This window comes from Pristis pectinata, chromosome 15, assembly GCF_009764475.1.
Source record: "Pristis pectinata isolate sPriPec2 chromosome 15, sPriPec2.1.pri, whole genome shotgun sequence".
Classification (NCBI taxonomy): Eukaryota; Metazoa; Chordata; class Chondrichthyes; order Rhinopristiformes; family Pristidae; genus Pristis; species Pristis pectinata.
Genome location: NC_067419.1, coordinates 5,100,122 through 5,388,479, shown reverse-complemented (window position 1 = coordinate 5,388,479; position 288,358 = coordinate 5,100,122). Strand labels below are relative to the sequence as shown.

The following is a 288,358-nucleotide window of genomic DNA, read 5'->3' as shown; positions in this document are numbered from 1 at the left end:
TTGTGTTCTGATCTGGGTTTTACTATTAGTAATGTGATCATTATCTTTTGATAAGAGAGCTATATGTTTACTTTTGCAGCTGACATTCAGTAAAATGAAGTATAACGTAGCAAAAAACTTGTGAGGATCATTGTAAATTAAGGTGAATCTCTCGGTGAAATTCAACGTGAAAAAGTAAGAGATCATCCACTGGACCTATAAACAAACTGAGAACTGTCAGCAGAGGATCTAAAATCACTGAATCATAGAATTTTAGAAAATTTGCCATTAAGCCTGCGTGCTGGTCAAAAAAGGAGGTGGTCGGACTAACACCCCCTCCTGCACTAGGTCCATAACCCGCCAGGTTACAGCTCTTCAAGTACTTTTTAAACGTGATGAGAGTTTCAGCTTTACCAATTTTACAGCCAGTGATTTCCAGATGCCACCATCCGCTGGTTGAAAAAAATCATCTTCTCCCCTCTGATTCTCTTACTAATTACTTTACTGTGCCCCCCTGTTTATCAGATCAGATATCAGATATCTTTATTAGTCACATGTACATCGAAACACACAGTGAAATGCAACTCTTGCGTAGAGTGTTCTGGGTGCAGCCCGCAAGTGTCGCCCTGCTTCCGACGCCAACACGGCATGCCCACAACTTCCTTGGAATGTGGGAGGGAACCAGAGCACCCGGAGGAAACCCACGCAGACACACGGGGAGAACGTACAAACTCCTCACAGACAGCAGCGGGAATTGAACCTGGGTCGCTGGCACTGTGATTGCGTTGCGCTAACCACCCTGCTACCATGCCTGCCTTCTTGACCTCTCTGCTAAGGGAATAGTTCTTTCTGATTACAATATCTTAGCCCTTCACAATTTTATACACCTCAATTAATTCTCTCCTCATCTTCCGCTGTTTCAAAGTAAAAAAACCCAATCTGTCCAATCTTAGAGCTAAAACTTTCCAACCATAATAACATCCTTGGAAGTCCCTCTGCACCCTGTTCAGTATAACCAGAGCTCTAGCATAACCCCCCTGCTCTTATAGCTAATAAAGGAAAGCAACTAGTATGCCTTTTTTAAACAACATTATTTACCATTTCGCTACCTCTATAGATGTGTTGACGTGCACTCCAAGGTCCCTCTGTTCCTCCACACCTCTCAGTATTATCTTATTTAGTGTGTATTCCCTTGCCTCGTTGCACCTCCTTAATGCATTACCTCACAGTTTTCCAGACTGAATTCTATTTGGCACTTTTTGCCCGACTAGACAGACCTCCTATATCTTCCTGCAGTCTAAAATTGTCTTTCTGTCATCACATGGACAATTTTTGTATTATCTTCAGATTTCTTTATGATGTTTGCTCACCACCATCTTACAAAAAGAAAGGGACCTGGTACTGAACCCCACTGGTAACAGCTTTCCAGTTCCCAAAACACTCACTGAGCCAATTCGTCACTGTCCCTTGGACACCGTGTGCATTTACTTTTTGACCATTTTCCTTCCACCATTCAACTGCCCACTGTTCTACTCTCTCTACACTCATGACTGTGTGGCTAGGCACAGCTCAAACACCATCCATAAATTCACCAATGACACCATTGCTGGCAGAATCTCAGATAGCAACATGTTGACCTGTAGAAAACTGACTTAGGTTAGGTAAATTACCACACAAACTTAATTAATTCAAAACTCACACTTTATTGTATCTACACAAATATCCACATAAATAATTTTGACTCCTGGTCAATAACTTAAGTTTCTGAATGCTATTGTTCCTCTTGTACCAATATTCACTCAGACCACCACTTCAACTTATAACACTGAAATAGGGGCTCTCCCATTGGCCAAACGATTGATCCTTCTTCTCCCTGCCCCTGGCATGGGGTCTTCCTTGCAAAAGTTAGTCTCCAGATTTCTCGCTGCTTTGCATCTGAAGGCCTCATTCTTATTCTCTCTCCTTATCAGTTCAAACTGTTGTATTTCAATTGTGTTGGCTCTGGCCTATTTGGCTTATATATTTTCAATGGCTCTGGCCCAAGGCTACAAGCAGTATTACTTGATTGCTCTTCCCCAGACTTGTGCCTCGTGTCGCTTTCTTTGTTTTCCCTGATTCAAACCAGTTCAAACCAGTTTAGCCAGGTTCAGCCAGTTGCTGGGCTCAGGTTGCTTCAGGTCACAGACACAAACTGCCTATTCATCAGCCTCCATCTTCTATCTTACCAAAGAACATCTCGCAAACAAATTCTTGTTTGGAAGTGATCTCTAGTTTAGCAGATTATCAGCAGGGGCTTCATTGTGACCACTTTTAATCCAGCTATACTTGAGCAAAACTAGATCACAACACTGTTCACAAAATGGAGGTTGCAGAACAATCTCACAAAATGGCAGCCTCCATTCCTTCCACCATATGGTAAGAACAAAGACATTTGGTTTGTCCACTTCCATTGTCCTTGACACATTCCAGTTAGATGTCTTTTCATATTTTAATTCCTTCATGGCCAACAATGAGGACGCATACAGGAGTGAGATAGATTGGCTGGTTGAGTGGTGTCACAACAACAACCTTGTCAGCAAGACCAAGGAGTTGATTGTGGACTTCAGGAAGGGGAAGTTGGGAGAACACACACCAGTCCTCATTGAGGGGTCAGTGGTGGAAAGGGTGAGCAGCTTCAAGTTCCTGGGGGTCAACACCTCAGAAGATCTATCTTGGGCCCAACACATTGAAGAAGGCACGCCAGCAGCTTTACTTCATTAGGAGTTTGAGGAGATTTGGTATGTCACCAAAGACTCTTGCAAATTTCTACAGATGTGTCGTGGAGAGCATTCTGACTGGTTGCATCACCGCCTGATATGGAGGCTCCAATGTGCAGGATCAAAAGAGGCTGCAGAGGGTTGTGGACTCAGCCAGCTCCATCATGGGCACAACCCCCCCACCATCGAGCACATCTTCAAGAGGCGATGCCTCAAGAAGGTAGCATCCATCATTAAGGACCCTCACCATCCGGGATATGCCCTCTTCACGTTACTACCATCGGGGAGGAGGTACCGGAGCCTGAAGACCCACACTTAATGTTTCAGGAACAGCTTCTTCTCCATCAGCTTTCTGAATGGTCCATGAACACTACCTAATTATTCCTCTTTTGCACTATTTATTTTTGTAGATTATAATAATTTTTATGTCTTGCACTGTACTGGTGCTGCAAAACAACAAGTTTCATGACATATGTCAGTGATAATAAACCTAATTCTGATTCTGTCAATTGACTCTATACCCACTCTCAGAGCAAACCCATCAGTGTCATTCCCTGCAATCTAATCTGCCTCACATGTCCAGCAATTCCACTTAAATTCTCCTACCACCTACCTACACTCGGGGCAACTTGCACAGGACAATTAGCCTACCAAGTAGCACAAATGGGAGAGCTGAAGGAAACACACACTGTCATAGAGAGCTGCACACAGACAGCACACAAAGATAAGTGGGAAAGGAAGTTTTTAAGAGGATGTGAGGTTACAAAGGGATTTGGTTGGCTGAGTGTGTGGGCAAAGATCTGCCAAATGAATTATATTGTGGAAAAATATGAAACAGTTCCTCTTGGTAAGAAAAATAATAAAGCCTATTATCCAAACAGTGAAGATGAAGATGGATTTGGTCATCCTAAGTGCGTGATTTATAAAAAAAACTAGTAGGCATGTATTGCAATTAATTAGGAAAGCTACCAGAATGTTATGTTGTAATGCTGGGAGAAAACAAAAGTAGGGTTATGCTAATCATAAGTTAAACATAAATTAACATAACATGTTAAACACAAGTTATGCATCAGTTGTATTAGACATTGATGAGACCACATCTAGAATACGGTATACTGTATTTATTTCCTCATTTAAGGAAATATATAACTGGAAGACTGAGCCTGTACTCAGACTATAGAAGAATGAGAACCAACCTATTGATAAGGGGGATTGACAGGGTGGATGCTGAGAGGATGGTTCTGCTAGTGGGGGGGCTCTATTGTGTCAGAATAAGAGGATGTACGTTTCAGATGAAGAGGAATTTCTTCTTTCAAATGATTGTGAATCCTTGGAAGTCCCTTCTCTAGAGGCAGACAGACTGGTGAACTGCCTGTGATGCTGCTGCAAGCAAGTTTTTCATTGTATCTGTGCCTCACCGTACTTGTGCACATGACAATAAATTCGACTTGACGACACGAACTATTAAGGAATGAAGGGATATGTGAGAGAGTGGAAATGTGATGTTGAGGCCAATAGTGGATTAGCCATGATCTTATAGAAAGGCAAAGTAGGCTGAAAGAGTGACTGGCCCCCTCCTGCTCTTGTTTCTTATGTTCTTAAATGCATCGGAAGCAGTTCAGAGAATGGTTACTACTCTGATCACTGGAATAGGTGGGTTGTCTGAAGAGGGAAGGTTGAACAGACAAAAGCTCGTATTCACTGGAGCTTAGAAGAGTGAGAGTGGACGACTGAGGTTTAAGGTAAGAGAGGAAAGACAAAGGGGGCCTGAGGGGCAGGTTTTCACATAGAGGGAGGTGGGTATATGCGCTGCCAGAGCAAGTGGTAGAGATGGATACAATTACAATGTTTAAGAGACATTTGAACAGATACATCGATAGGAAATGTTTCGAGGGATATGGGCCAAATACAAACGACTGGGGCTAGCTCAGGAAGGTACTTTGGTTGGCACGGATGGGTTGAGCTGAAGGGCCTGTTTCATTGCTGTATAACTCTATGACACTATGAAACATGTAAGATCCTGAGGGGTCTTGTCAGTGTTGATGCAAGAGGATGCTTTCTCTTGTGAAATTAAATAGAACTGCAGCCACCCATTTAAGACAGAGATGAGAATAAATCTTTTCTCTGAAGGTCGTGGGTCTTTGGCATTCTCTTTCTCAATGTGAAGCAGAGTCTTTTGTCTCTTTTTAAGGGAGAGGCAGATGGGGCCTTGATAAACAAAGGGATGAAAGGTTACCGGGGTAGGTAGGAATGCAGATTTGAAATTACAATCTAATCAGCTGTGATGTTATTGAATGGGCAGGCAGGAGCAAGGGGCCGACGTCCGTTTGTAATTTATGTGTTCATGTGTTTCATGTTAATACAGAATATAGTTTTCTTTATTTCAAGTAACCCTCACCCCCTGTGGGTTCTCTCTCTCTCTCTTTCTCTCTCTCTCTCTCCCCCCCCCCCCCAAAACTTCCAATCCACCACTGGTCCTCCCATTTTTGTCCCCTTTCCCAAACCCCACCCCAGTCCCCCTGTCCCCCATCACCCATTTTTGGCCTTCTTCACCTCCTGGTTCCATCCAGCAATTCCACATCCACACACTTCACTCACCGGATCCCTCCCCCATCTGTATCTATCTGCCTTTCCCCTCTCCCTTAAATGGTTCCCATTATCACCTTCCTTACATATCAGATTCCAGCACGTAGCTTTTGTGTGCCTGCTGATCACCCTTCAGTCTCTGTCTCCAACTTCACCCTTCACTTCCCCCTCCCGTCTCCACCTTCACCTCCCCTTGCCCCTCCCGTCTCCACCTTCACCTCCCCTTGCCCCTCCCGTCTCCACCTTCACCTCCCCTTGCCCCTCCCGTCTCCACCTTCACCTCCCCTTGCCCCTCCCGTCTCCACCTTCACCTCCCCTTGCCCCTCCTGTCTCCAACTTCACCCTTCACTTCCCCCTCCCGTCTCCACCTTCACCTCCCCTTGCCCCTCCCGTCTCCACCTTCACCTCCCCTTGCCCCTCCCGTCTCCACCTTCACCTCCCCTTGCCCCTCCCGTCTCCACCTTCCCCTCCCCTTGCCCCTCCCGTCTCCACCTTCACCTCCCCTTGCCCCTCCCGTCTCCACCTTCACCTCCCCTTGCCCCTCCCGTCTCCACCTTCACCTCCCCTTGCCCCTCCTGTCTTCACTTTTTCCTCCATTTTTCTTCTTTGGCCCCTTGTCTGTTTCCACCTTTTACCCACCCGCATCTGTCTCCCAACTCCACTCCACCCCTCCCCACCTGGTTCCTTCTGCCTGTCATCCCTGATCCCTCCCTGGTCCACCTATCACCTACCAGCCCCCGTCTCACTGATCCCCCTCCCCTCTTTATACCAGCTACTTTCCATTCTACTCTCAGTCTTGATGCAGGGTCTTGACCTGAAACATCGATACTTACTTTCACCTCCACAGTTGCTGAGTTCCTCCAGCATTTTGGATCTCTAGATTCCAAGATCTGCAGGTTCTTGTGTTTCTACACAGTTTTTTTTCTTTTGTTTTGCTGCCTGACTGGAGAATTTCTATCATGTTCTCCGTCCCAGATCCACATACATTGCCTCAGTTCTCTCCATTTCTTCCCCTTCTCTACAACGTAAAACAAGCTAGTTTTCTAACATCTCCTAGTTCTTATGAATGTCATGGAACTGAAACGTTAATGCTGTTTGTCTCTGTACAACTGATGCCTGGCCTAGTGAGCATTTCCAGCATTTTCTGTCTTTATTTAAACAAATCCAGGCTGAATTCCATTCCATGTTTTCAATTCCACATTTTACTGCTTGTCTGAGCTAGCCAGACCAAGAATTAAATCAGTGGTTTTCAACCTTTTTCATGCTGCGACCCCCCCCCCCCCCCCGGAACATGTCCTTGTTAGATGGCGGACCCCCAAAGCCCACAAAATCAAACAATCGATAATTCATGCATACAACACTTAAATTACTGCACATAGGCACTGTTGAAATAGTGACTACTTCAGTCACTGATAATTACCAGTGGTGTCTTTCAGTGTTCAGTTCAATGTGAAGGTTGTGCCTGTTTTGCACTGCAGAGTTTGTCCAAATATGGTGGTAGGTGCAACAAACATACGCGTATGTCATCCTCAATATTCAGTCTTGATCTGTATTTGGCTTTCATGGCAGTGACTGCAGAAAATGCTATTTCGCACAAGTAAGTGGTTGCAAATGGTAACAGAACATTGACGGCTTTGCCGGACAGCAGTGGATACTCCTGGGAACATGCAATCCAGAATGACAACAGTGACATTCGGCCAAGCTGCAAGCGCAAAGTCCTGTCAGATGACAGTTCAGCCAGTTCTTCTTGTTCACGTCCAGTTAAATCAGTAAACATGCATTCAAACGGATTTCGAATCCAATCAAACATGCTTGTGTCATCGTCGCCAAAATACTCATGGAAATAATGTGACAGCTGTTGAATATGGTTCAAAACATTGCTCGCAATGGCCTCTGTCTTAGTCTTGTTCACTGTCAGAAAGTCTGCCAGCAACGGAAACATATCATAGATGTCTTTCTCACATCTTCCCTTCCAGATACGGAGTTTTTTCTGGAAGGCATTGATTTGGTCATGCGTTTTCAGAACATTTGAGCCAGGTCCTTTGCAATGATAGATTTAAGCTGTTCAAAATGTTGAAAATATCTGCAAGATAAGCTAATCTGGCAACCCACGTCTCATCTGTCAAGAACTGTGCCAATGATCCGTTATGCTCATTTAGAAAAATGAGCAGTTCATCTCTCAATTCATATACACGCTGCACAACGCGGCCTGATGACAGCCATCTGACTTCTGTATGTAGCAACAAATGCTTATGCTCGGCTTCCACTTCACGGCATATGTTTTCAAACAAACGATGATTGAGCGGCCTGGCTTTGATAAAGTTAACGATTTTAATGCACATGGAAAACACATCCGCAAGATTTTCATCCATATCTTTTGCAGCCAAAGCCTCACGGTGAATCATGCAGTAGGTTGCTGCTACATGTGGAGCTACTTCTTTCACTCAAGTGACTAGACCCGACTTCTGTCCCGTCATTGCGGCAGCACCACCTGTGCATACTCCAATACACTGTGTCCATGCCAATGCCGATTCTACGAAAAAAAGTGTCAAGCACACGGAAAAGTTCTTCACCGGTTGTATGCCCTAGGAGCACCTTGCAAAATAAAATGTCTTCCAAAGCCTCTCCTTCCCAGCAATATTGAACATAAACCAACAACTGCGTAGCACTGGCAGCGTCAGTACTTTCATCCAGCTGAATTGCAAATCTGACTTACTGAAGACATGCTATCAGCTGGCTCTGTATAATCTTCCGCCATATTGCTAATTCTTCTGCTTACTGTGTTATCAGACAGTGGAATGGCTTTCAGTTTTTGACTGGATTCTGTTCCCAGTACAACTTCGCACATATCCACTGCTGCAAGCAGTATAAGCTCTTCTCCAATTGTGTGAGGCTTCCTGGAACGTGCTATTTGTAATGCTACCAAATATGATGCATGAAGAGCCTTCTCATTTACAGTGGCGCAGGCTGTCATTTTGCCTTTCTGCTTGAAGTACAGCTCCTTTTGCCACTCAAAATATTCTTTCGGCTTACTGGCGATATCTGGATGCACTGTTGTTAAATGGTGCTTCAATTTCACTGGTTTCATTCCATCGTTGGACAGTGTTTGCAAACACACAACACAGAGAGTTTGGTCCGCATTTGTCCCCACTGCCATGAAGCCACGTGAAATGTATTCTGGATCGTACTTGCGTTGTTTTCTCTTTCAGTCACCCTTATCCCCTTCGTCATCAGAATCTTCCGGTTTCTGGTCAGCTTTTCTCTTCAGAAATCTCTCCATACTCAGCAATACACGCTGGACAGTTTAATTACTATTACTGATAAACAAAATTATCAACACTAATCTAAACTTTACACGCATGTGCACTTTTCATTTAATAGTGACGTCACTGTGGCATAAATGCACGGTAAGTAAGCAATATTATTAAGGCACACCAACAACGTCACTCAGTCTCGCTAACACTACAGTGCACAACAGAATAGTAGTGAGTAGTGAACACTACTGACTACACAAATCGAATATTAAGCGGCAGCTTACCAGTAGGGAACACCATCTAAGTTTCTAAGATTGTTGCCTATAACAGATGGAATAGATATGGCTGATTTTCTGAATAGTGGAAAACTGGAGCAAGCAAGTAAGCTACATCTTTGTAACAGGTTGCTTTTCCATTTTTTTCTTGGCTTGCTCGCGGACCCCCTGGCAACCCACCGCGGACCCCTGGACCACAGGTTGAAAACCTCTGAATTAAGTAATCTGGTCTATAAATGGAGGAGGAGTTAACAAAATATTTCTGTGCTTTTTGTGTGTTTACAAAAGGTTTAAGAATGTTGTCGGGTGACCTTTAACTCTGCATGTGCAAGTCTGTACTTGAAACTGAAGGGCAGTTTGTAAGACATTTTATTTACAAATTCAGTCATTGAATTGGGTAAGTGCTAGGTGCAAGATGGTGGGAGAGAAACATGACTAAAGTGCATGCAGTAGTGCTTTACCTACAAAAGGAGAGTGTTGAACTTGAGTTGGTTAATTGACTTCTAAATAAAACAAGTGCACTTGATGCATTCTCTGAATAAGTTCTGTTTTCAAGACCCAAAGTATGACTCCCACTCATTATTCCTGTTCAAAACAAAAATCACCAATATTCAATTTTGTAGCATTGTTTTTATATATTAATTAGTGTTTTCATTTATCACTTTCTTTATCTAACAATTACATGCCATTTAATACTAATGAACAAGGGTGCTATTGCAACTATCCTTTATTATATTTAATGTAGACTTCACTTCAGGCAGATGACTTAAGAAGCAGTCACCCCTTTTCACTGAAGAATGGTCTTTGTTTAGAATAGACCTAAATAAAATATATAGTAACTTATAAAGCCTTACTCGTTGACGATATATTACTTCTTCAGTGCTAAATGACTAATACATTCCTATGATGTGTTACATAAATAAAGTGCTACCACTCAAGGTATGTTATTTGAATATATAGTATTAATAACAACAAATGAGCTAATAATTGTTGCCAGCTAATAAGACCACACTATTCTGCTGGGTTCCAAAACTTTGCCTCATTTTGCAGTTCAGTCCCTTAAGTTTTAAGATAGCTTTGTGCAGCTGAGTGCCTGCCACTGTAGTTATGTGCTGAGTGACTGCTTCAGCTCCTATTGTTTATTTTAGCTTCAACTAAGGTTTAGATTTCTGGCCCAGTCCTTTTCCTTGGCTTCTGTGGATAGGATGATGACCTCAGTTAGGATTTTTCCACTCTGCCATCTGCATTCTGTAACATTCCATTTAGCTTCTGAGTCATTCCTCCTTACCTCTGTTAACTTTATCTCACTGGAGAATCTCTGCCAACCTTGAGATTCCTCTGTTATGTCATCTCTCCATCTCACAATTATAACCAAGCTATACCTATTCTAATATTCCTGCTTGTCCCAGCCTGTGTGATTTCCTAATCTCTAGTTGTGTGTGACATGGCTGCCACTTCAGTTCCATTTCTTTCCTAATCTATCCTCTATTCCCCTCTGTGGCAATCATAGAACATAGATCAGTACAGCACAGGAACAGGCTCTTCGGCCCACAATGTCTGTGCTGACTATGATACAATTTAAACTGCACATCTTCCTGCATGTGGTCTATATCCCTTCTTCTGCTGCTTGTTCGTGTATCTGTCCAAACCAAAGATTTATTCAGCTGGAACATGACTTCCCAAATTTCAACACCCCAACCAGTAAAGGCAACATGTTATACATCTTCTTTACCACCCTATCTACTTGTGTTGCCATTTTCAGGGAGCTATGGACTTGCATCCAAACATCCCTCTGTACATCAATGCTCCTAAGAGTCCTGCCACTCACTGTATATTTTCTTTTAAGTGTTGCTATCCAGAATTTTCCCTGGCTGTGTGTTGCACCTATCACTCTCTGTGTCAAAAAACTTGCCTTGTAAATCTCCTTTAAACTTTCCCCCTCTCACCTTAAAGCTATGCCGTCTAGTATTTGACATTTCCACCCTGGGGAAAAGTCCACCCTGTCTACGCCTCTCATAATTTTATATATTTCTATCAGGTTGCCCCTCAGCCTCCGATGCTCCAGAGAAAACAATTCAAGTTTGTCCAATCTCTCCTTATAGCTCATGGTCTCCAATCCACAGAACATCCTAGTGAAGCTCTTCTGCACCCTCTCCAAAACCTACACATCCTTCCAATAATGCAGTGACTAGAACTGCACACATTACTCCAAATGTGGCCTAACCAATGTTTTATACAGCTGCAAAATGACTTCCCAAATTTTATACTCAACACTGTGACCAATAAAGGCAACATGCCATACGCCTCCTTTACCACCCCATCCACTTGTGTTGCCACTTTCAGGGAGCTATGGAGTTGTACCTCAAGATCTCTCTGTTCTTCAATGCTCCTAAGGGTCCTGCCATTCACTCTTAGATTTGACCTCCCAAAGTGCAACACCTCAAACTTGTATAAATTAAACTCCATCTGCCATTTCTCTGCCCATATTTCCAACTGGTCTATATCCTGCTGTATCCTTGCACAACCTTCCTCACTACCTACATCTCTGCAAATCTTTGTGTTATCTGCAGACTTACTAATCAGCCCACCTACATTTTTGTCCAGAGGTCCCATCACTGATCCCTGCAGTACATCACTGGTCACAGACCTCCAGTCAGAATAACACCTTTCCACCACTACCCTCTGTCTTCTATGACCAAGCTAATTTTGAATCTTGAATTTTGAAGTTTCCAAGGATTCCACCTGCCTTAATCAGCCTATCATAAGCGACCTTGTCAAAAGCTTTACTAAAATCCATGTGTACAACATCCAACACCCTACCCTCTTCAATCATCTTCGTTACCTCCTCAAAAACCTCAGTCAAGTTTGCAAGACATGATCTGCCCTTCACAAAGTCATGCTGACTATCTCTAATAAGTCTATGCATTTGCAGATGCAAGTAGATCCTATCCCTAAGAATCTTCCCCAACAATTTCCCTCATCTTATGTAGGCTCACTGGCCTATAATTTCCTGGTTTATTCCTATTGCCCTTCTTAAAATGAAGAACAATATTGGCTATTCTTCAGTCCTCTGGGACCTCACCTGTGGCTAAAAAGGACACAAAAATCTCTGTGAAGGCCCTGGAAATCTCCTCTCTTGCCTCTCTCAATAACCTGGGATAGATCGCAATAGGCCCTGGGGGCTTATCCGCCCTTTTCTTCAAGAGACCCAACACCTCTTCCTTCTCGATATCAAACTGCCCTCGAATATCAGCATACCCCTTCCTGGCCTCACTATCCTCCACATCCTTCTCCTTTCACGACTGCTTTCACTTTTTGGGACTCTGGCCCTTGTAAATCTGTATTCAAGCTTGTGTATTCCAGGATTGTATTCCTTTTTGTTTCACTCAAAACATCCATCAAGGCGGTCATTGCAGGATCCTAAAGGGTAACAATCCCAACTGTTTCACCCAACTCCTTCCCCCTTACCACCCAGAGTGCACACTGGAAGCTCATCTTCCCAATGTCCTTAGTGTCCCACTCATCCATCCTAGTACTGACCCCAAGTGGATTAGCCATCACCTTTGCTCTTTGCATTTCTTGCTCAAGTGTCTGTTCTCTTGTGATGAGACTCCAGTCATCTATGAACCTAATACAGATCATGCATCACGGCTTTGATAAAAATCTGATAGTGGTGTCATGACACCTTCCTCTTAATGAAGCACCACTTCTCACCTACTTATATCTCATGCCACCTTCCACGTCAAATCCACTGTTGATGACATTGTGACCACCTTTAGCAAATCCTGCCTTGGTCTGTCCTGGTACTCCTCTGGCATCTTCTCTTCTTGTGATGTCTCACCTGGTCTACCTCCCTTGCCCCCTCCATTTAAATCTTCATTCCTCAGCACCCACCCAAATAAATAATTTAATTTATTACTGAGTTATCATCATTGGTCTTCTCTCTCAGCGTCTGCAGAGTGGTGACTCTTCCTTAATAGCATAAATCCTCCAAAAATAACAAATGGTGTTTTCTCTTCTAGGTTCAGTGCCTTCCTAATCTCCCTTGATCTTCCTCTCTGTGTAAAATCATCAACCCGTATTTGAGGTACCACCTTGACTTTGCCATCACTGATGATTTCACCTTAGCCACAGCACCACGATATTGTCCTATTGTAATCACAATTCCACAGTGGTGGCTCTTCATACTTAGCTCTTGGTATTGTTGATCAGAACTGAAACCTACAGTCCTGATCCATCAGAACTGGAGCTCCACTGTAACCAGTGTCTCATGTTATTCTCCATTGTGATCGGAGCCCACAGTATTGTCCTGTCACAACTTCCTCTGTAGCTGTGACACTTTACTCTGTACTGTTATTGTTTTTACCTGTACTACATCAATGCACTCTGTACTAACTCACTGTAACTGCACTGTGTAATGAATTGACCTGTACGATCGGTATGCAAGACAAGTTTTTCACTGTACCTCGGTACAAGTGACAATAATAAACCAATACCAATACAAATATTATCTCTCCGTAACTGGAACTGATGACATTGTCCCATTGTAACCATGGATCTTGATATTGTATCTGAGGGTGCTAAGGTTCATACATCTCAGTGAGGACTGTCTTGTTGAACAGTCATTGCTCCTTCAAGAAGTAGGTGGCACAGTGGCGCAGCTTGTAAAGTGCTGCCTCACAACTCCAGTGACCTGGGTTCAACCTGGAGTTTGCACATCCTCCCTGTCACTGTGTGGGTTTCCTCTGGGTGTTTCCTTTTCCTCACACACCACAAGGACGGTTAGATTGGTCAGTTAACCGGCAACTGTAAATTGCCATTTTTGTGTAGGTGAGTAGTAGAATCTGGGGGGGGGGGGGAGTGTTAATGGGAACATGGGGAGAATAAGATCAATAAGTATAGGTTTCAGGTGAGAGGGGAAAGATTTAAAGGGGACCCAAGGGGCACGTTTTTCACACAGAGGGTGGGGGGTATGTGGAACGAGTTGCCAGATGAAGTGGTAGAGGCGGGTGCAATTACAGCATTTAAAAGACATTTGGACTGGTACATGGATAGGAAAGGTTTAGAGAAATGGGCCAAATACAGGCAAATGGGATTAGTGTAGATAGGCATCTTGGTTGGCATGGGCGAGTTGGGCCAAAGGGCCTGTTTTTGTGCTGTATAATTCTACAATCTACGAATATAGTGAATCTAAGAATAAAATGGGATTATTTGTAGGATTAGTGTAAATGGGTGCTCTATGGTCAGTGTGGACTCGTTAGGCTGAAGAGCCCCTTTCCATGCTGTATGACTCTATAACCTAGGGTGGACAAAGTCTTTGTTGATGAGCCTTTCGTTATCTCTTTCATAAGTTCCCCTTAGTCTGTGGTTCTCCTGTTTATCAATGGTCCATTTCCATATCTTCCAGCAACAGGATAAGTTGGATCAAAACTAAACTGCAGGAGGAAGTCAGCAGGTCAGGCAGCATCTGTGGAGGGAAATGGACAGTTGACATTTCAGGTCAAGACCCTACATCTCGAGTGGGCCGCTGAGTTCCTCCAGCAGCTTGATTTTTGCTCCAGATTCCGGCATCTGAAGTCTCTTGTGTCTCCAATAGGATAAGCTGCATCAACAGAAACAACAATAGCAAGTACAGGTCTCCCCCAGTTAACAAAGGGGTTAGGTTCCTAAATAAACCTTCACTATCCAAAAACTCATATAGTAGGAGGTACAGTAAACCCTTAACGTTAGCTGCAAATACCAGTTGTCATGGTGGTAAAAAGAACCTAGTTCAAGATCCTCTCAGTAAGGAAACAGTAAATCAAAAACAACCCCTGCTTGTTTTGACAAGCTGAAACATACAAGCCATTCATTTAATGCCCATTATTGCTAGATGGAAGAGCATAGCTGCTCAAGAGTCTTTTTCCCCCCATATTTTAAATAGCTTGTTCGTTTCACAGATTTCTTCCTCTTAATCTAATCAAAAGGACTGTTAAATGTTGCTGGTTGACATTTGAAAGACAGTCACCAAAAGTATTCCCCACTATTCGTTGTTGCAAATGAAACCTTTGTCAATTGACAACTTAAATTAAATTAAATTAAACCCTTCACTGTAGCAAAGATTCATTTCGTCAATATTCGCTTACCGGGAGAGACCTATACTTTCTAACTGCAGAATGATTGCAGGTCCAAGGAAGGTTCAGTGTTGAGGGTCTAGAGAAAGCAGGAAGCCTTCAGAGTGCAGTGGAGCAGAGGAACAAAGAATGGTTTGAACTTGAATGTCCCTTTAAATGGAGGAAGTCCAGAGCATACAGAATTAGTAATAATTGGTTAGTCTGGACAACGATCTTTATTTTTTGGACCAGTATGCCTGAAAATCACACTGTGATTTTGGAAAACAATGTTTCACTATCATTGACATCATTGTGTGCACATTTCATGATGGGAATCTGTTACATGCTCGCAGATATCGGGATTAGTCCTGGGAAGTATTTCTAGAGTGGCATGTTGTGACCCAGAAATGGTTGTAATTATATTCCTCTCCACATTGCACTGCACTGCTGCCGCAAAACAAATTTCACAACATACGTCAGTGATAATACACCTGATTCTGATTCTGAGAGTTTTTTTTAACCAGATTTCTAGGCCAGATTTGCTTATCTGCATTATTTAAGTCAGTTGAAGGAACTCAAGGAGGATTAATGGTGTTTATTTGGAGAGACCTACAAGCAGACTAGGGCACATTGGAATATCAGATTTCCTACATGACAATTAACATTTGCTTCACAGTTACAAACATTGGGAAATACATTTAGTTACTTCTGAGAAATCCCAAGAAGGGATTTGCAAAAGTCAGCATGGAAGCAGCAAGATGCAGGCTGATATGGGAATGGAATGTTAATTGATGGCAGAGAGCCAGAGCATCTGGGGAACAGAAGGGGAGTGTGAAAGAACAGACCTCTCTGTAATAAACATTTGAAACAGATAGGGAAGTCAACTGTAATCATTCATGTGTGAGAAGTGTCTGGAAAACAATAAACATTGTTATACGTTAACCAAGCATACGTATATTTTATGTATATCCATAGATTATACTTACATTCTAACCCCATACTTACCTCATGTAAGTAACCATATAACAGACCAGCATTTTAGTCTTAGTGAGTTAAGAGAAGGACAAAAAGAGTCTGAAAAGGATTTAGACAGTTCAAATGAGTAAGCAGATGGCAGATGGAGCAGAGTGTGGGGAAAAGTGAAGACATTTATTTTCATGGGAATAAGAGGAAAACAGAATACCTTTCAATAAAGTGAGTAACCATAATGCATAAAAATAAACAGTGGTTTACTCTCACCGCATGCACTTGAAAGAAATCACCAGCCCTTGGAGAAAGGTAAATACAGGTACTTTATTTTAATTTTTAATTAATGTCTTTGAAGTTACATTTATTTTGCTTTTTAAACAATTTTTATTTCTTAACATTATTTATATTTATTTAGATAGTCTTTATATGTTTCTGACTATTGTGGATATTTAGAGTTAAAAAGTCTTTGATGGCTGGTGAGCTTTCAGGTTGTTCTAGCAGCAGGATCTCAGTCTATTCACAAGACAGAGTCCCCTGTATCTCCAGGTGTCCCTGGGGTATGTAGAGTCAGCTCGTCCAGCCCTCCATGTCCATAAAATGCGTGAGTCACAAGTAAAGACAGCAGATCTGGTCCTGGACAATCTGACCCATTGAATGCTAATCTGATTTAACATAACTGAAAAATTATCCCAACAAATTATACCAATTGGTTGCCCTGGTGAGTTTCTGTGTAACTTAAGTAGACTCTTGATATGAAATGGCTTCAAACATTGCTAATATCTGTGTACCTTTGGGCAATTTGAAGAGTCTTCCTGAACCTGTCTGGTGGTGAATTTCACAATTTTTACTATAGGGCCTGTATTATTCCGGCTAGTGATAACATCAAACAACTACCAGCCTCACCCCCATTCTTTCCCCTCATCACCACAAGAGTTGTTCAAAAGAGATGTCAGTTTTATCATATTTGAATTCTAATGAGACACATGGCCTAAGAAGTAGGCAAATACTGGTGGCTGGTCCAAGAGCTTCTGAGCACAAACTCCAGACACCCAAAATATACCTCTTTTGTTACAGTGTTGTGGGATGGCTCCCTGAGTATACAATAAACCAGAATATTTAGTGACAAAACAGATGTGTCCTGAACCGTGCATTAAGTGGCAGGGATATGCCTTTAACAATGCATTAGTACAAGAAATGGTCACTTAATAGCTTCCCTGATCTCATCACGATAAGCTCCAATTAACATGAACGTTCATCTGCTGTAAATTGGTAAATTGTTTCACTATTGTAACATGTACTGAGGTACAGTGAAAACTTTGTTTTGCATGCCATCCATACAGATCATTTCATCACATCAGTACATTGAAGTAGTACTAGGGAAAAGCAATAACAGAATGCAGGATATATATTGTTACAGTTACAGAGAAAGTGCAGTGCAGGCAGACAATAAGGTGCAAGACTGTGACGAGGTAGATTGTGAGGTCAAGAGTTGATCTTATTGTACGAGAGGTCCGTTCAATAGAACAGCAGGATAGAGGCTGTCCTTGAGCCTGGTGGTACATGCTTTCAGGCTTTTGTATCTTTTGCCTGATGGGAGGGGGGGAGAAGAAAGAATGTCCAGGGTGGGAGGGGTCTTTGATTATGTTGGCTACTTTACTGAGGCAGCATGAAGTGCAGTCAGAGTCCATGGAGGGGAGGCTGGTTTTCATGATGTGCTGAACCGTGTCAACAACTCTCTGCGGTTTCTTGCAGTCTAGGGCAATGCAGTGTCTTCCCATCAGTATTATAATGGTACAGAATCAGAATGTCCCACACTCAATGATTGGTTTCGATGGCCTTGAAGTATCAGTGGAAGTTGAATTGTGAACAGGTTTTATTTCCTGAAGACTGGTTCTCAGTTTAATTAATGCTTGATCATTCCATAACTCCAGTATAATCTTCAAGATTACCCACAGAGTTACTTTGATTCCTTCAGGGCAGCCTTATTAGTGTAAACCAAATATAACCTTTTAGAAGTACAGCACATCGACCAGTCATGAGCAACAAAGGATCAGCAACACAATAAGACCATTCCATATGTCATTGTTCATGCTCCACCCAATCTCCTATCACCCAACCAGCATAATATTAGTTTCCTTTCTTCCTCATGTACTTATCTTGTTTCCCTTTATATAGATTACACATGAGTATGTTTGCTGATGGTTGCACAATGCTGAATTCTATTTGCAGCTCCTAAGATATTCAATCCACCTGTGCTTGCTTGCAACAGGATGTGGTCAACATTCAGCACTGGCTGATGAGTGTCAAGAAGAATCATCACCAGGAAAGTGCTAATAAGAGGGAGTATACTTTGATATTCAATAACATTATCATCACTGAAAGCCCCACCATCTCCTCAGGATGAGATTCCATTGCCTGCATCATTCTGGGGAAGCCCTGCAGTACACAACAACCAAATGTGAAGGTTTCATCATCATGTATTGCATGCTGCACTATGTTATAAACTAAGACTGCAGAGAAGGACAGCAAGAAGTTCCATGTCCCAAGGCCTTGAGGCAGTCTGAAGAGGAGCTGGATGGGGATGTCCCTGATCAGCATTCACAACATCATCTTCCAGCTGAACATAGGAAGGATGCACTGTTGGCACAGGCTATAATGGAGTCCCTGGCAGAGAGACGCTAAGAAGCCTGCAAAATCATAGTCCTCAGTGCAAGCCAAGTTACCAGCTCCACATTCCAATCATTACCACCAACGTAAAGCCCAGATCATGCATAAAAATTCCTGATGTACTACTTTACAGATCCCCTGCATTGATTATGACAAAAGAATGAAGCAATCACTGTTCCAATTTCATAATATCTCTGTATATTCTGATGATTAGAACCTTATATAAACAACTCAGGCCCCAGTAAAAAATATTTTTTGAGGGGAATAGACAAAGTATATAGTAGGAAACTTCTCCCCATAACAGTGATGCCAAAAACTGGAGGACATAGGTTTAGGGTAAGGGGCAAGAGATCTAGAAGGAATATGAGGAAAAATATTTTCACCCAGAAGATGGAATCCAGAACATGTTGTCTGATTAGGTGGTGGAAGCAGACACTCTCACAACAATTAAAAAGTATCTATATAAGCACTTGAGTCACTAAGGTATAGAAGGCTACGGACCAAGTGCTGGTAAATATAATTAGTATAGATGGGTGATCTGTGTTTGGTATGGACACGGTGGGCCAAAGGGCCTGTTACTGTGTTGTATGACTCTATAACTCTATAACACTGCAGACATTTTTTTTTTGCATTGCTCCATTGTGCAGGGATTGTCACTTCTGGAGGAGGCTGTTTTAGTCAACTGCAGCTTTTCTCACAGTAGACCTGGCAGAGCTGTGACTCCTGATGCACAGGACCTTCCTCCTGGCATGTATCTCACTGATCAGGGCATTCATGGTCCTTGCAGGCTTTGTCTTCCTATTCCCTGCAACCTCTGAATCCTCTATGATGTCCAATGTGTCACAGAATATAGAACATAAATCAGAATCAGATTTATTATCACTGACTTAAATGACATGAAATTTGTTGTTTTGTGGCAGCAGTACAGTGCAAGGAAAGAATAGCACAGAATCGGAACAGGCCCTTCAGTCCACAATATCTGTGCCCACCATGATGACTAATTCCATCTGTCTGTGCATGATCGATATCCCTCCATTCCCTGTCTATTCATGTGTCTGTCTAAATACCTCTTAGAAGTTGCTATTGTATCTGCTTTCACCACTGCCCTTGTTAATGCATTCCAGGCACCTACCACTCTCTGAGTAAAAAACTTGCCTCGTAAATCTCCTTTAAACTTACCCCCTTTCACCTTAAAGCCATGCACTCTGGTATATGACATTTCCACCCTGGGAAAAGTTTCTGACTATTCACCCTATCACTGCTTCTCATAAATTTTATAAACTTCTATGAAGTCACTCCTCAGCCTCCAATGCTCCAGAGAAAACAATCCAAGTTTGTCCAACCGCTCCTTATGGCTCATGCCCCCTAATCCAGGCAAACCTCTTCTGCACCTTCTCCAAAGCCTCCACGTCCTTCCTGTAATATGGTGACCAGAAATGAACACAATATTCCAAATGTGGCCTAACCAAAGTTTTATACAGCTGCAACATAACTTCCTGACTTTTACACTCAATACTCCAATTGATAAAGGCAAGTATGCCATTCATCTTCTTTACCACCGTATCTACTTGTGTTGTCACTTTCAGAGAGCTATCGACTTACAGTTGCAGCTATGTTGCTGTCATGAGAAAGTGACTTTAAGAACTGATGTCCTCCCCTGCTGCTACACAGCAAAGTGGCAGGAGTTGCATGAAGGTCTTTTTTCTATTGCTCATTTGCAGGATCTGTGCATCACCAGCAAGGACATTTATTGCCCATCTATAACTTCTCTTGAGAAAGTGGCAGTGAGCTGCCTTCCTGCACTGCTGTAGTCCTTCCGGTTAAGGTACACATACATTACAGTTGGGTAGGAAGTTCCAGCATTTAGACTCAGCAACAATGAAGGAACAATGACATATTTCCAAGGTAGGATGGCATGTGTATTGGAGGGGAACCTGCAGTAGAGTCTTTCACATGCACTTGCCCCCCTTGTCCTTTGTGGTGATGGAAGTCACGGGTTTTGGAGATGCCGTTTGAGTAGCCTGGGTGAGTAACTGCAGTGTATTTTGTAGATGGTCCACACTGCATCCACTGTGCCTTGGTGGTGGAGAAAATACTCAGGATGATTGATGGAGTGCCAATCAAGTGGGCCACGTTGTCTTGGATGATGTTGAGCTTCCTGAGAGTTCCAATACATTCCTGACTTGTACCTTGTACATGGTGTAAAGGAGTATCAGGAGGTGAGTCTTCCAACTCAGGATACACAGCCTCTTAACAGCTCTTGCAGCGATGGTATTTATTTGGCTGCTTCAGTTGAGTTTCTGATTAATGGTGACTTCCGGGCTATTGATGGTGAAAGACTCTGAGATGTTAACACCATTGCCAAGATGGGTGATTAGATTCTCTCTTGTAGCAGATGATCATCTACCAGCACTTTTGTGACATTAACCTATCAGTCGATGCCTGCTTCTTCCAGGTGTTGTTCACTGATTCGTCAGCTGATGTAGAGCAGTAGGTGGTAATCAGGAGATTTCCTTGCCATATTTGACCCGATGCCAAACCTTCAGGGGCCTGGAGTCAATGCTGAGGACTCCCAGGGCTCCTCACCTCCACCTGTATACCACTATGTCACACCTCTAATGGTCTGTGCTACTGTTGGGGCAAGAATTCCCAGGGACTATGATGGAAGAATCTGGAACATTATCTTGTAAGATATGATTCTGTGAGTATGACCATGTAAGAGGGTCACTTTAGACACCTGTCCCCAAGTGCTGATGAGGAGGATTTTGCAAGGCTGACTGGCTTTGGAGTGATTCTGTCATTTTCAAATGCCGTGCCTTGGTTGATGCTGACTAGTGTCTCCAACTTTATTACTTCTCTGCTTCAATGTAATGGTACTGGTATAACCAAGTGGTTACCAAAGCTAGCTACAGAGGCCAGTTGAATATCAACCAGATGGGTGGATCTAGAGTCACACATGGGCCAGACCATGTAAGGGTATTTCCTCCCTTGAAAGTCATTCGTGAGCAAGATGGATTTTTACAACGATCTGAGTTTTTCATGACTATGACAAGGTGGAATGTTCTTCCAAACTCTAGATTGTAACTGAATTTAAATTCCACATTTGCCACCGTCAGATTTCCACTTCGGTCTATTAGTCCAAGTCTCTGAGTTATTAAACTATTGTTCCAAACTCCAGATTACTAACTGAATTTAATTCCCTTTCTTCAGATCTTGTAGCCTTAATAGGGTAAAATGCTCTAAGGCTTTAGTAGTCAGCAAAATTAAGAAGTATACTCCGTGCAAGATATGCCATGGCCCAGTTTCAGGGAATATTAGAAGGCTGTTGGCACAATGCCATTTTTTTTCTTAAAATAGCCATACATACAAGCCTCCTGTGTATCGCCAGAGTTGTCCAGGCAGCTGCAGGGAAGAATCCCACATTAGGTGCTTTCCAACACTGTCTGGTCATGAAACAAGGGTAACCATCTAAGAAACATTGATGCTGCATGCAATCAAGCACTTCTTATGACACTGGAGCTAAGGTTACCACTAGAAGAACTATCATTGATCATATGAAATGACAACTGAACAGCTTAAGAAAGCTACTTGTTAGGAATGTGAGAAGGGACTTCATTAAAATGTCACTGACTGCATTGATATTGTTATTCAGTTGTTCCTTAGTCAAAGTCAAAGTTGAGTTTATTGTCCTATGCACAAGTACATGTATGCACAGGCACAATGAAAAACTTACTTGCAGCAGCATCAGAGGCACATAGCATATAAGCAGCAATCACAAGAAAAACATAAATTAAACATAAATAAAACACAATTTTTACAAGGAAGAATACAATTAGGACAAAAAAAAACTAAAGCCCATTTTAGTGCAAAGTGATCAAAGTGGTCATAGCGTTGCTAAACTGTAGTGATTAGGGTTTTGCCAATTGGTTCAAGAACTGAATAGTTGAAGGGAAGTAGCTGTTCTTGAACCTGGTGGTGTAGGACTTCAGGCTTCTGTACCTCCTGCCCAATGGTAGCTGCGAGAAGATGGCATGGCCTGGATGGTGGGGACCTTTGATGATAGATGTTGCCTTCTTGAAGATACGATCAATGGTGGGGACTATAAGGTACAAGTTAGGAACCAAATGGAATACTTTCCACTTGCCTTGACAAGTGTAGTCCAACAACTCTTAAGAAGCTAAATACCATCTGGAATTAAGCAACTCACTTGATTGACATTTTATCCAACAGCCTAAGCACTCACTCCTTCCACTAATAGCACACAGTGTCTGTAACACGCACTATGTATAAATTGCACTATGGTTATTCTCCTAGGCTTCTCCAACAGAACCTGAGACCTCTGCCACCAAGAAGGATAAGAACAGCAAGGGCATGGAAATACCTCCACCTACATATCCTCCCCAAGTCATACACCATGCTGATTTGGCAATATATTACTGTTCCTTTATCATCGTTAGGTCTAAATCCTGGAATTCCCTATTCAAAACTGCAGAAGCACCTTCACCAGAAAAACTGCGGCAGTTCAAGAAGTTGGTTCATCATTACCTTCAGAAGGTCAATTGAGGATGGTCAATAAGTGCAGGAGATGCCCAGATTCAGAAAATAAAATTGGAATTTTATTTTCAGCTGACATCATCAGTGTACACTCAGATCAGTTTGCTGTTTTGTCGCTGGGATCTGTGCTGAGCTAGGTTCACCAGACAAGTTAATTACAAAACTCTATCCAGAATTCAGAAAGGAATCTGAGGGAATGGTGCACGTTACTACCATAAGTACTTAATTGTCCAGTGGGCCTAAACTCATAATGCAAGGGACTGCGAGCTTTTGCTGCAAGTATTTACATGAATGCAGGGGAGTTGACAGAGTGTGTGATTAGCTTATTAATAATAATACTCCTATAGAATACTGGTCTGCAGGATGTGCCAAGGCTTCTGTATCCTGCTTTTGCTATGCTTTTGTAATGCCAGTATTGAACAGTCTGAGTACATTTTTAATTCTAACAATATTACAAAAATATATGAGCAACAAAATTGTGCTCCATGTACTTTCATCCCAATGTGAGGATCACAGACTGAGCCCTGACAAAGAGGCCATTCAATCAATCATTCATTAGCTGGATCTTTGAAAAAGCTATCAAATTAGTCCCACTCACCCACTTTTTGCCTGTACCCCTATAATGTTTTTCTTGCTCCTTTTATGATTTTGTAACACCACTGCTGTAATGAACTGGTAAATGTTTTATGTCAATGTACAACCTTGTGTGAAAGAATTGCCAAGCCTCAGACTTTTATTGCCTTTCACGGCTCCATTTCCTATCTGGTACTAATCCTTTCTCAACTGTTGTTTGACTTGCTCTCTTTCCTCTGAGGCATTGTTCTACTTGAGGAGAACTAAGTCAACGTAAGTTGTTGCTAATTTATCAGATGAGAATATTGCTCAAAATGTTCCCCAAGTGTCAGGGTATATACTAAAATGCAGCAGTGTTCACCACAAATATTGCACATGGTATTCATTCAAGTGTCTGGCAATGAAAAGTTCTGTCATCAAAACTGGAAAGTGAGTTCTTGCCCTTCCCCCCAAACATTGCTTACTGCTGAAATATGCCAAACCAGCAAAGTGGGTTTTAAATCTATCAACTAGGCAAACTTAGTTCATTAACCTTACTGAACATATTAATTTTCATTCATGGATTTTACATATGGTGAAAGGAAAATCAGAACTGGTATTATGAAGTCTTTTGTTCATTTTGTGGAGAATGGAATTTTCCCTAGATGACTCCAACCGCCTTCCTGATTATATTTACCTGGTGATTCTGTGATGCATGTGCTGACACTTTTTTGTGTCTTTACCTGGATCAGCATGCATCAAAGGGGACAATATTGGTACTATGTAATCACCTCCTTCTCCAGCACCCTCCCAAAAGCAAGGCATCTTCACAGAATCCAAAGATTCAGTTATTACAGAAACTTCCTTTTTACGATAAAGCACAAGATGAATTGGCTCCCAAAAAACTAAAACAAAATTGATTTTACTGTGAGCAGATAAGATGAAGTTGCAAGCATAGAATAGGATGATAAAAATAATGACAAATTGGCTGAAAGAAAAAATTCAAACTAAACATATGAACATGTATATCTTGAGCATAAATGGGGAATGGTTTAGGAGATAACTATCTCAAGCTCCCATTCCAGAATGTTCCCTGCAGTCAATTGTAAAGAGGTCTTCTTCAAAACATGGCATGGATCTATCACAAAACATGAAGTCATGCTTCATGCAGAATACAAAAGGAACCTCCAGACCTGCTATAAGAGTAAATGAAAATCAAAAAAAGGCAAATGCAGGAATCCGAAAATTCCTACTTCTGACAAAGGGTCTCAGACCTGAAACATTAACTCTGTTTCTATTTCCACAGGTGCTGCCTGACCTGCTGAACATTTTCTGTTTTTATTGCTGTAAGGTTTTGGACAATGGTTTTGGCCTGTCAAGAAAATAAAACAAACACTGATTGGTTGAAAAACATAGTGTTGACAATTAATAGAGCTTGGTTACTCGGTTTCATAACCCTCACATACAGATCTTCATGACATTTACTATCCAGTTTTGTGCTTCCTGTTTTTATATCATATACTTAGTGCTGTAGATTCCATACCTTGCCTAACAAATTACTTTTGTTATATATTGTGAGAATAAATTGAGATCTAAATCATTATGTGCAGTTACACTTATTTGTGCTTGTCTTCTTCCTCTTAGGGCATCCCTCAAGATTGAGGATGTCTTGTTTCCACTCTGGTTTTGTGGGTTCTGAGGTGGTTAACGAGACTAACGAGACTAACAGACCACACTAGGGAACTGTGGACTATTCCCTAGTGGGGCAGGAGGTAACTGATAGGGTGTGTGGGTGATATGTGAGGTGATGCACTCCTTCCACCAGTTACTCGGGGCTTCTGTGTGCTCCTGATACATTGACCCAAGGTTCTCAACAACAATCTGATTGCTCCTTCTCCACTTTGAGTTTCCTGACTGTCAGTAGGGATGTTGCAATTCTTCAAAGAAACTTTGAGCACAACCTGTTTTCTTCGTCCACCTGGTAATTTTCTTCCAGGTCAGAGCTCCGCGTCAAGGATCTGGTTAGGGAGTCTGATGTTGAGCATGCAGACGACATTGTCTGTCCCATTACTGAGAGTAACCACGACATTACTCATTGTATCATATGTCAGAGTACATGGTATTAAACTGCATGAATAAACAAGCTATTGAAATATAGATTTAGCTGGGAAACAGTTCTCTTGAAAGCCAAAATAAATTTTTAAATAGATAGTAATAAAAAGGAGAATTTTGGGAGTCTAGTGTCAGACATGCAATTTAGTAGACTACCCAAGAGGGTGACTGAGCATCTTCAGAGACCCCATGCTGTGGATGTTGACCTGGGCAAATATACTGACATTGATTTACCTAAAAAGCCAATGGCTTTGGAGAACATTGTGCAAATTACATTGATGATCCTTTTGAGGTCCTTTTGCACCTGTCTCTCTGAAGCAGAAAGGAGAGCAGGGATCACTGCTGCTCAGTAGATTATGTTTGGTGCCAGATTAGAGCCCTTTTTATCAAAAACTCTCTTCTGCAGTTGGTAGAAGGTTATGCTGGAGAACTGGAGTCAGTGAAACATTTTATGATCAATGTCAGAGAAATAAACAAATGCTGGAATCTAGATGAAAAACATTATGCTGCTGGAGGAACTCAGCAGGCCAGGCAGCATCCGTGGAGAAAAGCAGGCACTCAATGTTTTGGGTCAGGACCCTTCTTCAGAACTGAAGATAGGAAAAGGGGGAAGCTCAATATATAGGAGGGGAAAGCAGAGCAGTGATAGGTGGACAGAAGAGGAGAGGCGGGGTGGGCACAAGGTGGTGATCAGTGGATCTGCTCTCCCCTCCTCCCCCACACCTGCCTATCACTATCTCTTACCTGTATCTTCGGATGTTTAGACCAGTCCCCTTATATTCTTACATTAAAGAATTACTGATAACTTGGAGTTTGACCTCCAAGTGTGCACATACTTAAGAATTATCTGTATACTGTAACTTGATGACTCAGGTTGATTCTGTAGTAGAGACTTCCCATTTATCTTGTAGATTAAATTCATTCCAACGAGCACTTGTTAGAAATGAGCTACGGGATCTGGATGAGAAAGACTGAAAAGAAGATGACAAAGTTGTGATGACAAAGCCTTGCACAGCACCACTTTGCACTAAGGTTTGGTCTCTGGTACACCCACACGTTAAAATCACAGCTTGCATGTCACCATGTTGCAGATATAGAATGGTAATAAATTCAGCGGGTGGCCAATTTTGAGAGGGATTAACCATAATACCTTTTGGTTGAAGAAGTGAAAAAACTTTTGTGAAGTTGATGAAAGCAATGTACAATACCGCTCCTACTTTACCTTGGATTTCTTGGAAGATGAACATAATGTCCACTGTGTTTCTTGGTGGATGGAATCTGCATTTACATTCCTGGGAGGAGCTCTTTGGTGACAGAACAGCCTTGCAATGGCTTTCACTGTGCCAGAGAACTCTCTAAAATTACTACAATTGGACTTGTCTCCTTTCTTGAAGATGGTCATGACTTTTACATTTCTTGAAATGCCTTCTGGCATGCTTTCCTAGATGAGGAAGGTGATATGACTCACCATCACTTGACCCACCATGTGATAAACCCACCCATTTTGGGTGGAAAACTACAGAGATCATCAAGGACACAGAACCTAGATGTCATGGCAACACTGGAATATAATCTCAGGGATTTCTTACACTCAATGGAAACTGATAATGGCTAAACTGCTCGAAACCTTCTCTCTTTTCTGGCTGAAGCCAATTTATATCTGGGGGTTAAGTCTATCACTCATGGCTGGTGGTTAGCAGTTCTCAATATGAATCAAAGAAGATTTACTCAAAAGATTATTTTTGCACTATTTATTTATTTTTGTAATTTATAGTAATTTTATGTCTTTGCACTGTACTGCTGCCGCAAAACAAATTTCACATCATATATCAGTCAGTGATAATAAATATGATTCTGATTCAAGAACTCTGTACGAGTGCTACACAGTCAGAAATACCCTTGAAGTGTTATCACATTCATATTGCATTGTGTAATCCACATGGTGCAGTACTTCTGTATGGAGACTTTGATTACCATGGCTCCAGGGACACTGCATGGAGACAATACACAAAGAACCATGTGGCAGTTGTGCTTTCATGACAGAAGGAACAAAAGATAGTATGAGTTATTTTATCCAAGGTAGCAATAGAGTTAGAAAGAGTTAGCCATGGTAGCCCTCTTACAGCTGAAGCAGTACGCTGTAGGTTCAAATAGAGCAGTCAGGGAATGCTGCACGACTGCAGGTGCCATCCTTCAGTGTTAAACAGATGCTTTGTGCAACATCTCAGAGGAATAATGAAACAAAATATTGTGTATGGTTCCTTATCACCACTTTCAGCAATTCACAATGCAAAGCAATTACTCTGTGAAGTAAGGTAACACTATTCTGTAGGACAGGAATACATTCAAACAGCCTTTGACCAGGCAGGAAACTTTCACAACTTACCTCTCTTGCAACCTACACAACGTCAGGCTATTATAAAATACTTCATAGCCAATGAACACTTTTGAAATACAGTCATTGTTGTGATTCATTTCTTGAAGTTGGTCACTTCAGGGCATCTTTGAGGTCCCAAGAGCCTATTAAGGATGTGTGATTTTGCTGTCATTGCCAGCAAAAAGAAATACCAGGTTATAAAATTGAATTCAATATGTTGACTGGCATCGTCAAATTATTTAAAATTCTTTAACCTTCAGGGAAGGAATGTTGTTAGCAACTGCCTGGTCTGATCTATGGGAGGCTGCAATCCTATAATATACAATTCAATCTTAGTATTCTCTCCACTAGCAATTGGAAATAGAATCATAGAGTTTTACCATTCCAAAGATACTTCAACACATTATCCTGTTGTGATCCATGAATTAGTCTCGTTTCACCTGTTGTTTCCCATTAACACAGCATAAATGACTTGGATGAGGATGTGGAAGAATGGGTTAGTAAGCTTGCAGATGACACGAAGGTTGGTGGTGTTGTGGATAGTGTGGAAGGTTGCTGTAGGTTACATCAGGACACTGATATGATGCAGAGCTGGGCTGAAAAGTGGCAGATGGGAGTTCAACCCGGAAAAGTGTGAAGTGATACACTTTGGAAAATCAAATTTGAAGGCAGAATACAAGGTTAATGGCAGGACTCTTAGCAGTGTGGACGAGCAGAGGGATCTTGGGGTCCACTTCCATAGATCCCTCAAGGTTGCCACGTAGGTCGATAGGGTTATTAAGAAGGCATATGGTGTGTTGGCTTTCACTAGTCGGGGTATTGAGTTCAAGAACCACCAAGTAATGTTGCAACTCTAGTTAGACCACACTTGGAGCATTGTGTTCAGTTCTGGTCACCTCATTATAGGAAGGATGTGGAAGCTTTAGAGCAGATGCAAAGGAGATTTACCAGGATGCTGCCTGAATTGGAGAGCATATCTTATGAGGATAGATTGAGTGAGCTAGGGCTTTTCTCTTTGGAGCAAAGGAGGATGAGAAGTGACTTGATAGAGGTGTACATGATGATAAGAAGCATAGAGTGGACAGTCAGAGACTTTTTCCCAGGATGAAAATGGCTAACACAAGCAGGCATAATTTTAAGGTGATTGGAGGAAGGTATGGGGGGATGTCAGAGCTAAGTTTTTTTACAGAGAGTGGTGAGTGTGTGAACACACTGCCTGCAGAGGTTGTGGGGGCAGATACATTAGGGACATTTAAGAGACTCTTAGATTGGCATATGAATGATAGAAAAATGGAGGGCTATGTGGGAGGGAAGGGTTAGATAGATCTTAGAGCAGGATAAAATGTCGGCACAACATTGTGGGCTGAAGGGCCTGTACTGTGCTATTATGTTCTATGTTCTATAATTTCAAATTTTCTTTTTAAATATATTACGTCAAATTGCAAAGAACAAGCTGCTACTTCATTGATTACAAAGGTACTGCCCAGTTCTTATACATCAGTGTTGCAGCAAGTCACAGATGCAGTCCTCTGTCTCTCTGATACTAAATGCATTGGTCCCCTGCATGTGTATTTAATATTGGTAGTGAGAGAGGGACTATGGTGTTAAGGCCTTTACCAAATTATGTAATCATAGTAATGTAAGGAAAGAGTTAAATTAGCCAAAAAGTCATTTCTGATCCCTCCTTAGTATGTGCAGTAGTGTGTAACACGAATGGTGTTTGTAAGACAAAATGGTGTCACCTTGGAATGTGGGAACGCTTTGAGAACTTACAGGAGTACTGATGCACAGCCTTGAGAGTAGATAAGGATGAGAAACATGTCATCCTTCAGACCTGCTGTCTCTGTTTCTAAGTTATGTGCTTAGGCTGAAGGTCGTGATAGATAAGAAGGTACAGGCTGGTACCACTAGCGGATGGAAAATTACTTGGAGTAAAAGTTATGTTAGGTTAGTGAAGGGTATAAAAAGGGGCAACTTGGTGCAAATCGGAATCTTCCCTTAGGCAGGGTCATGACTGGCGCTAAGAGGCAGAGAGAAGGCTGCGAGAAGGGCTGACCTAACACCTGAGGTTCCCTCTGGCATTATATAGATCGGTTCATGATTGGTTGATAAGCATTATTTTGCTTACTTCTGTATTTTATTCAGTATTCTTCCTTCTTTCTGTATTTCTGTATTTTAGTCTTTATATAACTCTAATAAAGTAGTTTTATATAACCTTTAACATGTGTATATTGTCTCCTTTGTTTGCGAATACCTCTTGCCGCTGAATCAATGAGAGAACAAGGAAATAATTTTAAAATATTTTCCTTACAAGTAATCATGTGATTGACTGCCCTCTAACTTGCAGCAATTGTCTATAGGGGAATCCCAAATCAGTCTGCAGAGCTTTTGGAATAAACAGCCATGCTATGCTGAGCTATTGGTGATGTGTCTGTTCAGTTCCTCATCACAAGGTAACACAAAGAACCCACACAATACAAGCAATGAGGATAGATTTAAGAAAAGGAGACTGAATGAGGTGATTAACTGACAGGAATGCAATAAAAGTGTGCCAACTCCAAAGGGTGGATTTTGATTCGAGGAATTGGAGAAATGTGACTGCAGAAGTCCAAGCAATGTGGCACATCAGAAGGCTGGGTAACTATGATAAAACACAGCAAGCACTTAATATTACATGGAGCAGATGAGGATGATTTTCTGCCCTTACAAAATTATAGAAGTAGCGGGAATGAGTGGCTATGAACAGAATGCAACCAATCACATTGAAAGTTGTCCTGCCACTGGAAGTGGGGTTGGATACCTACACAATGGCAGTCAATTTACTAGCACCTCAGAGGATGATTGATGTCTCATTCGATGAAGTTATTGAAATAATGCAGAATCACTTCAATCCAAATCATTTAGAAACTTCTGGAAGTTTCAGGTATGATACTTGCAGTCAGGATTTTGGAGAAGTGAATGCTGATTATATTGTTGAGCTAAAGAATTTATCATGCACTTCAATTTTAGGATGCTGTCAGATGCATTAAGGGATTCTTTTGTCCATGGATTTACAGATGAAGGCATTCAGGCTATGCTGGTTAATATGTTGCAGCTCATATTTGAAACTATATTGAAAACAGCATTGGAAAACATGACTAAATTCCATTCAGCGCATGAAGCATATATACATGTACACATTGTAAGCAAAACAATGAATGCATTAAGAGCAAGGACAACAAATAAAGCTGCAGATGCTGGAATCTGAAACTAAAACAGTCAAGTAGCTCTGTGGAAAGAGAAACCAGTCAACATTTCCGGTCAATGACCCTTGCTCAGAACAAGACACCTTCAATGAAGGGGTAGTCTTGGCACAGAAGATCATTGCAGGGCAACCATTCAGTTTATGTATGTCCATTCAGAAGAGTTCAATGTTTGCATTGCAACAAAGTAGAACACAATACACTGGTTTGCAAAGACAGGCAAAGTACAGGTAAATGTCCCATGGACAGTGACCAAAAGGCAATTGGTAGTGATTTTAAGACCAGACATAAGGAGAATAAACTAAATTTAGAAGTGAGCGTAGATCCTGCTGCAAAGTGTTTAGTCATGGAAAGAGATATGGTAGGGAGAAGCCAGAGAGTGGTAGTAGATGGTTGTCTCTCTGACTAGTGGTGTGCCGCAGGGATCAGTGCTGGGTCCGTTGTTATTTATCATCTATATTAATGATTTAGATGACAATGTGATAAACTGGATCAGCAAATTTGCAGATGACACCAAGATTGGGGGTGTAGTGGACAGTAAGGAAGGCTATCAAAGCTTGCAGTGTGGTCTTGACTGGCTAGGAAAATGGGCTGAAAAATGGCAGATGGAATTTAATGCAGACAAGTGTGAGGTGTTGCACTTTGGGAGGACAAACCAGGGTAAGACTTACACAGTGAATGGTAGGGCTTGGAGGTGTGCAGTAGAACAAAGGGACCTGGGAATACAGATCCATTGTTCCTTGAAAGTGGCATCACAGGTAAGATAATATATCTTTATTGGTCACATGTACATCGAAACACACAGTGAAATGCATCTTTTGTGTAGAGTGTTCTAGGTGCAGCCCGCAAGTGACGCCACGCTTCTGGCGCCAACACAGCATGCCCACAGCTCCTAACCCATACGTCTTTTGGAATGTGGGAGGAAACTGGAGCAGCTGGAGGAAACCCATGCAGGCACAGGGAGAACATACAAACTCCTTACAGACAGTGGCCGGAATTGAACCTGGGTTGCTGGCACTGTAATAGCGTTACTCTAACTGCTACACTACCATGCCTGCCCACAGGTAGATAGGGTCATAAAGAGAGCTTTTGGCATGTTGGCCTTCATAGATTAGGGCACTGAGTACAGGAGTTGGGATGTTATGTTGAAGTTGTACAAGACATTGGTGAGGCCAAATTTGCAGTATTGTGTGCAATTCTGGTCACCTACCTACAGGAAAGATGTCAATAATCTTGAAATAGTGCAGAGAAAATTTACAAGGGTGTTGCTGGGACTTGAGGACCTGAGTTATAGGGAGAGGTTGAATAGTTAGGACTTTATTCCCTGGAGTGCAGGAGAATGAGGGGAGATCTTATAGAGGTATGCAAAATTAAGAGTGGTATAGATAGGGTAAATGCATACTGGCTTTTTCCCCTAAGGTTGGGTGAGACTAGACCTAGAGGACATAGGTTTAGGGTGAAAGGTGAAATATATAAGGGGAATCTGAGGGGGAACTTCTTCACTCAGAGGGTGGTGCGAGCGTGGAATGAGCTGCCAGCGGAAGTGCTAGATGTGGGTTCAATTGTAACATTTAAGAGAGGTTTGGATAGGTACACGGATGGGAGGGTTTGGAGGGATATAGTCCGGGTGCAGGCAGATAGGACTAGGCAGAAGATCAGGCCGGCATGGACTAGATGAGCCGAAGGGCCTGTTCCTGTGCTGTAGTGCTCTATGACTCTATATATGCAGAATAATATTCAACAGAATCCTGTATATGGCAGCAATATTATGGTACACACATATTCACATGAGATACTAAAAACACTGGACCAAATAATGTGACTTTTTTTGCAGTTTTCAAGGAATTGAATTTCCAATCGTGGTGTTGCTCTGAACATGTAGACTGATATTGGTGACAGAAAACGGAAGAGGTACTCAAACCTCGCTGGAAATGAAATATCCATTCTTCATGCAATGTCTCCAAATTGGAAAAACCTTGAACCCTCCAACTGTGGCATTCAAGGGTATGTCAGGCAATCTCACACTCAGAGGAATGCTAACCTGTTTCTTTGCAGGTCCCAATCTTACACCCTTCCATGGTGGAATGAGGAAGAGGCCATTGATATTGTACCAGCGCTCAGGAAAACATAGTAAAGAAAGATCCAGATAAAGCTCGGCCTATGAAAGCTGGAAAAAAGGCAAAAGAGGAGCAGAAAACTGAAACTTAGGGCAAGGGGCAGAAGAATAGGAACCATGCCTTTTTGCTATTTGTTGCAAACCTGAACTGAATATTTTAAAAAAATGACTGGTGACTCCTTCACTGATAAAAATCTACAGTTATCAATATCCACATTGGGCCTAACAAGAAATTTTGTTCTATTGCCTTTGAAACCGTTTTCACCCCTCACCTCCCCATCCCTAATGCTGGTTCCCCCAATCTCTCTTCATAATTCTGGATCCCTGATTCCAATTGTTATACTAAACCCTGTTCTACTCCACAACTTCCATGCTCTTGATCTCCTCTGTAATGCTGATCCCCAGTCCATTCTCTCAAATGTTGTTCCCAATCCATCCGCCCCCAATTCCTGACCTAAAACTAGAGGAACTATTTAATCTAGAACTACTGGTCACTATTAGAAAATAAGGGGTTACCTCTTTAAGACAGAGATGAATCAGAACTTTTTTTTCTCTCAGAGGGTTATATGTTTTTGGAACACTCTTCCTAAAAGGGCAGTGGAAGCAGAGTCTTTGAATAGTTTTAATACTGATGTAGTTAGATACCTGATAAACTAGAAGGTGAAAGATAATCACAGGTAGACAGGAATGTGGAGATGAGGTTACAATCAAATCAGCCACAACCTCATTAAATGGCAGCACAAATTCGAGAAATACAGTGGCCTATTCCTGCTCCTAATTCATAAGTTTGTATGACACGCAGGGCTCTGATACTCCCCAAACATCCACATCCCAACTCCTTAGCCACAGTGCAACTCAAGTGGACCTGAGACTGCCAACCATCCCGCCACATCCCCCAACCCTGGATTCCCACAAGAATACTGGGCAGCACATTTTTGGTTCTGATCACTTGAGCCTGGCATAACTGTGGTTTCAGCAGAGGGCCACTAACTAAAATAACTGAGCCTGTCTGGCACATCTATTGTTTTTTTTAGATTTTCTGGATCCAGCAAAATGTTGATAATCTGCTGATTGTTCAGAAATCCCATGGTTCAGCATCTGGCTCGGGGAGTGCTGCTTTCACACTCCCTTTAAAGTCAAAGTCAAGTTTATTGTCATATGCACAAGTTCATGTATGTACAGGTGCAATGAAAAACTTACTTGCAGCAGTATCACGGGTACATAGCATCAGATAAGCAGCATTCACAATAAAAACATAAATCATGCACAATTTTTACAAGAAAGAACACAATTAGAACAAAAAAAAGTCCATTTTACTGCAAAGTACCAGAGCCCTGTTTCCCACGCTCCCTTTAAATTTGCTGTGGCCCTATTTCCCACATTCCCTTTAAACTCACTGGGGCCCCAATTCATGTGCTATCTTAAAATCTCCAGGGTACCATTTCCCACACTCCCTTTAAACTTACCAGGGCTCCTTTTCCGCCACTCCCCTGAAGAACACCTGGGCCCTGTTTCTCCCGCTCCCTTTAACTCACTAGGGCCCAGTTTCCCGCAATCCTTTTAAATTTACTGGGTTCACTGGAAAATTTATTATGCTGCTGTGTAATATCTAAATGAGCAAATTAAAAATGTGTTGGGGTATTAATTAGAGTAACATCCAAGTCTGCCAGACTTTTTCATCAGAGTTTTATTTTAAATGTTGGATATGAATGCTCCTTTTGAAACATAAGGGTCTACAATTTATTCATCTTGTTCTAATTTATTCTTGCCCTTCAGAAATACTTGCCTGACCAGCTGTGAGATTCCAGAACTCTGTTTACTTTTCTGGCATGTTCTCTCCTCTAACTCAGTGCTGCTTTCCTTGTTAGGCGTGTCCATACCCTACAATCAGCAATGTCTTTGCCTCAGGGGGATAACCCTTCAACCATGAAGGAAGCTATTCAAAACCTACATGTGATGCAGGGCAGGACAGAAAACCTGGAATGAAATCGAACAGAAACATGGGTCAAGTGGGAAAATTGTGAAGGAAAGATGGAAGTATTTTCAATAGAAAGAATGGACTTTATATATTGTAATGTTTCACTTGGGTTGTACCAAAGTCATCCCCAATCAATTAAGCATTTGAATAATACAGTGGTTGTTATCTTGGCACAGTTGCCATTCTGTGAACAGCATCCCACAACAGTAAATGAGATGAGTGACCAGTTAATTTGCTGTGAAAATGTTAGTTAAGGGTAGAATGCTGTCCAGGACATCTAGCACACTCTTCTAGCAGTGAAAAGTGGGTCCATACACCACCCACCTTATATAAGCAGACTGAGTGCTACTTTAATTAAAGTCGCAAAATGGAAGTTTGGAAATTCAGTGAAGGTAATACACAACACTTTCATAAGAGAGAACATGAAAATGTTTTTCTTGTCTTTCAAAGAGAGATTGAATTTTGTAGGGTATTGGCAGGAAATCTGCACATCCCTTCCTTTCATTTGACATTTTCCTGGGGTATATTTCTATGACTGAGACATCTCTCTGACACTTCTCCTGAGATACAGTGAAAAGCTTTTGTTTGCGTGCCATCCAGACAGGTCATTCCATACGTAAGTACATCAAGGTTGTAAAAAGGAAAGCAGAATGCAGAATATAATGTTACAGTTACAGAAAAGTACAGTGCAGGTAGACAATAAGATGCAAGGGCCATGACAAGGTACACTGGGAGATCAAAAGTTCATGTTTTAGCGTAAGAGAGGTCCGTTCAAAAGTCTGATAACAGCAGGATAGAAGCTGTCCTTGAGTCTGGTGGTAAGTTCCCTCAAGCTTTTGTATCTTCTGCCTGACAGGAAAGAGGCGAAGAGAGAATGACCAGGGCGGGAGGGGTTCTTGATTACCTTGGTTGCTTTCACAAGACAGTGGGAAATGTGGACAGAGTTAATGGAGGGGAGGCTGGTTTGTGTGATGGACTGGGCTGCATTCACAACTCTCTGCAATTTCTTGCGGTCTTGGGCAGAGCAGTTGCCATACCAAGCTGTGATGCACCTGGATAGGATATTTTCTATAGTGCATCTGTAAGAATTGGTGGGAGTCATCGGGAACATGCCAAATTTCCTTACCCTTCTAAGGAAGTAGAGGCGTTGGTGTGCTTTCTTAGATGTAGCATCCACATGGCTGGACCAGGACAAATTGGAACTTGAAGCTCTCAACCATCTCCACCTCAGCACCATTTGAAAAATTGAGGTGTTGAGGATTATGGGGAACTGGCACAGAAGAAGAGTTGAGGCCAGCATAGATCAGCTATGATCATATTGAATGGCAGGGGAGGCTTGAGGGGCTTGATGGTCTATTCCCTATTTTCTTGTGATCTTGAGTTCTTTTTAGCCCCGTGGCACTGAGCAGATTGGATTGTGTGATCATCTGCAATTGCACAAATCAGAAATTAGACTTGGCAGCTTCTTTTCATGGGGCTCAGTGCATCAACAAGTAATATCTAAAAAAAAACATGATGTCTTCCCTCCTCCATAGCCATCATCAGGGCCCTACGTGCAGAATTGGTGCATTTGTTGCATAACATCTTGAGGGCAATTAAGAATACCAGAGAGCCCTGGGAAGAAGACATACCCACCTGTGAAAACTGTGTTTAGTGGAAGGTCTGGTCAGAAATCATGAACAACTTTGTTGGTTTTCAGGAAGAGGAGATAAAACCAAGGATTATTGTGTATCAGTAAGGGATAGAACATTGAGGCAGAGATGAGAAGAAACTTCTTCACACAGAGGGTAGAAAATCTCTACAATTATTTTCCCAAGAAGGCTGTGGAGGCTCAATCACTGAGCATTTTCAAGAAAGAGATCCACAGATTATCAGATGTTAAGAGAGTCAAGGGATAAAGGGTTAGTGCAAGAAAGTGGCACTGAGATAAAATAGCAACCATGACTTTATCAAATGAAGAAGCAGGCACGAGAAACTGGATGGCCAATTCCAACTTTTAATTGTTATTTTCTTGTGTGATCACCAAGGACTTTAACCAATTGGCTAACCTGCCAGGACAATGAATAGATAAAACGTAGGTGTTTCTCAATTCTCACGGGAAGAAACTCATTAATGAATACTTTGTAGGAGTTGACACAGCAGTGACTTAGTGATGAGGCAGTGTAGCAAAAGAAGAACTAAAGAGAACCCCATGTCTAGGTTTCTGTTTGAGAAGTTAACGTGAAGGTAATTCAGACTCCCAAGAAATGATCTCACAGAGTCACACAGCACAGAAACAGACCTGCGGGCCCACTGTGCTGACCATCAGACACCCATTTACATTAACCTTCTTTTATTCTTCTCACATTCCCATCAATTCACCCCACCCCCTACACATTAAGGACAATTTACAGTGGCCAACTAACCTACCAACCCTCGTGTCTTTGAGATGGGGGAGGAAACTAAGGAAATGCACAGCTCCACAATGACTTTCAGATCATTAAAATTTAAGGCAAATTGACAATATACCTGAGTATTTTTTAAATTAGTCACAAGATCTCCAAACACCTAGACCTGGGACTCAACACCTCATTTTGCATCTGGATCCTTGACTTCCTAACCAACAGAGCGCAATTTGTAAGGATTTAGGCAGCAACACCACTGCAACGATTATGTTCAACATTGGTTCCCCACTATGGTGGTGTCCTCAGCCCCCTACTCTACTCCTTAAACACTCATGACTGCATGGCCAGCTTCTGCTCTAACTCCATCTACAAGTTTACAGATGACATCAAGATAGTGGACCAAATCTCAAATAACAATGAGTTGGAGTACAGGAAGGAGATAGAGATCCTTGTGGTATGGTGTCATGACAACAACCTTTCCCTACCTTTCCCTCAATGTCAGCAAATTAAAAGAGCTGCTTATTGACTTCAGGAAAGGGGCAGTGCACATGCTCCTATTTACATCAATAGTGCTTAGGTCGAGAGGGTTGAAAACTTCAAGTTCCTAGGAATGAACATCATCAATGGCATGTCCTGGTCTAGACGCCATGGCCAAGAAAGCTCACCAGCACCTCTAATTCCTCAGCAGGCTAAAGAAATTTGGCATGTCCCTTTTGACTCTCACCAATTTTTATCAATGCACCATAGAAAGCATCCTATCCAGATACATCATGGCTTTGTATGGCAACTGCTCTGACTGTGACCACAAAAAACTGCAGAAAGTTGTGGACACAGCTCAGCACATCAAGGAAACCAGCCTCCCCTCTATGGACTTCGTCTACACTTCTCGCTGCCTTGGTAAAGCAGCTGACATAATCAAAGACCCCATCTACCCTGGACATTCTCTCTTCTCCCCCGCCTATCAGACAGAAGATAAAAAAGCCTGAAAGCACATACCTGGCTCAAGTCAGCTTCTATCCCACTGTTATAAGACTATTGAACACTACCCTAATATGATAAGGTGGACTCTTGACCTCACAATTTACCTTGTCATAGCCTTGCACCTTATTGTCTGCCTTCACTGCACTTTCTCTGTAAAGGTAACACTTTATTCAGCATTCTGTTATTGTTTTCCCTTGTACTACCTCAATGCACTGTCGTAATGAAATGATGTACGGATGGCATGCAAAACAAAGTTTTTCACTGTACCTCGGTACATGTGACAATAACAAACCAATTTACCGATGTTGGTGTTACTGACAATTCAAACATTTATTGCCTACCCTTAATTATCCCTGAACTGAAGAAGCAGTTATAAGTCAACCACATTGCTGGAACTAGATAAGGACAGCAGATTTCCTTGCCTGAACCAGGTGAGTTTCATTTTAATAACAAACCAGTCATTCCATGGTCAATATTACTGGTTGGTTAAATTTAAATTCCTCAGCTGCTGTGGTTGAATCTGAACTCATGTCTCTGGGTAATTAAACCAAATTTCTGCCTCTAATCTAGTAATTTAACTGTCATCAAACTGGAACCCAACTCATCCCTGCTTTGCATTGTTTTATACATGATGATCAACTATTTCTGAAAACGCCAACATAGATGCTGGTGCTGAAAATCTGGAGCCACACACAAAATGCTGAAGGAAATCAGTGGGTCAGGCAGCATCTATGGAGGGAAATGGACAGTCAATATTTTGGGTTGAGACCCTTAATCGGGATTGGAAAGAATGAGGGGAGAAGCCAGTATAAAAAGGTAGAGGGAAGGGGTGGAGCAAGAGCTGGTGAGTGATAGCTGAATCCAGGTGAGAGGGGGAATATAGGCAGGTGGGGGAGGGGGAGAGTGGGAATGATGTCAGAAGCTGGGAGGTGATAAGTGGAAGTGACAAAGGGTTGAAGAACATGGAATCTGATAGGAGAGGACCCTGGAATTAAGGGAGAAGGAGGTGAGGAGGAAAACCAGAGGGAGGAATGTGTGGGTGATGGGCAGATCGGGAGGGCAGGGGAGGAAAGAGAAGGGGCCAGTAGGATAAGGGAAAACAAATGGGGACAGAGGGGAGTGGTTACTGGAAGTTAGGGAAGTATAGAACATTAACTTAACTTCACCATAACAGCAAATATAAGGGCCTCTATGGTGGATCAGAATTTCATGTCGTGTTTGTAATGTACTGTGCTGCTGCTACAAAAAGCTAATTTTCATGGCATTTATAACCTGTGTATGTATGCCTATGACAGTAAACTTGAAGCATCCGTGAAGAGAGAGTTAATGTTCCATGTCAATGTCCCTTCATTACATGAATGAGAATGTTGTAGAGGGGGTGGGGGGTTGGGATGGGTGGAGAGAACAAAGGGAATGTCTGTGATAAGGTGGAGACCAAAACTTTTCAGGTTTTCAAAGCTCTTTAGTTAAAAGATAAATGAGACCAATTGGAGACAAATAAAAACAAAAGAACTTGCTATTAGAGAATTGTAATCCTTTAGTATGGGCAAGGAGAAAACCAACAACTGCTTTCTTATTCCGTTGATTGACACTATTAAGTGAAGATAATAAAGAAAAGGATAATAAAGAAAGGTACGTTTCTAAAGCACCTTTCAGAACCTCAGGATGTCATAAAGCACTTCACAGCCAAAGGTGTTTTTTAAGAGCAGCCGGTATAATAATATGAGGTAAGATACCTTTATTAGTCACATGTACAGTGAAATGCATCTTTGCATAGAGTGTCCTGGGGGCAGCCCACAAGTGTCGCCACACTTCTGGTGCCAACATAGCATGCCCACAACTTCCTAACCTGTACGTCTTTGGAATGTAGGAGGAAACCGGAGCACCCGGAGGAAACCCACGCAGACACGGGGAGAATGTACAAACTCCTTACAGGCAGCAACCGGAAGTGAACCCGGGTTATTGGCGCTATAAAGCGTTATGCTAACCGCTACACTACTGTGCCTGACCCTAAAGTCAGCACCCGAACAGGGACTTGAACCCTGGGCCCTCAGATTAAAAGTCTGATGCTCCGGAATGCAGCAGCCATTTCACCCAGCAAGTCCTCACAAATAGTAATAAACTCACAAATGGATTGTTATAACAAGTATTAACCTGAAACCTCTGCTTCTCTTTTCATAGCAGCTGCCTAACCTGCTGCCTATTTAAACATATTTTCTGTTTTAACTTATAACTAGGTAATCTTATTTTAGGTTGAGGTTTAAAGATTCCCCAGGATGCTGAGGCTTCTTCTGTTCTTCTAGAAAGGATGGACATGAGCTGTTTCACATTAACCTGCAAAGGTAGACACCTGAAAAAGACAGCACCTCTCACAATGCAACACCTACTCCGACTGTGCTAGAATTTTAATTTGGATTATGTTTCTGGAGTGAGACTTGAACCCACATTCTTCCCAATCACAATGATTCATGTTTCATATATTTCCTAATGGCATAGAAGGAAATCATTTGGCTCACTGAGCCAATGCCAATCCACAGCTTCAGTGACCTGGGTTCAATCCTGAATTCTGGCACTGTCTGTGTGGAATTTGCATGTACTCCCGGTGACTGCATGGATTTCCTCCAGGTCCTCTGGTTCCTGCCACATCCCAAAAATGTTCAGGTTGGTTCATTAATTGTCCTCTTTATATTGTCCTGAATGTGTTGAGGAGTAGTAGAATCTGGGGTGGGGGTTGGTGAAGGGAAGCTGATGGGTATGTGGAAAAAAATATGGGTTAGATTAGGATTAGTGCAAAAAGTGGGCAGTTGATGGACTCAGCATGCTGAGAGACCTGTTTCCATTCTGATTCTCTCTATGATTCTATTCTATGTGGATTCCATCTGGAATTGTATTCCTCAAGTTTCAGACACACACACATATGCAAATAACCCCAAATTATTCAGCATTGCTCAAATCATTGTTCTTACTGCATCTCAAGGTCTGGTTCAAAGCTGCAATAACACTGGCTAACTCAATTTTTGTTTTAACCCCACTCACTCCAACTTTCCTCCTTCTGAATTTGCATCATTGGCTAATGTTGCCATTAAAAGTGTTGTCAAGGGTAATACTATTGTCATCTAATGAACCAAATTCTACTCTAAGAAGGCTGAAAGCCAACTCTCTGACACCTCCTTGTGTCTCCATGTAGATTAGTAATTCATAATTGGTTTATCATTGTCACATGCACCAAGGTACAATGAAAAGATTTTGTTTGCGTGCCATCAAGACAGATTGGTATTGGTATGGTATTGGTTTATTATTGTCACTTGTACCGAGGTACAGTGAAAAACTTGTCTTGCATACCGATGGTACCGGTCAATTCTTTACACAATACAGTTACATTGAGTTAGCACAGAATGCATTGAGGTAGTACAGAGTGCATTGATGCAGTACAGGTAAAAACAATAACAATACAGAGTAAACTGTCACAGCTACAGAGGAAGTGCAGTGCAATAAGGTGCAAGGTCACAACAAGGTAGATTGTGAGGTCAGAGTCCATCTCATCGTATAAGGGAACCGTTCAATAGTCTTATCACAGTGGGGTAGAAGCTGTCTTTAAGTCTGGTGGTATGTGCCCTCAGGCTCCTGTATCTTCTACCCAATGGAAGAGGAGAGAAAAGAGGATGACCCGGGTGGGTGGGGTCTTTGATTATGCTGGCTGATTCACAAGACAACGAGAGGTAAAGACAGAGTCCAAGGAGGGGATGCTGGTGTCCATGATGCGCTGGGCTGTGTCTGCAGTTTCTTGCGGTCCTGGGCAGACCAGTTGCTGTACCAAGCTGTGATACATCCAGATAGGATGTTTTCTATGGTGCCTTGATAGAAGTTGGTAAGAGTCTAAGGGGACAAACCAAATTTCTTTAGCCTCCTGAGGAAGTAGAGGCACTGGTGAGCTTTCTTGGCCATGGCATCTATGTGATTTGACCAGGACAGGCTGTTGGTGATGTTCACTCCCAGGAACTTGAAGCTCTCAACCCTCTCGACCTCAGGACCATTGACATAGACAGGTGCATGTACACTGCCCCCTTTCCTGAATTCAATGACCAGCTCTTTTGTTTTGTTGACATTGAGGGAAAGGTTGTTGTCATGACACCATTCCACTAAGCTCTCTATCTCCTTCTGTACTCTAGCTTATCACTGTTTGAGATATGGCCTACAATGGTGGTATCATCTGCAAACTTGTAGTTGGAGTTAGAGCAGAATCTGACCTCACAGTCATGAGTGTATAGGGAGTAGAGTAGAGGGCTGAGGACGCAGCCTTGTGGGGCACCACTGTTGAGAATAATCGTGCTGAAGTTACAGAGGGAGGTGTTGAGTCCTAGGTCTCAGAGTTTGGTGACAAGCTTGCTCGGGATTATTCTACTGAAGGCAGAGCTGTAGTCAATAAACAATAGTCTAATGTATGTGTCCTTACTGTTCAGATGCTCCAGAGCTGAGTGTAAGGCCAGGGAGATGGCATCCGCTGTAGACCTGTTTCGATGATAGGCAAATTGCAGTGGGTCAAGATTGTCTGGTAGGCTGGAGTTGATGTGTGCCACGACCAACCTCTCAAAGCACTTCATGATGGTGTATGTCAGAGCCACTGGTCGGTAGTCATTGAGGCATGTTACCTTGCTTTTCTTTGGTACTGGGATGATAGTGGTCTTCTTAAAACAGATGGGAACCTGAGATCGAAGCAGGGAGAGGTGAAGTATGTCCGCAAATACTTCTGCCAGCTGATCAGCACAAGATCTGAGCACACAGCCAGGGACACCATCTGGGCCAGGCACTTTCCTCGTGTTCACCTCAGGAAGACTGATCTTACATCCTCAACTGTGATCACAGGTTCAGCTGCATTGGAGGCTGTCAGGGTGGTGGTGACAATCCACTTCCCTTCTGTTCAAAACGCGCATAGAATGCGTTAAACTTATCAGGAAGGGATGTGCTGCTGATAACTATGCAGTCCATCTTCGTCTTGTAGCCTGTTATGGCATGTAAGCCCTGCCATAACTGATGGCTGTTCAGGGACTCTATTTTGAGTCGGTACTGCCTCTTGGCATCCCTGATAGCTTTCCAAAGGTCATAGCTCGATTTGTTGTACAGATCAGGTTCACCAGATTTGTGTGCAGCAGTCCTCGCCTTCAGTAGGGAGTGGATCTCCCGGTTCATCTATGGTTTACTGTTTGGGAACACCCATATTGTCTTCTTTGGGAGAAGGGTGCAATGGATCCTGTCGATGGCTTCCCGAGCAGCCTGTCAAAACCGGTTGGCAGAATGCCTCATCGCCAGAACTCACCAATAAGCACCAAGACCTCACTTGGTTGGCAGTGAGAGGTGCCATCCCCATCAGACCCTCCCTGCACAATCAGAGTTTCACTCTCAGAGCACACTGCTTTCAAGACTCCTACAATGCAGATGAGACAATCATCCATCTCTTTACTGATTGTAGTTTTGCTGAGAAGGTGTGAAAAAGGTTGCAAGGGTCCTTGCCGGGGATTGTCCCTAGCAGCTACGTAACAGAGGACTCGTTTATCTATAGGCTGCTGCCAGGCATGCAAATGGAGAGCATCATCAACTGCTTCTGGAAGATCATCAGCTTGGTGAAAGAAACGCTGGTCTACGCAAAACTTGCTGGTCTTCCAGTGCAACAGGATGTCTGTAAATTAATACTGCTGACTGGCACATTCCAGGATGCAGAAGTACATGCTGAGGGATACACTGAAATTTGGTGCAGCCACCACAAAGCCTGTCCTGGTCCAACCATGTAGAATCTCTCCAGCACCTCTACTTCCTCAGGAGGATAAAGAAATTTGGCATGTCTCCTTTGACACTCACCAATTTTTATGGATGCACTATAGAAAGCATCCTATCTGGATGCATCACGGTTTGGTATGGGAACTGCTCTGCCCAGGACCGCAAGAAACTGCAGAGAGTTGTGGACACAGCCCAGCACATCACGAAAACCAGCCTCCCCTCTTTGGACTCTGTCTATACCTCGCTGCCTTGGTGAAGCAGCCAGCATAATCAAAGACCCCACCCACCCAGATCATTCTCTCTTCTCTCCTCTCCCATCAGGCAGAAGATACAGGAACCTGAGGGCACATAACACCAGGCTCAAGGACAGCTTCTATCCCACTGTGATAAGACTTGAACAGTTCCCTCATTCGATGAGATGGACTCTTGACCTCACAATCTACCTTGTTATGACCGTGCACCTTATTGTCTACCTGCAATGCACTTCCCTGTAGCTGTGACACTTTACTCTGTACTCTGTTACTGTTTTTACCTGTACCTCGGTACAAGTGACAATAATAAACCAATACCAATACCAGAGGCTTTGTGGGGAAAGACCACAATCTAAAGTCTTGTTGCCATTGGACACTGAGGAGCTGGGTCCTGTGTAAGAGCTTCTCAAACACTTGAACGGTGTATTATTTAAAGAGGAAACATGATTGTCATTGCTACCTTGTAAATAGAATATAATGGTTTGATAGCACAATGAATGTATTGAAGTTACAGCAAAATGAATGTAAAGACATTTACTGAATGTATTGTATTTCCTGCATATATTTTTATGAATCAAGTTTATTTTGAAAAAAAAGTTACATCAACACTAGTATTAATAACATCTTGTTTTTACTTCCATTTTCAGCATTTCAAAGGAATTTTATTGATACTGCTGTCACGTAACCCCCAAATCCCTTCCATCAACACTTTCCTATTCAACCACAGGAAATGTAAAACCTGCTCCTTTACCTCATCATTTCCCATTGTTCAGTGCTTCAAGCATTCTCTCCTGGTTTATCATGTTCCCACTTAATCTACTATACTAGCCTTGAATTTTTGTGTTATTTTAATCTTTAAAAACGTGAAAAACACCCCCAAAGAGCTATGTGGATTTTTTTTTGACCATGTATCAAGAATGTAGCTTTCAAATGCGGAGAGGCACATGTTGCCTGACCAATCACATTTGTTTATGGATACATATTAGAATACGCTAGTCAGTGATGGCACTGGGGTACCTTCGGGGCAAAAAAATCCCTGGAATAATAAAAATTTTGAATATGCAGGTATTATTATTGCCACTACCAATTTAGTTGTAATCTTATTATAAAAAACCTGGAGCATAAAGTTTATTTAATAACTAAAAATATCCATTTTGTCAGACAACAGTAACAACCAAAAGAACATACTGAAATTTCGAAAACATAGAAATGGAAACCTTCAAGCCATAAGTGTACTATGTTTCTAGTCTATGGTGGGAGATTAAATGTATTGCATGACCTGCATATGGAAGACAAGAGCGATCCTGAAACCAGGACAAAAATGTTGGAAGAACTCAGCCAGTCAAGTAGCATATGTGGAGAGAGAAACCAGTTAACATTTTAGGTCAAAGATCTTTTATTAGAACTGAACTAATGAACTTTCTTTCCACAGATGCTTTCTTGACTAGCTTAGATCTTCGAGCATATCTGTGTTTGTTTCAGATTCTGGCATCTACAGTTTTATTTGTTTTCCAAGAGTTATTCCTAGCTTCCATTTTGCAGTCACTTTTCATTCTCAGTCCCACTCATACTCCAACCTTTGTTACCGCCACTGTATTTCAAAACTGAAGGATAGTTGTGGGTGCAGCTTGTTTTAGGAAGGGCTTAATTGGGCAGGTCACACTTGCCATGCCAGCTAGGATTCCAGCAGTTCCCAGAAGCGCTTGCTAGAACTGGTTTAAGATATTATCCCAGAGCCATTTCACTCTGTATTGACCTGTGACTTGACTTTTGTGGATCTCTCCCATTATTCTTTCCGTTTCGCTCCCACCTCCTTCCTTCCTGCATCATCACTTCTCCCCTTTCTGTCTCTTCATACTTCTTCCCTCCTTTCCCCACCATCTCCCTCCCCTTGCACTACTAACAGCAAGATGTTAAAAGCTAGTCCTTTGAGAGTCAGGTAAGTGATGCTCACTTACCTGACTCTCATAGACTGACATTCGTCTACTCACTGCTGCTTGAAAGTTGCAGTGTGCCTGGCCTGTGCCTTGCTGTGCAGGATTCCCCCATCAGTTCCCAGGAGTCCTGCTGGGAGATTCACTGTGAGGTAAGTTTAAATGCAATTTAAGTCATTGGAAGCCGGCAGTGTTCTCTATTGATTGTAAAATCCTCTCCACTGGTTCAGGACTCAACCTTTCAAGATGAATTGAAGTGTCCCATGTTGATCTCATACAACACAGCTTGCTTCATATTGAAATAAGGAAAACAGCTTTCAATTCCACAACCTGAAATTTTTAGCCCTCTATGGCGTCTCACTGGAACTGTACAGTACTGTGAGGAGGACCCACATGGAATACTGTCTACACGTCTCGCCTAAGGATATACTTGCCACAGGAGAAGATTGGTTACCTGGAATGGACAGCTTATTCATATCAGGACAAAGCAGACTGTGCCAGAGTACAGAAGCATGATATGCAATCTCATTAAAGCAATCAAAATTCTTACAGAACTTGGTAAGATAGATGAAGGGATGATTGGAGTGTCTTGGAACGGGGGACACTATCTCAATATGAAGGCTCGGCCATTCGGGACATGAAGGGGGAGAACAAGCCCCCACCCAAAGAATGAAATCTTTGGAATTCTCTGCCCGAGAAAGCCGTGGAAGTTCAGTCGTTGAGTATATTCAAGAAATACTTTCTCATTGCGTTGTTATTGGGAAATAAAGTGTGTATTTTGACAAGCCAAATGAATGTTTGGAATTCTCTGCCCGAGAAAGCCGTGGAAGTTCAGTCGTTGAGTATATTCAAGAAATACTTTCTCATTGCGTTGTTATTGGGAAATAAAGTGTGTATTTTGACAAGCCACATTGCAGCTTTCAGCAAGGAGTTCATGGTGCAGTTACATCTCCCTTGCACCGACCTTTTGTTTCTTTGCCTGTCCCTTTGGTGCCTTTTTGCCGCTCTTCCTAGCAACCTTTTATCCCTAATTTTTTTCCAGTCCTCATGAGAGGTTATCAGCATTATTTCATAATTCATGTTTTGCCCCCTCTCTGACTTACTGAGCGTTTGCAGCCTCTCCCTTCCTTCATATTCACCGTGTTGGCGGCGGGGGGTTTGGGCGGGGGAAGGAACAGGGGGGAGGGGCGTGCAGCGAGCCGATTTGAGCGACGGCGCCTGTGGGCCAATCAGAGCAAGGTTGGGCGTCAGAGGCGGGGGAAGAAGGAGCAGAGGGGGTGGGGATTGCTTTGAGCGACAGCGCCTGCGAGCCAATCAGAGGAGGGGATGGCTTCGGGGGGGGGGGGCGCGAGTTGTGCGTTCCATTTAAACCGAGGTGCCGGCAACGCAGTTGCTAGAACTTTCTGCCATCGTCTACCATGCCGGTCCCGACTCTTGTCCTCAACACCGGAGCTCACATGCCCGTTCTCGGGCTGGGGACCTGGAAAGTGAGTGAGGCCGCCGCCGCCTCTGTTGCTACCGTCGACCGCTCGATGGAGGGGCTCCGGCAGATGTTTAAACCTCACTGCGGCTTCGTGCGCTGCTCAGTGGGCTGCAAGGGGCCGGCGTGCTGCCCGCCTCTCGACGGGGTCCGAGGCCCGAGTGTGTGACCCGCGGGGGGGGCGGGAGTTGGCTCCTGTTGTCCACCGAGAGCTGAGATGAAGGGGTGGGGGGGGGGCGCGCACTTCAGCGGTGGTGGTGGGGGGGGGGGGAGAAAATGAGGGGTTGACGCATGCGAGGTGGGGGGGGCGCGCACTTCAGCGGTGGTGGTGGGGGGGGGAGAATGAGGGGTTGACGCATGCGAGGTGGGGGGGGGGGCTGCGCGCGTATCGGGCACGCGCCGGGCTGGGATAGCGGTTCTCTCGGGCGCGCGCTCGAGGCTGACGGGCGCGCGCGCTACTGGGGTGGGTGGAGGGGGGCCATGCAGTGAGGCTCGGGGAGGGAAGGGTGCTGCTGCTCCCACGGATGTGCGCCTCTGGGCTGGGTGGGGATATACCCCGCCTTTGGAAAAGAAACCGCCTTGAAAGGAGAGCAATTCCATAGTTGTGTGTGTAATATCTTTGTTCTGAAGCTTCAGATTGTCACGTTCTCCTTCGCCGTTGTCTGAAGAAACGTCCTGCGTCCGATGCGCACGTTTTAAACCATGGCAAATGCCCCCTTCTTCCCCACCCACTGCGCTGCACCCAGCAGACAATAAGTGTTGAGAAACAGAACAAAAAAAAAGTTTGGGGCAAGGGTTTGCGGGGTGTGAGTCATTTAGCTTTCATTGATGGGATTCAAATGTTGGGAAGGTATGGGTGCCTATGTTTAAGCCTCGAGGGAAGTTGTAGAAGTAGTGACACGATGCTTTGCAAACGAAGGGCATGAGCCTGGAATTTTCTGTACCGAGGATTTTCACAATTAGGCAAATGTGCCCATACAAAATTGAGCTTTTTATCTTTGTTCTATCAGCACTTGAATGTAAGCATCTGGTGGGGGGGGGGGTGATTGGAGTAAATACAAATAGGTATAGGAAGCCGTTGACTTTTTAGGCGATTGCTGCCCCTTTGTTATTAAATGATTTTTTTTAGTTATTTTCCTTTCCATTTATGGCACCTTCCCCCCCCCCCCAAAAAAAACTCTGAAAATAGGTATTTCCAATCCAACTGCAGTCTAAACAACTTGTGCCAGGGCTGCCTGGGAGATATTTTCTATGCAATGCTCCTTTTAGAACATAGTGGGGAAACCTGAAATAAATTTTCTCGTTAATGACCAAAATGGTGGTCACTTTTGGGACCACTGTTTTCCTGAGCACTGCTGGATCAGAATCCCTTTTGGGTAAGTCTTTTTACCCAACTTTCTTTTTCTTTGTCCTGGTACCTCAATCTGCTGAATTCTCTATTGCCAACCTGTGCCCCTTGTCACTTGATTGCAGTTGATGGCAGCCCCCTTGTCTATCTAAACAACACATTAGGTGTATAATGCCTACTTAGTTGCTGCAGTAGGAGGATCCCCACAGCAAAATAACTGTTGGCATTCTGTTGCTATGTTTATTCAGCACGGGTGCACAAGAATTTCTAAGCCAGCAAGTAGATGTGCTGCATTGCTAATGTATGACCAGTTTCTGATGGCCAGGAGTGTTTAATTATGGATCTAGTCTATTCAAAAAAAAGATACTTTTTTTTACTGTGCACTATCACTTTGACAGGAAATTCTGATATTGAGTTCAGTTGGCCAGACATAGCATTTTAAATAGGCATTTATGGAGAAGGTTAGCTACCAAAACTTAGTGTGGCGCTACCGTAGATGTGGATTCTCCTACCAATGTTGGTGTTGGCTGTGATATTGCAAGAGGTGGAAGTAGTCTTGATAATTTTGGGATGTAGGATTTAAGCCATGTGTTTGCTTTGAATAGTATTCTGGATAACCAGGGAGGGGGTGAACGATTGACCAGTACTACTTGCATAACAGCATATTAGTTTTGATTTTTAGAAATCTGAAATGGGTTCTAACATCTTCTGCTTCTATGAAGAGACCAACGTAGTTAACAGAACGACAGTAAGCCTGACACTAACTTTCTCTTCATGGATGCAGTCTGACCTGAGAATTTTCAGCATTTATTTTCATTGCAGCCATTTCGATGAACAGTTGGAAGAAATTCACTATATAACATCAGGCATGTAAGCAGTATGTGGAAAGAGTTAGATGTGATCAGTTCAGCATTATATAAGGGAAATAGCAAAGGATAAATCTTTCAGAACTCCAAATGCCACTTTGCCTAGTAATCCAATTACTAGTTTTCATGCTGTCTGTTGGTTGCCTGATCAAGTCTGCAATACTGCCAAATACAGACCCCACATTTCTCCCTTCAAAATACCACAGATCCTTCTTGTGACTGCTGGCTGCCACCTCACACAGCTTGCCCAGTGATAATTCTTGGGCTTAAGACAGGTAAGTGATAGTTGAACCCTTGGAGCCTGTATGCTGGCATTACTGGAACCTCTATCAGTTTTTCAAACAGCTTAATAACATTCTTTCTCATTGAGGTAGATGGAGTAGGAGCAACTTTCTCAGAGCTGTGGAAGGGTATGCATTGAACAAGGAGCAAATGCAAGGCAGGAAGAGATTGCATGGATAGAAGGGAAGCACTGAGGATGGAATAAATCTACAGTGGGTGTGAATGGGTGTATGCAAACAAGATGTGCATATTGACAATGTGAAGGGTTGTCAGTAGTAGGGAAAACACTGAAAACCATAAGAATTACAGCCATCAATGATTTGAGCAGTGAACAGTGGGTTCATAAAATGAAAATAGTGCTTGAATGATGTATTGGATTTCTTTTGAGGATGCATCTGCTAAAGTAGATGAGGGGAACTAGCAAATGTGGTGTATTTGATTTTTCAGGTTTTTTGATAAGGTCCCACATAAGGTGGCAAACAAAGTTGGAGCATGTTGGGGGGGCTAAAGTACTAGCATGGATTGAGTAGGTTAACAGACAGAAAAGCAATAAAAGGAAAATAAAGCACATGCTAGAAATCTGAAACAAACAGAAAATGCTGGAAAAACTCCGCAGATCCAGCAGCATCTGTGGAAAGTGAAATGGTTAATGCTTTGGGTCTGCAACCCTTTGTCAGAACTGTCTACAAATGCTGCCTGATCTGATGAGTTTGTCCAGTATTTTCTGATTTCTTTTGTGATGATAGTAATAAAAGGGTCCACCTTAAGCTGATGGGCTGTTAAAGTTCTTGATAGCATTTAAAACAGATTGAAAGATTTCTGGATACTAAAGGGATATGGGGGTACGGCAGGAAATTGCTGTTTGGGGCAGAAACCATGATATTGCTGAATGGCCTACACCTATTGCTTGCATGCATGGGTAGCATGAGCTTGCAGGTGTGGAGAGGATGAATGAGGAAAGGGATAATGGAGGAAGTGGTTTAAAACTTAAAAGGATGAGAGGGGATTTGAATTTTTTAACCTAGAGGGTGGTAGTGATGTGTAACACTGGCTGAACAGATGGTAGTGGGAGAGACTTGCTACATTAAAACTGATCAGTTGCTGGAATATGGAATTTAGATGGGTGGATCTTTGTCTATGGGCATAAGCAAGATTGGAATGGCTTTCTATTCCATAAGTTTCCTTAGGTACTGTATGGAGGGAGGATTGTTTGTTAGACACATTACAAGACAAATGCACAAATGAATGAATTGAAGAGGCAGGTGAAAGATGTGGATGGGAAAGTGGGTGTGGGAAAATGAAGGTACAAATAATTATGGAACCAATTTATGCTGGAAGGAAGAATTGAGCCTGTGCATGCAAGAAGTGTGAATGTGCAGAGAGGAATGTGCAAGTGGTGACAAATACTCTTGAAATGGGACAAAAGGTGTTAGAGCTACTAACAGAGCTGTACACAGAAGAATGCATGTTTGGTCACTCAACAATGGCAGGCATCTGAGAGTAGTGCTTATGAGTTTATAGAAAGACGAGCCTTCAAAGTTGAGGTGGAAGTGGACATTCGTACAGGAGAGAATGAAATCACTGTCTGCATCGAGGCAGGGTAGAGAGCAGATCTGCATGAGAAGTAGATTGTAGGTTTGGACTGGTGTGTGCACATAAGCACCAAAGCAAATTGGGATACAGGGGCTGGGACCAAGTTATAGGCACTTGTACTTTAAATAAATTATCAGAAGCTGCAGGTTAAACGCAGTGGGTTCCCAGCAATGCCACTGTAGTTGAAGCCATAATGAATTGCTCTAATTGTAGATGATGAAATTTCAAGACATGGTGGAGCGGTGGAGGAGAGAATGAATGGCTTTGGTGGTGGATGTGATGTTCTTTGAGGGGGCCATTGTCCTGGATGGTGTGGAGCATCTTGAATATTCACTTCCATTTGAATGAGCTGATTAAAAGGTGCTTGAATCACTGATTAGGTAGAGTCCTTGTGTTATATGAAAGGGAAATTGTGTTAAACAGATTGTAGTATTTTCAGTAAATGTATTTAAATTTCCAGGAATTTTTTGATAAGGCGCCAGGTAAAAGGTGTTATCCAAGATGAGGAAAATGTATTAACATGGTTAGAGATTTGGTTAACACTCTAGAGTAGAGCTAAGGAGAAATTCTAACAGTGACAAAAAGTAACTTGTGAGCAGCTGCAAGGATCAGTAATTGATCCTCAGTTATTTACTGTCTACATTACAATTGATCCTTTATCTTAATCATTAATGTATGCAAGTGTGCTGATGTAAAGCCTATGAGGAAGTGAGGAATAACACAGTTTACAAAAGGATACAGATGGGTAGGCAAGAATGTGGCAGAATTATTTTAATGTGAGGATTTTGAGGGAGTTGTTCACTCATCGCAGAATGGCCAATTTTTTAAAAGCGCTGCAGTTTTGTGAGACACAGGCCCTCGTCCAGTATAGCAAGCAATTAAATTGGAAAAGCTGGATAGCATATTGGTGCTATAATTGTAAAGGTTTTGGTGAAACCACAATGAAATTATTTTATGGTTTTTGCCTGGTTATCTCAGAATTGTATATTTAGCCTGGAAGCAGTGCAACAAAGGCTCACTAGATTTCCTGGGTTGAGAAGGCTGCTCTATGAGGAAATAGAGTGGAATTTTTCTAATCTCAGGAAATGCCAAGTGATTTCAAATAAACAGATTCTGAAGGAGCTTGTCAAGGTTGATTTTTGAGGAAATGCTTCCTATGGCTGGAATGGTTAAAACTTAGGACCATAGTCTCAAGATAAAGGATTGGATGTTTAGGACTGGAGTCAGATGAAAATTCTTCACTTAAGGATTGACTTTTTAATAAAAAAAAATTTCTGCCCTGGAGAGCTGTGGCTGCACAGTTGTTGAAACGATAAGGTCAATAAGTTCTTGATTTTGAGAGAGATGGGGATTGGATGGGAAAACTAGATATTTAGATGGTGGAGCAGGCTCAGGGTCTTCATCTACTCCTTTATACCCATTTAATGAATATTGCTACAGCTGCATTCATCCAGGCCAATAATATCACACATTTGAATTGGACTTCAGTTACTAAAAAGGTGTTGGGGAGTCAGGTGGTCACTTGCTAATCATAGGGTGCCCAACCTCTGAGCTAATCTTCTCCAGCCACAATAGATAACTGATGCCAGAGGTTGCCAAGGTAGTGACATTTCATGGAACTAAAGTGTTGCTATGGCTGGTCCAGACAAGTTTCTGGACCCTGCTGATGCTCAGCATGTTGAGGGGGGAATGCAGTAATGGTATTGCAGTTGAATTCATGGAGAGGTAGTCAGACTCTTGTATGGTACAAATCTTATTTGCCATTTATCACCCAGTGCTGTTTAGGTCTTGGTGGATGTGGGCATGGACCACTTCATTAGCTGAGGAATTATTAACGAACATCTTCACTTCTGACCTTATGAAGAGAATGTCATTGAGGCAGCTGAAGATGTCCTGGAGTTGAAATGATTGGCCTCCAACAATCAGAACCAGCTTCTTCCAGGTATGATTAGAGATTGAAGAGTTCACTCCTTCATTCCCACTGATGCAATTTTATTTGGACTCCTTGATGTTGCATTTGGTCAGTTGCATCTATGTATTATCTCTTGGAATTTGTTTTTTTTCCCCTGTATTAGGACCAAGATTGTAAATTAGTTCTGAAACTGGTGGACCTGATGGTGCAAAAGTATTGGTAAGCAAGTCGATTCCTGGAATGAAGGATTTGTCTTGTGAGGAATGATTACGCAGTTTGGGTCTATACTCGGAGGTGATCTTATTCTAAGGAGGTTAAGAGGTTAGATACTGAGAGGATGTTTCCTTTTATGGGAAAATTTAGAGTGAGTGGGAGCAATGTTTCAGAATAAACATGGCCAGCATTTAGAATGACGGTGAGGAGGAATCTCATCTGAGGATCATGAATCTTTGGAATTCTGCATTCCAGAGAGCAGTGAAGGCCAAGTTATTGGATACATTTAAGGCTGAGAAATGCAGATTTCTGGGGTCTGGTGGAATCAAGGGTTTTGGGGATTGGATGGCAAAGTGGAGTTCAAGTTAATATCAGGTCAGCCATGGAGTCATTGTCTTTATAAATTGTGGCATAGGCTTGAGGGCCATTTTGCCTACTGCTGCTGTTTCTTGTAGAATAGCGCTTGATAGCATTGTCAGTGAACTCTACTTAGGTAATGCTTTTGGTTGGCAACTATCAGTATTGTGCCTGTACTGAAGCCATTTGGCTCAAGGCAGGGCACATTTGCAGTACTGCTGATGAGAGAAGGTAGGACTGATTAGAGACAAAGGTGGGAAGATGTGGCTGGAAGCTGTGGAAGTGGGTGAGGTCCTCAATGAATACTCCCCTTCAGTATTCACCAAGGAGAGGGGCCTTGATGACGCTGAGGACAATGTTGGTAAGGTTAATGTAGATATCAAGAGGATGCGTTGGAGCTGTTAGAAAATATTAGGACAGATAAGTCCCCAGGGCCTGATAAGAGGAGAGGGAGGAGATTGCTGAACCGTTGACTAGGATCTTTGAGTCCTTGTCCACGGGAACGGTACCGGAGGATTGAAAATGTTGTCCCCTTATTCAAAAAAGGAAGTAGGGATAGTCCAGGGAATTATAGACCAGTGAGCCTTATGTCTGTGCTGGGCAAGCTGTTGGAAAAGATTCTTAGAGATAGGATCTATGGGCATTTAGAGAATCATGGTCTGATCAGGGACAGCCAGCATGGCTTTGTGAAGGGCAGATCATGTCTCAAGCCTGATAGGGTTCTTTGAGGAGATGACCAGGCAGATTGAGGGTAATGCAGTAGATGTGGTGTACGTGGATTTTAGTAAGGCATTCGACAAGGTTCCATATGGTAGGCTGCTTCAGAAGGTCAGAGGGCATGGTATCCAGGGAGACTTGGCCTTGTGCATTCAGAATTGGCTTGCCTGTAGAAAGCAGAGGGTTGTGGTGGAGGGAGTGCATTCAGATTGGAGGGCTGTGACTAGCAGTGTCCCACAAGGATCTGTTCTGGGACCTCTACTTTTTGTGATTTTTATTAATGACTTGGATGAGGGGGTAGAAGGGTGAGCTGGCAAATTTGCAGATGACAAAGGTTGGTGGTGTAGTGGATAGTATGGAGGACTGACAGATTGCAGGGGGACATTGATAGGATGCAGAGCTGGGCTGAAAAGTGGCAGATGGAGTTCAATCCAGAGAAGTGTGAGGTGGTACACTTTGGAAGGATAAACTCCAAGGCAGAGTACAAAATTAATGGCAGGATTCTAGGTAGTGTGGAGGAGCAGAGGGATCTGGGGGTTCATATCCACAGATCCCTGAAAGTTGCCTCACAGGTGGATGGGGTAGTTAAGAAAGCTTATGGGATGTTAGCTTTCATAAGTTGTGGGATTGAGTTTGAGCTGTGAAATAATGATGCAGCTTTACAAAACTCTGGTTAGACCACATTTGGAGTACTGTCCAGTTCTGGTCACTTCATTATAGGAAAGATGTGTTGGAAAGGGTGTAGAGGAGATTTACCAGGATGCTGCCTGGTTTAGAGAGTATGGATTATGAGGGGAGACTAAAGGAGCTAGGGTGTTACTCTTTGGAGAGGAAGAGGAGGATGAGAGGAGACATGATAGAGGTATACAAAATATTAAGAGGAATAGATAGAGTGGAGAGCTAGCACCTCTTTCCCAGGGCACTAATGCTCAATACAAGAGGGCATGGCTTTAAAGTAATGGGTGGGAAGTTCAAAGGCGATATCAGAGGGAGGTTTTTTACCCAGAGTGTGGTTGGGGCATGGAATGCGCTGCCTGGGGCGGTGGTGGAGGCAGGTACATTGGTCAAATTCAAGAGATTGCTAGATAAGCATATGGAGGAATTTAAGAGGGATATGTGGTAGGGAAGGGGTTAGATAGTCTTTGGTGAGGTTTAAAGGTACAATATTGTGGGCTGAAGGGCCTGTATTGTGCTGTACTTTTTATGATTCTGTGAACCTGTAGTCTTTGCTGTAACCAGTGTCCTTGGGTTTTTATTCATTTTATGGAATGTGGGTATCACTAGCAAAGCAACTTATTGCCTTTGATGGCAATGGTGCTCATCCACCATCTTGAGACACTGCAGTCGTTCTGGTGAGGTACATTAATAATTCTTTTGGCTAGAGAGTTCCAGGGTGTAGACCCAGTGACTATGAAGGAATGATATGTTTCCAGATTAGGATGGTGTACAAGAGGAACTTGGAGTTGGTGGTGTTCTCATCGCCTGCTGCCCTTGTTCTCCTTGGTGATAAAGATTGTGCTTTTGGGAGGTGTTGACGGAGTAGCCTAGGTGAATAACTGTATTTTGTGGATAGTCTGTAATTCTGTTCTGGTGGAGGGACTCCATGTCCAGAATGGTGCAGTCAAGTGGACTGCTCTGTCATGGATGCTGTCAAGCTTTCTGAGTGTAATTGTAGCTGTACTAATTCAGACAAGTGGAGAGGTTTCATTATGCCTCTGAATTGTGACTTGTGGGTGCAGGAAAGGCTTTTGTGTGTCGGGTGTCACTCATCATATACCCTGGTTTTTGATCTGTTCTGGTAGATCTCAGATAATCAATTCTGTGTAAAATAAAGGATGCTGGAATTTTTAAACATTTTTAAAGTTTTGCTGTTTTGAAATGCTTAATTTCAATTGACACTTATTTACATTTATGTTCCATATTGGCTTTGCCTTTCCATTTGAATATTTTGTTTACAAGCACTTGTGTTCAGTCTGAACCAGGTAAAGTGACTCAGGCAGTGAAAGAAGCCATTGACGCTGGTTATCGTCACATCGATTGTGCATTTGTATATGAAAATGAAAAAGAAGTGGGTGATGCTATTCAGGCGAAGATCATGGATAAAACTGTAAAGCGTGAAGATCTTTTCATTGTTAGCAAGGTAAAAGGGGTTTTGAATGTCTGGGTTTCTTTTCCTAAAACTGGATTTGGAGTGCAGCAAAATAGTACATCTATTTTGAGATGAAAAGGATGGAATTGATATTACAATTAAATGTTGGACCCTTTGACAACTCTTCAACTGTTTGCAAGGAATACTTGGCTAATTCCAAATTTTAAAAGAAAATTAGCCTATCTGGGAATGGATATGTATTTGGGAGAAGGGCAAAAGTATAATTTAACTTCAGCATAGCTGCAAAATCAATGACTAATGAGTAGTTTCTGTTTTCCTGTTAGCTGTGGTGTACCTTTCATGCAAAGGATATGGTAAAGGATGCCTGTTCTCAAACCTTACGTGACCTGAAACTGGATTATGTGGATCTGTACCTTATTCACTGGCCTATGGGATTCAAGGTAAAGGGTTTTCTAATTTGTACTGCTTTTTGAGTCAACTTACTTGCACCTTCAGATAGCCAAACATTCAGTGGGTTGCTCAAAAATGAGTGTTAGTTGTGGGTGTCAGATACTTGGTTATTTTAACTTGTTCAGTATAGCTTGTGAGAAACCTGAGCCAACAGAATTGCATAGAAATGGCTGATGGGCAAATTGTTAGGTAGTAGCTGGGCCTTGCTGGAACATGAAACAGTACAGCACAAGAACTGGCCCTTCAGCCCAGCATGTTTGCACCAACCATGATGCCAATCTAAATTAATCCCTAATCTAACATATGTGGTCTGTATTCCTCTCTTCCCTGCCATTTCATGTGTTTGTCTAAATGCCTCTTAAATGTTACTATCATATCTGCTTCTACCACTTCCCCTGGTAGCATGTTCCAGGCGGCTACCACTCTGTTTTTGTTTCAAAAATATTTGCCTCTCAAATCTCTAAACCTTCCCTCTCTCTCTCCTCTTCTTGTATTTTATATTTCCACCCTGAGGGAAAAGTCTATCTAGTATATCTATGCCTCTCATAATTTTATACATTTCTCAGCCTGGACCCTCAGTGACACTCCAGGGAAAACAATCCAGGTTTGTCTAACTTCTCCTTTATAACCACTGTGCTCCAATCCATGCAATATCCTGGTGAACCTGTTCTGTGCCCTCTCAAGCTTTCATGCCCTTCCTATAGTGTGGCAGCCAGAAATGCCCACAAAACTCCAAATGTGGCCTGGTCAATGTTTCATACACTGCAACATGATTTCCCAACTTTTATGCACAATGCCCTGATTGAAAGATTACCATGCTGTACACTGTCTTTACCACCCTATCCACTTGCATTGCCACTTTCAGGGAGCTAGGAACTTCTGGGTACACTTGCAAAACTGAGCTGTTGAAACCGTGAGTACCTAGCTATTGGGTTATAATGGAGCTCAATATACTGAAGGCAGAATTTAAGTTTTGTTGAACCATTTAGAGCTGCCAGTTTGATTCCCACCTGATGATCTTGAGGTGTGGGTTTATTAAACAACAAGGTGATTTATAATGGCCACTCTGAAGATTAAGAGATGGGTAACACCTAATGGTGGGGGGGAAAGTATTAAAAGAGAAAGGTGTTGGGATGACACAGGTGTTGGATACAATGGAAAGCTGTGGAACACCATCTAGGACAACATTAGGTGGCATGTTGTTAAAGGATATCTGAAGAAATGGGATCCCTGCCCTTGCAAGTCAGTGTGCCTTTACCTGAGTTATGTCAAGGGATATGTACTGGGAATGTAATTTGATGTCTTGCACAGGAAGTATGTTGTGTGTAAATATAAATGAAAGCAAATAAAAGAGCTTGCAAACAACTCAAATTTCAACATGCATTAACCCACAGGTGTACCTCCTTTCTCAGTAATTTGTCATCTTTTTAGCTCTTGTTCTTAAAGTAAACTATTTCTTTTTAGTCAGGCACAGTGAATCTTCCTCTTGATGAGAACAAGATGGTAATACCAAGCGACACAAGTTTTGTTGACACTTGGGAAGTGAGTTTGCTTTACACTCTTATTTTCCTCTTAAAATATAACTGAAGAATTTGTAAACTTAACCATTACTAGATTTATCTGTATCCAAGTTTCTTCCTTAAAGCCCCTGCTGTTAAACTGCTCCATTGACTTCAGTTGCTTAAAGTGGTGTTATTCTGGATAGCCTTCATGTTCTAAAACTTAATATTTACCTGACTTAATTATTAGCATAATTTTCCCTTCACAGGCAATGGAAGAATTGGTTGACCTAAAAATGGCTAAAGCTATAGGATTGTCCAATTTTAATCGTGAGCAGATTGAGCGTATCCTAAAAGTAACTTTGAAGCACAAACCAGCTGTCAACCAGGTAATGCATTGATTTTTTTTATTATTCTTAAATTTTGGCATCCTAGAACTTCACTGTTATTTTCTGGATGGTATTTAGTGATACATTATCTTTTTCTGTGACAATCTCTCACCAACATTGAAGTTAATGATGGTTTTACTTATTGGTTTTGTTTGCTTTAATAGATTGAGTGCCACCCTTATCTGACTCAAGAAGATCTGGTCTCCTATTGCATTTCTAAAAATATCGTTGTGACCGCCTATAGTCCACTGGGATCTCCAGATAGACCATGGTACCTGACATAATTCATTAACTTGGTCCTATTTTAGTACAAGAGAAGTTGCTATTATAGTTGAATAATGTATTTTTTAAAAAATACATTTATGAACATGTTGTCCGTTGTAAATCTTGATCTAGATTTGTAATGTATTTCCAATGTAAACCGGCAAATTTCTCCACAAAGAAGCATTGCGCTGCAAAGCTCTGTATCCTGAGAACACATAGCAGAGAGGTCATTGCCTTTCTTAATTATATTAAGTTTGGATTAATAATTATTACTGTTCCCCATGTGTCCACCTGACTAGCCTCATTTCCAGATCCAGCCATGTCTCCCTCCTTGCTAGGTCAAAATGTACATCAAGAAGAATATTACTGATCTCTTGCAAAAATTGTTCCCCTGCTTTGCCCTTATTACTCTAATCAAATTTGGAGTAATTTGATCCTTGATTTTTACCATGCTGCAGTTTTTAATGCTCTAATTTCCCTTGATTTGTTCCTCTATCTCCCTTTCACTATTTGGTGGCTTATAGAATGCATCGATCATGTGATAACACTTTTGGTTATTTTCATAAGAACATAAGATGAGAAATAGATGACTTGTTCCATTGACCCTACTTGAATAAATTCTGTACTTGACTGCTCAAAGATTGCCTCTCTCCCATGCTAAAAGAACTTCCTTAATCTGTACTGCAATATCACTTTTTTCCCCTCCTTTTTTTCTGAACATGTACCCTAATCTAATTAAGTACAAAAGCATTGCTCCCGGCCTTGACAGCTGCAAACCTTGTTCCAAAAAACTCTCCCTCTTTAAGTCTAACATGTCAGTAGCTATGCATTAACCTACCTTTTTCTTTCTTTGCTCACTGGTGCATGATGGTGAGAGTAATCTAAAGATTACTGACTTTGAGATCCTCTAACTTTTCCCAAGCTGCCTCCATGCCAAGCTTCTACAAATCCAATTGTAGGATCTGCTGTCTCCATGCCACTTGTACCAGCATGTATCATGTTTCTGGCTTATTCCCCTCTCCTGAAGAATACTCTACTCTCCATGATGTCTTTTATCCTGGCACCAGGGAGACAATTTGCCATCCATGACTGTGTTGGCATTGTAGAAACATCTTGAATTGCACTTCCTTTGACAGCTTATTTCATCAACTCTGCTATTTTTTCCCCTATTTCCATCCCTTCCTCTCTCAGCCCTTGTGCATAAAGTATTCTTTCAATGTGTTATCACACCATCTATCTAATACTGTACATTAGTTTGAGTGGCCAAAGATACTTGTGCTTCCTAACTTCCAGATGGCCATATTCTGAGTGTTCTCAGATTTTGTGACAGCCACCTTCTGGAACATGTGCGTCAGGAAAGTTTTCTTTCCTCGTGCTCAGTAGTAACTCCAGCACAGATGTGAGTGCAAGTAATTACATTTATTTTAAGGATGGATGAATTTTGGGACAATGGAGAATTGGGGGTTATGGGGATCATGCAGAAGAGTGGAGTTGATAACAATCTGGTTGTCGGTGAGTGGTGGAGCAGGCTTAAAGGACCATTTGCCTTGCTACTGTTATGTTCTTGTAGAAAGATTGGGGATTCTGAATTTAGTTTACAAGATAATGATTTATGCTGGATGTACATCCATTAACGCAATGGATAAGGGAACAAGAGGACCTCTGAACCAAAATGAGTATGAAGCACCTTCATCAAAAAGCTGTATTGCAGTCAGTGAATGAAACAATAATTAAACTCATGATTGGCAAGAAATCACATTTTATAGCATTAAAAAAAAATCTACACTGAAATTGTGCAGCTAAGATTTCTTATTCCTAGGAGCTCTTGCACAAATAATTCCATTTCCTTTCATTGATTCCAGGGCAAAGCCAGGTGAACCCAACCTCCTTGAGGATCCTAAGCTGCAGGAAATAGCACAACGCCACAGGAAATCCTCGGCACAAGTAGGGGCTTCTCTTGTCAAATCTGTGTAGCAGTGTCAGATTCTAGTTTTGGGTTCACTAGCCATAGTTGGACCCTACATACATCATTTTCTTACTTATTTCAAATCTTTGTAAGGTATTTTGTTTTGTATTTGCTCTGCTACTTTGTGCTTGGCTCATAATATAACCTGCAAAGGTACAAAATGGAAATACCTTGATTTTTTTTTAAAATGCTCCTTATGATTCATCTATAGATACTATAATTCAAAATATCTCATTCTGCTCAGTCCACTAAAGAACAAGGTGGTTTGACAGACTAAATCCTCCCTCCAGCACCCAAACTATTGGTGTGAATGATTCATTTAAAAATCTTAAGAATGGATTTCAATTCTTTCCTATTAACTTGGCATGTAACTTCTATTCCTCTATGGAAGCTACCAGCTTGTCTGCTATGCTGGCAGTTCTGGTGTTCTGGGCCAGAGAGGTAGGCTCAGTCCCATCAGTTGTCAATGTGCTCAGGACCTTGACTAAAGTTGCCTTTTGCCAGAGGGATGTTAATGCACCTTCCCATATATTGTGACGTTAACGCTGCCTTTGTTGTTCGTGATATGTCTGTTAAATTGTGTCCTCCTATCTGAAAGGGATTTTGGGACTGATGACATATTTTCAGAGTTCATGTGTACAGACCCTCTCATTAAGGGGGGAAAAAAAGCTCCAATGTGGCAGCTCAGCAGCCTCTTGCGACAGGCCAGATTCCTTTAATGGAACAAATCTTCAGGATTTGCTACAGTCATTTCCCCATCTGGAATCTCACTTCTGCATATAAATCACATTGTAGGTGGTGGTGGTGGGGGGTTCTAACAAATCAGGCAAGGGAACTTGCCCTGCACTTAGCAGCAAGTCTCCAAATAGTCATTGTAATATTATACAACAGGGGATTGGTTCTCACCATTTGGGATTTTGTTTCAGGTGTTAATCCGGTTCCAGATTCAAAGAGGACTAATTGTAATTCCAAAATCTGTCACTCCTGACCGAATTAAGGAAAACTTCCAGGTATGTGAGATTTGGTGAGGGGATATGGGGAGGAGTCCAGAGTGGGAGCCATTGCACCAGCCCCTACTTAAAAATTTCTGTATTAGTCCCAATTGCAGAGTGGGGCGGGGTGGTGGTGGTGGGGTAGAAAAGATTTAAATGTATAATAGTAATCTTGAGCTACCTGGGGATCTTTGTATTTGAAGTTCAGGTGCTGTGGTTACTTTTCAGCTCTATGCTATATCCCAGCTTCCTGTTTCTGAATTAAGTGCTCATGAAAAAATCCTTTCCACTTGCTCTCATACAAGGCATTTCAACACATCCATTGATTTGATTTCACTTTCTAAATATGTGTTTGTGTTACAGGTGTTTGATTTTCAGTTGAGTGATGAGGAGATGAACACCATCTTCTCTTTCAACAGAAACTGGCGATGCTGTGCAGTGCCTTGGTGAGTTGTGTGAATGCCTGCATGTGTGGTGCATTTGTGTTCATTCAAGCCATCCTGCCAAAGTAAAGAAAGTTGAGCATCACTTTCCCAATATTACCATATACACTATTTTATCATTGACAAGCCATCTAACTTGGCTTTGGAAGAAGGAAATGTGCTGTTGTGCCCTGCTTGGCTTATCTGGATCCAGACCCAGATCAATGTGGTCAACTCTGATCTACCTGCTGAAATTATGTATTTTCAAGGCCAATAAGGATGGTTAATAAGACCTGATTTCTCCACTGGTGCCACATCCAATGAAAGAATATGTAATAAGGGAAAGTGCATTACTTCCCTGAGGGTCCCCTGCTGGTGCCAGGCTGGCCTGGTAATATCAATCCTTAAAACCTACCTGACAATTCTTCTATATTCCTGAATCTTGAGTCTTCTCTTTACTGGCCTTTGCATACCTTTTGGTATTTCATTTTTACTTGCATAGTTGTTTTATTTTAGTGCTCAACTATTCCTGGCCTCATTAGAGAACTTTTCCACCAGTTTTTTTTTACTGCTGTGCATCTTTTTTGAAAAGCTGCTTCTCACCAACACCTTGCTGTTCTCATGGAAAGCACTGACCTGTGGATGTCAAAATTCTGATGCACACAATGGGTCATTTAAACTGTTGTAGCATGGCTTTGACTGTTTCAGTTGTAAGTATGCTGCAAATTACAGTTGAATAATTGAATGGGCAATAAGTTCTGCCATGAGTTACCAGACCTCTACTTTCCTCAACCATTTCTTTAGCTACATGTGATGAATTGGAATTGTGTTGGAATACTCTCCACTCTTCCAGATGAAGTTATAATGACCTTCTGGAAAATAAACACCAATCCAGCAGGTATCAGCCTGTTCTGAGAGCTTCTACCAATTTGATACCCTGCCATGTTCACTCCAACTATAATGAGGCTTCTGTAACAAGATGCATGTCATAGGTTTGAAGTACCACCTAGCAAGACACTGACAGCTGATGAAATGTGGGTAGCAGGTGAATGGAACTTGGGGAAAGATCTGTGGAATGTTGGATAATCAAGTTCAAGCAGGTTGTAATGATGGGAACAGATTTTAGTGAAGGTTGTACGTGACTAGAGCCTGGTTGAGGCAGATGAGCTGAGACACTAGTGGCTTTGGGTGGGGTTTTAGAGGTTAGTTATGGTGTGTATATGCTGGCTGAATCTAACCTTGGGATCAAGTATGATACCAAGTTTGTGAACAAGCTGGTTCAGTGCTTGTTTTGGTGAGAATCATGGTGGTGGAAGTTTAGGAATGGATTTGGACAGGAACCAAAAATGGTGACTTTGTTCTTGCAGGTAATTAGCTGGAGAATTGTACTCATTCAGTACTTGTATTTTGGCAAACAATGGAAGGTTTGAGATGGTGGAGAAATAGAACTGCATCATCAATGTGGAAACTGCTGCTGATTTTTTGTTTTGATGTGGCTGAGGAAATGGGGTTTAAAAAGTAGAAATCAATGTTCTACGTGGGAGCAAGAAGATGACAGGTTTCTGCCTGTACTCTGGTCATGACTGGACAAATAAGAATGGAAATGGATGAATGTGATTCTCCTGCTATCAGATGATGTTAATCATGTGATGTGTGGTTTAATGAGTTCACCTTCAAGGACATTTAGGGACAGAAGCTGGCATTTGTTGCAACACCTATATTTCACGAACAAAAGAATGCTGCCTCAACTGTTGAGTGCTTCCAGCAATTTTATTTTTATCCAGTTTAGTTCTGGTACCATTATTTTAATCCTATAAACAGGTGGTGCCAAAACACAATCCCAGACACTGCTGTGAATTCTAAACTGTGAGAAACTGCCCTTAACTTTAATGATCCTTTTACTGAACAGTTATTGATGTAATCTGGCACTCTCTCCATAATTTAATATCCTTTTAAGCTCTCCTCTTTCATGGAATGGGGGTGTTGCTGCCATTTGTTTATACATAATTGCCCTGAAAAGGTGGTTCAAGTCTCCAATGCTGTTTTTAAGTAGTTGCAGGATTTTGATACTTCAGTGAAATAGTAATGTTTCTTCAGAGCAAGATAGTAGACTGGGAAGGGAGTTTGTAGACAATGGGGATGTGCCCATTGTCCAGGTCCATCTAAATTGCTGAAGTCACCTGTTTGGAAGGTGCTGGCAAAGAAATCTTGGTATATTGAGTGTATGTAATTAATGCATATTCCATCAATTGGTATGTGCAGTTGATGGTTAATTGGGTGTCAGTTAAATGGAGTGATATTTGTCCCTGCTGATCATGAATGTATACCTGAGCTGCATTCATTCCAGCAAAGTGTTCTATTGCACTCTAAAATTTAGCCTGTAGATAGTGGAAAAATGAGTCAGTTCCCTGTTAGGGGTTCTCCAGTCTCTGACTTGTATTTGCAGCTATACTTTTTAATGTAGTTGGTCTATTTAAATACTGGCCCCTCTTTTGACTGTACAGAGGGAAGGTCATTGATAAAGTCCCAGACATCATAAAGCCTTAAGTCTTGGATAATTGGTCCCCAAAATACACATCTTTTGTCCAAGCTGGGACTACCAACTAGTGTTGTGGATGTATTGGGGCATTTGTTTTTTGCTTGGCTAGATCTCAAAGTTGCCACTGCAAGAATGGCTTTGGGAAGATATGACATATCTGAAGCACAATGTTGAACTTGCCAGTCTGTAATTACCTGGCTTATTCTTGCTGCCCTCAAATCAAGGAAAATTTGAAAATTTCTCTTGCCATCCCATTGCAGCCTGGAGTACATTTCATCAAGCCCTAGGGATTTAGCACCTTGAATCCCACTTGCATTCTCTAACTACAATGCCCTTCTCCATAGTGAATACAGATGAGAAGTAATCATTTAAAACCTCACCTATATCTCCTGGCTATTGTCTCTACTCTTCCCTGATTATCCTCTGCTTAAAATACTTTGAGATTTTTTTCTTTAATCTTGACTAACTTGTGTTCCCTTATCCTCAATTCTTTCAGTACACAGTATATATTTTGTATACTTTTGTGGGACCTCTGTTTTCAGTTCTTAGTACCTGCCAAGCTTAAAACCTCACTTGGTTCATTTGGGGGAAGGGCATTTGGGTTCATGTGACTCTGGACTGATCAATGTGGCTTCCTTGGTCCATTTGGGGGAAGGACATTAAATGTCATTATTGCCAGCAGTGTATCCTGTGAATGAATAAATCCAGACCATCTCCAGCCCAACCCCATGTCCCATCCAATGAGATGATAGGATGAAGGAGACCTTATGGGTAGAGTGGTAGTCACCACCTGCTGGAAGGAACACTTTGAAGAATGTCTGAACCAAGGCTCTCATTGACCTGGGTGACCTTGACTCCCATCCTGTAGCCTAATTGTCCAGTCCAGTCTTGTCTCCATCCCAGATTTAACAGGAAGTTGAGAACGCCATAAGTCAACTGAAATGAGGCTTCTAGAGCAGTGGGTGTTCCTACTGAGGTTCTAAAACTTGGTAGGGAGAAACTTTAGACACATTCACAGCCTTGTTTTCCAAGTGATCTACATTTGCACTTTAGGATGGAAATGAGTGAGCTGTTGTCAGTTGCCCTGTTCCTCCTTCACTTTGATAATAGCTTCTTGCCAGAAGATTAATTTGCACTAAATTGATGTGTACAAATTACATTGTCAAAAAGGTTGAAGCCTGACTATTCCAGTATTAAGTATCTCTTTAACATAACTGCTTTCATTATTACCATTTAACCTCTGATACTAAAAATTATCTTGTATACTGATGGCCTTTCTGATCTGTTTTGTATTTTGAATTCAATATTTTAACTGCAGTTTTCTTGATTCTGATTGTACCTTGTGCATTCCTTTTGATAATGACATGCATTTACTTATCCAGTTCACAATTCTTGCCTTTCCCCTGCCACTTTGCTTTTGGCTGCATGGCTGAAAGGAAGATTGTTTGCCCAAGTCAATAGAACGTATGGGAAAGTAAAAGCTCAACATTAGAGCAAGTGCCCCTCCATAAGTGAATTGCAGAGGATTTTCAGACCCTTATTGTCCTAACTTTCAGTCCCTTAAATGCTTCCAACTCAAATTTAATTATAACTAGAAAAGTAGATGTCCAAATATAACAGTACAGAATTGTGATATAAAAAAAGGAAATGCAGAACTCTGAGCAGTTTGACTGAAATCTGCAAAATAAATTCTGCCATGTTCATTAGCATTCTGACAGTAACATTTACCAACAATTTTAACATAACCCTTTCAAAAAATTGCACTGGTGAGATTATAAAAGTTAACTGTGGTTTTAATTGTATTGAAATACAATGGGATATCAATAATTTGGAACAGTGCACAAAGAAAGTGCTTTTCCTTGGTAAGTGTTTGGGGATGTTGTTGGAGGAAGGGTAGGGATGTGGCCAGTGGGGTGTGCAGTGAATCAAATAGAGGCCTGGCTTTCAATCAAAATAACTGAGTGTAGACGCCACCTCCCAGAGAAGTCAAGCCACTGCATCTCCCTCCACATCTGTTTGCCTCTTCCACCTCTGCCCCTCACTGGCCTTCCAGGCTTCTCTCTAAAGTACTGCTGCTGCTTCCCAGCAGCCAGGACTGAGGCCTGTTACCTCTTTTGGGGGGGGGGGGGAGGAGGGAGGAGGGGGTCAGGAGTAGCGACTTTCTGAAGTTGGGCCTCCCAACCACATTTGGTGTGGGGTGGGGATTAGGTGGTGTAAACAGCAGTTGGCTGGAGTTTCTGTTTGGGAGGTGTCAGACCTAGTGTTGGCTCTCAGTAGTGCCTAGCCCTGAGGTAAGGGAGTGGCACCAAGAGTTTCTTTATGGCTAGAAGTGCAAAGTTTAGCAAATTCATAGTCAAACCATGTAACTTGGCAGGTGTGGCCTTTTATTTGCTCTTAAAGTGGAATCTCTAACTTTATTTTTTAGGTGTGTTAAGCACAAGGACTATCCATTTTGAGATTGCAGACTAAAGCTGTGCTTCAAATGGAACAAGCTGTTCATCTAGCTGAAAACTTGTGGCTCTCCTCTCTATAGGCTTGAACAGCAGAATTAATGTGATGTTTTTAAAACAAACATTCATGTTTTCTTAACTATATGGTGATGTGCTTTAGTAGCAATGTGACTTTTTGATTGTATCAATGATGCAAATAAACATTCTAGAGAAGGGTAATTTTCCACTCTTGCTGGGATGCCTCCATTTTCTTGCTGTGTAAATCTAGCAACAATTTCCTGCTCTTAGCACCAGTTTGGAAAAACTACACCTCTTAAAGTTGAAGCTAAACCATGAATGGCAGTAATGACTGTCCTGACCTGCTCAGCTATCCTTGTGAATAAGAGTAATAATAGATGGAGATGTGAAAGATAACTCAATTGAGTTTGTCATTAATAACTACTCTCAACAGTATGCTGCCCCACATTACTGGGCTAATAATTCAGAGGCCTGCGTATATAATTCCAAATAAATAGAGTAAAACTGCATTTAGTTAGCTGCTGAAATTAAATAAAGCAAAGATAAAAATCACTACTAATGCTGACTGTAACTACTGGGTTTTCAGGGGGGTGGGGGGAATTTGTTTTCTAAAATCCTGTTTAGAAGGAAATCTGCTGACCTTGCCTAGGGTTGGCCTATGCAGGACCAGGATCTGAACAATGGGTAATTTTTATACCCTGTGAAATTGTTACTCTGAAAGCTGGAATTAATTTTCTTATCAGCTGGTATCAAGCTAAGCATTTTTTTTACAAAAAGACAGGCACACTCAGCCCTGTCAACTTTGTATACTCCTGTTCAACATGTGGGGGGGAGGGGGAGAAACTCATTGCATCAGTTCAAAAAGGAGCAAACTGATGAATCAGTAATCTATTGAACATTACTTGGAAGAAAGCAATAACAGTGTGACTGGGAAGCTTAAGTGTCCATGAAGGCTGAATCAGTACCACTATTACTGATCCTGAGTAGAGTTGTACAGCAAAGAAACGGGTGCTTTGGCCCAACATGTCCATGCAGATGTTTTTGCCCATTCTGTATCATATATCTTGCATTTTTAAGTGTCTGTCTGTTATGAAACAGATTCTAGGTCTTGAAGGGCAAGGACTCTGAATGCAGTCTTGGAGGTAAATGATTTATTTACGAAGCGCAGGGAAAAGGTAATGGGAAAAGCACACCAGTGATGGTGAGTGTGGGAAAATCGCAACAAGGGTAAAATGCGCGTGCGCGCGCACAACGGTACAGACAATCAAGGAAAAACAATACGCTACCTGCCACTCAATGCAGGCATGGCTCTATGCAACTGGGAATACTAACTTAGAACGCTGCTAGCCCTGTTGAAGTGCACACCTTACCAACTGTCTCTCCAGCATCGTTCCACGGTTCCTCGGAGCAAACAAAGAACAAACCATGCATGTGGCACTCTATAATAGTGCTGGAGGGCTGGGGTGTCCAGCCCAGGTAGTTCAAAAAGGCCAAATGCCTGAGGCCATGTACAAAGGTGCTTAAAGGGGCCAATGGTCAGGTGTGCATTGATGGGTGGGGCGGAGCCAAACCTTGATTGATAGTGATGTGTCTTCCGACCAGGTAGGGGCAGTGTTGTCACGTGACAGCCACGACCCTCCACAATACATTGTCTAAATGTCTTTAAATGGAGTGCTTGTATTTGACGCCACATTCTCTCGCAGCAAGTTCCAGATATCAACCATTCTCTGTGTTTAAAAGATCACTTTTAAACCTCCTTCCTCTTACCTTAAATCTCTTGTTACCCTTACTATGGGAAATAGATTCTAACTATCCATCTATGTATCTTATAACTTTATATACCTCCATCAGGTCACCTTCCCCCCACCGCCTCCTTTGCTCCAGGAAAAACAAGCCCAGCCTATCCAATCTCTCCCCATAACTAAAGTTCTCCAATTCAAGCAACGTCCTGGACATCCTAGGGAATCGCCGCTCTCCAGCACAGTCACATTGTTCCTATCATGTGGTGACCAGAATTGCACACGTGCAGTCCAACCAGTGTTTTGCAAGGTTGCAACATAACATCCCAACTTTTATATTCTATACCCTGTCCTCTGAAGGCAAGCATGCCATATGCCTTCTTCACCACCTTATATACCTGTGTTGCCACTTTCAGGGAACTATGGACTTGAATTCCATGGTCCCTCTGTTCATCTGCATTCCTTAGTATCCTACCATTTACTATATATGTCCTCCCCCTACTTGACATCCCAAAATGTATCACCATGCACTTGGGATTAAATTCCACCTGCCAACATTCTGCACAACTTTACATCTGATCTAGATCCTGCTGTAGCCTTGGACAACCTTCCTCACAACCCACAGCACCTCCAACTTTAGTCATTTGCAATTTTACCAATCATACCTCCTACATTCACATCCAATTCATTAATATATATCACAAACAAGGGTCCCAGCATTGAGCCCTACAGCTCACCACTGGTCACAGATTTTCAATCAGAAAAGCATTCTTCCGTCACTACCCTCTGCCTCCAATAGTTGAGGACTCCCAAGCCAGGAATAACACCAAATATATCTAAGAGTAAGTTGATGAACTGTTGAAGACACAATACAGGATTAAAGCCAAATCAATAAACAAAAGCAGTATGTAGTAGATATCTCAATAATCAAATGGTTAAATCAAAAGTCTGTATCCTTGCCACATCCAGTTGTAAATTGTGGTGGGCATTTAACCAACAGGAGGTGGAGTCTCAATGAACTTAATCATCATGATGGGACTGTCTTAAATCATTATTCTATTGATACAAAGATGGCAGTGGGACACAATAGTTTTGCATCAAAGCTTGTGCTTCACAGCTAGTTAGGCTTCCAGGCAAGCTGTCCCGATATAACACCAGTGGTATCTACTTGTCAATGCTGCACAATGCAGGACAAATCCAATTACCTTTCCATTAGCAGATTCACACAGTTAACACCCTTTTGAAGTCGATGTATACCACATCCACTGTATCTCCTTCATTGACAGTCCATTACTTAATTAAAAGAACTATCAATTTAGTTAGAGACTATTTATCTGTAATAATCCATGGTCATTTTCTCTAACCAATCCACGCTTCTCCGTGCATTCTGTCCTCGATTATTGTTTCTAGAACTTTTCCCACCACTGAGGTTAAACTGACTGATCTACAGTTACTAGTTTTATCCCTACACCCTTTTTGTTTGAACAAGGTTGTTGTTTGCAGTTTTCTAGTCTTCAGCACCAGCCCTGTTCCTACTGGCAGCATTTGAATATCATTTGGTATCCTGTTTGAATATCATGGCCAGGGTCTCTGCAATTCCCTCCCCTCAGCAATCCAGGATGCATCTGAACTGGATCCAGTGATTTATCCCCTTTAAGTACAGCTAGCCCTTCAAGCATCTCTTTATCAGTTTTTAACCTATCCTGAATCAACACTACATTTTCCTTTGCTGAAACGCCACCAGCATCATCTTCCTTGATGAAGATGGATATGAAAAACATCTAAGAAGTAGTGGGCACACCTATCCTCTCCCAATCCTTTTCTTGCCCACAACCCTGCGCACTATTTTCAGATCCTGCTTTACGTTTGCTGCTGCCAGCCTTTCCTCGGGCTCTCTCGCTGTTTCTCATTAACCTTTTCACTTCCCCTCAGAGCTTCCTGTACTTCCCCTGGTCCTCACTGTGTTAACAGCCTGGCACCTGTCAGATGATCTTTTTTTCTGCTCTTTTACTCCTTTTTTTGGTCACCCAGGGAGCTCTGACTCCTCCCCTGCTCTTTGATGGGAATGTACTCCGACACCTCCACTTTAAAGACCTCTCACTGTTCCACAGTAGCCCTGCCTGCCACACTTTGATCCCAATTTACCTGGGTCACATCTGTTCGGAGAAGAAACAGAAGCAGGTGTAGGCAATTCAGGCCCAGCTCTGTTATTCTGTAAGATCCCAGCTTATCTTTTACCTCAGTGCCACTTCCCAGTACACACCCTGTTCCCCATAATAGTTAAAGATCTATCTGCCTCCAGTTTGGATGAACAGGTGTTAAAGTATTCCAAAGATCACTGCAGTCGAGGCGAAGGACTTCCTTGTCATCTCTGACCTGTGAGCTCTGATTCCAGATACCCCAGCCACAGGAAGCATCACCCTCTCACGCGCACTGTCAGACCCTGTAGGAATCTCGGTGGCACAAGAGACTGCAGATGCTGAAATCCGGAGAAGAAAACGAACTGCTGGAGGAACTCAAGGGGTCAGGCAGCATCTGTGGAGAGAAATTGATGATTCCCTTGTCCATTTCCCTCCACAGATGCTGCCTGACCCACTAAGTTCCTCCAGCAGTTTGTTCTTTACTCCCGTAAGGATCTTATCTGTTTCAATGAGAGTGATGTTGTCGCTGTATAGCTTTCTGACTGGTTGCATCACAGCCTGGTATGGAAGCTCCAATGCGCAGGAACGCAAGAGGCTACAGAGTGTGGTGGACTCAAGCCAGTTCCAGCATGGGTACAGCTCTCCCCACCATTGAGGACATCTACAAGAGGCGATGTCTCAGAAAGTTGACATCCATTGTCAGGGACCCCCACCATCTGGGCCATGCCTTCTTCTAGATGCTGCCATCAAGGAGGAGGTACAGGAACCTGAAGACCCACACCTCAAGGTTCAACAACAGCTCCTTCCCCACTGCCGTCAGGTCCTTGAACCGACCTGAAAAACCTTAACACTAGCTCAGACTTTTTTTTCCTCTGTCTCAATCTTACAGTGTTGCTATGTTTACTTTGTTGCTATTTTACACACATGTAGGTTATGTATAATTTTAAGTTTATGTTAACATGCTTGTTCTCGTAATGTACTGTGCTGCTGTTATAAAAAGCTAATTTTCATGGCATTTACACCCCATGTACGTATGCCAATGACAATACACTTGAACTTGTATATCTCTACAACTCTATGCCTTGAAGCCTGGAGCAGTTTTCACACCTCTCAAGAGATGAATATGTGTGAGGGCATTCTCATCCCAGGTAGTCCTGCCTCATCTGTGTTAAACCCTTGTTTGGAAGAGTAGCCATCTTCCTCAATGATTTGATCCAGCTCCAGAACTTACCCCTGACATCTCCTCTGTACCTACTTCCCAGCACCTTAAACCTGTGTCCTCTTGTGGCAACCATTTCAGCACTGGGAAAAAGCCTCTGACTATCCACACGATCAATGCCTCTTATCATCTTATACACCTCTATCAAGTCCCCCCTCATCCTCCGTTGCTCCAAGGAGGAAAGGCTGAGTTCCCTCAGCCTGCTTTCATAAGGCATGCTCCCCAATCCAGGCAGCATCCTTTTAAATCTTCTCTGCACCCTTTCTATGGTTTCCACATCCTTCCTGTAGTGAGGCAAACAGAACTGAGCACAGTACTCCAAGTGAGGTCTGACCAGGTCCTGTATAGCTGCAACATCACCTCTCGGCTCCTAAGTTTTGGGAGTGTTTTTGGTGACAACCTGTGTTCCGATGAAAAGCGTACGTGAAGTTTCAGAACTGAGCTGTAGATGACTCCAAACCATTTTCTTTTATTTTCTGGTGTGAATGTTAAGATTTGTTCTCTATGGAAGTAAACTTTCCCTTTGCAATCTTTCAGTTACTTCAGAAGTATCTAAAGAAAGGCATTGTGAATTTGGTGTGCGGCCGGTGCCTGGGATAATCGGTGTGTACGGCCGGAGATAGGGAATCAGGAACGTGGGGGCCATGAGCTGTGGGCTGGGAATGTGGACAGTGTACAATTAGTGCTGGGAGTTTGGGATCATGCACCTGGGATGAGAGGATGGGGAGAGTGGGGAGCAATGCAGTAGGCAAAGGTTGCTATGCCTGAGGTTGTGTGTGTGCGCGCGCGCGCGTGTATACAAATGTCTGTGTGTGTGTGTGTGTGTGTGTGGGGCATGCTTACGTCAATAGAAGATAAAGGACGTAATGACGTTGTTGAAGAAGCTAGAAGAAGAAGAAAGAAGGAGAGAGAGAGAGAGAAGGGAGAGAGACACCAGCCTGCTTGTTTTCTCTATCGATGGATGAGAAACAATAACTGTGTTTGCTACTGAAATCCATGTATGGAAGTTGGAAGTAATCCGGTGGAGTTCACTTTGTTGCTGACCTGTAGAAGGAAACAGGTATTTGTGTGTGGACGACCACGATTCGGATGCTTTTCGGGGTGAGGAAGTCACTACCGAGTAAACACTGAAGTATCATTTGGGTTCCATCGTGGAACATTTGGATTTCGTATTTACTCTCCCTATGTTTCTCTACGTCTACGTCTTATCTTCAGACAACGGTGGTTGTTGAAGAAGCCCTTGCTCATGTTTCACCTTATGGCTTGCGGAACTGAACTTTAAGAACCATTCCGGAACTGGGAGTTTTGGACTTTGTCACACACACACACGACGAGTTTAGTTTTGGGGTTAACGTTCGAGGTTTAACATTTTTGAATTCTAACATACTAACATTTTTACTTTTATTTTACGTATTATCATAAGTAGTGATTAATAAAATAGTTTTTAACACTGAATCATGCTCAGTGTGTTTCTTTTGTTGCTGGTTCGTGACATATGAAAGGGACAGGTCACATCTGAACTGGAGGGGGACCAATATTCTTGCGGGCAGGTTTGCTAGAACTGTTGGGGAGGGTTTAAACTAGTTTGGCAGGGGGATGGGAACCAGAGTGATAGGTCAGAGGTTGGTTCATTTATTGTACAAGTAGATGCAGAGTGTAGAAAGGCTGTGAGGAAGGATAGGCAGTTGAAAGGGCAAAATTGCAGTCAGTTGGATGGGCTGACGTGTGTCTACTTTAATGCAAGAAGTATCAGGAGCAAGGTTGATGAACTTAGAGCATGGGTAAGTATACAGAACTATGACATGGTGGCCATTACAGAGACTTGGCTGTCGCAAGGGCAGGAATGGCTGTGGGATATTCTAGGGTTTAGATGTTTCAAAAGGGACAGGGGCAGAGGTAAAAGAGGTGGGGGAGCAGCTTTGCTGATCAGGGACAGTGTCACAGCTGCAGAAAGAGAGGATGTCCTGGAGGGATCGTCCACTGAGTCAGTCTGGGTGGAAGTCAGAAACAGGAAGGGAGCGATCACTCTATTGGGAGTATTCTACAGACCCCACAATAGCAGCAGAAATGCTGAGGAGCAGATCGGGAGGCAGATTTTGGAGAGGGTTGTTGTCATGGGGTGATTTCAACTTCCCTAATATTGATTGGCACCTCCTTAGTGTAAAGGGGATAGATGGGGCAGAGTTTGTTAGGTGTGTACAGGAAGGATTCCTGACACAGTAAGTGGACAGGCTGACTAGAGGAGAGGCCATTCTGGACCTGGTACTAGGCAATGAGCCTGATCAGGTTTCAGATCTCTTGGTGAGAGAGCATTTTGGAGATAGTGACCATAACTCCTTGACCTTTACCATAGCCTTGGAGAGGGATAGGAGCAGATGATATGGGAAAGTATTTAACTGGGGGAGGGGGAATTATGAAGCTATTAGGCAGGAACTTGGGAGCGTAAACTGGGAACAGATGCTCTTGGGGAAGTGCACAGTGTAAATGTGGAGGTTGTTACAGGAATACTTGCATGGGGTTCTGGATAGGTTTATCCCATTGAGGCAGGATAAGGATGGTAGAGTGAAGGAACTGTGGTTGACACAAGATGTAGAATACCTTGTCAAGAGGAAGAAAGAAGCTTACCTGAGGTTTAGAAAGCAAGGATCAGACAGGGCTCTGGAGAGTTACAAGGTAGCCAGGAGGGAGATTAAGAATGGAATTAGAAAAGCTTGAAGGGGGCATGAGAGGTCCTTGGCAAGTAGGATCAAGGAAAACCCCACTGCGTTCTACACATGTGTATAGAATAAGAGGATGACTAGAGTGAGGGTAGGACCGATCAGGGATAAAAGAGGAAACATGTGCCTGGAGTCGGAAGAGGTAGGGGAGGTCCTCAATGAATACTTTGCTTCAGTATTCACCAGTGAAAGACCTTGACATTTGTGAAGATGGCGTACAACAGGCTGATATGCTGGGGCGTGTCGACATGAGGAAAGAGATTGTGCTGGAACTTTTGAAAAACATTAGGATAGATAAGTCACTGGGGCCGGATGGGATCTATCCAGGGTTATTACAGGAAGCGAGGGAAGAGATTGCTGTGCCTTTGGCGATGATCTTTGCATCCTCACTGGCCACAGGAGTAGTGCCAGATGATTGGAGGGTGGCAAACATTGTTCCTTTGTTTAAGAAAGGGAGTAGGGATAACCCTGGGAATTACAGACCAGTGAGTCTTACTTCAGTGGTGGGCAAATTATTGGAGAAGATTCTTAGAGACAGGATTTATGGGCATTTAGAGAAGCCCAGGCTGATTAGGGACAGTCAGCATGGCTTTGTGAGGGGCAGATTGTGCCTCACAAGCCTGATTGAATTCTTTGAGGATGTGACAAAGCACATTGATGAAGGTAGAGCAGTGGATGTGGTGAACATAGATCTTAGTAAGGCATTTGATAAGGTTCCTCACGGAAGGCTTATTCAGAAAGTCAGGAGCATTGGGTCCAGGGAAACTTGGCTGTGTGGATTCAGAACTGGCTCGCCTATAGAAGACAGAGGGTGGTGGTAGATGGAGCGTATTCTGCCTGGAGGTCGGTGACCAGTGGTGTTCTGCAGGGGTCTGTTCTGGGACCCCTGCTCTTTGTGATTTTTATCAATGACTTGGATGAGGATGTGGAAGGGTGGGTTGGTAAGTTTGCTGATGATACAAAGGTTGGTGGTGGTGTGGATAGTGTAGAAGGTTGCTGTAGATTACAACAGGATATTGATAGAATGCAGAGCTGGGCTGAGAAGTGGCAGATGGAGTTCAGCCCGGATAAGTGTTAAGTGATACACTTCAGGAGATCGAATTTGAAGGCAGAATACAAGGTTAATGGCAGGACTCTTAGCAGTGTGGAGAAACAGAGGGATCTTGGGGTCCATGTCTATAGATTCCTCAAGGTTGCCAAGACGTATGGAGTGTTGGCCTTCATTAGTCGGGGTATTGAGTTCAAGAGCCGCGAGTTGACATTGCAGCTCTATAGAACTCTGGTCAGACTATATTTGGAGTATTGTGTTCTGGTCGCCTCATTATAGGAAGGATGTGGAAGATTTAGAAAGGGTGCAGAGGAGATTTACCAGGATGCCGCCTGGATTGGAGAGTATGTCTTATGAGGACAGGTTGAGCAAGCTTGGGCTTTTCTCTTTGAAGAGAAGGAGGATGAGAGGTGACTTGATAGAGGTGTACAAGATGATAAGAGGCATAGATCGAGTGGACAGTCAGAGACTTTTTCCCAGAGTGACAATGGCTAACACGAGGGGACATGATTTTAAGGTGATTGGAGGAACGTATAACGGGGATGTCAGGGGTAAATTTTTTTACACAGAGAGTGGTGGGTGCGTGGAACGCACTGCCAGCAGAGGTTGGGTTGTGGGGGCAGATACATTAGGGACATTTAAGATAGATAGCCACATGAATGATAAAGAAATGGAGGGCTATGTGGGAGGGAAGGATTAGATAGATCTTAGAGCAGGATAAAATATCGGCACAACATTGTGGGCCAAAGGACCAGTACTGTGCTGTAGTGTTCTATGTTCTAGAGGGGCAGACAAACTGGAGAGGGTTAGAGAGGGAAACATGAACTGGAAAGGGAGACAGACACACACAAACTAGAGAGGGCAGGAGAAGACAACACAAACGGTTCAAGCACCAAGCCAGGAAAAGTGGAACCAGATGTTGTGTCACATTCTAAGCTGCACAGACTTGAAATGTTTTACTGATTTCCAGCCCTGATGATGTGGTCTGCCACCATTTCAAGTTACATGCCAACTGGCCTTCAAACTAACGTTCAATGGCTGTTGGTTCATTAAATTCTGATCCGTGCAACAGATAGCCATTTAAGATTTTCCAGAACCATTTAAAACCATTCTTTTCATGGTTATGCTACAACTTAAATATCTATATATACTCTCAGTGCTAATTGTCAGGTGCAGATATCTAGAAGCTCGACTCCACATTCTCTTAATGGCCTTGTAAACCAGTTCACTTTTGGCGAGTGGGTGATGCCATAAAGTAATAAAGCAGTTATGTAGAGTTATATATTAGGTTGTACTTTTTGGATTCTGGTTGCCATATTTAAGAGCCAAGTTACGCAAAGAATCTCTCCTCACTCAGTCTATGATCAATTAGTTTGTTGCAAGCAGGATGTTTGATCTGATTAATCACATTTCTTACAAAAAAGAGATGAAGTGTATTTTGAAGCAATATAGAAGTGTTCCACATGTTTGACAAAAATCCACAACTTCCTGCCTAAGTGAATCTGAGTTTTTGGTCAGTGGTAACCCCCAGCAGGTTGATGGTGAGCGATTCGACAATGGCAATGCCATTGAAAATCAAGAGTCAATGGTTAAACTCTTTCTTGTTGTGGATGGTCATTGCCTCACACTTCTTGGCACCAATGTTACTTTGCTAATATTACCCAATGCCGTAAGTTTTTTTTGAGGTCTTGGCTCCATGCAGGCATGAGCTACTTAATTTGTTAGTTGTTAAAGGAACTGAACATAATGCAATGAGTGAACACCCGAAGTTCTGATCTGATCATGGGAGGAAGGTCTTTGTTGAAGCAACTAAGCATGTTGGGCCTAGAACACTATCCTAAGGAACTGCTACAGTGATGTCCTGGGGCTGGAGTAATGGACCTCCAAAAACCACAACAGGTTCCTTTGTGTTCAACCACTGCAGTGTTTCCCCTTTGATGCCACCCTCAATCAAATGCTGCCTCGATATTAAATTTTCAAATTTAAATTTTTTTAAAATTAAAAAAAAAATTATTTACAGCGTGGTAACAGGCCCTTCCGGCCCAATGAGTCCACACCGCCCATTTTAAACCCATATTAACCTACCTATACATCTTTGGAATGTGGGAGGAAACCCAAGCACCCGGAGGAAACCCACACAGACACGGGAGACCATACAAACTCCTTACAGACAGCGACGGGAATCGAACCCCGATCGCTGGCACTGTAATAGCGTCGCGCTAACCGCTACGCTACCGTGCCGCTCAAGGGCACATCACTCTTACCTGACCTCTGGAATTCACCTCTTTGGTCCACATTTAGACTAAGGATATGATGAGTCTGGAGTGGTTCTGGCAAAGCCCAAACTAAGGATAGTGAGCAGGTAATTCATAATTAATTACCACTTAATTTGTCAATGGCAGTTTCCATCACTTTGCAGATGATTGAAAGTAGACTAATTTGTAAGTGCTAGTCATTTGGATTTGTGTCACATTTTATGAACAAGTCATACCTGTGCAATTTTCCAAATCAGTGTATAGATGCCAATGGGTGTAACTATACAGGAACAGATTGGCTGTTAAAAAATTAAAGTGCATTAACAAGTTGAACTCTTTCCATTACTTCATCAAAGAACTCAATCAAATTAGTCAAATATAATTTGCCTTTAACAAATCTACGCTTTCATTTATCACCCTTTAATTTCCAAGTGCCAGTCAATTCTGCTCTGCATGACAGTTTCCTACAGCCGATATTATTCTAGGTAATGTACTGTATTCATCTTTCCCTTTTCTTAACAGTGATGTAATTGCAATCTTACAGTCTTTTAGGACCTCTTTCATATCCGAGGGATTGGAAAATTATGCACAGAACCTCTCTAATTTTCAGACTTATTTCATTCCATAATGCAGGATGCAACCCATTTGGTTCCAGTGACTTTTCTCCTGTAAGACTAGGGTAGTCACGCTGCATTCTTTTAACTAACTTCTATTTTCTTTTGTAAATGAAGGTGTATACCCATTTATTATATCTGACATACTATGGGGATACATTATACATTTGACTATTCTTTCATTATTCATATATTTATTAAAGGCTTCTGCTTCTGTGTTGGTCACCTATTCACACACATTTGATCCTCTTTATTCCCTTTTCATGTCTCTGCACTTTATTTCAATTCTCTATTGTATTGGGAACCTTGTATTTGCTATTAGAGCTCTTTCTATTTCATTTTACTCTGTCTTTAGTTAACCATGTAGCCCTTTCTTTTCTCATGGGGATGTGTCTGCTCTATCCCAGAAGCATCTCCATGACTATTTTACCTATCAATTTTCTAATGACACTTAAGGAGGAAATTAGAAGGGCAAAAAAGCAGACATGAGATATCCCTGCCAGATAAGATAAAGGGGAATCCTAAAAGTTTCGACATGTATATTAGCAGCAAAAGAGTAACTCGTGACAGAGTAGGTTCCCTGAAGAATGAGTGTGATGCTGTATATGCAGAGTCACTGGAAATGGGTGAGGTCTTAAATGAATACTTCTTGTCTGCATTTACCACGGAGAAGCTCACGGAAGCTAGGGAGTTCAGGGAACAGTGATATCCGGAAGCATACTGATAAATCCCTGGGGCCTGACCAGGTGTATTCTAGTACATTGTGGGAAGCAAGGGAGAAGATGACTGGGGTCCTGGCAAAGATTTTTGCATATTCATTACCCACAGGTGTGGTACCAGAAGTATGTAGGACGGCTAATGTTGTGCCTTTATTTAAGAAGGGGTGCAACGACAAGCCAGGGAACTACTGACCAATGAACCTTACATCAGTGGTGGAAACATTACTGGCAGGGATTGTGAGGGACAGGATTTATTTGCATTTGGAAAGGCAAGGACTGATTAGGGATAGTCAATATGGCTTTGTTCATGGGAGTTCATGTCTCACAAATCTGAGATTTCTGAAGAAGTGACAAAGGGGCAGTGGATAGTGTCCACCAAGACTTCAGCAAGGTTGGCTGATCCAGAAGGTCAGGTCACATAGAATCCAGGGCGAGATAGCAAATTGGATTCAAAATTGGCTTGCTGGTAGGAGGCAGACAGTGATAGTGGAGGGTTGCTTATCAGATTGGAGGCCTGTGACCAGTGATGTGCCACAGGGATCAGTGCTGGGTCCTTTGTTGTCCATCATATATATTAACAACTTGGAAGAGAATGCAGGTGGCATGATTAGTAAGTTTGCAGATGATACCAACAACTGGTGGTATAGTGGAGAGTGAACAAGGTTGTCTAAGGTTACAACAGGATCTAGATCAACTGGGAAAGTGGGCAAGGGAATTTAACTCAGACAAGCACAAAGTGATGCATTTTGGGAAGCTAAACCAGGCCATGACATACACAGTGAATGGCAGGGCCCTGGGGAGTGTAATTCAACAGCGAGACCTTGGGGTGCAAGTACATAGTTCCCTGAAAATAGCAACATAGGCAGATAGAGTGGTGAAGGTGTATGGTATGCTTGCCTGCATCAGCCGAGATAATGATTATAGGCGTTGGGACGTCATGTTACAATTGTATGAATCATTGTTTAGGCAGCAGTTGGGAATATTGCAGTTCTGTTCACTGTGTTACAGGAAGGATGTGATTAAGCAAGAGAGGGTCCAGAAAAGATTCACAGGAACGTTGGCTGGACTGGAGGGCTTGAATCATAAGGAGAGATTGGATTGGCTGGGACTGTTTCCTCTGGAGCAAAGGAGGCTGAGGAATGACCTCATAGAGATTTATAAAATTATGAGCGGCATTGATAGGGTAGATCGTCATAGTCCTTTTCCCAGGGTAGAGGAGTCTAAAACTAGACAGCGTAGGTTTAAGGCGAGAGGGGAGAAAGATTTTAAGGTGAGAAAGATTTAAAGGAGAACTAAGGGGCAAGTTTTTTCACAGAGTGATGGGTAGATGGAACGAGCTGCCAGGGTAGGTGGTGGAGGCGGGTACAATTACAACAGTTAAAAGACATTTGGATAAGTACATGGATAGGAAAAGTTTGGAAGGATATGGGCCAAACACGGGCAAATGGGATTGGCATAGGTATTTTGGTCAGCATGGACAAGTTGGGCTGAAGGGTCTGTTTCTGTGCTGTATAATTCCATGAATCTATGATAATCATCCACCTAGACTACATCCCTTTTCAATCACTGACATTATCCTCCTAGAGTTGAGTTTATTTAACATTGATTCGCTGTCCTATGGAACCACTCTAATAATAAGAACGTTTTGATCACTGCTCCCCAAATGCTCTCCTGGTGAAACTTCAATTGATTCGCTTCAGTCCCCATAACTAGAGCCAGCAGAGGTTCCTGCCTCCACACACTGTCTCAAGCATAGAGTCATACAGCCTGGAAACAGGCTTTCAGCCTCACGTCCCCACACTGACCATCAAGCATGAATCACTACTTAGCACCTGCATCTTCAATTCTTGTCTCTGCACCTCCCCACCCCCACCCCCACCAAATTCAACTGTCACCTACCTACATGGCAATTTTACAGTTGCCAATTAATTTAGCAAGCAGCATATTTTTGGCATGTAGGAAGAAACTCATGCAGTCACAGGAAGAATGTGCAAATTCCAGGCAGCACACAAGGTCAGGATCAAACCCAGGTCTCCGGAGTCATGGAGCAACAGCACTAACCACCGTACTATCGTATAACAACATAGAAGGCGGCCATTCAGTCCACTGTCAATGCCAGCTTATTTCCCTCACACATACCCCTTAACACCTAACCACTCCCCATATTCTCCTACCAGCCACCTACACGGGGGTAACTTACAATCGCTTACAATCAGCACATCTTTGGGATGTGAGAGTAAGTTGGGAAACCTGGGGGAAATCCACACCGTCATAGGGAGAGGGTGCAAACTCACCAGACAGCACCAGAGGTCAGTATCGAACCCTAGTCACTGGAGTTGTGAGGCTGCCGACTTGTACACTTTAGCAGTTCTTCATCCCTTCAAACTCACATTAGACTTGCTCAGATTCTGATCCCTGCTGCTTCTGAGCTATGCCATTATTGGTCTCCCTCAGGCTTCTGGATGCCTTCTGTTCTCCAATGTTTCACGATGATGCTCATTCCCCCTTCCAAATTAGTTCAGATTAATGTTATTGTTGTGAAAGTTTTAACTGTGGTATTTATTGGGTGCAACATTGTGTCATTTTGAGTTTCCAACATTCACCTTGTGAGCAGAATAGGGGGAAGAAACACAAATTAATACTTAGTTATCTCACTACAGGAACTTTACAAAAGTTTTTTTTGTTATCCAATGCTGCTACTTCAGACTCACGGACCATCTTTCAGCTATACGTTTGTGTCATTTCTGCATTAAAAAATGTTAATTTATATTGTAAATCACAAACTGGCAACTGAGGTCATACTCTGTGTTATATGGTGCATCCAAGGAAGTATTATTGATATAGACAAGGAATGGTAAAGGAAAATTGTATGAGTATAATATAACCCCTGTACTTGTCTGTTTTTGTACCAATTATCTCTTTGTCTTTCTGTTATCCTGTGCATCCCTGTGTAATATCTCCTATTCAAATTTCCAGGAATAATCATTCTGATTGGTTCAGCTTAGTCATTCCTCATCTTCTCATTGGCTATTACATTTGACAGTTTATGTTGTAACTCAGATATCAAAATGGAGAGATGCTCTATTTCTTTTCTGAGTTGATCTTCCTATTCACCACATCGGAACAATTGTTATTTTGTTTTATAAAGTAAATTGATGAAATTGCAATGAACTCAATTCTACAGTTGTTTCAATTCTCCTTCACATGGAGGTTTATAACATATAAGCAATTAAAACACTCATTGAGAAAGTTAGGAGATGGATTAAGAGAATGGAGCATGCAATAATTTACCACAGGGAATGGTCGAGAGCATTGCCTCTATTACAGGAAAACTGGGTAAGATTTTGAAACTGTATCATTTGCCATCAGTGTTAAATAAACTCGATGGGCATTTTAAGCCTGTATATATTGCTCTACCAGTGTGTGATAACTTTCACATTTTGGAACAGCTGTGGGAATGTGGCAGTTATCATAGTTCATCACAGTGAACTACATACTGCAAAAGGAATTCGTTAATTCCAGATAAGTTAACCCGTGCATGAATGAAACCGAAATTATCTTTCTGCCATCTATTAAACAGGTTAAGCACCAATGCCAAAGCAAGACTGCCTTGAAAATAAATCACAAGAATTTTACACTGAAAGTTACCTGCCCACATTTCCTATTTTTTCTAGGACTGTATACCTGCAGGATTCTCAGTGAGTAGGTCTGGGTAATCAAATAAATAGGTAGTTCTGCTTCTTCCCATTAAGTTTCTTCCTTTTTAACCCATAAGTTCTTTTGGAGCCTCGCCCATAAAACAAAGTTGTCAGAACCTCATTGTCACCTTCTGGGGGAGTTTTCCTCCACAATGCATACCAGACACGCCTACATTCTTGCATTATGAAGGTTGCCACCTCTGCTTCCTCAGCTGGCTTTTCATGAACAAATTGTCTCATATCGCCATAGGACAGAATGACCACTGATTCAAAAAGATTTATCAGGATACAATTCATAACAAAGAGAAAGGTTACCAGGTAGATGCCACCAATAACCCTGCTGTAGGGAAAATCTGTGTTGTTAAATTCTCCTGTGTAGTATGACACAACGGTCTGTGCTGCATGAATCATAGTATTGAAATTTTTATCAAACTGACCAAAGAGCAGGTGGCCAACTGACATAAAAATAAGTGAACACACTGCCATGAGCAGAGCCAGGGAGCAGATAGCAGGAAAAGCTACACTCACGGACTTCTGAGCTAGACGCACGTGGTAGAGGAAACGTGTGTACCTCAGCAACTTCACAATGGTGACAAGAAGTAAGAAAGCGACATTGATTCTGAGTAGCTGATCCAAGGCAGAAATGACATGAAAGGCAATGAAGGAGGTTGGATTCTTCTTGTAGAGCTTCAGCATACTGTGTACTAATAAAAATTTGGCTAGGTGAAGAACTATCGCCATCAGCAGCAGCACTGCTATGATCAAGCTGGCAATGCTTTCCAGTTTCTGCAAGTATGTATGTCCTTTCCGTCTCATTGTTCTACATTCTTGTATGGCAAATACGACAAAGAAAAGCATGAAGAGGATACTGATGAAGATCCAGTTCATTTCTCTTCTCTTAAAGAGTCTAAGGGAAAAGGATTTCACTGACAACTTCTTGCTGACCACACCAAGAGGGACTGTCTCCAGAATGAGTGAAATGCTGCATAATAAGTCAACATTTGCATTGTACATGGTGGTTTCAATGACCACCACCCATGTGCTCCCATCAATCCAGTTGCTATCCTGGAGGGTCAATAATCTTACTATTGAATTCTGTAAGTCAGATGAAGAGAAGTAGATGGAATAGCCCCCCAGCGAATAATCACGATATACACCACGTGTGTTATAGAACCAAGGGGAGTCGTTGGCTTCATACAACCAACCTGTGTAGTCCAAAGGGCTCTTCATGGAGACACTTTCAATGGACAGGTCCCAGGAGCCATTGTAGTTCTTAGTGTCTTCTTGATTGTTATTAAACAAGGGTCGACAACGGAGTTTACCCAGGATGGTGGACACAGCATTGGGCTTCAGAAAGCAATCTACTGACCCTTGTTTCGATCTGATCTGCCGCATCCGTGGCAATCCTAGGATCACAGAGTTGGTTCCATTCAGAAAAGACAGATTTGAGTCATCGTGAATCAAAGGCAAGAAAGTGATCCTCAGCCAGGTGTAGAACTCTCGGACAGTATTAACTCTCTCCAGATTCTTGGAAAATTCTTGCCGAATGATGCGGTTGTAGTAGTAACCATTGCTGTAGTCTGTGAAGCACACCGAGTACAGCAGGAGCCCAAGGAAAACCAGATGCAACAACATCCGCATGCACAACACAAATGCACGATTTCTGATGATCCCTTTCTTCTTGGCCAATATTAGCTCATCACCCTCCAGTGGTCTGTACTGCTTTCTGACCCGGGGTTCCAACTGGAGACAGTCACTGTCATTCTTGGGAAGGTCATCTGCACCAACCTCCAGCACCTGTATCCCTGTGGACCAGTCCATATCCCGGGCACGTCTGCGGCTCAAGGCAAAGAGAGCAGCAAAGGCCATAATCTTCAGGGGCTGCAGTATGAAAATACTCTGGAGAAAGGAAACAACAGAAGCTATCAGCCATAACCAAGAGGTTTGTAAACCATATGAAAGTCCATAGAGTACTATAAACACTGCAGACACAATTGACACCAGCCAAATAATGCACCAAGCCAGATACACGAGACACCGAGAAAGTAAAACGCTCGACTTCTTTCTTGGGTGTATGCTTTTGGACGACTGGTGAAACCTAACCTTCGACCTCTTCTGTCTTGCAGGCCTAATTTGACGAGGCCATGCCATTGGCTTGACCTTTTTTGTAGCCTTCTTCTTTCTTCCAGTTAATCCTTCCACTTCCTCTTCCCTTGTAATTTGATCTGCTGCAGATTGTGGAATGATGCAGTTATTGTTCTCTTTGGCTGAGGATTTATGAATGTTTTCCTCACCCGCAGTGAAGGATAAATGACTGTAGTGATCATCCTTCGGCATATCCACCACTTTGTCAGGACTTTCTTCAACTTCACTGACTGGTTTGTCCATCGAGTACCAATGCTTCAACCTCTCTCTCAAGTTTGATTTCAAGTTAAGATTCTCAACTGAGTTACCGTCAACTTCTTGGTCTTTTTTTACCAATAAGGATTCACCTTTTCTTTGCGCATATAAAAACAGACCAGATATTAAGAGCTCCACAGGTACCATCACCAATGCACTTTCAACCGCAATCACCAAAGAAGTCCTTACTTTGAGCCAAAATTCTTCCTGTTCTTCGAACTGGAAGAGCATGATGCCAGTCAGCAGACTGCATAACAGCATAGCCAAACAGCAGGACAGCCGCTGGATTCTGCTGAAGGACTGGTCCACATAGAGGGCAAAGACAGAGAACCACAAGTGCCCTTTGCCCATCCTGCTAGACACTTCGATGAAGAAGACATCCTGTCTCCTCAACAGGGTGCCGGCACTAGTGACTGGAAACGTCCCAAGCAACACACTTTCACCTTTCACGGTAGCTAGCCACATTCTGCAGAAGAAGTGCCACTGCTGCCTGGTGAACACATTTTGCACTTTCACTCGGCTGAGGTACCAGGAGGGCGATGGTCCGACATTATTGTGCCAGACTCTGATATGGGTAAGCTCCCCTAGATCGACCTTGGCGGTGAGTAGGAAGGTGTCCACGCTATTTCTGCTGAAAGTCTGATGCTCCGGATGATGGAGAAGGTAAGCATCACTCTCAGTAGACGTGCCGACCAGAGTCAGAAAGACATCTGCAGTTGTCCCAGCATCAGGTCGGCCCCCTGTATAAAGGGTCACCAAGTAACAAGCAGCATCACAGGGGTCATTGTCAGGAAGAACGATGATCTCTTTCTGGTCTCTCTTGCGTTTTCTCCACGCCCAGCAAACCAGAATGAAGTAGATGAAGAAAATGACTAAGACTGTAATTAGTGCCACTAGATTCTTTGGCAAGGTGACAATTAATTCTCCAATTGCATACAGATCAATGATATTGGGCAAGACCAAGATACTGGCAGCCAGGAACCAGGGAAACTTCAGGCTCAGGTCCCTCTTGGTTTTGTTACTGTAGACACCTGTGCAGATACAGTGCACTTTCCTGCTGTTTGTGAGAGGACCTGCTGTGCATGAGAAGGAATCCCAACTATCAGCCTTTCCTTGGAAAGACAGACAGCTCACAGTGAAAACTGAGATCACAAGCCCCACCTTAATGACTTCTCGAGGCTTTGGGGACTTTGCCTCAACAGCAATGGTGATGTATCTGCTACGTTTTGGATCAGTTACATTTTTCTGGAACAAGCCTGTCGGGATGCTGATGACGTAAGGATCTGGTATATGGATACCTTTGTGTAGAGGTGGGCCTGAGTCACACTGCGGAATAGTATGTTTCTGAGCTGGAAGCTGGTCAGCAGATGCCTTCCCTGAGTAAATGCTGACTGTGAGGACAGGATTCAAATCCACAGTTAACTGGAGGAAGACTTCTTGAGTTGAGGTGGAGTTCAATTCAATCCTGAACTGCCCTCTGATCACACCGATTCGCTTGGGATCTTTGGTCAATTTAATTCTTTGGGCAGACACAACGTCCTTTCTGACCATAAATATCTCTATCTGTTTGGCATCCACGTTGTACACACTTCCATTGCTATCCAGAGTGGACATGTGGAAGGCAGTCACGTCTGTAGCAATGTCAGCTGCATTCCCAAGCCACGGCAAAGGATTCTTTTCAAACCTATAAACTACAGAGGACACTGGCTGTGTAGCACTCATGGCAGTTCCTGTCATCACTGGGTAAATGCAGTTGGTACAATCCAGGTCAGAAAGATATGAATCCTCAACGTTGCGTTTCTCAACTTTCTTCACAGTTATTTCCCATTGCCTAGTTGTCATAATTGTATCTTTTTGACCCGGGACTTTGCTGTGAGACACTGCTTCTGTCAAAGTCCTTAGAGTAGGGAATATATCAGCTACGACTTGCTGCTGGTTTTTGGTTAGAGGGATGCCTGCCACAGAACCTTGAGCTGGAAACTGGAGGGAAAAGGCAGCCATCACGTTGGAGACCGCAGTCAGGACACTGCAGGACAACTGCTCAGCACTTTCAGAGAGAATCACTGCTTCATTTGTATAGTTCAGAAGAATCAAAGAAAGTTCTAACAGAGTTGTGGCAGCAAGGCGCTGGGCGTGTTGACTGAACTCATCCTCCTTTTGAGCTGCTGCATAGATTGAAGCAGATATTTGATAGATAAGGTTGGGAGATGTGACTGGAATACTGGCAGAGGCGTTGACAAGAGTTTCGCGGAGCTTAATGACCTTGGCCTTATCCTTGAAGGTGTTATAATTCAGCATGGAAGCAATCCCGTAGAGCAGTTGGTTTGCTTTCAGGTAATCTGTTTCATGAAGTAAAGTTGTCAAAGCTGCCTTCTTTCCTTCCACAAAGCCAAACAGCTGATCCACCTTGGAACCCTTAGCTGGATCAAATGGGAGATCATACACTCTGACCTTAAGGTAAAGTCTCGCATAGACACCCTGGCTATCAAATATTTGGACAGCAATAATCAAGATGTGATGGCCTAAGATGCTCCCCACTGGAAGGAAAAAGGGTGTAGACTTCGGCCTGTATCCAAAATATACAATTGTACCAAGAAGGTTGTTCTTTAGACTATCTATATGGCCAGTTGGGTAGTATGTTTTTGCAATCACCTTGTAACGGAAGGGTCGATCTCTGTCCTGGAATTTCAGGCACGTCAAGGTAAATTTAGTATGAAGGGCCCATCCGTACTTTGGGGTGATGACACAGCGTCCATCCATTGGGGGAGAGTTGATGTAAAAATCGTACCTGTTGAGACTTTGGGAACCCATGGATGTGGTGGCATTCAGTTCAAAAGTATACCACTCATCAATCAAGTGTACAAATGATAGGGGATTCAATGACACGTAAGACATGGAGTTTCCTGTGAGACTTTCTGATGACCAGTCGAACTTCACTTCAGCACCTGAGTCCCTCGAAAGCAGTTTCCATTGGTACTTCATCTGAGTGGAATCTGGGCAATTGGAGCAAACTCCAGCCAAGATGAAACGATCTGTTGGTAATAGGGACCTCTGGCAATTCTCAATGCAAGTTATCAACATCTTTGGCACAAAGCTGGGGAGAACTGTGATGGTTTGGTCAAAGTAACTGGTCCTTGTGTCTTTCTGAACTACCACTCGGAAGTAGAAGTTCTTATTTAGAGCCAGCATGTGGGGAAGGATGACCAAGGCCTGGGGTACAGAGGAGCTCCACTTAAGTTCACGGTTTCCAGCATGACAGTATTGGTTGACGGAGACAGTCATGGTGGTGTAGTCTGAGAGTTTCGTTGTACAGTACCAAGAAAAGTTCAGTCCAAGGTGCGGATGGGGTGAGTCAGGGTCATTACTCAGGGAGGCATTCAGTGTGATGGTGTTCTCCAAACCCACCGTCCTATAAGAACCCCCAGCGATCAGTGCAACCAGCGCGCTTTTAGTTACCTCGACAGTGGCCTGGGCTGCCTTGTTAATGTGTGGCAGGTCAGGATCTGTAGTGGAAACAGTCACGTTGAGGATGAAGCGATAGAATCCATAATCTAATGTGAATCTGGGGATGTGCAGGGTGGCAGTGCTAGTGTGTACGCTGGGTGGGAGTGGCACACTATGAGCCCAGTCTGGCTCTGAATCCTTGCCCGCCACAGCATAGACCTTCCAGGAGATGGTCACTGATTGAATTTTATCACAGCGTAAGCCAACATTTCCGTAAACATTTAGGGCAGCGCCCTTTATGGTCTGGATAATGGTGCCAGGAGGATGTGGAGACTGTATGGTGGGCGAGGGCACCTGGCAGCGTGCCAGGGAGCAGAACAGAACCGAGTCCGTGGGGGCGGTGCTGTAACTACCAACACTTGCCTGGATACTGATCAGCTTATTCCCAGGGGCTGAGCAATTCACCTTGGCCAAGAAGCCCCAGTATTGCTTCGGGTCAAAGGGCAGCTTGGTGCCCGGGATATAGCGCTGTGCATCTGTAACCATCCGATCATGACCGTGTAAGCTGACCTCGGCACCAACGGTCAGGCTAAAGTTCCAGGCACACTGCAGGGCGGGATGCTGGAGGGGAATGAACCAGACCACGTTAGCCAAGCCACCCACAATTGTGGAACCACTGTTAAACAGGGAGAGGCTGACATTCAGATCCTTCAGGGAATTGTAGATGGCCCCTTTTAGGTTCAGGTAGAGCTGTACGGTGAGCGTGTACTGCCCGGGGCTACTGTAGTCTATCAGGAAGAGGTGGCTGACTTCGGCACCTGTGATGAAGACGAAGTGCCTGCGACTGCCGGGCGGCCCATCCGCTCTGGAGTAGTACAGCTGATTGCTGGGGTTGATGTAGTAGAAGACGGTGCCGGGGGTGCTGGGGTCGGGCGCTAGCCAGATGAGAGCGCCGCCCCGCACGAAGCGCAGGACCCCGTTCCGCAGGGTGACAGTGGCGGTCCTGAGGTCAGCGGCGCCGCCCGCCAGCAAGAGGAGCCGCGCCAGGCAGGAGCTGCGGCGGGGCCAGGCGCAGGGGCAGAGGCGGGCGGCTACGCCCTTCGGGTGGTAGGTCAGGGTCCAGGGGGCGGGGATGGGCGGCCGGGCGGCCAGCTGGTAGGAGAGCACGCCGGCCTCGGGCGCCAGGCGCCAGGACATGATCAGGGTGCGCCCTCGGGGCAGGGCGGCGGTGCGGGCGCTCAGCAGGTGTGTCAGCGCCGGCCGCACCTGCAAGGAGATGCGGAGGGAGGAGGCGGAGGCGCGGGGGGAGGCGGAGGCGCGGAGGGGGGAAGCGGGGACGCCGACCGTCTCCAGGCCGCAGGAGTAGTTGCCGGGCCGCGGGTAGCGCACCCGGGCCTGGTAGAGGTAGCGGCCGGCGCACTCGGCGGGCACGGTGCGGCCGCTGGGCCCGGCGGCCGGGCTGTCGCTGGGCAGGCTGGCGGAGCTGGGCGCCGCGCCGGGGCAGCTCAGGCGGTAGCTCCAGGCCGAGCTGCGCAGGTTGGCGCACCAGCCCAGCAGCACGGCCTGCCGGGGGAGCGGGGCGGCGGCGGGCGGCGGGCCGAACAGCAGCACCCGCAGCTCGGCGGCGTGGAGCCGCACCGCCCGGTAGCTGCAGCCGGGGCAGGAGGCCGAGGCGTAGCGCAGCAGGACGGGCGTGTCCAGCGGCACCCGGACCAGGCGCTGGCGGCCCGACCAGCGCTGGGAGGAGGCGGCCGGCCGCTGGCCGATGAACCAGCTGAGGGTGGGCGCGGCGCGGCTGGTGTCGGTGCCCGGGCTCGGCTCGAAGGCCACGTCGAGCGAGGGCTGCCACAGGCAGGTGTAGCGCTCGGCCGTGTCCAGCGTGTGGCTCACCCCGAAGGGGCAGCGCAGCACGACGGGCGGGAGGAGCGGGGCGGGGGAAGGCGGGCCGGCCCGCACCGCCGCGGCCCACAGCAGCAGCCCGAGGGTCAGCATCGCCCGGGGACCCGCCGCCCGTTGCGGGGCGACCGGTGCGGTTTGAAGGGCCCGCCAAACCCGGCCCGGCGTGACGTCACAACCCAGAGCACGCGCTCAATGACGTCACACTGTCTGGAGCAGACGCCCCGTGACGTCACATTGTCTGGAGGGCGAGCACCGCGACGTCACACCGCCCGGAGCGCGAACCCCGTGACGTCACAACCTCCAGGAGCACGCGCTCCGTGACGTCACAACCCCGGAGCACTGGCAGAATGACGTCACACCGCGGAGCGCGGGCCCCGTGACGTCACTCGGCAGAGGCGGTGATGGCGCAGGTGCCCTCCCCATGTCTGGCGCCATTTGAAGGAACACCTGAAGCTCCGCGGCCGCCAAGGTCACCGGCTGTGGGATCCGTGTGGGTGGGTGCCCGAAGGCCGGCAGGGACACGATGGGCCGCAGGGCCGGTATCCGTGGCAACCTCGCTGAAGGGGCTTCAGTTTGTGTGACGCGGGGAGGTGAGAGTTTTCGCCTCAGAGCAGGAAAGGTTGAGGGGTGGGTTAATGGTGTCCAGTGGTGAGGAGTTCGGAGAGAATAAATGGCGAGAAGCTGCATTGGCACCAGGGACAGTAACCAGAGGATGCAAGCATACAGTCGGTGAGTGAATGGGAAGGGTTTTTTGTTTGTATGTGATCTGGTACATCGGGCTGAGAGCCTCGTGGATCAGATGTAACAATGTCTTTCAAATGGGAACTGGAAGTTGCAGGATTTTGGGGAAGGTGTAAAGAAATGGAATAACTGGAAAACCTTTTCAGAAAGGCAAGATTAAGGGCCAAATGGTCTTTTTTGCATGCTGTATCGTTCAACGAACATTTATTGTTTCACTTAGTTCTACAACATTCAATATGTTATTAAGTTCATTGCTTCACAGAAGCAAACATTAGAGGCTAAGATAGAAATGTATTCCCCATCTTGAATTCTAGAACACATCTTGACACAGAATGAATTTCACAGCAGGTTTTGGCCAAGAAATTATACCTCTAGTGAAATGTTTCTGCGCATTGCACAATCAACGTACCTTGGGGAAAACATTTGTTAAAGAACATCGGGATCTTACTGTATGGATTGCAGAGTTTTGGATTTTCTCACTTGTTCTTTCCATCTACCCACTTCTCTGCAACTTCAAGCATGCTTATTTTCTTGCTTTTCATAGTTCTGGTGGAAAGTAATTGACCTGAAATCTTAGCTCTACTTATGTCTTCACAGCTGCTTCCTGACCTGCTGAATATTTGCAACATTTTCTATTTTTATTGTCTGTAATTGTGCTTCTGAATTTCCTGTATTTTGATGCACTGTAACGGCCCTCTGGGCACTCTTATGTGACTTTGCTGATGCATGTTCTGCAATTAAAGGGGACCTGTCAGAGCACATCTTGGCCATGGAGATCGATCAAGGAAACCAGCTGCACGTAAATCTACCCTGATGCAAGGTTTTGATCCAAAATGTCAACGGTTCCTTTCCTCCCACAGATGCTGCTTGACGTGCTGAGTTCCTCCGGTAGATTGTTTGTTGCTTCAGATCCCAACATCTGCAGTCTCTTGTGTCTTCAGATCGATTCTAACGTTACCCTTCCAGGCGCCTGTTTTCCACATCCCTTTCCCTTATCTCCTCAAGCTCCACAATACTACCGTGATGCTGATCCCCAACCTGATCACAACACCATCTCAAAGCATCCAATTGCAGCGCTTTCTTGCAGTGATGCTGAGGCATGATTTCATGATCCTACTTCCCTCCTTGGCCTTGTTTCACAGCTGCAGACTACCTGTGATCACCTTGAACTGCAGTATGTGTTAGGGCTGCAGTATGGGCTAGACCTGGACATTGTGTGCTACACAATTTTGCAGTAGCGGGCCCCCAAGAGAAATATTCATTGGCTACTGCACGTGAGTTGTTGAACACACCTTTTTAGCTGCTGGAGACTTTATAAATTGTGTTTCAGTTGACAAATAGTCTCCCATCATATTTTGGCTCTTTGTGTAAACATCTAGAACTCATTGTGGCTCTGATTAAGAGCAATAACTATGAGTTTCATCTCATTCCATGTAACTTGTTATTCAAACCCACCTGAAAGCAGTCCATGTTGGCAACTCGCTCATTAGTGGAAATCACCATAGGACCGATCCATAGGTTAAGATCCATTAGAGATTGGCATTTGTTAGGATTAACCTACCTTTGGTAAACTTGTCAGAGTTGGCAGTACAGATGGCCCAAAGAATAGATCACTATGGGTTGGAGTCAAGGGCACTTACAACATGGATAGAGTTGTGGTCGAAGAGATCTTCAAAGTGTTCCTTCCTGTAGGTGTTGACTGCCTATGTGGTCCTCATGAGTTCACCCCCATACTTGGCTCTTAGTGGGATGGGGCCTTGTGTATTTTAACCGTACAGCACTGAAGAACCCATGCATGCCATGGTCGTCAGTGAGCTGTTGAGTCTCCTGTTCTTCATTACGTCATGGGTTTTCTGCTGCATTTCTGCCCTCAGGTGCCAATAGAGTTGTTTCTTTACGTAAAGGTGAAGCTTTCAATGTAGGAATGCCTTATGTTTGTGGATGATTACTTCCCTGATGTCCTTGTTGTTGTTCTGAAAGAGAAGCCAAGAGTCTCTTAACAAGGCCCAATTATGGTGGACCACAGAATAGTCCATAAGTGTACACCCAGTGGCTCCCATAGTCTGGGAGTTGACAGGTTGTCCATCAGGTGCTGTCTGAGAGGATCTGTATTTTGGGAGTTTTACGGAGCTTTGACATTGATCTTTTTGTGGCAACGCTTCTGTTGATGCTGATGTTTTGGGGCCAGGGTGATGGAGATACCAGAGGGGATGAGGCGGTGGACAGACCAGCAATCTTCAGTACCTGTGGTGGCACAGGTGGTGTGGACACATTTGCGATCCCAAACTCAGATGACGATATCATCCAACAGGTGCTGGAGCCTGGACCAGGGTGTTGCTGTGATGCTTGTCCATCTGATGAAACAGGGTGTTCATCGTGATGAGGCCACGCGCTAGGCATTTTTTCAAGAGAAGGACCCTGTTGGAGTTGGTCTTCCCAACTCATTCCTTGCCAATCCTGTATAAGAGTGGAGCTTGTGTTCAGAACTAATGGGAAACTCTTCAACCTGCGGTGACAACATCCCAGAACCAAGGTCATCTAAACCTCAGTAGTTAAGCTGCAATATGCAGATACGTTTTCGTTTGCACATGTTCAGAGGCCAAGATCTAAGCCATCATCAACTTGTTCACTGAAGTAAATGAGAGTATAGGCCTTACAGTCAATGTCTGTAAGACAAACATCCTGGAGCAACCTGCCCCCACTGTATAACACCACCCTGTGGCAATAAAACGTCTTGACAAGACCCTGGAAAACATGGATCACCTCCCATACAGCAGGAACCACATCTCAGTGAAGGCAGACATCAGTGATAAAATTGATGACTGCCTTCAGGATGACAATGCAGACCTTGTTTAAGGAAAAGGGTATTTGGAGGTGGAGACCTCAAACCTGGCACTAAGCATGGTCTACTGCCTTTCTACCTTGAAAAATGGTGAATGAACATTCAGGATGGTGTAGAAAGCCTTGAGTCCCCAAATTGGAACTTGCAGAAGCTCTAGATAATTGGTAGAAGGAGTGTATCAGCTCACAAACTTCACCCCCACCCACCCCATCAGCCACCCTCTGCCCCACCCGTGGAAAAGTCCGTATTTCTACATTAGCCTCATTCACCAACTCAGAACCCATTGGAATCAAGTCAACCCTAATCCAGAGGGACCGCCTTTGAAAAAGGACCTTTGATAGACAGTCAGTTAACTTGAAAACAAATATGAGTTCTTCACTTACAGCAGTTACATAAGGTATATGAAATGAACAGTTGGACAAAATATTACATAAGCTGCAAAACAACAGAAAAGGGGACGGCAAAATCAAAGAAAAATGCCTAATGTTGAGGTTTGCCTGAAACTTACAAATACTTCTTGAATTAGGTTTGGAATACGTTCACCTCCTCCCCAGATCTCCATGCCCACCCATTTTGTTTTCTCGCTATGTGATGGATGTTTCCCCTGTGTTTGGATACTCAGTCTCAATGCACAGTTTTATTGTGGACAAATAGCTTTGACCTTCTCGGCCACAGAATAAGGAAGACCTGTCTACAGTTACTTTATATCTGCTCTGAAAGCTGAACCTTTAATAGCCATCCTTGTCATTTTGGAGCTAGGAGTTCCCATTTGCATTCCATTCACGACTCCTCAGCAGTGCAGCAGTCCGTGCCTGCATGTGGCAAGGCATAAACAACATTCTGGCATAAGCCAACCCTTGAAATCCAATGGCTAATTCTCCCACCATCAACATCCTGGGCGCACCATTGTCCCAAAACACAACCCGGAACAGCCACATAAATACTGTAGTTACAAGAGCAGGTCAGAGCCTCCTGGCACCATGAGGTTTTTCCATCATATACAAGGCACAAATCTGTAGTATGATGAAATACTTCTACTTGCCCAGATGAGTGCAACTTTCCAGAAGCGCAACACCATTCAGGACAAAGCAGATAACTTGATTGACACCCCCATCCATCACTCTAAGGAGTTTGTATGTTCTCCCCATGTCTGCGTGGGTTTCCTCCAGGTACTCCGGTTTCCTCCCACATTCCAAAAGGCGTACGGGTTAGGAATTTTTGGGCATGCTTTGTTGGTGCTGGAAGCGTGGCGACACTTGCGGGCTACCCCCAGAACACTCTACACAAAAGACGCATTTCACTGCGTGTTTTGATGTACATGTGACTAATAAAGATATCTTAAACTGATTCCCTCCATCTCCTATGTACCACGGCTACATGTGTACCATCCATAAAACTCACTGTGGTTACTCATCTATACAACACTTTCATGATCTCTACCACAAATAATGACAAGGGCTGCAGGTGTACCACCTGCAGATTCCCTTCACAAACTGTCCTTCACCAACAATCACCAATCCTTCACCATCGATGGGTCTAAATCCCAGGCCTCCCTCCCCAACAGCACGATGGGAGAACCTTTAGTCAAGGGACCACCGTGGTTCAAGTGGCAGTCAGGGATGGGCAATGCCAGCATGCTGATGAATGAACAAATGTGATGGAGGAAGCTGGCATGTTGTCTGAGGTGCAACTAGGCTGCTTGACTGCCCTGTGGGACAGCTCCCCAGTTTCAATACCAGTCCTCAGGTCTGCAATGTTGCAAATTTTCAGGAATCCGGTTCTTCAAGTTGCAGAAAAGTATGCAAGTGGTCTTTCCCTCTGTAATAAGTCTCATGTAATTCTATTTAATTGCTTTAATTTAACTACAGCAGTGATGTTCACTGTCACTATCCTCCTTCACCTTCAAATGCATGTTGCCACTCAAGCAAGTAACTCCTGTTGGATAAGATAACAAAGGACACGACAGCACAGTACAGGCCCTTTGGCCCACAATGTTGTGCCAACATTTTATCCTGCTCTAAGATCTATCTAACCCTTCCCTCCCACATAGCCCTCCATTTCTCTATCATTCATGTGTCTCTCTGAGAGTCTCTTAAATGTCCCTAATGTATCTTCCCCCACAACCTCTGCCGGCAGTGTGTTCCACGCACCCACCACTCTCTGTGTAAAGAACTTACCCCTGACATACCCCTTATATCTTCCTCCAATCACCTTAAAGTGATGTCCCCTCATGTTAGCCATTGTTGCCCCTGGGAAATAGTCTCTGACTGTCCACTCAGTCTATGCCTCTTATCATCTTGTACACCTCTATCAAGTCACCTCTCATCCTCCTCTCCAAAGAGAAAAGCCCGAGGTCACTCAACCTATCCTCATCCACGCAACATCCTGGTAAATCTCCTCTGTACCCTCTCTAAAGCTTCCACATCCTTCCTATAATGAGGCGACCAGAATTGGACACAATACTCCAAGTGTAGTCTAACTAGAGTTTATAGAGCTGCAACATCGCCTCACGGCTCTTGAAAGTACCCCGACTAATGAAGGCCAACACTTCATATGGTTCCTTAACAACCCTATTGACCTGCGTGGCAACCTTAAGGGATCTGTGGACTTGGATCTATGGACTAAGATACACAACTATTTTTATTAGTCACATGTACATTGAAACACACAATGAAATAATGCATCTTTTGCGTAGAGTGTTCTGAGGGCAGCCCACAAGTGTCGCCACACTTCCAGCGCCAACATAGCATACCCACAACTTCCTAACCCATGCGTCTTTGGAATGTGGGAGGAAACCGGAGCACCCGGAGGAAACCCACGCAGTCACTGGGAGAACGTACAAACTCCTTACAGACAGTGGCTGGAATTGAACTGGGTTGCTGGCACTGTAAAGCATTACACTAACTGCTACATTACCGTGTCTGCCCAATAAGTTACATGAACCACAAAATCATTTTCTTTGCTGACATGAAAAGAAAGTTCAGTGTCTCAGTGAGGTGGAACATTAAATACTCACTGACTTCTGCACCAGCTATGAGCCTTGTTGCCCATATGGGAACTTCACAGGATATAAAGACATACTCTACCATGTAATGTCCAAAGGCCAGTGCTATGATTGCAGCCCCTTCTGTTCAACAGTAGGGAAACTAAGAACTTACATTTCACTAAATAAGCTGCCTGCTGTGCAGCTGAGTACCAGAGACCAATCTTCCCCAGTTCCTCAAGGCATATGGAACCTTTCCCATGAAGCCATCTTCAGGAAGGTCCAAAGTGCTTCCCAACCAATTAAACACTTTGGGAATGCAATCTAATCACTTTTGTAATGAAATGTCAGATCATCTGTTGGTTGAAGGATAAAAAACCCTCCTCTTTGTTGGAAATTACGTTGTCTTTTGACAGGGTGGAGTTGGTTATCACCTCATTACTGTGTACACATTCCCTCAGTACTGGAATAGTAGGTGGTGGGATTTAAACCCATAACCTTTGGGCTCAGAGGTGTGAGTGATCATGCACGCAGCCATGGCCAGTTTAACCAGCAGTATCTCAACAGAGCATAAAATCGTGCAATCAAAGATTCCACCAGAGTTATAGAGGCCAGTCCAGAATGGCCCTGTGGGAATTACCAGCGTACGTCAGTGGGGAAGGGTCAAGGGTGAATGACCCCAACATTGAAATAAGTTACAAAGAGTATAGTTGTAAAGAATTTGGGTTTTAGAAACCTGTCTCCCTCATGCAGCCCCTTAGAGTCATAAATATCTTGCTTGCACTCCAGTTCTGTGCTTTCTGAGATGGCTGCTGAGGCCAATGCAGGACTCAAAGACTATTCCATAGATGGGGCAGGGAGTGCTTTACAGGATGGGTGGGTGTGCTGTATAGAAGATATGCCATTTAGAAGCCAGTGGGTTTGAGACACACAACTGAGGAAATGAAGTATCCCCACTTTCACAGAAATACTCTGTAACAGAGGAAAATGAAGTTGATAGCGAAATGAAACTTACTCATCTTGCAAGTGAGGGAATTTGCTTTGGATTGTAGCCACAATTCTGAAATGATGACAGATTGTTTGGGAACTCTGCAGTTACTGTTTGAGTCCCTGTTCATGTTAGTGTGGGATAATTTTTGTTTTATGGAATGTTTTAGCAACTCCAGCCTGGCACTTAGAGCCAACACGATGCTGATGCACAAACTGAGGAAAGAGATGGATAAACCTGAAGATGGATAAATCCCTGACTAAATCACACAGCCCACAACCAGGAGAACTTTCGGATATATGGAACAGACTACTCAAGGAGGGATGTGTAAAGAGATCTCTGACCTCATTAAGTAAACACTCTTGCAGGGGTCAGTGAAACCTCATTGTTCCAGAGAATTCTTTCATGTATCTCTGTGAAAGCAGCAAACATAACAAATTATAAAATGCTTGTGTTTCTGGGTTTTATATAGTGGCTTTATTTTACGTTTAATTTTTCTTCATTACAAATCTCAACTGTGCTTCCAATGAGAGAGGAATCGATTCAAGCTATCACTGGGTGGGTCCGGTTGTTTAAAGTAGCTCTCACTTTAGTGAGTGATGTGGGATTTTTCAGGAGATGGTTGTGTTGTTTGCCATTTATTTAAAAACTTGACTGTGTGCACGACGAGCTCAGGAAGTGCTCCACCTCTGCCCCAGGCTCTCAAAATACATGATGGAAATTGTGCAGAATTTTGAGTTAACTTGAAAGAATTGTGCTGTGGCAATGAAGCTGGAGCTGGAGCAAGCCCAGCTGACCGTACTTGTACCTTGACGGGGTGGAAGCACGTGATGTTTATTCCACTTGATCAGACTGGCCCTGTAGATGGGAACAAATATTGGATGGTCCCTGTGTTGTAATTTCCTGAATGTGGTCAGTTGTGAGAAAGTACTTTCTTCGAGAGGTATAAGCAGGAGTTAAGAGGCTGTTGAACTATACCTGCTGCACTAAGGTTGTCCCTCGAGGTACTGGATGAATTGCTTCCATTCCAGTTCTGAGGATAGGAAGGTGCCTGGGTGTGTAATTTTTTAGTGGCGTGGCTGTTACACACTAGCCAGCCCGTGGACGAGAGGGTGAGGCCTCGGTCCAGTAGTCAGGAGGATCAAGACAACAGGAGACAAAGCTCTTCTGCACAGATGTACGACGTAATTTCCCCCCCTTAGTCCCTTCCATCGTGCTTCCCCACCCTGATCCCCTCTGTTCTGGGGTCTGCCTCCTCAATCTCCCCTCTCCAGTGCTTCTTTTCCTCAACTTCCTGCCTGCACTTCCCATTAATTCCCCCTTCCCATCTCCTGCTCCTTCTCCAGCTGCTGGCATCTTGTTCTCTCCAGGAACAAAGCCATTAACCAACTGTTGCTGCCTTCCCTCTCCAGGGCCATTCACCCCCTCCACTGCCCCCCCCCCCCCCCCCCCCCCCAGTGCCAACAGTCATTTGCCTGCAGCCCAGCTCAGGCTTCCTATACCTCTTGCAGTAAACCTTGGAAGAATCTATAGCCACCCACCTAGAGATGTCTGATGTTGGGAGATTGCCATCTCCTGGTGCTCTGTGGCCAGATTTCTGTGTCATCGTACATGATTTCCTGGCTGATAGAGGCAGATTCATGCTATAGGACAGGCCACTGAATTGTATGACCAATGTAGACTTACAGAAAGCTGGAGTCTCGTGAAATTATGGTGGAAGAAATTCTCAGAGTAGACGTGTTTGGAATTGTACCTAACCTTAGAGGAAATATGACATACAGTGACATGCAAAAGTTTGGGCACCCCTGGTCAAAATTTCTGTTACTGTGAATAGCTAAGCGAGTAAAAGATGACCTGATTTCCAAAAGGCATAAAGTTAAAGATGACACTTTTCTTTAATATTTTAAGCAAGATTACTTTTTTATTTCCATCTTTTACAGTTTCAAAATAACAAAAAAGGAAAAGGGCCCGAAGCAAATGTTTGGGGACCCTGCATGGTCAGTACTTAGTAACACCCCCTTTCATATCACAGTGCAATCTCACAGAACTAGAAGCCTTTTGCAAGGAAGAATGGGCAAAAATCTGCCAAAAAAGAATTGAAAGACTCTTAGCTGGCTACAGGAAGCGTTTACAAGCTGTGATACTTGCCAAAGGGGGTGTTACTAAGTACTCACCATGCAGGGTGCCTAAACTTTTGCTTCGGGCCCTTTTCCTTTTTTGTTATTTTGAAACTGTAAAAGATGGAAATAAAAAAGTAATCTTGCTTAAAATATTAAAGAAAAGTGTCATCTTTTACTTCATGCCTTTTGGAAATCGGGTCATCTTTTACTTGCTTAGCTATTCACTGTAACAGAAATTTTGACCAGGGGTGCCCAAACTTTTGCATGCCACTGTATGTCATTTAAAAGAAAGCCTGGTGTTTCAACACAAAGCATTTGAATGCAGGAGATACACCTAAGGAAATCTGCAAGACTGACAGGAAAAAGCTGTGAGCTAGGGATAAAGAAAATCCAAGAAGCTGAGAGTATTGCAACGAGTTCCACAAGAGAGAACTGTGTCCAGCTTTTGGCAAAAATATATTACATATGGAATGATCAAGGAAATGCCATATAAAAAAATCATCTGTGTAAACTGACCTTCAGAACAACTGATATGGAAGCAGGAACAACACTTCTTGTTGTCAATGAGATTGGAACTTTTGCTTTGGATGATAAGGAGAGTGTTATACACAAAACATGGTAACTATCTGAAATTTCAAACAAAAAACGGAGCCCAATTTAATGAAATTCTGTTTCATGTATGCATGAATACAGCTAAAAAAATTCAACGTGCAAAGGTGGAACCATGTAAGTCTGATTACAGTTTATCATGAAGCTCGTCTTCCTAACAGCACAGTGACTCTAGATGTAAGTTGGCCTGTGGATAGCATGACTGTAGGATATCTCTGGGCATAAAAGCATGTTTGAGCATGGACATTATCAACTATAATCATAAGAATGTACTTAATAGTACACCATCTACTTGTCTCTCTGAGCTTTACATAGATTCTTTATCTTGTTAAATAAACAGAGATATCCCTTTGTAACAGATCTTAGTTCTGCTTAAAGAGGAATCAATACAGGAAAAACATGGTAAAAGTGATTGAGAAATTCCTCAAGCTGAGGAGCCGCTGTGATCATGTGCATCAACAATTTCTACAGTCCTTGAAACATTGAAGAAGTTTTTATGTTCACTATTAAGCCATCCTTCTGGACTCAAGCAAAGTGCACTCCTACAAATCACTACTCATGAAATGAGAATCAAAAATCTGCAGATGCAGGAAATCTGGAATAAAAACAGACATTTCTGTAAACACTCAGCAGGTCAGCCAGCATTTATGGAGAGAGAATCAGAGTTAATATTTCAGGTTGAAAACCTGCTCGAGGAAAGTTTATTGATCTGAACCAGTAACTCTGTTTCTCCCTCTACAGATACTGCCTGATCAGCTGTCATAATGAATAGCCTGTCCTGGTCCAACCACAATGCCATGGCCAAGAAAGTGCACCAGCACCTCTACCTCTTCAGGGGGCTAAAGAAATTTGGCATGTCCCTGTTGACCCTCACCAATTTTTATAGATACACCATAGAAAGCATCCTATCAGGATGCATCACGGCTTGGTATTGCAACTGTCCTGGCTGAGACCACAAGAAACTGCAGAGAGTTGTGGACACAGCTCAGCACATCACGGAAACCAGCCTCCCCTCCATGGGCTGTGTCTACACTTCTGGCTGCCTTGGTAAAGCAGCCAACATAATCAAAGACCCCACCCACCCCGGACATCCTCTCTCCTCTCCCCTCCCAAAAGGCAGAATATTCAAAAGCCTGAAAGCATGTATCAACAGGCTCAAGGACAGCTTCTATCATTCTAGGGGAATGGTCCCCTAGTACGATAAGATGGACTCTTGACCTCACAATCTACCTCGTTGTAGCCCTGCACCTTATTGTCTGCCTGTTCTGCACTTTCTCTGTAACACTTTATTCTGCATTCTGTTATTGCTGTTCCCTTGAATTACATTAAAGCACTGATGTGATGAAATGATCTGGATGGCATGCAAAACAAAGTTTTTCACTGTAGCTCAGTACGTGTGACAATAATAAACCAATTTGCCAATTTATTTTTAGTGTTTTCTGTTTTAGTTCATTCCTCAAGGTTAGAAATGTGATTTAGTGCTGAAAGCAGTCCTGGATAAAATGTCGGCACAACATAGTGGGCCGAGGGGCCTGTACTGTGCTGTAGTGTTCTATGTTCTATGGATGAATCCACATTTCCATACTTCTGCAAGTATGTCCATACTCTGGGTGACTCTGGATACAACCTGTAATGTCTGTAGGTGTGCTTGAGATCTTCCACAACCATTGGCATCGGAGGGATCAGCATGCAATATAAAAGCACAAGAAAAACTCTGATTGAGCCTTATGTACAATGTGTTTCCCCTGACTGGGTTGTCTAGAACTAGCGGCCACAGTTTCAAAATGAGTGGTTGTCCATTGAAAATGGAGATGACAGAGCAGGCTCAATGAGCCTCATATTTCTGACTGATCAAATGTGCTGTCAACCACTGGTTTCGTTCGAATAAAGGAGCTAGAAAGGTGGCAAAATATACTCTGCCTTCCATCAGTTTGCTACCTTGTTCTAATGCTTCAGCTGGCTTCATGGACAAGTGATGGTATTCAGGTGGAGTCATCCAAGGATTCACTTTCTGAATTGTGTAATCGAATTAAAAAAACAAAGCAAAAAAGTCTGTAAGATTTTTTTAAAGTTACAGTTTGTCCAAAGGACAGCAGTGCAATGCAGAACATGAAAGCTTAGATCTGTTTCTGTACATCTGTGTTGATGCCTGTGTGAGGTTTCTTGAGATCATGAATTTCTGATCCAGATTCATATCAAGCTTTAGGAAACTCAGTAGAACTCTGGGGAAACCCAGAGGTGATAAAACCAGAACAGAAAGACGCCTTCCTTTCATCTGTGTTCTGCATCTTGACCAGAATGCCTAATTTACCCTTTTCACACCAATGCAGTAATGCCAACTTCTGTCCCTCTGTTTTATCAGACAGATCTTAGAACATAAGGCCCTTTAATGCAGAGAAATATCCCATAATGTGTGGTCAGAGCCAGTGCTGCATTGGACGGACTAAGTGATGCGTAAAAGTTAGAACCGGAGAAACAGAAGTGTTAGTGGCAGAGGAGGTTACAGAGATGGGGAGGTGAGGAGTCATGGAAGAACTTAAAATATTAGGATGAGAATTTTAAATCTAAGGCATCAGACAGCTTACCTTATGTAAGGAAAGTTAAGAATTTATGAGCATTTCCTAAAACTGGAAGTGAAGAAACATTTTGATATCAAGGTCCAGCTGAATTAGCACAGATGGGAATGTGTATTGGATAGTTCCGAAGAAGATCATTTGTTGCTTCATCTTGTCACATATGTATGAAGGCTAGACTGGTTGGATTTCTGATCCCATGTCTTCTCCATTACACAGACCTCCAGCTGTGAAAAGCACAACAAATGGTAGGATGCTGAGAGGTGGAGTGAAACAGAGGAATCTTGGGAGTGGACAGCTAGAAGTCCCTGAAGCCGGCAGAGCAGCTAGATAAGGTGGTTAAGGAGGTTTATAGGATACTTAGCTTTATCAGCTCAGACATAAAGAGCTGGTAGGCCACACTAGAACTGTACAAAACACTGGAAAGCTGTAACTGGAGCACTACATACAGTTCAGGTGTCCACACTACAGCAAAGATGTGGCAGCAATAGAGAGGATACTGAGGAGACTCACAATGATGTAGTCAAGGTTGGACAATTTTAGTTACGTGATTAGTGAGGCTGGGCTTGTTTTCCTTTGGAACAAAGGAGAAGCTTAGACAGAGTGAAAGGAAGAACCTCTTTCCCTTTGCAGAAAAGCCAGCAATTAGGGGATAGATTTAATTGGTCAATAAATTGAATGAGAGTTGAGGAACTTTTTCCAGCAGAGTGATGGGATCTGAAAGTCGCTGCCTGAAAGGAAAGTGGAGGAAGAAACCCTCAATCTGAAGTTGGATAATTTCCCGGAGAGCCAAAGCCTAAAAGGCAATGGTTATAAGAACGGAGGAAGTAGGAGGCAGAGAACGTCATATGGCACCATTCAGTGGGATTGCAACTGATCTGATCTTTGTCCCAATGCCACTTTCTTGACTTCTCCATAATCATCAGCTCCCCTGTAGTCCAAAAAACTGCCTACCTCAGCCTTTCGGCCTCCACAGGTGTAGAAAATTCTCAAAGTTCGTGAGTTTTTGAGAGAACAAATTCCTCCGTCTTCAGTGTTTGAAACTGTGACTCCTAGTTCTACACGCCCCCGCAAGCGGAAACGTGCTCTTGGCATCTATCCTGTTAAAGCTCCTCAGGATATTTTCTTTCGATGAGATCAACCCTCATTCTTCTAAGCTACAATGAGGACAGACCCACCCTTCTATACTTCTTTTAGGTCACCACTCAGCCTTCCTCACTCAGGGAAAACAAGCCCAGCCTAGTCAATCTCTCCCCATAACCTAAGTCCTTCAATCCAGGCAGCAATCTTCTGAATGTCCTCTGCACCCTCCAGCACAATCACACCCTTCCTTTATTGTGCACCTAGTACTCCACGTGCGGACTGACCAGGTGTTTTGTAAAGTTACAACATAATGTCCCAACTCTCATATTCTATGCTCTGACCTATGAGGGCAAGCGCTCCATGTGTTTTCCTCACCACCCCATCAACTTTCAGTGAACCATGGACTTGGAACTCCCTAGGTCCCTCTGTTCACCAACATTCCATAGTGACCTACCATTTACTGTCGATGTCCTACCCCTATTTGACTTCCCGAAATGCATCACCTCGCACACGTTGGGATTAAGTTCCATCTCCCCAACTTTCTATCTGATCTGTATCTTGCTGCAGCCTTAGACAATCTTCCTTACTGCCCACAACACCACCAATTTTTGTTTCATTGGTTGTTGCTACTTTGAAGCCAATGCCTGGATCTTGTTTCGGTCTTGTAGCATGCAGGTATGGGCAGTTTCCTTGTTGAGGAATTGTCGATGGATTTGAATATTGTGGAATTATCAGTGAACCTCCCTACTTCTACCTTTGATGCAAGGAAGGTCAACACTGAGGCAGCTGAGGGTGGTTGGGCCTTGGACAGCGCCCTGAGGAACTCCTGCAGTGATGTCCTGGGGCTGGGATGATTGACCTCTGACCACAACTAACAGCCAAGTGGTATAGCTGATAGAGAGGACGAAGACCCAGGTTCAATCCTGACCCCCAGGCGCTGTCTGTGTGGAGTTTGCACGTCCTCCCTGTGACCACGTGGGTTTCCTTTGGATGTTCAGGTTTCCTCCCACATCCCAAAGGCACATGGGTTAGTAGGTTAATTAGCCACTACAAATTGCCCTGAGTGTGCAGGTTATTGGTAGAATCTGGGGGGGGGGGGGGGGGGAGTTGATAGAGTGTAGAAAGAATGGGATTAATGTGGATGAGTGTAAATGGGTGGGTGATGGCCGGTGCAGCCTTGGTGGCCAGAGGGCCTTTCTCTGTGCTGTATCTCTCTGTGACATCTTCCTCGGTTTAAACTCTACCTTTGCTGTGATTTCTCCCTTAATGCTCATTGGCCTCACCAGGGTTCAATTACGCCACAATAGGCCAAATGCAGCTTGATGTCAAGGGCAGTCACTCTCACCTCACCTCTGGATACCAGCTCTCTGGTCCACATTTGGACTGAGGCTTTGCTGAGGTCTGGAGCCAAGTGCCCCTGGCAAAACCCAAACTGGGCGTGAGTGAGTAGTTTATTGCTGATTTAAGTGCTGCTTGCTGGCATTGTCATCAGTTTCCATCTCTTTGCTGATGATTGAGAGTAGACTGAGCTGGTAATTAGCGGGGTTGGATTCGTTCTTTTACGAACGGGATATAGCTGGGCAGTTTTCCACATTGTCGGGTAGATGCCAGTGTTGTAACAATATTGGAACAGCTTGGTTAGAAGTACAGCTGGTTCTGGAGCACAGGTCTTCAATAATGTGGCTGGAATGTTGTCTGATCCATCTCTGCTTCCTCCCGAGATCCTCATCATCACAGAAACCGGTCTCCAACCAGTTCCATTCACTTCATGTGATATCAAGAAACAGCTGAGAACACAGGATACAGTGAATGTTTTGGGCTACTTCTGCCTGAGTGTGGTTGTGAATGCTTCAGCCTTGTCTCCAGCACTCACCTGTAAGCCCTGCCATCATTGAGGATGGAGATGTTCTTGGAATCTCCTCTTCCCATTAGCTGTTTAATGGTCCACCACTGCTCATTACTAGATGTTCTGGAACTGTAGAGCTTTGATATGAGCCATTGTGAGATTGCTTAGCTCTGTCTATTACACACTGTTTGGCATGTATGTGGTCCTATACTGTAGCTTCAGGCACCTCATCATTTTTAGCTTGCCTGGTGCTGCTCCCAGCATGTCCTTCTGCACTGAACCAATTTGACAGTAATGGCATAGTGAGGTATATGTGGGCCTTAGGTGTTACAGATTGTGGCAGTGGACATTTCTGCTGTTATAATGGTCCACAGCACCTCATGGATACCAGAACAGGCCTGAGTCTATCCCATTTAGCACGACTGAAGTGCCACACAGCATGATGAAGGGTGTCTGTAGTGTGAAGGTGGGAATTTGTTTCCATAAGAACAGCACAGAGGTCACCTACCATTGCTCTCAGGAACAAATGTATCTGACAAGTAAGTTTATACCTTGTGTTGGTTCATTTACTACATGCCACAGACTACGTCTGGCAGCTATGACCTTTAGACCCATTGTTTCAGCCTGTTCTTGCCCCACCAACCTTACTTCTTCCTACTTTGACTCCATCCTTTTTCCCTGGTCTGGCCCGTTCCCACTCACATCTGTAAGACCTCTGATACCCTCCACCACGTTGACCATTTCCAATTCCCTAGTCCCACCAGTTCACCTTTACCATGTTTGTACAATCCCTGTACACCTCCAAACCACACCAGGTGGGTATGAGGGCCTTCCACTTCTTCCTTGAACAGAGGTCCAGCAGTTCCCCTCCACCAACGTATACTTCCATCTTGCTGAACTCATCCTCACATTGAAGAACTTTTTCAACCTCACTCACTCTCTCCAAATCAGAGGTCTAACAATGGGCACTCGCATCTTTCTGTGGGATACGTGAAACACCCTTTGCTTGAGTCCTATTTATGGTCCCTCCCTCAACTCTTTTTCCGGTACATCAACCACTGCATTTGCACTACTTCCTGCAACCATTCTGAACAGAAACGTGGTTACTTTTGCTGCCAATTTCTACTCTGCTCTCACCTCTGCATGGTCCATGAATGATTCCGCATCTCTCTGTCTCCATGCCAGGGCTTAGGCTAGCCACAAACATCCATTATGAGCTCACAGACTCCCACAGATATCTCGACTATACTTCCTTGCACCCTGCCTCCAGTAAGAACTCCATTCTCCCAGTTCCTCCACATCTGTAGTACTTGTGCCGATGATGAGACATTCTGCAGAGGTGCCTCTGAAATGTCTTCCTCCTGAACCATGGTTTCCACTTAACCATAGTGGACAGAGCCCTTGACTGCATCTATTTCCTACACCTCTGCTCTCACGCCCTGTCCCCTGGACAGAGCAAAAACAGAGTTCCCTGACTGTACCTTCCACTCCACCAGCCTCCACATTCAACAAGTCATCCTTTGCAATATCCACCAGTTCCAGTAAGATTCTAACCACAGGCAAATCTTCCCATTCCCTTCCTTTTCAACATTTCTCAGGAGCCATACCTGTCACGACTCTCTGGTCTGTTCTTCCAATCCCACCAGCCACTCCCCATCCTATGGTACTTTCCCATACTAATGCAGCAGATGCAACGCTGGTCCTCCCTTCAGAGTGGTGGTCACTTCTGCCATCGCTGTTACAGGTGGATTCATCTACAGTAGGTAGAGTGGCAAGGATGAAGTCGGGGAGCTTAACATAAAAAAAGCTGGAAATACTCAGTAGGTCAGGCCGCATCTGTGGGAAGAGAAGCAGAGTTAACTTATCACATCAAAGACCCTTCATGCTATCTTCATCTGATGAATGGTCTTCGTTCTGAAATGTTGACTCTTACCACAGCTGCGGCCTGACCTGCTGAGTATTTCTAGCATTTTCTGCTTTTATTTTAGATTTCCATCATCTGCAGTTTTGTTTTCAGATAGCTAATCCTATGTGTTGGTTCACTCACCACCTGCCACACCACTTGGTCTGGTAGCTGTTCACTTAAGAGTTTATCGTCTTGTTCCATGATGGTACCAAGCCACCACTTCTTGATGGACATAGAAGCTCTTTACCCAGAGTACATTCAGTACTTCTTCCAACGTGGCATTGATTCATCAGCTAACATAGGACAGTAGGTGGTAATAAGGAGGTGGTTTCCTTGCTCATGTTTGACCTTATGTAATAAGATCTCATAGGGTCTGGAGTCAATGTTAGAGATTTTAAGAGCTAGTCCTTCCCACTGATGTGGCCTGTTTAATGTGGTTGACTGAATGTAACTAAGGCCTCAGTGCTGGGGATGTTGGCCTGGGAGAGGACACACATCTTGGTTTGCTCATCCTTCCAGTGAATTTGGAGGATATTGTGGAGAAAACGGTGGTGGTGTGTTGAGATGCCTGATGTAGGTAGTCCAGGTCTCAAAAAGCTCAGGGGTCACTGATGTCTTGTAGACCACGAGCTCCTGATATTCAAACACCCTTTTCCTTAATTACCAAATGGTGGGCTGGTGCATTGAAGGAGTGGTGAATTTCATCATTGATATCCACCTTCACTTGGATGAGTGAATAGGTATTTTTTAGGTTGGCATTTCTGGTGAGATTCCGCATGGATTAGCACTGGGTCTTACCTGTTCAATAATGGTTATAATCATGGCTTAGATGAAAGACTCAGTGCAATGTATACAGATTTGCCAATGATACCAAGTGGGTGGGAACATCAGTTACAAGGATAATGGAATGAGTTTGCAAAGGTTCAAGGAGTTAAGTGAGTGGGTAATAAGATAACAGATGAGGTGTAATGTGAGAAGATATGAGGTTATGCACTTCCGTAAAAAGGGAATTAAGACCATAGGAAACAGAAAAGTTAGTGTACAATGCTGTTGACATGTTGGTTCATGAGATGCTGGAAGTAATCAGACAAGCATAGCAGGTCATCAGGAAAGTAAAATTTATGTCAGCCTTGATTGTAGGGCAGTAACAAAGTTGTGCTTGGATGTCCACGTCTATGGCATGACCTCATTTGGTGTACAGTATATTGCTTGTTTCCAATCATGGATAAACCTATCTCAGAGGAACAACACTGAACATTAACAAGATTGATTGCCAAGGACAAATTAAATAGGATTGGCTTGTCCTTGTTGGGGTTTAGAAGAATGCAAGGCATTCTCTGAGGTGTGCAGAGTTCTGAGGCATTCTCCTCAAGCTGGATACCCCAGGACTAAGGGGCATGGTCTCAGGAATAGGGAGAAATTTCTTAAATAGATATCAATAAATTCTCTGCCTCAGACAGAAAGCTTAATCATTGAGATCAATAGATGTTTGGACACTGAGGGAGTTGGAGCATATTGTAATTGGACCCGAAAGTGGATTGGAGGTGCAAAAATCATGATCTTACTAAATGGCTTAGGGTCCGTACAGGCTACTCTCACCTTTTTCTTCCGTTCTTAAGATGAACTGGAAATAAAATTAAAAATTCTTCTGTTTACCTTATTATATGGTTTGTAATAACCTCCATTACTACAACACATGCAGCCTTTGAGTCTTGTTGTGAAGTTCACATTTCTGGTTTTTTCCTACTCCTAGTCTCAACAGCTGCTCCTTCCAGAAGTCACACTATTGCAGTCATGACCTGTGCCATATTTGTTTACCTTCCAAAGAGGCTGGTTACGTCCTCATATCTGATAAAATCTTTCAGAGGACGGAGAAAAAAGACTTCCACACAAATAAGGTCACCTTTAAATTATTTATTAGTTTATTTGTTTCAGCAAAAGAGAATACAAATATTTAATTTACAAATGGTTAAAAGCACTCAACTGTCAAACAATCACAAGAAAACTAACAAGCAAAATGGAAAGGATAATAATCAATTTTGTATAATTTTCATACAACTGGGGAAGGGCTATGTAACCGGTCAAGTGGCTTGAATTAGTTGTTGAGCGAGGTTCATGTTAACACAAGCATCTCACTTTCTAGTGATGGCCTTTCTACTTATGTAGCATTTCCAAGGGACTTCCTGTCCTTGAAGAACTGCAACACAAAAAAAATCAGTTAGATTAGTTACATTTTAAAGGCATTAAGTATAATCTTCTTCGAACTAAATGACAATATTATAGAGGATTTTTGAAGTCATCCATTCTCCACACAATCAACCGGCAACGTTAGCTAATAATACGTCCACTATAGTTTGACAAGTATTAAATGTAACATCTCAGATGGCCCACCTTTCCGATGGCTCCAAGGGCAGGTCCAAATGAAACCTCTGTCTGTGTTCGCCCCCTGATCCAAACTGGCAACTTGCTAAGAATCCTGGGCTGGGTATAGCGATGATCCAAGAGCACAATATTAGCATAGTCCTCACGATGGCGGATCGCTCGTCCTACATACAGCACAGTACGTGAACAATGGAACATTGACATGCAGAGTTTCATGTTAAACAGGCTACAAGTCAGGGACTCGGTAACTGTGTTGTAGCACAAACCACTTTGAACCTCATGGGTTTGTATTGCTGCTTTCAAATAGCCCAACTTACCACGACTATTTGAGTGGCAACAGTGGAATTTCAAATTTCCCATGACATAGGAGGCTGTTCAGCCCATTGAGTTGGTGCCAGTTCTCAGAGCAATTCTATTCTCCCAATTACTTTCCAATAACCTGTCTTTCACATGCTCATCAACCTTCCACCATTCTCCTGCCATCCATCTATACGAGGGGCAATATACTTTTGCCAATTAACCTACCAACTCACACATCTCTGGGACGTGGGAGGGAACTGAAACACCCAATGGAAACTAACACAGTACCAGCACATTGTTGGCTTGTGGGAGGGAACTGGAGCACCTGGGGAAACCCTCACTGGGAAACTGAAGATGACGAAGAGGGATTTTGTATCGGTTACAATGAATAGGTTAATGAATATCGCCATAATATGGCCTCAGTATAACCTTAATGCTCCTCTCAGAGATCCTTACTGAGACCCTCATGATCACTACAGATGACCTCACCACAACAAAGGTCCTCTCGTACGGCATCACCGTGACCAGTTGTCCTCTTGTCCCGTTTTGCCACGTCTATAATGTTTCCCTCTTATACCATGCCCTCAGTGTTTCCCTGCTTGGGTCCTGCCCGTGTCCTACAGTGATGTCCTAGTAGTTTTCCACACTGCTAATCAAGTTGCCCTCCAGCCCTGTTTCCACATTACAGTCACCTACCTATAGATTGGTTGACAGCTTTCATGCACAAATTTTCCAGTAGTACTTTTCCTGGACTCTTCCCATCAGTTTTAGTCTGTGGGAGTGAAATGCACAACAGCAAGAAAATATTTTATTCCCTTGTTCTCATGTTTTACATTATCTAGAAGTGAAATTGTTGTTTGTAAGGTTGAAAAGTGAACCTCTTGGATGGAATAATTTACAAATGACATTAGTTTTAGATAGAATCTCGACTGACAATACTTGTGCCAATTAATGAGTTGGAGATGGGGTAAGGCAGACATTCTACACTCACAGCTAACAGTCAAATGTACACCAAACATCAATGTACTCCATCAAGCAATGTATTTAAAGAGCAGAGGTAACAAAATTTATGCAGGAAACTACAGCAACTTCTCCCAGTGAAAGCAGGATAATCTCTGTAGCTAAATGCAAATTATGTGCTTCAGTCTGATTACAGGCACTGTATTGCGGTCACCAGTTTAACCGAGTGTAATTGCCCAATCATCTGTGTCTGAGTATAGTGCTGTCACTACATGCAGCTTTCCAGGTGACACTGCAAACTATACCAGTTGTTACTGATTAAAAACACCTACAGCTCGGAAGTAATCAATGTGCTGTAAACAAAATGCCACAATCTGAAGGTACAATAAACAAACGTTAGTTACCTTCATTCACACTGACCAATCACTAGTCAACAATGGCATAAAGAAGAGATTGAAGAACAAATAGTTCAATGGTAGCATTACAATCTTGCCTCAACTAGCTTTTGGTTCTCGTTGTGTTCTTTCTTGTATAAGTTGTGTATAATGTTTAATTTATGTTTTCCTTTTGAATACTGCCTATCTGATGTTATGTGCCTGTGATGCTGCTGCAAATAAGTTCTGCATTGTACCTGTGCACACATGGACTTCTGCATATGACAATAAACTCGACTTTTTGACTTGTGCAAGAACAGAGAGATGAAGAAAAGTTTAAACAGAAAACTCCTCAGCTGCCCTATGGCCCCCAGGAAGGAGTTATCAATTTTAAAAAGGCAGAATAATAAAGCAATATCTTCTCATCTTTCTGCCATTCCAGTAGCAGGGAGGATTGGCTTTGAGTGAGCCGATGGAAGTTAGCACTCTTCCCCAATCCATTCGCTCTTGTAAGTTCCTGTTCAAGGGAACCAATGAACAGAGAGCCAGGCCAACAGCTCTGGCTGTAGATTGTAAAATGAGGCGATCAGAAACACATAAATGGTTTCCAAAATCAAGTTAAAAGCAAAAGTACCAGGAATGAAACCACGCAGTGGAACAGAATATCTGTGCATTTTGAAGGACGATCCACTTTTCTGTTGCCTTGTTTACAATGATGGACACCTCTGTGCTGTTTCAGGAGTGCTTAAACATTTCGCGCTAACATCGTTTTTGAAAGTGCAGCACACCAATTCCTTCACACTTCTCACACCTCCCCCTCCACTCACAGAGGCACTCTCCCTTGTTCTTCCTGCCTTTCCTCCCAACTACCTCTCACACACAAACAGCCTCTCCACCCACATCTCTTACACATGAAATTGTGAAGTAATTTACCTTGGCACAAAATATGCTTTTTTTTAAAATGTGGAGTCAGTTGGAAGAGTTGTTGTTTAAGGATACCTGGATGCCCTTGTATACAAATTATTGAAAGCTAACATGCACGTGTAGCAGGTAGCTAGGAAGGCAAACAGTGTGCTGACCTTTGTGCCTCGAAAACTGGAGCAACTCTTGACCAAGGCATTGAGGCCAGCTCCAGTGAAAGACAAAAGGACTGACTTCCTGCTACACTTAAGTGCCTGGTTTATCTCCTCTTACAGAGTGATCACCTTCAACACCCTTCACCCCACATTCAATGGTCTCCACTCCATGGACTCCCCGGCCCTCAAGATCTGCCCAGTGTCCTACCCAACCCTCTGATCTCCTCAAAACCATCCAGACTTCTTCGACCTCCCCCCATACCTGCCCAATTATCTACCCTCACCCCCAAAATATGAATAAATCCCCAAGTTCACCCACTAAGCTCTAGACCCCCATCATCAGTTTTCTCTCTAGCACTTGTATTTTCCCCACTAACCTTTCCAGCAATCCCCATCATCTCCCCCTACTAACCATCTTCCTTGCACCCCCTCCTCCCCACTGTACCACCAGTCTTTACTACAGCCTCATCATTTGCCCAACACCAGGCTCCTCCTGGCACCCCTATAATCCCCACCCACTCCATCAGTGGTTACTGGTTAGCAGCCTAAAAGTCTGGACCTTTGATTCAGAACCGCTCACTTGAATGACACCATGGCAGCTAAGGAATTTAAATTCAAGTAATTAAGTAAATCAGGAATATAAAAACAAAAGTAAATCTCGGCAACAGTGACCAGAAAACCACTGGATTGCTGTAATCACCACCTGAATCACAAAACATCCTTCAGGAAAGGAACTGTGTCATCCTTTCCTAGCCTGGTCTATATGACTCCAGATCCACCTCGAGGTTTATGCATAACTGCTTCTTCAGTTCAGGGGCAATTAGGGATAGAACCATAGAACAGTACAGCACCATACAGGCCCTATGGCCCACCACGTTGTGCTGACCTTTAAACCTCGCCTAAGACTATCTAAGCCCTTCCACATATCGCTCTATTTTAAATTCCTCCATAAGTTTATCTAACAATGTCTTGAATTTGACCAATGTACCTGCCTCCACCACCGTCCCAGGCTGCACATTCCATGCCCCAACCACTCTCTGGGTAAAAAATAAATGGACAATAAATAACGGCATTGACAAAAGCATCTGCATCCCATAAAAAATGTAGGAGTTTCAGGGAAGATATCCTTTTCCCCATCATCTCTCTCTCAGCTACCTTTCTTTCTGCTCAGGGTTGCCCTCTAACTGATCTCCTCCCATCCTTGATCATCTAGCCTTCCCAGAATTTCTCTCCAGAGCTCTCCCAATGATCTCCACTCTTCACTGCAGTGAGTGACTGTAGAAGAAAGAGCTCGATATGAGATTCTGGCAAGTCCTGTTCCACCATACATCTCCCTGGGTGTCGAGTTCAAGAGACCGTGGCACCATTGCAGCTCTCGCAGGGGCACCTCACATCACATCTGTACAATGGATGAAAACGTCAAAGACTTCCTATCTCAGCATCTCCAGGGGAGAAAATGCAAGGAGAACTATCACTTTGTAGTAAAATTAACTCCATAAATGTTGATGGGATTAAAGGTTAGCAGTTAGATTTAGCTTTGCCCTTGAAAACTACAGCGCATATAATTTAGCCCAGGCTGAAAATGGATGGCTAATGTTAATGCATCTCCATAAATACCACACATGAAGTAAAGGTCACTCATGATGCCAGAGATCCTCAGTGTGGGGCTATGACAGGTTGGGAGCTGAGACACAGGAGCTTACCAGTGTCTGGGAATTTAAACACATCTATTCCAGCCGCTGCACTACAAGGGGAGTTTGTATTTCTGAGCTCCACCCAACATACCATGGTCTTGTCCAGGTACGCCATCCTTTCCTGCAGCTCTGGCGAGTTCACGTTGGGAAATGGCATTCCAACCATCACCACACACCTGTAACAGACACATGCAAACGTTATGGACAACGTCGGGTTCAGGCAGCTGAAACCCTGGCCTTGCAACCCATGCAAGCAACCTTAGATGTCAAAACCTATGGGCTACTGGGAACTAAGATGAGATTATCAGTGATCTGAGAAAGGTTCCAGATCATTTTTACACCATTCACCCACTGCCCCTGTGCTCACTGAATTACTGATGACACGTCCTGAACTTTAACATTTTCATCCTAGTTTTCAAATCCCTCTGTGGCACTGAAGTCATAGAATCCCTATCACTGGTCCCAATATCTTTATGTAGCTCAGTGTTAAATTTGCTAACGACTTCATGTAATCAGGAGTTTACTACATTAATGGCAATGAAGTAAATGCAAGTTATTATACTTCTGGAAATGGACTGAAGAATATGATCTATCTCAATAATAAGTGTAATCAACTGCACTTTGAGCAATGATAGGTGTAGCACCAGGATAGAATAAAGGAATCATAGCACAACACGGAGGCCATTTGCCCCATCAAGTCTGTGCTGGTTCTCTTGAAGAGATATCCATTCAGGGCCGACATATCTTTTCCTCCACTTCCCTGCACTTTTTTCCCCCAAGTATTCATCCACATCCCTTTAGTGAGCTATCACTGAATCTGTATCAATCATAATCCATGTGTTACATGAAAATGATATGCCCGCATTCTCGGTTCTTTTCCAATCATATATAATCCATGTCCTCTGGCTATTCATCATTCAGCCGCTCTGTTTAAAACTCTCATGATTTCAGTCACACAAACAGGTCTCCACTTTGCCTTCTCTCTTCCAAGGAGAACGGACAAGAATTATGGATTGAAAGCAATTCAGAAAATGTACTTGGACACAGAGCCAGGCTATTAGTTAAAATGAATCTGGACTTACATTTCCCACCACGTTAATTTCAGTCACGCCACACAGGTGGAGCACAGAGCGCAGCAAGAGTAGTTCCAAGCATTAAGGGGATTTTAGGGGAATTATTTAGTCTGAGACAAAGGCAGTCAACAAGCGATCTTATCAAGGTGACAATGCATTGATTATGCAAACCCAAGTCCAACCTCTGGGTGAGAAACATCAAGAAAAATCTGTGTCCCAGTACCTGGTCTGCCCCAACGCCTACCATAATTGGCATCTGTGAAAAGGCTTTTGACTTTTCTAGCAAAAAAAAAGCTGGTTTGATGAGAACTGCTAGAAGAGCTAATAAACCACAAATGCAAAACATCCTGAACTGGAAAAAGCTTACCTCAGTTGGAAAAAGCAGGCACCTGAAGGTTAGGATCAACAAAAAAACCTTATGACTGAAAGAGCAGACAGTTAGTGGGCACAATCCTGAAAACCCAGCATCCAGCTGATGAATCATGACATGAATTCTAACATGGATTGTTGTCCCTGGAGCGTCAGAGGCTGAGGGGAGACCTGACAGAGGTTTATAAAATTGTGAGAGGCATAGATAGGGTTGATATAATCTTTTTCCCAGGATGGAAATGTTAGAGGACATTTAAGGTGAGAGGGGGAAGTTTAAAGGAGATATGCGGGACAAGTTTTTTTTATATACAAAGAGTGGTAGGTGCCTGAAATGCACTGCCAAGTAGTGGAGGAAGCTGAAACAATGGTGGCATTTAATTGGCATTTAGACAGACACATGAACAGGCAGGGAATGGGAGGGATATGAATCATGGGCAGGCAGACAGGATCAGTTTAATTTGGCATCATGGTTAACACAGACACTGGGTCAAAGGGCCTGCTCCTGTGCTGTACTGTGTTCTAGGAATTAATTGGCACTGTCAGGTTATCTCAAATGTGCCCAACCTGCCTGAAAGCCAAGAACAGAGGAGACCTTATCAAGGGCAGAGGAGCAGACGGTGACTGCTGGAAAAAACACCTTGATAGTCTTCTCAACTGAGAATCTAACATTGACATGAGTGTCTGTTTCTCAGCCCTATCCTACCATTGCAGGTTAAAAAGACCATCTGAAAAACAAGGCCTCCTCAGTAGACAAAATCTCTGATGGAGTAGCTAAACACAATGAAGAGGTACATAGATATAGGACTTGACAGACAATTCATTTGGGACTGTGGAGATCTACATCGACAGCAATCCTCCTACTCTGTGGCTTCACATGTCAACACTTTTATTGGATCTCAAGAGGAATGAGCCACAACAGCCAGCCTTGCTGCCCTCTCTTCAATCATGTGGAGAGGAAAAGCAAAAGAAGTTTAGAGTCATTAGGTTGTTAATTCCTACCTGCCCAGGTCATCGGAGAAGTTGATACCTTCGCTCATCTTTCCCCCAACAACAGAGAAGAGCAGGGCCCCGGTGATCGGCCCTGGTGTTTGCCTTGAGTGCTGGAGGTCATCAAATATAACAGTTACTGTTGCAGGCATGGGGTTCAGAAAGTACTGCAAATGTTGCTTCCCTCTCCAAAACAAGAGAGATCAATAAGTTTCTTCTTAATCTCTATTCGATTTGGATCCTCACCACTTCTACAATGAAACGAAGACACAGATGCTCAACAAAAGCTTGGGAAAAGATAAAATCAAACGTTTTAGGTTGTAGAGAAGGGGCATGAATGGAGAGAACCCAATGATGAGAACTATCACTCTGTGATAAGAGTTCTTCAAGAGAACTTCAAGGAAGAACATATCATTTTCTGACATGGCACATTACTGCCCTCAGGGTATTACAATGAATTCAAGAATTTCAGATAACCGTCATTTCCAGACCATTTCAGAACTGGCCAGAACAAAGGTCAATCAACTGCTTTGCTCTCTCCACAGATACTGCCTGACCTGCTGATTATTCCTAGCATCGTCTGTTTTATTTCCAGAAATTTCCAGCATCTGCAGCAATTTTTATCTCAGTTATCAATTTTTAATCAGTTCCAGCAGCTTTCTCCTCTCTCATTTCCATCCATCACCTCCTGCAGACAGATCAGCTGTGATTAACCAGCCTTCACCACCCTCCCTCATCCAGACCATTGACAGTTAAAGTAATTCACTCGCTCTTCCCCCATCTCCACCCTTTGATCTCCATCCCTCCTCCACACCCTCTGCAACCTAAAACATGCCTGTTTCTAACTTTTGCTAGTTCTGATGAAAGGTCATTGAACTGAAACATCAATTCTACTTCTCCTTCTACAGGTGTTACCTGCCCCAGTGAGGACCTGTAGCACTTTCTGCTTTTATTTAAGAACTGAGATTTAGCCAGAAAGGTTAACTCTTGCTATGGGTACAGGCTAGCCATCTAGCTATGGGTACAGGCTAGCCATCTAGCACCTCATCTAGGCTGAATTGCTAGCAGCCTGTTTATCCATGCATTAAATTGAAAAGCCTGTTCTGATTCACTCACTTCCAGCACAAATCAGTGGATGGCAGTCATAAACAGGCTCTACGCTATTGCCCCATTCTTCCTCTCTGACCTGAAGCACCGGAGCCCCAGTAGTAGCTTACCCACCCACACCGATTCAACATAGTAGCCTGCACTTGTCTTCTGCTATTTGACTTCAAGGCTGATAACACGACGGTCAACCCACAGAGTACAAGTTGATGCTTTAGCCAGGCTTAACCATGTTCTGAACTGCTGACCATCTTGAGCTTTCATTCAAGAGTCAACTTAAACTTGATTCTCTCCTTAGGCAATTTTGTTTAACCCTCTACCAGAGAAAACCACAAAATCAAACCCTGAAACATCAAATGCATGGCAGCAGATATTTGTACATACCTGGATACACCTGGAATACTCGGAAAGCACCTGCTCCACCAGACTGGCCTTTTTGGGCTCCTGGAAAATCTGTGGTATCAGGTAAATGAAAGTACTTTAGGCAACAGAAATTACAGCACCATGAGACTATATCTCGCTATATAAACGCTACACACAAAAATCACGTGGCAACAAGTAAATATCATAGCTAGACAATAATAAAAAAGATTAAGTTCTGATTAAATTGCAGGCACTCAGTGTGTGCATTAGCTCAGCTGGTGGTCACATTCCCAACTACTCACTGTGCCAATCAGGCCGATGTTGCCATCACAGTTTACACTCTCCTCAGCTTGTCCATGTTCCCACCATAACTCAAAAATACTGCTGCCCCAATACCCCTCCCCAAATGCAAACTTCCCACACTCGCTCAATTCCCAATCACATTCTTCCTTGTCCCAATGCACTGTATTGAAAATTTAGACTGGGTCTCTAGTGGTTGCCTGATCTAGTCACTTTTGCTTCTGGAAGTTAAAAAAAAAAGACCCTAAATCCTTTAATGAATGACAAGGGATCACAGACCAGCACACAATAGAAGCAGGTCTAGACCGACTACCTATTTAATTAGTTTCACTGCCCCTCACCTTCCCCATATTCCCAAAATGTTTTCTCCTTTGAGTACTAATCAAATTACCTGTACAAAAACAGTATGATTGTGCATCCAGCACCCTACCACCAGGTCAGACATTCCAAACCCCAACCATCTGTTAAACACACAAAAGGATTCAGCACTCCCTTTGCCAATCACCTTAAATCCATGCCTAGTGATTATCCATCCTTCAGCTATTGGAATGCTTTCTCCTCACTTACTTTATCCAAATCATCCATGATATTAAATGTTAAAGCAGGAGGAATGCATTCAACCCTCAAACCTGCTCTGCCTTTCAAAGATATCATGAGTGACCCCATGCCTTGTCCACCTTCCCATCTGATTTCCTTTGTGTCCGAAAATCTCGGCTTTGAATTTACACTGACTAAGGGGCTGTGGAATCCCAAAGGTAGGAAGTTGCAATGATTTACAACCCTCTGCATGAATAAATTTTTCTTCATCTTATCCTGAGATTATGGACCACAGTTCTCGGCTCTCCAGCTGGGGGTAGCAGCCTCCTGGCATCTATGCTATCAATGCCTCTCAGAATCTTGTATGTCTCAACGAATCTTCTTTCATTCCTCGAAGCTCAGTGAAGACAGAACAGTTGAATGATTGGCTACATCAAACACAATAGGGGTTGAAGAGTCGCAGAAATTACAAATCAAATTACCTTCTTTTTGGCTTCTAGTTGCACCAGCAGACCAGTCTTTTCCCAGTGTTTGTACACAAGATTTTCATATTCGTATGATGGAAAGAAGCACACAATGCCACCTGGGACCACCTTACATAAATTGACCAGCACCCGGCCACATTCATCCAGCTGAAAAGGAAAAGGACGGTGTTAAAATAATGCAGAATATGAGACTTCTTCACTTTTCAGTCTTGGACAGGACTGAAAGATGCTGCAAACAGTTACAAACTTGGTCTCTCAGAAACAGCTGAGCCGCATGGACAAGGGATGGCATGCAGATAGACTTCCATTTTGACTAGGAACCTTGAGAAATATATTGTTCCAGGCAATATTTCAGGAAGGCAAAAATCAACAAAAGCCAACAGTCCTGCTATCCACTTGGGGTTCTGTGATGATCATTGCCCTGCACCTCCAAGATAACCTTTACACTACAGCTCTATAATTGTTATACCAGGGTTTCTAAATACATCGACGACTATCTGCCTCTATATTCGTATGATGGAAAGAAACACACAATGCCATCTGGGTCCTTTGTGTGCTTCTATAGGGATCTTACCCGAGGCCAGATTGGGCTCAAACGCCTGCTTGATTTTACCACATGGACAGGTTCTCATTCAGAAATATTTCAGGCTCTCCTCACAGGTACCTTCAACATGTCACAAGGCTAAAAACTGCAGAATTCAGCAGTTACCTTCTGAGTGTTTGGTTGGGTATACGGAAACAGAAAGTTAAATCTTCTCCCAATCAATAATGACATGGTCAAAAAGTCAATGAAAAGCAGGGGCCATTTTCCAATTAACCTTCTTGAATTATAGAATTTTACAGCCAAAAGTTAGACCATTCAGTCCATCATGTTTGTGCCATGCATTTGAAAGAGCTAAGCAATTAGTCCTGGTCTCCTTCTCTGTTTTTCCTTTCCATAAGCTGGAGGGCATAGGTTGAGGGGTGGTTAGAACGTGGAACACATTGCCTAAGTGGGTGGTGGAGGAAGGTACTCTCAGAACCTTGAAGTAGTATCTGGACCCGCACTTGAATCTCTAAGTCATGGAAGTCTATACTAATCTTATTTACTAGTATTAGTAAATGAGATTAGTATATATAGGTACTTGATGGTGGCCAAAGGTCCTGTTTCTGTGCTCTATGATTCATCATAGCTCTGGAGAGAGAACACATTTCCAGAATGCAGTATGATTAATGAAGCCCACCCTACAAATAAATTAAAGCTACTACATTATTGTAAATTGTTTCTAAATCTATTACTCATACAAAATAATAATTAGGAGTTCTGGTAAATGGGATTAGTATACATAGGTACATGGTGGTCAGCATTGGTGTTGTACGCTGAAGAGGCTGTTTCAGTGCTGCTTGATCATTATTTTAAGTGTATTTCCATTTCCAAATTGGTCCCAATATCCGTTCAGTCAGTATATTTCAGGTAGCCGTAACTTAATGTGTTTAAAAATAAATGCCCCCCTCATTACGCCAGTTTATATCTGTGTCTCTCAAGCAGAAACCTGCCCATTAGCAGAAACAATTCATTCATCAATACACATGCTCTCTAACTTCCTTGTGATTCCTTGACTAGTGCATCTTTCAAGCCCCAATATATTTGTGTCAACACAACCTCTCAGCCAACTTTAAGCACATAAATACATTTGGAAAAAATTTTAATCACCAACTAGGGCAGGTAGCTGTAGTATAGGCAGAAACATCATTTGTTATTGAGAGTTGTCGAGTTAGGTCAGATTTGGGGAGAAGTGATGCACAGACCAATGTACTCACTAGTTGTGGCTTGTCCCTCTTCTGAAAGGTGAATTCAAGCTGCTGTCCTGATGGACCACTACAGAGGATTATAGGCAAAATATTTTCTGGTGGAATTACATGACCTTAGAGATTTAAGAGAAGAACAGTCAAAAACTAGAAAGTTTCACAATAAACATTACATGAAGCAAACAAAATCATAAAAATAGAACTGTGCCTCCTTGTTGCTTCAAAACATTTTATTGGAGATGTTGCAAGGTTTAGCAGTCCTTGAAGAGTTGACCAGGTTCCTCATCAGTATTCCACATGAGGAAGTGGACCCTGGCTCTTAGTGACATCAGCAAGAGGTCATATAATAAGGGTGCCTAATTTGACACCCAAAGTTACCCTGATCCAAAGGATTAGAGATTCCTCAGAATTACTAAAGCCCAACTAACTTTGGTATTAGTTTCCAAACACACACTATCTGACCAGTAGGTCACGAATGGCCAAACCTCTAGAATGGCATCAACCTCCAGATGGCAGGCTAAAATCAGCACTAAAAGAAGGAAAGGAGGTTTGTTCCAGGTATAGAAAACAAAAAAAACTCCAAGCCATGAAATAGAACCTCAGAGGGCCTGGGTGAAGAATCTAGCCAAGTATCGGAGCAAGGTTCCTTCTTTAACACTAAATCAGGATATTGAAGAGCCAGAATTTGTTCCAAGATCACCATTACCAGTCAGCTGAAATATCTTAAGACAACCAGGATGAAAAGAGATGTGTAGAGGAAATATTCAATGATGGACCCTTTCATTTCCATCTCCATGTGTACACACGATGGTTTAACAGATGCAGGACAACATCCACTAAAACAACACCAAAAGGTTTTAGGGATAATGTCCAAATGGAGCATCCATCATCAATCAAGGACAACAGCTCAACTAAATGTAACAGCTGTTTACGTATTCGCCCCACTCATTGCTGGATCGGAGGCCAATGCACTACTTTCTGCATCTCTGGATATCCCGACAAGGGCCAGACCAAGTAGCAAGAGGTAACTTAAACAAATGGTGAAACAATTTAAATGTATATGCCTAATTTCATGCATTTATCTACCAAGGTACAGATGCAGTAACGTAATAGAAACAAATTACGTTGCTGGACAATTGATGTAAGGGAAAGCTCACTCTGCAAAAGAAACAGGGGTTGGAATGAGTAAAAGGAAAAGTGTATTTTTGATATGACTAAAGTGATGAGAGCTCAGGAGACCTAGATAGCATTAAATTCAAACAGAAAAAGCAATAAAAGTGCGGGGGCGGGGGTGGGGGGGGGAGAGAGACAGAGCGCGGGGGTGGGGGGGGAGAGACAGAGCGCGGGGGTGGGGGGGGAGAGAGACAGAGCGCGGGGGTGGGGGGAGAGAGAGTAGAGCGCGGGGGAGGGGGGAGAGACATTAGAGCGCGGGGGAGGGGGGGAGAGACATTAGAGCGCGGGGAGGGGGGGAGAGACATTAGAGCGCGGGGAGGGGGGGAGAGACATTAGAGCGCGGGGAGGGGGGGAGAGACATTAGAGCGCGGGGAGGGGGGGAGAGACATTAGAGCGCGGGGAGGGGGGGAGAGACATTAGAGCGCGGGGAGGGGGGGAGAGACATTAGAGCGCGGGGAGGGGGGGAGAGACATTAGAGCGCGGGGAGGGGGGGAGAGACATTAGAGCGCGGGGAGGGGGGGAGAGACATTAGAGCGCGGGGAGGGGGGGAGAGACATTAGAGCGCGGGGAGGGGGGGAGAGACATTAGAGCGCGGGGAGGGGGGGAGAGACATTAGAGCGCGGGGAGGGGGGGAGAGACATTAGAGCGCGGGGAGGGGGGGAGAGACATTAGAGCGCGGGGAGGGGGGGAGAGACATTAGAGCGCGGGGAGGGGGGGAGAGACATTAGAGCGCGGGGAGGGGGGGAGAGACATTAGAGCGCGGGGAGGGGGGGAGAGACAGAGCGCGGGGAGGGGGGGAGAGACAGAGCGCGGGGAGGGGGGGAGAGACAGAGCGCGGGGAGGGGGGGAGAGACAGAGCGCGGGGAGGGGGGGAGAGACAGAGCGCGGGGAGGGGGGGAGAGACAGAGCGCGGGGAGGGGGGGAGAGACAGAGCGCGGGGAGGGGGGGAGAGACAGAGCGCGGGGAGGGGGGGGAGAGACAGAGCGCGGGGAGGGGGGGAGAGACAGAGCGCGGGGAGGGGGGGAGAGACAGAGCGCGGGGAGGGGGGAGAGACAGAGCGCGGGGAGGGGGGAGAGACAGAGCGCGGGGAGGGGGGAGAGACAGAGCGCGGGGAGGGGGGAGAGACAGAGCGCGGGGAGGGGGGAGAGACAGAGCGCGGGGAGGGGGGGAGAGACAGAGCGCGGGGAGGGGGGGAGAGACAGAGCGCGGGGAGGGGGGGAGAGACAGAGCGCGGGGAGGGGGGGAGAGACAGAGCGCGGGGAGGGGGGGAGAGACAGAGCGCGGGGAGGGGGGGAGAGACAGAGCGCGGGGAGGGGGGGAGAGACAGAGCGCGGGGGAGGGGGGGAGAGACAGAGCGCGGGGGAGGGGGGGAGAGACAGAGCGCGGGGGAGGGGGGGAGAGACAGAGCGCGGGGGAGGGGGGGAGAGACAGAGCGCGGGGGAGGGGGGGAGAGACAGAGCGCGGGGGAGGGGGGGAGAGACAGAGCGCGGGGGGAGGGGGGGAGAGACAGAGCGCGGGGGGGGGGGGAGAGACAGAGCGCGGGGGAGGGGGGAGAGACAGAGCGCGGGGGAGGGGGGGAGAGACAGAGCGCGGGGGGGGGGGGGAGAGACAGAGCGCGGGGGAGGGGGGGAGAGACAGAGCGCGGGGGAGGGGGGGAGAGACAGAGCGCGGGGGAGGGGGGGAGAGACAGAGCGCGGGGGAGGGGGGGAGAGACAGAGCGCGGGGGAGGGGGGGAGAGACAGAGCGCGGGGGAGGGGGGGAGAGACAGAGCGCGGGGGAGGGGGGGAGAGACAGAGCGCGGGGGAGGGGGGGAGAGACAGAGCGCGGGGGGGGGGGGGGGAGGACATGTTCATTGCTGAGTGAGATCAGTAGCTCCCACCTGAAGTGAAGATGCACCTCTCTCTCTGCACGCGTGTTCAGGATGAGTGCCAGAAATCAGTTACCATAATATTGTTAAATCAATGGCAGGGCTCAGCCTGGACTCACCACATGAAAATTCCACCAGTCTGTCAGCAGAGACACCCGAAGTAAACAGGAGCTGGTCTTTGAAGTCTGCCACCTGGCGACAGGATTAGAAATGCCACGGAGATTATGTGAGAAGTAACAAGTTTTTTCATTTCATTGTACTGCACTTAAAACACCCCAATATTGCCCAGTTGAGCTCACTCTATGACAACACCTGAGTACAGTGCAAACTGCTCCCCTCCTTCACTTGCTTCTTCATACTATATCCAAGCTTGTGTTATTAAATCGTGCTTTCTGATTTTATTGCTTCTTCTTTCCTACTCTTTCTAGCCTGGGTGGTATTTAACTCAATGGCTTTAACCCTTTGCAAGAGATCTGTAATAGAAACAGACTAATTCATTCCTAAATCATAAAATATTTACATATCTTTCCAGTTAAATAGTGGGAATTCCCAAATGATGCTGTTATGACCAAGTTTCCTTTTGTCTGTCCCAGTATAATCTGGATATAAATGATAGTTTCATATGTGCAATAGTGTGTGACTCTAAGAACAAAGTTAAACTTCCTTTCACAAGTGGTGCGAAACTGGTTGACTCCGTGCTCGTTGCAGTTAAACTATCCTCCATCCAAAATACAGTGTTGTATTCTCCTGGTATACTGGATGGACAACCTTTCCATTGAAACATTAGCTTTTTATTCAAGTCTAGTGTATTGACCTCAATTACCTTAAAAACATCGCTCTGTCTTTGTGAAGAAAAAAAACCTCTAGAACTCTTAATACCCAGTCATGATGAAAGAACTGAAAGGTAAACATTTTGATGATGCACAGGATCATAATGCAAACCAAATGTATGGGGTGAAACTTGAATATTTTGTGTGGGTACCTGGTGCTTCCAATATTTGTGGCAGCTTGTTAGCTTCAGATAGCAAGCATTTAAATTTCACTGCTCAGTTCAAGAGCCAACATAATTTTTAAAGAAAAATTACAGCAGATTGAATGTGAGATAGAAGTTAGATACATGAAATTACTTTAGCAGATGCACTAATTAGTTAAAAAAGTATCAAACAAATAGAAACATCAAATTAAATATGTAAAGCAGAACAATAGAAATGACACGTCAGTTGATGTGTTGTAAACACAACACACCGGGAATTACAGACACAGTAACCACATCTGCAGTAGGTACCTGTTTCAAGGAAATTCAGTTTAAGGTTGCCGACCTGGAGACCCGAGCTGTAGGTGTTACAATGCATCAGGGAAGGGAGGAATTAACTGCAAAGGTTAATTGGAGAGGCAGTTACACCTCATAGGTTTAGGTGGTGACCTGCATTGAGATAAGTGGTCCAGAACAAAAAATGTGACCGTCAGTCAGGGATGTAGCGATGCAGGAGCCATTAACCTCCTCCAACTTAAGGCAGTTGCTGCCTGTATGGATGTGATCAAAAATGGTGGGAGGATGTGGAATATAAACACATTAGTACAGGTGAACCCAGGAGCGGGGTTGAACAGGAACATGATACCGATGGGGACAGTAGTCAGAAGATGATACTATTCTCTGCAGGTGCTGGCCTGAGTCCTGAAGGCTTTGAATTTACCCACTCATTGGAATTGATGAAATTAGTACACTGACAGGTTCTACTTTGAGATAGAAGGTAGTAGGGTCTAAATTAACAAGCAGGACCACAAAAATCATATCCTCTGGATTAATAATCAGGCCCCTTTCAATTTAGTATAGAATCAAACAGATCAGAGAGTTGAATGCAGGAGATAGAGAGGGGCCAACGTACTACTTACAGTATACCTATACACAAAAATAATCAGGTGCAACAGAAAAGGACAACTCATCGTAGTGAAGCAGCAAGAAGGGTCAAAAGTCAAATTTAGAGGCTCTTTATCCAAATGCCTTAAGTATTCATAACAAGACAGGTGAAGTATTGCACATATAGGGTAACAGAAATGTTAATTCTGAAATATTATCTCTGTTGCTCCTTCCACAGACACTGTCTGGCCTACTATTTCCGGTATTTGTTTTATTTCAGATTTCCGGAAGTAAACATAAAAAATATATGCTTTCAGACAATTAGAGGTAAAAGGGTTTGATCTAATAGAAAAGTGACACCAAGATGACCATGGGTGGGAACTGAATATTCCAGAGTGTTTCATATTTCAGAAATAGTTGGTGGAATGGACATTGAGTTCAGTCAGGAGGTATAATTAGCTTGTGTGAAGATAAGGGAAAAACAAGGGCAGAAAAAGTGGTGGAGTTATCGATAGGCTTTCCAGAGCTATGTTTAAACAGGTTAATTGAATTGAGGATGCAATTAGAAGGGTGGATAAAGCAGAACCAGCAGATTTAGTGTATTTGGATTGCCCAAAGGCATTCAAATATGTGCCTTACCAAAGGTTACTGCAAAAGATAAAGGTTCATGGAAGCAAAGGTAATATGGACAGCAGAGTGAAGAACAGTCAGAAAAACAGAACAGAAATAAATACGTCATTTTCAATTTAACTACTGAGATGTCTCAAAGAATCAGTGCTGGAGCCTAGGCCATTCACAATATATCTGAATGAATTAGATGAAGTGACCTACTGCAGTGTATTTGAATTTTCTGACAAAGGAAACCGACTAGGAAACCAAGTTGTGATGAGCACGCTAAAAGCCTGCAAAGGGATAAAGACAGGTAACATATGGGGTAATGCATTATTCTTCTTGTGAGGAAGATTGGAAAAGCAAAGTATTAAACGATTAAGTGTTTAAATGATTAAGAGCGAGACTATTAAGTGATTAAGTATTGATATTCAGAAACATCTGAGGTCCTCGTATTGAAACAGAATGTTAGCATTGAAGTACAGCAATTAAACGAGGGAGGTAATGCAATGTTGGTCGTCATTGCTAAAGGAGAGACAGAGTGAAAAGTTGTGCTACATCTGAAGTAATGTGTACAGTTTTGGTCTCCTTATTTACGACCCAGCACTGAGCCCTGGAGTACCCCATTAGTTAAGGCTCGCCAACTGAAAATTACATCCATGGTTACTGTTTTTATGCCCGTTAACCAGCCCTCTACAAACGCTAACATTAAAGGCTCTGCAGCAAAGGTCCACCGGCATGATTTGTTAAATGAGGGGATTGTCCCACTGGGAAAGAGAGCAGAATGAGCCTATAATTAAAATATTTAGATTCTTCCAAGGAGGCTTAACAGAATGGATGCTGTATGGACACCATCCCTGGTTTGGGGGGGAGGGGAAGAGGTTTAAATGACAGGGAGGAGGGATTTCTTATCTGAGGTTGCGAATCTTTGGAATTCTCTATCCCAGGAAAACAATGGATGTACGTTCAGACTGAGATAGATTTTTGGGGGTGGGGTGGGGCTTGAAATTGAGGTTTATAGGGAAAAGGGAAGGAGGGGGAGTTAAGACCAACAGCAACCACAATACTGAATGGTAAAACAGGCTCAAAATGCTGAATGGTCTTTTCACATTTCTATTTTTTACATCTTAGCTTTTTTCAATTTTTCCAGTATGACTCATTATACTTTGGAAATGAAGATGGAAAATCCTTGGTTTTATGCTACAGTGTTGAACAAAAAAAAAGGATTTTATCTCTGAAGTGAACTATATCAATGCTACAATGGGCTAATGGTCAACTGCAGATCTGATAACCCTGGGGAAAGAAAGCACAGAGTCATCAAACATACCTGCTGACATCTACACATCAGCAATGATGAAGAATGAAATGTCAAGAAAGCAATGGATCACAGAGGGAACCAGAAGATGCTGTGGAACTGCAGGAGTGAGAATACAGTAGAATTGGAAAAGAATGAAGGTTTTTAAAAACCTCAATGATACGGGGAGCCAGCATGGGTCAGTTAGGATTGGCAGGATCAGTACTTGTTGTGTTACTACACAAGCGATTTAGTTCACAGGATTGAATGACTGGATTCCGGCAAGAATTGAGTCTAGGTGACAAAACGTAAATGCTTTTTTCTATGAAGGAGTGGAGAATATCAGTCTCATTGTGCCTGTACTGCATCCCTGAAGCCCAGCTCTGCGTGCACAGAACACGAGGGTCTGGTTCAGCCTGAGGTTGCAGCATGTCAGGGGCTGAGAATAATGGTTTCAGTATTCCCAGAGTCGATGTCTTCACTCATCTATGACTTGGTGCCATATAGGCCAAGAGATCCACAGAGGACACTGAGGATACAGGAGGCACAGGCAATGCTCAGATGGTGAGAGTGCACCACACAATGCCATGCTCACAGAAGCTGAACAAACTGTGTGTATAAGGCAGAGAGGATAGTGCCCAGCTCAAACCCAGAACAACACAATTATCTAAAGATGCCTGCATGTCAATAATACATTTTGTTTGGAGGGATAATGGTGGGGAAGGTAGATATAAGCTTGGAGACAGCAGCACACGTTACTACAGCTCTTTCTCCCTTTCCTGAATGCATTTGGAGAGACCTTCAAACATACCTACAAGTCAACCAGGAGGGCATTACAGTCAAACCTGGTGACGGACTAGCTTGAAGTCAATGTGCACTCACATTACCACACATGCACACAGACTTATATCAGACATACAGAATTCCTGGATGTTGATAGGGAGCAGGAATGTGGAATGATTTCCCCCTCCTTGAATGGAGCTGCTAAGTGTATCTACCTGGCGAAGGAGAGAAATGGTTTGACCCAGTTCTCGCCAATGGAAATGAGTGAGGGCTGAAAACAAATCAGGGAGCTGGCAAGATCACAGATCACCCAAAATATCCTCCACGTGGCATCAGGAAGCTTTACCGGCTGCATTGTGCCTCCAGCGATGACCACTGCTCGACACTCCTTCACTACCTCAGCGAAGTGGACTGCCGGGTTCAGCAACAGGAACTTCAGGCTGCTCTGAGACACTGTACCTAGAGGATGGACAGAGCAAGTGTAAGATCGACCTCAGCTTAAAACCACACTGCATCAGATCAGTTCAGGACACAGCGCTGCTTGACTACAGCACTGGTTCGGCTTCAGAGACCACAGCTAAGGCATCAACTTGGCTTTTACTTTAGATGCTGCTCGGTAGAGGGAGCATGCTGATATTTCACTTTAAACTCATCTCACTGTTGAGAGCCCTAGGTGGTGGAAAATTAGGAGACTGATATATGGAGAAACAGAGGATGCCACAGTGGAAGCCAAAAGTCAACCATCCAAATGATTGAACTAAACTTGAAAAGACTTGAATTTAAAGAGAAATGTGGGCAAGTATTCCCTATATGATGGGTTACTGTGAAGCGCACTAACAATTGCTGGTCAGAAAATGTGACAACACCTTACACACAGCAAGTGTGAGATAAATAACATACAGGCAGTCCCCAGATTACAACAGGGTTGCACTCCTGAGAAGTGTTTGTAACCTGAACTGTTCCTTAAGTCGGAAATGAAGAAAAACAGTGTGTGGGAGAGGGTCACAGAAGCAGCTGCGACAGGAGAGCGAGCAGGTATGGGAAAAGTGGCTGCCAGCCAACCTCAGTGAGCGAGTCTGCTCAGTGCTCCCAGTTTTGCTCGCCTGACCCAGCCCTGGATTGTTCCAGTGGGGAGAGAGGGCATGTGGAAATGCCCCATTCCCACCCAGCGGCAGATGCCTGCACCAGGATGTCCGTACGTCAGGAGGACCTATACTGAACTAGTTCTCATCCACCTGCTGAAGGTAGAATTGCTAACCACAACACTAGAGCTGTCTTCCCCCCACCCCCAGTTGTTTCAGACATTCCAGCAAATTGCTATTACAGCGCCAGCGATCGGGGTTCAATTCCTGCCGCTGTCTGTAAGGAGTTTGTACGTTCTCTTCATGTTTGCGTGGGTTTTCTCCGGGTGCTCCGGTTTCCTCCCACATTCCAAAGGCGTACAGGTTAGTAGGGTGAAATTGGGCCGCGCGGGCTCGTTGGGCCGAAGGGCCTGTTACCGTGCTGTATAAATAAAGTTCTAATAGTGCAAATCCCATTCCGTACTGTGCTAAATGCAAGCGCAAATTGCCCTCAATTCCTGGGCATGGAATCGGATTCCATCACTTTCTCATTCAGAGGGGAGAACTGCACATCCATTTGATCCACAGATGGTGTCGGATGGAATCCTCAGTGCATGGAGTTAACTCTCAGTTAGGACCACTACCACTAATTTCACATCTGCCCTAGGACTTGAGAAAACATGGGAAGTGTTTGTTCACAATTTTGATTGTGTAGGCATCTGCTGGAATATATATACCAAGAATCTGAATGAGATGGGACCCGGTGTGGCAGAAGACCAGCAACTGTGCAGCTACTCAGCTCCCAGCAGGACCAACGCCTTCAAAAAACAAGATCAAATTTGTCTTTTTTAAGAAGCACCTTCCACAACCTTGAGGTGTTACAAAGTGCTTTTGAAATGTAGTTGCTGTCAGTCTGTATGAAATATAGTTATCAATATGTGCACAGTCCCCAAATGAACAAGACAACAATGTCTTAGGGATTGGTTCAGTTGTGAAAATTGACCATGTCATCAGGGATCTTTGTTCATTTAAAATAGGGCAAAAATATATTTTACATTCACCAGATAAGGCGGGATAAGAATCAAGATCCTGCATATGCTGGAAATCTGAAATAAAGATTGGACTCCAGGCTAACATCTGATCTGAGAGGTGGAACCTCAAACAGCAGGTACCAACCGAGGCAAGAACAGTTAAACAGACAAGACCACACGACTGTCCAGGATGATCTTGAGCTATTTAGCGATAAGAACTGTGATAGGGAAAAAGCATGGCACATATTGGCATGTTTTTGGAGACAAGTTTAGCCTCTCGTTCTTGGGCATCATTTCAAGGCAGAGAATGATGTGGTGCCATTCCTGTTCCGCAGGTGTTGAGGCGACTGATGAGGCCAATATGTGATTCACGGATTTTGCCACAGGTAGTGCAGAGTTCCTGACAGGGTGGCAGGTGGATAGTTGGGGAGAGGGTGCACTCCTTCACTGTTTACACGGGGCTGCCAGCGCGTGGACAGAGTTCTCAGTGTTAGCCCAGCTGCTCCTTCTCCACTTCATGCAGTCATGGGCCAGGGACTCCCAGGGTCACGGCAGATATTACACCTTGTTAGAGGGAGTTTGAGAACATCCTTCAATCTGTTCTTGGGCACGTGAACAATGTGGCCTGCCCAAAAGCATTGACCGAGTGTAACTAGGACCTCAGTGCTGGGGATGTTGGGCTGAGAAGACCCTGATGTTGGCTTGCTTATCCGACTAGTGGACTTGGAGGATTTTGTCGAGGCAGCATAGCTGCTATCTCTCCAGTGTCTCAAGGAGCCTGCTGTAAACTCAAAAGCTCAGAGCATTTAGGAATGCTGACTAGTAACCACAAGTTTTGTGCCAGGTTTGAGGTCCTTATCTTCAAACACCCTTTTAAAGCAGCTTTAGTAATGCAGCTATAACTACAGAGGACTGGGCAAGAAGAGGTGGAAGAGGATGGGCAAGACAGTAGACCCCTGGGGAGAGACAGTCAGAGGCTGAGTCAGGAGTCGAGATAGAACGATTTGACAAAAGTCACCTGAACGGCAGAGAATAAATGACACAATTTAATTTTTCTTCCTGCCAAATAAACTGAACTAATAAAAGATATGGAATTTCTGCTTGGTTCCGACATTCATTTCTACCTTGTCTCTGAATGACCACACGTCCATCTTTGTTGGTGCTCGTGAGGGCAAAGAGAAACCCCTCAATATGCATCATCGGCGATGCCATGACAGGTTGTTCCTTCTCCAGGGACTCTTCCTGCTCATGCAGCTTAACTGAAAAATAAGCAAAACAAAAAAATTGGCAAAAAAACCCTAGAACTTCCAGCAAAAGTAGACATATAAATTCTAGAACTTTCTCAAGATATTTTATTTATCTCTTCATTTTAATTTGTTTCCACTCACACTTGCTTTGATCATATGGTGAATGCACTGATATATTGGTGAACATTTCAACACGCTTATATCATTGTTTATAGACTCAGCTATGTGACTTTGTGAGTATGAACCAAGGCTCATGGATCGTCTGATCCCAAAAGAGGATGCTTGCCCTTCCACAAGTTACGCATTATCCTAGGGCTATGATTATTAACCTTGCTCCTACAGAACAAGCTTAGCTGCACTAATACTAAAAATGTTCCAAGTGTTTCATAGAAGCATAATTGACCAAACATCAAGCCAAAGGAGGAGATATTAAGAAAGGAGATGAAAAGTTTGGTTAGAACGATAGGTTTCAGTCAAGGAGGGAATTCCTAAGCAGCATCTGGACTGTCGAAGACATAGCCACCAATGCTGAGTGAGGTGATGGAGATGTACAGAGAGAACAGAAATGACGAAGATTTTCATTCTTAAGCAAAAAGAATTCTATACATTGGTATTATGTTAGTTATGTCGTGGCTGAACTAGAGGGTGCAATGGGATGACCAGTCCCAAATTCCCCTCTTCTTCTTTCAGCATGCCTGATCGTTCCTTCCAGGATCCTCTATGATTCACTCTTCTTTCAGTTTTGTACATTCCATTCACCACTTACAACGAGGTCTCCTCCACAGCATGGCCATTTGGAAGAATATCCCCAGTCTTCAAGCCTGACCTGGAGTTCCCAATCATCTGTCACTTCCATTCTGTGTATTATTCCACTCCAAGTGTTACCTAGCACTTAGTTATCTAGCACTTAGCTTTCATAGAATTCACTTTCACATAACTATGAATAATTCATAAAAGTAGCTATTGGTAAACTATGAACTGCAAATGACATCTAATCAAATTACGCTTACAAACAGACAACTTGTTTCCTTTAAATAACATGCCTCATGAAACACATCAAGTCTCCTGAAGATTTGAATCAATATTGCAGAAAACCATTTCATGCAGTGCTCATTAGAAATCTCGGCAGTGATTGGAAGTCTGCTTGTAGAATACCCCAGGAACGATTCAGATTCAGAACTTGACTAAATTTACAACACAGCTCTGCTACGTGTCACCAGGACAGAGAATAGTCCCCGTCACAATCTCAGGCATAGACACTGACCTTGTCCACTGGATTTCTCATTAAGACTCTGAAGAAAATTCCCAAGAGCAGCTGTCTTGGATTCTTTTTGATTTTGTGCACTGAACAGTTTTGAAGCTGAATCCTGGTACTTCTCCACAAACCCAAACAGCTGTGGAATGAAGGGAGCCAATAAAACATCTGGATGCAAACAATGCCAGACACAATTAATTACTGGCAATAACAAAACAGACTGATCTTTGAGTGAACACCCCATCATCTATCTCAGTAAAATCTCAAAGCCTCTCATACAGAGAATTAAAAGAAAATGTCACCTACCTACAAAAATGGTTCTGTTCAAATGATTCAATGCAAAGATTGAAGTTCATTTATGTAAGCAAGGGTGACTTTGTACATGTGAACACCAAGGTTTAGTTACAGAGCAAAACTCCCTCTATACTGCCCCATTAAATATCCAGAGGGCAGACCATTATGGCTCGGAGTGCAAAACTCCCTTTACTCTAATCCAAACAACTCCCTCTATTCTTAACCACACCAATATAATCTTTACCAGATTTACAACTCCCAGAGTTTGGAGACAAGGAGATTACCAAGATTGTACCACTTTAGGAAGCTCGGGCTCTCGAAAATCAGAACAGGAGTGATATGACTCAAACTCGCTTTGAAAGGATGTCTGTGCATGCAGTTGACCGAGATGAGTTACCAAGCCCACGCTGAGACAAGGACCTGAGCGGCACTATGCATGCAGTTCCACTTAAACCTTAGTAAGAGCAGACTTCCAACTCTATTGGCATCAAAAAGCACTCACCTTTTGACTGAGCATACTCTTTGTATAGTAACGCTGTACCTGTTATTAAAAAAGACAGCAAATTGAATACATAAAGAGGCATTTCATATCCTTGTCAGTGGCACTGAGATGAGAGATAGGGAATGACTAGCACTGAGGTCCCAACTCCACCCATCAATTAATTGTCAATCTGTAAACTTGCCTTCCCTTCCTCTGCTGAAGGGGCCGATATCTTACAATAACAGAATCTTTAAGTACGGGAGGTTGTTCAACCCATTGTGGCCAGAGCAGTTCTTTGAAAGCTTACACTTTACTCATCTTTCCTCAGACTTGAAATGTCCTTCCCTTTCAAAAGGACACATTGAATTTGCCTCTACCACCCTGTAAAGCTGTAGCGTGTGTATTTCAAAAAACAGCTGCCATCTCAAGGAATGCTGACTGTAAAGACAACCAGAAGCAAAATAATTGCAGGACCTTTAGGAGTGGCACACTCAGGACAATATAATCCAATTCTAGAACAGTGGGAGAAAAGGTCAGTTTACGAATGTTCCAAATTTTGGAAAATAAAACACTGACTGGTATACCCAACCCCTGCCAAGCAGAAGCTGGTCTGGGAGTTTACCGCTGTCCCCTTTTCAGGGTGAGAGGCAGCAGTTTAGGAGACCTAGACAAATAGATTTACTGGCACCTTGCACTGGAATGCACAGGGTGCAGAAAGCCCCAGGTTTATTCCCAGTAAGGGTTGGTCAATATCAGTCCGAGTCAACACTTGAAATGAAAGTATCAGTGTCACTGGTAGAGGACAGTGAACAAGCACCAGAAGGGCTCCTCACCGCACATCAATACCACTTACTTTGAATAAGTTGATGTTGTCAAACTGGGCACGGAAAAGAAAATCGTTGATAGATTGTAACTCAGTACCTTTAGAAAGTAGCGAGAAAAAACAGAATGAGATTTGAAGTCAAGGCACATTTATTAAACAAAAATCAGAGCAAGCACATAGATTGCCAAGTGTAAGGGCCTAAAAATACCACCAAGGTGCTCATCTGACAATGAACTTAGACCACTTTGATAACAAATTGGCTACATTCTGATGGTCACACACCTCAACATTTACCCATTCTTGCTCCAGATTTGCTTTTTTTTGTGTAAATTTAAACTCTCAAGAATTGAATTGCATATTTTTCCATGTGACATTGAAGGAGGGCATCAAATTCATGTTGGTTTTCAGAGTGTTCCCATCTTCTCACTAATTTTCCCTGCAAATTACCATTTATAACATTTTGGGTGTGAGTTTTATACGTTCACTACACTGGTAAAGTTATTTTTCTCCAAATGGTTCAACTTCAACATTTTATATTCTTGGCTCCGTATTCTCTCAGAGTAACCACTTTATCCATCCCACTGAATTCTCTCCTCAGTTTGAATTTCAAGTTGATCAATGCTCTCCAGCTGAGTTGTGCAATCTGTCCTCTCGATTTAACCCTTCTGGGCAACTGGTCAGCAGGAGTGATCAGTCATTAACCAAGGACACTTACTCCACCCTCAGGACCACGTCAGGCAGAGCTCCTCACTCTCCAATGAATTATCTCCATCTTTAACTTCCAGTGAAGACCAAACAATGACAATTAAGCTCATGACAGAACATCCTTCCTTTACTAGTGCACCAGACAGTCGAAATATGCATCAGCGGGTATAGGGTGTGAACATCCGTTGACAAAGGTCATATCTAATCACATTTCAATGGCTTCCATACCTAGCAGAATATACACAGAATTCAAGATACTGGATTACTGAGCAGAGGATAGTTTTTCCTCTCATGTTCAAACTAAATAGCATAGAATACTGAAGTACCCAGTCACATACCTCCCTGAAAAATCTTCTGCATGTTAGGATTTTGTCCAGCCTTTCCTAGTTAAAGATAAAATAGGAAGTTACTGAAAAAGATCAAACACACAGAGAAAGCACTACAAATGAACAAAACAGTCTATAAAAGGCAGCAACCTGAAGTTTCAGTGGGCAAGCTGCTGGGTTCAACCCTGACTCAAGGGCTGAAGGAACCCTCTCCCCACTGATGGAAAAACCAAGTAGCTTTTGACAGTTTCTATCCAACCCCAGAAGGTCAAGAGGCTAGGATTAGGCACTAAGTGATCTAGGAAACACAGATTTTAGGTTTGATGCATAGTCTTGGCACATGACAGAGAGGAACTGTGGTGAACATTTTATGGTCCACTCGCCAGATCCAGCTTCTATATGACCTGCCTTTGAATTCCAAATTAACTCCAAATGCTGAACAATGTACCAAAATACCACAAGTCAAATCTGTTCTTGGGATTTGGATACCGCTGGCCTGGCACATTTATCACCATTAATCCAAAGACATTCAAGAAGTCTATTCCAGGAGAACTTTAGTGAACCTATTCCAACATATGCATGGTCATATTTTGCTACAACCCACGAGTTAATTGACCTCCTGAAAACAACGTTGCAACTTGTGGTGTTTGAACTTGTGACCTGAATTGCCAGTACCGTAGCTGCTAGACTGCTAAATCCTCTTTGGCACTTTGCACTAGTGGCCAGCCTCGGTGTTGGATTGCAACAATCATGTTCTTCTACACCAATTCCTTGACTCCCTAATGTGAAAATCTTGGTGTATCCCAGCATATCCTTGCATCTTTCACGTACAAGAGATTCAATAATTACGTTAACTTGCAGTTATAGAAAACAGATTTGCTATGGTAAATTTGTACAAACAGCTGCTTTCTAAACAAAGACAGGGGTCTTCAGGCAACACCATTACAGGCTGCACAACTAAGGCGGAAAAGTGAAGCTGAGAAACAGATAAACAATATGAACATGAAGGGCAGAACAGGCCTTGGGAACAGATCTATGCCTTCTCTCCCACGTTACAAAAGGTGGAACTGGCAACAGTATCTGAAACCCATTTCAGGTTTCAATAAGATTCCAAGGTCCAGCCTGAAGTATTGATGAAAGTGACTGTAGAACAGTACAGCGTAGGAACAGGCTTTTTGGCTCACAATGTCCGGGCCTATCATGATGCCAATCTAAAACCAATCCCACCTGCCTGCAGGTGGTCCATATCCCTCGATTCCCTGCCATTTCAGGTGCCTAAATACCTCAGAGCTGCTATTATATCTGCTTCCACCATCACCCCTGGCAGTGCGTTCCAGGCACCCACCACTCTGTTAAAACAAACGTGCCTCACAAATCTCCTTTAAACTTGAAGTGCTTCCTCTCAAACTAAACCTATGCCCTCTAATATCTGACATTTCCATCCTGGGAAAAAGACTCTGACCATCTACCCTATGTCTCTCATAATTTTATATATTTCTATCAGGTCGCCCCCTCAGCCTCCGATGCTCCAGAGGAAGCAATTCAAGTTTGTCCAACCTCTTCTTATAGCTAATACTCTCTAATGCAGGCATAATACTGGTGAATCTTTTCTGCACTCTCTCCAAAATCTCCACATCTTTCCCACACTGTGGTGACAGACGTGCACACAATACTCCAAATGTGGCCTAAGGTTTTATACACCTGCAACATAACTCCCCAACTTTTATACTCAGTGCCTCAACCAATGAAGGCAAACATGCCATATGGCTTCTTTACCCCCTATCCACGTGTTACCACTTCCAGGGAGCTATGGACCTGCACCCCTGGATCCCTCTGTATATCAAGGGTCCTGCCACTTACAGCATACTTTCCTCTTGCTTTAGGGTTAGTCCCAACCCTAACCTCACCCTCACCTGGATTAAAATCCATCTGCTATTTCTCTGCCCAAATTTCCAACTGATCCATATCCTGCTGTACCCCTTGACAACGTTCCTCCCTGTCCACCACTCTACCAATTTTTGCGTCATTTGCAAGCTTACTGGTCAGACCGCCTAAATTTTCATCCAAATCATTATATATTACAAATAGAGGTTCCAACACTGATTCTTGTGAAACATCGCTGGTCACGGGTCTTGAGTCAGAAGAACACTCCTCCACCACTATCCTCCATCTTCTATGGCCAAGCCAATTTGGATTCAATTCACCAACTCACCATGTGACTTAATCTTCTGGACCAGCCTACCATGAGGGACCTTGTCAAATGTCTTAATATAAACATACCCCTCCCTAATCTATCATCCATACCCCTCCTTAATCTATCATCCATGTCCTTCTCCTTGGTGAATACCAATGCAAAGTAATTATTAAGTACCTCACCCATTTCCTCTGGCTCTATGCATAAATCCCCTCATTTATCCTTGAGTGGATCTACCCTCTCCCTAGCACCCACAATAATCCAGGCTCTAAGCTCAGCTGCCTTACCCACTATACTCATTACCCTGACACAGCCTGTTTTTTCCATTAGACTTGCTCTACGCTCTCCTCGATCACTCCATCTGCTGACCTACTACTCCAGTTCCCAACCCCCACACTAGTAAACCTCCCTGCAAGGATACTAGTGCCCCTCCAGTTTAAGAGCAACCCATCCTTCACGTACAGGTCCCACTTGCCCTGGAAGAGATTTCAATGATCCAAGTATCCAAAGCCCTTCCTCCCACACCAACGCTTTAGACGTGCATTCAACTGTACAATCTTCCCATTTCCGGTCTTGCTAACACATGGCACAAGGAGTAATCCCAAGATTACAACCCTAGAAGTCCTGCTTTTTAACTTTCTACCTAGCTCCTGAAATTCTCTATGCAGGATCTTGTCTCTCCTCCTGCCTATGTTTTTACCACTATGGATCATGACCTCTGGCTGCTCACCCTCTCCTCTCAGAATCCCCAGTTAAAACTCACTTGGACTCAAGAGAATCACTTCAAGTCCAACTGACTGCTTCAAGATAAGCAATGGGAAAGAAATGAAGAAGTCACAGCTGAAGAAAAATCTTTCACTGTTCACACCAATCGCATGTGATCACTTTATCGTCACACTGTCATGCTCAAGCAATGACTTCTGACCTCTTCATGCCATTGTAAAGCTGGCATATAAAATTAAGCCTTCTAGAGAAAGGGAAAGCATTGAGTAAGCATTTCTTTTGATCACGAGATCTTATTCACAGTCTTCAACTCTTACAGAGGTCTCTCCTTCAAAGAGTAACATTGTACCTCTGGCAGGTGTGGTGTCAGTCATATTTATTGCACACTGAAAAGCTGCACTGTAGTGAAGCAATTCTTTTCATTAGAAAAACATCCCCCACGTTAGCTGTGATTTGATCTTGAGCCACTTGCCCTGAAATGCATGGTATTAACACCTATCAACTGAAGGTATACAGTAATGCCAACAGCTGCCAGACCACTGACTTCTTTCAGTGCGCAGAGGTGTTGTGTGCCTTAAATGAGAACATTTGTTTGCCTTAAATTTTAACGTCAAACATATACTGAAAAAAATGAAAATCATGAAGTTGCTTTTTGCCCACATTGTCAGTGGGTTTCAATGGCCTCACACTTTGTGGCTACAGTCCACTTGCTGAGTGCAGCACTTCTTCCTTTCAAGTCCATAAAGGTGTCCTTGATGATCCACAAGAAACTCTTGCCCTACATGGCCAACTTCAGACGGTAGGTCCTGGCAAATTGAAATAGCAGTCTCAGATGGCCGGAAGTGGGGTAAGCACATTGCTTGAGACTCAGTGGCATCAGGCGAATTGCTGTTTTTGTCAAGGGACACAGCAATTCCCTGATCTTGTACACCAGGTGAACTCTCAAGGAACTGGGCAGACAATGCCCTTTTCTGACTGTTGTGCAGCATAACACCAGTGGCTGTGTTGCATTTAGGTTCCTTCAGAGACTGGGCAGGTCATGCATTAGTACTTTTCTTTTTCTGGATAGAAAAGACTTATCTTTGACAAATCTTGAGAGTTGTGATGAAGGGGGAGCCAAATTGGTACTTTATAGAGGATGCTTGACCATTAAGTTGCAACCCACTTTCCAGGTGAACATGTTTACTTGACTTTTTGTTGAGTTAAACGTGCTATTTCTCAAGTCTCTCTCAAATTAGAACAAGTGGATCGCAGATAATAATTCTGAAGGAATAACGTGCCTGGTAACCCCAAAAATAAAGCCTGACCTTCCCAACATGGTCTGTCAGAACAAATGTACCATGTCACACAAGTTCCTGTGAAAGCATCCACTGACATTTGTATCATTTCAAGAATTAAAATTCAATTTAACTTGCAAAGCAATGCACATCTTAAAATCAACGACAAGATGTTAATTGGATCAAGAATCCAGATGTTATCGAGTCTCCATGACTGAAGACAGTTGAAAATCATTCTTGGCAAGTTAATCTGTCAAACACATTATTTCCACATTTTAAACAAGGAAACCATCAGCTTGAACAAAGACTAGGTAATTCACAAATTCTGATATTTGTGCCTTCATATACAAGATTAAAAACATCTGTATCTGGTTACGTTGGTTAAAAAAGAAAAGCAGTTTATGCCAGTGGCTTTTGGAATTGATTTGGATTGTCCATCTGACTCTCCCCAGAATAAGTTGTGCAGGACCAGAGCAGAGGGGGTTAGCAATGTGTCTAAGTTTGTTGTATTGGGAGCCTTTCTTAAAAAACTTTAAAACTTTATTTCTACAGCATGGTAACAGACCCTTCCGGCCCAATGAGCCCGCGCAGCCCAATTACACCCATGTTAACCCACTAACCTGTACGTCTTCGGAATGTGGGAGGAAACCGGAGCACCCGGAGGAAACCCACGCAGTCACAGGGAGAACGTACAAACTCCTTACAGACAGCGGCGGGAATTGAACCTTGATCGCTGGCACTGTAATAGCATTACGCTACCATGCCGCCTCTAAATAATCATACCAGGCAACTGACTACCCTCACCTCCCCATCAATACATGACATTGATGAGTATACCGCTAACAAGAACAGCATAAATCAAAGCACAAGCAACAATATCTTACCTCCTAAAACCTGAAGTAGATTAACGAGAATATAAAGGATCTGCTTAATGTACATCAGGTTTTTTGCTTTTAGTCTGCTTCTGTGAATCAAAAGAAAAAAACATTTTGACGTCAAGATCATTAGACCACTTCACTACCAGCCTAATTTTGTTAAGGTAAGAAGGGTTAATTTTATAAAATAGAATATAATCATGGCCTATAAAGACAAGTACACAAAGTGAAAGGTATATGTACTATGATTTGACTCAAAGAGATAAGTACTTAAGAACACGAGAAACAGGAAAAGGTCATCCAGCTCTTTACAAATGCTCATGCCATTTTCAAGATCATGACTGACTTTCTTTCCCAGTGATATTTTCCAGCGCTGTTCACATAGCCCTCAGTTCCCTTAACGTGCTTATTTGGTAACTGGCCAAGGGGCTTGAAGGTGGTTCAAGGACCCCTTTCCCCCACAATGAAAAAATACATAAGATCATAGCAAACTGGACACTAAATCTGGCAATAAGAAAGGACATCAAGGCGTTGAAACAAAGATTGAAACAAAGGGAGTAAAGAGAAAACCTGGACTGAGCAGGTTATTGCAGATACTGGAAAATGGGAGTGACACCAATCAAACATTCCACTGGAGGTGTAGAACAGCTGAGAGTGAACAGAAAAGTAAAAAAAAAGTAAAGCGTTGCTAGTTATACATTTTTACTCCCTTCCAGTGAGGAGATGTTAGGACGGAAGGATTTGCAGTTGATTAATGGCCTAACAGCCACAATGTGATTACCCCCTCCATGCCACAATCATGTTTTATACCAGTTAGGTTACTCCAATATGGTTTTATCGGTGTTCACAAATGATATACTCACTCCCAATGGGTACAAATAACTTGAGGGATATTAACCCAAAATTCAGACTTGAACTCCCAGTACCCATTCACCAGCAGTATTTGGAGAGGGCTTGAATCCTGCCCCTACACTCAGAAATGGTGATGCTACCACCGAGTCAAAGGCTCATTGGTTAAGTAGATCAAGCCCAGTCCCTTGGTCAGATCAGTTTGGGAAACAAACCAGAGCACAGTACTCAAGACATCCTAAGTATAGCAAGAACAAGCTGATAACAGAATTAACTCCGACTGAACGATAAGATTGTTCAGTTTTAAATTAGCACTTTTTGTTCCCTTACATTTATTTTTGAGATTCAGTCCTGCAGGTATGTCACCACCCAACAATTCTCCCACAGCCATTCCTTTTGCACAAGCTTAAGAAATGGATTCAGCAGCATCACACAAATCCCAGTTCTATCTTCCTCTTCCAACACCAATGTCATAAAGCACAGATTAATTTTGTATCTCCCTCCCAACCGCCATCTAACAGAGCTCAGACCAGAGATCAAACCTGAGCCCTCAGCGTGGCTGACTCTGCCACATTGTACAATTTAGTGAACAGTCACTGACCCTACATAACTCACAATAGAGAAGATGGGACAATGGTTTGTGAGAGAAAAAAAATCAGACCTCACCTGTAACGTTCCAGGTACTGAGAGAGTTGGGAGTGAGCGCAGCACAACTGGGAAAAGAAAGGTATAACAAAAGATGAAGAAACCCGGTTCTCCTCACGTCTGTCAAAGAGATGCCTGCATAACACTCCCATTTACACAACTCTTTGCCCGCAGCTCACTTACATACAAATATATGAATCTATCTCTGACTTGAAAAACAGTCCGATTCTGCTTCCATCAGTGTTCCAAAGACTGACAAGACTCCGAAAAAAAGGCGTGAGTCTTTGGAACACATCTCTGGCTTAAGTAGGCAATTTCTAGCTTTTAACCAGTCATCACTGGTTCTAGAAGCTCCCATAAGAGGACACATTATCCCCAAATCCACCCTGTCAAGATCTTTCAGAATCTTTCACTGAAGTCCCCTGTCACTTTTCTGAACTCCAGAAGCTACTAGGTGGCAGCTCACCATTACCTTCAAGAACAATTAGGGATGGACATTAATTGCTGGCATTGTCAGCTATGCCCATGCCATAAAAAAATAAATTATAATGCAACTTGATTGGTCTCCATTGACGTTATCCATGGGCAGTGACCCTCTGAACTTTCCTCTTACCTACATGCCCTTCCTCATCGACGTGTTAAGACCCAAAGACTGAAGTGTTTAGTTCACTCGCTCTACATACTTAAACATTCAAACCCAAACATGCCACTTACTATCACTGGCAACCTCCTTAAGAAGTTAATGCTTTCCTTTTTCTCTCTCCTAACTTCTAGTTGAGCTCACAAAAATCAGTACACGAGCAACGGGAAACATCTGTTTCAGAGGACGCTTGGAATATAACAGCTTAGGTTGCTGCACACAGAAGAAACAAAACATAACCCTTTTAAAGAGAGTATTTGTGATTTGGAAGAGGAGTTTTAAAAGGAGTGAAGACAACATTAAAGACAGTCTGTCATAAAAGGTATGGGAAGCAAACTGAGATCAGACTGGGTGGGATGTCAACAAGCAGGGAGAGTAAAATAAATGTGGAGGATTAGAGAGTAGGAAGATTGAAATGTGTGGGATGTGGACAAAGGGTGGAATCAGCTATCAGAAGGAATGGAATGCAGGCCTAGATTAGATGGCATGGATTTTGTAGGCCAAAAAGGCTGACTTTTGCACCGTAAGGCTCTCGGGTAACTGTTTTTTTGAAGCAATAGTCTGTCAGGGCCCACAACCTATGATGCACACAAACTTATAGAACACGTGGATGCTGGTCAGTCACCCCCTCATGCCTGCTCTGCTCTTCAGCAAATTCAACATGGCTGGCCTTTAACATTAGCACTACCTTCCTGCACTCACTCCATATCCTTTGGTTCCCTCAACATCTAAAACTCTGTCGATCACTTTCTTAAATATACTCATGGACAGAGACTCCACAGCCCTTTTGGGTAGTGAATTTTCAAAGCCTCTCTTCATCCTCCTCAAAAACCTCACACAGCCATCCAGTTCTGTACCATTTGGAGCAAACACTGCATCTACCTCAGCAACTTCATGATTACCTCACAGGTGCTGCTCGTGGCTCAGTGGTGCACTCTGATTCTGTGTACTTCTCTTATTCTTAAAGGTAATGTTCCCACAGTGAAAAATATAGCAGATAAAATCCCAGTTTAACATCTAGTCTGTTCTAAATTAGTTTATCGCAAGTCTGGGCAGTAGTTGAGGCCTTTAAATTTAGGCCACAAAATAGGGAAATTGTTAAGATACCCAAAAGAAAAATGTCTGTAGAAGTGCAGGGAAGAGCAGTGGATTGGGACTAATTAGATGGCTAGTCAGGAATGGTGGATAGGTCAAAAAGCTTCCTGTACTGTACTGTTTCATGATTCTAAATTAACAGTACCCACCTGTGATCCAGTCACCTTGTAGCTGTGAATGGCAGTGATGGTATCGATCAGATTATGCGCTTCATCAATCACCAGCACCTGCCCCTTCAGTTTAATGCCAGATGCCCGCCTGGTCGAGCTGTGCAGCAGCGTTTGGTAGGGCATCACCACCAACTGTCAGAAATAAAGAGAGGCAACGTTCATTCCCCTTACAGTATCAACTAAATGCCTGCTTCAAAATCACCTGTAATCCAATAATCATTTCACATCCTCATAAAACCTACAAGAAGCAGAGAGTCACTGAGCAGCACCAACCATGAACCCAGAGGGACCAGCCGCAGCCTTTGCCAGGCTATTCCACTGCAGATGAAGTGAATCCAGTGCGATTCACTTCCACCGATTGTTACTACCACACTCCCCACACCTGGGCAAAATGACAATTGGGAGAGAGAACTAAGGTTTTAATTCACAGTCAAAGTCACAGAAGCGTGTTCCATTCGGTGTGACTCGAATCCTCAAGTCTATAGTTAAAGACCAGCTAAAACTGAGCCCACCATCCTGTGATGGGTCATGGATTGTAATTAGTGGGGGCTAGCTAATGTAATTTAAAGGAACAGCTATCATCCAATTCAATAATTAAAAATTTTGTCACTAAGCAACTCCCACTCATGGAGAGAGTAAAACAAATCTTGAATAACATCTTCAGATCTGGATTGAATTAAGGCATTCTAAGCTCATGCTTGCAAAATTCTAACATCTGGGATGAACTTAAATTAAGACAATTTGTTCCCCACACACTAGACAAGCAATAACCCAAAAACAGTCATTCTTAAAAAAAAATCTCTCCCACCAGCCAGTTACCAACTTCTCCAACCACTGTTAATATCATCAGAATCAGGTTTATTATCACTGACTTATATGTTGTTTTGCAGTAGCAGTACAGTGCAAAGACATAGAAATTACAAAAATATAATAGTGCAAAATAAAAGGAATAACAAGGTAGTGTTCATGGGTTCATGGACCGTTCAGAAATCTGACGGCTGAGGGGAAGAAGCTGTTCTGAAATCATTGTGCGTGGGTCTTCAGGCTCCTGTACCTCCTCCCTGATGGTAGTAATGAGAAGAGGGCATGTCCCGCATGACGAGGGTCCTTAGTGATGATGCCACCTTCCTGAGGCGCCTCTTGAAGAAGTCCTCGAAGGTGGGGATGGTTGTGCCCGTGACGGAGCTGGCTGAGTCTACAACCCTCTACAGCCCCTTGCGATCAGGTTCCACTGCCAGGTCGACCTTCGCTGGGAGATATGAATGACCATGGAAGTGCTACAGGTCCATCAGGGTTTGAAAAATCTGTTGCTGGTCAATACCTAGACACCCCTCCCCATCAGCAGGTGTACAAGCCCTCCCTTATGTTAAACACCAGTTGAAGGAAGCACTAAGGGTAGAATGCACTCAAGGCAGGGGACTTCAACAATCATCCCAAGCTTGGGAATGCTATTCAAGACTGAGCTGGAAAATCCTTCAGTATATGCCAGACATGACTCTGACAGGGGGTGAAGAACCAACGGGGAGGTGATCTATTTAACCTCATTCTCATCAACTCAACTGACTGCAGACAGGACGCACAGTAACAACTGCTCAATCCTCGAGGACAAACTTCTTTAACAAGAACACCATCAGTACGTTAAGTAAGATAAGAGTCTAAAACCAGACCTAGTGCACCTGAGATGGACATCCATAAGTTTATGTAAGAAAGACCAACAGTAGTTTCCAGAGTTTTCCACCAAATCCAGCTCCTTCATCAATGATATTTCTTCCATCAAAGGTCAAGAAGGTGACTACCCACTGCATTTTAATTTTTTTTTGTGCAGAAGGTGGGGCACCTCCAGCAAGGTTGACATTTATTGCCCATCTCATTAGCCACAAGGAGGTGCTGGCGAGCATTCTTCTTGAACTGCAGCAGTCCACATGGTGAAGTTCTGCCCGCTATGCTGTTGGAAAGGAATTCTACGATTTCAAATTCAAAGGTCAAAGTCGTGTTTATTGTCACATGCACAAGTACATGCATGCACAGGTGCAATGAAAAGTAGTAGCATCACAGGCACATAGCATCATATAAGCAGCATTCACAAGAAAAACATACATTAAACATAAATTACACAATTTTTACAAGAAAAAACATGATGAGAGGGAATCTTTGATGATGGATGTTGCCTTCCTGAGGCAGCACCTTCTGTATATACTAACAATGGTGAGGAGAGATGCACCCGTGACGTACTGGGCTGAGTCTACTACTCTCTGCAGCTTCTTATGCTCCTGTGCATTCGAATTGCCATACCAGACCATGATGCAACCAGTCAGGGTACTTTCAACAGTACTTCTGTAGAAATTTGTTAGAATGTTCAGTAACAAGCTGAACCTCCTAAGAAAGTAAAGATGCTGGCGCACCTTCCTTGTGATTGCATCCATATGCTGGGCCCAGGCCAGTGACAATGAAAGAATGGTGATATGCTTCCAAATCAGGATGGCGCATGATTTGGAAGGATATCTTCTGGTGGTGGATTTCCCCATGTGTAAATGGTGGTAACGTCAAGCAAGCGAAAGGTCATCAACTGAAACTTCTGTTTCTCTCTTCGCAAATGCTGCCCGACTCGTTGAGCATTCCCACCCTTTTCAATTTTCACTTCAGACTAACAACATCTGCAATTTTTTGCTTTTCTACATGTACACTGCCCTTGCTCTTTCAGGTGGTAGAGGTCAGAGATTTGGAAGGCGCTGATGGAGCAGCTTTTGTGAGTAGACACAGCGTGCTTTGTAAATGGTGCACACTGCAGCCGAAGTTCCCCAGCAGTGGAGGAATGCACATTTAGAGTGGTGGACACATGCCCTTTAAACAGGCTGCTTTGCCCTGGATGTTGCTGAACTCAAGGTGTTGCTGGAGTTACACTCAACTTGGCATGTGGAGAGTACACTATCATATCCTTGAACTGCCTGGTGAACAGTGGAAAGGCTTTGAGGAATCCAAAGGTGCAGTATTCACCCCAAGCTACCCACCAGCCTGTCCTTCTAGGCAGTGCTTAAACGTGGGTGATTCAGTTATGTTTCTGGTCAATTGCGATTACAGAATATTAATGATTTGGTGATGGTAATTGCTACAGAATAGCAAGAGTAGGTGTTCAGATTCTTTATTATTAAAAATGTTCTTGGTTAAACTTGTATGGCCTGAATTGTACCTATTATTAACCAACCCATGCCCCATGCTTAGATGTTTCCAAGGTCTTATTGCATGCATGCACAAACTTCTTCATTATCTGAGAAGCTGCAAATGATTTTACAATGTTCAATTTTATCAGCAAACATTCTCAACTCTGAGCGTACCATGGAGATAAGATCACTGATGAAGCAACTAAGATAAATGGGCCAAGGACACTGCCCTGAAGGACTTCTATGATGAGGTTGTTAACAAGCTGAACCTATCCTTACCTGTGCTGGTGGAATTGCATAGCGGCTGGCATAGTACGGACACGCCTTCATCTCCTTTCCCAGTGACACCAACTGTTCTATGTCCTTCACCTCCACCAGCAACTCATCGCGCAGGAACTGCATCTGCTCATGGCTGTAGAATGGGCAAGTCACTCGGCTCTTGCGCTTCCGTTTAGGCGTCTCCTCTGCATCCTCGCCGCCTTTTCTGTCAGCTAATACAGAAAGGTTATTGGAACAGCAGCTCTTTCCTCTAACCTGATCACTGTGTTCCCTGGGCAACGTTTTCAATGAAAATAAAACCCCTTCACACCCAGTTAGTAAAATGAACAATACATCAATCAGAATCACCTCTTTACATGAAATTAACTAGAGACTACATAATACTAAACAAGAAGCATTATCAAAATCCTGAACACCATGGAGAATAAGAGTTGACAGAAAAGACAGACACTTGTAACAGATTAGTTGTTTGTTAAAACTCTGTCGTTTATGGGAGATTGCATTGTGAAAATTAGAATCATGTTCTCATGTTCACTAGGTTTCAATATTTGAAAAATATTTTTATTGACTATGAAGCATTTTAGGACATCAACTTGCTTTCTATCTTAAATCCAACTGGGAATCTTGCTTTCGTGCAGAGGATTAACCACATCCTTCAATTAGATTAGTAAAGCTCTGCAACCTTTCTTATTATTTACTGTATGCGGTTGTTGCTGACAAGGCCAGCATTTATTGCTGAGCCTACTTAATCTTGTAATACTGCACAAAAAGGAAACTACAGATGTTTTCCCATTTCTGTTATGAGCAAGAGCATTGCTCAACAAAAATGCCAGGCCAAAGAACAGAGGCCATGGTTCAAATGCTGTGGCACATTGAGCTACCCTGTCACAGCAGCAAGTAGAGGCACTACAATTGGCCTCAAGTGCTCCAGGGTAAGACATGTTAATTAGGAAGACACAAGGGTTTTGATCTGAAACATTAACAATTCCTTTCCCCCTACAGATGCTGCTCAACCCACCGAGTTCCTCCAGCCTTTTATTTATTGCTGAATGTTAATTAGGGATTAAGTAATCCTTGCACTTTATTGTCTACCTGCAATGCACTTCCCTGTAGTTGTGACACTTTACTCTGTATTCTGTTATTGCTTTTACCCTGTACTACCTCAATGCACAGTGCAATGAGTTGATCTGTACGATCGGTATGCAAGTTTTTCACTGTACCTCAATACAAGTGACAATAATAAACCAATACCAATTAGGGACCCTGCACCCAATCCCTTCTGGTAAATGTCAGGTGACAACAAGATTAGGGCTGAATGTAATACTCTGCAGAGTGAGGGTGCCACCTCAAGTCTACCAATCACAGTACTAAAAGGACTGTTCTACTTTATAACTCAGAAGTAAAAGTCCTGTTCACCACCACCCCCCCCCCCCCCCCCCCCCCCCCCCCCCCCCCCCCCCGCAAGCCGAGACTTCTCTCAGAATTGTACATCTGTCAGGACAAAGATCAGCAAATTCAGCAACAATATTGCAACAACCACATTGCAGGGCAGCATCAGCAGCTCTGACATAAGGCCCAAACCACAAAATAAATGAATGTATTTTTTTCATCCTCAGGTAATGAGAAACCTGTTGTGAAGTACAACATACTGTTTTTACCTCAGATCTGCAACGCTCACAGGTCATTCTTCTCATCTTTCTCCTTAATAAGTATGGACTCTATTTGACTGAACATGCACAGATCCAGTGTTGAACAGAGCCACACAAGGTTGTATAGTCCCAGCACTGCCTGTCAGATTATCATCAGAACTAATGGGTTCAAATTACCAGAATACTGCAGGATGTAATGTGTTAGATGGACCGACCAATCATTCTGTGTTTAGCTCCTAGTTGCAGAAAATACAGATAAGGTCAAATTCATACAACTGCAAGTCCAACTCCCCTTGGCACTGTCTCATGGAAGAAAACTATTCAGCCATTTTGTCTTCAACACAATGACTCAGGTGATACAACTTGCCTCAGTCTGAAGCAATCTGAAAGATGTTAAGACTGCCAGAGACGGGGAAAAGATTTAACTAGGGAATGGAATAGGTTTTGAAAAGCCTGTCTCTGCTTAAAGTAATAATGCCACCTGGTCCAGTGATGCACCTTAGGTTGCTGATGGAAGGGGGGGGGGGGGGGGGGGGGGGTGCGTTAAAGGCGGCAGAAGGACTTGGCATAAATTCCACAAAGAGAAAAGTACTCACCGCGTTTGTTCTTCTGCATTTCCAGGCACCGATCGTTGATCAACTGGACTGACCTCAGGCACCTCACCTCCTCATTTACACACAGGTTCTTCAAAGCAATGGGAGGAAAATAGAAAAAGCAGCAAGCTCTTTTATCTGAATGCTATTCATCAACTTATACCATTAACAGGCGAGGCACAGGTGCTCGAATTAGTCAACATTCAACAAACAATATGACGAAGTCATGGCCAAGTTAAAGTCACTGAAGGAGGCTGTTTTCAGAAGGTCAGCTCAAGTAGATTTTTTGGCTGGGTTCCTGTAAACGTAGCTAATGTCATCTACCATTAGGACTGAAGGAGGGAACTAAGGACCTTGGGCTGAATCTTCTGGCCCATAGACCTTGTTTCCAGCTGGAAGGTGGCCAGGTTGGCAGCATGGTTGCCAACCATTAACTTGGCCACTTTCCTGCTTGCCAAAGCCGCACACCTGTCATGTCATTAGGAAGGTGGAACCCCCCGGATTTATGTTGGTGGCCAACCATCCACTGAGATGTTTTGGACAAATGAATGGATGACTGGCAAGGGACCTCTAGCTGAGTGAGATCCTGACCTTTCCCAGTCCCTGGCTCAGTCTAAGACTAGGCGGGTGAAGAAAGTTAATTTGGTGAAATGGCCAGTAACTGCCGGCTCAAAATGCTAACCAACAATTAGACTGGACAAAGAATTAAATGAAAGCAGACACCGGATCTAGTTCTTTAAAAGATATTTTACAGTTTCCCCCCCAAATTCACACTTTTCCCCAGATGACTGACATCACTAGTGATATTTCTTAGCTGTGTCTACCATCAAGAGCTTCCACGTTAAATCACCATTGAGAGGAAGGATACATGAGTGCTGATTATGTGACCGCACCCTCCCACACACAGAGATTACAAACGTTGAAGAAAATGCACTACAGTTCACTTGCCGAACACAGTCATGAGCAGTGCACACCATGGTCGCAACTTATGAATCAGTGACAGGCTAATGCCAAGTGAGGAGATCCGGCCACTTAGAGTCAGGTAGTTGATGAACTTCCAGGGAATGACTCTTCACTGGATTAAGGATTTCATCACAAAAAGATAGATACCTACCCCAGGGGCAGGCTTCCTACTACCTATTTTGCTTGCATGCAAATTTGCAGCTTACAAAGGCTTGTGTTATGCATGATTCAACTGTCCTGGTGAGGTACTGGAAGAATGCAGTCTCCCATGATTCACATCCCCGGGAAGAGTCAGCTCCATTGAAAGAGGTGCAAAACAAGAAATCTGAGCTATTTCTGATCTTGCATGCAGGTTCATCACATTCCCCTTTTCTGGATCCTCACCATGTGGCTCTTCTCCAACCAGGAAAGCTAAATTCCCAGTCAGAATGTGAATGCAGAAAGGTGGAATGAATGATCTTGAAGAACCTCATTCCCAACCTCCATTCCTGGAAACTGATGGCATGAGAAGAAACACAGCATAATTCCCTTCAGATATGTATTTTGATCAATTCCCCTGTTGATTAATTTTCCTGTTTCAAGTGCAATCAGCATTAAAATATACAAGTCAAGGTGGACAGTACCAGTTCAAACTCATTCTTTTCCATGATCTCAGTCATGGGGTCCCTTGGACACCCTTCTGCTGTTCCTGCTACAGTCCCTTGAGACTATGGCTTGGCATCACTGAGTCAAAACATTGGTGATTTATTCCAATTTCCCTGGTCCTCTCAAATGGAACCCAATTTTCTAGAAGTGAAATTCCAAAAGCAAAAGAACTTAGATGAAGGTGCATCTGATGGAGAAACAGAATAAGGACATTTGCACTGAACTATCAGTTCTGATGAAAGGTTGTCCAATTGAAATATTAAGTGTTTCTCAATCAACAACGTCACTCTAACTCTTCTGAACCTGCATTTTTGCCAGACATTATGTCTTATTAGTGGTAGAATTTCTCATTTGGCTAGACTGTAGTTGCATGATTCAATTCTTCTGTTAAAGGCACAACTAAATAAAACCATGGGGATACTAGACCCAACAGCATGGATCCGTCCTTTACATTACTTACCTGTCGAGACCCAAGTGACACCAGCCTGATCTCTTTACCAAATGGACTTTTCTTAACTTCATGTATGAACTGAGTGAGTTGGGAGTGTGTGCGGCTGCAGTAATAGATCTAGGAAGAGAAAAATTGCATGAGGTTAGCTCAGAAACAGCGGACATTCATATCCCTAACAATCTTGACGCTATTCACTGCCTGCCTCTTAGTTCACATCAGAATAATCCTGGCATTAACTCTGTTTGAAAAGGTGGGCTGTTCCCATGGTAGAGGAACCCAATTCCCTTTGCGATTAAAATACAACTGCTCCCAGAATGGTGTAGTAAAAAGCCCTGCAGGTTGAAGGATGCCTGGTCCCATTATAGCCTGTATCAAGTTAAATATTTCAGCAAGGAGGTTAGGGTACCACAGCTGGCATTTGGACCTCTTGAGTTTAGATGGATTAAGAAGTAAAACCTAGCAACTATCCTTGGTCACTGTCCAGTGACTACTGCTGGATATGAATGCCCTGTAATCATGGGAGTTCCTCTCCTTCAAACAATATACCTAGACTCGCATATATTTGGTGATCTTACCTTAGACTGTTTATATGGCTGGGAAAAAAAGCTTACATGGATGCTGCTGAGGCACTAACAATTGCTTCAGACTCCTGGTAACTGCTTTGTTCCGCATATTACAGTTCCATAGAACAGTACAGCACAATACAGGCCCTTCGGCTCACCATGTTGTGCCGCCCTTCAAACCACTCCTAAGACTATCTAACCCCATCCTCCCACATACCTTAAATTCCTCCATATGCTTATCTAACAATCTCTTGAACTTGACCAACATATCAGCCTCCACCACCACCCCAGGCAGCGCATTCCATGTACCAACCACTCTCTGGGTGAAAAACTTCCCTCTGACGTCTCCTTGAACTTCCCACCCATTACCTTAAAGCCATGCCCTCTTGTATTGAGCATTGGTGCCCTGGGAAAGAGGCGCTGGCTGTCCACTCTATCTATTCCTCTTAATATTTTGTATACCTCTATCATGTCTCCCCTCATCCTCCTTTTCTCCAATGAGTAAAGCCCTAGCTCCTTTAGTCTCTCCTCATAATCCACACTCTCTAATCCAGGCAGCATCCTGGTAAATCTCCTCTGCACCCTTTCCAATGCCTCCACATCCTTCCTATAATGAGGTGACCAGAACTGGACACAGTACTCCAAGTGTGGTCTAACCAGCGTTTTGTAAAGCTGCATCATTACTTCGCGGCTCTTAAACTCGATCCCACGACTTATGAAAGCTAACATCCCATAAGCTTTCTTAACTACCCTATCCACCTGTGAGGCAACTTTCAGTGATCTGTGGATATGAACCCCCAGATCCCTCTGCTCCTCTACACTGCCCAGAATCCTGCCATTTACCTTGTATTCCACCTTGGAGTTTGTCCTTCCAAAGTGTACTACCTCACACTTCTCCGGATTGAACTCCATCTGCCACTTCTCGGCCCAGCTCTGCATTCTATCAATGTCCCTCTACAAGTTTCAACAGCCCTCCACATTATCCAAAACACCACCGATCTTTGTGTCATCTGCTAACCCACCCTTCCACCCCCTCATCTAAGTCATTAATAAATATCACAACAAGTAGAGGTCCCAGAACAGATCCCTGTGGGACACCACTAGTCACAGCCCTCCAATCTGAATGCACTCCCTCCACCACAACCCTCTGCTTTCTATAGGCAAGCCAATTCTGAATGCACACGGCCAGACCTCTCTGGATCCCTTGGCCTCTGACCTTCTGAAGAAGGCTACCATGTGGAACCTTGTCAAAAGCCTTACTAAAATCCATGTAGACTACATCTACTGCACTACCCTCATCAATCTGCCTGATCACCTCCTCAAAGAACCCTATCAGGCTAGTGAGGCAAGATCTTCCCTTCACAAATCCATGCTGGCTGTCCCTAATCAGTCCATGATTCTCTAAATGATCATAGATCCTATCTCTTAGAGTCCTTTCTAACAGCTTGCCCACCACAGACATAAGGCTCACTGGTCTGTAATTCCCTGGACTATCCCTACTACCTTTTTTGAAAAAGGGGACAACATTTGCCACCCTCCCATCCTCGGGTACCATCCCCGTGGACAATGAGGACTCAAAGATCCTAGCCAACGGTTCAGCAATCTCCTCCCTCGCCTCACGAAGCAGCCTGGGGAATATTCCGTCAGGCCCCGGGGACTTCCTCTATTTTTTGTGCCCTCATTCGTCTATTAGGTAGACCTGGACAATTTTGATCTCCACCCTACCACAGACATTCCCTTTGTGGTCTCCATACCACCCCCATCCCACCCCCACAACTTAAAACCTGCTTTCTCACTTCTCCTGCTCTGATGAAAGGTCATTGACTTGACATGTTAACTCAGATGGAAGGAGGGGCGGAGTCAAGGGTTTTGAAGAACATTTCTTGTTGTTGATATGGATATTGGAAGTGCAATAGTGACTGGTGCCAGTGTTGTAACCAGAGGTGGGGAAGGACAAGTGGGGCTTGTGGTGGTCAGGGCAGCAATGAGAGAAGTGGTGGGGATGGGGGGGGAGGTGTGGGGGACGAAATAAAGAATCAATGTTTGGAGGATCAGAGGGTGACTGGGGATAGTGGAGAATAGAACGACGAGTGTTAAGCAAAATACTTTTATTAGACTGGGGTTTCAATCTGCATGCTATCAGAAAACCCTCTTTGTCCCGGGAGCAAATTAATGATGGCTAATTCCAGACAACTTAATCTGTTCCTACAGCATCTAAAAGCATTGCCCAGGGAATGTCAATTGTGCTATCCTTGTCCTCCAGCATAGCATATAGTCACACTGGAGTGGAGGGATGACACGTATCAGGGGAACAGTCAAATTTCCAGAGTGAAGGGAAACGCCTAGAAATGGTTGTTAACATGTTTCACTTGGAGTGAGGAGTTGGGGGTTGGGGGGGAACGGGGGAAAAGAGCAATTAAAATGGTTATTACTGAATATCTAGAGCCTAACTGTAATATCACAACTGACCAGATCCAAGTCCAGTTCCATTGTTTAACCTCCAATATCATCCTCCTCCTATCTAGTCACCTTCCTCTATTACCTTACCCTAGAGGGCATTCTGCACATTATGTCCAACAGTGCTTTATGTGTGAACTCAGACTGTATGGAGGCTGCAATGTTTTCTCATCCATTGCCATTCATCAGCATAATGATCAGGATCTGGAACCCTTGCTAACATTACTCCTCCTTACACTGGGTTTTAAACTACTGGAGCCTGGGGTTATACTGTGTTTGCGGCTCCTAGGAAGATTAATCACGGCACGAATATCAATAATAAGCAACAATTAAAATCCTAAAACACACAGATTTTAACAAATATGACAGACAACTGTTACAATCATTCACTACATGTACCGAAATGGCTCTTTTCAAAGTCAACAAAAGTACATGCTTGTCAGGAAGGTAACCTATTCCTTCATATCTGTATTAACTTGCTAGTACTCTTTGACACTTTATCTAGCCGCTAGGGACCACACTTGTTTGCTTCCACTCCAATTATCCAGTAGCAAGCAGAAAAACCTGAAACAGTTTCACTTCCCAATCCCACCCACCACCTTCCACCTTCCTTCAAGAATCTCATGTTCTACCCTCTCCCATTCCTGTGTCCTATGTTTCCCCCATCAACACCCAAAAAAACCACACACAGTATCAGTATTCACCCAATCCTGCTTCCAACACCACATCTCTTTAAAACTCCCTGCTCTCTCACAATTATCATCCTTCTTGGGCAATATGCAATATTGGACAAACAGAAAAGTTTCCCAACTAAATATTGGGAAGATGAAAGCCATTGTCTGTAGTCATCAGTGTAGACTCTGTACAGTAGACACTAATTCCATTTTCGGTCCCACTGGGAACTGTTTGAATATGAACCAAATCATTTGCAACTTTAAGTGTCATATTCGATCATCAGATGAACTTTGGACCATATCTGCACCATCACCAAGTTGCACTTCCATCGCTATTACATCAACCCACTCTGCCCTGCCTCAGCTCATCTGTTACTGAAATCCTCCTCCCTGTTTTTGTTACCTCTAGACTTGTCTGCTCCTATGCACTCCTGGTTGGCCTCCCTTATTCTACCTTCCATGAACTACAGGACAACAGAATTCTTAAGCTGCTGGCCCATTGGCACAGGAGGTATTGCTGCCGTCTTAGAGCTCAAGAGATCCAGGTTCAGGTCTGTGTAGACTTTGCCTGTTCTCTCCACGGCCATGTAGGTTCCCCTGGGGTGCCTCCCCCAAGTCCAAAGGCACGCTGATAGATTAATTGCCTACTGAAAATTACTTCTAGCATAGGTGGGTGGCAGGAAAGTTGGGGGGAGTTGATAGGTATGTGAGAATAGCTTCTAGGGAGACATGAGGGGGATACAGTAGTGGTGGGTTGGCTCTAAGAGCTGGCATTGAATTGATGGGCTGAATGGCCTCTGTGTTCAAAGGAAAAATGAGAGTTCCCCATGTCCAAGTTCTATTCTTGCTGAACAATATTGATATGGTTTAAGCAATGCCTCAACTTTAAGAGGATAACTTACAATTGCAAATCCCACGATGACCATCTCCCCTCACAGTCACTGAGAACCTCCAACCGCACAAATCTGCCCAATTTACATTTCTCATTTTTGGTCTTCTGAGCATGTGAATTCAATCATCGCTGGCAGCCGTGCTATCAGTGTTGGGATTTCCTCCCTAAACCCTCCCTCTATGATTTCTTCCTTTAAGATGCTCCACAAAACCTCTCCTAAGGCAGCTCGGTGTAAAAGTCTGTTTGGCAACGTGCCAGGTGCAACTCCGCAAGCTACTAAAAAGGTGTTATATTTGTTAATCAAAGATTAACCAGTAAAGAAAGAGGTTAGTTCACTAACAGCAGCAGCAACTTATTATTTGGCTTCAAATCAATCACTGGGATTTGATATGGGCCTCTAGTACGAAAGGCCCCTTTTGATGATGTACATCGGGCACAAATCACTAAAATAAGTGGAGTAGGCAATGTCTGTCCTCCAAACCTTAGTCACATGTTCTTCCTCCAAATCATCCTCGTCAGACAGGCTGAAAAAAAATGAAAAAGGGAAGAACCAGCCATAAAACATCATAAAAACATATACTGTGCAACACAGCAGGGATCAACTTTCCGCAGGTTTTATATGTAATTCTTCAATGGACAGAGTAGTCCAAGGCCTATATAATTTACTCCATACTTTGCTTAGTAAGGTCCAGGGAGACTAGAAGACCACCCAGACTTTCCTCAGTGACCAGTTTCTCGCAAATGGAGGTCAACTTGCTCACGTCCAACACTTGTGAAACAACCACTCTCTCTGTACCATTGGACAGAAATCAAGAGCAGGAGGATGGGCTCGTTATTCTTTTTTATAGTCTACTGGCATCAAGGTCAGTTGCAGTTCCAGTCGCCAGCCTGGCCGAGATTAGCTAGTTGGCCAAGAAATGCAATAACCATGTCGAAAGTCAGTTGTCTTTCCCACTGGGGAAAGCTGAGAAGTGTAAAAGTTCAGGTAGGTAATTATGAGCTATATTGTTGCTATCATCATATTCTGGTCACTCAAGTTCTCAAACACTGTGACAATAGGAACTCAACAATACTACCCCAAGGACCTAGAACCAAAAATCTCCCCAGCAACAGAATGTTCAGTGTTGGCTGACGTTTAATTGCTAATACTCCCTCCTTTGAAACAAAAGGTTGTGGGTTCAACTGCTCCCCAAGAGATGTGGGAGATTTCCATACAGATCATGGCCTTTCTGAGAGACTGCTGCTCTATCGGAAACAGCACCTTTCTGAAGAGTTGTTAAATTGAATCTCATGTACTCTGAGATGGATATAAAAGATCTCCCATTCAAGGACAAGCAGTGTCATCCCTAGTACTCTGGCCAACACATTTCCCTCACTAAGATGATGTAATCGTTATCAGATTAGCAGGGTCTTGTTTTGTACACAAGCAGGCAGATTTCACTACAGTACAACAGCAACAAAACTTCAGAAGTACTTCATCAGCTACAAAACACTTCACAGTGCATTGGTCATGAAAGGAACTATTTAATGCAAGTTTTCTTTTCCATTATCACAGAGATGACGCTAGGACTTTCACCTACCCCGAATCCTTTGATTTCTTTTCATCATCACTGTCATAATCTGCCAGAATGAAGCCCTCATCCTCCTTGTCCAGAGCATCAGCGTTCGACACCTGTTCAGGAGTCACCACTTCTTTGCTCATCTGAATGAGGCGTTCTGTGTCATCAGCATCTCTCTGGGGCCAAGCACAAGTTAGATGAAGAGCATTCCAGCAATGACTAGCTGGTGGAACATACATTATTTTACAGTACAGAGAAAATGTTAGATGCAGTGAGTAGATAAATGGCTCTCAGGAGAAAAGCAAAACATTTCAGTTTTTTAACGAGCATTGGGAGGGATGTAGGAAGCCTTGGATCAGATGGCCTCACTTGAACATCAACCTTGAATGATGTCTGCTCTTTGGAACAAGGAATATCATTTTATTATTTTCTTTTAACAAACAGATGTCTCTTCTACCTGCACCTCAAGCACTGCACCACCTTGGCGCCGATGTACAGAGAAATGGTCGGAAGGACACACAAGACAATAGTTGTTTTGCTGAGCAGGGGCAGAAGAAATTATACAACTAATTGTCTGTTGAGGATATTGAACACAAAAAATTAAATGATGCTTAACAGACACCGGACAATGTGAAAGGCTTTCTTTAAATATTTCTTTACTCTACACAAAGACTTGTGAGCAGTGGAAATGGGTTTACACGACATGTGGTAATGAACATTGCACTGAAATAACTGAAGGAAAAAGTAGGATGGTGCAACGAGTAGACCAGACAAACCCCATTTATGAGCAAAATTGCAACAAAAATAAAATCTCAATTGTTATTTCTTGTCTGTACAAACCCTAACACATTCCTCGACATCTATAGTTTATAGAATGCCTACCTTGCGTTTCAAAGCATATTTAAGCTGCACATTGTTACGCATTTGCTCCAATCGTTCCTCCCTTTTCTTTCTTCTTAATTCTTCATCCTACAAATAAGTATGTAGTTTAGAAATATTCCCATAGTTTACAAGCTCTATGGGTGGAGTAATTTTATTTCTTTGTATGTCTGACATCTCTGATGAGAAGCCCAAATACTTCGAGATTGTTACCGATATTGCAGTTAAATTTCAGATTGTGTGGACTTCCAGACGTGTTAAACAGTCAGGGATCCACTACACTGAGGGAAACGAGAGCACAGAGTAGAAAAACTTCACTCTTTAGTCATAGGTTTTTTCATTTAACATTAGCCAAAACGGGATTTTCACCACCTCCAGACCTTAATAAGGAGCCACTGAGGGACAGTCAGTGAACTTGCAGCACTTTCTTTCCACCAAGTCACTCCATTGATGCAAAAGCAGAAAATGCTGAAAAAACTCAGCACTTTCTTGACAATCTTTCACCATCGTCTCCTTGCCTTCTCTCCACCATCATTCCTCTCGCGATTCAGTGACCCCGTTCATCATTCAACCTTGCCCCATTGTTGGCTAATGATTCCAATGTGTAATTATCAGCTTCTTCTGAATGATCCCAATGCCACAGACTTTGATTTCAATGGCCTTTAATGAAGCTCTGAATCTCTAGCTCTTTCTATCCCTGCAAAAGAGTTTACCTTTGTTAAAGCAGCAACTATATTAATCTTTAATGGGTTCTTCATCTATTTTATCCAATACACAGTTCCCAATTATATGGCACGCATCAGGACTCAATAATATCAGATAACCAGCCATTTCCAGCCTTGTATTTCACATTCCAGCATTCATGTTTCTCTCTTCTTCCTCTTAGTAAACTCAGTCTCCATTTATCTTCTACTACATTTTCCCCAGACATGCTTCTGCTATTATCTAGCCCTTACCATCCTCATTCAGCAGGCGCCACCACCACTTGTGTCATTCAGTCTCATCTGGTCTTCACACTGCCATAGAATTCCTCTTTTGTTCTTACTGACCCTCCTTTTCTCTGCAATCTTTTCAAAGAGAAGCTTGCACACCTAAAAATTTAACTCAAATTCCCAATCACAGATGCCGTCTGACCTGCTAAGTATTTTCAGCGTTTTCCATTTTTATTTCAGACTCCTGTGCACACCACTCAAACCTTCAGACAGCTCCTCTATTTGGAGAGTTAGGTCAATAAAGCTAGGAAGTCCAAATGGTATGGATCACAATAGCATACAAGGGATCATAAATGCCATCTTAAATCTTTTCTGAAACTGACCTTCAATTTATCAACCAGGTCACGTTCAGCCTTCTTCTGCACAAATTCAGTGATCCAGTCCAATTCACCCCCCGGGGCCTTGGCTTCTGATTCCTTGGTGCTAAAGTCGGAGGAATTCTGGAGATCCTGGGACTGCCATTGCTGTGGAAGTCTATCTTCCAAAAGCTGGGCTGCTTCCAGTTTTTTTTTCTCTTCAAAGTCTTTGAGCCAAGTGAGCGCTCCACAGATGAGACTGAGTGACTTCCCCTGGAGAAGAAAGGCAGCCATATTTAGTACAGCAGAAGGAATGATAAATAAATAAATCAATAAAGAAAAACAATGGCTGGAATTTACTGGCAGCACCTACCGTGCTTCTACCCAGCTGGTCCTGTGTACAGAAAAATTAATATTGTTTTGTTTAAAGTGGAACACTTCAGCAACAGAATGATTATTTCTGTATGAAACAATTTAATGTGGTTAAATATTATGAGATATATCTTCTCACAAGACAGTCCTTCAGGATCGATGATGATGATTCCACTCCATTTGTGTGGCTTCCAAGGTGACTGATGAGGCCAATGTGGGAACCATGCTCTTCCACAAATGGAGGCAGAGGTGCCTGACAGAGCGTGGTGTGTTCCTTCTGCCATTTACACACAGCTTTTGTATGATCCCAATGCACAGGCTTGAAAGTCTCAATGCCACTGAAACGCTTCTTCTGCAGTTTGAGCACTCATGGGCCAGGGATTCCCGAGTCATTGGGGATGTTGCATTTTTTCCAGGGAAGCTTTGAACACGTCTTTTTCTTCCCATGAGAGCTCAGAATGCTTCAGGTGTCTAGCATCAGTCATGCAAATGACGGATTTCAACCCAAAACGTCGACAATTCCTTCCCCCCACTGCTCCCCCCCCAGACGTTTCCTGACCTGCTGAGCTCCTCCAGCAGATTGTTTGTTGCTCCAGATTCCAGAATCTGCAGGGTCCGTGTCCCCATGCAAACGACATGGCTAACCCAACAAATGACCGAGTGCAAGGAAAATATATCAATAAATCTCTCCTCTATGTCTTTCCCCCTGACAAAACTGTACCTCCTGTTGTCATTTTATTATATTTTCAATCTCAGCTCTTTCTCACTATAAATCATATACACCCTCATGTATACAGGCAGTCCTTAAGTTGCAACAGGGGTTCGGTTCCTGAGAATGATTTGTGACCCGAAATGATTGGAAGTTGGAAATGAACAAAAACAGTGTGTTTGAGAGGATCACAGCTGCGATGGGAGAGAGATCAGCAGCAGCCAGCCAGCCTCACTGAATCAGTGAGCGAGTCTGCTCAGTGCTCCTAGCTCTGCTCAGCTTGGCTCTGGGTGGGTGTGGGGAAAGGGCAGAAAAGGTACACAGAAATGCCCTGTTCCCACCCAGCAGAAGATTCCCACAGCAGCCAGTGAATCTGTCCTGCCGGTCTCCCAAACACTCGCTCATATGTACGGGGTGTCCATAAGTCAGGTGTTCGTAACTCAGGGAGGACCTGTAAGTGGAAACTTACTACCAATTATTCTCCTGCGGAGAGTCTGGTCACTACAACGTATGGAGCCTTATTCTGAAGAAGTTGGCAACTGTGTTACCCACTCGATTGGCTGAAAGTGCTCTAGGATATCCCAAGTTTGAGAGATCAGCTATATAAATGCAAGCTCTTCCTTCTTTTCTTTTAATATTAAAACTTACTGTCCCGGTGGGACTCTCAAATATCCCAATCTTCCCTTCTTCAAGCACATTGTAAAGCGCAGTCATGAATTCCTCCTGGATGGAGTAGGGTTTGAAAGGGAACAGGAACCTTGAGGAAGTGTGGCCTGTCTCCTCAGCCATAACCTGCAAAAACACAGGGACAAAAACAGAGACCATAAGTAATCACTGAATAAAACTAGTCTAAACTTGGTGTGGTCAGAGTACTTTAATAAATTTAGTGATTTAGTCCAGCACTTAGAAATGAAAACCTGTAAATTCTCAAATGTTTTTCCAGAAAGATAATCCACCACTCAACTCAGTCAAACCTACGTGGTCTCAGGTCTACTATGAACAGTCTACTGAGCGAGTGTTTCTTTTGAAGGTTGGGAATTGCCAAGATAAGGTGCCTCTTCTTACGCTTCACTGAAATGGTGGAAGACACCAGAAGTCAGAAATGGGAGAAGGTTGGAGAATTAAAGTAACAGGTGAAGGAATGCTCAGGGCTCTGCAGCCTCAACACTCAATTAAATAATTTCACATAACAAATCATTCCGGTTGTTTCTCATATTTCCAGTATTCTATTTTTTCCTCTCTTTCTACTCTTCTGGCATTTCAGATTTCATTCAGCCTATATTTTCTTATAAGGTAGAAGGTGACCATTCACCCCATCAGGTCTATGCCAGCTCTCAGAGAAATCTCACCAATAGCACTCCCCCTCCAATTTCCCTGCAATCCATTCTCTCTCACATTCCCATCAACTCCCCCACTCTCCTGCCTCCCAACCACACCAGGGGTAACTTACAGTAGTCAAATAGCCTGCCACTCTTTAAGACGTGGAAGAAAACCAGAACACCTGAAGGGAAACTCGTGCAGTTAAGGAAAAGATGCAAACTCTCCAACTTCTACAAATCAGCACCATATCACAGACCTTCCCTTTTGCTTTTTTTTCCATCCTTATTTTCTTCTTCCAACATTAAAATTATTTCTAACTTTTCCCAGTTCTGATGAAACACTAATGATTTCTCTCATCAGGTGCTGCCTGGCCTGCTGAGTTTTTCCAGCGTTTTCTGTTTCTATTTTTAAAATATTAAGTCAGTTCTCTCTCAACAGATGCTGCCTGGCCTGCCAAGCATTTCCAGGAATTTCTGTTTTTAGATCAGGCTTCCAGCACATGCAGTATTTGCTTTTAGATGAATTCAAGAGAAACAAAGCACATGTAAGGTTTAGGAAGCTAAAGTCAGACAGGGCCCTTGAAGAATATAAAGCAGGAATGATGAAGCAGGAGATAAGGAGGGCCAAAATGTCATGAAATGTCCTTGGCAAGTAGGAGGATAACTATAGAGAGGGTAGGACCACTCAAGGATAAAGGAGGGAATTTAAGCTCAGTGTCAGAGGATGTGAGCGAGGTACTAAACGAGTAATTTGAGTCAGTATTCACCAAGGAGAAGGACTTGGAGGATGGTGAAAGCATGCTAATGTGCTCGGGCATTTTGAGATCAAGGAGGTGGTGGTGCTGGGTCTCTTGAAGAACATTAAGGTGGATAAGTCCCCAGGGCCTGATGGGATACACCCAAGTTATTGAGAGGGGCAAGAGAAGAGATTGCTGGGGTTGTGATGAAGATTCTGGTATTTTCACTAGCAACAGGAGAGGTCCTGGAGGACTGGAGAGTAGCCAATGATGTTCCTTTGTTCAAAAAGGGAAATAGGGATAATCCAGGAAATTATAGGCCAGTGATTCTCACATTAGTGGTAGGGAAGCTATTGGAGAGGATTCTTACGGCTAGGATTTACACGCATTTGGAAAAGCATGTCCTGATTAGGGGCAGTCAGCATGGCTTTAGAACCATAGAACACTACAGCACAGAAAACAGGCCATTCAGCCCTTCTAGTCTGTGCCGAAACTTTATTCCGCTAGTCCCATTTACCTGCACCCAGTCCATAACCCTCCAGACCTCTCCCGTCCATGTATCTATCCAATTTATTCTTAAAACTTAAGAGTGAGCCCGCATTTACCATGTCAGATGGCAGCTCGTTCCACACTCCCATCACTCTTTGATTGAAGAAGTTCCCCCTAATGTTCCCCCTAAACCTTTCCCCTTTCACCCTAAAGCCATGTCCTCTCGTACTTATCTCTCCTAATCTAGGTGGAAAGAGCCTACTCACATTAACTCTGTCTATGCTCCTCATAATCTTGTAAACCTCTATCAAATCTCCCCTCATTCTTCTGCGCTCCAAAGAATAAAGTCCTAACCTGTTCAATCTTTCCCTATAACTCAACTCCTGAAGACCCAGCAACATTCTAGTAAATCTTCTCTGCACTCTTTCAATCTTACTGATATCCTTCCTATAGTTAGGTGACCAGAACTGCATGCAATACTCCAAATTTGGCCTCACCAATGACTTATACAACCTCACCATAACATCCCAACTCCTATACTCAATACTTTGATTTATGAATGCCAGGATGCCAAAAGCCTTCTTTACAACCCTGTCCACCTGTGACACCACTTTCAGGGAATTATGTATCTGAACTCCCAGATCCCTTTGTTCCTCCGCACTCCTCAGTGCCCTACCATTTACTGTGTTTGTCCTACCTTGATTTGTCCTTCCAAAGTGCAACCTCTCACACTTGTCTGCATTAAATTCCATCTGCCATTTTCTGACCCATTTTTCCAGTTGGTCCAGATCCCTTTGCAAGCTTTGAAAGCCTTGAAAGCCTTCCTCGCTGTCCACAATGCCTCCAACCTTAGTGTCATCAGCAAACTTGCTGCTCCAATTTACCAGATTATCATCTAGATCATTCATATAGACAACAAACAACAATGGCCCCAGCACAGATCCCTGAGGCACACCACTAGTCACAGGCCTCCAGTCTGAGAAACAATCATCCACTACCACTGTCTGTCTTCTCCCACACAGCCAATTTCGAATCCAGTTTACAACCTCTCCATGGATACCTAGTGACTGAACCTTCTGAACTAACCTTCCATGTGGGACCTTGTCAAAGGCCTTACTAAAGTCCACGTAGACAACATCCACAGCCTTTCCTTCATCTACTTTCTTGGTAACCTCCTCAAAAAAACTCTACAAGATTCGTTAAATATGATCTACCATGCACTAGGCCATGCTGACTATCCTTAATCAGTCCTTGGCTGTCCAAATACTTGTATATCCGATCTCTCAGAACACCTTCCAATAACTTACCTACTACTGATATCAGGCTCACCGGCCTGTAATTACCTGGTTTACTTTTGGAGCCTTTTTTAAACAACGGAACAACATGAGCTACCCTCCAGTCCTCCAGTACCGCACCCGTGGCTAAGGACACTTTAAATATACCTACCAGGGCCCCTGCAATTTCCACACTAGTCTCTCTCAAGGTCCGAGGAAATATCTTGCCAGGCCTGGAGGATTTATCTACCTTTATTCGCTGTAAGGCAGCAAGCATCTCCTCCTCTTTAATCTCTATATGTTCCATGACACTACTGCTTGTTTCCCTTCCTTCCATATACACTATGCCAGTTTCCTGAGTAAATACTGATGCTTTGTGCGGGGACGTCTGGTCTTACAAAGTTTGAGTCTTCTGAGCAAGTGACGAGGTGACTGATGGGGGTAGGGCAGTAGGTGTTGCCTACATGGACTTTAGTAAGGCATTTGACAATGTCCCTCATGGTAGGCTGATCCAGAAGGTTAAGATGCATGGTAAATTGATAATTTGGATTCAGAATTGGCTTGTCCATAAAAGACAGAAGGTAGTGGCGGAAAGGTGTTATTCTGGCTGGAGGTCTGTGACCACTGACGTTCTGTAGGGATCAGTGCCGGGGCCTCAGTTGTTTGTGATATATATAAATGACTTGGGTGAAAATGTAGATGAGTGGGTAATTAAGTTTGCAGACAACACAAAGATTGGTTGCATTGTTGAAGTGAAGAAGGTTGTAAAAGGATACTACAGGAGATAGATCAGTTGCAGATATGGGCAGATGGTTTTTAATCCAGGCAAGTGTCAGGCGTTTCACTTTTGGAAGTCAAATGTAAGGGGAAAGTATACAGTTATTGGCAGGACCCTTAGCAATATTAATGCACAGAGGGATCTTGGGGTCCAAGTTCATAGCTCCCAGAAAGTGAGCACACAAGTAGATAGGCTGGTAAAGAAGGCGTAAGATATACTTGCCTTCATTGGTCGGGGCATTGATTACAAGATTAAGGAAGTCATGCTGCAGCTATACAAAACTTTGGTTCAGCCTCACTGTGTGCAATTCTGGTCGCCCTACGGGAAGGATGTATTGGCTTTGGAAAGGGTACAGAACAGGTTTACCAGGAAGCTGCCTGGATTAGAGAGTATCAGCTATAAAGGAGATGTTGGACAAATTTGGGATGTTTTCTCTGGAGCATCAGAGGGTGAGAGGACACCTGAGAAGTTTATAAAAATTATGAGAGGCATTGATAGGGTAGACAGTCGGAGTATTTTTCCCAGGGTAGAAATGTCAAATACTAGAGGACATGCATTTAAAGCGAGAGGGGGAAAAGTTTAAAGGAGCTGTGTGGGGCAAGTTTTTTAAAAAAAATATATACACAGAGTGGTAGATGCCTGGAACAGGCTGCCAGGGGTATCGGTAGAAGCAGATACAGTGCGTGCTTAAGAGACTTTTAGATAAACACATGAGTATACAGGGAATGGAGTGATATGGATCATGTGTAGGCAAAAGAGATTTGGTTTAATTTGGCATCGTGTTCAACACAGACATCATAAGCTGAGGGGCCTGTTCCTGTGCTGTACTGTTCTATAATTCATATGGTTCATTTTTTTCCACCAACTCTCCTGAACACCTTCCTGCCTACAAATTGATTTGGGCAACCTGCCATTTTACAAATTTGACAGTTTATTTCCCTTCTGCTTACACACACAATCAGTTTTTCCTTTTCTCATGAGATGGAAAGCACAGACTTTCCCGCTATTAACTTCAATGTGCCGATTTTACATAGTTTCCACGACTTGCAATCACAGAAAAACAAAACTGTAGGTGACAAAAATCTGAAATAAAAAACAGAGAATGCTGTGGAGAAACAATGTTGTAGTTTCTGTTTGAAAGAGAACACATTTCTGCAGCTGGCACTTCAACAATTTGGCACAGCCACCCTTTTCTGCCTGATATGTTATTTGGATGATTTTACATTATGCCTTTGACTTATAATGACCTCCGAATTGGCAAAGCAAGATCCTCAGCTGTAAAATAATTGCGACAGACCAGAATTAAGGAACCCCATTATCACCTTTACAGGCAATAAGAGACCACTGCAACTCAGAGCAGATCCCACCCCTCTGCAGGCCACACCAAAACCCTTGCAGCAGATCCCACCCCTGCAATCCATGCAGATCCCAACGTCACCCTCCCTCCTGTAATGCAGAGCAGATCCCAGCACCCAGAAGTGATCCTACCCTTTACCTACTCACCAGCCTGTGGATCCAAAGCCCAAGCTGTAACTGCAGATGGACCCCGCTCCCCGGACAAAGGATCTGAGCCCACCTCCCAACCCCGCGACGCCTCCAGACCCACCTCCCAACCCCGCGACGCCTCCAGACCCACCTCCCAACCCCGCGACGCCTCCAGACCCACCTCCCAACCCCGCGACGCCTCCAGACCCACCTCCCAACCCCGCGACGCCTCCAGACCCACCTCCCAACCCCGCGACGCCTCCAGACCCACCTCCCAACCCCGCGACGCCTCCAGACCCACCTCCCAACCCCGCGACGCCTCCAGACCCACCTCCCAACCCCGCGACGCCTCCAGACCCACCTCCCAACCCCGCGACGCCTCCAGACCCACCTCCCAACCCCGCGACGCCTCCAGACCCACCTCCCAACCCCGCGACGCCTCCAGACCCACCTCCCAACCCCGCGACGCCTCCAGACCCACCTCCCAACCCCGCGACGCCTCCAGACCCACCTCCCAACCCCATGACGGCTCCAGACCCACCTCCCAACCCCGTGATGGCTCCAATCACCACCCCCCCGCCAGCGGACTGCACACCCTCCCCCACCCGTGACAACCGGCGGAGGATCACTGGATCCCCGCAGTAGATCCCTCCACATCCCCCACCCACCCATAACGTGCAGCAGGTCCACGGCCTCACTGAGCAGGAGCGATCCCACACCCCCCCCGCATTCAGCCCCAGGCCCACCTCAAGGGGCGAGGCATCACCCGGTCACTGCGGAGCCTTGCGGGCTCCCGGCTCCGGCGAACGCCCGCTGTCACCGGGAACCCCTCCCCTCCCCCCGCGTCAATCAGCAGCGGGCCCACCCTCACCCGCAGGTCCCGCCCAGGCGGCAGAGGGCCGGCCGGCCGCGGGTGCAATGCGGCAAGAGCATGAGGTGGCCCGGCTCCCAGTCCCTGCCCAAGCCCAGGCCTCGCGTCCCTTCAGTGGGTGTCGGGCCCGGCACCCTTCACTGATCTTACCCGGGTGCGTCAGGGCCCTGGCGGGGAGAACCAGCCGCCGGACAACACGCCAGCCCGAGGCGCCGGCTCCCTCCGCTTCTTCACGTTCAAAGAGCGCGCGAACGAAGGCGAGCCGTCCCGGTGACCGACAGCCCGGAGCGACCAATCGCGGGGCGCCAGCCGCCCAATCCCCGGCCCCTGTGGGCGGGATGAAGGCTCGGTCCTCTTGTCACCGAGAACCAATCAGAACGCGGCGTGGATGGATTCCTCCCCGCCGACGCCAACCACGCCGATCATCCAGTCGCGGGCGGATTGGATGGTCTCAGCCAATCAAGTGCTCCAACGCAGCCTAACGAGCCAATCAGGGTGGAGTTTGGATCCAGTTTGCCTATTGCGCGCAAAATGAGTGGAGCCCGAAATTCAAGTGGGCGATATTTTTCTCCAGTTAATTTTGTGGAGGGATTGCAGCCGAGATCGACTAGACTGCCTCCAGGGACAACAGGCTGGCCCTATATGAGGATAAATTAAGTCTGTGGTCTCTAGCATTGAGTAGAAACCTACTCAATTCTTGCATAGCTTGGCAGGCTGGTTCAAATGGCGGGCTGGCAAATTGGATCCAAAGTTGGGTAGAAACTGGAGGCAGATGGCGATGGAGGATTGCTTTTGTGACTGGAAGCCTGTGACTACATGCACTAAAGAGATTGATGCTAGGACGCTTAGTGTAGTTGAGTGATTTGAATCTAGGAGGTATGATTAGTAAGTTTGCAGATGGCGCAAAAAATGTGGTGGCCACAATGGTAGGGAGGATAATCAGAATGATACTGATCCTTGGAATGAAAGAGGTAATACAACATTATGAGGGGCATGGATAGGCTAAATAGTGGTGGTGCTCTCCCCTTAGCAGGGTAGAGGGTATAAATTTAGGGTAAGAAGTTTAGAGGAGATTTGAGGTAGAATATTTTCTTTTGAGGGTGGCTGGAATCTGGAATGCACTGAGTACATTCCAGGTGCTCTCACAGCATTTAAATATTTAGATGAGAACTTGAATCTCCAAGGTATAGAAGGCAAAGGGCCAAGTGCTGGTAAGTGGGATTAGTATAGATAAGTACTTGATGATTGGCATAGACACGATGAGCTGAAAGGCCTGTGTCTGTGCACTATGACTCTATGGCTTGACCCCTTAGTCAATTTTCCCCCCTGACTAAGAAGTCTAGAACAACAGATCACAGTCTCAGAATTAGAATAGACTGTGTTTAGAACTGAGATGGGGAGAAATTTCTTTAAATTCTTTATCCTGGAGGATAATGAAGACTCAATCATTGAGTTCATCCATAACAGAGATTGATACATTGCTGAATATTAGAGGAATCGAGGGATATCAGCATGGTGCAGGGTAATAGTGCTGAGGTAGGGGATCAGCCATTATCTGGTGAAAGGTGGAGCTGGCTTGAAAGGTCAGATGGTCTACTCCTGCTCCTGTTTCTTATGTTCAACTTGCAGTGCATACTTAACACTGGATGGATCAGTTTCGACTGTGCGTAAAGTCATGGTGTTTGAATTCATGAACTGGAAGGCAGTCGCACCACTACTGCATTAAGAATGTGTTTTAATATACTTTCATGATTTTTCCACCAGCTTCAGCAAGATTCCACCACCAGACATGTTCCCCTCCCCACCCTTTCAGTATTCTATTCATGACTCCCTGGCCTTCTCTTTCATCTCCCAAAGGCAGTCCTTCCAAATGAAGCAGCGATTCTCTTGCACTCCTTCCAATCTAGTGTTCACACCATTGCCTCCTCTGCACCGGAGAAACCAAATGCAGATTGCTTGACTGCTTTTTGGAGCACCTAAGTTCAGTCCATAGGAGTAACCCTGAGCCTGCTACTTCTCCATTCGTATTATGACTGATCTGTCTTTGGCCTCCTGTACTGTTTTAACATGGCCCAAAATAATCATGAGGAATAGCACTTCATCTTCTGTCTGGGCACATTGCAGTCATTAGACTTAACACTGAGGTAATTGGCTTTCTCTATTTGTAGCAGAACTGTCCAGTTCTGTTGTAGGTAATCCATCTGAAATAATGGCTCTGTTTTTCTTTCTACACTAACACAGACTGTCCTACAGCTCTGCCACTTGCAGCTTCAACATTGCTCTGTTCAACTTCTCTCTAGCTTCCCATATTAACCTATCCACTGGACAACTTATCCCAGTGGCAGTCCTGGCTTCACCCTATATTCCCATTGTTTTACACCTTCCTGCAATTTAAAATTAACTTTTTTTCTCTCATTCCCAATTCCAACAAGGGACTTTGACCTAAATAATAAACTCCAGTTTCTTTTTCCATGGATGCTCCCTGTTCTGAATGTTTCCAGAATTTTCTGTTTTTATTTCTGTTTTCCAGCATCTCTAATTTTTTTGATGATCATGATTTTAATTAATCTATGGCTGGTTATATTAGATCCCACCATATACAGCTTTCAGCCTGCCATTATCAAGAAGGATATAAAGCTGATGGAAAAGTTGCAGGGACAATCTAATTGGGACACTAATTGGGATGATCAGTCAACACTACAGGATTTTAAGAACTTTTTTTCACTACAGCTATGAAAAGCTAAGATATGCTGCAAAATAACGGATTCTCTCCCTTTAATGCAAATGGTAACCCAAAGCTCTAGAATGCAATCCTTGGAGCATGGAGCTTAGCTCTATAGTGATTCATTGCACATATTTAAAGGGAATTCATTACTCAGGGAGGCAGGGGTGTTGAAATCTAGTATAAAATGAGCCAAATAGCTTCATTTAACAATTGTGAAAGGAAGACAGACACTCACTTTAACTAACAACCTAACTCAGGAATGATACTCCGTGATGCTATACCCCCTGAGAACTCGGCCGTGCTGTCGTCCCAAGGAAGGATGAAGTCCGGCTTCTTGTGACCCTGCAACGTGGACATGGTGGGTCAGCCATTCCCCTCTCTGATGTAGTCGCTGCATGGAAATTGGATGAGATGCATCCACTATTTGAATATGTCCTGTCAGAGTGGAATTTCAGTACCCTGACCCCTCGCCCCAAACGCTCAGCCATTGAGGCGAGACTCCGAATCTTCCAACTCAGGCAAAGATGAGACAAACTGTCCCAACTAACAATTATTTCAACATCGAGGATGTTAAATGTGCACTGGTGTATGTCTAAGGATGTACTTATAAATACAGAACCTGATTCCCTGGAATGGGGCCATAATTATCTATACCCTATGGGGGTGTGACAAGGGCTGGGTGACATTTGGTTCACTCAGTTTGGCTGCTCTGAAGGAGAAGAACTCCAAAGGTGAATATCCTGCTTCAGGTTCTCATTTTTCTTACCCACAGCATCAAGTGGGGGTTGATCAATCACAATGCCTGTCATGGTTGAAGATACTGCCGATATTCAATGTCATTGTCAATTGCTGATGTTGACCATGGTTCCCTTTATTGAAACACTATTGTACTAACTTCCGATGCTGCCAATTATCTCCAACCTCCTTGAAGAATGGATTACAAAGAAAATTAGGGATAGTAATAGATCCAAAGAGGGGTTGGACATAAACAATTTTATGTTTAATTTATGTCTAATTTATGTTTTTCTTGTGAATATTGCTTACCTGATGCTTTGTGCCTGTGATGCTGCTGCAAGTAAGCCTTTCATTGCACCTGCGCAGACATATACTTATGGAAATAAACTCGACTTTGACTTTGGGGCTTGTAAAATTGCCAGAAAATGTAGCAGGTCTGAGGATTGGGAGCAGTTCAGGATTCAGCAAAAAGGGCAAAGAGATTGATTAAGAGGGGGAAGATAGGAAATGAGAGTAAGCTTGCAGGAAACATAAAAACTGACTCATAAAGTCTAACGTAAATATGTGAAGAAAAAATAGTGGACGTAAATGTGGGTTCCCTGCAGTCAGAAATGGGGCAAATTATAATGGAGGGAAAAAAAAGACAGAACAACTAAACACATACTATGATCCTGTCTTTACAACAGAAGACACAAAACCTTGCAGGTATGTTGGGGAACTAAGGGTCTAGAGCAAGGGAGGAACTGAGGGAAATCAGTATTAGTACAAAATGTGTGCTGGGGAAATTAATGGGGCTAATGGCCAACAAATCTGCATGGTCTGATTATTTACATCCCAGAGTACTAAAGGAAGTGGCTCTGGATATGCATTGATGGTCATCATCCACGGTTCCCTGCATTCTGAAACCGTTCCATGGTTTAAAAGAGGACAAGAGAAAAAAAACACAGGAAACTACAGATCAGTCAGCTTCATGTCTGCAGTCAAGAAAATGCTGGCATCTTCTATAAAAGTTGAATTAACAGAACCTTTGGAAAGGGTTCGTGCAACTGCGTAAAGCCAGCATGAGTTAATGAAAGGGGGATTAAAGCTTAATAAAATCTTTTGGTGTTTATTGAGGACATAATTAGCAGAATAGTTAAGGGAGAACAAATGAATGTGTATACGGATTTTCAGAAGGTCTTTAATAAGGTACCACAGAAGGGGGTAGTGTGCAAAATTAAAGGAGATGGGATTTGGGGGAGGAGGGGGTGTAATGTACTCGCATAGACTAAGAATTGGTTGTCATTTTCCAGTTGACAGGCATTGACTGGTGGAGTGCAGCAAAGATCCGTGCTTAGACTCCAGCTATGCACAATGGAACTGAGAATCAGGAGGTTTCTTCACCTAGAAGGTGAACTTGTAGAATCCTCTGCCACAGAACACAGTGGAGACCACATCATTATATACATTCAAGAAGGAGGTTGATATATTTCTTAATGCTAAATGGAGAAAGCTGGAACAGGGTAATGAAGTGGATGATCATCCATGACCATGTTGAATGGGGGAGCAGCCTGAAGGCTTCGCCGAGCACCTTCGCTCCGTCCGCCACAGCAGCCAGGATCTCCCGGTGGCCAGCCATTTCAATTTCACTTCCCATTCTCACACTGACATGTCTGTCCACGGCCTCGTCTACTGCCACATTGAGGGCAGACACGGGTTGGAGGAGCAACACCCCATATTCCGTCTTGGTAGTCTCCAACCTGACGGCATCAACTTCTGGTAACCACCCCCCTCTGTTTTCCCTCATTTCTGTGGCCCCTTCGCCCCTTCCCCTCCCTTGCCTTCATGACCTCCCTCCCTTTATTCCGTGGCCTACTGCCCTCTCCTGTCAGATTCCTTCTTCTACTGCTTTTTCCACCTATCACCTCCCAGCTTCTCACATCACTCCCTTTCATTCCACCCCCCCCCACTTACCTACCTCCCCCCCCCTCATCTGTACTCATCTATCACCTGCCAGCTCGTGCTCCTCCGCCTCCTCCTACCCTTTCATCCTGGCTTCTGCCCTCTTCCTTTCCCGTCCTGATGAAGGGTCTTGGCCCGAAACATTGACTGTTCATTTCCCTCCATAGATGCTACCTGACCTGCTGAGTTCCTCCAGCATTTTGTGTTTATTCCTCCAGATTTCCAGCATCTGCATGTGTCTACTCTTACTCCTATTACTATACTTCTTGCCTTAAGTTAAGACTGGACTAGAGTGCCTAATAGTCGACAAGTTCAGTTATAATATATTAGACCTCCTTAAAAGAATAAAGTACCTCTTTCCATTTTTCCACTGCAAGAAGATTCCCCATGTCCGGACATGTTGAAGTGCATACCTGAAGCTGATTATTTACAATCCTGTATCTAATCCAACATTCCTCCTTGAATCAACACCACTGAATCACTCACCAGCACACATGTCACATTTACCCACATAATTACAGTGACTGCAATTAAACACCGATTTAATTGATTATAAAATGCTGTGGAATTTTATTGTTTGGAGAACCTTCTAAGGCAGTTGCTTGGTATTGAGGATGACTTGATTCCACTCCAGTTCTGTGGGTTCTGAGGTGGTTGATGAGGCTAGTGTGGAAACTGGATTCTTCCGCAGGAGGGGCTGATCAGGTGGGTGGGAGGGTTGTTTGTGAGATGGCGTGGTCCTCTGCAGTTTACGCGGGGCTTCTGTGTGCTCCTGATGCATGGTCCCGAGGTTCTCAGTATCAGCCTCAATATTAATCAGTGGTGCACAGCATCCGGTCCACAGGCTAGATCTGGCCAGAGGATGGCTCTGTGTGGTCCTTGAGTACTTGTCCCAAGCAGGGTTCCCTCCTGTCCTGTCTGGCCCATCGCCACGCTGGCTGCCAACATGTCCTGGGAATCCCAGACAGCCACTGTTCCTTAAAAGGAGCAGCCCAGGGTGTCATCGTCAGAAACAGAGGTAAAATTCAACTCCTGTCCCAACCCTGCACCCGTCTGTCCTCCCAGGTCACTGGAGCCCACCTCTTGCCAGGCTTTGGGACCAGGGTTCAGACTATTAGACTGGGCAAAGGACTGGAGACCAGACTGGGTCTGGGGCCATAGACCAAGCTGGATCTTGAACTTAGAGCCAGATGCTTGGAGACCACATCTGATGAGTTCTGAGCTTCTGGGTCCAAATCCTGATCCAGATTAATACATAAATGTACTGTACTGAGAGACATAGGTCTGTCACTCTATAACACTAGGGTATAGTACCGGTGGGAATGGATGTGTCACTGTATAACACTGGGATACAGTACTGGTGGGGACAGGTCTGCCGCTGTATAATAGGTACAGTACTGGTAGGGACGGGTCTGTTGCTGTATAACACTGGGATACAGTACCAGTGGGGACAGGTTTGTCACTGTATAAAACTGGGATACAGTACCAGTGGGGACAGGTCTATCACTGTATAACACTGGGAAACAGTACCGGTGAGGATGGGTCTGTCGCTGTATAACACTGGGGTATAGTACTGGTAGGGACTGGTCTGTCTCTATATAAACACTGGGGTACAGTACCGGTGGGGATGGGTCTGTCGCTGTATAACACTGGGGTACAGTACCGGTGGGGACAGGTCCGTCACTGTATAACACCGGGGTACAGTACCAGTGGGGACAGGTCTGTCGCTTTATAACACTGGGGTACGGTACTGGTCCTAGAGTAATACAGCATGGAAACAGGCCCTTCAGCCCAATTGGTCCATGCTGACCACAGCATCCTCCCTGCTAGTCCCAGTTGCCCGCATACGGTCCATAAACCTCCAATTCCCTCCTGTCCATGTACCTTTCCAAACACCTCTTAAATGTGGCCATTATACCCACCTCAACCACTTCCTCTGGCAGCTCATTCCAGGTACTCACTACTCTCTGCGTAAAGAAGTTACCTCTCAGGTCTCTTAAATCTCGCCCCTCTTATCTTCTCTCTGTGCCCTGTAGTTATGGACTCCCCAAACCTGGAGAAAAAACTGTATCCATACCCCTCATGATTTTTTAAATTTCTATGATGTCACCCATCATTCTCCTACCCTCCAAGGAATAAAGATCCAGTGTGGCCAACCTCTCCCTATAACTCAGGCCCTCTAGTCCAGGCAGTATCCTCGTAAATCTCTTTTGTACTCTCTGCAGCTTGACGATGTCTTTCCTATAACAGGGTGACAAATACTGCACACATATTGCACACAATACTGCACACAATACAAGTGCGGCCACACCAACGACTTATATAACTGCAACATAATGTCCCTACTCCTAAACTCGATGCCCTGACTGATGAAGGTCAGCGTGCCAAACGCCTTCTTCACCACCCTGTCTACTTTGTGCAGCTGCTTTCAGTGAACTGTGCACTTGTACTCCCAGGTCCCTCTGTTCACAGCACTTGTCAGTGCCCTGCCATTTACTGTATAAGTCCTATCCTGGTTTGAATGTCCAAAATGCATCACTTCACACTTATCGAAGTTGAAATCCATTTGCCATTCCTCAGCCCATCTCCCTAATTGATCAAGATCTCTTTGCAATTCATTGTAACCTGTTTCAACAAGACCACCTAGTTTAGTATCGTCAGCAAACTTGCTAATCGTGCTATATACATTCACATCCAAATCATTGACATAAATAATGAATAACAGAGGTCCTAACACTGACTCCTGGGGCACCCACTAGTCACAGGCCTCCAGTCAGAGAATCAACCCTCTGGTTCCTATCATGGAGCCAATTCTGAATCCACCTCGCTAGCTCCTCCTGAATCCAATGCAACCTAACCTTCCAGATCAGCCTGCCACGTGGGACCTTGTGAAAGGCCTTACTAAAGTCCATATAGACAACATCTACTGCCCTACCTTCATCTATCCCCTTAGTTACCTCTTCGAAAAACTCCAAAAGATTCGTCAGACATGACCTCCCACGCACACAACCATGCTGACTCTTCCTGATCAGGCCTTGACTATCCATGTGATGGTAGACCATGCCAGCTGGTGGGGATGGTTCTGTCACTGTCTAATACTGGGTCTGTCACTGTATACGCATACCACCCTGTCTGCCTATGTTGTCACTTTCAGGGAACTATGTGCTTGTACCCCTAGGCCTCTCTGTCCAACAACACTCCCCAGGGCCCTGCCATTCACTGTGTGTGTGTGTCCTGCCCTGGTTTAACTTCCCAAAATGTCTCACTTCACACTTGTCTGAGTTAAATTCCATCTGCCACTCCCTTGCCCACTTTCCCAGTTGATCAAATATCCTGTTATAACCTTAGACAACCTTCTTGACTGTTCACTATGCCACCAATTTTGGTGTTATATGCCAACTTACCAATGATGCCACCTATATTCTCATGCAAGTCATTGATATATATGTCAAGCAATAAAGGACTCAGCATCGATCCCTGGCCAAAGGCCTCCAATCTGATAAACATCCCTCCACCACTACCCTCTGCCTCCTATCACCAAGCCAACGCTGTATCCAATTGGCAAGCTCACCCTGGATCACGTGTTCTAACCTTCCACACCAACCTACCATGGGGGATCTTGTCAAAAGTTATTTGACTGAGTGTGATTGTGATGAGGCCCAGCGTTCACATTCCCTGGTCTGTTCCTGGCTGGAGTTGGTGAGTTTGCAACTGATAACAAAACTCATCTGTAGTTAATATCAGGGCCTGGGCTGAGTCCGTGGCCCACACCACATTCTGATGGCACTTCCTTTTGCAGTTTAGACATTTAGCGAGACCACAATGGCATATTAATGCCCATCACTAATTCCAGGAATTCCTTCCAGGATGTTACTGCTCCATCTCTCTAACTATATAAAGTGGACGCCTGGAGTTTCTAAAGTCATCCCCACCAATGAGGGTGAAACAAGTGAGAAGGTCCTGTTGCCATGGTGATGCTGAGTGATATACAAGTGTCAGCATGCATCCCATTTACAAGCATCATGTCACCACAGTGGACAGGAGGTTGATTGTGTAACAGGTCCGTAAGAGGATATGAGTCAAGACTGAAACATTTCAGGTAACCTTACTCCAATCTTTAAAAGGTTATCCTGCACACAGTCACTCTCTCAACCAGTATCAGTAAAATTACCCGGTCCATTATCTTCCTCTGTGAATCAAACAGCAGGAAGCAGGCCCTTCGGCCCACCAACTCCGTGCCAGCTATTGGGCACCCTGTATACCAATGCTACACTAATATCATTTATTATCCCCATATTCCCATCAGCCCCTCAAATTCTACCACTTATCGCACATCGGGGATAATTTATAGTGGCCAATTAGCCTACTGCTTCACAGATATTCGGGATGTGGAAGGAAACCCTGCCTGTCACAGGGAGAATGTGCAAACTCCACACAGACATAGCCGCAGTAAGAACCAGTTGGAAATAATTGTGAAGGATCAGCCGCAAGACAACTGTCCCCTCCCAACCTTCCCCCACTCTGCATTACTGCCTTTGACAATAAAGATTGATGGTGAAGCTCTGGAAAACATAGATGGCCTGCCGTATCTCGCCATCTCCACTTGACAAAAGCAGACATCAACCTCTGCTTCAAAGTGCCAGCACAGCATTTGGTCAATTGTGGAAAGTGTGTTTGAAGATCAAGACCTCTGAACAGATACAAAACTCATGGTCTACCGGGTGGCAGTGATCCCTGCTCACTGATGTGCTTCTGAAATCTGGACTACGTACAGCACAAGATACTGGAAAAATGCAGTCTCTGCAAAGTCCTTCAAATTCACTGGAAGGATGTCCCAGGCCAACACCCCCAGCATTAAGGACCTAGGTACACTCATTTGGCTTTGTCTGGTAGTTCACATTGTTGAAATGACTGACACTTGATCCCTAAAACAGACACTCTTTTCCCAACTCTGCCTGGGAAGAGATTACCAAGCGGAGAGAGGAGAAGCTTCAAGGATGTATTCATAGTGTCCTTGATAAAATGCAATGTTCCCACTGACTTCTGGGAATCTCTGGCCCACAATCACTCAAAGTGGAGAAGGAACATTCGGGACAGTGTTGAAAACCTTGAGTCCGTGCATCGGGAACACAGACAAGATCTGCACAGGCGGCAGAAGGAAGACACCAGCTCACAAACTACCCGGCCACCCGCCCCATCAGCCCTTGTCGGTGGAAGAGTCCGTGGTTCCCACAATGACCTCGTCGGTCACCTCAGAACCCGCAGAACTGGAGACACAAGAGACTCCAGGTCCTAGACCAGGCTCCAGATGAAGGGTCTCAGCCCAAAACATCAATTGTCCTTTTCCCTCCACAGATGCTGCCCGACCCACTGGGTTCCTGCAGCCGTTTTTTGCCCACAGAACTGGAGTGGAAACAATCCTGAGGAACTGCCCGAGAACAGGAAATGCAGGAGCACTAAGTTCTTAGTTTCCAGTGGTTATAGTAAGTCGTGGTCAGCTGTCTGCCACTGGCTGACCTGTAGAGATAACAACATATTTTCAGCACTATTTTCTGAAGACAGAGATAATATTGATTGCAGTTTCCAATCCCTCCCTTTCTCTTGGACCCTGTGATACTCATTGCTGAGGTGGACTCCCCTTGTCCACCAAATGCAAAGGTCTTGTGGCTCCCAACCTTTCACTGCTTTTCCTTCATTTCCTTCCTGGCAGGGAAAGGTCTCGTATGCCCAAGCTTGCTCCTTTATGTTTTCGCAGGGTGTTAAATCCCACAGCAACAGCCAGTTTCCTGGCCTTAAGTGTTTTCACTGCTAGAGATTGATCTATGCTACTGTATGTGAGGTTGATCCTGGACATCCAGAGACTCCCAGCCACTCACTGGAGATCTGGTGTGTGGTCCTCCTGCAATAACTAACCTCCAGCCAGGACCAGACCCACCCACCTCTCGCACCCTTCCCATTCAGCTCCAGCCAGTGCCCATCCAATTCAGCCTCACATTATTTAAAGCAAATAACACATTTGCAGTTTGGAGGTTTGAACTTACATCGTAGGGAGATCTGCTTCTCCCACAGAGGCAGCAGCTTTGTTTGTGAGTCATTGTATTACAGTTCAGCAAATCCAGAGTTGTTGCTTTGTAAGACGGGCAGGAATGCAAGGCTGACAGATGCTGAGACATGCCCCTGGCGTTTCTCGATCCCACTCAGCAAGTAACAGACAGAAACAAAGTGGAAATTCCTGTGCTTTGCTTAATCTAACTACAGTCGAGCTTTGGGGTTCAGCATGTTGTGAAGATGGTGCCATGAGCAGTTGCTGTGCGGTGTAACCCATGTGCGCTGAACAATCATTAATATTGTGCAACTTCCAGATGGGTCACTTCTTCAGGGTATTTGGAGACATCTCCCAGACCTTCCTCCCGTAATGGAGTAGAACTAAGCAGGCTGCAGTTACTGGCTGTCAGTCTCAAGAAGATGAGGACGAGCTGGCTAATTAAATATACACTGTTCTCATTCTGCTACATCTTCTGGGTGAGTCAGTTAATAAGATAAGATATCTTTATTAGTCACATGTACAGTCCATATATCGAAACACAGTGAAATGCATCCTTTGCGTAAAGTCTTCTGGGGGCAGCCCGCAAGTGTCGCCACGCTTCCAGCACCAATATAGCATGCCTGCAACTTCCTAACCCGTATGTCTTTGGAATGTGGGAGGAAACCGGATCACCCGGAGGAAACCCACGCAGACACGGGGAGAACATACAAACTCCTTATAGACAGTGGCCGGAATTGAACCCGGATCGCTGGCGCTGTAATAGCATTATGATATCCGCTACACTACTGTGCCTGTCGTAATGTGCTTCTACTTCTGTCAGTATCACTACCAATTACCCTTTTGGGGGAGGGGTTCACTCCTTGTGCGAGGGCAGACCCCATCCACAGAGAGAACGAAGTTCCAAGTAATCACACGTTATATGTGAGCCTAGAGTGTGTATGTGGAAAGAGGGGCAATCACAAGGACTCTGACAATAGCCGGCGTGATTGCATGTACTTCCTGGTGAGGTTAAAGATAATGTTTTAAGCCAGATAGCGGCATGGGAGGGGTGGGGAGGGAGTTTCAGAGAGGGGAAATTGAGAAAGTTAAAGAGAAAGAAGTTACTGAGTGGGTGAGTGTATGGCAGATGGGATCTAATTTGGAAAAAAATGCGAGGTCATCCACTTTGGTGGAAAAATTAGAAATCCTTCCAGCTGTGAGTGACTGAAAGGTGTTGGTGTTCAGAGGGACCTGGTAAATTAATCACTGGAAGTTAACACGCAGTTACAGCATGTAAACAGTACATTGGCCTATATTGCAAGAGGATTTGTGTGTAATGATATAGGGATCTGGTGACACCACATCTGGATATTGTGTACAGATGTGGCCTCCAAACCTAAGGAAGGACGTATGTGTGAAAGAGGGAGTGTGAAGGTTCCCCAGTTCGACTCCTGACATGGTGGGCTTGCTGTATGAGGAAAGAATAAGTAGACTGGGTCTGTACCCTCTTGAGTTGAGAATACTGACCGGTGATCTCATCGAGACTGACAAAATTCTGAAGGGGCTTGACGGAGTAGATTTGGGTTGATGTTTCCCCTGGCTGGTGTGCTGAGAACTAGGAGTCACTGTCTCAAAATAAGGAATTGGCCATTCAGGACAGAGGTAAGAAGAAATTTCCTCACCCAGAGGGTAGTAAATCTTTGGAATTCTTTACAGAAGGCTGTGGAGGCTCAGTCACTCAATGTATTCAAGACACATTGATAAAGTTTTAGATATTGAGGGAAAAAAGGATAGAAGGTGATTGGAGGAAAGTGATACTGAGGTAGTAGGACAAGAACACAAAAGAATAGGAGCAGGAGTAGGCCACCAAGCCCCTCAGTTCTGCCCTTCCATTCAATCTAATCATAGCTGTTGTACGCTGGCCTCAACTCCTCTTCTGTGCCAGTTCCCTTAACCCATAATTCCCCAATCTTTCAAATATTTACCTATCTCCACCTTAAGTATACGTAATGATCTGGCCTCCACTGCCGTCACGGGCAAAGAATCCCAGAGATTTGCTGTTCTACACGCGTCAGTTTTGAACGACTGGCCCCTTACTTTGTAGCTATGCCCCCTTGTTTGTGACTCTCCCACTGGTGGAAGTGTCTCAACATCTACCCTGCCAAACCCCCTATGGATCTTGTATGTCCCATTCTTCAAAACTCCAAGACTTCAAAACAGACCCAAGTGTGTGAACCTTCTCATCCTGGGGATTAGCCTGGTGAACCTCCTTTGGCCTCCAATGCTACTATATGTTTCCTTAGGTAAGGGGACCAAACTGTGCCAAGTGTTCCACCTGTGACCCCACCAACACCCTGTACAAATGGAACATAAACCTTCCTATTTTAAACCCCAACCCCTTTGTTAGAAAGGATAACATGCCGTTTGCCTTTCGAACGACGTTGGACCTGCCTACTAACTTCTTGTGATTCATGCACTAGAACACCTAGGTCCCTCTGAATTTCTCATCTGCATTTCTCTCTCCGTTTATATAATAATCTCCCTCTTGATTCCTCTTACCGAAGTGCATGACCTTACATTTCCCCAGATTAAACCCCATTTGCCAGGTTTTTGCCCAGTCACTCAATCTACCTATATCCCATTGCAGAATTACGATGTCCTCATCACAGCATGCCCTTCCACCAATTTTCGTACCATTGGAAAACTTGCAGATAGTAAGCAATTGAGGGCCAAGAACTGATCCCTGTGGTACTCCACTAGTTACATCCCTCCAGCCTGAAAGTGACCTATTTATTTCAATTCTTTGTTTTCTATGTGACAGCCAGATTTCAATCCACGCTAAGACACTTCTTCCAACAGCTTGGGTTCTTAATTTATGCATCAGCCCCTTATGTGGTACCTTGGCAAATGCCTTTTGGAAATCTAACTACACTGCATCTATAGGTTCCCCTCGGTCAACTCTCCTTGTCAGCCAGCATCTGATCAGCTCCGATTTGATTGAATGATGGAGCAGACATGAGGAGCTGATTGGCTTCCGTTTCTTATGTCATGGACAACTCTCAGAGTTGAGACTTTAGATGATTTTTGCATTCCCAACCCACGCTCTATAATGACTCATCATCACCTCGCTAAATCCAAGTGAGCAGAGCCAAGGGGATGGACTCAGAACTTTGCAGAAAAGTGTGTTTGGACACAAATTGATGAACAGCATTTGAGAGAGGTGCAGAAGGTGTGTTACCTGCGGAACCACAAGTTCAGCAGGAATATCCATACGTCTTTCACTTACAAGAAACAATCTGCTGGAGGAACTCAGCGGGTCGAGCAGCATCCGTGGGAGGAAAGGAATTGTCGACGTTTCGGGTTGAAACCCTGCATCAGGTTTCGATGTTGACAGTTTCTTTCCTCCCACAGACGCTGCTCAACCCATTGAGTTCCTCCAGCAGATTGTTTGTTTCTCCAGATTCCAACATCTGCATGGTCTCTTCTGTCTTTCATTGCAAATGTGCAGCCCCCCCCCCCCCCCATGTAGATTGGATGTGCCTTTCACTGGATCATGCCAGGCCTCCCACCTTGCAACATTGAGAAACTCGTTTTTAAGATACCTTTATCAGTCACATGTACATTGAAACACACAGTGAAATGCATTTTTTTGCATAGAGTATTCTGGGGGGCAGCCCGCAAGTGTCGCCACACTTCTGGCGCCAACATAGCATACCCCGGACGAAACCCATGCAGACATCGGGAGAACATACAAACTCCTTACAGACAGCGGCCAGAATTGAACCTGGGTCACTGGTGCTGTAGTAGCATTACACTAACTGCTACACTACCGTGCCTGCCACTTGAGTTTATTAACATCTCTGCTGCCTTTGTCTTATTTCACACCAAGTCCTGTACATGGACTGTACTCACGTCACACTTTAGGTTCATCATGATTCGTCGTCAAGCAGCACAGAAACAGGTCCTTCAGCTCACCAAATCCCTGCTGACCGTCAACCATTCAGAACAGTAAATGGCGCAGTTTGTAAAGCTGCTGCCTTATAGCATGAAGGGCCAGATTTGATCCTGACCTCCGGTGCTGTCTGTTTGGAGTTTGCACATTCTCCCTGTGACCGTGTGGGTTTCCTCCGGGTGCTCTTGTTTCCTCCCACATCCCAAAGGTGTGTGGGTTGGTCGGATAATGGGCTACTGTAAATTTTAAGGTGAGATGGGGCAAGTTCAAAGGAGATGTGCAGGGTAAGTTTTTTTTACACAGAGAGTGATGGATGCCCGGCATGCACTGCCAGGGGAAGTAGTGGAGGCAGATACAATGTCGACTCTTAGGCTCATGAATTTGCAGAGAATGGAGGGATATGGACATTGTGAGGGTAGAAAGGATTAGTTTAGTTTGGCATTTAATCAGTTTGGCGCAACATCGTGGGCCAAAGGGCCTGTTCTTGTGCTGTACTATAGTCTATGCTGTTAGTTTGTGTGTATAGTGGTAGAATCAGGGTAGTGTGGGGGGGGGGGGGTGGTGTTATGCAAATGTGGGGAGAATAAAAAATCAGATTAGTGTAAATGAATAGTGAATGATTGGCCCAGACTTGGTGGTCCAAAGGGCCTGTTTCCATGACACTTTGACACCCATTTATTCTAATCCTACATTAATCGTTACCAATTCACATGTCTTTGGGCTGTGGGAGGAAACCAGAGCACCCGCAGGAAACCCACACAGGGAGAACGTGCAAACTCTACACACACAGCAGCCGATTGAACTGGGGTCTCTGATGCCGTGAGGCAGCAGCTGTACTAGCTACGCCACTGTGAATGACTGGGTTATCATTCTGCAAACACACAGTTAGTGGAGACATGAAATTATTGCTGCAGAGGAGATCCATTTGTTACTGAACCTGTGCCAACTCCTGGTCTTCTTCCTAAGCTGTCCGTCAGGATCAAGGATGAGCTGCTTCTGCTCTGGCTTTGTCGGTTGTGAGGCCACTGATGAGGCTAATGTGGGAACCACAGGTGGATGGTGCCCAACGAGATGGGTGGATGGGCGGCTAGCTTGTCAGGTGGTGCGCTCCATCTGCAGTTCACCCGGTGCCTGCGTAGGGTTCTACTGCACGGAACCATCGTGTTCTTGAACTGACCTGCACAACCCTAAACCTGCCTCAGCAATGAATCTCTACGGACCTCCTCTCGCACTAACATGGACTTGTCTCTGATTGTGATTTTTTTGCACTAATGTCTTGTTTTGTACATTTTTCTCTTTGCTGTCTTGTATAATCTATGCATAATTTACTTTTTATGTGTTGTCTGAGCCTACATGTCCGTGAAGCTGCTGCAGCAAGCTTTTTGTTGTACCTGTACCTCACCATACTTGTGCACATGACTATAAACTTGACTTGACGCGAGGTTCTTAATAGCATCTGGAAGGTTCCTACTCCACTTCGAGCCTTCATGGCCAGGGACTCCCAGGAATCAGTGGAGATGCTGCAATCTTTCAAGGAGGGTTTGAGCACATCCTTGAATGTTTTCCTCTGTCCGCCTTCTAATCTCTTCTCGTGACAAAGCTCAGCTTCTGCTAAGAGAGTCCCACCAGTCCATCTTCTGCCCTTGCCCACAGCCCTGCTAGTTATTCCCCAAATGCCTCCCTGGTCCCTTCAAAATTGATTGTTTCCATCACCCATTGGCCAAGACATTTCAGACCAACAAGAAGGGCGGCACTGTAGCGTAGCGTTTAGTGTGACGCTGTTAGAGCGCCAGCAATCGAGGTTCACTTCCACTGCTGTCTGTAAGGAGTTTGTACATTCTCTCCGTGTCTGCGTGGGTTTTCTCCAGGTGCTCTAGTTTCCTTCCACATTCCAAAGACGTACGGATAGGTTAACATGGGTTTAAATGGGCGGTGAGGACTCGTTGGGCCGGAAGGACCTGTTACCGTGCTGTATAAATAAAGTTTTTTGAAACTCACAGCTTTTGTTATGTGCAACCCTGAGTAAAAAATTTCTTATAAAATAGCACGTGTGCTGGAAGTGTATGTAGCACTTTTATTCAAAAGCCATGAAACTTTTCAATAAAGTAAATAAGTAAGAACTGTTTGGTAGAAGTGGCAGATTTACAGTGACTGGTGTATAAGTTAGAAGCAGTGCGAGGGAAAAGACTGAACATTTACTGACCTGAAACACCCTGCTCAAAAGTTGTTGGAAGCAGATTACATCGTTCAGTTGTTACGTACCAGCAACAATAGAAACACAAAGAGCCATGTATAAGTGTTAGAATCTATTTATTAATAACTACTTGTAATAATAAGAGAAATAAAAATGTTAGATATTAAACATTGACCCCAAAAATAAACCCCAAGTGTGTGTGTGGCAAATTCCCAAGCCCCAAGTCTAGGAATAGTTCTCAAAGTTCAGTTCAGCATGTCATAAGGTAGAACGATGAACAAAAGCTTCTGAAAACCACAGTAGATTGTAGAGAGAATGTAGAGCGAAAATTTACGAAATCCACAAGTTCCACGATGGAACCCATATGACACCTCAATCTCCGATGATCTCCACTGCTTTGTTCCGAAGTATCTGCCACACCAAGGGCACTCGATTCGTGGCCGCCCACAGATATACCTGCTTTTCAGTACAGGTTAACGACAAAGTGGACTCCACAGATTGCTCCAAAAATCCATACAGTACAGCACAGGAACCAGGCCCTTCGGTCAACAATATCTGTGCTGAGCGTGATGCCAAATTAGACTAATCCCTTATGCCTACATATTAGTATTGGTATTGTTTATTATTGTCACTTGTACTGAGGTACAGTGAAAAACTTGTCTTGCATACTGTTCGTACAGATCAATTCATTACACAGTGCATTGAGGTAGTACAGGGTAAAACCAATAACAGAATACAGAGTAAAGTGTCACAGCTACAGGGAAGTGCATTGCAGGTAGACAATAAGGTGCAAGGTCATAACAAGATCCATATTCCCCCATTCCCTGCAAATTTATGTGCCTGCCTATAAGCTTCTTAAATGCCATTATCGTATCTGCTTCCAACTACTACCTCTGGCAGTATGTTCCAGGCACCTACCACTCTCAGTGTAAAAAAGAATTTACACTGCGTATCTCCTTTAAACTTTCCCCCTCTCACCTTAAAGCTATGCCATTGAAAGTTATTGAATAATAGCTTCCTAAGGGGAACTTCAGGATGGTGGAAGATGAAGAAGCTGGACCCTGGTCTCTTTTTGTCCAGCAGTTTCTATCTTCCTGATACCAGTGTGTGGCTGCCCTTGCAATGAGGAGAGAGACAAATCCAGCAAGTGTAACCTGGACAGCCATCTCTAATGAGGCAAGAACTTGGCAGCTACTCAAGAAACCAGGGGAAGAAGAATACAGACCCCAGGAGAATAGAGAACACAGAAAGAAGGAAGTGAATACGGGGGAGTGAATGGAGATCAGTATGGGCTGTATCAGTGAGGTTATTGGGTCTGTGCTGGCTTCCATGGGCTCATCCCATTAGTCCCATATCTCCTCCCTCCTTATTTCCCCATAGCCCTGCAATTTATTCTGTTTCACACATGTCAATCAATTCCCCTCTGATTCTCTTTCCCAATAACCTACACTCAGGGGTAATGTAGCAGCCAACCAGAATTCTTTGGAATATGGGTCTTGAGAGCTTTCAAACTCTGTCCAAGGTCAGCATTGAACCTGGGTCTGTGGAGTTACTGTTATGGAATAACATGGTCAGATTAAGTTTTAAACTGAAGATGGGGAGACGGGGTTCAGGTGGGATTAGATATGAAGTAAAGGCAGTAGGGCAGAGTGCTGATTTAAGTAAAATCAAGCAGATTGCGCCAGGAAGGGACAGAGTATTAAAGTAAAAGACCGCATCATGGGACAATAATTAGAAGCTAACGTACATTGGAGATGACAATGCCTTGAAATGGCAAACCGAATTCTTGTTCTTTGCATCAGCAAACATTGAATGTTAGATTTCTTTATTAGTCACATGTACATTGAAACACACAGTGAAATACATCTTTTGCGTAGAGTGTTCTGGGGGCAGCCTGCAAGTGTCGCCACGCTTCCAGCACCAACATAGCATGGCCACAACTTCCTAACCCGTTCATCTTTGGAATGTGGGAGGAAACCGGAGCACCCGGAGGAAACCCATGCAGACACAGGGAGAACGTACAAACTCCTTACAGACAGCAGCCAGAATCGAACCCGGGTTTCTGGCGCTGTAATAACGTTACGCTAACCGCTACACTATCGTGCCTGCAAGGAGGCCAAATTGGAGGCAAAAATCCTCATCTGGAAGAATAGATTTTCCAAAGCATTTCTCACTCTAGTGAGCCCCAGTCTCCAGAGAGTAAACTGGCTAAACAAACGAGACTGTGCTACCAGCAAGTGAAGGCCTCACCCAAGTGTTTTGAAAGAAAGACTTGCATTTATACATCAATTCCATGACCTCTCTAAGGTGCATTACAGCCAACTTAGTAGTTTTAAAGTGCGGTCACTGTTGTAACACAAGAAGTGCAGCTGGCAATTTGTGCTCAATAAATTCGTTTGGGATGTCTCAAATCCTTTACAGCTGATCAAGTGTTTTTTTGAAGCAAAGTCACTGTTATGCAAAATATATGCAAAAAACAATAATGGTCCAATAATGTTTTATTGATATTGGTTTATTGGCATTGGCTTGTTATTGTTACATGTAGCAAGATACAGTGAAACATCGGCCAAAACGTTGGAAAGAAGTGCCCTACTAATGGCGCAGGATCTACCTGAGGGGGTAGACAGTGCCTTTGCTTAAAATCACATCGGAAAGGTAGCACCTCTGACTCTCACAGTACTGCACAGGCCAGATGATGTGCTCAGTCTGTGTACTGCTGAAGCCATCGTCCATGTTTTCAGATGGGAGGTGAAAGGAGGTGCCTGGAGCTCTCAATAAACAAAGGGAAAAGTTGAGAAAAAGCGGGAGCCGTTGTAAAGGCTGTAAAGTATTGGGAAGAGTGTGTGGAATGCATCGATTATTGAACCAGTGTTGAAGTGTTTGTTGGAGTGACTCTTGTTTTTTCGGTCTCATTGACAGGTAGCAGGTGGGCTGATGATAGCTGTGGGGATCTACTCCAAAACAGCAGTGGAAGGAGGTAAAGCTTAAATCTTTAAAATGCCAGTAATCTGCTATCAGACTCATCATAAATCCTAGTGGTTCAGCATCTGACTCACAGTGTGCTGATTCCTGTGCTCCCTTTCACACACCGCACACACCGGGGCCCCAGTTCCTGTGCTCCTTTTCACACACAGGGGCCCCGGCTCCTGTGCTCCCTTTCACACACCAGGCCCCGGTTCCTGTGCCCCCCTTCACACCCTGTGGCCCTGGTTCCTGTGCCCCCTTTCACACACCGGGGTCCCAGTTCCTGTGCTCCTTTACTACACACTGGGGCCCCAGTTCCTGTGCTCCCTTTCACACACTGGGGCCCCGGTTCTGTGCTCCCTTTCACACACCCAGGCCCCGGTTCCTGTGCTCCCTTTCACACACCAGGGCCCAGGTTCCTGCACCCCCTTTACTACACACCGGGGCCCCGGTTCCTGTGCTCCCTTTCACACACTGCAGCACCTGTTCCCATGCTCCCTTGAAGCCACCTGGTTCTGTCTTCTGCACACCCTTGAACCTCACTGGTTTCACTGGAAAGTATATCATCCTGTTGTGTAACATCTTGAAAAAAAGTGAATTGAAAGTGTTTTGGGAGCATTAGTAGGAATAACACCTAATCGGCCAGAAAATCTGCTGCTCCGGCCCCACCAAGGTCCTGAGCATGTTGGATTAACAGGATTTCACTGTACAGAAAAAGAGTAAAGGCGGAGTGCAACGGTGTGTTACTTAACGTAACTCATTACTGATGCTAATTGCTGATGTAATAAGCAGTCTATTGCTATTTAACACCGATAGCATGTGTCCAACAAATACTGGTGATGCCCACATCCTTCAGATGAATAAAAAAGGCAGAGAAAATAACTGCAGATGCTGGAAAGAAAAGTTCTTCAAGGTCGGAGAAGAGAACTGCTTCAAGTTTGGTCCCAGCGAAGGGGCTCAGACCTGAAACATCAACTCTGTTTCTCTCTCCACAGACGCTGCCTGACCCGCTGTGTATTTCCAGCACTTTCTGTTTTTATTAAAAAATATAGAGGATGGGGAAAGTGCATACAGTGATACAGCCTTGGATACAGATTTTAAATTTAATGCATTATCAGGGTGCTAAGTCTTAATGAATTCTGTATGATTTTGTGTGTTTCTCTGTCTGATGAAGATTATTATGACCTATGACCCACTGAAATCTCTTCTTCGTCATGAGCTTCAAATGCCTTGAACCCACATAATTCCATTCTCCTGTTTTAGAATCAAAGAACAGAACTCCTCATGCATGAAGGAATAGAGCAAACACATGTGAAATAGAAATAACAAAAGCTGTAGATCTTGCCGTCTGACACTCAAAACATTTATTCCCTCCGCCATTGATGCACATTTTCCTGGATGTGCCAGACATATCTCCAGCCAATCAAGAGTTTGCAATTCCTCCGTGCTTTTAAATCCTTCAAAACTATTTCTAGTTTTACTTGCAACTCTGATACCACAACAACTCCCTCATACCCTGCACCTTCATCTTCAGTCCACCCTTGATGACAGAACCTTGAGTTACTGTAGATACTGGAAATGTTGGAATACTTGGCAGGCCAGGCAGCATTGTGAAGAGAGGATCCGAGTTAACGTTTCTCCCTTTCAATGTTTCAACCTTCATGTTGAAGCTCAAGAAGTTCATGTTACTACTGTTGCTTTTGTGTCACTTTTAGTTTTGTTCTTTCGTTAGGTCACCACAGATATAATTCAAATGAGGAGGAGTTGGAAACAATTTATATAACTTGCCACATACACCTTAAATTAAATGAGTGGAAGCGAAACAGTTCAGACTTTTGCTCTGTAGCAGAAGTCTGCCTGACAACCCCTCTCTCCCCACAGCCAACTGCCCCAATCTCCTTGATCTCCACATTCCCTTGAGCAATCCTCTCCTCGATTCACTTTAAACCACAGCCTCCACGTCAAATAGCCTATTAAACCTGTTCCATCATTCATTGAAATCTTGGCTGATCTGTGACTTTGCTCCATACTGGTTAATAAAAACTTCCAATTTTGCTTGTAAAATTAATAACACGTACACCATCAAATGCCATTTGAGGAAGAGAGTTTCAAATTTCTACCACCCTTAGTGCCTAGAAGGATTTCGTAGGGGGAACTGAGAAAAGTTGGAGACAAAACAAGTTTTAAGAAGTGAATCTTAAAACCTGTTTTAACTTTAACCATTCCCAGTGAATCTCGATCATTAAAATCCCAATTCTAATGAAAGGTCCTTAACAGATTGCTTCCATCAGCTTCCTCACTCACATTGCACCCCACCCCCTCAATTGTGATCCCATCCCAATTACCTGCCCTGAACTCCCAAATCACCCACGTTGACAACCCCATCGTCTGCCTGACAACCCCTCTCCTCCAGCAGCCAACTGCCCCAATCTTCTCCTTGATCTCCACATTCCCTTGAGCGATCCTCTCCACTTTAAACCACAGCCTCCACCCTCCATAATCCCAAGAGATTGCAGGGAGAAGTCCTATCCTCCTGCATATTATTGCCTTGGGATTCCAGCAGGGTTAGAATGTCAGAGCTTCTCCTTCAGCAATGCTCCTCTTATCAATGGGCCAATCTCAGGGCTCCCACTTGTCATTGTTGATGCATTCCTGATTTAATGTATTCTATTTAAAATCCTTATTCTTGTCTAAATAACTCCAACTCTATTGCCCCACACTCTATATAGTTTTAATGCATTTGGGCAATATAGGCATTTCTGACAAGACCGATGTGTATTGGCTTTCCCTGAATGCCCCTGAGAAGAGAACATGGTGAGCCAATGACTGGTCTGCAGCTTTCTTTGTGGTGAAGGTATTCCTACACTGCTACAAGGTAAGGTCCAGGATTTTGAAGCAGTAATGGTGTAAGACTGGTGCTATATTTCCAAGTCAGGTGGCATGGTACTTGAAGTGGAAGATCATCAGCTGTCCTTGGCTTTCTTGGTGGTAGAGGTTGCTGGTTTGGGAGGTGCTGTGGGACTAGCCTGGGTGAGCTGCTGCTGTGCATTTTGTAGATGCAGGTACTTCCGCCACTGTGCGTCAATGGCAGAGGGAATAAATGTTTTGAGTGTTAGATGGCAATCAAGGGTGTTGCTTTGTCCGGATGTGCCAGACGTATCGCCAGCCATTCAAGAGTTTGCAATTCCTCCGTGCTTTTAAATCCTTCAAAACTATTTCTAGTTTTACTTGCAACTCCGATACCACAACAACTCCCTCATACCCTGCACCTTCATCTTCAGTCCACTCTTGGTGACAGAACCTTGAGTTACCTTGGTCTTTGGAGATCTCAGAAAGACCTTTGTCTCTTGACCACCCCTAAAATAAGCTTCTCAGCAGCCTTCTCCTCAAGTGAGACTTCAGCTGCATCTCCCTGCCTTTTCCTGGCTCAATGTCCATTTTCAGTGCTTATCCATGAAGGACCTTGGAAACTATTCTCAATTTAAGGTATCCTGCAGATCCAAGCTGTTGTTTTAATGAGTGCTGTGCTGTACAGTTTCAGACTTAGTTTGTGATACAGCTGCCTTTGATGTTCTTTTGCTGTGGCTCACTTTAAATCTTTCAGACATAGGAGACTGCAGATGCTGAAATCTGGAGCGAGAACAAACTGCTAGAGGAACTCAGCGGGTCGAGCAGCATCTGTGGAGGCAAAGAGATGGTCAATATTTCAGGTCAATATCCCAGCATGATGTTTAAATCTTCCATTTTCCTTTCAGGTGCTGTGGATTCACTAACAGCGGATCCTGCACTAATACTGATTATTGTTGGATGCTTAATATTCTGTATCACTTTCCTGGGCTGCGCTGGAGCACTGCGTGACATTCAGATTCTGCTGAAAATAGTGAGTACTCGGCAACATCTCACCCCTACAAAAGAAAACCAAGAACATTCATCGGAGGGACAGGATTGCTACAGAGCAAAAGTCTGAACTGTTTCGCCTCCACTCATTTAATTTATGGTGTATGTGGCAAGTTATATAAATTGTTTCCAACTCCTCCTCATTTGAATTATATCTGTGGTGACCTAACGATGGAACAAAATTAACGGTGACACAGAAACAACAGCAGTAATATGAAGGAGGAACTTCATGAGCTTCAACATCCCAAAGTGCAGTCACTGGCGCAAAGAAACACAACATCCAGTAGAAGCCTCTCACTGAAAGCAATGAGTAAATTACCAGATAGAAACATAGGATTAGGAGTATGTCAAATAGCCTATTAACCCTGTTCCATCATTCATTGAAATCTTGGCTGATCTGTGACTTTGCTCCATACTGGTTAATAAAAACTTTCAATTTTGCTTGTAGAATTAATAACATGTACACCATCAAATGCCATTTGAGGAAGAGAGTTTCAAATTTCTACCACCCTTAGTGCGTAGAAGGATTTCATAGTGTCAGTCTTGAAAGTAAAAAACAGAAATGCTGGAAGAACTCAACCAGTCAAGCAACATCTGTGGAAAGAGAAATCAGTCAACAGTTTGGTTCCGGGACCCTTCCTCAGAACGGGAGGGGGACAGTGAAGAGTTTACAGTTTTTAAAGCCAGAGCTGGGGGGAGGAGTGAGGTGTGAGACAAAAGACTGTACAGAGATTGGTTAAGAGAGATCAGGCGATAAGGAGCATGAGTGCTGACCGTCAGCGAGGCATGTTAAAGAAATGGGGTGAGAAAGGGACATAATGGGAAATGATGAGAGAGCAGTTTAGCTCGAAAATTCACTGTTCATTCCAAAGAGTTGCAAAGTGCCTAGATGGAAGATAGGATGTGTTCTTCTAGTTTACTATGGCATTGGAGGAGACTGCAGACAGACAGATAGGTTGGAGTGGGATTGAGAATTAAAGTGGCATGTAACCGGAAGCTCAAGATCACCCTGCGGCAGAGTACAGGTGCTTCGCAAAGCAATCGCCCAATCTGCGTGATGAGGGTCTCGACCCAAAACGTCAACTGTCCATTTCCCTCCACAGATGCTGCCGGACCTTCTTGACTTCCTCCAGTAATTTGTTTTTTCTCCACTTCTTTTGACTTGAGCCTCACACACCAGTTCTGATTTCTGGGTCTAATACCTAGTCCAGGTTGTCCAGCAAACAGAATTTTTTTCAATCTGTCCTACAGTTTGAAAACATCCATCAGTTCATCCCTTAACCTAAATTCCAGGGAATACAACTCTTGTTTATATAAATTATCCTCATTATTTAGCCCATGTACTGCAGGTATTTTTGGTAAAACTACTCTGCAATCGACCAAGGCAAAGATATCTTTCCAAAGGTGTAAGCCCTAAGAAATGCTCAAATTGTTGTTTAACCTGTGTGTGTGTAACTGTAGCATAAACTTTATCCTCTTGAACTCAAATCCTCTAGATAAAAAAGGGAAGATTTCACGAAACTGCCCATGATATTTTAACATGTCCATAGACACTAAGTCCCTTTGGATCTCCGCCACTTTGAACTTGTCAGCAATTAAGAAATGCTGTGATCCATCCACCTTGGGTCCAAGGAGGACGATCTCCCATCTGCTTATATTAAATTTTATTTGGCACAATTTTGCCCATTCATTTAATTCATTACTATTTCTTTACAACTTTGCGCTTCAGTTATACTATTTATGATGCTGCTCGGCTTTATGCTATCAAGAACTTGGACGTTTGACTCTTTGTCACATCATTATAAATTTAGTGAACATCTAAGGCCTCAACACAGACCTGTGTGGAACATTAGTCATATCCTGCCAATTAGAACACCCACCTATTATTCACTGCTGCGCCTTTGTGCTGCTCAGCCAATTGACAAACCAATCTAATAAGTTGCCTTCAATTTTGTAAGCAACTTTAATTCATAGAAGGAATTTATTAAGTTTCTCCCTAGAGTCCATGTAAACAACATCCACAGATATTCCCCAATTGGTTACTTCAGGCCCTTCTTCAGAACCTCAGTCAGGTTCATCAGGCATCACCCACCATATTCAAACTCACACTGCCTCCCAATGTTCAGCTGAAAACATTCATCATTCAGTCACTCTATCTCTAGTCACTGCTCAACAGTAGATGTTAAATTAACTGGTTTTATTTCCTAGCTTTCACTCTCCTGCTTTCTTAAATAGTGGAGTGAGACGTGGAAGGAAATCTGCAAGTTGAAGGAACAGTTTCTGAACAGACAATTGATGTTGATTGAAGGACAGATGCTGTCAAGGCTCTTGTCTTTGCATGTGTGTGGGATTCACATGATCAGCAGAGCTATCACATCCCAATTGCCAATCAAACCATGAATATCAAAGGTGTTTGGAACAACACCAGATCTCCTGCACAGGTCCACAGGCTCTTGATTGAAAGCTTTGTATAAGTACTGAAACAAAACTCAGGGGGTAAAGAAAGGTTCAGGGGAGTATCGATTAAAAAGCGAGGGGACTATTTAGTGATATTTCTCTCAGATTTAACATTGGGTTGGCATTCTATCTCTGTGTGGTATCACACTTGCATAAACTGAAATTTATATTCATATTGGCAGTTCCTGTGGACTCTCCTGCTCATTCTGCTGCTTCAAGTAACAGGTGCTATACTTGGCTTCATATTCTCTGAAAAGGTAAGTTAAATATTCAATTGTTTGTGTCCTTTTTTGTGCCTCTATTATTTAGCTGGTACAAGGCGAATGAACTACCCATCTCAGGGTTATAGCATGAAGATTGGGTTTCACACTACATGGCTAGCTGTGTTGATTATTCTAGAAATGCTGTAAATTTCTAGGAGAACACAAAAAGTCTGCAAAGAGGTTTTGACCTATTAAGCTCATGTTCAAGAAGATGGCAGATGGAGTACAATGTGAGAAAAGGAGAGATTGTGCACGTTGGAGGGAAGAGAAAAAATTATTTTTACATGGGAGGAGCAAGCAAATGTTGATGTATTGAGGGACCTTGGCACCCAATTCATGAGATGTAGAATAAACATGAGGTACACTAGGTAATCAGGGAGACAAATGATCAGTTGGTCTTTATTGAAAGGGGAGAGAACTACCAAGAGTAAGGAAGTCTTGATGAGATTGTGAAGGGCTTTGTGAGACCTTATTTGGTTTCTATGTTTGAATATAGACCAGCTCATGGAGTTCCTTTTTAAAATCAGGGTGAAGAAGACCCTGTGTGTCTTGTGGAGAACCTGTTTCTGCATAAACAGCTGTGCCATCCACGTGTACACTGTGCACCGGTGTAAATCACAGATGTGGGGACCACCCTGAGTTCACCATTGCTCTGTGTCAATGTGGGTGTGTGGTCACCACTGTGCATTTACGCAAAAGGTGTATGGAGAACCCCAAAGGGAAATTGCAAATTTTCTGGACCATTTGGTAAATCCCTGACTGAAGAAAGAGATTTCCAAAGAAATGTGCACATAAATATTTTGCTGAGCCTTAGAATTTCTCAGAACATTTAAAATGGTCGGGGATGGGGATCTTGTCTGCCTCAATACTTGTCTATTTTTCCAGGAGAATGAAACCATTTGGTCTTCCTTTCTGTTTACACACAGGGACATGGCTAACAGCAGCATCACAGATACAAGCAGAACATGCAGGAAGTACTCAGCAGGTTGGGCTGCAAGAGGTCTGATGAAAGGTCATCCACTGAAGCGCTAACTCTGTTTCTCTCTCCACAGGTTCTGCTTGACCTGCTGAGTACTTCCAGGATTTTCTATTTTTATTTCAAATATCCAGTATCTGCAATGTTTTGCTTTCCAATAATTTCACCAAGCTTAAACTGTCTCCAAATTGTATTTCATTTGTTTAAGGTGGAAAGAAAAGCTGTGGCATTACTGGAGAAAGGAATGATCAGATACAGGGATGACCTTGACCTGCAAAATCTCATTGATTACATCCAGAAAAAGGTATTGGTTCTTCTGTGTTGGTGAAGGTGGATCCAGTTATGATCTGCTTTGGTTTTAGAACATAGAATATTACAGCACAGTACAGGCCCTTCGGCCCACGATGTTGTGCCAACATTTTATTCTGCTCTAAAATATATCTAACCCTTCCCTCCCACATAGCCCTCCATTTTTCTATCATTCATGTACCTATCTAAGAGTGTCTTAAATGTCCCTAATGTATCTGCCTCCACCAACTCTGCTGGCGGTGTGTTCCACGCACCCACCACTCTCTGTGTAAAAAAACTTGCCTCTGACATTCCCCCCTATACCTTCCTCCAATCACCTTAAAATTATCGCCCCTTGTGTGAGCCATTTTCGCCTGGGGAAAAAGTCTCTGACTGTCCACTCAATCTATACCTCTTATCATCTTGTACACCTCTATCAAGTCATCCTCCTTTGTTCCAAAGAGAAAAGCCCTAGCTCACTCAACCTATCCTCATAAGATGTGCTCCCGATCCAGGCAGCATCCTGGTAAATTTCCTCCACACCCTCTCTAAAGCTTCCACAGCCTTTCTATAATGAGGCGACCAGAACCGAACACAATACTCCAAGTGCGGTCTAATCAGAGCTTTACAGAGCTTTCTGTTACGTACCAGCAACAATAGAAACACACAGAGTCATGTATAAGTGTTAGAAACTATTTTATTAATAACTACTTATGATAACAAGAAAAGCAAAAACATTAAATGTTAACATTAACCCCAAATCTAATAAACTCAAAGTGTGTGTGCGGCAAATTCCCAAACTCCAAGTCTAGGAATAGTTCTCAAAGTTCAGTTCAGCAAGTCAAGGTGAAACGTGAGCAAAGACTTTTGCAAAACCACCGTTGACTGAATAGAAAATGTAGAGAGAAATTACGAAATCCACATGTTCCACGATAGAACCCATATGACACCTCAATCTCTGATGATCTCCACTGCTTTGTTCGGAAGTATCTGCCACCTCGAAGGCATTCGATATGTGGCCACCCACAGAAATACCTGTTTCCCTCTACAGGTTAACGACAGATTGGACTCCACTTGATTGCTCCAAAAATCCATACATGGATTGTAGTGACAGACACAGCTATTGTTCTTCATCCATTGATACAGTGACCAGCAGTCAGACTCTCTCTCTGTCTCTCTCTGTCTCTGTCTCGCTCTCTCTCACTCACTCTCTCACTCTCTCTCTCTCTCTCTCACTGAGCAAAACAGCCAGCATGTTGTTATAGTCTTGCTGTCTCGATAACACCACACACACGCACTACTACTCTACTGTCCAAGTGCCTTAAAGGGACATTCACCAAATAGCAACCTGGCTCGTAACATTTCAATGGAATCACTTAAATGTGACATCATGCAATATGCATAGAGTATTTAAGCATCTTTCAGGAATTATTTGCCTCCCCAACCTGACCTGGGGTGATGTCTGTGTGGAGTTTGCACGTTCTCCCTGTGACTGCATGGGTTTCCTCTGGGTGCTCAGGTTTCCTCCCATGTCCTAGATATGTGCGGGGAATAGATTAATTGGCTACTGCAAATTACCACTGAGTGTAGGTGAGTGGAAAATGAACCAAAGGAGAATTGATGGGCATGTGAGAGAGAATAGGTTGTAAGGCTGCAGGGAAATGAGACAAGCATGAATGGGATTAGTGGGATGGTTCAGCTTGGAGCAAGCATTGGCCAACAAATTGAATGCCCCCATGTGTCTTAAGGAAATATGAGAAAACTATTCTTGATTCCTGTTTGTAGAAAATGAGCTCATTTGCTTGTCACTGGATAATTATTAATTAAATATCTTCTTAAGAAGTAAACTAGCAATTGTTGCTCTACAGAATTGGGTTCAACACTTTTGACTAAACCGTACAACAGTACAAGAGTGCTAGAAAAGAAAGGACATCTCAGGCTTCCCACAAAAAGGGGCAAGGCTTCAGTACTTCAGGTCTCCCTCCAAATTCTGCCCTCACGGAAATGTTGGCTCTGCTCTGAGGGCAAAGATTTAAAAGGGACCCGAGGGGCAACTTTTTCCACACAGAGGGTGGTTGGTATATGGAACGAGCTGCCAGAGGAAGTTGGTAGAGGTAACTACAATTATGACATTTAAAGGACATTTTGACAGGTACATGAATAAGAAAGGTTTGGAGGGATATGTGCCAAATGCAGGCAAATGGTAGTCAGTTAGGCAACTTCGTCAGCCGGGACAAGTTGGGCCGAAGGGCCTGTTTCAATGCTGTATAGCTCTCTGACTCTATGACCCTCTCTGGGTAACAAATGCCTGACAAAATGCATCACTGGCAAAGCTAATATTATGCCTTAAAATGCATACATTTTAGCAATCAGGACTACTAATTTCACAGAATTAAGAAGCAAAACAAAACAAATGAAAGTCAAAGTACATGAATAAATTCATCACAATCTCTAAAGAACATAAAGAATTAGTGCTCGTATTATGTCCTTTCATAATAACTGTGCAAAGAACAAAATGAGGGAAAGAGTGACGTGAATAAGCAGTCGTGTTTTTATTAGAAAAAGAGGGAAGCAGGATATACCAAACAACTCTGTGAAGTTAGCTTTGAAGCTGCAAAATGGATTTGGCCATAAAGCGAAAAGAAACTCAGAATCCCTGCTTGTGGGGGGAGCAAAGTAGAGGTGGGATGGTTGGTAGATGATTGCCACTTCATCGTACCTCTCCATTGATAGACGCCAGGAAGGAGGGAGAAGCAGGTGGGCTTGAGGGACAGCCCACCCATGGGCAGCATGAGCCCTGGGTGTCCTTGCAGTGGATGATGCAATCCTCATCTGTCTGCCTGCAAACCGCTGTGGGCAGTGCTGGGTGGATACATCTCTGCCAGTAAAAGGGGAAGGGTAGCCATCATGGTTACCGGCACCTATGTACAGTTGGGATTTATGTAGCCTAACCCACCTGGCACAGTCCAACCCTCTTCATATCGTCCAGAAAGATGGGTGAAATGGGGAACATGGTGCAGGGGCAGGTGACCCTCCAAACAAGACAGGAATCCTGGGCGGAGGTGGAGAAAGACGAGATGGTAGGGGAGTCTAAATCTAAAGGGAATAGATTTAAGGTGTTAGGGGAAAGATTTAAATGAGACCTCAGGGCAAAATTTTCCACACAGAGGGTGGTGGGTGTATGGAATGAGCTGCCAGAGGGAGTTGGTAGAGGCAGGTACAATTAAAACATGTAAAAGACATTTAGACAGGTATATGGATAGGAAAGGTTTAAAGGGATATGGGCCAAACACAGGGAAATGGGACTAGCTTAGATGGGAATCTTGGTCAGGGTGGATGAGTTGGGCCAAAGGGCCTCTTTCTGTGCTGTATAACTCGATGACTTGAGGGAGTGTTTCCACAGCTTCCACTAACATTATGATGGTTTCATTTTTTGCTGCCACCAGATAAAAACCATTTTCTGTTTTCTCTATCTCAGCTCCCTAGATATAAATTCAGAGCACAAACTAAACAAGTAATCTCATCATAAGAGTTCACTGGGTGTGCAGCATTAAAATGCCTATATTAAAAACAGAAAATGCTGGAAATACTCAGCACGTAAGGTGGCATGTGTGGGAAGAGAAACAGAGCTGATGTCTCAGGTCGAAGTCGAAAATGTTAGTTCTGTTTCTCTTCCCACAGATGCGGCCTGATTCTGCTGAATATTTCCGGCATTTTTTGTTTTTATTTTAGATTTCCAGTATCTGCTGTTTTTTTGATTTTCACAAGAAGTCTGTATTGATGATTTTCTGAGCTTGGGCTGAGGTACGCTGTTGTGCATGCATAAAGCTTTCGACTCTACCTACCCCATCGTGTCTCTGTGATGGAGCCTCCACATGAGACACAGTGAAGGACCCAAGCTCTCTCAGTGTGGGATTGCTAGAGGAATTATTTCAGAGTTTAACACCTGAAGACAACTTTACAAAACATACACAGGGGCATCACAGTAGTGTTGTGGCGGTACGATAGTTTAGCGGTTAGTGTAACGCTATTACAGTGCCAGCGACCTGGGTTCAATTCCCACCTCTGTCTGTAAGGAGTTTGTATGTTCTCCCCGTGTCTGTGTGGGTTTCCTCCGGGTGCTCCGGTTTCCTCCAACATTCCAAAAAGAAGTACGGGTTAGGAAGTTGTGGGCATGCTATGTTGGTGCCTGCAGACTGGCGACACTTGCGGGCTGCCCCCCAGCACATTCTCAGTAACGCAAAAAGATGCATTTCACTGCGTGTTTCAATGTACATGTGACTAATAAATAAATATCTTATTTCTCACAGAGGTTATTTTTATTTAACCGCTATTACCTAGGTGAAATAAGCCCTGGAATCAAATCAGAACTTGCTGGAAACACTCACCAGGAGAGAGAAACAGAATTAACATACTGGAATGTTTAACTTTCTCAAAAGTTATGATTGGAAATATTAACTCTGTTTCTCTCTCCTCAGATGCTGCCAGACTTGCTGAGTACTTTTTCCAGCATTTTTTGGCTTCTTAATTTCAGATTTCTAGCATCTGCACATTTTTGCTCTGTTCTGGAGTCTTCAAGTGCTTGACTGGCAAAGTGAAGAATCATGTGTTGAGCCTCCTTTCGTTCTACCGAGACCCTTCTGCCTTGACCAATTTCAGTGGCAGCTCAAAATCAATTGATCAATTCCCTGGTTGGGTGCCCTCTTTCCTCCATGTTTATCACTATCACATCTCAATCACTAGTTTCCTGAGGTAAAGTTTTCCTTAGGTATTTCATATCACTTTCTGAAACTTAAAGGGTGACTTAAATTTGATGTCAGCTGTTCTTGATCACTCCACAACAACCCAAGATTCTCCCCATACAGTAGCTTTTATCTCACGGACAATGTCTATTTCTCAATTTAGGATAGGTAAGATATCTTTATTAGTCACATGTACATCGAAACACATAGTGAAATGCATCTTTTTGCGTCGAGTGTTCTGGGGGTAGCCTGCAAGTGTCGCCACACTTCCGGCGCCAACAGAGCATGCTCACAACTTCCTAACCTGTACGTCTTTGATATGTGGGAGGAAACCGGAGCACCCAGAGGAAACCCACGCAGACACATGGGGAGAACGTATAAACTCCTTTCAGACAGCGGCGGGAATTGAACCTGGATCGCTGGCGCTGTAATAGCATTACGCTAACCGCTACACTACCATGCCTGCCCATATTCAGACTTTCAGAATCCACAGTATTTTTCTTTTTTATTAATGCTCATCTTAATGATGTTTAAAAAAGATTTTCCTTTCAGTGGTTAGTGCTCATTGTGTGTGCCTGAAATAGAGATCATTTTGAGTATTAACACACCTTTCAAGGCAATAAATTGACAAAGTAAAAATAAATGAGAATCCACCTTTCACACAAGTTATCTGCTGAACAATTATAAGTGTCCCCAATTATTTCTTTCCTTCAGTTCAAATGTTGCGGAGTGTCAAGTTACAAAGATTGGTCCAAAAATGTGTACTTCAGCTGTGCAGAAACCAACCCCAGCCTTGAACACTGCAGTGTGCCATTTTCCTGCTGTGTCATGGCTACTGGAGAGGTAAGGGCAAGCTGCCTTGTACAGGGGCTCCAGGGTTACAGATGACCTGAACTGACAGAAATCTAACTTTATGCAAATTCTGCCATGCATTTTTAAAACATTTTTCATGCTAGTAATAATAATAATAATAATAATTATTATTATAAAATGTTTCATGGCATTCATTAATGACAGGATACAGAGCATATTCCATTAGTTTAATTCTGGGTAATGTCACGGTGAATATTCGATGAAATGAAAGAATTATAGCAAGTGAATGTAGAGCGATACGATACGGGTACCTATGGAAATCGGATGTTTCTGACTTACGGAGAAATTGTCTGGTGGACAGTTCTCAGGAAAGGGACACTTACATAACCCAGGGACTGCTAGTAGTAACGTTACTGCCCAGGGAAAGGTTTACTTCCTTTGTAATCGCTGAGAATATTTTTTTAAGTGGCAGGAACGTGAAGAAGGTGAAATCATGCAATGGTATAGGAAACTTGGTAAAAATAGCTGACTGGACACAGGTACAAAATACAATCCAGGTAACTAATGGCATGTTGGTCTTTGTCACGAGGGGACAGGAGAACATCAGGGAGAAAGTTAGACTGGTTATACAGAGGCTGCCTACCTGTCACAAAGCCTGGAACTCAAAGCTCCAAAGGGATGCTAATGCCAGGGTTCAGTTAGAGTTTCTCCAGTGTGAGATAGGTTTGTGTTGCGTCAGGATTTTAAGGGATACAGACTGTCTCCAGGTAACAAACGGGCTCCATTTTTAAAGATGTAATTAAGACAACTTTGTCCATGTCAGAAAATTACGCAAACATCACTTGATATGGTAACTGGACCTCCACAATTGGCATCAAAATCACATACGACTAATAAGAAAGAACAATTACTAGGTTGGAGAGGAAATTAGTCTGCCGTTCATAGGAATGAACTTCTGAACGTCGGACTTCTGAATTTAATAATATCATGGGAGCTCGTTGGTATGTAGGGGTGTCCATAAGTCGGGTGTGCGTAACCTGGGGATGCCCTGTATCGAGGAAAAAGTGGGAAAGCAAAAGAGGTGCACAGATCACCACGACGATGAGTTAGGTACCTTTGTCTGGGTGTCAGTGCCTGAGCAGCTGTGGGAGGCAGGTACTCTTGCAACATTTAAGAAGTACCTAGACAAGCTTTCAAATGGAAGGCCGGTAAATGGGATTAGCAAAGATGAGTAGTTGATGGCTGACATGAAGATGGTGGGCTGAAGGGCCTGCCTCTGTGCTTTATGACTTTATTTGTGACTCCGTGATATTATTGGGAGCTGCTGCTATTTTAACCCGAGGCCTGAGAAAGGAGAACAACGTTCCCAGGACCTGGAGGCAACCCAACGTGCTAACTTTAAAATAACTTTTAGGAGTCTTCCTCCGACCCTACAGGGAAACCTTGCCCACCCTGCTGATTTAATGTAGTCCTGCTGGGTGCAAAAGACCTCAGAAAGCTCCAAGTGCTTGTCAACCAACCCTTACTTTTGAAGTGGAGTCACTGATGTAAATAGAGAATATGGCATCCAATTTGTGTGCACTGCACCACCAATAAACACCGATGTGGTGTTGTTTTAGGGATAAATATTAGCCAGGACTCCAGGGGCCACTGGAAACAGTTTATGTTTGCTTGACCATTAGGCAACGCTCTGACCTTTTTCATGGACTGAATGATATACAATCTTAATGGTCGTTGATATAGTTCTTAAACAAGTGTCAGTCAGCTGGGCTTTCTCCTCCATAGGTGCTGAACACCATGTGTGGGTACGAGACTCAGCTGCTCAAACCCTGGACAGCCCGGAAACAGATCTACACCAATGGATGTTTGGACACCATTGTTAAATGGGGACATCAGAATCTGTTTCTGATTGGCGGCGTAGGCCTTGGCCTGCTTCTCCTCGAGGTCTGTGTCCCTCTTATCAATATTACTGACATTATTGTTCTTCTGGACTTCCTTCCGAGCTCCAGCTGTGTCCATGCATTGGGTCAAAAATGATGCCGGAGGAACTCAGCAGGCCGGGCAGCATCCGTGGAGAAAAGCAGGCGGTCATCATTTTGGGTCAGGGCCCTTCTTCAGGGTTTTGTTCTCCCAGTTTGAATCTCTCTCTCCCACTTGCAATGGCATCACTCCCTCTTCCCATTCTAGCGTTTCCAAGGATACCTCCTCACTTCCTCTCTGTTTCACGTCTGTCCCTCAGCAACATCCTCCCAAGGATATGATGTTGGTTCCAAATGTGCACTGATGAAACCCAGCCCTGGTACCCTTCTTACATTCTCACACAGCTTAACCTACCTCCACAGAAAACGCTGATCAGGCCGCAGCTGTGGGAAGAGAAACAGAGTTAACATTTCAGGTTGGAGGCCCTTCGTCACAACTGAAAGAGAAACAAACGAAGCTTGTTAAGGTGTAGGTGTGGTGGGGCAGGGTGTTGTCTCTGATAAAAGCAGGCTGACCATGGGGATAAACTGTAAGCAAGGTTATCTGAGTGAATGGGAGCAGTCTGAGAGTGAGAACATAGACAAAAGAACCTAGACAAATGGGGTGCTGATCCTTCTGTTTGCGTCTGGGCACATTGCAATCTTCTGGACTCAATATTGAATTCTACAACTTCAGCTAACTTGATTTCTGTCTGTATTAGTCATCCATCTGTAATATTAACTCGGTTTGTTTGATGTTTCATTCCTTTTATTTTCCTTCTGGGAGTGGAGAAACTGACCCACCGGGCATGTTGTCCTGCTCTGCATTCACACTACCTCATTCTTTTGTCTATGTTCTCATTCTCTAACTGCTCCCTTTCACTCATTGACCCCAGTACACCCTCCCTAAGATTTGGCTGAAGTTTTCCTTTCAGCTTTGTGGATTGGGGTGAATCTCCTCGGGATTTCTTCCACTGCCCAGGTGGGATATAACCAGCGTAACTTCCACTCCTTATACCCGAGCCTGTATCCTTGAAATAAAAGATATTAACCTCATTGATTATGTTCCATGCTCTGTCATGAGATGGTAATGATCTCTGTACATGTACCTGCAAATCAAACTGGAATCTTAACTGCTTTTATCTTTCTATCCTTATCAATCTCTCCCTGTAAACTCCCAAATGGATGACCTCACATTTGCCTGCAGTGTAATTCATTCACCCATTAGCTCGAACAACTAATATCTCTTTGTTTTTGTTTTAATGCTGCTGATCCCACTGCCTACAATGCTACCTATCTTCCTGTCAATCGACAAACTTAGCTCGAGTTCAGTCGCCTGAGTGAAAGATCCCAGAACGCTGACGCCATGACCTGCTGAATTAGTGGATTGATTCTCAGCCGACGGGGTTGGAGGTTGGTTCCTAGGCTTCCAGCGCTGCTGGAAATCTGTATGAGGGCTGAATAAGGATTGGTTAGAATAATAAAAGCAGAAAATTCAGCAGGTCAGGCAGCTCCCGTGGAAAGAGAAATAATGTTCCTTCAGCTATCGGTTCTCAGATGCCATAGTGAGGGGAGAAGGTGCATTTATTGTCATACACAATACATGGCAGGTGTGGAGATAAGGTGGATGGATCTTCCTGATTAATACCCATACATTTGTCTGTAGACTGAGGGTGTTAGCTTGTGGTTAAAAGCTTAAACTATCTAGGATGTCACATTAGTTAATGCCCTTGGAGTCTTACCCCTGTAAGAGTGAACTTCAACAGAAGAAGATGGAGGCAGAGAACAATGGCTTATGCTTTGACTCTTCCTCATTTTCAGATTTTGATGATCTCATTGACAGCTATCTTGCTCAGACAAATCCACTTCATCAAGAAGAAAATCATCCGAAGGAGCACTATGCATTAGACCCCACTCGCAGAAAATGCCCATCTCCTCTTGTGACGGCATCTGAACAGAAAGCAGCACATCTCCTTCTGATGCACTGAACCCTCACCACATCTTACAGATATGGACTTCAAAACCGGAGAGAATCTAACTGGACTGCATGGAATCACTTGTATATCGCCACCACTGTGATATTTCTTATTGGAGTTGATTACTAGGGAAACATTTTGCATTTGCTAATTAGTACTCATCAGCTTCAGAAGGCTTTGAGTTATGCTGGAACATCATTCTGGGGATGGCCTTCAGTTACTTCCTCAAATGGCTGTTCTTAGCTGAATTGCCCTGGAAGGTCTGACCATGTGGGCGGGGCAGCAGAGTTCAGACGACTGGGGGTATCACACCCACCAACAACTCCCCAGGAGGGGATCCAAGATCAGGAGCTAAGGTGGATTTCCCTCAGTACCAAGGTCACTTGTTTCACCTGTCTTCCTGTCAGCCGTAAACAGCATATTAAACCTGGGTGCTTGCCAGGTTCCTGGGCCTGGTGAATAAAGAGAAACTCAACTCATTTTCATTGGAACCGGCAGTCGGCAACTCAGTATATTGTCCAGCACACAATTCCTGTCTGTCACAATTAAAGTTCCACAATCAAACCTCTGCCACGCTCAAACCTCTGAGCTGTGTTGCCACACTCAGACCTCTGCATCACACCATAACACAATTTGTCACACTGAAACCTCTCTGCAACATGCTCATGGGCGACACAGTGAAACTACTAGTAGATCCGCTGCCTCACAGTTCCAGTGACCCAGGTTACTTACCTTGGGCGCTGTCTGTGCGGAGTTCGCACATTCTTTCTGTGACCGCGTGGGTTTCTTCTGGGTGCTCCGATTTCCCCCCACATCCCAAAAAATGTGCAGGCTGGTGGGTTAATTGGTCACTGTAGACTGTCCCTAGTGTGTAGGTGAGGGGTGGAATCTGGGAGGAGTTGAGGGGAATGTGGGGAGAATAAAATGGGTTAGGCTAGGATTAGTGTAAAGATGGGTAGACGGTCGGCATGGACTTGATGGGCTAAAAGGCCTGTTTCCATGCTGTATGGCTCTGTGACCTCCATGTCATTGCTATGTCACACTTGCCCCTCAACATCAAAATTCAAGTGTCACACTCAGTACTCTGCATCATGATTTATGTTCCTCCCAAACCCATGGTACCTTTTCTTGACCACACTCAATCCTTGACCACGCATCATCTCACATTCAGACCCTTGTATCACATGTAGTCCTTGGTGTTCAAGGGATTGCAAGTTTACGGTGCTGGATCGGCCACCAATCAGGTAGCTGATTGTCCTGGGAGACATCAAGCTTCTTGAGAGTTGTTGGAATTAACCATCAACTTATCACACTCCTAGCTTGTGCCTAGTGGACGGTGTAAAGCTCTGGGAAGTCAGGAAGTGAGTCCGTCACCAGAGGCTACCCAGCCTCTGATCTACTCTTATAGACACAGAATCTATGTGGCTGGTTGAGTTTCTGGCCGGTGGTGACCCCCAAGATGTAGTAATGGTAATGGGTTTGAATGTCAAAAGAGGTGGGGAGAAGCTTTCTCTTGTTGGTGGTAACCATTGCCTGCCACTTGTTTGGTACAAAAGTTACTAACGTTGATCAACCTGAATTTGAATGTTGCCAGATTTTGCTACAGTTGGGCATGGACAACTTCATTATCTGAGGAGTTTTAATGGAAGTGGATATTGTGCAGTCATTCCTATTTGGACACTGCCTGACTCCTGAACATCTCGCACAACGTCCTTGAGCTGGGATGATTGACCCACAACAACCAGCAGTGTGACCTCCAACAACGTGGTGAACAAGTTGCTTGCTCAGGATTAGTGCACAATTAAATTGTTGGCGAGTTTTTAATCGGGAATAGTGAGGGCTGGACTGCGCAGGCGCGTGACGTCGGCAGGTAAGGTGCGGGCAGTTTAAAAAGCAAACCGTCATATCCAGCGGGCAGCGTCGGAGCAGGCAGCTGAGTAAGAGGGAGCAGAGTGGTCGGGCTTTGGCTCAAGGGGCTTCGGCGTAAAGGGGCAAGGCAGGTGAGTAGCTGGTAAAGGTTAGGTTTACCTGTTATCTGTTATAAAGTTTTAAGTAGAAAAACTAGGGTAAAGGTTAGGTTTACCTGTTATCTGTTATAAAGTTTTAAGTAGAAAAACTAGGGGGAAATAAGAATTAGTTCTGATGGAGGACATGGTGGTGTGCTGCAGCTGCTTGATGTGGGAGCTCGTGGACCTTGCTGCGGTCCACGATGGCCACATCTGCAGTTAAGTGGTTGAGGCTGGAGGAACTTCGGCTCAAAATCGATGAGCTGGGGTTGCAGCTTCAAACACCGTGCAGCACCACAGGGAGGGGGAGAGTTATGTACATACTGTTCATAAGGAGACGGTCACCCCCCTTACAGCAGGTACTTCTGGAGTCCAGGAAGTAGATAGAACGGTGACTGTCAGGGGAAGGAAAAGGAAAAAGAAAACGAACAGGCAGATAGAGCAGAGGACCCCGGAGGCTGTTCCCCTCAGTAACAGGTTTTCCGCTTTGGAGGCTGTTGAGGGAGATGACCTGCCGGGGCCTAGCAGCAGTAGCCAGGTCTTATGGCGCTGGACCGGTCCTGCTGCTCAGAAGGGAAGGGAGGAGAGGAGGAGGGCAGTAGTGATAAGGGACTCACTAGTCAGAGAAACAGATAGGAGGTTCTGTGGCAGTGAGCATGAATCCCAGATGGTATGTTGCCTCCCAGGTGCCAGGGTGCGGGATGTCACTGATCGGGTCCACAGGATTCTAGAGCGGGAGGGAGAACAGCCAGAAGTTGTGGTTCATGTTGGTACCAATGACATAGGTGGGAAGAGGGATGAGGTCCTGAAAAATGAGTTTAGCGAGCTAGGCAGAACAGGACCTCGAGGGTAACGATCTCGGGATTGCTGCCAGTGCCACGTGATAGTGAAGAGAGGAATAGGAGGAGATAACAAGTAAATGTGTGGCTGAGAAGTTGGTGCAGGAGGGAGGATTTTAGATTTTTGGATCATTGGGATCTCTTCTGGGGAAGGTGGGACCTGTACAGAGAGGACGGGTTACATCCGAACCTGAGGGGGGCCAATATCCTTGCGGCCAGGTTTGCTAGGGTGGTCAGGAGGGTTTAAACTAGATTGTGAGGGGGAAGGGAACCGGAGGAGTAGGTCAGAGGGAGAAGGGGATGGGGAAAAGTCAGATCTGACAGGTAGGGAGGCTTTGAGGAAGGAGAAGCAGAGTACAGGCTACAAAAGTAGTAAGGTGGATGGGCTAAAGTGCATTTACTTAAATGCAAGAAACATCAGGAATAAGGGAGATGAACTGAGAGCTTGGATAAGTACATGGGACTATGATATTGTGGCTATTACAGAGACATGGCTGATATCAGGGCAGGAATGGATATTGAATATTCCTGGTTTTCAGTGTTTTAAAAGGGATAGGGAGGGGGGGGAGAAGAGGAGGACAGGTGGCGATACTGGTCAGGCACACTGTTACAGCTGCAGAAAGAGTAGATAATGCAGAAAGATCCTCTCTAGAGTCAATATGGGTGGAAGTTAGGAACAAGAAAGGGGCAGTTACCCTCCTGGGAGTATTCTATAGGCCCCCTGGTAGCAGTAGGGATACTGAGGAGCAGATCGGGAGGCAGTTTTTGGAAAGATGCAAAAATAACAAAAATAATGGGAGTCTTTCCAAATATTGATTGGCACCTACTTAGTGCCAAGGGTTTAGATGGGGCTCAGTTTGTTAGGTGTGTCCAGGACGGATTCCTGACACAGTATGTTGACAGGCCGACTAGAGAGAATGCCATATTAGATCTAGTTTTAGGTAATGAACCGGGACAGGTGACAGATCTATTGGTGGGTGAGCATTTGGGGGACAGTGACCATTGCTCCATAACCTTTAGAATTGTCATGGACAGGGATAGGAGCAAAGAGGACGGGAAGATACTTAATTGGGGAAAGACGAATTATGAGGCTATAAGGCGAGAACTTGGGAGTGTAAATTGGGGTGACATTTTTGAAGGGAAATGTACTATGGAGATGTGGTCGATGTTCAGGGATCTTTTGCAGGATGTTAGGGATAAATATGTCCCGGTGAGGCAGAGAAGGAGTGGCAGGGTGAAGGAACCGTGGGTGACGAGAGAGGTGGAACAACTAGTTAGGAAGAAGAAGGCAGCATATATAAGGTGGAAGCAGCAAGGATCAGACAGGACTCGTGAGGAATATAGAGTAGCAAGGAAGGAACTTAAGAAAGGGCTGAGGAAAGCAAGAAGGGGACATGAAAAGGCTTTGGCGAGTATAGTTAAGGAGAATCCCAAGGCTATTTTCTCGTGCGTGAAGAGCAGAAGGATGGCTAGGGTAAAGGTAGGTCCGATTAAAGACAAAGGTGGAAGGATGTGCCTGGAAGCTGTGGAAGTGGGTGTGGTTCTCAATGAATACTTCTCTTCAGTATTCACCAAGGAGAGGGGTCTTGATGATGCTGAGGACAGTGTTGGTGAGGGTAATGTTCTAGAGTATGTAGATATTAAGAGAGAGGATGTGTTGGAGTTGTTAGAAAATATTAGGACAGATAAGTCCCCGGGCCCTGACAGAATATTCCCCAGGCTGCTTCATGAGGCGAGGGGGGAGATTGCTGAACCGTTGGTTAGGATCTTTGAGTCCTCGTTGTCCATGGGGATGGTACCAGAGGATTGGACGGTGGCGAATGTTGTCCCCTTATTCAAGAAAGGTAGTTGGGATAGTCCAGGGAATTACAGGCCGGTGAGCCTTGCGTCTGTGGTGGGTAAGCTGTTAGAAAGGATTGTAAGAGATAGGATCTATGAGCATATAGAGAATCATGGACTAATTAGGGACAGCCAGCATGGATTTGTGAAGGGAAGATCTTGCCTCACTAGCCTGATAGGGTTCTTTGAGGAGGTGATCAGGAAGATTGACAAGGCTAGTGCAGTGGATGTGCTCTACATGGATTTTAGTAAGGCGTTTGACAAGGTTCCACATGGTAGGCTTCTTCAGAAGGTCAGAGGCCAAGGGATCCGGGGATGATTGGCAGTGTGGATTCAGAATTGGCTTGCCTGTAGAAAGCAGAGGGTTGTGGTGGAGGGAGTGCATTCGGATTGGAGGGCTGTGACTAGTGGTGTCCCACAGGGATCGGTTCTGGGACCTCTACTTTCTGTGATATTTATTGATGACTTAGATGAGGGGGTGGAAGGGTGGGTTAGCAAGTTTGCAGATAACGCAAAGATTGGTGGTGTTGTGGATAGTGTGGAGAGCTGTCGAAGCTTGCAGAGGGACATTGATAGGATGCAGAGCTGGGCTGACAAGTGGCAGATGGAGTTCAATCCAGAGAAGTGTGGGGTGGTACACTTTGGAAGGACAAGGTAAATGGCAGGATTCTGGGCAGTGTGGAGGAGCAGAGGGATCTGGGGGTTCATATCCACAGATCACTGAAAGTCGCCTCACAGGTAGATAGGGTAGTTAAGAAAGCTTATAGGATGTTAGCTTTCATAAGTCGGGGGATCGAGTTTAAGAGCCGTGAAGTGATGATTCAGCTTTACAAAACTCTGGTTAGACCACATGTAGAGTACTGTGTCCCGTTCTGGTCACCTCATTATAGGAAGGATGTGGAGGTGTTGGAAAGGATGCAGAGGAGATTTACCAGGATGCTGCCTGGATTAGAGAGTATGGATTATGAGGAGAGACTAAAGGAGTTAGGCCTGTTCTCATTAGAGAAAAGGAGGATGAGGGGAGACATGAGAGAGGTATACAAGATATTAAGAGGAATAGATGGAGTAGACAGCCAACGCCTCTTTCCCAGGGCACCAATGCTCAAAACAAGAGGACATGGCTTTAAAATAATGGGTGAGAAGTTCAAGGGAGATGTCAGAGGGAGGTTTTTCACCCAGAGAGTGGTTGGTGCATGGAATGCACTGCCTGGGGTGGTGGTGGAGGCTGATACGTTGGTCAAGTTCAAGAGGTTGTTAGATAAGCATATGGAGGAATTTAAGATAGAGGGATATGTGGGAGGAAGGGGTTAGATAGTCTTAGGAGTGGTTTGAAGGGTGGCACAACATGGTGGGCCGAAGGGCCTGTATTGTGCTGTATTGTTCTATGGTAGCTGGAACTAGTTACCAACCACTGGAGGGTCTGGAGGCAATTTACAAGGATATTGGCACGACTAGAAAATGTTAGCTATGAGGAAAGATTGAATAGTTTGTATAACCTTTGGAACAGAGGGGAGACTTAATTGAGGCCATCAAATTATGGGGAGTCTAGATTGTATAAATAGGAAGGATTTATTCCCATTTGCAGAGAACCATAATCCAGGGAGAATAGATTAGAGGGGAGACGAGGAAAAATGTTTTCACCCAGAAGGTGGTGGGCATCTAGAATTTGCTCCCTGACAGGGTGGGAGACGCAGAACCCCACCCCCGCCCCTGCCTCCCCCCCCCCCCAACACACACACACACACACACACACACACACTTATTTAAACAGTGTATGAATATGTCTTATATGAAGAGCCATGAACTTCAGGGTTAAGGACCAAGTGCAGGAAGGTGGGATGAGTCTGGAAACTCACTTTCTTGACTAGCTTGGACATAACAAGCGAGGTGACCTCCTTCCGTGCTGAAAAATTTCAGTGATTCAAATCACAGCCATTTTCCTTTGTGCAGGATATTAATAGAGCATTTTCCCCTTGAAGCCCATTGACTTCAGTTATGTCAGGATTCCTTGACGCCACACTCAGTCAAGTGCTGCCCTTATGAACCTCTGGAATTCAATTATTTGGTGCACGTTAGGACCATATCAATGTTGAAGTCTGGAGATAAACGTTCCTAGTGAAACCCAAACTGAACATCATTGAGCAGACTGTTGGTGAGTACGTGACATTGGATAGCTCTGACAGTGGCCTGTTCTTTCATTTTATTAATGGGCAGTAAGTAATTAGCCAGAGTAAGTCTGTACTTTTGCATACAAAGCATTCCTGGGGAATTTTCAACTTTCTTGGTTTGGTGCTACGTTGCAGCTGTGGGTGCTGGATGGAGTACTGTTCAAGCAAGCTGTATTGTCCTGGATGGTATCAGGCTTCTCGTGTTGTTGGAGCTACACATCGAGGAAAGTGGAGAGTATTCATCTCTCTGTTCATTTTGCACCTTACATGGATGATGGAAAGGTTTTTTTGTGTCAGGAAGTGAGTCACTCCAAGCAGGAGACCCAGCCAATAACCTGCCCTTATATCTATAGCACTTCTGGTAGTGGTGCAGTAGCTAAGTTACTGCATGTGGTCTGGGGCATGTTGCCTACAGGCATGGATTACTTCAATTGCTGAGAAATTGCAAATGGCATTGAACACTGTGCAATCATCAGTGAACATCCTCACTCTGACCCTATGCTGGAAGGAAGGTCACTGATGAAGCAGCTGAAGATGGTCGGGCCAAGGATACCGCCCTGAGGAACTCCCTCCGTTACGCCCTAGCACTGAAATGATTGACCACGAACAACCACAACCATCTTCCTTTGTGTGACATCAACTATAAGGCACCAGCTAGATGTTGAACGAAAGTGGAAAATGCCAGAGGCACTCAGCAGGCAGATAACATCAGAGCTAATGCTTTGCGTCAATAACCTTTCCTCATCTGATGAAAGGTCATCGATCTGAAACTCTCTCTGTCGCTCCACAGATGCAGTCTGATCTGCCTCAAAGGTCAGGATCAGAAATAGGTCTCCGGAGCTGTGAGGCAGCAGGCTCCATGAGCTGTGAGGCAGCAGGCTCACATTCTGACTTTTAAATAAATCCGTCATCATATGTTGCCATAATTATACTGTCGGTGATTCCCTGGACATGCTGTATCCCTCTTCATAGATATTGTCTTATAAAAGCCACCTATCAGATCCCTGGCCATACATCTTCTCCCAATGAATCTTTGTGCACAGCAAGATGCCACAAGTAGCTTTGTTGATCGGATTGAGGTGGTAATGGTCTTGTATGAATGTTGTCCAGCATTAAATTCCCCTAATATTCATCATCCACTCAGGAGGGATAATAGTGTAAAGGTCCCCCCCATCCTACAATGCAGTGCACTCTCAGTACTGCCCCTCCCATGATGTGGAGATTCCTCAGTACCGCCCCTCCTGCAGTGTGGATCTCCCTCTGTACTGCCCCTCCCACAGTGTGGAGCTCCCTTACTACTGCCCCTCCCTGCAGTGTGGATCTCCCTCTGTACTGCCCCTCCCACAGTGTGGAGCTCCCTCAGTACTGCCCCTCCCACAGTGTGGAGCTCCCTCAGTACTGCCCCTCCCTGCAGTGTGGAGCTCCCTCAGTACCGTCCCTCCCACAGTGTGGAGCTCCCTCAGTACTGCCCCTCCCACAGTGTGGAGCTCCCTCAGTACTGTCCCTCCCACAGTGTGGAGCTCCCTCAGTACTGTCCCTTCCACAGTGTGGAGCTCCCTCAGTACCGCCCCTCCCACAGTGTGGAGCTCCCTCAGTACCGTCCCTCCCACAGTGTGGAGCTCCCTCAGTACTGCCCCTCCCACAGTGTGGAGCTCCCTCAGTACTGTCCCTCCCACAGTGTGGAGCTCCCTCAGTACTGTCCCTCCCACAGTGTGGAGCTCCCTCAGTACTGCCCCTCCCACAGTGTGGAGCTCCCTCAGTACTGCCCCTCCCACAGTGTGGAGCTCCCTCAGTACTGCCCCTCCCACAGTGTGGAGCTCCCTCAGTACTGCCCCTCCCACAGAGTTTTACGTCTGGAGCCTCACCTCCAGTGTGGTCCATTGAACTTCACTGCTGAATTTTAATGGGCACAGTTTGAAACTTTCACCAAATGTTGAACCTTACTGAAAGTGAACATCAACTTGTGAAATGCCAGGACTGTTATATTTCCATTTTTTATATCCTCTTAATGACAGAATATATGGCCTTTTTCTATTTTAAATGAACCTTTCTCATGTCATCATCAAATGTCGTGTGCACTAGTTCTAGCTCCCTGTAAAGCAAAATAAGGATTTGATATTTCTGCCATCTCTCTTTTGTTGCCTGTGGTAATCTCTTGTCTTTTCCTTATTGGCCCTATTCCCTCGCTAAATTTCCTTTTTTTATTCCCGTATCGGTAACATATCTTACTATTCTGTTTTACCTTATTTCGGGTTCCTCTTCACCTTACTTCCTGTGTCACACTCAAATATTTGAGATAAACTCTGCGTCAGTAGAAGCTGCCAGAGTCAGTGTCATTTCCAGCTTCATAATTAATCTTTGTGTGAATTCACCCAACGTTTACTCATCTGTTGTTAAACTCTGGGTGTTTTGTAGAAACTTGCATGGTCCATTTACCGCAGTTGGTGGGGAAATTCCAGACGACTGCTTTATACACAGGGATAATTCTGTGACTCTGCAACTACAGCATTCATGGGTAGCCCCTGCAGTCATTTTCTACTGAGCAACAATGTCACAGAGTCATACAGCACAGAAACAGGCCCTTCAGCCCACCGAGTCTGCCAACCATCAAGCTTGTTTTATTCTCCCCCACATTCCCATTTCCCCCACTCACCTGCACACTATGGACAATTTACAGCGGCCAATCAACCTACCATCCTGCGTGGACTTGGGATGTGGGGTGAAACCCGAGCACCCGGGGGGGAACCCATACATCCAAACTGCACACACACAGCAACTGAGGTCAGGATTGAAACCAGGTCACTGGATCTGTGAGGCAGCATCTCTAGTAGCAACGCCACAGTGTCCAGGAGCACTTGTTACAAATTTGTGATGTAGCCGCTTTGTCATTTGAATAGAGATGTTAGGAGTTTATTTAGATTAGTAGAAACTACCAACTGGCATAAGGGTTAGTAACCAGAGGTCACAAGATGAAGGTGTAATACAGGAAATACTGGAAATATCTGGCTGGTCGATCAGCCTCTATGAGAGCAGAAACAGAATTAAGGTTTCAAGTCGATGACCTTTCAACAGAATTTAGAAAAGTTATAGAAAAAAAAACAAGTTTAAATAGCAGGTGGGAACAGGAGGGGGAGAGAGAACCAAAGGTTATGTCAGTGACAGGGTGAAAGTTAAGAGAGGCTGATATTGTAAGGAGCAGCGCTTGACAAGGAGGTCTGATCAAAATCTGATGCACCAGTGGGATTTTGGAATGAAAAGTGATCAAAGTTTGTGTAGAGACTGAGAAAACCTGGTTGCATGCATTCTTTCACATGAGGTAACTTTGAAACTGATTAAAGAGAGGTCTCTGATCATTGTTTAGTACATATGTAGTAAAATACGGAACTCCAGGGGTCCCTGGTCAGCCCCCACTTGGAGTACTGTGCTCAGCTCTGGTCGCCTCACTACAGGAAGGATGTGGAAGCCATAGAGAGGGTGCAGAGGAGATTTACTAGGATGCTGCCTGGAATGCGGAGCATGCCTTATGAAAGCAGGTTGAGGGAACTCGGCCTTTTCTCCTTGGAGAGACGGAGGATGAGGGGGGACCTGATTGAGGTGTATAAGGTGATGAGAGGTATTGATAGGGTAGATAGTCAGAGGCTTTTCCCCAGGGCTGAATTGGTGGCCACCAGAGGGCATAGGTTTAAGGTGCTGGGGAGTAGATATAGAGGAGATGTCAGGGGTAAGTTTTTTACTCAGAGAGTGGTGAGTGCGTGGTGGAGGCTGATACGATAGGGTCTTTCAAGAGACTGTTAGGTAGGTATATGGAGCTGAGTAAAATAAGAGGGCTATGGGTAAGCCTAGTAATTTCTAGGGTAGGGACATGTTTGGCACAGCTTTATGGGCCGAAATGCCTGAATTGTGCTGTAATTGTTCTATGTTCTTCCTGAGCTCCTGAAAAGGTATTTACAGTGTAAATGCGGATTGTTTAAAATAGCTGGAAAATCACTCTAAATAAAATCTAGGTGCAACTTCTGGCTTGTTGAAAGTTGTGTGGGTGTACACATTTTATAGGAAGGTGTAATTAAGAATTGGTAATCAACAATTTTCTCTTGGGAGAGCTATGGCATTGCCTTTGAAAACTTATTTTTAAGAGAAATGCATTTGACAGCCTGACATATTAAGACCAATGAGTTGAGATAAGCAAATTCTCTGAGTCTCTCATAGAAACTGAAGGACAACATGCGCCCTGTCATGTATGTGTGCACGTGTGTGTGTGTGCGCGCGTGCACATGTGCGTGAAAATATGCTTGTAAGATGTCAGTTAACCGGCATCTAGAAATGCACAGGATTTGTAGCAAAGTGGTCTCAGGTTCAGCAGTGTTATGTGACATCAGCACACTGCGAAATGGAACAGAGAAGAGAAGCAGCGTTTTAAATTTTCAAAGTACTGACACACCTGCTATTGAGAAACTGCCTAACCCAATTGCTTCAGTAACAGCACCAGTTAGCAGTGTTTAGAGGATATTCAAAAGGACTAAGGGGAACTAATAATAAATATCCAGATGATAATTCTCCTTGGAATAGATACAATTAAAAAGGATAATTGGAAGAATATATGTCCACAACTAGACTTATCTGTTAAACCACAGCTTTCTGTATGCTGCAGTATTTTTTATTTTATTCTGCATTTCAAATCTATTGTAACCTTTTGAACTACTTTTTCTTACGTGGCCTTTGAAGATGTATTCACTTTAGGCACATTAACGTATCGTGGGTCTTGGGCAGCCACATGGGAGGTAAGATTATTGACATCAAAAATTTGCCTCACTGAGATAAAAGAGGCCAGATGTGATTTGTTGAAGTTGGATTTCCAAACTATGTCTCAGACTCTTGGTAAGATTTCAAGTAATAAAGATAACAGTAATGTCTGCATTTGATCCAGGGTGGTATATGCTGTCATAAATGCTGCTGGTTGAACAGTTTGGAGTGTCAATAAACCTGAGGTGATAGGTATCGGTCCCATCAACCAACTTTTATGTGACAATAGAGACACAGGAGACTACAGATGCTGGAATCTGGAACAAACAACAAGCTGCTGGAGGAACTCAGCGAGTCATACAGCATCTGTGGAGACAAAGGGATAGTTGACGCTTTGGGTTGAGACTTTAGTAGCATGAAGCCATTTATTTGTTCGTGAGTCGTGGGGTGGAAGTTAATATAATCAAGAATCTTGACCCCCTCCATGTGGACGAGACAGTTAAATGGCCTTCCCTATAATTTATATTCAATGATACGTAGTGTAAATCTCCTGGCTGAACAAGGACACCAGAAATAGGTCATCCAGCCCTTCGAGTCTGCTGTGCCATAATCAAGATCATGGTTAATCTTCTCCCTCAGCCCCATTTTCCAGTGCCATTCCCTTTAATGGACATAAATCTATTCATCCCTGTTTCGAATGAACTTAGTGACTGTTACTACTGTCAAACAACGGGGTCAACCCTGGTTCAGTGAGAAGTGCAGAGAGATGTGCTGGGAGCAGAACTGGGCAGAGATAAAAGTGATGAGGTGACAGCTAAGTGAAGCTGCAACTCAGGACTAGATGTGCGCTAAACAGCAAAGACAGCATGTGATAGAGCCAAGTGATCTTGGCTAATGGGTCGGATCTAAGCTCTGTGGTTTTATAGCATGTGATTGTGAATGCTGGTGGACTGCTAAACAGCTAATGGGGAAGAATGCTCCAAGAACATCCTCAGTTCTGGCAGAGCTCAGTATGTGAGTGCTAAACAGGAGGTCGAAATGTTTGCAATCATATTCAGGCAGAGGAGCCGACTGGATGAACCACTGGATGATTCCTCCTGAGATCCCCACCATCACAGAAACCGGTCTCCAGCTAACTCTATTCACTTCACTTGATACCAAGAAATAGCCGAGAGCACTGGCTGCTGCAAAGGCTATGGGACCAAGCAGCATCCCGGTTGTAGTACAGAAGACTTGTTCTCCAGAACTAGCTGCGCATCTAGCTAAGCTACTCCAGTCCAGTTACGACACTGGAATCTGCCCAACAATGTGGATAATTGCTTTGGTCTGTCCTATTCGCAAAAAAGCAAAACAAATCTAATCCAGCGAATTACCGCCCAATCTATTCTTGATCAATATATGGAAGGTATAGTCAACTGTGTTGTCAAGTGGCACTTAATCACCAGTAACCTGCTCACCAATGCCCAGTTTGGGTTTTGTCAGGACCACTCAGTCACATGGACCAAAGAGCTTCTTTCCAGAGATGCAGTGACAGTGACTGCCCTTGACATTGAGGCAACATTTGCCTGATTGTGGTATCATGTCAATGATCACCAAGGGGAAGACACTCCTCTGGCTGGAGTCATACCTTGCACAAAGGAAGATGTTTGAGGCTGAGGTGGAGGTCAATCACCCCAGCTTCTGGATGTCACCTCAGGATTTCCTCAGGGCAGTGTTCCAGGCACCTTCCATCATAAGGTTAGAAGTTCATGGGTGATTGCCCAATGTTCAATTCCATTCACAACTCCCCAGTAACTCTACCAGCCAATGCTTGTATGCAACAAGATCTAGACAACATCAGGCAAGGACTAATAAGTAGCAAGTAATGTTTGTGTCACAAAAGTGCTAGGAAATGACTGCCTTCAACAAGAGAGTCTAATCCTGTACCCTAGACATTCAATGGCACCTTCGTCACCCAGTCCCCACCATTAACATTGCAGCGGCTGGACAAGTCAGACAAATACTGCAGCTGCAAGGCAGGTCATGGCTAGGTAGCACAATTTATGCTCAACAACAGAGTTCAATCACAAAGCACTGCTCGATTCCTGGCCTCTATCTTCCCTCCTTATTGCACTTTTGGGCACACACTGGGGGTATCACTAGATCTCTCCAGCAAGGAGTGGGATCCTCCCCCTGACTCAGTTGTAGTGTAGAAAGATGATTGTCAGGCTTTGTTAAAGGTATCCAGATTCAGAGGAAAACACAGCAACAATATACTTACAGGTGGTATTTGGAGGTGAAAGGACTACAATTAGAGCAGATTAAACTCATTATAGGACAAATAAAGGTTTAAATAATAGAAAGGTAACACTGCAAAAGCAGTGCATACTTTTTTGGAGTGTGGGTTGGGTTCCGACAAGGCTTGACATTTTTTTACATGACTTCACATTCAACCTTGTGCTTTGATTTCACTTGTGTCACAGCTTTTAAAACGTTTCACAAATGTTCTTCATGAATTCAGTGCCCTTAATGTGAAACCATATTCTGTCTTCGAGAGTGAATAATACCTTTCTGTTTGACATATGATGTTGCACTTGTTGCTCAGTAACACAGCTAATCATTAGACACTCTCACAGAGCCAATAGGAGAGCCGTCCTCCCCAGATGTATTCATTTGTGTGAATATTTGCACAGGAAAAAATGAGGGAGGAGTGGACAATTATACTATTCACGCCCTCTCTCAATTATAGACCATGAGTCTCAAATCAATGGTAGGGAAGCTATTGGAGAAATTTTTTTTTACAAAATAAACTTTATTCATAAAAGAAACTATATACAATAATAAAACAGTTCAAACCTTTACTTTCGTGTACAGTTCTGTTCTTAGTGTTACCTTTTGATATATATAAAAAAACACAGCACCGATGCCACATGTGTGGCTCCCTGGGGTGATACCGCAATCCCATATTTACAACATTTAAGGTGCTTCCTCCCCAGACCACGCCCCTCCCTCTCCTGTGGCAGAAGAACCCTAAACTGTCGTCCTTCCCCACCGAGCCCTCACGCTGGCTGCACCCAGCTTCAGTGCGTCCCTCAGCACGTACTCCTGCAGCCTGGAATGTGCCAGCCGGCAGCGTTCCCCTACGGACATTAGGATTTATGAGCATTTGGAAAAACATGGCCTGATTAGGGACAGTCAGCACGGCTTTGTGCAGGGCAAGTCACATCTTACTAACTTGATTGAGATTTTGGAGGAGGTGATGAAGGCAGAGCTGTGGATGTTATCTACGTGGATTTTAGAAAGGCATTCGACGAGGTCCCTCGTGATAACCTCACGCAGAAGATTAAGATGCATGGGATCCATGGTGACTTGGCCGTTTGGATTCAGAACTGCCTTGCCCATAGAAGGCAGAGGGTGGTGGTCCATGGGTCTTATTCTGGCTGGAGGTCTGTGACTAGTGGTGTTCTGCAGGGATCCGTACTGGGACCTCTGTTGTTTGTGATATGTATAAATCACTTGGATAAAAACGTGGATGGGAGGGTTAGTAGGTTTGCACATGACACAAAGATTGGTGGTGTTGTGGATAGTGTAGAATATTGCCAAAGGGTACAGTGGGACATAGATCATTTACAGATGTGGGTGAGAAATGGCAGATAGAGTTTAATCTGGGCAAATGTGAGGTATTGCACTTCGGGAGATCAAATATAAAGGGAAATTACACAGTTAATGGCAGGACGCTCAACAGTGTTGATGTACAGATGGATTTTGGGGTCCAAGTCCACAGCTCCCTGAAAGTGGCTGCACAAATTGATAGGGTGGTAAAGAAGGCATATGGCATGTCGCCTTTATTAGTCGAGGCATTGAGCTCAAGAGTCAGGAATTTGTGTGGCAGCTTTATAAGACCCTGGTTAGCTTGCATCTGGAGTATTGCATTCAATTCTGGTCGCCCCATTATAGGAAGGATGTGGCGGCTTTGGAGAGGGTATGTGCTATCAGGATTGGTTGGACAAACTACGGTTGTTTTCTCTGGAGTGGTGGAGACTGAGGGGAGACCTGATAGAAGTTGGTGAAATTATGAGAGGCATAGATAGAGTAGATAGCTGGTATCTTTTTCCCAGGGTCGAAATGTCTAATACTAGAGGGCATGCATTTAAGGTAAGAGGGCGTAAGTTCAAAGGAAATGTGTGGGGCAGGTGTTCAGCACAGAGAGTGGTGGGTGCCTGGAATGCGTTGCCAGGGGTGGTGGTGAAGTGATAGAGGCATTTAAGAGGCTCTTAGACAGGCACGTAAATATGCAGAGAATGGAGGGATGTGCAACATAGTGGGCTGAAGGACCTGTTCCTGTGCTGTACTGTTCCATGTTCAATGCAGGACTGTACACTGTTGGTGTATCAGCCCGAGCTAGTCCAAAAGTCACCTTAACTGGGAGGAAATCTGTGCCTTAAATTTGTGCTGCGTGGGGTAGAGCCACCGCTGCACAGCTCCAGTGACCCGGGTTCAACCCTGACCTCCAGTGTTGCCCGTGTGGAGTTTGCACGTTCTCCCTGTGATCACTTGGGCTTCCTCTGGATCTTCTGATTTCCTCCCACATCCCAAAGGCATGCTGGTAGGTTCATTGGCTGATGTAAATTGCTCCTTGGTGTAGGTAAGTGGCAAAAAAAAATCAGAAGGGCTTGAGAGAGAGAACAACTTGTAAGGCCACGGGGAAATAAGGAGAGTGGGAATGTGACTGATGAGGGAACAACTGGCCTGATAGCATTGCTATTTTGGGATACAAGGGGTGTCAGGGAAGGGTTCCTCATATGAAATGTTAACTGCTTCACTCTCCACAGATGCTGCCCGGTCTGCTGAGCATTTCCAGCATTTTAGTATAAACTAAAAAGGAAAGGTAAGAGAGGGGCAGTGTTTGGCAGCTTCTGGTGTGGGCACGAACGTGAGCTGTGCATGAAGCACTCGGTGCGGTGGATGGTGCAGCAGTGGTCACCACACGTGTCGATATTGGCTGCCCTCACCCTATAATTAAACAAGGAACTATGGAGCTCCCAGAGCAGGCAGAATCCTGCTCATTGTTCAGGTCAGATTCCCGAGTGTCACCTGAGACCGGCTCAGACGTGAATGAGCATTGGTTGTCAAGGCGATAACTTCCCCGGTTCTAGGTTGCACACAGACTGCAGTCAGCTGGTGCAGGGACGGGGTGTGGATAAAGGAGAGGGCGAGGGAGAAGTGAAGAGAGTGGCCAAGGACGAGACGGCGTTGAGCGATGGAGAGGCCAGGGGCCAGGCCTGAGGTTCTCCTGTCCCAGGCCTTCTGCAAAGGCCGTCCTTAAAGTCCTGCTCACAGTCGGCGTTGGAAACAGGAAGCGAGGCAGTCCGGGGAGCAGCTGAGGCGCGCAGTCTGGCTGGCCTCCTGTCAGGATGTTGAGTGCGGATCATCGGCAGGCTCTGCTCCAAGGGAAGCCTGTCAACCTTCCAGTGGACAAGTCCAACACGGTCCGAGTGTTCATCAGCTCCACCTTCACAGGTTCGGTACACACCGCTCGTGCCTCCTGTCCTTGTTGGCTGAAGCTGAGTGGGGCTACTGCCCGCTGTGGGGCGTGGAGGCAGTGCCGGGACACTCTTCCACTCATGGATTTGAAGTTTTTGGCAGGATTAGGAGAAATGAAGAGCTTTTCCCCACCCACAGAGGTGGGGTCAGGAACTCACTGTCTGAAAGATGGCATCAATAGTTTAGAGAAAAACAAGTGCAATGTATCCATATCTTCTGACAACACAAACCTGGTAAGCTCCAATGGCAATACAGAAGCAGCACAAGCAAACAGGCAAGGAAGGATCAGTCATTTGGCCCTAGGTAGGGACCAATACTCAAGCATCATTAAACGTCTCTTCAGCTTCCGCATCACCTTTTCCGATCCTTGCTCATAGCTACAGTTTTCCAGTCCTTGTAAATCTCATCTGCACCCTCTCCATCCTTCCTGTAAGGTGTTGACTAGAACTAGAAGTAGTAAACATGTATGGCGACTTGTAGTACTTGGGCGGCATGGACGAGTTGGGCCGAAGGGCTGTATGACTCTGACTCTGACTCTCCACCCCTCTAACCCTGGGGCTTCTTCCTGGCCAATTAGGAAGGCCTATACTCTTGCAGCCTCTCTCCCTCCTCATTCCACTCTACCTTCCCCTACCTCTACCTCCCCTCTCTACCTCCCCCCTTCCCCGATCCCCTCTACCTCTCTCTCTCTACCTGGCCCCTTCCTCACTACCTATCCCTTTCTCCCTCTTTCCCTCTCCCTTTCCATGCTCCCTCCCTTTTGTCTTTCTACTGGAAGCGGTTGCGCTGGAGAGAGTGCAGAGGAGATTCCCGGATTGGAGGACTTTATAGTTATTGGATAGGCTGGCTCTGTTTTCCCTCCAGTGCAGGAGGCTGAGTGGTGACCGGATGTAGGTGTATAAGATTATGTGGCATGGATAGGGTAGAGGTTCAAAATCTTTTTCGCATATTAGGGTTGTCAAAAGTTAGAGAGAATACGTTTGTGAGAGGAAGGAGGTTTAAAAGGCGGTCTGAGGGGTGAGTTTTATTGCATAAAGAATGGTTGATATCCAGAACTCACTGGCAGGTGTTGGCCTCATGTTTAAGAGGCACTTAGAAAGACGCTTAATTAGGCAAGGCACAGAAGGATATGGACCTAATGCAGGCACATGGGCTTAGTGTGGATGGGCAAAAAGGTCAACATGGACATGGTGGGCCGAAGGGCCTGTTTCCGTGCTCTGTGACTCTAATTCCATCTCCATTCCTCCACTCTGCTCCCCTCCCCTAATCCCCTCTCCCTTCCCCACTCTCTCCATCCCTCCCCTTTCCTTCCCTATCTATTGCCTCTCTCCATCCCCCACTCACCCTACCCCCCACTTCCTCCCTCTCCCCTTCCCCTCCTATGCCTGCTCCTTCCAGACCTTCAGCAGTTACCCTGCCCAGCCTCCTAGACGTCTTATGTTTTCTTAAGGCCGCCCTTCATTCTTCTAAGCTACATTCTTCTAAGAATTCCATCTTGTTTAATCTTTCTCCATAAAACAATCCCTCCCTACCTGGAACATCCTAGCAAACCTTCTCTGAATTGCCTCCAATTAAATCGTATCTTTCCTTAAATAGGTGACAGAAACTATTCGCAGTTCTCTAGATATGGTCTCATAGTTGTGCCCATCACCCTATACCTGTACAATTGCAGTAAGATTTCCCTGCTTTTATACTCCAACCCCCCTTGAAATAAGGGCCAATATTCTATCAACCCTCCCTGTGACCTGCTGCACGTGTGCTGGCTTTCTGTGCTTCATGCTCTCAGATCCCCAAGTTCTTTGTTCTGCAACTTTCTGCATTTAAATAATATTTTCTTCCTTCCAAAATGAACAATATCACATTTTCTCCGATACAACGTTTGCCGACTTCCAGCCCACTCATTCTGTACTCCTTTCACTCCCTTTTCCCTCCTTTTCCACCCCTTTTCCTCCTCCTCCCTCCCCAGCCCCTTCCCTCCCTCCCCTCCCCCTGTTCAATTCTCTCCTCTGCCCACCCCTCTCACTTTCCCCTCTCCCCAACCCCTCCTTCACCCCTTTCCCCTACCCCGTTCCCTCCCTCTGTCTCCTCCCCATGTCTTCCCCTCCCTCACCCCATCCCGCTCAATCTCCAGGTATTTCCCTCCCCATCCCTTTTCCTCTCCCCTTTCCCTTTGTCTTTTTCCGTCTCCATCCTCCCTTTCCCTCTCCTCCTCCTACCTCCTCCACTTCCTTCCCATTCCCTCCTCCCTCCATTTCCCGCCTTCCTTCCTCTCATTCCTTCCCTTCCTCCTACCACCACTCCATCCCTCTCTCTTTCCCCACCTCCCTTCCCTCTCTCCCACCTCTAATCTACCCTGTGCCTCTTGTCTCTCTCCCCTCTCACCCAGGGGCCCTTCCTGCCCAGCCAGTTATAAGACCATGAGAGTTAGTGATGGGCACTGTTACCGCAGTCATTGGACCAGTAGAGTAGAAGAGGGTTGGACCTTCTATCCCAGCCTGGGCCTTAACAAGAGTTATTGAGGCAGTAGCTATGGTGGGGAGCAGTCCCACCTCCCTGTGGGCCACAGACCCATCACCCACCCCCCCATTTGGGGCTGAGGTCTACACCAGTTAAGCTCTGAATGCAAATCAACCTGTGGCTTCACTTGTGGGGATGGGGGAGGGGGGGCAGGCTCCCTCCTTTCCATCACCTTCCTCGGCAAGGTGTGGACCCAGGCTAGGGGGTGGCTTCTGCTGGCTGGCTCTGTTGTTTCGCACCCCAGTCACTCACGGGTCTGGACCCACGGGTCAGGTGGGGACAAGGTTGGGTTCGAATTGCGTCTCTGATAGTGAGGCATCTTGCAAGCAAGGTTACTTACATTTATTAGTAGCATTCAGTACAGTATTTAAAATCAACAGACAGTGACAGGAAATACCTGGGAAGGAAGCACAAGTGTGGTTTAATGATTCTTGTAAACTCAGAGAGAGAGAGAGCATGGTGGTGAGGAGTAAAAATAAAACAGAATTATGTCCAAGCATTAGAAACTGCAGCTGTGGGCAGCGCCCCAGAACACTCTATGCAAAAGATGCATTTCACTCTGTTTTGATGTACATGTGACTAATAAAGAAATCTTATCTCCTTCGGTCCATTCCTCCAGCTATATCCAAGCAGCCCCTTTACTATCTGGGCCATTGTCCTCACAAGCCTACTTCTAACAGGACATCACTGCACTGTCACTCACCACGGGCTCTCCAGGTAACACGTGTGGCATTAATCACATTGGTTGGTACCGCTTTAAGAATTGTGGAGCATGACCAATTGCAAAGGATGATTAGAAGGAACCATACACTTTGGTCCATGATTGTTAGATGCTACTGATAATGGACAGATCATGCTGGTGGTGTCTTGAGTCAAGAGGCCTACGGTAATGATCTGAGCTGAGAGTTGGACGCACTTCTCATCTGACACCTCAGCTTTACATCAACCATGGCTGCTGCATCTAAAGCAGCCACCCTCACTCAAAATAGTGGCAAGCAGCTTGTCTTCTTTAACTTTAATTAACATTACCGGAGATCAATGGCGCCGGATCGTGGCAACTAGCTGCACGCTGCTCTCTGCAGATCTATTCATCTCTTTTATTATAATCATTCTACTCTTTTAAATCAAAAATTCTATGACTCTAAGATGGCCTGACACCTTTCTGTTTGCCTGTATTTTCTCTGTAACACTTTATTCTGCATTCTGTTATTGTTTTCCCCTGAACTACCTCAATGCACTGTTGTAATGAAATGATCTGTATGGATGGCATGGATAACAAAGATTTTTCACTGCACCTTGGTACATTGTGACAATAATAAATGAATTTACCAATTTTATCTGTGTACTTAGTGCAACACTGCTCGTGTCAGAGACAGCCTGCCTCTGGTGTCTGTCTATGCAGTGAGCATACAGTGGAAGTGGTACACGTCCCTCTGTAAGTTCTTTTGTTCAACAAAGCACCTTATTGGTTTGAGTAACTGGCCTTCACCAGTATTGCAGTAAATGAACGAGTGACTATACTGAGATATGGTATGGTTGATGCAACTATGAAATTCAGGCACTGCGTCTGACTTGGAATGGAGCTCTCCCCTGGTTAGCAAGTATTCACTTGACAAATCTTTGCTCCAATAAAGGGTTTTATTTAGTTTAATTTGTCACTTAACAAAGGTTTCTTTTGGCAAACCGTAGAGCTGGGGCCATATGCCTGGAGATTGCCTTTCAGACACAGAGCCATGAAAACTAACAACATTTAACAGTCATTTTGATGGGGTTAATGGGAAGAAAGTTGTGAAATAAACATAAGGGGAAAAAGTGCACTTGCACTCTCTTACTATGGCAGGTAAATCAGCACAAAGTTTAAGATGCTGTTGCATCTTGTTGGTCACAAGGAGAGAGAACGGCACAATGCCACAAAGTCCTCAAGTGAGGACCTGGAGAATAAATGCTTCAGATGTCCCACAAACACACTGCAATCCCCCTGGAAATGAAACAGTTGACATTACTGGTTCTGAAGCGGCCTCCCTCCCTGTGTAGAAATGCTGCTGGCTCTCAAAGTTCTCTTGTTTAATAAAGCACCATGTTCGTTGTAATAACCGGTAACTGGGTGGGCGAATGGGAGAAAGATACAGTGACACTTCACACCAACTCAAGGTTACATGTTGGATGTAGCAGTCCAGATCTGATCAGATGTAAATCATTAACTCTGTTTCTCACCCCACAGACATTGCCTGAGCACCTCTGGCATTTTCTGTTTTATTTCAGATTCATAGCACCTGCGGTATTCTAGATATTTTATTTATTAGTCACATGTACACCGAAACACACAGTGAAATGCATCTTTTGCGTAGTGTGTTCTGGGCAGGGACTCAGCGAGGATATGCACCACTTCCAATTCAACTCAAATTGACCTCGGGATGTGTCGACTCCAGGAAGGGGAGTTCACTCACCCTTAAAGGGACAATTCTAGTGCCCCTCAATGCCCCTCAGTAATACAAAATACCTTGCAGGTTGTCACCTTCAATACCAACATCATCAAGCAACTGACTTGGAATGGAGCTCTCCCCTGGTTAGTGAATATTCACCTGACGAACCTTTGCTCCAGTAAAGGGTTTTATTAAGTTTAATTTGTCACTTAAAGGTTTCTTTTGGCAAACCGTAGAGTAGGGGGCATATGCCTGGAGATTGCCTTTCAAACATAGATCCATGAAAACTAACAACATTTAGCATTGTTTTGATGGGGTTAATGGGAAGGAAGTTGTGACTATCACCCATTATCAGCAATGCTGCTCATTCCCATTCCCTCATTGGGTAGGCTTTTCCTAGATATCGGGATCAAGTCAGTCCCAGAAACTGCAAGGTGGCAAAGGTCAGAGGTTTTGAGTTGGAGCTCAGTGTACGTTCTACAGAGGTCCTCCTCTTTCCTGCTCTGCTAACCCGGATCAGAATTCCCACTGTGATCAAGTACTCCTGTGTTTTCCAGATATGTGCATGGAACGCGACGCTCTCCTCGACAAAGCCTATCCAGAGGTGCAGGCTTTCTGCCAGAAACTGGGCCTGGTTTTCGAGGTGAGCTCAGGGACAATTGATAGAGAGAAGCACTGTTCCCAGGGAAAGTGTAAATCTTCCCAGGATAGAGGAGGAGGGAGAACAACTGGGTGGATGGATCTGAGACAGGAAAGGTAAAGGGGGCTGAGGGGCAGAACAGGAAGTGACAAATGACAGGGAGAACATGCAACAAGGGATGGGGGGATGTGATATGGAGGGAGTGTTATGGTGGATGTGTGGCAGTGGATGGGTGTGACAGGGAGGGGATGGGAGTGGAGGCAGTGGGTTGTGATGAAGAACTAAGTTGGGAGGTGAGTCAAACATAGAACATTACAGCACAGTACCGGCCCCTCGGCCCACAATGTTGTGCCGACATTTTATCCTGCTCTAAGATCTATCTAACCCTTCCCTCCCACATAGCCCTCCATTTCTCTATCATTCATGTGTCTATCTAAGAGTCTCACATTGGAAAATTGGGTGTCAAGGATGGGAGATGGAGATAGGAGGTCAAACATTGATGGGATGGGGGTGTCACTTGATAACTTGGCGGTTGGGGAAAGAGACCAGGACTGGGACATGCAGGGAAGCACCCTTCCTTCTCCTCAAGGTCCTTGCCTCGCCATTCCATCCTCCTTTCAGCTACTGGGTTTCTTGTGTCCCAGGAAGATGCCAAGGATCGTCAAAATCTGGGATGACCTCATTAATACTTTCAAGGACATTAATAATCTGCCCGGTGACATTAATTAAAGCCTGACCTCGGTCAGTGAGGGGTTCCACAATGGGACCCCAAGGTGCCTCCGTCCAGCCAAGAATGGGGTGCATTAGAGCTGGGTCACTGTCACAATTCAGATTATCTGAGATATCCACCTGCTCTTGAGGGAGTGGATGGCAATCCCATCATCGATCCACCCCACCCCCCCTCCCCACCCCAGGGATATACGTGGCAAGTTATTCATCCACCTAACTTCCTCAGGTAGTTGACATGCGTTGGGGAGTCCCAAATACACTGACAGCTGATCACATGAGCACAGAGCTGTGCCTGAGAGAGATCGAGTCCTGCCAGAGGGTATCGCTGGGGCCAACATTTATCGTAAGTTGTTCTTTTATTTCTCGTTTTCCTCCCCACTTCTTGACGATGACACTGATTTTCTTATGAGCACATCATGTATGAATGCCATTGGAATAATCACTATCTCCTCTGGAACTGGCAGGCTCTGGTTGGCAGTCGCTACGGCTATCGACCCATCCCTCGCGTTATAGAAGAAAAGGAATTCGAGGTGCTGCTGTTGAAGCACTCCTCAGATTCCGGTTCCTGTAAATTGTTCCTGAAGGATTGGTTCTGGAAGGACGAGAATGCTGTCCCTCCTGTTTACGTCCTGCAGCCGGTCACCACACACCTGCCGCACTACAGTGACACGAGCCCGGGCAACCGGGAGCGGCACGAGAAGGAGGTGCTCGCCTGGTCCCAGGTGGAGGAACGACTCGCGGTTCTGCTCCGGACAGCGGCCTCTTGGGCAGCAGACGAGGGCCTCATCAGGAAGGAGGCAAAGCACAAGTACTTCAAATCGGGTGAGACGCCCCAGCCCCAGCCCTTCTCCCTCCACTCGCCTGTTCCAGAACAGGCACAAGGCCAGATCGGTGCTGAGCTTGCTGATCCTGGGCAACGATAGTTGCCTTTAGCTCGACAAGGGAAAGAGGGAGTAACAAAGTTGTTGGAGGGACTCAGCAGGTCGGGCAGCATCCGTGGAGGGAAATGGACCGTTGACGTTTCGGGTCGAGACCCTGCATCTGGAATGTCTGCCTGGATCCAGCTCCCGATTGCTGGGTCTGACACATAGTTAATAGAGGGAGAGAGATACAGCATGGAAATAGGCCCTTCGGCCCACAGAGACTGTGCTGACCATCAACCAACCATTTACACCAATCCTACACTAATCCCACTTTATTATCCCCACTGTTGGATTTGACTGTTTTAGTTCATTTTTTAACATGTACAGTGTTTAATACACCTCAAGTGGCTGCACATGGAATGGCCGCTTCCTAGCTTATTGGTTCGTCCTTCAGGTGAATATGTGGTTTTTTCATTGGTTGGTTTGGCCACAGGTATCTAATAGGTTTCCTGATTGGACTATTGTTAGCTACGGAGTACCTCTTATCTCAGGTATAAAAGGTGTCGTTTTTTGTTAATCACTCTCTTGCTCTCCTCCACACGACCCCAACCACCCCCCACCCCCCCACCCCACCCCGACCCTAGCTCATCTTTAGTTCCCTTTGTCTCGGCTCATCTCCTGGTAGTAAAGCCGGTGCCATGTGATCAGTGACTGTTTCTTTGCTTTAAACTTTTCCAATAAAACTTTGTGAAGCAGTTGTTTTCAACTCATTCCTGGACTCCTGAAAGAACCTGTGGGTTCGAAAATAACCGGATCCGACACCATGTTCCCATCAACTTCGCCCCCACCCCCCCACCAGATTCTACCAGTCACCCACACACTGGGGACAATTCATAGCGGCCGATTAACCTACCTGTCCACGTCTTTGGGACGTGGAAGGAAACCAAAGCACCCGTGTTCATAGGGAGTGCGTGCAAACTCCACACAGCGCCCGAGCTCAGGGTAGAACTGGTGCGGTGAGGCAGCAGTTCTACTAACTGCGCCATTTTGCCACCCTTAAGTATGTTGTTCTTCAGTACCAGAGGTCATCGTGGGGGCAGCTCAGTGGCACAGCAGGAAGAGTCGCTGCCTCACAGCTTCATCGACCCGGGTTCGATCCTGACCTCCGGTGCTGTCCGCAGGGAGTTTGCCCGCTCTCCCTGTGACTGCGTGGTTTTCCTCCGGGTGCTCCGGTTTCCTCCCACGTCCCAAAGACCTGTGGGTTGGTAGGTTAATTGACCACTGTAAATTCCCCCAAGTGGGCAGGTGAGGGGTAGAATCTGGGGGGAATCGACTGGAATGTGGGGAGAATGAAATGGGATTAGTGCAGGTTTGGTGTAACTGGCTGGTTGATAGTCAGCATGGACTCAGTGGGCCGAATGGCCTGTTTCTGTGCTGTTTGACACCTTAACTCTGCAGACTGCAGACACACAGTTCAGAGAGTTGATGAATTTAAAATACAGCACATCCCAAAACTAGTCCAGTGAGAATCTGCATGTAACTCCAAAGAGATGATGTCTTTCTTGGCCGCCCTTTCAATGATAGTGAGTTTGCCAACCATGAGAAGGTCAAGCCATGACCTTATGGGGTCAGGACATTAGCATCCAATGTGAAAAACACGATGATGCTGGAGGAACTCAGCAGGCCAGGCAGCATCCATGGAGAAAAGCAGGCGGTCAACGTTTCTGGTCGGGACGCTTCTTCAGGACCTGACCCGAAACGTTGACCACCTGCGTTTCTCCACGGATGCTGCCTGGCCTGCTGAGTTCCTCCGGCATCATTATGTCTTTCATCTAGATTCCAGCATCTGCAGTCCTTTTTTCTCTAGCATCCAATGTCACCCCTGCCTCCCTGGTATGGACAACCCTTTAACCATGTTTATTAGCCAATGCAAATGGGCATCCAGTGGTAGAGTGTTGGGAGTGTGACACAAGTCCCTTGGCGGGTGTTTTAACTGTGCACCATGCCCTGGGTTAACTGAATCAAACTGTGGCTACACTTGTCCCGTGCCAGATGATCCCGATCTGAGTGACTTCTGCTGGACCCTCAATAAGCCACTGTCCTTGTAACGGTCACGTTGTCCTCTCTGTTGCAGTCACTGAATGGGAGATTGATTACGGCCTCCGGGAAACAAGGCAAGGAGATGTGCACTGCTCTGTCTTCATCCGAGACATCCCCAACATCCAGGATCAATGCGACGGGCAGCAGTTGCACAGATTCATCGATGTCACCAGTGACGGGAGCATCGACAGAGAGGCTCAGGAACTTCTCACCGGCCTGAAGGCCGAGATTGTTGGCAAGTGCTCGAAGACTCTCCGTGTGCACCAGGTGAGGTGGCCGAGCGGGGTGCTGGACACCCGGAGCGAAGCCCATGACAACTACCTCCAGGACCTGTGCCAGACCTTTGTCCGGGACATGAAGCAGCAGATCGTCAGGCGGGTCGCCGATCGGCACGAAGCCCAAGACGAGATGGGTTGGCTGTTTGAGGAGTTGTCTCACCACGCGGCGCTCTGCCAAAAGAAACGCAGCATCTTCTGCGGCCGCGCCCAGCTCCTCACCAACATTTGCCGAAGTATGGAACTGAAGAACAAAGGCACTCACAGGCCCCTGGTCGTCTATGGCCCTTCAGGGACCGGGAAGACAGCCGTCATGTCAAAACTTGCCGAGGAGGTCAGGAAACATCTCGGTGATGGGACGGTGGTAGTTACCAGGTTGCTGGGCACATCACCACTGAGCTCTGAGATTCACACTGTGCTGAAAAGTGTCTGTTTCCAAGTGTGCCTTGCCTTCAGGCTGAAACCTCCTTTGATGCACGTTGTTAACTCGTACAGTGAGCTGGTCCAGTTCTTCCACCGACTTCTGAGTGCCGTGTCCAAGAAGAACAAGGAACCCTTGGTCCTTATCTTCGATTCTCTGGACCAGTTATCCTCTACTGACGGAGCGCACAGGCTGCACTGGCTGCCTAAGGAATGCCCGGTAAAGGTCCACCTTGTCGTCTCAACCTTACCCGAGGAATGCAACATCTTAAACATTCTGCAAGGAGCCATACCAAGCCCGGAGTGCTACTTTCAGGTAGAAGCCCTCTCCTGCGAGCACGGACAGCAGGTGATTGCCATGCTGATGGCAACGGTGAGGAGGAAGCTCACCAAACAGCAGCAAGAGCTGATTCTCGACAGCTTCAAGCATTGCGGGCAGCCCCTCATGCTCAAGCTGTGCTTTGACGAGGCCAAGCGATGGAGCTCGTACGTACGGGACTCTGAGCTGTACGTGGCTAAAGGCACCCGGGAAGCCGTACGTTTCCTGTACGTGCGGCTAGAGAAGAAACACGGCCGGACTTTTGTGTCACACGCTCTGGGATACATCGCCTGCTCCAGGTTGGTCTGACTTCACTCCTTTTCGGGACAAGGGCCACTGACAGAGGTACATAAGAATATAGGAGGCATAGATAGGGTAGATCATCAGAATCTTTCTTCCCCATGATTGGGGTATCAACGACAAGAGGGCATGGGTTTAAGATGAAAGGAAGGGGTTTTAAAGAGGACCTGAGGAGTATGTCTTTTAGATAAGATAAGATCTCTTTATTAGTCACATGTACATCAAAACACACAGTGAGATGCATCTTTTGCGTAGAGTGTTCTGGGGGCAGCCCGCAAGTGTTGCCACGCTTCCGGCGCCAATGTAACATGCCCACAACTTCCTAACCCGTACGTCTTGGGAATGTGAGAGGAAACCGGAGGAAACCCACGCAGACACACAGGGAGAACGTACAAACTCCTTACAGACAGCAGCAGGAATTGAACCGTGGTTTCTGGCGCTGTAATAGTGCTACAGTATGCTAACCGTTACACTATCGTGCCTGCAGGTTGATATCTGGAACACACTGCCAGAGAAGATGGTGGAATTAGATACAATCACAGTGTTTGAGGGGCATTTATATACTCAAGGCATACAGTACATACTTACTGCGGGCAAACGGGATTAGTGTGGATGGGCAAACAGGTCAGCATGGACACGGTGGGCTGAAGGGCCTGCTTCTGTGCTGTACCACTCTATGGCTCTCTTACACTAAGAAGTAATTAGAGTCACTCTGATGGGAGAGCTGCCAACCATAGAACGTAGAACAGTACCGCACAGGAACAGGCCCTTCGGCCCACCAGGGCTGTGTCGAACACGATACCGAGTTAAACTAAATCTCTTCGGACAGTACATGATCTGTGTCCTTCCATTCCCCGCATATTCATTGTGTCTAACAGCCACTTAAATACCTCTATCATGTCTGCTTCCACCACCACCCCTGGCAGCACATTCCAGGCACCCACCACCCTCTGTGCAAAAAAAACCTTGCCCCGCACATCTCCTTTAAACGTTCCCTCTCTCACCTTAAATGCATGTCCTCTTGTACTTGACATTTTTACCCTGGGGAAAGGATTGTGACTGTCTACTATATCTGTGCCTCTCACAAGTTTATCGCGACTCCCCTTAGCCTCCGATAATAGATGATGGAGTGGAGAATCCCTGAGGAAGTTCCCAGCTAATCACAATGGTACTATAAACCAGGGTTCTTCCTCCAGAGGTCAGCTTGCCTCTGTGTGGACCACGTTACACCCGGTATGAGTGCACTGAATGGGACAGCTTTATTCATGCAAATGTACCGACTCACCTTGACATTGGTGCCCAATTCCAGTAGGATATTCCTCATGCTTTCCTCTCCTGTGAGTTGGGGGTTAAGGTCAGCCAATCCCACAACACTCTCTCACCATAGCTAACAGGAGATTCGGAGTGGTCCTCTGAACCCCATGTGGCCTGCCCCTGGTAATGCTGTCACCTCTAAGGCAGAAGGTTGGGGTTCAAGCTCCACTCCAGAGACCTGAGCACCTAACCCCAGCTGTCACAGGTACTGAAGCAATGCTGTGCTGCCAGAGCTGCTGTCTTTGGCCTGGAGCATTAAACTGACATGAAAGACCTCACAAGCTTATCAGAACAGCCGGTATTCTACCCAACATTTATCTCAACACCACTAAAGATGGATAATCTGGTTACATTGTTCCAAAACAATAATGATTTAACTACCATAGAGTGTTTGGCCTCAGCACCATTGAAGGTTTCATTAATATATCATTTCATTATAATTTGGGCAGGCATGGTAGTGTAGTGGTTAACGTAATGCTATTACAGCACCAGCGACCCAGGTTCAATTCCGGCCACATTCTGTAAGGAGTTTGTACGTTCTCCCCGTGTCTGCGTGGGTTTCCTCCGGGTGCTCCAGTTTCCTCCCACATTCCAAAGATGTACGGGTTAGGAAGTTGTGGGCATGCTATGTTGGCGCTGGAAGCGTGACGACACTTGCAGGCTGCCCCCAGAACATTCTACGCAAAAGGTGCATTTCAGTGTGTGTTTCGATGTACATGTGACTAATAAAGATATATTGTCTAATTTTCCACCTTCAATGAACCATTGTCTCATTCAGATGAAGACCATCACTGTCTCTCACCATAACCTGTCCCCTCTAAAGCCCCCATCTCCACTCCCATAAACTCAAGGGATCCAACAGGGAACAGCTACGTTTTACTACCAGATATTTCTGGACCACTGAAGCCCAAGTACGCTTGTACTGCTCACCATTCCAGGATCGACCTGGAGTACTAGAGTAGCCTCCAGCTTCTTTTCTGCAAGCTATCTTCTTGAACCCCATTCTATCTCCTCCACCTCAGACCCAACAACAAGTGAAGGAGATCAGAGACTAACGTTGAAAGTTTCTGCCCTGCTGCCTCTGCATTTCCCTCTGTTTCCACAGCCCATTACGGCCACATCCTTCTGTGGTTCCCCTGCATCTTTCTCCACTGTCTTCATGCTGCTGGCTGTTTCCCTCTGTCCTATGCCTACTGACCACCTGATATCCTCCTACGTTTGTTCATGACAACACTGGCTCCCTTTCCCATACCCTAACTGGTGTCCTCCACGGATCCATATTTGGGCCACTCTAATCTCTCATCTGCCTTGCTGTAGATAATCTGTGGTGTATAATGTAGAGTATACTCTGTCATTGTATCTCAACTCTCACTCTCTCTCTCTCCTCCCTCTCCCTTTCACTCTTCACAAAGCCGTTACACCATCTATATGACACAGGTCAGGAGGTTGCTTAAATATCTCATCCACTTTCCTGGCTGAAGCTGTACCACTCGACTTGTGCCCCATTCACCACCCTAAACACTCTGCACCACTGGTGCACAATGACTTCAGGGTGTACCACCTTCAAGTTGTACTGCATTACTTCCCTAAGCTCCTCCCTAACCCATGACCTCTTCCTCTTCCTCCTGCAGGTTTCTCTCCTTCACTTGTTGTTTCATTGTAGGGACTAAATCCTGGAACTCCCCATCCAACAACACTGAGGCATGGGGCAGGTACCCTCACAGAAGGATTGCTGGGCTTCACGAGAGGGTGACTTACCACCTCCTCAAGGGCAGTTACTAATGACCACTAAATCTTGCCAACAATGTCCACATCCATTAAAGTAACAAAGCACATAGTTTCATCACAACATCTTGTTTCATTTTTGTAGGACCTTTTTTTTCATTCTGATACAGTATATTGATTCATGACACTGGTGCATAATTTATTTCTGGTGTGCTGTGTTGTTCCCCGACAGTAAGGTGTGTTACAGTGCAGTGTGGTAACATTTGCAGGAATGGGCTCTCAGAGGCTGAGCTCAAGGACATCCTGTCACTGGACGATGAAGTTCTTGGAGACATCTATCAATATTGGTCACCTCCGAACAAAGACATCATCCGCCTCCCTCCCTTACTGTGGACACGGCTCAGATACGATATTGGGGAATACCTGGTGGAGAGACAAGCTGATGGGTTCCCAGTCCTTCACTTTTACCATCGGTAAATCTTTCACTCTCTTTCTCACAGCTCCTGCTCTTAAAACTTCCCTTCTTTGAAGTGCCTGGTACAGAAACTAGTTTGGTTGTGCAATGTTTCAGTTTGCTCGTGTATAAGTCACATAAGAAGTGGTGCAACTGCCAACTTGTGCACCCTGTAAAATGCATTCAGCGTGTCCATACTTGGGATATGCTTGTACACAAGGCATTTGGCGTGAAGAATGGACATAAGAGGGCCACAATCCTTGTGTGATTCAGAGAGGCCCCCACTGAACCTGGATCGTATCACATGTTTCCTTATGACAAAAAAGGCCTCTCGACTTAATGCCAGCTCTCCACACAATCCTATCAATCCCATCTGATGAGATAAGATTTCTTTATTAGTCACATGTACATTGAAACACGCAGTGAAATGCGTCTTCTACGTAGAGTGTTCTGGGGGCAGCCCGCAAGTGTCGCCACGCTTCCAGCGCCAACACAGCATGCCCACAACTTCCTAACCCATATGTCTTTGGAATGTGGGAGGAAACCGGAGCACCCAGAGGAAACCCATGCAGACATGGGGACAACGTACAAACTCCTAACAGACAGTGGCCAGAATTGAACCTGGGTCTCTGGCACCGTAATAACATGACGCTGACTGCTACACTACCGTGCCACTACACTTATTTCCCTGTAACCTACTTTCTCTCTCATTTAACTAACTAGTTTTATCTCTTTTTCAATTCAAAGCATCACCAACCTGAAACATTAACTCAGTTTCTCTCCCCAGAGATGCTGCCTGACCCGCTGAGTTTTCCCAGATTTTCTCTTTTGATGCCTAGTGCAGGGGCTAGTGGTAGGGATTTGGGTTCAGATTGACTTGACATTCATCAGGTGCAATGTGAGGTGGACACAAAATCATAAAATTACTTTTGTCTGAAGATAGGAAAGGAAATCAGGACCATTATGGTGAAGAAAATGTCAGGAACTGTAGCTCTGTACAGTAAGTGTGATCTTACCTTTGATTATAAGACATATTTAAAACAAAAGCAGCTTTGCTACTAGAGATAGGGTCGGGTACGTTTGTCACTCTGGCTGAGCACCTGCTTGTCCGGCAAGACCAGATATGCTTCCTTCGATGAAATATGGGGAGTTTGCAGAATCACTTTAATCCAGCGCCCTCAGAGATTGTAGAAAGACACAAGTTCAGAACCAAAATCAAAGGTCAGGTGGGACTGTTATTAATTATAAAGTCGTGTTGAAGAATCTGCTGCCACACTGTCATTCTATCGCCATCCCAATCCAAGGGCCGGTGTGGTTTAATAGATTCAATCCAAAGTATTGGATGCACAAGGCTCCAGACATGTTTTTGTTCCTGGCACTGGTCAGTTTCCATAAGGTCGCCAATGGTGCCTGGAACGCGCTGCCAGGGGTAATGGTGGAAGCAGATACAATACTGGTGTTTATGAGGCATTTAGATATGCACATGAATACGTAGGGAATGGAGAGAGATGGATTATATGTAGGCAGAAAGGATTAGTTTAACTTAGCATCATGTTCAGCACAGATATCATGGGCCAAAGGGCCTGTTCCTGTGCAGTACTGTTCTATGTTCTATGCACTGCTAGATTTTCCAGCACACCGTAGCTTGGATCCCCTCAAATCTCCAATAACTCCACCCTCTGCAAAATCGTTTACTTGTCCTGGCCTGCTCTGGGCCTCCTTGGTTATGTTGTCTCCAAGCCTGCAGTCAGTCGAACGCATTACTCCTGAGCATGTGACTGAAGGAATCTTCAGAACTGTCGTTGACCTGCAATGGGTCTGGTCAGCTTCTCCTAAGATGATACCCTACGCACCCTCATCAAGTCAGCAACCTTCCCAACTTTTATGTTTCACCCACGGACACGATCGATACTCTATGCCGTCCCTCAGATGCTGCACTTTGTTGACTGTATCACTTTTCGATGCGTTCAGTAATCAGAAAATGGCATGGGCTTCAGTAACGATATTTTTTCCTGTACGTTGTTGTGTGCCTCAGCTCTGGAATAAAGGATTCAACGCTAAAACCTTTAAACCAGGGAGAAGCTGATGCTTCCTCCAGAAGAAGGCAGAGGACACACTCCCGGTTACACAGCTGACACAATGCACTGAGTTCCTTGCTCCATGCCTGTGCTTTACCTAGGATCAGAATCAAATTTATTATCACCGATTTAGATGATGTGAAATTTGTCGGTTTGTGGCAGAAGTACAGTGCAAACATAAAGTTACTATAAATTGCAAAAATAAATAAACAGAGCAAAAAAAGAATAATGCGGTAGTGTTCATGGATTCACGGACCGTACAGAAATCTGACGGCAGAGGGGAAGAAGCTGTTTCTAAATCGTTGAGTGTGGATCTTCAGGCTCCTGTACCTCCTCCCCAATGGTAGTAATTAGAAGAGGCCATGTCCCGGATGGTGACGGTCCTTAGTGATGGATGCCGCCTTCTTGAGGCACCGTCTCTTGAAGATGTCCTTGATGGTGGGGAGGGTTATACCCGTGACGGAGCTGGCTGAGCCTACAACCCTCTGCAGCCTCTCGTGATCCTGTGCATTGGAGCCTCCATACCAGGCAGTGATGCAACCAGTCAGAGTGCTCTCCACTGTACATCTATAGAAATTTGTAATCCTTTGGTGACATACCGAATCTCCTCAAACTGCTAACGAAGTACAGCTGCCGGCATGCCTTCTGCATTATGATCGATATATCTTCTCCTGCACAAAGCACCTTGCAGGTGTGGGAGGGGAATGATCTGCAGAGTTACAAATTGACACATAACTCCAGCAAGCCTACCACCCTGTTATGCCGTGATTCGATAAAGGTGACACAGGAAATCTCCATGTGGTGTTTCCCCTCTTCTGAGGCTATCCTCAGAACTGATGGTGCACACTCGTTTACAGGCGATAGCCTCGAGTGCAAGACAATGGATTTATTAAACGTGAAACAACTGAAGTCAATGGAAGCTTGTAAATTTAACAACATTCCTTGATTTACTCTTAGTGATTGCTTTCCAAGTGGACTTCCTGCTTCTGCATAGGACTTCTCCTTGGCTACAGCCAGCAAGGCTGCTTCCATTCAATGGATGCAACAGCAGATGTAGTAAAGGTGGACCACAAGCAGCTTGGCCATGCACAGCCAGAATTAGGACTGCTCCTTTTGGCCGTTGTCAGGGAGTTAGTGGGAGCGTAGATGTACCCTTGCTGCTGTTCCGCAAAGTGCAGATTTACTGGAGCTTTTGCAAGCTGGTGGAGCCAGATTGCACAGTTGCTGTCACTGCCTCCAGCAGCACGTCAGCACCCACCTGCAACTCCCTTGTTGGCGGCACCTGTACCTGGCCGGCCTCCGGCAGGGCGTCAGTAGGAGCAGTGCCTGCTCCCGCTGATGTACAGAGACTTTGGACGGCTTTCACCTGAGCCTCCGTAAAAGCTGAGACCTGCTCGCTCAGCTGCAGTAGTGTGAGAGGGTCACTGTCCACACTGAGCTGGCGTTTTTGTGCAGGACAATCTCCATTATACCAGTGGAAGCTTTTCCAGCCAACCTTTGCCTTACATGAACTGGGCTTAGTACCAGGGCCCCAGCCTTCATCACTGCCATGGGGGGGGGGGGGGGGGGGGGGGGGGGAAGGGGTTAGATAGCCTTAGGCGAGGTTTAAAGGTTGACACAACATTGTGGCCTGAAGGGCCTGTATTGTGCTGTACTGTTCTATGATTCTATGATCCATTTACTACATGGTGCACTGGCCAAGACTCTCCAGTGCTTTAAGCAGCCAACTCTGTAAACGTCGTGACTTTATATGCAGGGTCAAATGGTAAATCTTGTGCATCCAACAATTTGAAATGAATCTATTAAACCACACCAGCCCTTGGATCAGGATGGTGACAAAAGAACAACCTGGCAGCAGATTCTTCAACAATACTTTATAATCACTAACAGCCCCACCTGACCTCAGATTTTGGTTCTGAATTTGTGGCTTCCTACAATCTCTGAGGGTGCTGGATTAAAGTGCTGTAATACTCGGAAGTAATGCTTGTGGAAGGAGTGGTGACACAGTCCCATAATGCAGAAGAGGAAGAACCACTCTTACATGCTCTGCCATTCATTCAGAGCATGGCTGATCTGCCCCTTAGTGAGACTCCATCACAAAGCCCACCACAACCACCTAGCCCCTTTAGTGTTGACCCCTTGAATACCCAGCTTTTGGGAAGAGGGTTGCAGAGATCCACTACCTTTTGTGCGAAGAAGTTTTGCTCCTGAATAAGCGATAAGAATACACCCCCTTGCTCTTGATTTGCCCACAAGAGGAAACAATTTCTATCTTGCCTACAGATTCCCTTAACTACCTTACACCACGAATTAGGTGGCTGTTTCTGTTATTTAACCAGCACTTGCACACTGCCACATGAAATGCCTAAGAGGATAACACTCAGGTTTCAGAAAGCCTCCTTGACATGAGATTAATGACTCCTGTATTTAACGGCCACATGGTTGCCAGGACATTTGTTAGAATTTTGCCCAGTTTACACCAAAGGGTGCAACATGCCAGGCAGCGGGCACACACCCATTCCGTGCCATGAGTGAGCAAAGACAGCATGCATTGGACAGAAATAAACTACTGCAGATGCTAGAAATGTGAAATAAAAACACAAGGCTCTGTAAAAATACAGCGGAGAGAGAAATGGAGAGTTAAAATTTCAGGTTGGTGGTGTTTCTGGGGCGAAATGAGCTCTAGGTCTGTGGTGAGAGATCCACATCATCCTCCCACTGGTCCAGTTCAGAATCCATGTCATTGTTGGGGGAACCAATATGAATACTTCCTCACAAGCCCAACTTTTATCATTCTGGAGAACTGCTTGACGGCGGTTCCATGACCCAGTTGGTTGAAAAGTTGAACAGAGCAGAACCCAGTTTAATGTACTTGACTAACCTTCCTCTTTCCTCACATCCAGAAATCACTGTGGTTGCTAGGGTGACATTGACCCCCACTGGTGACACAAGACCCTTGTGTTCCTCACTCAGTAACTCAGGCCCGAGGTAACAACAGAACATACTCAGCATTCCCGGTAGCATTTGGTGAAAGGTCATCGACCTGAAACATTAACTCTTTTTCTCTCTCCACAGATGCTGCCTGACTGGCTGGGTCATTAAACCTCCAGTATGGTAATCCTGCAGCCTGACTCACGACTGAAGTCATGCCACCAGCAGTGGTTGGAAGGGGTGGTGATGGCAAGGGCGGGGGTGCTGGGATTTCTCCCATTTCCTGCCGTATAACTCTTCTGGGCAAAAGGACTAAAGGATGGGCCAACACAGGGCAACCGACTGGAAGAAGTCCAAAGGTGACAGAGGTGCTGAATGTTTCAGCTTGTCGTCTGTGGGCCCAGGGGAGGGACATTGGGACCTCCACTTCAAACTGAATTTGTCCCTGTTGCTCATTTGCAGTTACACATCAGCCACCAACCCGGCAAAGAAACAAAATGGTTTCTCTTACGGGGGGTTTACTTGCACTGCTGACAATGTGGTCTCCTGCACACGGTGGAGAGCAAGCATGGACTGAGTGACGGAAAACACGATGATGCTGGAGGGACTCAGCAGGCCGGGCAGCATCCGTGGAGAAAAGCAGGCGTGTCAATGTTTTGGGTCAGGACTCTTCCTCAGGACCGAAGATAGGAAAAGGGGAAGCCCAATATATAGGAGGGAAATGCAGAGAAGTGGACAGAAGAGGGGAGGCGGGGTAGGCACGCGGAGGTGTTAGGTAGATGTGGGTACCTGAGTGACTGTTTGCAGGACACCTCTATTCAACCAGCGGGCATGATCCACTGCTTACGGCCACCTGACTCTTCAATTTTCAGTCCCACTCCCAGTCTGATCTCTCTGTCCCATTGCCCAGTCCCCAGGCTGCACAGTAAATTAGTGGGAGAGTTCTTAACCATCGCTCACCCTATCTATATGGGCATATGCTTCCATATCGTTATTTTAAGGAACAGTATCTCATCTATAAATGGAAGTTTCTTGGCCATTGTAACTTCAACCATTCCAGAAATGATTCCGCCTCTCCCATTTATCCTGCATCTGTTATTTCTTCCCAAGTCCCTTGTGACCTCCTTCCACCATCATTCCTTTATGTCATTTAATCTCTCCTACCTAGTGCTTTTGGATAGGAAAGGTTTAGAGGGGTAAGGGTCAAACACAGGTAAATGGGACTGGCTTAGATGGTAATCTTGGTCAGCATGGTCCAGTTGGGCTGAAGGGCCTGTTTCCATGCTGTATGACTCTATGAATCTTATCGTGCACTTTCCTTTCCTTCCCTCCTCTATTCTTTGCAATTTAAGTTTGTAACTAATCTCTTTCCTGTCTCTGTCATTGCCCGGAAACTCTGCTTCCCCCTCCACAGCTGCTGCCTGACCTGCGGTGCATTTCCAACACTTTCTGTTCTTGATTCAGATTTCCAACGTGTAATGGCTTTGCCTCTCTCTAATGATACTTCTCCTTCCTTCAGGCAATTTATAGAGGTGGCCCACGAGATGTACCTCCCAGCAGACGAAAAAGTCAAACGCCACACAGTGTTGGCAGATTTCTTCAAGGGGACGTGGAGCCAAGGAAAAAGGAAGACCATCACACTCCCACAGCTGAAAGAGACACTGCATGCAGACAGAAAGGTACTGCTTATTCATTCACTGGCAAGACTGACCTTTACGGTCCATCCCTAACACTTGGCTTCCTCCTGACATCCCCACTAGCGCAGAAGCCGATCTCTAGCCCATTCGATCCACTGTGTGAAGAAACAGCTGAGAGCACTGGACCAGACACTATCCCAGCTATAGTATGAAGTGAAACAGCGTTCTGTTTTTTTTGTGCCAGCTGTAGTACTGAAGACCTGAGCTCCAGAACTAGTTGCACCTCCAGCCAAGCTGTTCCAGTGCAGTTACAGCACCAGCATCTACCTGACCACGTGGAAAAATGCCCCAAAATTTCCTGTTCACAAAAGGCAGGGCAAATCCAATCTGACTAATTACCACACAACCAGCCCACTCTGAACCATCAGCAATGCGATGGAAGTATCATTGACAGTGCCATGAAGTGGCACTTCCTCACCAATAATCTGCCCAGTTTGGGTTTAGCCAGTACCACTCCGCTCCAGAGCTCATCACAGCCTTGGTTCAAGCATGGACCAAAGAGCTGAGTTGCAGACTTGAGTTAAGAGTGACTGCTCAAAGTCAAAGTTGAGCTTATTGTCATACAACAAGTCCATGTGTGCACAGGTGCAATGCAAAACTTATTTACAGCAGCATCATAGGCACAGAGCATCAGATAAGCAGCATTCACAAGAAAAACAAATTGCACACAATTTTTACAAGAAAGAACACAATTACAAGAACACAATTAGAACAGCAAAAAACAAATTCCATTTTAGTGCAAAGTTGTCATAGTGTTGCTAAGCTGTAGTGATTAGGGTTGCGCCGGTTGGTTCAAGAACTGAATGGTTGAAGGGGAGTAACTGTTCCTGAACCTGGTGGTGTGGGACTTCAGGTTTCTGTACCTCCTGCCCGATGGTAGCTGAGAGAAGATGGCATGGCCTGGATGGTGGGGATCTTTGATGACAGATGTTGCCTTCTTGAGGCAACACCTCCTGTAGATACTACCGATGGTGGGGAGGGATGTGCCCATGACGTATTGGGCTGAGACACGAAGGCAGCTTTTGCCTGAATCTGGCAACAAGGAACCCTGGTAAAGCAGAAGTGAATGTGCATCAAGGGAGAAACAGTCCATTGGTTGGTTGTAATTGTCAGTGGTCAATCATCCCAGCCCTAGGACATCACTTCAGGAGCTCCCCCAAGGAAGTGCCCCAGGCCCAATCATCTTTAGTTCATCAATGACCCTCCTTCCATCATAAGGTCGGACATTTGGATGGTCACTGCGGATTGCACAGTCTTCAATTCCACTCATATCTCCTCAACAAATTAGGCAGCCCATGCCAGCATGCAACAACATTCAAGCAGAATGTGTCTGCAAATTGCACTGTAGTTACTCATCCAGGCTACCAACAGTATCTTCCAAACCCATGACCTCTACCACCAGGAAGGACCAGGCAGCCAGTGCATAGGAACACCACCACCTGCAGATTCCCCTCAATGTCAAGCACCACCACCTACTCAAGGGCAATTAAGGGATGACAATAAATTTTCAGAATTGATAAAACCTGGAACGTTAATACTTGAAAACATGAAAACACTTGCCTTATGAAAACAGGTTGAGTGAACTCGGCCTTTTCTCCTTGGAGCGACAGAGGATGAGAGGCGACCTGATAGAGGTGTATAAGATGATAAGAGGCATTGATCGTGTGGATAGTCAGAGGCTTTTCCCAGGGCTGAAATGGTTGCCACAAGAGGACACAGGTTTAAGGTGCTGGGGAATAGGTACAGAGAAATGTCAGGGGTAAGTTTTTTACTCAGAGAGTGGTGAGTGCGTGGAACAGGCTGCCGGCAACGGTGGTGGAGGCGGATACGATAGGGTCGTTTAAGAAACTTTTGGATAAGTACTTGGAGCTTAGAAAAATAAAGGGCTATGGGTAAGCCTAGTAATTTCTAAGGTAGGGACATGTTCGGCATAACTTTGTGGGCCGAAGGGCCTGTATTGTGCTGTAGGTTTTCTATGTTTCTATGTTGTCTGCAGCTGCTCCCTGACCTGCTGAGTATTGCCAGCATTCTCTGCCGTTATTGACATACGTTTACATGTGAGATGCACTGAGCAGGTCTACTCCCTGCATTTGAACAGAAAGGCCCAAAGACTTCACTTCACTAGTGTCCATCCTGAGGTAATTCCAGAGACCTTGGCACTGAAAACCCCAAGGGACACAGGGCCTTAGAGCCAACCTACTTGAGAAGGATGCTCATACCTCTGCCATCAAGGCATAGGTTCCCAATAAACACAGGCTATTCTGGAACATTTCACAGAGGAGCTATTACATGGGGTTTAGCTGGAGACCCTCATTGTTGGTCAGGAAATGGGCACGACTGACAAGGCCACACTTGGACCAGTTCCCAACCAGTCAAAAGACATATGGAGTCTGTGCTAAAGTAGACACAGAGGGCTTACCTTCCTGTTGGACTGATGCCAAATGCATCTAATCTGGATCCCCCCTCCACCCCCTCCTCCCAGCCCTCAGAGGCACCAAGAAAGTTGAGGTAATAACATTGAGTGAGTGAATCATTGAATTCACTTCATTGAGTGAATCAATGAATAGATTGCTCTGGTGAAAGCACTCATACAGCAGGTGATCATGTGTGTGAGAGTGTGTTGTACATGGGAGGCAAGAATTGTTAAATAACAGGGGAAAGTAGTTCACTCATTGTAGGTACATAAGTAATATGAGTCGGTAATGAGGCATAATCACACAGACACATATAAGATAAGATAGCTTTATTAGTCACATGTACATCGAAACACACAGTGAAATACATCTTTTCTGCGTAGAGTGTGCTGGGGGCAGCCCGCAAGTGTCGCCACGCTTCTGGCGCCAACATAGCATGCCCACATAGCCCTCCATTACCATACCCATTGGTGCAAGATTGGTTTCCAAGTGATCACAGAGTTCAACTACAATTTGTCTCTGTGTTTCAAGTGTATGCACTTTGCAGGAACGGTCATCAGGAACGGATCAGGAGCAGGAGCCCCAGCTGGAATGGATGCCACTTGTAAAATGGTGGAAAGGAACGAATTGGATGTGCTTTTGCCCTAGGTCACTGCACAGCCTTTGAAATTTGGGGATGATGTCGTGAACTTACGAAAATTGAGTGAACTGCCGTACCATTTGGTTAATGCTGGTCGGATTGATGAGCTGAAACAGGAAGTTCTGGGTAAGGATGGGTTTACTGTTATTCTTACTACCCTGCAGAATCATTATATTCACTGTTACAGAACTTTATGTGAAGTAGCTGCAGAGAGCTGAGTGGTTTTGAGCAGAGCTATCAGGAGGTTTCATACATTACATCAGTAACTACTTAAAAAGTTCTTCACTGTTGCAATACCCACTGGGACGTTGCGATCTATAGGCGCAACTATAATCTATGTATATAGGTGTTTATAAAATATTTACATGTAAAGCTAGGTAGATAAATACAAAAAGGCCTCAGTGAGGCATACAAATTGAGGAAGAATGGCTAATTTGGGATGGGATATCATTTTCTGGAAATAGCAACCCAATAGACGTGGTACAAGATCTCTGGTGAACATCCTTTACAAGTGACAAAAGCTTTCTTGTTCATACAGCACAAAATCAGGTCCTTTGGCTCAACAAGTCTCAGCCAACCATTAAGCATCCTTCTATACCAATTCCACTTTATTCTTCCCAGGCTCCTATTCACTCCCCCAGATTCTACCACTTGAGATTACACGCTAGGGGCAACTTACAGCAGTCAATTAACCTACCAATCCCACACGTCTTTGTGACGTGGGAGGAAACCGGAGAACCTGGAGGAAACCCACGCAGACACAGGGAGAACATTCAAACTACATGCAGACAGGACCAGAGGTCAGGATTGAACCCAGGTTACTGGAGGTATGAGGCAGCAGCTTGACTAGCTGTGCACCATGCCTCCCACTGTGCCACTCCTTGTTCATTTATGCCCTTTGCTTTCATTCCTGTGCTTTGGATGTGTTTGAGAAGTGTGGCAGTAACTCCAGGAAGCCTGTATGCTTTCTTTGATGGGCCACCGCCACGTCAGTGCCCACTAAATTTCCTTGCTGCCCCAGTCACAGCTCCCCGTACCCACATGCAAGCTCTACACAAGACAGCATATCTCTCCAGAACTCTTATCTCCACAGGTGATGTCTTCCCCATCCGCTGTACACCCATCCCACTCACTTCTCTAAAGGCTGCACCAAGGTCTGGTCGTGTTACATAGCTTCAGTGCTGTACTTACCATGCTGGTTATTCTGATTTCTCAGGGAATATGGAATGGATAGCTTGCAAAATGCAAGCCACGGGAATGAAGTCCTTGCTGGAAGATTTTTATGCTTGCACCCGGCAAGTCGATTGTCCTGACGTGCAACTTGTGCAAGATGCACTGTTACTCATCTGGCCTACAATAAGCTTCATGGAGAATGACATAGGTGAGAGCAATTGCAGATGATACACTGGATAATCACAGTGATTGAGAATGCATGTGTTTTTTTGCCTTAGAGGCTAGAGCACGCTTTCAATTCCTCAGAGACAATAGACTTAGAATGTCATCGGAAATGGAATAGCTTACCTCTCCCATGAGGAATGGAATGGGTTAACTCTGCTATAGGGAATGGAAGATATGATGATTCTGATGGGGAATGGAATGAGTTAATGCATGTCTTGCAAATGATGTGGCTTAGCATTAATTCCTGTGATACGCTAAAATGGAAACCTAACTGCTGCCCGGTTGGAGCTGGTGTCATTGGCACATATTATCCTGCAGATACATAATCAGACTAGAAGTGTAGAATTACCTCGGTAATCTTGAACAAAGTGTCGTTTTGGATTTACTGTGTAGATCAGCGCGTTCTGTACATGGAGGTCTTGGCTCGCCTTGATTTCTTCAAGGGCTCGTACCCTATGATTGATGAGTTGTGCCAGCAGTGTAGGAGATGGTGTGCGTTGTGCCCTGACCCAATCTTTACTCCACTGTGTGGCTTCTTCCAGCCTCCGGGTGGGCCACTCCGGACAACACTTACCGGCTTCAGGAAAGGTACCAGCGTCTTCTGTTTTCTAGCAAGTTATGTGGGGGGGTCGGGTTTCCTCTGTGTGCCCCACAGGAGCTCACAGAGCCGTGAGCCCCTCTGGGAATGGAAGTGCAATGGTCTGAATGAATTGCAACTCTGACCCCCTCCCAACCCCTCCCCTCCTACTCCCCAGTGCCCACCCAACACCCTCCCCCTCCTCTCCTCCCATTTCCTCCTCCTCCCCTCTCCCTCCCAACCATCTTCCCTCCCTTCCTGCTCCCCTCCTCTCTTCCTCCCCACCCTCCCATCCTCCTTCCCAACACCCTCCCAACCTTATCCCCTTTTCACTCTCCCCGCCCCAACTTCTTTCCCTTCCAACCCCCTTGTCCTCCCCTCTCCCTCCCAATCCCCTCCCCCCGTGCCCTCCCAACTTTCTCACCCTCCTCCTCAATCCCGTTACCCTCCCAATCCCTTTCCCCTCCCCTCCCCAATATGTCACAATAACTGATCGAATGTTACCGTTTGCTATTCCCTTGTTAAAAACCTCCTGGAAACTTCTGGAAAACATTCCCAACGAGTGCCTGGATTTTGGTTTGCTCTGAACTTGGTGCTGGGAGTTTAACCCCTGCCTATTTGTGGCAGTGCAGGTCAGCCAAGGTCCTAGATCGCGCTCAGTGTGAAAATAATTAAACGCATCTTAAATGTGCAGCGGTGCCTTTAACATCTGAATGCACAGGTCCTGATCATTCTCGTTCACCTACTGACCTACCCTGTGTTAGTTAACATCAGGCCTCCAGCCTTTATAGACCTGTCCCCACCAAGCCAGTAAGTGCAAGGAGTACTCTGCAGAAAGAGGGATCATTCCCCACCCCCTCCCCACTGCTTTTCGGATTTTGAGCTCAACCCTTGGAGGATGATGGGCAGGCAGGAGGGGTTCCAGGGCACTCCAGAGCAGAGGTACAGTGCAAATGGCCAGAGGTGGCCACAGAGATCACCTCCCAGCTGAGTCTCAGGACTAGGGAGGAACAGCGAAGAAAAATGACAGTGGTCCTTTGCACGGCCTTCAGACACAACCCTACTCACACTGGAAGTCTCACACGGAAAGCTTATCTCCCTCTGGCACCCTCCCAACACACATCGCTCAAACACTCCAACAATCTCGGCCGTCCCATAACAACACTCTGATGTCACCGTGCCTTTTCCGGAATAAATTTTCCCACAACAGGGAGCCAGAGCAACAAACTGGTGGGGGTCCTTCCAGTCGCAAGGGCTGACCAGGTTGGAGGGGGTCCTCTTCCTTCCAACCTTCAGGCCAGAGCTGCTCCCGGAGCTGGGAATGTGATAGATAGACTGAGTGTGGACCTCCGCCGTGTCTCCTCCCTTAATGTGCCGAGCGTTCGGTGCATACACGGTGAGCCTGACAGCACCCCGCACCGTCACTATGCTTCTCCCTTTGGAGGTGACACCAGCCCACCCATTATGCCCCCACCCCAGTCCCAACACCGCGGCACCATGTCGCAGAGGGGGACCCAGCTTCAGTGCACCTGAAGGCATCAGCTCAGGTACTGGCACTGCCCGAGCTGGGACAGAGGTGTGCATTTCAGGTGAGGCTGCAGTCAGCTCATAGGAACCGAGAAGCAAGGAGACCAGCTCCTATGGGCGGCCCATTGGCACAGCTGGTAGAGCTGCTACCTCACAGCGCCAGGAGACCCGGGTTCAACCCTGGCCGGTGCCGTCTGTGTGGAGTTTGCACGCTCCCCCCCCCCGTGACCGCGTGGGTTTCCTCCGGGTGCTCCGATTTCCTCCCACAACGTGCAGGTTGCTATGTTAATTGGCCGCTGTAAGTTGCCCCTCGTGCGCAGGTGAGGGGTAGAATCTGGGGGCAGTTGATGGGAATGTAGGGAGAATAAAATGGGATTGGTGTAAGAGGTGCTGGATGGTCGGCATGGGCCGAGGTGTTTGTTTCCCTGCTGATGATCCTACGGCTCCTTAGTATTGGTTTATTATTGTCACTTGTACTGAGGTACAGTGAAAAACTTGTCTTACAAACCGATCGTACAGGTCAATTCATTACACAGTGCAGTTACATTGGGTTAGTACAGAGTGCCTTGATGTAGTACAGGGTAAAAACAATAACAGTACAGAGTAAAGTGTCACAGCTACAGAGAAAGTGCAGTGCAAAAAGGTGCAAGGTCACAACAGGAGTAGACTACTTGGCCCTCATACTGCTTCACTATTTTATAAGATCATTATTGATCTGATTGTAACCTCATCTCCATGTTCCCATCTATCCATGCTAACTTTTCGCCATCCTTGCTTTATTATGACTGTATTTACCTCTGCCTTAAAAGTATTCAAAGACTCTGTTTCCACTGCCCTTCAGGGAAGAGAGTTCCAAAAACTCAGCACCCTCTGAGAGAGAGAAAACAAAATGCCTTGCTTCTGTCTTAAGTGGGCCACTCCTTATTTTTAAATATTGACTCCTGACTCCTGGAAATATCCTCTTCACGTCCACCCTGTCCAGACGCCTCAGGATCTTACATGGTTCAATCAAGTCTCCTCTCACTCTTCCAAACCCCAGCAGCTACACTGCTAACCTGCTCAACCTTCCCTCATTAGATAGCCCTCTCATCCCAAGTAACAGTCTAGGAAACTTCTTTGAGTTGTTCCAATGCATTCACATTCCTTCCTTAAATAAGGACACCATTACCGTACATAGTGCTCCAGATGTGGTCTCACTAGGGTCCAATACAACTGAAGCACAACCTGCCCGCTGAGATGAAATGTTTCAATAGAATGGGTAGCCTCCTTCATTGTTTCCTCTTCAGATGTTTGCTGTGAAATATGGGGACACTGTCAACCTGGACGGCATTTGGAAAGAGGGCTGCAAAGGTGGTTCAGGGTGTTTTGTGGTTTGCAGTCTTGTTATCGGAACTTATCCACCTGCTCAGTATACCACGGTGCTATGTCACACTGCTCGATGCAGCAACATTGATTTGCTGAAGTCAAGGAACAGCACAAAATCTCATTCCTCAAAATTCCTCTCAGTGTTGTAGCCAGAAGCTGATCAAATCGCACATCATTTTCCAATTTATTACCACCCTGGGCTGTGCCACCAGGATGCTGGAGCTATTGGGATTCTCAAGGTACAATCCCCATACCTGCACCACTCTGGCCCCTGGAATGTGTGCCTCACAAGAACCTCCTGGAAATTAATTAGCCCTGACAACAAAATAAAATTGTGGATAGAGGCTTTCCTTCATTGCTGCCTGCTGAGATTCTCCTCATCAGTATTTGCTCTGCCTCCCCACACCCCTGGCCCCACTGGAAGGTCTGAGGCCAAGCTGAGCTCTCCAGCTGATGAGACTGTGCTGGATACAGCAGATGACACTCCCAGAGTGGTGCAGACTCCGGGATTCATATCTCGAAAATCCCAGTGCCTCCAGTCTCCAATAGTTGTGTGGCGATCAGCCACACGTACTGGAGCAGTACATGCATCAGAAGCTAAGGAAGGAAGGGATATCTCCCAAGGTCCAGTCCTCCACAAAGGACAACAGCTGAAACAGGGGAGGCACAGCAGACTGCCTAAATATAGATGGGTGACACAGTCTGCCCAGATAGACACCATTAGCCATGGGAAAATCAAATGGAACATCAGAAGCCACAACTGAAATCTTTGTTAAACAATGGGAAGAACACATCTTTATTAAGGATGACAATATTTAAGATTACCCCCCCCATTTGTTCTCAACTACTTCCCAAAATGCTGATTCAAATTATTCACTAATTGCTAGTTTTTAAGGATATTGGAATCTTATTTCCAGGATTCAAAATTTGCACATAACTCACCACGTTAGCTTGAATTACACATATTCCATGTGGAATTTGTGTCTCCTTCCATCCAATAATGATCTAGATTTAAGAGAAGTTTGGATAGATACATGGATGAGAGAGGTATGGACTGCTATAGTCTGGGTGCAGATGGATGGGACCAGGCAGAAAACCAGGCCGGCATGGACTAGATGGGCCGAAGGGCCTGTTTCTGTGCTGTAGTGCTCTATGTCTATGACTAAATGTCTCCTCATGGTCAACTGTGAGGGGTGCATTCAGTGAGTGATAGTCTGTGCGATTTGCGTGGAACTCCTGGTTATGAAGGGAACTGGAAGCAGTGGATGATCCTTGGGCAGCTCCCAATCCTCACAGGTCCATATGTTTGCTCAGCACCCAAGGTGAAGGGGGGAGGGTGGCCTTTATCTTTAAGAGCACTAGAAATCTCCCTAAAGTCACAGCCATCGTGAGCGTATGGCAGTTGACTGGGCCAACCAGCCCAGTGAAGCTGACACTGGTGATCTTACAGACATGGGGGTAAGTTCGGTCCACAGGAGGTCACAGATCCCTCTCACCTGGAGTGCAGATCCCTGAGCATTCTTGAGGTACTTGGTTTGATCCTCCTCCTGCGAAGTCTGCCTACCTCTGGAGTTCCAACCTGTGCACAGCAGCCTCTGGGACCAACACGGAAACAGCCAAGGCAGAAAGTTATTGCGGAGAAATGAGAGTGCAGCTCATCAGAATTGTCAGCCTGGCCTTACAGCAAGCCCCAAAATTATCCTAGTGTATTCTGCAGTTGGTTGTAGAGCACGTGACACAGATGGGCGACTAATCTTCTCACCAGCGCAGCAACGACGCATCGATTTTCCCAGAGCAGAGAAAACACAAGCTCCTTTCAGCCCCATTGTTCCAAGTGAGTGTTGCTCATCAGGTTACGTCCCTCCGTCCTTATTCAATGCACCAAATGTGTGGGTGCATACTGCAGTTGCCACAGTGTGGTTGAGTTTTGCCGCTGACGCATCAAAAATATCAACATTCAATGGCAGGGTGCTACGCAATCCAATTTTCAGGCCATTGATGTGATTTAGTATCACGTCGAGGGTTATGGAGTCATTGCATTGTACAGCACACAAGTGGGCCCTTTGGCCCACAACATCCATGCCAACCATTTTGCCCACCTACACTAATCCCACTTGCCCGCATTAGTACCATATTCTTCTATGCCGTGCCTAATGTGTTTGTCAAAATGCCTAACCATAGTAATTCCATCACCTTCTCTCCAGATATCAACCTCACTCTGTGTAAAAAAAAATTACCCCTCAGATCATCTTTAAAACTCCTTCTTTTCACCTTAAACCTATGCCCCTTTTTTGATACTCCTACCATGGGAAAAGGATTCTTACTATCTACCCCGACTATGCATCTCATATTGTTATATGCTTCTATTAGGTCATCCCTAAGCCTCCTTCACTCCTAGGAAAAAAAGCCCAGCGGATCCTATCTCTCCCCATAACTGAAGTCATCCAGACCAAGCAACAGCCTTGTTATGGGTACAATTTGCAAGGATGCAAGGAGCAAATTGCACCCAAAATCTGCATTAAATTACATTGTTGAGATAACCAACACCTTCAAAGTTCAGTTTAAGTTTTCATTAACATTCATCTGCTTAACCACAGTTGTAAAATCTACCATGAAGTTGCGGAATAAAGCAAGAGAATGTAATATTGGAGAAACGTTGACCGCCTGCTTTTCTCCACGGATGCTGCCTGGCCTGCTGAGTTCCTCCAGCATTATCGTGTTTTTCAATAGAATGTAATAGTTTCTTTTTGTTTCCTTTCTCTTAAGAAATATTCCCTTGCATATTTGGAAGTGGTTACCTAGTACAGCTCAAAATAAGTCATCAATGTAAAATTATTCATTACAGGTTTCCAGTCCTCCACCTGTGTTTAAACTGATTCAAAATAACAGAAAATGACTTAAAAGAACTAATACTAAACTAGTTTGAGAAATGAATAACTGCAAATGCTAGAACTCCGAAATAAAAGAACAGAAAATAGCCAGCAGGTCAGGCAGCATTTGATGAAAGGTCACTGACCTAAAACACTAACTCAGTTCTTTTCTCCACAGATGCTGTCTGACCTGTTGAGTATCTCCAGGCATTTTCTGTTTTTATACCAAACCACTTGTTTCATCGGCATACACAAGTCTGTTCCTTATTTTTTGAAATTAAATCTTCAGAATTGTGCCAGTGTTGTGAGTATATAAGGATGCACACAAGTTAAAGAGCCTTCCCATATGGACGCAATCAGACTGCCTTTCCCAGGGATGGATGTCTTTGCACTGTCTTTTACTGAAACCTGTTCTCTTTCAGGGCCTCCAATCAGAAATATTTTTTCTGTCACACTTCAATTCTTTCTATAATAACTAATCTTTTCAAATCTAATCTAGTCTAAACCTCATTAAATCTTGGCCCTGTAGACGTTGATCATGTTACCACCTCTTTCCAAAGGGGTGGCACACTGGTGCAGCTAGTTCACTGCTCCAGTTCAATCCTGGCCTTGGGTCTTGTCTGTGTGGAGTTTGCACGTTCTGCCGGTGGCCGTGTGGCTTTCCTCTGGGTGCCCCAGTTTCCTTCCACATCCCAAGGACCTGCAGGTTGGTATGTTAATTGGCCACTGTAAATTCCCCTCTAGTGTGCAGGTGAATGATAGAATCTGAGGTGAGGGGGGAATGTGGAGAGAATAAAATGGGATCACCATAGGATTAGTCTAAATGGGTGCCTGATGGTCAGCACAGACTTGGTGGGCCGAAGGGCCTGTTTCATGCTGTGTCCTCTATCATCCTCTGGGCCCAGTGTAGTCTTCTAACATCTAGTCTCCTGTGATCTTCCTCAAATCTACCAACAGTGTGCATTAGGTAGGACGTAATGGGAAGCTGCCAGAGGAAGCCATAGAGGTGGGTACAGTTACAATGTTTAAAAGACATTTAGACTGGTACATGGATAGGAAAGGTTTAGAGGGATATGGGCCAAATGCAGGCAAAATGAAACTTGTTCAGGCAAACAACTTGGTTGGCGTGGACGAGTTGGGCCAAAGGGCCTGTTTCCCTGCTGTATAACTCTATGACCTCCAGACCACCATGGGAAAATCCTTCCTTAGCGTTTTCAGATGCACATGCCCTGAGGGACAATTGACCACCGCTGAGGGCCAATTCTACTTTTGTTGCAGGATCTCTAGGGTCCCTGTGTAGCCATTCACTCCATTGTGTTCACAGGTATCAGTGTGATGGAGCTAAGTATTGACTGCACGGTGCTGATGGCGGGTTCGCTGGATGGAATGATGATTGTATGGAATCTGCAGGACATTGAAATGATCCACACGATGACAGGTCACTCTGGTGAGGCAGAGCTCCTTCTAATGGTTTTATTGTGACCTTAAGTCAATTAAGAGCTAACAATTTATACTGGTTAGTACTGTCGGTTTACAAAATTGAAAGTTGGGGTCGATAGTGTAGGCTGTTTCATTTGAAAAGCTCAAGAGCCAGCCAAGCTTGGTAACGTTTTTAAGTGTGATAAGGTGCTAAAAATGCTTTGATGGGGCTAGCCTTGTGTTTGAGAAGCCGAGGGAAGGGAAGAAATTGGAGAGTGACCGAGGAGCACGATTCTGAAGCCATGGTCGAGCAGGAGACAAATAAAACTGCAGACACTGGAAATCTGAAAGAAAAACAGAAGATGTTGGAATAACTCAAGCCAGTCGAGCAGCATCTGTGGACAGAGAAACCAGTCAATGTTTCACGTCACGGACTTTTCCTCAGGACTAGAGGGAGAGTGGGAGAGCTGAGAGTTTTCAAAGCAGTGCTGGTGGAGGAGTGAGACGTGAGACAAAAGACTATATGGAGATTGGTCAAAACAGATTAGGTGATGATGGTGTGAGTACTGACCATTAGGGAAGCACTTTATACAAAACTATAATCCCTCCCACTCTCTCCCCAGTTCTGAAGGAGGATCCCCGAAAGGTTTATGAGGGGCACAGGTAGGATAGATAGTCGGAATCTTTTCTCCCAGGGCAGGGGAGTCTAGAACTAGAGGGCACAGGTTTAAGGTGAGAGGGGAGAGATTTAAGTGAGATCTGAGGGGTGAGTTTTTCCACACAGAGGGTGGTGGGTACGTGGAGCGAGCTGCCAGAGGAGATGGTGGAGGCAGAGACAATTCTAATGTTTAAAAGGCATTTGGACATGTACTTGGATAGGAAAGGAGTAGAGAGATACGTGCCTAATGCAGGCAGATTAGCACAGACAGGCTTCACAGTCAGCATGGGCGAGACAGGCCGAAGGGTCCATTTCTGTGCTGTACATCACTGTGATTCCATGACCTGAATCGTTGACTGGTTTCTCTTTCCGCAGAGGCTGCCTGAGTGGCTGAGTTCTTCCAGCATTTCTGTCTTTGTTTCATGGTAGAACGGGATGTTCTGGCAAGGAGAAAAGTTGACATGAAAGCGAAAACTGTTGCCAAGACCCATTGGTCACATGGTACAGTAATTCCATTGCACTTCCTTTGAGGCGAGGGTCAGGACACAGTATTAAAGGACGCTGCTCTAAGTCTAACCTCTCTGTCCTTAATCTCAAGCACTTGTGCAGACAAGAAGACCAGTGCCTAGAGGAAGGCACGGAGGATATAGATATGGTTGCAAGTGGCTGAGGAATCAGGCAACACACAAAAAGTGCTGGAGGAACTCAGCGGGTCAGGCAGCATCTACGGAGGGAAATAAACAGTCGACTTTTCAGGCCGAGACCCTTCATCAGGACTGGAAAGGAAGAGGGCAGAAGCCAGAATAAGAAGGTGGGGGGAGGGGGAGGACCATGAGCTGGCAGGTGATAGGTGAGTCCAGGTGATGGGTGAGTCCAGGAGAGAGAGGGAAGGGAGGTAGGTGGGGGGGGGTGGGAGGGGGAGAAGATGTAATAAGCTGAGGTGATAGGTAGAAGAGGCAAAGGGCTGAAGAAGAAGGAATCCGATAGGAGAGGGCAATGGACCATGGAATAAAGGATGGAGGAGGAGAGGAGAGGAGATGGGCAGGTCATCAAGGCAGGGGGAGGGAGCCACAGGAATGGGGGAAGACAAAGGAGTGGTGGGGGGGGGGAAGACGGAAGGAGAAAGGGTGGGGTTACCGGAAGTTCGAGATATCGATGTTGAGGCCATCAGGTTGGAGACTCCCAAGGCGGAATGTGACGTGTTGTTGGAGGTTCTGCCAGGGAGGGCCTCTCTCCTGCTTCCACCCATCCAAAAATTGGCCCAAAAAACCTGGTTAAACCCAGGGATTGGCCTGAGGTCTCCAGGATTTGGGAATTAATTTCCTGATTGCAAGGAAGCCAAGTGCACGTAAAAAATAGTCCTCTTTTTATTGTCTTCGGAACTTCTCTGGAAAAAATAAAGGAGATGAAAACCAAAGGCTGTTTGACAGTGTCAGGCCGGCCACAGAGTAAGTATCGCAACTATTGGCGAAAGTGTGGTGGACAGAACAGTAGGGAGCAGGAGGTCATCTGATGAAGCCTGCAAGGCTGAATATGGTGGGATATTGGGATAAAGTCCTGGGAATTCAGTATACCTTTAATGTGAGCTCTCCCCACTCCCACCCTCTCACTGATGGATGTGATCTATTATGTCTGATAGCTGAGGTACGGTGCATTAAAGTGATCCACAACAAGACCCAAGCTGTGTCAGGTTCATTTGACCATACGCTGCGTCTGTGGAATCTAGTGACTGGAAAAGAGATCTACTCAATCCCAGAAGATCACTCGGGCTATGAACACTTTGCATTACTCCAGGTGGATGAAGCAACTGGTGTGATCTACTCAGTCTCGGGTTCCCAGGTAGAAAATTTCTCAGAATGCTTTCTGCAAACAAGGTGACCATACATTGATTTACAATTCCCCATTTCAAAGGAGGAAAGAGAGATGGAGATGAGAGAGGGATTCCCCCTGTTCCCACCAAAAGTAAGGATGCCAATTGTGCTTCACTAAAATCAAAGATAAAACGTAGAACAGTACAGTACAGGAACAGGACCTTTGGCCCACCATGTTGTGCCAAACTAACTAAGCTAATGACATCTAACGCCTTCTGCCTACACAATGTCCATATCCCTCCATTCTCCACACATTCATGTGCCTATCGAAGAGCCTCTTAAACGCCTCTATTGTATCTGCCTCCACCACCACACCTGGCAGCGTATTCCAAGCACTCTATGTAAATAAAACTTGCCCCGCACATCTCCGTTGAACTTACCTATTCTCACCTTAAATGCATGCCTACTAGTATTAGACATTTCGACCCTGGGGAAAAGATATCGGCCGCCTACTCTGTCTATGCCTCTCATAATTTTATAAACTTCTATCAGGTCTCCCCTCGGCCTCTGCCACTCCAAAGAGAACAAGCCTAGTTTGTCCAAACTCTCCTTACGGCACCTGCCCTCTAATCCAGGCAGCATCCTGGTAAACCTCTTCTGCACCCTCTCCAAAGCCTCCACATCCTTCCTGTAGTGGGGCGACCAGAATTGCACACAATACTCCAAGTGCGGCCTAACCAACGTTTTATACAACTGCAACATCTCGTAAATAAGTCACTAAAATGTTACTGCGCAAAGTAAGAGCATATGGGTTTGGGGGCGTTATAATGTATGGATAGGGGAGTGGACTAAGTTTAACTAAGCAGGGTCCGTGTTCATTCCCATGGATTTAAAAGAATGGAGATGGGGGATGTACTGGGGGGACAACCAGAGTAAAAGGGAGCAATACTAACTGGGAACAGGGCATTGAAGGTGGAGGTGAGGATATGGTGGAGCGGATCAGGAGCTACAGAAATACCACAGTGAGCAGAGTGACAAAGGCTAGGCTGTTGGGAAGTGGAGGTATAAGTGAATTATTTTCCTGGGGCAAGACTCAGAAGGAAATGGCATTGGAGTGGGAAGGGAGATGTGGGTGCAGAATGAATGAGGCAGAGATCAGAGATTGCCTTATCATTGAGATGATGGGGTCACAGACAATGACCAAGGGTGAGTTAGACATCAAGGGGATTAGCAAGATGAGTCCTCAGTAAATTATTGAGAGTGAAACAGTGCGGCTGCTCATAAGGAGGCAGTACCGAGCTGGTGCTTTGGAGTATTTGATCATCCTCAAACTTAATTCACAATTGACACCCTTATCTCCAGCTGCTGAGGCCCTGGGCTCTGGAAATCCCATTCTAGACTGCTTATTTTTCCTTTAATATGCTCCTTAAAAAACCCACCTCTTCAATCAAGGTTTTGGTCATCTGATGTGGTGCTGTCTTTGTGATGGTTTCAGATTTGTCTGCTTTGTTAGAATACAGCTGGTTGCTTTTGCAGAGACTGAGGGGGAGACAGATCATTGTGTAACACATTTGCTGGTGGTGTCCTCTCTTACAGGTTTGAATGCTATTCGTTAACCTTCTTACAATGCTGATTGCTTTCAGATTAAGGGATGGTGCCTAGAAAACGGAGAACCTCTGTTCCAATTATCTGGTGGTAACCTGGACAGCACAACACACACAGCAGTGATGGGCTCCAACAACCTAATCCTGACCGTGTCTACTGGGGCCACACTCTGTGTGTGGGATCAAGTCAAGGGCACCTTACAGAACACTCACCATCTCCCTGGTCTAAGTACCTCAATACCAGTGTGCATCCTTCCATTGAGAAGCCAGGAGAAAGTAGCAGTGGGATTCAGCGATGGAGTCGTAGCAATGGTATGGGAATTAGCATTTGGGAAATATCCTGTTGGTCTGTACTCTTATCAGTACAGAGAATATCTAACTTACAGGACCCAGCCAGCACTTTGCAGAGCACAACTTCTCATGCCTATGTAATCTCTTCAGAGAAGTCTTCAGCATTAGTTCAAACCAAAGGTCTCCAGGTAAAGCTAGTGGTCAGCAGTGAAATGAATAGGATGAAACATTGTGCTGCATAGAATGATGGACAGCAAGTGCCCAAGCTTGCTCTGGCTTTAAAACGAGTTTATTGTGCAGGCAAACTGTCTGTTTATGGCCAAGCTTTGGTGAATCTCCACCTGTTCTGGGGTGGTCATTCCAGTTAACATCCACAGAGTGGGGAGTTATGACCATTAGCAAGTTAAATGCTACAGTATCTGTTGAAAGAGAGTAGCTTGGAACAAGGCAATGAATTTTGTACCTAAGGCAAAGTCCATTTCTGGAGATTTCCTCAGTATCTCCTCCAATGACGGGCACAACCTTGATAAAAGATTGGCTGATACCCAGATTATTACCACAGTTACGGCATCCAGTCAGGAGAAGCCCATTCGTAATCACCTGGTTGTCATCTTCCATGATGCTTCCCCCGGCTGGGTAACTTGGAATCAGGATCACAGGCTCAGAGTAAGTGGTGGGCCATTCAGGACTGAGACGAAGAGAAATTTCTTTCCCCTAGAGGTTGGGGAATCTTTGGAATTCTCTACACGAGAGGGATGCTGAGTCTCAGTCACAATTCAAGATTAAGATCAATAGATTTTTGATTTTATGGAAATCAAGGGATATTCAGTTAGTGCAGAAGGGTAGCACTGAGGTAAAAGATGAACCATGATCTAACTGAACGATGGAGCAGGGAATATGGAGCCAAATATCCTACTCCTGCTTCTATTTATTATTTTCTTCTGTTTTTATCCTTGTTAAGTATAAGCCAGTCTGTGTCTTGCAGCCAATGACCTGAAAATTTGGTTGGAAGAGGAATTTTCCATTTTAATATTGGCCCTTCCCAAACCACAACACTGAACCCAAGGAGGGATGCAGAACTACAGCCCCAGTTTAAACAGCCCTTGCATCCTATGAGGTGCCAGACTTCCAGCAAGCTGCGAGACGAGCTAGTCCCTGCACTGCCTGGACCTTCTGCTTCTTAAAAGTGTTGAAGAGCAGAGAGACCTTGGGGTGCAAGTGCATGATTCATTGAAAGTGGCTACACAGGTAGACAGGGTGGTTAAGAAGGCTTATGGAATGCTTGCATTTATTAATCGAGGTATTAAGTATAGGAGTCAACAAGTTATGACACATCTCTATTGAACTCTGCTTAGGCTGCATTTAGAGTATTGCGTGCACTTCTGGTCACCTCACTATAGGAAGGATGTCAAGGCTTTAGAGAGGGTGCAGAGGAGGTTTACAAGGATGCTGCCTGGATTAGAGGGCATGTACCATCAGGAGAGGCTGGACAAACTTGGGCTCTTTTCTCTGGAGTGGCAGAGGCTGAGGGGTGATCTGTTGGAAGTGTATAAGATTATGAGGGTCATAGACAGGGTGGACAAGCAATATCTTTTTCCCATTATTGAGCGATCCAATACCAGAGGGCATGCATTTAAGGTGAGAGGGATAGATTCAGCACAGACGTGAGGGGTACGTTTTTTACTGAGAGAATGGTGGATGCCTGGAGTGCGTTGCCTGATAGGGTGGTGGAGGCAAATTCATTGGGGGCTTTTAAGAGGGGCTTGGATGGGCACATGAATGAGAGGAAAATAGGCAGGAGGGAATAGCTATGTCGGCACAACATTGTGGGCCGAAGAGCCTGTTCTGCGCTGTACTGTACTGTTCTATGTTCTGTCAGACTACTGGGAAATATCCTTACTCAGAGGGGATCCTGGAAAAGGCTGTGGACAGAGCTGGCAATAGCCAGTCTGCTGCTGGGACTGGGAGACTGCCAGCAGAGAAGAGAGCAGAATGACCTTCCTTATTTTGTGATTCAATAAATTGCCCAATCTGATCTGGCTCAGTTCCAGTCCTGAGGAGTTCCCTTTTCCTCTTAACAGGTGTCTCTGGATGGGATTTATGTCACAGAGAAGGTCAACTTATCAATCTCCTTCCTGGTTATGTCAGAATGTGAGAAGTGGATGGTAGCAGGTAAGGGTGTTCAACTGAAGTTTTCAGACTTTGGTCTGCTCTTTCATCTCAGGCACTTTCCTCCACCCAGTGCTGGGGTTGTGAGACTCGCACTGCATTCTCCATTGCAAGTCTCCAGTCCTTAGTGCTCCTCAAACCTTCCTCTCTTGTTCCTCTCAGCTCCACATGTTGTCCATTCACAGTCACCCACTGGTCCCGTGAATTCCTGTTGACAATAATCCAGGTACAGAGACATTGGCTCCGCCAACTTCTTTCCATCTCAAGCCCTTCACCAACTCCTGTGGGCATAGCCAATTGCTGCTGGGATCATTGCAAGGACCAGCTTCCAATTCAAGGATTTTGATTTTCATAATGAACACAAGAGTCACTGATTAGACTGATATATTAGGCTAAGCTTCAGATAATGTTGACTTGTTTCACTTTGACATTGTTCAAAAGGGGCTAAAAAATGTTACATTCAATAGGAAGTCAGTCCTGTTTGGTTTTGAATACATTACGGATTCTTTGATATACCAGGAGATGGTTCAGAACATTCAATACAGATACAAATGTTATTGTGATTTTGTAGTTATTTAAGTTTTATTTGGTCCAATATTTCCCAATTGCAGTGGTTCTGTCTGAAGTCTTTGGCACTGACCTACAGTGGTTTATAAATGCTTCTGTTTTAAATTCCTCATCCTCCTGTTTAAAGTTTCTATGGCTTATCTTCACCCTATCACAGTGACCTCCCCCAGCCCTATGCTCGTGATCCCTCCATTTTCCAAAGACAAAAGGTATTCACATTCACCATGTATCCAAGACCCCGTCAGCTACAAAAATCATCTCACATTAACTAAGATCATGACTGCCTAAAGTCCCAGGCACTTGGGATTATTTTAGTATTGATCTAAGAGGTACCAGAAATGGAGTAATTAGATGAGTGGAAGATTGTTTTGAGGGTGAGGAGGAAAGCCCACTTTGTTAGATTCTCTGAAAGCCATATGGTCTTTGACCAGACACAATGTCAAACCTAAAGGGGAAATAAACAGGGAAATGAAAGGTCTGAAGAAAAGTCATTAATCTGGAGTGTTGACTGTCTGAAATAGGTGCAGAAGGAGGCCATTTGGCCCCTCAAACCTGTTCCACCATCCACTGAGATCCTGGCTAATCTTCTGTCTCAGCTACATTTTCCTGCTCTATCCCTATGTTCCTTGATTCCTTTAATATCCATGAATCTATTGTTTTGAATGCAATTGATGGTTGGGTCCCCCCAGCCTTCAAGGTAGAGGATTCCAAAAATGCCCCACCCTCTGTGAGATGTCTCCTCTTTTCAGTGGTACTTGTGTGACCCTCTTTTTTTGACTCCTTGGCCAGGAGGAACATCACATGGATGTATCTTGTCCTACAGAGGGGATTCCAAGATATTGCAGGGGAAGAGAAAGAAGAGAGTGAAGGAGACATAGAGAAAGAGAGAGAGAGCGTGTGTGTGTGTGTGACTCCCCTGAATGGGAGGCCTCACACTCTAGTGCTCCTGAAATATAGTCATGAGCTTCACCTCAACACGTAGTTCTAGATGTGTGCTCGACACAAACTCAGCAGGTACTATTTTGGGGAAATTAAACATCGATCTTTAATATTCTAATTGGTTAATATTTTAATTACAGGATTTGGGAAGTATGCTCAGGTTTTCAAGCTGGATACCAACACGATTCTGAAAGCCTCGGCAATGGATTTGGAGCATGGTGACAGAGTTCACACTGCTGTAATCAGCAGAGACGAGAGCTCGCTGATCACTGGCTCCGTCGACGAGACCATTCGGGTAAACCAGGATTTTTGGAATTGCCATCAGACCTGCTGGGATTCACTGTCCATAAATGTCCTTTGTCCTCTGAACCCAGAGATGCTCTACCTCAATACCTCCCTGCCCACCACAAGCACAGCCTGATTATCTCTTCTAGATTAAGGGAAAACAATGGAATGAGAAATAAATTCTGACCTTACAAGTGAAGTGAATATTCTAAGATATTACGATACAAAACGGTGAATTCTTTTTGGCCCTCAGAGGTTTTATTAAGTTCAAACCTGTGTAGCTGTGGTGGACAACTGAACCCAGGGCTTGAGTTACCTTTCTGCTCCTTGATGGCAGAAGTACCTGTTTTAAAAGGTGATATTCCTTCATGAAAGGCTTCTGCTGGAGTGACTCTCTTGAGGGGCAGGCACGGTAGTGTAGCAGTTAGCGTAACACTATTACAGCACCAGCGACCCGGGTTCAATTCCGGTCGCTGCCTGTAAGGAGTTTGTATGTTCTCCCTGTGTGTCTGCGTGGGTTTCCTCCGGGTGCTCTGGTTTCTATCCACATTCCAAAGACGTACGGGTTAGGAAGTTGTGGGCATGCTATGTTGGTGCCGGAAGCGTGGCAGCACTTGCGGGCTGCCCCCCAGAACACACTATGCGAAAGATGTATTTCACTGTGTGTTTCGATGTACATGTGACTGATAAAGAAATCTTAACTAGAGTGCACAAGCTCCAAGCAGGGAAGACTAAGTTTACACTCCAAACCACTTCTAAGGGCTACTCACACGAAACACCTATTCCTACTAGTAACGTACCCCTTTATAGTGAAATATACATGCCAGATGTACAGTGGGTCTAGAGCTGTATAAGGGCCGGGATCTGAACCAGGGCCCAGATCAGATGGAGCCTAGTTCGGTCCCTGGGCATCTGATACTTGGTCCCAAGCCCAGTCATCGGATGGTAGATGTTAAGAATGTTCCATTCTTATACTTTGATGTAATGATTTGATATCATTGACTGGCTTGTTAAGCCAGTTCAGATAACATTTCTGACTCAACCACTTTGCTATGGGACTGGAGTCATATATCGATTAGACCTGAAGGACTCCACTGAATCAAATGGGTTTTTACAACTATTCCATAGTTTAATGGGCACCATTACTGACGCTTCTTTTTGTACCAGATTAAAGAATTTATCTCACATTTCTGGATCATTAATCTGTGTCTCTAGATTTCTAATCTGGTGACATAACCACTGTGTGACCATGGTTAGTGCCACGTATATTGAGCCTAATCAAGAGGTTGCCTAGAATCCTGGCTTGTAGGAATGGCAGGTTATAACAGTACAATGAGTCCTTGTTTATTCCTTCTTCATAGGTGTGGAGCTTGTCACCCGACGTCAAACTGATGGACTCGATAGAAGGAATGGGAGTTCCCATCACCTCACTGCTGCTCTCTGAGAACACCTTGATCTCAGCATCACGCAGTGCCTACTACCTAAAAATCTGGAACCTTGGCTACGATCGCCAGCACAACACGGTTACACCGTTCCATAACCGCAGTATGATCACTGGCTTGGCACAAGATGGCAACTTGGTGTGCTTTCCAAAAACAGGGGACTCGAAGAAAGTCGTCGTTTGGAACTCTGAAGAAGGTGATGCCTAAGGCTGTTTAGGTTACTCAACATTATTAAACATAAGTAAGATTAAAACCAAAGGTGCCATCTCTACACTGGTCCCTCTACACCCCGAGGTGGATGTGAATCAGTGAAACTTCTAATTAGATATTGTGTTCACCATTCAATGAGATTGTAGATAATCTTTTACTTCAGAGTTAATTTCCAGTAGTGCACCCTCTCACCTCAAATCCCTTAATGTCCAAAAATCTATCAATCACTTTCTTAAACTTATTCATTGACTGAGCCTCTTAGCCACTGAATTCCACAGACTGACTACCCCAGGTGAGGAAATTTCTTCTCGTTTTCGGTTCTGGATGGTTAGCTGTTCAATTTGAAACCGTGGCCCTCAATTCTAGACTCTCAGACAGAGAAATCATCATCTATTTGGTCAAACTGTGTAAGAATTTTGTGCTTCAATGCAATCATCTCTCAGCCTTCTCAAATCTAGAGCGAACGGGTCCAGTCTGTTTAATTTCTCCTCAGTTGACAAACCCACTGGTCCCAGGATTCAATCTTTTCTCTCTCTATCATAAGTAGTTGCATTGATCATCAACTATCCATTTACACGATTGCTATTTTACTCACCCGCACCCCCCCCCCTCACTCACCCACACACTAGGGGCAATTTACCCTGGCCAATTAACCTACCAAACTGCATATCTATGGGATGTGGGAGAAAATCCGCACCGTCACAGCGAGAACATGCAAACTCCACACAGACAACACAGGAGGTGGGGATTAAACCTGGGTGTCTGTCACTACGAAGCGGGGGTCTACTAGCTGCACCACTATGTCACCTTGCCTGAGGTAGGGAGACCAGATCTGTACACAGCATTCCGGGTATGGTCACGTCAGGGCCTATGTAATTTCAGTAAAATCTTTTCACATATACTCATATCCTCTTGTAATGAAAACCAACATACCGTTTGCCTTCTTAGTTGCTTGCTGGGCCTGCGTGTTAACTCTCAATGATACGTGCACAAATTACCCAGGTCCCTCAGAATGCCAACAGCTTGCAATAGTGTTCAAGGGGAGGGAAGTCAGGATGAACCTTTGTAAAACATTGGTTCACCACAGATGGAGTATTGTGGATGCCACACGTCAGGGAAGGCCTTGGAGAGACTGCGGGAGAGACTTACCAAAAATGATTCCAGAGACCAGGGACTTGATGTAGGCAGACCAGAGAAGCCAGGGTTGTTGCTGGAATAGAGGAGCCCTTGAGGGAATCTGCTGGAGGCATTTTGAGGGGTACAGATAGTGGTGGGATGGGGAAAGTCTCTCTGTGGACAACCTGAGAAGGAATCTCAGCTCAAGTCTATCGCCCTGGCCACCTTCTCTCCCATCGACCCACTCAGAAAAATATCTCCCACCCCCTCTTATGATAGAGAGAGTATAGATTGAATCCTGGGATGAGTGGGTTTGTCAACTGAGGAGAAATTAAACAGTCTGGACCTATTCGCTCTAGAGTTGAGAAAGCTGAGAGATGATTGCATTGAGACACAAAATTCTTATGGCGCTTGACCCAATAGATGATGATTTCCCTGACTGAGAGTCCAGAATTGGGGGCCAGGGTTTCAAGTTGAACAGCCAGCCATTCAGAACCGACCACCACCTTCCCCCCAATTTTCCCATCCTTCTGCGACTCCCTCAAAAGTGTGATTCCCACCCCCGCCCCCGAATGCACCCCTCTTGCTTCTCTTCTGGTGGCGGCGCGTCACCCTGACTAACTCTGGCCCGTTCTGGCCGCAGGTGTGGCGCTCCGGACCCTGGGTGCCGGCTCCGAGCTGCGCTGCCTGGCCGTGGCCGAGCGGAGGAAGGCGGTGGTCTGCGGGCTGCAGTCGGGCTCGCTCCTAGTCTTCTGCGCCCGGGGGTGGCAGGAGCTGGAGCGCCGACCCCCGGCCGAGCCCGGTGGCGGTGGCGCCGTCCAGTGCCTTGCCCTCAGCAGCCGGGAGGAGCGGCTGGCGGCGGCTGACTGCAGCTCGGTGAGGGTGTACGCCCTGGGCGCTGCGGAGCCCCACCCGGTGCTGGGGCAGGTTCTGGTCACGGTCACTGTCCCGCCTCGGTCCGTCGTGTCCGCCGTCGCCGTCCTCGCAGACTCCAGCCTGCTGCTCGGCACCGACGCCGGGAGGCTGCAGCTCTACAGCGCCGGGAGCCCGTCGCCCACGGCGCTGGAGCCGCACGACAGCAGGGTCACCTGCCTGCAGACCAGTCACTGTGAACGGTACGCATTCAGCGGATGCCTGGGACCCGTCCAGAGAGTGTGGGACCTGTCTACCCGGAGGTGGCAGCACCAGATGTTCTACAAGGTGAGAAACAGCAGTCTCAGGTCCGACCACAGAATGATATTTGGAGGCCTTTCAGCCCATCGTACTACCGACCTATCGCACTTTTTCTTCTCCTTCTCAGTACTTACCTGGTTCCCACTTGATGGTTCTTATTGAACCTGCTGCCCCCATTTTCTTTGGCAGTGTGCTCCAGTCCAACGTCACTGTGAAATGAATGAAGGGATAGTGCAGGAACTACTAAGATAATAGAGGATTTTCATCACTGTTGGTCTGCACTTTAAAATCTAACAACACAGACCTGACCACTGTGGTCTTCCTTATTACTAAAACTAATTTTTATTTAGCCAACATAATCAAAGACCCCTCCCACCCCGGTCATTCTCTCTTCTCCCCACTTCCATTGGGCAGAAGATACATAAACCTGAGAACACTCACCACCAGAACTAAGGACAGCTTCCATCCCGCCATTATAAGGTTCTTGAACGGACCTCTTAGATGAGAAAGGTGAACCCTTGATCTCCCAATCTACCTCATTATGGCCCTTGCACCTTATTGTCTGCCTGCAATACACTTTCTCTGTAACCGTAACACTTTATTCTGCATTCTGATTTTGCTTTTCCCTTTGTACTACCTCGATGTACTTAAGCATGGAATGATCTGCCTGGATGTCACGCAAAACAAAAGCTTTTCACTGTATCTTGGTACATGTGACAATAATAAACCAATTACCAATTGACACGGGGGAAGCGCACACTGACTCTCTGCTCTTCTCACCCAATTAGGGTGCATTCTTCGAAGGGGTGGTCTGTGCTGCGTTCTCACAGGACGATCGCTACATCTATACCGGCTCCCAGGATCGCAGCATCAAAGTCTGGGACGTTCAGAACGGTTGGTGACCCTGTTGCTTGCTTTGGTATCCAAACAGATGGAAATCCTTTGTACTTAAGGAAGAACGTATTTGCAGAAGGGTTCACTGGGTTGAGTCCTGGAAGCGGTTGACGTATGAGGAAATGTTGAGCAGGTGGGGTAGAGAAGGATGAGAGGGGATCTTATCTGAAACACGTAAAACTATGAAGGGTATTTACACGGTGGATGCTGAGAAGATATTTCTCCCAGGGAGGGTGTCTGGAAAGTTTCAGGAGTTGAGGGAGAATTTCCTCGCCCAGAGGGTTGTGAACCTTTGACGTTCTCTCTCCCACAGAGCCTGAGGAGCTGTCATTTGGATATATCCAAGGCAACGACTGACAGACATTGACACTGCATGGGACTCAGGGAGTATGGGAAGACAGTGGGAATGTGGCTTTGAGGCCAAGGTTGGATCATTGAATGGTGGTGCAGGCCTGGGGCACTGACCAGCGTACCCCTTGGTAGCTTGCTCCACAATCCTTGTGAAAGCCCTCCTTGCATCTGCTCCTCCCGCTGCTGCAGAGGTGGCCTGGGCCTTCCTGAGCTCTTGCGCCTGTTCAGGGAGACTGAGGGAGGGGCCACGGTACACTGAGTGCTCCGCGCTTCATCAAGTCCCTTGTACATCAAGGTACACGCACTGGCAGCTGCCGGTGCTCTGGTGAATTTACTCCGCGGTGAGGCAGAGGAAAAAGGAGGAGCTGGTCACTGACTTCGGGAAGCAGGGTGGAGTACTCGCCCCTGCCTTTATCAATGGCGCTGAGGTGGAGATGGTTGAGAGCTTCAAGTTCCTCGGTGTAAATATCACCAACAGTTTCTGGTCCAGCCACATGGACACTACGGCCAAAAAAAGCATCTCTACTTCCTCAGAAGGCTAAGAACATTTGGCATGTCCCCGATGACTCTTACTAATTTTTATCGATACACCATAGAAAGCGTCCTATCCGGACGCATCACGGCAACTGCTCTGCCTGTGACCACAAGAAATTGCAGAGAGTTGTGGACACAGCCCAGTCCATCACGGAAACCAACCTCCCCTCTGCGGACTCCATCTACACTTCCCGCTGCCCTGGGAAAGCAGCCAGCATGATCAAAGTACCCTTCCCACCCCAGTCATTCTCTCCTCTCCCCTCTCCCATTGAGCAGACGGTACAAAAGCCTGTGAGCACAAACCACCAGACTCAAGGACAGCTTCTATCAAACTCTTGAACGGACCTCTCGTACACTAAAGGACGAACTCTTGATCTCCCAATCTATCTCATCATGGCACCTTATTGTCTACCTGCACTGCACTTTCTCTGTAACCCCAACATTATATTCTGCATTCTGTTTTCTCTTTACTACCTTGATGTACTTATGCATGGCATGATCTGTCTGGAAGGCACATGACAAAAACTTTTCACTATATCTCGGTACATGTGACAATAATAAACCAATACCCACACCCCTGGCTGCAGACCAAAGGAGTAAACAAACGGTGCCTGGAGCATTGAGGGAGTGAGAAGCCAACTTTATTTAGCTATTAAAAGTAGGCAATGGCAGAAAACTATGGGTCATTGTGTATAGATCAACCAATAACACATCTCCCTACTGCCCCACCTCTCCACCATTGTCTTGTTAGTAAGGTGCTCGTCCAAGTACAAGATGCCAAGGGTTTTTCTCACCATTGGGCCCAGGACCCACTACAGGCTGGCTGAAAACATTTTCTTGAGCTCCCCTCTAATCCATCTCTCACTTTGAATCTTGTGCGCCTGTTATTGCAAAGTAGTTCTTTCACTCATTATCTTAAGATAAAATAAGTTATTTATTTATCAGTCACATGTACATCGAAACACACAGTGAAATGCATCTTTTTGCATTACTGAGAATGTGCTGGGGACAGTCCACAAGTGTCGGCACTCTTCTGGCGCCAACATAGCACGCCCACAGCTCCTAACCTGTACATCTTCGGAATGTGGGAGGAAACCCACACAGATACACGGGGAGGATGTACAAACTCCTTACAGACAGCAGCGGGAATTGAACCCAGGTCGCTGGCGCTGTAATAGTGTCATGCTAACTGCTACACTACCCAACTCAATTACATCTCCCCCTTGGCCCTCTTTGTTTCATAGAAAATAACCACAGCCTAATATCCTCCAGCCCTTGTTAACCTCTGTAACCTTTCCTGTGCAGTCACATCCTTCCTTAGATTTTTGGATTCTGGGGCTTAAGAGGAGCCAAGTGTTGTGGAGGCTGGAAGGTGGAGCTGAGGCAATCAGCTCAACCATGGTGTTATTAAACGGTGGAGCAAGTTTGAGAGACCATTGTATAAATCATTGGTGAGGCTGCACTTGGAGTACTGTGTACAGTTTTGGTCGCCTTGTTGTCATAGGAAATACATGATTAAGCTGGAAAGGGTGCAGAAAAGATTTACAAGGATGTTGCCAGGACTAGAGGGCTTGAGTTTAAGGGAGAGGTTGCCCAGGCTAAGTCTTTATTCCTTGGAACATAGGAGAATGAGGGAGCGACCTTACAGAAATGTTTAAAATTATGAGAGGCATAGATAAGGTGGTCGACAACAGTCTTTTCCCCAGGGTAGGGGAGTCCAAAACTAGGGGGTGTGGGTTTAGGGTGAGAGGGGAAAGATTTAAAAGGGACCTGAGGGGCAACATTTTCATGCAGAGGGTGGTGAGTATATGGAACGAGCTGCCAGAGGAAGTGGGTGAGGCAGGTACAACAGTATCATTCAAGAAGCACTTGGATAGGTACATGGGGGGGGAGGGGCTCGGAGGGATGTGGGCCGAAGGCAGAAAATTGGGATGAGCTGGGTGGACAATGTGGCCGACATAGACTCATTGGGCAGAAGGGCCTGTATCTGTGCTGTGTTGCTCTATGAATCTATGTGACTGACTGCTGCTCTTTATTCCTATGTTCCCGTAATGTGTTGACCAGAACTCTATACACCACTGTGACCGTGACCTAATTAATGTGAGAGTTCAGTGTGCGATCTTCCTGTTCTTATATTCTATGCCCATATGCTTCTTAATCACATTATTCAGCTATCCTGCTGCCTCCAAGGACCTGTGCACCTGCACTCAGTCTCTCTTTCCTTCATTGTTTATTTTATTCCTATTTCTCCTTCCCACATGCTCCACTCCTCACTTCTCCAGATTTAACTTTCCATCTGCCACCTTCCTTCCTGACCACTGATGTCTTCCTGAAGTCTTCAGCATTCCTCTTCACTCCCAACCAAAGGGATCATCTTTGTATCATCTGCAAACTTCCTAATCACGTTCCCTGAATTTAAGTCAAAAGTCGCTGAGAAATACCCCATAGGGTAAGGGGTTTGCCAGCAATGCTATCTGCTTATAAGTACGGGGATGCATTGACCACAGTTGCACCCGTAAGGGCTCCCGTGAAGAACACAGACCCCCGTCAACAGTCGGAAAGCTTTTTGCTCCCTCAGTGTTGCGGATGACAAATTTCCTGGCGGTGAATGCTGTGTTTCCACAAACATGAAAGGTGCCTCCATTTGCAGAGCGACTGCACCGTCGGACATTTTTTAGCAGCCATCAGCACCCACAGGGATGGATCCCGGATGGACAAGGGCTGCCACCTACTTCTCTGGCTCCTCACGCCAGTGCACGCCCCAACTACAGCAACTGAGTGCTAACGGGACGAGAGTCATTCACGGCCCAGAACCAGTGTGGAGTACCTCACTGCTCTTCTAAAAAATGAGATTCCATTGCCTGAATCAGTCCGGTCCCCAATCGTTGGTCATATATATATAGAAAACGATTTGGGATCGAAGGCAGGTGGCATGATTAGTAAGCTTGCAGATGACACTAAAACTGGTGGTATAGTGGAGAATGAAGAAGGTTGTCTAAGGTTGCAACAGGATCGGACTAGTGCAAAATACTTTCTGGGGAGTTAAACCAGGGCAGGCCATACACAGTGCACGGTAGGGCCCTGGGGAGTGTTATAGAACAGAGAGACCTTGGGGTACAGGTACATAATTCCCTGAAAGTGCCACACAGGTCGACAGAATGGTGAGGAAGGCTTATGGTATGCTTGCCTTCGTCAGCTGTGGCATTGAGTACAAGAGTCAGGACGCCAAATCGTTGGTCAGGAGTACAAATCGTTGGTTCGGCTGCACTTGGAGTACTGTGCGGAGCTCTGGTTCCCAGTGGGGTGGAGAGAACCTTCAGACTGATAGGAAACTGCTCAACATCGTGTTGCCTTCAATTCAGGATCATCATCATCCCATCAACCTGAGTAGTCAAGGTGCAATACGTAGATGCATGGACTCATTCACTGAGGCACGCGAGAGGTTGGGCTTTACACGGCGAATGGCATGGCTTCCATGACAGGACTCTGGAAAACGTGGAACACAACATAAGAAATAGAATTAGGGGTCAACCATTCATCCCTTGTGTCTGTTTCACAGATTCAGAGAGATTCATGGAAACAGGCCCTTCGGCCCAACTCGTCCCTGCCAACCAAAATGCCTGTTTATGCTAATCCCACTTGCCTGCATCTGGCCCATATCCCTCTAAACCTTTCCTATCCTTGAACCTGTCCAAATGTCTCTTAAACTGTGTTATTGTACTCACCTCTATCACCTGCTCTGGCAGCTTGTTCCATATACCCACCACCCTCTGCGTCAAAAAATTTGCCCCTCAGCTCCCTTTTAAATCCTTCCCCTCTCACCTTAAACCTATGCCCTGGTTTTGGACTCCCCTACCCTGGAAAAAGCCTGTGACTATCTACTCTGTCTACTCCCCTCATGATTTTATAAACCTCTGTAAGGTCACCCCTCAGCCTATCCTCAGTCCCAGCCTATCCAGTCTCTCCTTATAACCCAAGAACATAAAACCTAAAAAGATAGGAGTGGGAGTCGGCTGATTTGGCCCAGGTCTCATCTCCCCTTCTGGGTCAGATCCCCATTAGCCCTCAATTCCCTGAGCTCTCAAGAACTGGTCTGCTTCCTTAAGCACCTCCAATGATCTACTTCCTCTCTAAATATCTCCAATGATCTCGCCTCCACAACCCTACTGGGGTGATTCACCACCTTGTTGGATGAGAGGTGAAGATTTAGCAGTGGGAAACGTTGAACCAAGTGTTGAGGTGACGACGTGGCCTTGCTGGACACTGGTCCACACTTGAATTGGCTCTGTTGTGGAGCGACTGGTTGAGGTTACAACTTGCATGCCATCTTGTGGTAGGTGTAAGATGGCGATGAATTTTTTTCTGCTGGGGAAATTTGAGGAGGATGTCCACAGTTCCTTTCGATCTCCATAGAGTCATACAGCACAGAAACAGGCCCATTGGCCCAACTGGTCCATGCCGACCAAGATTCCCATCTAAGCTCCTCCCATTTGCCCGTGTTTGGCCCATATCTCCCTAAACCTTTCGTATCCATGTAACTATCCAAATGTCTTTTAAATGTTGTTAATATACCTGACTCAATCACTTCCTCTGGCAACACGTTCCATAGACATACCACCCTCTGCGTGAAGTTACCCCTTAGGTCCCTCTTAAATCTTTCCCCTCTCAACTGAAACCCGTGCCCTCTAATTTTTGATTCCCTTTTCCTGGGAAAAAAAGCCGCTTGCATCAACCACATCTATGCCCCTCGATTTTATACTCATTGGTTGGAGTCAAAGGCTTCAGTGAGGTTGTGAAAGGCCGTGCACAGTGGCTGGTGCTGCTCCCTGCATTTCTCTTGGGGATGTCACACAGTGAAGATCGTGTCCACTGTGCCTCGAGATGGACAGAATCCACATTGTGATTTGGGGAGTAGCTCTTCAGCCACTGGGAGGGGCAGTTGAGGGAGATCCCTGGCAATGACTTCCCCTTGACAGCAGAGTTCCCTCAATAGTTACCGCAGATGGATTTATCTCCTTTCCTGAATCTGGTTGTGACTGTCCCTGCCGTATACTCACCTTCCCAGACCCAGGAGATGAGGTCGCAGATTTCTGACTGACTTTCCTCCCCACCAATTTTTAGAACTTTCTGCTGGAATGTCGCCCTCTCCTGAGGCCTTGTTGTTTTGTGGTTGGCACATGGCCTTTTGGGCTTGTTGCCAACCAGGGGTGGACCAAGTGGGATGGAGTCAATGGGGCTCACTTCAAGGACAGAGTCACGGCTGACGAGTGCAGCCAGTGATGTCACCCATGGGACAAACGTCTCAGCAGGTAATTGCTTACATGATAGTGTAGTGGTTAGTGTAACGCTATTACAGCGCCAGCGACCCGGGTTCAATTCCGGCCACTGTCTGCAAGGAGTTTGTACATTCTCCCCGTGTCTGCGTGGGTTTCCTCCGGGTGCTCCGATTTCCACCCACATTCCAAAGACGTACGGATTAGGAGCTGTGGGCATGTTATGTTGGCACCGGAAGCGTGGCAACACTTGCGGGCTGCCCACAGAACACTCTACGCAAAAGATGTATTTCACTGTGTGTTTCGATGTACGTGTGACTAATAAAGAGATCTTAATCTTACTGTTAGTTGAAACCCACTCTGTAGACCTTGGAAGGGAGCTTGCAGTGTCCTGAAACTGCCCACTCACGTCCCCTGACATCAGCGGGGTGTCCCTTTAAGCAGGGAGAAGGGCAGCAGTCTGACCGACTGTGCCTGTGGCGGTCCTTCCCCTATCACCCCCCCCCCCCCCCCACAGCATCTTCCACCCTCACCCTGAATGGTAGCTATGACAGTGTTGCTGTCTGGCTACCATGGGGAATGTTCCTTTAAGGGCTGAAGTCTGACTTGGGATTGCTGTGCAATGAATCATAGAGTTATACAGCAATGATACAGGCCCTTCGGCCCAACTCATCCATGCTGACCAAAATGCCCACCTGAGTTCCAATTCCCTGCGTTTGGTCCATATCCCTCTAAACCTTTCCTATCCATGTACCTGTCCAGATATCTTCTAAACATTGTAATTGTACCCGCCTCTACCACTTCCTCTGGCAATTCATTCCATACACCCAGTACTCTCTGTGTGGAAAAACCTGCCCCTCTGGACCCTTTAAATCTTTCCCCTCTCACCATAAACCTTTGCCCTCTAAAGATCCCCTACCCTGTGACCATCCACCTTAATTATGCCCCTTATGATTTGATGTCAGCCATCTGCCTCCCACACTCCAAGGAAAACAGTCCCATCCTATCCAGTCTCTCTGTATAACTCAAACTGCCCTGTCTCTGCTCATCCTTGTGAACCTTTTCTGCACCCTTTCTGGCTTAATGACGTCTGTCCTGTAGCAGGGCGACCAGAACTACACATGTACTCCAAGTGCTGAAGTGTTGTCAACTGGGCTGAATTAAACCTGGTCCCATCAGTGGCTGCAGGCGTCTCCTTTAGTTCTTCATTCCGCCTGTCAACCTCCCCAGTGCTGATTCCCTCTCATTAATTTCTTTAATTTAATTAATTAATTAAATTAATTAAATTCATTAATAGCACAACGCTATTACAGCGCCAGCGATTGGGGTCCGATTCCCTTCGCTGTCTGTAAGGAGTTTGTGCGTTCTCCCCATGTGTCTGCATGGGTTTCCTCCAGGTGCTCCGGTTTCCTCCCACATTCTAGAGATGTACGGGTAGGTTAATTTGGGGGTTTAAAATGGGCGGCGCGGACTCGTTGGGCCGGAAGGGCCTGTTAGCATGCTGTAAATAAAATTTAAAAAAAAATCTTTTGTAGGTGGGAGGGCCTTATTTGTGATTAGCATTAAATACAGCTATATTTTAGTGCACCAAGAACAAGTGAAATCCATTTTCTACTCCTTAGTGTCAGTGTCATGGACCTAGGGTTTGCACATGACCACTCCAGTATTAACAGCCACACACAACATCAGATCACCAGTGTCACATCCTGTGGGCCCTGCCAACTAGATCCTGGGTTCATTTCTTGACACCAGGTCATTATTTGTCTGCCTGGAAATGAGTTTGCATTCCCCAAAACAGACCAGCTGTAACTAACAAGCATTCATCACCCTCTCTTAGACAGTACCAATGACAGTTGTGTCATCTGGGTGACCTTGGTCTCCACCCTATCACCAACACTGTGATGTGGTTGAGAGATTGGAGATGGTTGAGAGCTTCAAGTTCCTTGAAATATCACCAACAGCTTGTCCTGGACCAGCCACCGGATGCTACGGCCAAGAAAACACGTTAACGCCTCTACTTCCTCAGAAGGCTAAGGAAATTTGGCACGTCACCAATTTTCACAGATGCACCATAGAAAGCATCCTATCCGGATGCATCACAGCTTGGTATAGCAACTGCTCTGCCCAGGATCACAAGAAATTGCAGAGGGTTGTGAACATAGCCCAGTCCCTCACGCAAACCAGTCCCCCTCCATTGACTCTTGAACGGACCTCTCATGCACTAAAAGATGAACTCTTGATCTCCTAATCTACCTCATCGTGGCCCTTGCATTTTATTTGTCTACCTGCACTGCACTTCCTCTGTAACTGTAACACTTTATTCTGCATTCTGTTTTCCTTTTTGCTACCTCGATGTACTTATGTGTGGAATGATCTGTCTGGATGGCACGCATACAAAATCTTTTCACTGTATCTCGGTACATGTGACAGTAATAAACCAATCCAATCCAATGCAACATTCCCTTTGTTCTCTCCAGCCCTCCACCTCTCTGCAACTTAAAACACGCTTATGTCCTCACTTTTTCCAGTTCTGATGAAGGGTCATCAGCCTGAAGCATTAACCCTGTTTCTCTCTCCACGGACGCTGCCTGACCTGCTGTGTTTAAAACTTTGGTTGGGCCACTTTTGGAATATTGTGTGCATTTCTGGTCACCCCATTACAGGAAGGATGTGGAGGCTTTGGAGAGGGTGCAGAAGAGGTTCACCAGGGTGTTGCCTGGATTAGAGAGTATTAACGATAAGGAGAGGTTGAACAGGCTTGGATTGTTTTCTCTGTAGTGACAGAGGCTGAGGAGAGACCTGATAGAAGTTTATAAAATCATGAGAGGCATGGATAGGTGCTCCCTAGGGTGTAAATGTCAAATACTAGAGGGCACAGCTTCCAAGGTGAGAGGGGGAAAGTTTAAGGGACGTTAACGAGGCAAGTCTTTTACACAGACAGTGGTAGGTGCCTGGAACTCAATGCCAGAAGTGGTGGAAGCAAATACGATAGCAACATTTCACAAGCAGTTATACAGACACATGAACAGGCAGGAAATAGAGGGAGGTAGACCATCTGCAGGCAGTTTAAACTGGCATCCTGGTCAGTACAGACATAGTGGGCTGAAGGGCCTGTTCCTGTGCTGTACTGTTCTCTGTACCTCCTGCATTTCTGCTTTTACTTCTGCAGTTTTTTTTGCCTTTTACCCCTTCAGCATTGCCCTTCTGACAATGCAGCACACCTTAATACTGCTCCCCCACTCCCACGGTTGCCTGCTTCCTGTCATTTGCTGCTTGAGTAATATAGTCAGTATACCCTCTGCATGCCTCTCCATCAATGCAGTGGTACTGCCCTTCCATGATGCAAGACTTCCTTAGTACAGCTCCTCCAACCACACAATACTCCCTCAATGCTGTTCCTTTGATGATCCAAAACTTCCCGAGTTCTGGTCCACTGTCAGTGTATTCCTTCAGTGCCACCCCTGCAGTGCACCCTCGAGAGTGCTCCTACAGTACAGTACTCCCCTCAGTGCTGGCCTTCCAACAATGCATTCTCCCTCAAAACACTCACTGCAATGATGCAATACTTTATCAATGCAGTACACTCTCAGCACTATTCCTTCACCGGTGTGTGGCCTGACAGTCCAGCACTCCCTCTGTATTCCCCCTCTGAGAGTGCTGTGCTCACACAGTAGTGGCCCTTCAATAGAACAACACACGACCTGCTGGAGGAACTCAGCGGGTCGAGCAGCATCTGTGGTGGGTGGAAGGAATTCTGGATGTTTCGGGTCGAAACCCTGCATCGAAAATTGTCAACGCGAAGCATCAACAATTCCTATTCCTCCCCCCCACCCCCACCCCCCACACACACAGATGCTGCTCGACCCGCTGAGCTCCCCCAGCAGATTGCTTGCTGCTCCAGACTCCAGCGTCTGTAGTCTCTTGTGTCTCCTTTCAACAGAAGCTCACTCCCTCAGTCCTGCAACTGACTGTGTAGCTGCTCCTCGGTGCTGCCTCTCCGACAGTACGGCACTGTCTGTTCATTGAACCTGTTACTATCAGAGATACCACTCGATCAGAATGTTACTTCCATTGGCCTCGACATAACAAATGCCCCAAGTCCCCGGCTAGAGTTGGAATCAAAAACCTTCAGGGTCGGAGATAAGACAGCTTAGCCACTTGAGCTAAAGCTGACACCTGTGTATAAGGGAAACCAATTTCCTCTCTGTGTGTTTGTGTGTGTGCGTAAAACAATTTGGTTAATCTCTTCATGCTCAGTTCCTGTCTCATTAACCAACATACTTCAAACGGCAGAGATCTGTGTCAAAATAGTTTGGTTGGGAATTGAACAGTAAAAAGTTAAGCAGCAGCAACCTCTCAGAAAGTGTGAGAGGTGTGAAAGCTGCGGTGTACAGGACCTGACTGATCACATCCCGTTGCCTTCTGCAGGCTCACTGCTGGCACTGCAGTACGTGTACGCTGGGGTAACCAGGATCCATTCAACGGCAGACGGGATGGTAGCCAGCACGAGACTGGGCTACGTCATCAGACAGAGGTTCATGTGCCCTCCAGTTGTCGATCCCAGTTACGATGTGCTCAGGGGCATCAAGGCCACTTGCTCCGTGAGATCCAGGGTGGGCAAAGGCTCCACTGCCAAGGGACACGGCAGCAGGAAGACCCCAAAGAGCCCGGAGACCCGGAGCCCACCCCAGAAGCCCGCGCCCTCACGTGCCTGCTCCGTGCTCTGACACATGTGGGCGCACACTTCCTGCAGCTTGGCGAGTGACTCACCCTCTCTAAAGCACCAGTTATCAACACGTTATCAAAGGACGAGCCTCAACGCACAGGCAAATAACACTCCAGCTAATAGATTGTTTGATTCTATTCCTAGCAACCACAGGCCAGATTGAACAGATAGTGCGGAGTGAAAAAAAGAAGTCATATTTTTCAGCTCTCTGCTGGCAGAGTCCTGCGACCGTCCTCTGAAAGTGGTGATTCTGGGAACTCCCCTCCCTCAGCTCCCTCCTGTATGTGCTGACTCTCCATCCCCTCCCCAAAGCCACTGACTGTTTTTTCCATTTGATCACTCGGGAGGTGTGGGCGACATTGCAGGTCATCGATATTTTCCCCACCCCTACTTTGGCCTTGAACTGAGTTGGTTGCTAGGCCGCACTGTACGGTCTTTGACACAACATGTCTGGAGTCATAGAACATAGAACACCAGAGCTCGGTACAGGCCCTTCGGACCACAATGTTGTGCCGACATTTTATCCTGCTCTAAGATCTACATATCTAACCCTTCCCTCCCACATACCCATTATCTTTCTATCATTCATGAAAAAGAGATAGAAAAATAGGGGGGCGATGTGGGAGGGAAGGGTTAGATAGATCTTAGAGCAGGATAAAATGTCGGCACGACATCATGGGCCGAAGGGCCTGTACTGCGCTGTGGTGTTCTATGTTCTGTGACTCCAGACATGTTGTGTCACATAGCAAAGGTGGGGGATTTTGTAGTGATCCAAGTGGTTTTAAGGTAATTCAGTTGCTTTTTTTAATCATCATTATTGTTGCTGTCAACTCCAGGCACGTGGTTGATTCATTTTGTTTTAAATCCAGATGTTTTAATGTCCTAAATTTTGATTCCTCATTCAGACTCCTGCTTCCAGATAGCCCAGCCTTGGGGTGTGATCTCTGGCACTTAATCAGAGTCAGAAGGCACTGGCCACACCGTCCACCCCCCAACCGCCAATGCTTTCCTCCTCCCTCCCCAAAAGGGGGTGGGCATTTTCCCTTCCGACTTTCCTGAAGGTGTTCGTTTGGAAAATGGTGACTGCGAGAGTGCAGCAATCCCCCATAGATACAGTGAAGTGTCAGCCTGAATTCTGTACACATCCTTGCCCCTGGCTTATACCTACAGCTCTCTGGCTGATTGAGGTGGGACCCGTCTGCTGGATGGTATCAGGCTACGACTAAAGGCAGGGGAATCAATCGCCAAACCATAGCCTTTATGGTGCCCATCCCCACAACGTAGCTCAACGTATACTTCGTTATGATAGAAGAGGCAGTCGGCCCACTAAGACGATGCTGGCCATTAGCGCTATCTCATTTCCCTGAAACTATTCACTTTCGAATGCCCATCAGCTCCCCCCTCATTCTCCCACCATCCGACAGTAGGGCCAATTTACAGCGGCCAATAAACCCACCAACCCCCACGTGTTTGGGATGTGGGAGGAAACCGGAGCACCCGGAGGAAACCCACGCGGTCACTGGGAGAATGTACAAACTCCACACCGACGGTGGCGGAGGTCAGGATTGAACCCGGGTCACTGGAGCTGCGAGTCAGCGGCTCTGCTGCTGCGCCGCTGTGCACCTGAAGCCCACCTGAAGGATGAATGTTACCCTGCCCTACGCCAGGGACCAAATGTACAGGTCATACAGAGGTACGAGTCTGAACCATTCCCACTGACCAGTCAGGAGGGCTGGTTCAGGTTTGCTTCCCAACCCACAGGTACGGTCAGAGAGATAACGATTTGACAGATTTCAGGATCCCTTCATAGCAGAGCACTCTCTGGTTGGCCAGTACCTCAGACCACTTCACAGTCTGGCCGGCTCCTGCCTTTTTCCAAAAAGGCAATAACTCCCGAACAAAAATGTCATTTAGGTGCAGTCACCTTACTGGTAACCATTCCTACAGACCCCTCCTCCCCTCCGTCCCTCCCCTCTCTCCCCCTCCCCTCTCTCCCTCCCCTCCCTTGCCCCCTCGCCTCCCACCCTCCCCTCCCCTGCCCCCTCGCCTCCCACCATCCCCTCCCCTCCTCCCCACTGCTCCCCCATATCAGCTGAACAACATCAAATCAGAAAAGCCATCCCTTACCATCATCCACTGGTGTTAGTTCTATGATATTTTCCTTCACAGCACCCACACTGGTGAATGTAAGAAGTCACGCCGTTCCCCTTCACTCTCACTTTGCCACCCTTTCACTTTGCCCCATGACTGTCACGCGATGGTCCAATTCGCACCCACATCTTCCTGCCCTTTAGGTGCTGAGATTTGAATCCTTCACCACCAGTATCTAATTTGACCGTACTCCATTTGTAATCCTCGAACGCCTATTGAATCACCACCATCTTGTCTCTTTATCAAAGGCAAGTGTCCAGCTTCCTCCTCCTTGTTAATACTTAGAACCACGCTGTCTCCTCAGAGGTGACAACATCTTTCCTGTCCTTAGGTGCCCTGAGCTGAACCCAGGAGAGCAGGAGCAGTCTTCCTGGCCTCAAGTCTCAATAACAGGGATCTCCTTTTCTCAGTCCCGGCAAATCCATCTTTAAAGAATTGGTATTAAGAAGCAAAGGGGCTAGAAATTGAATCACGTGTTGCTAATTAACAAAGACAACCTCAAAGGAAACTGGGGACTTACTGAGGGTTGCACTGGCTGCGTTTTCCCTTCCAGGTAGTCCATGTACCTGGTGGGTTGGGGCATAGGAGAAGCTGGAGAGACAGCTGTAACACCTGCCTGAACATCACTCCAGTGCCCATGGACCATGCTCGGAGGAACAGGCGTTCCTGGTGCTTTGATGTTACTCCATAGTGTCAGGCACCAGGAACTTGCCCAGAGTCTTTCAATCATAGAAACAGGGAAACAGGCCCTTCAGCCCACTGACCCCATTCTGACCATCAACCACCCATTTATACTTGTCCCATTTTATTCTCATCAACTCCCTCTGGATTCTATCCCTTCACCTACACACGAGGGGCAATTGACAGCGGCCAATTAATCTGCCAACCCTCGTGTCTCTGGGGTGTGGGAGGAAACCAGAGCACCCGGTGGAAACCCACGCAGTCACAGGGAGAACGTGCAAACTCCACATAGACAGCACCCGAGGTCAGGATTGAACCCAGGTGTCTGGAGTTGTGAGGCAGTGGTTCTACTAACTGTGCCACTGTGCCAGTTGACCCAAAATGTTTCTGTAAGTTAAATACTTACAGAACCCCTCAGCTTCCACCTCTCCAGCAACTGGACTTTGAACTATAAGGTTTATTAGCCTGGCATGGCGCCTTTCAACTTCTAGGGAAGTAAATTGTAATGTGATTAGGAAGAGCCAGCGGTTTGTGAAAGGGAAAATCTTGTCTCCAGTAGTTCTTCAAGGATGAAACTGGCCTGGTTCTCTGGATTTTTCGGTAAGGTATTACGTAGGAACCTACAACACAAAAATCTGGACTCACAGGGTTGGATCGTACATGCGGGAGAGATCGCGTGTCTCACAAATCTGATCAGAGTTTTTTGCGGTGACGAGGAAAGTTGATGAGGGCAGATTAGTAGACGTGGTTTACATGGCAAATGGAATCCAACATTGGCTTGGTGATAGGAGGCGGAGGTGGATGAGTGTTCTTCTGACTGGATGTCTGTAACAAGTGGTGTACTGCATGTTGCTGGTAATATATATAAATGACTTGGATGAAAATGTAGGGGGCACAATGAATATGTGTGGAGTCATAGATCGTGAAGAATGTTGTCTAAGGATACAGCAGGACACAGATCAGCTGGAAAGTTGGGCAGAGCAGTGGCGGATGGAATTTAGTCCAGACAAGTGTGAGGTAATGCAATTTGGAAGGTCAAATTCTGGTGGGACACACAGATTCAATGACAGGGACCTTAGGAGTGCTGACGTACAGAGAGATATTGGGGTGCAAGTCCATAGCTCCCTGAAAGTGATGACACAGGTCAATAGGGTGGTATAGAAGGCATTTGGTATGCCTGCCTACATAGGCTAAGACATTGAGTATAAGAGTTGGGGTGTCATGTTGTAGTTATACAAAACATTGTTTAGACTACACTTCAGAGTATTGTGTACGGTTCTGGTTGCCACACTACAGGAAGGATGTGGTAGCTACAGAGAGTTCAGGAGATACACCAGGATGTTGTCTGGAACGGAAGACTGTAGTTATAAGGAAAGATTGGATAGGCTGGGTTTATTCTCACAGAAACATCGGGGGCTGAGGGGTGATCAAGAGGTTTATAAAATTATGATGGACTTAGGAAAAGGACTTGGATAGGAAAGGCATTGCAAGATTCGGGCCTAATGCAGGCAAACGGGATTAGTGTCATTAGGCATGGCAGTCAGCATAGACAGGCGTAAGGGCCCGTTTCTGTGCTGTAGTTTCAATGATTCTATGAGGTCATTCATTTTAGTGGAAAGAACAAGAAATCTTTGTAAGTTATAATAAGGTAGTAAATATTCAGACACAGAGGGATCTCAGTTCGCAGTAACATAGAACACCAAACGTTATCATGTAGGAGCAATAAGCTATACGTTGGCCTATACCGCAAAGAGTTAGAGTACCAAGAACGAGAAAGCCTTGGTGATACTGTGTGGGGCTTCAGTGGGGCTGCAGCCAGAGTACCGTATGAATTTAGTTTCTGTACCAAGGGGTGGGTGGCCTTCTTTCAGTGGTGTGGTGTAGATTCTCCGGATTGCTTGTTGGGTGACTGGGTTGTCTTATAATGGAGAGATTCAGTAAGGCATGGTTACACCTTCTGGACGATGCAAGCATGATCTCCTTGAAATATACAAGAGGCACGGTCTTGCAATAAGGAGTCAACCATTTAGGGCT

General features: G+C 44.9%; 5 protein-coding genes across 10 annotated transcripts; 3 read left to right on the top strand and 2 right to left on the bottom strand.

Annotated features, from left to right (window-relative positions):
• Nucleotides 1-48,177: 48,177 nt before the first annotated feature.
• On the top strand, nt 48,178-68,906 carry LOC127578279 (aldo-keto reductase family 1 member B1-like). Of its 3 annotated transcripts, XM_052030097.1 has the most exons (12): nt 48,179-48,318; nt 54,176-54,342; nt 54,476-54,531; nt 57,572-57,739; nt 58,033-58,149; nt 59,624-59,701; nt 59,928-60,047; nt 60,212-60,318; nt 62,174-62,255; nt 63,204-63,287; nt 63,633-63,715; nt 68,656-68,906. In XM_052030097.1, exons 4-12 carry the CDS (start codon nt 57,695-57,697, stop codon nt 68,684-68,686), a joined length of 747 nt encoding a protein of 248 aa, XP_051886057.1. In that variant the 5' UTR covers nt 48,179-48,318; nt 54,176-54,342; nt 54,476-54,531; nt 57,572-57,694; the 3' UTR covers nt 68,687-68,906. The 3 variants fall into 3 exon arrangements, with proteins under 3 accessions (XP_051886055.1, XP_051886057.1, XP_051886056.1); XM_052030096.1 differs by lacking the exon at nt 54,476-54,531; XM_052030095.1 differs by lacking the exons at nt 54,176-54,342; nt 54,476-54,531 and having other exon boundaries at nt 48,178-48,318.
• A 15,960-nt stretch (nt 68,907-84,866) lies between these two features.
• Nucleotides 84,867-94,835, bottom strand: LOC127578528 (polycystin family receptor for egg jelly-like). Its single transcript, XM_052030668.1, has 3 exons — nt 94,788-94,835; nt 92,113-92,577; nt 84,867-91,958 (listed from the first exon to the last, which is right to left on the bottom strand). The coding sequence occupies exons 1-3, from the start codon at nt 94,833-94,835 to the stop codon at nt 84,867-84,869; spliced, it is 7,605 nt and encodes a 2,534-aa protein (XP_051886628.1).
• A 17,347-nt stretch (nt 94,836-112,182) lies between these two features.
• Nucleotides 112,183-171,732, bottom strand: ddx11 (DEAD/H (Asp-Glu-Ala-Asp/His) box helicase 11). 2 transcript variants are annotated; one of them, XM_052030140.1, is made up of 27 exons: nt 171,584-171,732; nt 165,129-165,272; nt 163,427-163,672; nt 162,115-162,201; nt 161,254-161,408; nt 160,155-160,197; nt 155,097-155,204; nt 153,032-153,119; nt 150,787-150,998; nt 147,329-147,481; nt 145,466-145,512; nt 143,960-144,039; nt 138,894-138,938; nt 137,881-137,948; nt 137,049-137,087; nt 136,262-136,391; nt 134,875-135,009; nt 132,005-132,117; nt 127,234-127,306; nt 124,087-124,190; nt 122,284-122,433; nt 120,986-121,054; nt 119,510-119,610; nt 117,160-117,244; nt 113,661-113,736; nt 112,674-112,828; nt 112,183-112,479 (listed from the first exon to the last, which is right to left on the bottom strand). In XM_052030140.1, exons 2-27 carry the CDS (start codon nt 165,267-165,269, stop codon nt 112,441-112,443), a joined length of 2,742 nt encoding a protein of 913 aa, XP_051886100.1. In that variant the 5' UTR covers nt 165,270-165,272; nt 171,584-171,732; the 3' UTR covers nt 112,183-112,440. The 2 variants fall into 2 exon arrangements, with proteins under 2 accessions (XP_051886100.1, XP_051886101.1); XM_052030141.1 differs by lacking the exon at nt 171,584-171,732 and adding an exon at nt 171,309-171,408.
• Nucleotides 171,733-183,052: 11,320 nt separating this feature from the next.
• zgc:113223 (uncharacterized protein LOC541424 homolog) lies at nt 183,053-209,822 on the top strand. 3 transcript variants are annotated; one of them, XM_052030563.1, is made up of 8 exons: nt 183,053-183,356; nt 191,925-191,982; nt 195,725-195,849; nt 198,506-198,580; nt 199,771-199,866; nt 205,307-205,435; nt 207,191-207,349; nt 209,185-209,822. In XM_052030563.1, the coding sequence occupies exons 1-8, from the start codon at nt 183,300-183,302 to the stop codon at nt 209,269-209,271; spliced, it is 786 nt and encodes a 261-aa protein (XP_051886523.1). In that variant the 5' UTR covers nt 183,053-183,299; the 3' UTR covers nt 209,272-209,822. The 3 variants fall into 3 exon arrangements, with proteins under 3 accessions (XP_051886523.1, XP_051886525.1, XP_051886524.1); XM_052030564.1 differs by having other exon boundaries at nt 183,284-183,356; nt 191,929-191,982; XM_052030565.1 differs by lacking the exon at nt 205,307-205,435.
• A 16,502-nt stretch (nt 209,823-226,324) lies between these two features.
• nwd1 (NACHT and WD repeat domain containing 1) lies at nt 226,325-283,493 on the top strand. The gene is made up of 20 exons (XM_052030667.1): nt 226,325-226,430; nt 231,952-232,037; nt 232,990-233,106; nt 233,228-233,585; nt 235,761-237,039; nt 240,349-240,552; nt 247,062-247,221; nt 250,302-250,419; nt 251,510-251,674; nt 252,085-252,279; nt 255,545-255,730; nt 259,355-259,482; nt 261,752-261,946; nt 263,562-263,834; nt 265,895-265,985; nt 267,629-267,783; nt 269,135-269,411; nt 271,185-271,741; nt 272,503-272,608; nt 283,195-283,493. Exons 1-20 carry the CDS (start codon nt 226,325-226,327, stop codon nt 283,491-283,493), a joined length of 5,055 nt encoding a protein of 1,684 aa, XP_051886627.1.
• Nucleotides 283,494-288,358: the final 4,865 nt, after the last annotated feature.

Bases quoted from the DNA above. Each gene is read 5' to 3' on its own strand.
- LOC127578279 (XM_052030095.1), top strand. From the start codon at position 48,250: ATGCCGGTCCCGACTCTTGTCCTCAACACCGGAGCTCACATGCCCGTT. The intron at 59,702-59,927 runs GTGAGTTTGCTT...TTCCCTTCACAG, and splicing joins GTTTTGTTGACACTTGGGAA to GCAATGGAAGAATTGGTTGA. The intron at 62,256-63,203 runs GTAGGGGCTTCT...ATTTTGTTTCAG, and splicing joins ACAGGAAATCCTCGGCACAA to GTGTTAATCCGGTTCCAGAT.
- LOC127578528 (XM_052030668.1), bottom strand. From the start codon at position 94,835: ATGGTGATTTCCACTAATGAGCGAGTTGCCAACATGGACTGCTTTCAG. The intron at 92,578-94,787 runs GTGGGTTTGAAT...CTTCGGGGTGAG, and splicing joins CCAACATGGACTGCTTTCAG to CCACACGCTGGACACGGCCG. The intron at 91,959-92,112 runs GTGCGCCGGCCG...ATCTCCTTGCAG, and splicing joins GGCCGCACCGTGCCCGCCGA to GTGCGGCCGGCGCTGACACA.
- ddx11 (XM_052030140.1), bottom strand. From the start codon at position 165,269: ATGGCTGAGGAGACAGGCCACACTTCCTCAAGGTTCCTGTTCCCTTTC. The intron at 144,040-145,465 runs GTGAGGTCTGAT...TTTGATTCACAG, and splicing joins CAGTACCTGGAACGTTACAG to AAGCAGACTAAAAGCAAAAA. The intron at 138,939-143,959 runs GTAAGATATTGT...ATCTTTAACTAG, and splicing joins TCTACTTCAGGTTTTAGGAG to GAAAGGCTGGACAAAATCCT.
- zgc:113223 (XM_052030563.1), top strand. From the start codon at position 183,300: ATGAGGACGAGCTGGCTAATTAAATATACACTGTTCTCATTCTGCTAC. The intron at 195,850-198,505 runs GTGAGTACTCGG...TCATATTGGCAG, and splicing joins TTCAGATTCTGCTGAAAATA to TTCCTGTGGACTCTCCTGCT. The intron at 199,867-205,306 runs GTATTGGTTCTT...TCTTTCCTTCAG, and splicing joins TTGATTACATCCAGAAAAAG to TTCAAATGTTGCGGAGTGTC.
- nwd1 (XM_052030667.1), top strand. From the start codon at position 226,325: ATGTTGAGTGCGGATCATCGGCAGGCTCTGCTCCAAGGGAAGCCTGTC. The intron at 250,420-251,509 runs GTAAGGATGGGT...CTGATTTCTCAG, and splicing joins GCTGAAACAGGAAGTTCTGG to GGAATATGGAATGGATAGCT. The intron at 272,609-283,194 runs GTTGGTGACCCT...TGCCTTCTGCAG, and splicing joins AGTCTGGGACGTTCAGAACG to GCTCACTGCTGGCACTGCAG.